Source organism: Mytilus galloprovincialis, chromosome 2, assembly GCF_965363235.1.
Source record: "Mytilus galloprovincialis chromosome 2, xbMytGall1.hap1.1, whole genome shotgun sequence".
NCBI classification, from domain to species: domain Eukaryota; kingdom Metazoa; phylum Mollusca; class Bivalvia; order Mytilida; family Mytilidae; genus Mytilus; species Mytilus galloprovincialis.
The window spans coordinates 38,032,054-38,257,341 of NC_134839.1; the positions used below are offsets into that span (position 1 = coordinate 38,032,054).

The window sequence follows — 225,288 nt, forward strand, 5'->3', positions numbered from 1 at the left end:
TAAGATCACATTGGTACTGTTTTTAATCGATGATCTGAATGTCAATGTGTGTGTGTGTGTACCTTTGTGTCTGATTGTCTATCGTGTATCGTATATTTTTGCATTATTTTGTAGTCTTTATTTCCGTGTTTTAAAAAAAAATCTGATAACTGTTAACACTTCTGTATAGATGAGGCAGATAATTGAACGACCCAGTGATTTCGTATCAAGAGCACAGTGATATCTTAATTTATGGTCGATAATCTCTGGTTTAGTTAATACGTTTGTCCCTAAATTTTCTATAATTTCATTTTAACGTGTCTTTTTTCAATTTTGTTATATTTATTATTTGCGGGTTGTTTGAAAAAATACCTGAACATATAATCTAATTTGAAGGATGCGTTTTATAATTACTTCTTAAATATTTAAAATAATCATACAAGCATAAACATATATATAAGACTTGTTTTACGTTATCTTCCCTTTTCTCTGGTGAATAGTAACTGTTGTTGAATTGGCAACTATTCTAATTTTTATATAATAAATTATTTATTTTCAGAACCAACGATTTTGAAAATCCCTTATCCCTAATGTTCTTTCAAATGACAAGCAAACCTGTTTTAAAAAAGCCGTGCTTTCTACTAATAGTAATTTAATGCACCGTATCATACCATAAATTATTTATTTTTTATAATAACTTGACTTTCATTGTATGGTACACAGCTACTTTTGCATAGGTACTATTTCTGTACCAAAAATCTGTAGTACTGGAAATCTACTTTTAATATTCAGTACTATTTTGTTACTTTAAAATTATTGTAATATTTAGGTACCTGTATTTTACAATACTTAATTTGTACTTTAAATTTAAGTACTACAAATTTTTGGTTACACGGTTACATTTTCAGCATTTTGAAAGTTTGTCTCTTTCAAATCTCTTAAAGTTATGATGTTAAACATGGAATACTGTGATCATTGTTGGTATACTTTTTGTACCAATATTTTAAGTACAAATCAAGTACCTAAATATTACAATAATTTTAAAGTAAAGAAATAGTACTAAATATTAAAAGTAAATTTCCAGTACTACAGATTTTAAGTACAGAAATAGTACCTATGCAAAAGTAGCAGTGTAATACTTTATTATTGTATGGTAATATTTTATTACAACGATTGTAAAGAATTATTAGAGATACAATAGATAAGGAACTAACGTCTGTAGAGTGGTCATTGTGGAGTGTAAAACTAGAGGCCCTAAAGAGCATTTATCCTAATATGACGAATTTAACCAATTCTTTTCATTTGTGTCTATTAATAGAATTATTTGAAAACTATAATGTATTGAGAGGAACTATAAGAATCCAACATGATCAGCAGGAAAAGATCTACAAAGTTAATGATTCAATGTGTAACCTCGTTAGACTCCTTTTTGAAGTTATTACCTTTTATTGACACTTTCTACCATTTGGCGGTTTTTCAAATATATTACAACAATTATGAATAAACAGACACTTAAAAAGTCAAAATTATGAACAAGACAGGATCTACAAATGTGTATAATAACCAAAATGCTCAATCGACTCTTTATTGGAGTTATTGCTCTTTAATAAAGATTTTTTATCAACTTTGAGAGATTTGTCTATTACTTGTATCTTGAAAACTATAAAAGTCAGATAAAAAATTATTATAAAAGACAAGATCTACAAAAACGTCTTATTTTACTAAAATAGTATATTCTTCATATTGGTAATTAGTCTTAGATAACGATCTTCTTTACTCACAAAAAAAAATAAGAAAATAAAGAAATCTTGTAAAAAAAAAAAAGAAATAGATAACAGCAATGTCCCATGATCAACAAAAAAGAGATTTATGTCTTGAATGGTTCTTGTCCACAATGTAAGCGTTCCTATGTTGAAGATACGCATAGACCTGGGTACCCGACACATACCCTTTAGCGCCTCTAGGTTTATACCCCATTACTGTTTGAAATTGCAATCCGATCTTTAAAATCCTTGTCAAAATTATTGCCATAAAATTTAGTTCAGGTTAGTAAAATAAATCTTTTATGACATGATATTTAGAATTGAATTATTTTTATGGAAAGCAGCGCTTTTTGAAAATAAAAAAATGTGTGTTCCGCAATGGGAATTTTCAGAAAAGTTGATTCTAAAAAATATTTATTTATATAACAATATGGGTCGTTCAATTATCTGCCTCATCTATACAGAAGTGTTAACACTTATCAGATTTTTTTTAAAACACGGAAATAAAGAATACAAAATAATGCAAAAATATACGATAAAAGAAAATAGACAATCGGACCCAAAGGTATACACACACACATACATACATACAGATCATCGATTAAAACGGAACTAATGTAATCTGAAAAGGAATAAGTTACGAACTTACAGGGTCTTGTAATTATCTACCTCATCTATACATTTGTATCTACATAGAAGTGTTAACATCTATCAGCAAAAGGTTCAAATGTTGTCAATTAAATTAAAAAAAAAAGACAAGAAAGTACAACGCTGCATATAACCATACTGAAGCAGTGATAATGTCTCAGTTTGATGACAAAAAAAAATTGTTCGAAAAAAAAAGGAAAACGATTCAATCAGTTATAAGGTATTTACTCAAAGTATATTTTCCCCCTCCTGTTTGAAAGTATATGTATCCATGCAAATTTTAAAGAAATGATTTAGTGAAGATGATCTAATGTTCGTTTATCTATTTCTATAGAACTGTCTACGACAGAAAGTCATTCAATCACAGATTACAAAGGAAAACAAGAAAATCTACAGAAAGACTATCATGGTAAGAATAGTTTTTTTTTGTTTGCTGTCTTAAACGTAAATATAATAATTATTCCACTCTCCTTAGCAGTAAATTCAACAGCCGCGCAACCGTATCTTTTACGTCCTTAAGGTATTTCTTTTTACAATTTGTAGACCAGAACCATAGCTCTTGGGTCCTTATAATATTTTTTTGACAGTTTGAGAACCAAAGATCTATGGTCAAAATAATATCATAGAGACCTAAAAGCTATGGTTCCAAAGCAGTAATTTAAATGTTCCATTATTATTATACATATCTTGTGTAACTTTTTCTTTTTTATAAAAGTTTTTCAAGTCTCTATACTTGTTTTTGTTGTAAAGAAGATGGACTGTGTAAAGTTTAGAGCGCAAAAACAGAATGTGTGATCTGTTATGCAAACTTATTTGATTAAAACCTTATAATTTCAGGAATTAATTTCAGAAGACAAAAATTCTTTTACCCATCTTTATTTGTCATGAAAAATGAAAAGCTTGCAAATTGAAAAAAAAATGAATTCGACTTAATTTTAGTTTTGCTCCTCCTATTGCAATTATTCGTCTTTATTAAGCTAGGTCATCCTAAATTAAAGTCCGCGCTGAATTTTTCTTCACTACGGTAAGATATGCTAGATTGCAAACTGTCACATAAACAAATAGTGAATAAGACACTCTAGAAATAATGACTTTTTACGACTAATATATGAGTATATAAACGAATATATCTACTTCCAGACGTTGTTTTATAGCACAAAATACAATTAATACATTTGTCCATGTGAAATACTGGTAAAATATTTTTCTGCTCTTTTGGATTTTGTCTGTGTTTTATATTTGATTTGACTGAATCTGTTGTATACATAATGGGGTTTTATTTATTTGTACGAAGGCGTCATCAATGAGGCTAGCAAAGAGTGATTTTCCATAGTACGAGGTTGATTTGACTCTTGTAACAGCATACTCTATGCGTCTTCTTCTTTTTGATTAAATATTCTAATCATTTAGCCTTCAGCTTCAAGTCAAAAAATAATTTCACTCTATCGAATTGCGGTTTTGAATATCATCTACATTTTTTTGCTATATACCTCTAATCTCAATGAATTGAGGTAACACTGGTAGTCCAAAACGTGCATTAAAAACAGGGCTTCATAATTCAAAGATTAGGTTTTGTGATTTACTATATGCAGACTTATATGGGACCACTTATATTCTGTGTAATGCCTCACCAAAAACGAAATGTGTAAATGAGTGGGTAAAACGTTGTTTATTCTCTTAAAAATAAGGAGAGTTATGACTTTGATAACAAGCTATATACTCGTCATATGTTACTCCCGTTAAACAACATATTTTATTAAAAATAAGGATAATGTTTTATTTTTACATTCCGATAAATTTTGCACAACAAATAAAAAGTGTTAAAGACTATGACCAAAGCAAAGTATTAGTATACTTTACAATATTTTGTGCTTTCAGGTTAGGAAAGTAAGGAATTAAAAAGAAAATTGTGAACGCATTATTATCAGACCTCCCGTTAAGAGCCTTATAAACCTGATTGATGTGATTTGTCTTTGTTGTTACATAATTTATTTTTTGGTATCCAGAGGGACCTTTTAAAGTCTTACATTTCTTGTTAATATGTTTTCCTATCGCGTTAAGCAACATCACTTTACGTGAGGCGATATCAATCGGTAGAAAAACATCACGGAATAAGTTACTGCTCAAATGTGGTTCACCAATATTTTAACATTCAACATTATGGCATTTATTGTAATAACCCGAAATCACTCGAATAGATTTCCATCCAGATCACGACATGCGCGTCAGTGATTGGGTATTCTTGGTTCCGGCGGGAGTTTTCATGAGATTGATTTACATTTAATGACGTAACTTAATGCTACTCCTATCTTGTAAAAATTGGGATAATAATCAAATCAAACCAATATAACAAAGACTTTGGTTTACAGATGTTGGTCTCTCGCGATCAAGATGTTACTAATTACAGTATAAGAAGTTATTGTGATAAAGCAAATTTATCAGAGATAGATGCATACACGCAATACTGTATTTAACCGTACCTCCCGTTTATAATGAGAATACGATGTTTTATTTTTGTCGTTTGAGGATTGTAAAATACATTGAGTGATTTCATACAATTCATTTAGCATAATATTTATAAGATTCATTTTGACTTGATTATTAGAAAATTTCAATATGCGTTTACGGGTTTATGTAGTCAGAATTTACAACTCACTGATTTTGCAGTCCATCTCATTTTAGTATTGAATCGTGCTTTATGTCAATAAAAGTTTAAATACTAAAACAACATTGATTCAACATGGCACTAAAGAAAAATCCCTATTTTATCACTAGAACCGTTCATAATCATTATTGTCAAAATAACCTTTGCAAGGAATAAGAGTCATCTTCCGACCTTACAATATTCACCGTTCTGTAGTCAATACATATTCTTTTTTAAGACAGACAGCTAGATACCATAAACATAGACTTGCTACATGTCCCTTCCCAATTATGTTCTTTCTTTTTTTTCAATTTTGCCCCTTTGATAATTTTATTGCTATAACCAGGAGATTACAATTATACTGATATCTGCAGCCAAGGGCAATCAGTAGGCTGGCACTTATCAGTAAACATATCAATTAGTAAGAGAGAAATAATAGAAAGGGAATTGTAGGAAGTCTACCATAAACATAGTTTGTATACACAGGCCAGAGTCTGAGCTTGATTTGCTATATTATATAAAAACTAAACTGACGAAAAAAGATCATTTATTCAAAATAATAAAATGCAAAAAAAAAAAAAAATTTTGCAAATAAAACATTTGAAATAAAAGTTCATGTTTAATATAAAATGATAATACATAATTGATACGAAATTACATCAACTAATATCATATTAATTGAATAAATGACAAAAAATGGCGATGATGGGGAGAAAAATCTGCCCCATAAATAAACATATATACTTCAAAAGATAACATTAAGGGAGGTATGTGGGTAGGAATTTTTAACAAATCGTTTGATAAGAATCACAAGTTAACACATCAAATGCCGATGATAAAAGGAAGTGACCACAATGCACTTACACGTGAACTCGTTCTGACCCGCAAGATCATTGACCAATGAGAAAGATGAAATTCAATCATGCATTGGTCATAAGTGAAATTTCTCTGCACGTGAAAACATATTATCTAATTTCAAACATTTATTGTTAAATTAAGTAGGACACTTTGGCCCTTTGACCAGACTAGAGACAGCATAAATTTACAGTCTAAATGGCTCACTCTTTAATTAAGTCGGTTAGTAATAACCAATTAAAAAGAATTATCTTCCCTGCTTAAATTATTTTATTCAGCTTAATTTTCAATTAGTAAATAAATTAGTTTTAAGACAGACAGCTAGATACCATAAACATAGACTTGTTACATGTCCCTTCCTTATTATTATTTTTTTTTTCAATTTTGCCCCTTCAATAATTTTATTGCTATAACTTGGAGATTACAATTATACTTTTATTACAATATGTTTATGCTTTTCTCGTTGATAACTTCCCCATTCGTTAATATTTTAAATGCAATTCTTGAATTAACTAGACTTTCTTCTGCTGAATCAACAGATAATACCACAGCGTTTTCAATGGATATATAAAGGAAGACAAACGTCTTTTTGGTCCTTGGCGTTTGTTAGGTTTATTTGTTTAAATGATATTTAATTGTCGATAACATGATATTAATCTTCCTTATTTTTAACATTCTAAATGACCAAACCCGGAGTAAAAAAAAAATGTTATAGATATTAGTTTTCATTAATAATAATCAAAATCAAATGTTTAAGAATATTCTGCATGGTATAGATATTTTGTTTACCAAAATGACTTAAGAAATTATAAGGCAGACTTGTTACTAAGTCCCTCCAAAAACTATTCTTGCCTTTTTTTTTTAATTCTCTTGAATATTATACCTTACTCATTTCTTTCTTTTGTTCCTCTTTTTAGGACTTAATTCAACCTTAACCCCAGCTGAGGATATGAAACGCATGAAAAGTTTTTATGACCGATACCAACCATTATTCGACAGATCGACAACGATGAGAGAAGATACTCTGAATGCTGTTTATTATAATGGCTACAGATACCTGGAGAGAGACCACAAACTTCTTAGATACAACTGTGATTGTTTTGATTGCAAGCCATGGCTGAAACCCTACTTTTCACGGTCTGACGATTTGTTGGATCATCCAAATGTCTCACCATCAAGTACTGGGTCATTCAGCGAAAAGAAGGATCTTGAATTGAATGACAACGGTTCATCTCAAAGGGCGTTCAGATGTAAGGAATGCGGAAAGGGTTTTAAAAGGTCATCGACCTTAAATACACACATGCTGATCCACAGTGACACACGACCATACCCTTGCAATTTTTGTGGGAAAAGGTTTCACCAGAAGTCTGACATGAAGAAGCACACGTACATACACACAGGTCAGTAACACATGTTAACCAATATAACCAAAAGGAGATTTTAGAGAAGGTCACTAAGACAACACACCAAATAGTGAAAATCTTAAAGAACATATTAAGTAGTAAACAACTCATCAAAGATACCAGACTTAATTTTTTTACTCCAAACGCTTGTTTCTTCTTCTTAAGACTACCACAGGCACGCGAACAAAAAAGTGTCTATAATATTTGAAAGCAGCTTCGAAAAGGGTCTAATTTAATGCGACAGTAGTTTACTCTGAGAAGTTCAGGGCTGTGCGACATATTTTCAACGTTTATATGCCCTGAACTTCTCAGAATTTTCTTAACTACACCTACATCTAATGAAAGGTTACCACATATTTCAATGTAAACAATATGCACATGTTTATTTACTGGTAACATTCCCAAGTTATGTCTCTGTGAGACGGAACACAGAGAGCATCACTGGAACCAGTATGTAAACAAAATGAATTTTCTATGAATATTCAAGATCTCCCCAAAAGAGGCGTGTTTTGAGAAACAGCTGTATTTACAAAGTGCAACCTATACAGACATTTATTCAAATAGAAAACTCTCTAAAATCAGTTTTTCTCACATTTAACAGAATTATAGTCTTAAAGAAATCACTGTGTATACTCTACGTTTTTCTTTACTATACATTTTATACCCCCTCCCCTGTTTCAATTTTTTAAAGAATTTGAAAACAAGACTTTGAATATTTTCTGATAAAACATGCCTAGTACCTGTTTAAAACTGTTTTGATAACATATTGAAAGCATATCAGCATACTATAAATATAATGTTTGGCAGTCAATCATTACAACATTCAAGATTATATAAAGTATCCTATCCAGCTTCTGTCTCTAGTCCACATCTTACTGTATGCCTATTTGTCAATTAAAGAGCACATTTTCTGCCTCAAATGGTCAATTTAGAATTCTTGTCACAACAGTATTATCTGTTACCTTATATCTGACACAATTTAGCTAATATATATACAAGAAGTGTTCAAACAAAGCCATATTTGCAATAGTTGTATGTATGCAGATACCAGCCTGAGATATAAATACACTTAAAATGTTGTAGAGATGACTTCAACATCTTATTTTTGCATATCTTCCAAGCATAGATAATGTTTTCTATATCAAGAACTTTAAAATCATAAAATCAGAGCATTTACAAGTTAAATTATTTGTTTTATGGCACAGGGGGTAGGCAATTTTCTATGTTTTTGCCCCTAGGCCTCAAATTTACTAAATCCTTCTGCTGATTCTAGCAATTTGGAATATTTAGTCCATATTCAGGATAGAACTTACTATTGTTACTTTCCTTGAGATATTTTTGTTTTTCTAGCTTGTATTTATTATGCCGTGGTGACAAAAAAGCAGATTTAGGTGTTGCGGCTTACTTTTGGGTTATCGAAAGGACACACATACCCCATAAATAATATTCAGGAAGGATCTATGAGTTTCAATGACTGCGAAGAATAAACATAAGCACTTCTTAACAATTTAACCTACACATATGCAAATATTATGAATTAATTTTGTATCCAGGACTTTAAGTAAACTATGCATACTGTAAACTGTGAATTTATGCTGAGTCATCATATTTAAGGCCCAGGATTCTACCGGTCTTCATTCAATATTTATGAAACTTCATATTTGAGTTAATTTCTTTACAATCGGTGAAATAAAGCAAATTTGGTTAAATTCTGAATGTTCCCCTTTTTCGGCCTATATAGGTTGCATTTCTGTAAATATTGACAATGCAATTTCCCATAGGAACTCCTTTTACGGCTAAAACTGTACCACTTTTACTATGAAGTTTTGAAAAAAATCTTATCCTAGAATTGAAAGTTCATGTGCACCACAATTTTTTTCAAAGGTCAAAATATAGGGCTGTGCGGCATATTTTCAACGTGTATATGCCCTGAACTTCTCAGAGGTTAAACTAACACTAATTTTCTTAACTACCCCTATCTCGAATGAAAGGTTACCACATATTTCAATGTAAACAATATACACATGTTTATCTACTGGTAACATTCCAAAGTTATGTCTCTGTGAGATGGAACACAGAGAGCATCACTGGGAACCAGTATGTGAACAAAATTAATTTTCTATGAATATTCAAGATCTCCCCGAAAGAGGCGTCTTTTGAGAAACAGCTGTATTTACAAAGTGCAACCTAAAGCAACCGGATCCTGTTTTTGTTTTGTTCATTATTTTAAAGTAAAACTTTGTAAAGGATCATACGATTGGACGACAATTTGTTTATCAGGTAGTCGAAAAGAACGCATTTAGACTACCCTCATTTAGTATAGTTTCTCAATGATGTGTGCATTTTGCATCATTGTTATGTAAAGATTTCTATGAACTGTATAAGCTATTTTTGCATTAGTTAACTCGAGATCATTTTGGCCAATGCTCTTATTTTAAGAGTGCACTATATGGATACGTCTTTCCTTGTTCCACACACCGTTTCATTGCAGCTACTTAAGTTAACGTTTTGGTTTGCCTGAAATATAAAATGGCGAGAGTATACTTGTATATATCTCTTGTTTCTAAAATGCAGGTTAATAAAAAAAAAAGTAATTTCTAACATCAGCACTTTTGTTCTTTTCAGGAGAAAAACCACATAAATGTCTAGTTTGCGGTAAAGCCTTCAGTCAGTCATCTAACTTAATCACCCATACCAGGAAACATACAGGATTTAAACCATTTACATGTGATAGATGTGGACGATCATTCCAACGTAAAGTTGACCTGAGACGTCATCATGAAACAACTCATTAAATTAAACAACTCATCTTAATTAAATGTATAGTACGTTATCTAGAGATTTATAACTCTCATTTACTCAGTTGGGTTAATTCTTATGCCTTAATATGAACATCCTGCTCCATCACGCATAATTCTATAGGTTACTATGTACTGAAAAAGTAGGCTTCTTGGAGAATTGTGCACTTATAATGGAGGTGTGTATTATTAAACACTATCCGTTGCTAAAATTACACACTGTCGACGTCAAAATACCTTTTTATTATCACCGATTAAAAGTGCTCTTACATTAGTAACTGCGTAGAAATTTAAGTAACTTATGTATCATACAATTTTAATGTTGAGATATTAAAAGATAACTTATGGAATAACCATTATCATATTATTATGAATTCGTCAGATGTCTTCATGTAAATAGAATTATTTATGGGTACTGATTCGGACGTTTCATTAAAGTGAAGCGAGGTTTATTTATTTCCAGGTAACCTGCATATTAACAATTTTGACGTATTGTTACAGGCTTTGTTTTTTAGTCTTATATAGTTCTATTTATTTATGTAATAAGAGAATGTATGTTGTTGTTACTTTAAGAGGAATAAAAAGATGTTATTGTTTTTCTTTTGTTAAAGTTTATTGTAAAACAGTATTTTGAAAATGAAATGGGAAGTTAAACCGATCTTTATAGCTAGCTCAATCTCCCATTTTTATGACAGTTTCGTTATATTGACATATTGGATGAGAATGTGTACTACGAAAGCAATTCCATTACCAGGAAAATAAATTATCCACAATTTAAGAGGATTATTCATGATAGATATAATTGTATTGAATTTTTAAAAAACTACTACGAAATCTGGCGTAATTAGTTTGAAGTCTGGTATCATTGATGATCATGGGTTTTTAAATGGTCCATGGTTCGACACATGCCAGAGTACATTTGAAAAAATTATACCTAATGAATTTATGCAAAACTTTTTCCTAAAGTGTTTTGATTTTATAGTTAGGTCCATTTGTTCATATAGTTTGATTTATAGTGATACGTCTTAGGTAGTCCGTACTTTTGCCTCTTGGAGCATCAAGTTAATCTTAAATCAACCATTATTTGGACGTTATCCAATATTGTTCCACGAACTATTATTTAGCCAAGCAGTACGGAAAAAAAAGGATTAAAACCATTTTTTAATTGTTGCACCAAATATATACGTTGGTAAAGATCAATAACTTTTGCTTAAAATTTGGTGACCAAATTTAGAAAAATGCCAATTCTTCAGCTACTCTCCCGAGTAAAGATGTAATTTTTATACACGAATATAAATCAGATGTATCAACATATCTAGAAAATACTTTCCCGACAAATGATCTTGCGTTACATAAAAATTAAGTTGTAGTCCTTCACACAAAGTCTTTACATTACATTATCGATACTACAATTTACTTATGTTTTAATTTGTTAGTGGTTTGCATGGGCAGGGCTGGTTTAAATTGTTAGTGGTTTGCATGGGCAGGGCTGGTTTAAATTGTTAGTGGTTTGCATGGGCATGGCTGTGCTAGAATATAGATAAATGAGGTTATGAGTTAACTGTATGGATTTGTTCTAACATTTCTTCAGAACTCTCAGAATAATCTGTCATATATCTGTTTTAAACTAAGGTATGAATATCCTACACTGTTCCAAAAAGCTCATGTCTTAATCTAATATAGGATATAACTGTCAGATTCTGTTCTTATATAGAACTGGACTAAAATGTTCTAGGTTGAAACTTAAAAACTGCTTAGCATAAAACAGCTGCTGTTAGAAACTGATCTACTTTTGAGTGTTTTCGTGTTCCCTGCCCTAAATTATCAGGATAACTCTCTAACAGATCATGACAGCTTTCAGGAAAATCAAACTGTTCTCCACAGTTCAATGATATAGCATTCCAAAGAAAAACTACAAAAACTCCACTGACAAATTAATGATTATTAATTATATCATTACTCAAGGCCACCTGACATATTGAAAAGCCTCATTGATTGACAACTCGAACATCCCCTCGCTTCTCTAGAATTAAGAGGGGAAATTTTTGACTGATATTGCATCTTATTTTGGGGTTAATGATAGGTTCAGATTCAGAGCTTTCAGTATATTTTTCTCTGTACATGTGTAATCTATCAAATAATATGATTGTCAATATACGTGGATTCATTATAAAATGCAAAATAACTAAGCTATCGATATGCAAGGGAATTCAAAACGTAAAGTCCTTACACAAACGGTTAAATCAAAAGCTAAAGCACGTCTAACGAATGGAAGACACCTATCATTTGCCTTATTTGGTACAGTCATTTCCTTATGTACGAATCGTTGGATACCAATTTTTGTGAATTTTGTTGAAAGATGCAATCCATACATTTAAATGTTCAAAGTATGAACTGCATTAGGATTTTTTGTATGAAAATCCATGAAATAAAATTGCCACAAAAAGACGATTTTTGTTCAACCAACGAAAATAAATGAATCCACAGTATTCAATGTTATATTGCTGGACCTGCCAAAAGCCTGCAAAAATACTAACACGTATTTTTTAGCATGTATCACAGCAGGGCTTTTGATTTAAAGAAAATATGCATTCTTTAGTCGCGGTTTAAGTTAGATGTGGACACTAAAACACGTAAGAGACTATTTAAAATGGGAAAATCCGAAAATTTCAGTGATAAAACTCATCAATGATACCATGTTTATAAATTGAAAATAGATATACATAACAAACAAGACAAAAAGACAAACAACAGTCCACAAAACACTACACAATGAATTCATAATTGCGCAACACTATCAAAACACGTGAAAAGGGATGCAAACTTACAGTACATGAGTATGAGTAAGACTGTGTTGAGTAGTTACAATGTTAATCCATTTCATCATGCATTAGAATAAACATGTTTCATCAAATGTATCCTTAAACACAAGTATTTCATTATACAGTGTAATCAAGATAGAAGAACTAGTTAAATAGAGAAAGAAAAGTTATAGCGTATCCATTCATTATACACAATTAGTATATGCACAGAAAAAAAAACACAACACAATTTGCAAAGGAACAGCGCTCAAAGTCTCGCCTCACATCAAGTTTGAGACGACCGGTTTATGCTTTGTTTTTAGAAGATAAAATGACCAAAGTAGATAAAAATATTAGGTATTAACACATTACATCTAAAGAAACCACTATAATTTTAACAAAGTGTCATCAGAAACCATCATCAAAGGTTTAAAGGTTTGATAAGCGTGTCTTTAATTGTAAAGATTTTTGATCAACAGGAAGGAAAGAAAAAAACTATCGATATTCAGAAATATGAAGTCAAAGAATTCTGGGTGGTATTAGGTTTGTTTGTTCTTCATTTTTAGTACAATAATAATGTAAATTAAACAAGAAAATTTAAAGGATTTATTGACGTCACATCATAGTTAATATTTTATAAATTTTGATTCAGACTTTAACAATTACAATGACATACACAGAGCCTCATTATATCATGAAAGTTTCCCTAGTTTTTTATCCCTATTATCAAAAGCCTATTGTTACGTTTGCATACTAGTAATTGTTTTATTCCATGTTTGGCGACAAAGTGGAATTGTAGTTTAGAAACGTATCATCTGTTCAATGTTGCACATTGTTTATTGATACAACTTTATCGTTCACAACTATAAAGATAATATCCATCCGAATGCGCTTCAGATATGTGTTGTGTTTTAATTAGATTAAACACATATGCATATGATGTATCATTTTTACAACACATTTTCGTAATTCTTATTATATAGGTACATAAAACTAGTTGTCTTACAAAGTATTGAAAAAAACCCACAAAATGCATCAACTATAATTTGTACAATTTTGTGAATTGTTTAAAATAGAAATATACATCAACTGAAGAAATGAAAACCATCCATCAAACACTGAATACTTATTTTGAAGAGCTTTTGAGGTCAGTGGCTAAAATTCCGACATTTGATCATTAGCAATGCCAACGAGGGAAATAGTAGAAACAATGTAGTATATTATTCTTTTAAATAATTTATATCGTTAGATATGATTTATTCGGTTACAGATTTTTGACACAGGCGGAAATTAGACGGTCATCCGGGAATCGAATAATTCAAAGTCGACAAAACGTTTAATGCATTATGATGATTACTAACGTGCATTAATGAGACAGAAAATGCACAGCGGAAAATGATGATATATTTTAACTGGATTAATTGTCTGGGTGTCATAGTGGAGTCCTGTTGGGAGATTTGGACAATATCGGAGTTCAGGATAAATTGTCTAACTGATTTTACGTTAATGCCGATTTGAAGCTGCCAGATTTCATTACGTGTATAAAAATTATGATTATTTATTACATTGTCTCACAAGTTTATTTTTTTTATATCTTATCGCCTTGAATTCTAAGAAGATATGGGTCAGTATTTGGCGATATTAGAGTATAGATCCAATAAGTAATAAGTAAAATCACAAAAATACCGAACTCCGAGGAAAATTCAAAACGGAAAGTCCGTAATCAAATGGCAAAATCAAAAGCTCAAACACATTAAACGAATGGATAACAACGTCATTACCCTGACTTGGTACATTCATTTTCATATGTAAAAAAAGTTGGATTAAACTTTGTTTTATTTCTAGCTAAATAGCTCACTTGTATGGAAGTCGCATCAAATTCCATTATATTGACAACGATCTGTGAACAAATAAAACAAGCACAACAGGCTAAAATGTCAAAAATAAGGGTACAGTAGTCAACACGGTGTAAATAATCTATTTCACTATAAAAACAAAATAAAATAAGTTACAAAGAAGAACAGAATGGCATATAGACAAAACACATTGGCAAAAATGAAAGACAAGGTTGCAAACATTCAGTAAATGCAGATTAAAAATTAGATTCATCTTCATTTTAAAACTAATGTCATCAATTTTAGAAATGTTTATCAAACATGACGAGTAACAAGCACAATCGTATTTTATTATTTTACTTTTTAAATCGTAGGAAAAATGCAGATAAAAGTTCGTAGTTATTTCAAGTTAAATTCTAAATGCACAACAACCGTTTTACCTTGTAACTTTACTAATTTACTCAAAATAAAGGGTTTAAGTCTCTTATCAAGTGCAAACTTTTTCTCCGAACATTGTTATAAATTGTAAATGACATTAAATGCGAATTGAATTAACAGTATACACTTTTGAAAACTGTACCACAAATATAATCCTACATGACCACATGCCCTACGATATTTTATTGATAATGTTAAAGTATGAAAATTAAAATAAGTTTAAATCTAAACATCCTAAAAAGAATCATAAAAAATATGAAAATAAATCTTACACAATTTTATCACGAAAGATTAAGATTTGTATCAGAATTACACTATAAAATAAGTCTCACTACCCAACTCCCACCCCTCATTATATGACTTCTGTTAATTTTCATTAGACTTTCTGGTTCAATCTATATTTTATGTTTCTTTTAAACATTTTCACCATATCAGGGTAATTTTCTGAAAATTAAAAGAAAACAGAAGAAATATGTCAATTTCGAATTTTAATAATAGTAATGATAAAATGAGAAAGATGGAACCATATTAAGGTACATAATAACACTCAAAATATCTGAGGAAAAACATGGGTATTGTCTCTGGTTATATCCGACTTGTTCCGATCACGTTTGCATATAACCAGTAGAAACTGGTTACCTTCATTGATGCATCGGCAGATATCAATATATTCTAATTGATCTCTTTTTACGCGATAAATATGTTTAAATTGAAAGAAATCTATTTTAAGGGTAAACAAATAATTAAACCAAAGTTCGGCGTATTTTAAAATAATTGATACTAAAATTTTAATGATTTTAATGAATAAAATAAAAAAATAAAAATTGATAAATTGAGGCAATGAAATGCTTTCAAATTTTAAGGAGGCTCGCGGGTATACAATTTTCAGAAAAAAATTAAACAATTATTTTTGATTACAAATTTTATTTATTACCTTTAGTAGTTGTTACTTTATCATATGGTACAAAAATCTTTCCAAAAAATCAATTCGTGTTGACCCCAAGTGACTTTTAAAATGAAGATTGAAAAAGCTCCAAATTATCTCCCTATGGTGCAAAAATGACATTTTTTGGCATTAAAATTGAAATATTTTTTTAACTCATCGGTGACCTATATTTTTTATTGCAGTTTTCGAATAAGCTGTACATAAATTAAATAATTCTAAAATTTAAGCGATTTCTGTAATTTAGTTCTTTTTTTTAATTCGATATTACCTCTATTGCTCTTATAAGTTCAACAGAAAAAAGGACATTAACAAAAATGTATGCTTCTTTCGATGGCAACAACGTAAATGAACGGTAACCCCATTTTTTTATTTCATTTTTCTATTAAGTATAAAATTAAGTTCATTTATAGAAAAATATAGCAAAATCCTATATTAAACAATAAATAAAATTGCTAAAACTTTTTGGTGCGCCAATAGTTCTAGAGAGTGATTTAGACGCATGCATTTCGTATCCCGCAATTGACAGCATCAAACATGTGTCACCTTTCTCAATTGTATTCTCTCGACGAGGGTCTTATTGGTGGGTTTACAGAGTAGAGAATAATTGACTAAAATTTAAAGATTAGAGAAAAATGAACAAAGACATAAAAAAAATAGAGAATAATGAGTAAAATATATAAAGAATACAGCAAAATAGCCTAAAAAATAAAATAAAGAAATAAAGGACCCCATCCATACCCTAGTTTATGTTATATTGATTGATACCGATAGTTAAATATCCTTATTTCTAGAGTACATGTTTAAACTACTGTGATACAAGTGGAATGATTAGCTAGATATACAACCATTTTTCTTCGGAAAATGCATGTTCCATTTTTCCTCATTCCGTTGGTTAATAACACTTGGATTTGTCAGTTTTTATGGACAACCATTTTTAATTTACCTTGGAGTTGTTTTTTTTTCAGATACTGATTTGTAACTTTTGAGCAATAATAAAGAAATGATTGTTAATGGCATGTGCTATTATCCTTTAATATTGGTAGGCATTATTATAGTAAAAGGAAAACAGAACTGGAGTTCAAGAGTTGTTGCTGTCAATCAGGGATGTGATGTTCTCAAATCAAATGCAGTTTTATTTTCGATGCGTAGCAAGATCAAATTTCATGTAAAGAATACCTACATGACCGATGGTTTGCATGTGAGGAGATGTTAATTTAAGGTTCATATGAGAGCATATAACCAATCTGTTATATTGAGTGCTGCCAATTCCTTGATATTGTTATCAACGTTTTTCCTAGAAGTTACACACGGATGACACAGTGTAACAGAATACTTGTTTCCGGAGTACTTGGCTTCACCCCGGTTTAAGAGGGCTCGTGTTGTTTAGTCTTCATATTTATATGTCTTGTTTTGTAGACTGAGGAATATGACAATTATTGTCCTTTCGTTTGATGTGCTTTATCATTTGATTCTGCCATTGGATTATGGACATTCCGTTTGGAATTTTCCTTGGAGTTCAGTATTTTTGTGATTTTACTTTTTGCTCGTCTAAATTCGTTTTCTTTTTTTTACCATGTCACTGTCATATTGTTTACAAATTATATGTTTGACTATTCTTTGGTTATCTTCTGTCTCACTATGTTCGTAATCAATCACAAACGAAGATGTGATCAATACATAAACATAATACTAACAAAACGAATTTTACTTTGTAAGCGATGGAAAGGAGCGTTAATTGTTATTCTTGGTTTTATATGATTTCTGGGGTGCAAATATCAATAATCAATAGTTTTTTTTCTTTTCATGTGAACAGCGTTATATATTTAATTTTTAAATCATATGCGGAAGCATCATACAAAAAAAATTATATATAAAAAAAAATCGTTTCGCGCAAAGAAAATAAAAATAACCCTTTATGAATTTCATGCTTCAGACGCGGTTTTTTAATTACTTTTATTAAGAACGCAAAAGTCCAATCTATCGGTAAATTTCCAAGACCCCCCCCTCCCCCTTAACTCCATAGATCTGAAATAATTTTAGCTAGTTATATTAAAGGTAGTCTAAAATGCTTAAACATCTTTAAAACTTTTAACGCCTACATTAAAAGACGATTTTTTTTCTTACAGAGAAGGGTTTTAAAACATTACGTAATTCTCATTGGGTTACCAAGAGGGTTTGGATGGGGGGGGGGGGGGGGGGTAAATGATTAAAGAATAATGCCCTTAAAAAATGAAGATTAGAGAATAACGAGCAAATAAAATGAAGATAAGAGAAAAAAGGTGTTAATTTTTTAAAGATTAGAGAAAAAAGGGGTGAAAATTAAATGTTTACAGAATAACAGCCCCCCCCCCCCCCCCCATCCAGACCCTCTACCAAGCGCACAATAAAATAGAATTTGATTACCCTGATCGTTCTACTGTCAAATGAACTGTTCGTTGAACAAGTCATGTCAGTGTAATGAATGAAAATTACATTTCAAACTTGAATGCGACAATAAAAATCATATGTCTGTAATCATAAAATATTCATCAAAATCAATGTTTTTCGTTAAAGTAAAAATCAAAGAGTCACTATATTCACAAAGCGCGAAGATCTCTCACAACAAAAAGTTCGCTTCATGAACATTGCTATGAAAAATTGATGAATCCCATTTGAGGTTACTAACTGTATGCTTTTTGGTAATTGTTCGATTCGGTTGACAGTGATTGAAACCGTATCATTCACATTTGAAATGCATTACACCACGGTATGAGCTATGTCATTAGCATATAAATTATGCATGCTTTATTAACAATTTTGTTGCAGGTTTGCGATAGAAAAACGTTCCGCACAAATAGAGACAAAATAAAATGTAATAATCTTGAATTAAAAGAGCACTTAGAAGTTCTAACTATTTTAAGTATTCACAGTTTGGGAGTTATAATCCCAAACGTTCCATAGCTGTTGAGGAACGTTGCGTGATTTATTTTCTACGAGTTATAAATTTTCATGATAATATCGACAGGATATTTATGTTATATTGCTTTTACATTATAATGATATTAACTAATATTGTAAATATGATATATGATATTTCATAGCGAAACACCAATTAACATTAGGAACAATATAGGATAGAACATAATGTGTTTCGTTTCTTTTTTTATCATTATTTATTCATTAAAAAAGGTGCAAATTAGTAGTACTAATTATGCGTGTCACTTGATAAATAGAACGTGGAGATGACGTCGATTCTGTATAGGGAAGCTTCTGTTGTATTTTTTTTATTTTTAATTTTCATAACATTGTTGTTTGTTCTTTTCTCATTATTTTTTAATTTTCATACCATTGTTCTTTGTTCTTTTTCATTACTTTTAATTTTCATACCCTTGTTCTTTGTTCTTTGTTCTTAATTTTTTATTTTCATACCATTGTTCTTTGTTCTTTATATTTATACAATGGTTCTTTATTTTTTGTTCTTTCTTGCCCATTACTGGCATTAGAAAGTCATCAAAAAGCTATATGTACCTTCATTTTTCTCTTCGGATGAATAATTTAGGTACTTTTCTTTTTGACATTATCCAAAGGTAACTCTTTTTTAACGCCAATTATGGTCGGATTACGTAACAAATTCGAGGACATATATTTTGGAGATAACTGTATTGTATTTTGAGCTACGACGGCATCAATTAGGCAGACACCATTTGATTTTCTGGGGGGGGGGGGGGGGGGGCTATGGTTTTTTTTTCTGGACAAAAAACAAAAAAACAATCTATTTTTTTCGCGACAAGTCGAAAACAATTTTTTTCTTTCAATTTTAGCATTACATATAGTGGCAGCTGAGGGTGAAACAAACAATTTTTTTTTCTCAGAATCAAAAACAAATTATTTTTTTCTCCAAAAACTGGAAACAAACTTTTTTTTCCAAAAAAAAACCATAGCCCCCCCCCCCCCCCCCCCCCCACCCCAGAAAATCAAATGGTTGCTGCCTTAGTGAATTGATAGTCGCAAATTAGGTTTACTGGCGTGTAAACACAGAGACGCCATTTTAATGATTTCAAATGGCACGATTCAACAAGGCAATTATCCGTTTACTGGACCCTTTGATACGTCTGTAATTACTATCAAATTCCTTATTGATGCCCGGTAATCTTTAAATAGTTTTATTATCCCGTAATATTAAAGTGAGAGAGTATAACATTTTATACAATGCAGTTGTACTTTATATCGTCGACTTTTCTTGGTATATTTTGTGGAGAATGACAATGGTTAATCTAGAAAGCACACGAACACAACTGTAGTCCCAAACTCTTAGATATATGTTCGAATCTAGATCTCCCAATTGATACGATATTCCCGTGCTTGCATTTCCTATAATGATTTTCTTGATAGAGGGTTGATGCTCACAAGGAAGCTATTAAACCAAGAGTTCCAAATGGTGAAGTTGAAATCATCCCTTCGTAAATTTTACGGACGCCATCACGATTTGGTTGACCGTTATGTAATAACCGTTTCACAAATGATATCGGATATGTTCCTTACGTCGTAACTACAATCCCCTTCCCTTTCATGAATGTGACCTACCGAATTAGACTATTTACCGGATTTGTTATCACATAAGCAACACGACGGGTGCCACATGTGGAGCAGGATCTGCTTACCTTTCCGGAGCACCTGAGATCACCCCTAGTTTTTTGGTGGGGTTCGTGTTGTTTATTCTTTTGTTTTCTATGTTGTGTCATGTGTGCTGTTGTTTGTTTGTCTTTTTCATTTTTAGTCATGGAGTTGTCAGTTTGTTTTAGATTTATGAGTTTGACTGTCCCTTTGGTATTTTTCGTCCCTCTTTTATGTAGGCCATTTCTGAAACAGTTTTGTCTCGTAGCGCCTATTGTCCCCCTTTTTTCAAATAAGATAAAATTGAGAATGAAAGCTTATTCAAGTGGATTTAATTATTTATTGGACTTAAGATTATTGAGTAATCTTTTAGGGTTATAAATGTACTCAATCTTACAATGCTCTTGACGGAACGGTCAACATACACATGTTAGATTGGTCATACCTCTTTCTATTATAAATCAATTATGATACGACAGTGAAATCGGGTCCCAGTGTCGAGCGTCCAGTACCGCCAATAAAGGAAGGCAACAGTAGTATACCGCTGTTCAAAGCTCATAAATCGATTTAGAGAAAACAAAACCCGATTACAAACTGAAACCGAGGAAAACACATCAACTAGAGGAAATCAACGACACAACATAACACGGAAGTGCAACGAAAAAACAAACGACAATGCAACATACATATAGAAACAAACTATTAGATAACAACTGCAAAACTGCTGACGTGTTACAGAAAAATAAAGGAGATTGAACCTGTTTTTGTGGCTAGCCAAACCTCGCGCATTAAGGCAAGGCTAAGTACACCACTCAAATGACAACATTACATGACGGAAACAGTACATATACATACAAGAACATCCAAGACAGTAAAATACATAAATACATAATATGATAGTACATTTCGATATTTTAACCACAGAATAACAACGAATATTTAAAATTAATTTAGGACAGTACACAAAAGCAGCTTAATAGAATTACGAGCTGTGTGTCGGTCACACGAATGTATCAATGCACAAAAAGTAACGTCACAGGTAAATTTCTGAAAATTGGATATAAATCAAGAGTAGGTTCCTAAATATGTTATTTGATGTATTTTATAACAATTACAAGAATATTAATATAGAATTGTGCTAGTAATTGTGTCGGCCTTTTCTTCCAAATCAAACTGTGTAAAACAAATAACTCCTGTGCACATAGTTGCTTTAAATTAAAATCATACAAATGAACTGGGTGATTAATTATCTTTCCTTTTCCATACGAATAGAAAATAAAAAAATAGAATCACAACAACAAACGATAAGACACAAAATTATATACGATCAGAATTACAAACAAAAACAGGGTGACATTTCACACGACAAACGTCTGCTGTATAATTTCCATGAATTATTTTATATGATAACAGGCAAGGTGTATCTATACGAGAAAACTGAATTTTTGAATGAATGAAACATAAATTCACGATTTATCATTTGTAGCTGTACACATTCAATAAATATCATGTAGTAAATCCAGTGGAATGCAATTGAGATGAATTCAATTGTTTCCTGAGCCAAAATCACCTATAAGTCAAAGATACTGCTATATTTTATTATATCAATGCGGTGTTTGTCTTATATAATAGCGATGTGCTTTTAATATCAAAAATTTATGAATGCGATACTTTTCTTATATAACTGCTATAGTTTTGTAATATAAAATGAATACAATAACACGTCGCAATGCATGTCAAGAAAACCGCAAACGTAATTCATAAACTTAGTTCATGACCGGTTTGATGTTTGAGGATCAATATCACTAAATTTTAGTATCTGTAAAAAAATTAACGCTTACATGAACTTATTATTTCGAAAATGTTACATTATATAGATTAATATATAACAAAAAAAAACACAGAGCATTCTGATTTGTATCACTATACAATGTAATAGTTATTACGACGAGGTTGAATTGACTGTCATTTATTCACCATTTACACTCGGAAAATATATATCTCGATACATTAACCTCACTTTCAGGTAATATATGGTTATTTTCTAAGACAAGTGCTTGTGACCACCCACAAGAACTTACGGTCACTCTGTGTTCAGTACTCTAGTATATTTTTCCATTCTCAATTTTATTCATTTGTCATAGGCCTTGTAAATAAACTTCTTCCTTTTGGCCCGAGAACACAGTTATTTCGTAGTGCATTTCTTTCAAACAATAAATTCAAATTAAAAAAATCGCACATGCTCTATCTCAAAAAGATTTTTACAGTGTAGTGTACTACTGGTGGAACAAATAATATCAAAATTATAGAAACTTCTACTAGATCTTAACTCAAAATACTGAAAATTCTGTGTTAAGGGAGTGTAAAATTCAGTTTGACAGCTTCAGACGTAATAAAATTTGACCTTTTTTGACTGGAGCAAATCACTACTTAACTTAAAGATTCACGTTTTTTGGAGGACTGGAAAGCAGTTATTTATAAGGGGATATTTTAAGGATTTATAGATATAATAAGATGGTGTATGAGTTCGAATGAGATAACTTTCCATCAAAGTAATAATGTGTTTACAGCAAACCATTATAGCTCAAAGTACGGCCTTAAACACGGAGCCTTGGCTCACAGCGAACACCACGCTATATAGAAACAAAACAAAAAAAATACTTGTGTTTACTAAACCATTCCAACAGGAAAACCAACGATCCAATTTGTATAAAAAACAAAAAATTCAAAAAAAAACAGGTCAGATTTTGTCGTATCAATCTGAACGAGGACAGTATGATTCATCTATGGCACAACTTAGTTTCATTGTAACCAAAAAAGAAAGTTTGCCATGCGTGGGTTGGGAGAATATCGGATATATATCATTTCGGTGCGTTCATTATAAAATTTGCTAGATGTTATACATGTGAACAATAATTTTGATACTTAGCCATTTTATTACGACATTGTTTATAAAACCCTTATTTGATTATTTTTGCTTCAAAACACCAATTCAGAAATTTGAAAGATGTTACCAAAACAATTTGAAATTAAGCAATGGTCTTACAACTGCTTATTTACATACAATACTACTGAGAAGTAAAATCACAAAAATAATGAATTCCGAGGAAAATTCAAAACAGAAAGTCCCTAATCAAACGGCAAAATCAAAATTTAATGATAAAACACACCAAACGAAAGGACAACAACTCTCATAATTCTGACTTGGTACTGGTATTTTCAAATTTTTGAAAATGGTGGATTGAACATGGTTTTATAGCGCTTACGTGTATGACAGTCTCATTAAATTCTGTTATATTTACAACGATGCGTGAACAAAACAGACATAATAGGTACTGTGTTCTTCTTATATATGTTATGATGGTATGATACTAAACCCTTAACGGGAGGGATTTTGTCTGATATTCATATGATGAAGACATAATCTTTTCATCAGTGCAATTGAAGTCTGGAGCTGGCATGTCAGTTAACTGCTAGTAGCCTGTTGTTATTTATGTATTTTTGTCATTTTGTTTAGTTTTTTTTTGTTACATCTTTTGACATCAGACTCGGACTTCTCTTGAACTGAATTTTAATGTGCGTACTTTATGCGTTTTCTTTTCTACATTGGCTAGAAGTATTAAGGGGGTTGAGATCTCATAAACATGTTTAACCCCGCCGTTATTTTATGCCTGTCCCAAGTCAGGAGCCTCTGGCCTTTGTTAGTCTTGTATTATTTTTAACTTTAGTTTCTTGTGTATAATTTGGAGATTAGTAGGGCGTTCATTACCACGGAACAAGTATGTATATTTATTTAGGGGCCAACTGAAAGACACCTCCGGGTGCGGGAATTTCTCGCTTCATTTAAGGCCTATTGGTGACCTTCTGCTGTTGTCTGTTATATGGTCGGGTCGTTGTCTCTTTGACACATTCCCCATTTCCATTCTCAATTTTATAATAGGTAAAATTGTCAAAAAAAAAATGTGGGTACAGCAGTCTTATATTAATACTAATAACTACTAATATTGATATAACAAAAACACTGCTATGGTATTCAAAAGTATCGCATTGATATTAAAATTAATAGCATTTGTTTTTTTATGTATATAAGAAAAATACCGCACATCAAATTTTACACGGACATAAACTTTTGCTTTTATCTAACTTCTGAATGCATATTTAGACTCAATTGTTGTTTATATTTGGACAGTAAGTTTTAAAGTTCGTATTTTCTTAATTTTTCGTTGCTGAAAACAACATAATCTTTTCCGCATGGAATGTCTGCATATTTACAATTGATATTAGACAATATCGCTGTGTGATATACGAAACGTTTTTATCGATTCGCTTCTTCCATAGACTGTTTTGACGGGTTTACTTTGGAAAACACTTTAAAATGACTGACACAATAACTAACCATTTCATCTACTCATGAAAACACCAATCTTAGTTGGAATATTTTCATTACAACTTGCTTGAATAAACAGGTAATAAAGTAATTTTTACAAGTGATTGGTTCTAATTATTTCTAAACAATTTAATGGCATTATTCATACATTTGTATTTCATTTTTACTAAAAAAATAAAAATACAATTATAAAATTTTACTTGAATTAGAGCCAATTATAGCAACAAAAAATAATTATTTGCGTAACTTGGACATTTATTCACGTTTAACCAGAACGTGACCTAAGATCAAACGGAATACAAATAAAACAAAAATGATGATGTCAGATTCTTATTGTATTAAATAACAGGTTAATGATAACAAACTGTCAAGGGGGAATTATAATATCGAACCCGAAGGACCCTCGACAAATAGTACAAATCAAAGGCAAGGATAACATCATATTCATATTTTTGTTGAACATTATAGCTAATAATTAACTAACATTCTGTCATGCGTAGACTAGTTCCTTCGGGAATTGGTCAGACAGTTGTATGTTAGCACCGACCAAGATTTTTACAATATATTTGGTATAAACAAAAACAAGAAATTCTTAACCCGTGATTAGAACTTTTCCAGCTGTCTGTGACTAAATAAAGCATTCATAAACATTTACAGAATGAACCCATATCGGAGAACGTTTAATTTCCTGGTATCTTTTTGGTATATTCATATATTTAGAATAGACATGTGCCGAAGAGACAACAACCCGACAAAGAGCAGATAACTCCACATAGCCACATTTATTCAGTCGGCTTTCTTTACTTTATAATTTAAATTTATTGGTTTGTATTTATGTGTGTAATTTCAGTAATATTCTATGATACATAATTATACTAATAAATAAATGTTATTGAAAACTTTAGATAATACTCATTTATAACGCGAGTATGGCAAATCACTCACAAACATCAAAAAGACAAAAAGACTACAATCAATTGTCTAAACTTTTTAAATTATTTATTTTATTTCAGGGTTTCAATTAAAACACAAAAAATCTCCCAACTTGTCACAGAGGCTCCTGATAAATGAAATAAAAACGAAATGTACGTTTTTATAACGCAAAAGGAAAGTTGGTTTTCAGTGCTATTTCAGATCTTTAGTTAACAAACCAACATCTGGCTCACATTTTGCGTTGAAACCTTAACGAAAATATCTTTTTAAATATAAGTTCTCTTTTTTTTCGTATGTCGGTTTTAGCTATTTGCGCAATTGATAAATTTGGCCCGATTCGGGCTATTTCAAAATTTTTTTTTTTATCAATCTTACTAAACAAATCCTTGCTTACCGCATTCAAAACAGCTTACAAGTTTGTTTTTTTATCTTTTTAATTAAATTTGTACAAACAACTATGAAGAACATAAAAAGACAATAATAGTGCATTGACTTGACATATCAACGATATAAGGATAAGGCTTAGAAACGGGGAAATGCGAAGTTCTGCCGAGCTTTTTTCCCGTTTCGGGCCGAATCCTTATATCGTTGATATGTCAAGTCAATGCACTATTATTGTCTTTATACTGCAATCTTAAAAAAAAACATTTTCTATTGTTGTTTAATGTGTTAATGTCATCATTGATTTAAATATTGAGAAACTTCCCCCTTTTATAAAAAGGCCTCATATCATGCAGGCGGAGAAATATACAACACGATGAAATGTACATTTACCTGTTGAAATTCGCAATCGATGGTGAACAAATTTGTTTAAGAATGAACTAAAATATCAACAATAAGCATATTAAATACAATGATTTATAGTATGCAGACCAAACATACTAACAAGTGAAATATGTGGTTTTTTTTGGTTTTTTTTTTTAATAAAAATTGCAAAAGAAATAAGTTTGATCAAGTTTGAGTCGTTGTATACATTGAAAACAAGAACAGGTTGAATAGGTCGTATGAATAAGTAATTATAATCTCGGGCCGGCAATTTTTATTTAAGGTGGTACCTAACACTACAGGGAGATAACTCTGTAAAATCAGCAGAACGTTTTAATGACGTTAAGGCAATATTAAGCTTCTTAAGGTGGTACCCAACACTTTCACTAAAATTAATTTGGCTCGTTTAATTTTCATAAAATTTTGCCAAAGTATTTACTTTGACCCTTTAACAAAAATATTAAAATATAAAAAATTTTGAACCAACCGTTTTGTCAGAAAAATTACACTGGTTATATAGCAGTTTGACAAACACCAATTTTGATCATTGGGAAGCTTAATATTCCCTTTACATTACAACGTAATTAAAACGTTTAGCTGACTTTACAGAGTTATCCCTCTGTAGTGTTAGGTACCACCTTAATGATCAAAATTAGTGTTTGTCAAACTGCTATATAACCAGTGTAATTTTTCTGATTAAACGGTTGGTTCATTTTTTTTAATTTTTTTTTTATATTTTTGTCAAAGGGTCAAAGTAAATACTTTGACAAAATTTTAAGAAAATTAAACGAGCCAAATTAATTTTAGTTCAGGTGTTAGGTACCACCTTAAATATTCATGAGGAAAAGGGATATCAGGTCAGTGACTGTATATGACATAGAAATATACGGTCAACGCAATTTGACTGCTCAAATAGAACGAGTGCAATATAAATGCAGATATTAACATAGACAAAACAACAAATATTTACAATCAATTTTGTCATAACAACATTAGGGTATTGAATATCTTAGTTCCTGAATTTAATATTCTTCTTGTTGTGTACGGTATATGTATTGCAGGACGAGGTACATTTTGGATGATACGATTATACGAACTTACATTGAAAGAATTGAATGGTCAGACTGATTGAAATGTCATTGCAAGTGTTGTTTAATTCTGATCTATGACCATACATTCATTTGTAACTTTCGTTTCGCCGAAGTTTACCGACCAAGGCTGCTGCTGATTAATAATAATGACTGGGAATATATTTAATCTTTTTTTTTTTTTTTCGGGTCAGTTTGACAGCTCATCAGTTTCTTAATTGCAAGATGTTAGACAATCTGAAGTTAACATACGGATCAAAATGCAATATAAAAATAAGAAGATGTGGTTTGATTACAAATTAGACAAGAGAACAAATGACACCGAAATTAACAACTATTGGTCACCGTACGGCCTTCAACAATGAGCTTCAACATAAAAAGTGAAGCAAACGAGAAATCTATTGTCAATGTTTTTACTAAAAGAAATATGACAAAGATAAACCAACGACAATTAACCAATAAATTCTTCCAAATAAAGGTAACCAAGACGTAGGATCATGAGTACTCTTAACTGTACTTACAAAAAATGTATACAGAAATATTTTTTTAGTTATGTTTGAATTTTTCAAAAAAAAAAAAAAAAACACAGTATATTGTACAAATATTGTTAGAACGATTTCTCTCCCTCTCCTCTCAATTTCCAAACTTTCGATAACATAATCGTTGTCTGATTTGTAAATATAAAGATTGGGTCTTTTTCCAGGTTAAGACATTTTGACTGAGTATAGATTTGCGTGGTAGGTAAGGCATGCAGATCGGTAGACTATCGACGTAATTGGTTTCGCTCCTTTTGGAGTGTTGATTCGCCCATTTTTTGTCTGTAACCCTGATTTGTATCTTCTTAATCAACATATGAGCTTGTAACACCAGTCAACTATTGTTTCATTAATTTAACCTATAATTGAAAAAAAACCTAGTTTATCAGAAACATATAGTTTTTAAAACCCCAAACCTGGTACAATTATACTAGTCCAAACCGATGATTTTTTTTTCTTCAAAGCTGAGACTACTATAACACATAGAAGTCTCAGTTCAAAGAAATCGATTAAACTTAAGAGCGGACCACGAAGAGGATTTCAAGGTAGAATTTATGCAAACATAAACAAATTCTAAACACAAATACTAATATTAATACTAATCTTTCAATAATCATAGGCCTCATATCCATCAAGTTAAAGACGATTCAATATGATTATGCAGGAAGAACATGTTAAAGAGATGATAAAAAAGGTAGTAATTTAAAGACTAACATACTCAAAGAGAGACAACTCTAGTGCTACCTCGAAAATATTTTCAATGTTCTTCACTGTTGCTATTGAAGAATAAATCAGCATAGTACGGCAGCTTTGTGAAAAATTGTGCACATCTTGCTATAAGCATGAAATTTGGCATAGACCTTCCTCAACTATTACTCTTTTATTTCAGATAGGGAGGCATTTGAAAAAAATGTCTCACTTCCGGTAAAATTCAAAATGGCGGACATCATACTTAAATCATTCCAGTATCAGAAGCTAGTGCGTGATTAGGTGTTTTTATCATGCTGCTATAATAATATTTGGTACACACCTTTGTTATGTACTACTTTTGGATATATTATATAGATTAGATGTCTTTAAAAACCCTACTTCCGGTAAAATCCAACATGGCGGACATTGTAATAAAATAAGCTTTTTTTAGGGAGTGTGATTGAAATGTGTTTTGACGTATTGCTACTATCATTAAACTGTACAGGAACCTTTCTTTGATGCTTCTTAGTGATACGATGTATTAGACATATGTCTTTAAAACCCTTACTTCCGGTTATATTTAAAATGGCGGACATAAAAATATCATTTTTTTTATTTTGATATACTTTTTTTCAAAATGTGAAGAAATTTTTTTTTTAGTGCTGGTCATTTAACTTTTGAATTTAAGTTATCCTCTAAACCACTTATTCCATTCTATAGTTAATGTTTAAATACAAAGATAACACTTCCGGTAAATAAAACCAATATAGCGTAAATTTCAAAGATGAGTCCTCAGAACATATCTTCAATGTAGAGTTTTTAAATAGATTGATTAAAATAAAATAAAATCACTTAAGTACTAACACATCTTTAAAGTTACTGATTTGTGGTCGCAAATACATGTTTATTCACAATCGGAGAGCTGATTTTCCTCATTTACAAAGACCGTGATATTGTTTCTTATATCAAGAATGAACAAGCTCCTGTTAAGGGTTCCAATGGATCGTATTTTCCCCTTCGTCATTCATAAGCGTCTGGACTAGTAAGCAAAGGAACTAATTCCAAGCGTGTTACTCATCCACACCCCTATGGTATATTGCACGTTTTATATGCTGAAAAAACTAAACCGAGTCGTTCAAATAGTCTCACAAGCGTCTGGACTAGTTAGCATAGGAAAACATTCCAAGCTTGTTACTCATTCACACCCGCTAGGTATATTGCACGTTTTGCATGCAAAATAACACTAGACCGAGTCGTTCAAATAGCAACAATAAGTCTTTCCTCTTCCAAAAACATATTTTCTTGCTTCGCAAACCCCATCTGATAAATTTGTTCAATCTAACTACAAAACCATATGTCGTTTTATCAATGACATTATCAAATCCATATCTGGTGATGTTGGCTGATCAATCATCATTCTAAACCATAAAGTCACATCTTCAAACGCCATCCATGTCAACAACTAAGTTCTCGTTCAAGTAAACGTGCATTGTCACTGATGAGTCTTTTGTAGACGAAACGCGCGTATGGCGTATATATTAAATTTAGTCCTGGTAACTATAATGAGTTTATTTATTGAAAGGTCATGGATATATATATATCTAAATCTTTTCCCACTTCCAAATGCAAGCCAAAGTTCGTCTGCCCTATGTCACGTAAAGAACCAGCAATGACAGCAACATCAGTATCGACTGTTCGAGTCCTGACTCAGTTAAGTCTGTGTATCACTGCATCAGACACATGTATCTTGATTCTAGTATAAGTCTAAGTATGGGGCTAAACTTGAAACACCATCATGTGGTGAATAACACAAAACATCCTGAGCATTTGTTGCTGCAACTACCTTTTCTTCAAAATCTATTGAGCAAGTTCCTGTGAATAAAAACTAAAAAGTGCTTTCTTAATGTCGTCACCTCCTAGAAAACTTTGACAATTTTAAGAAATTGAGGAAGGTCTATGCCAAATTTCATGTTTGTAGCAGGATGTGCACAATTCATCTGAAATATGCTTGTAGCCGCTGGACTAATAGCTTCCTTCTTTTTGTCGTCAGCTACAGCATGGTTGAAATGTATTTGAAATGTATAAACAAAAGCTTGATTGTTATAGTAATCAAAACTGTATTTTGTGAAAATGCACAATTCTTCAATTTGAATATTAACGCAATTTCTGTATTTCCAACAAAGTCTGCATAGATTTGCATCTTAAAGAATAGTAATGTGCGATATAAGCTGTAACAATTAAAACAAAACAGAGTCTGTGTAGATATATACATCCCCAATGAAAATTATTCATTTCCGACGATTTTGTATTGTAATCTGCATTTATAAGATTGTGCTTACCTATAAAAGAATGCGCGCAAATGAAATTAAAAGCTGCGAGCAAACGTATTTATTTTTTGCGGGCAAATGTAATGTACCGAAAGAAATACCCGTGCAGTACTAATGATAAGACTTATGATTAAATACTGATCAAACTAGTTCTACATAAAGTTCCATAGTTTCTAAATAAAGACAACAGTAGTATACCGCTGTTCAAAAGTCATAAATAGATTGAGAGAAAAAAATCCGGGTTACAAACTAAAACTAAGATAAACGCATCAATTATTAGAGTAAAATACGAAACAACAGAAACACTGAAGCGCAAAAAGTACCAAAACGTCAATGCAACACACACAGGAACGAACTATAAGATAACAAATGCCATTTTCCTAAAAACAGGAAAAGAAAAAGAAAAGAAAAGTATAACGGAATATAAATACATCTATTATAAGCATCAACCATTTGTTCAAATGGTCTATACTATGCCATAGCTGACGACCTTGTAAATATTTTGCGATAAAAAAGAAAGAAAGACGTGGTCATTTCCTGTGGATATGAAATGGGGTCATGGACTGCCTGAGGTCAAATCTTTATAAGAGTATATTTAAGGAACGTGTAATCCAACGGTAAACTGTATAAATACTGATATAATTTATAAATTAAAAACCAAAGCACTTAAAACTGGGGGAATAGCATTTCGGTTGTGTCATTCCCTAGCAGATAAAAAAGGTACCGATTTATTGGTGGGAAATACAGACAACAGTAGCTTACCAATGTTCAAATTTGGTCAATCGAAAAGAAGACATATCGAGGACCAAACAAAATAAAAAGACATCGCGTAAACTACAAAGGGAGTATTGTTCGAATAGTCGACCAGATTTTAAGCATATCCTGCTATCCATGCATCTTCCGTCATGTGAATTCACGTAGTCAAAAAATAATAATCAGAAATACGAGACAATTGGTAAAAGTATAAAGAGGGAGACTGTTCTTGCATTTAAAGATCTAAGATTGCAATAACATGTATCTAGTGAGTTTAATCAAAGAATATCGTATCGGTAAATCATTCATTATGGCGACCGTTAAACAAATTTAGTATCAAGTTCAATCTTCTTTCAACATAAAGCTGTTCGCGCAAATTGTGTGTAAGTGTATATCTCTGCTAATAAGGTTCGCATAGTGTAAACGTATCAATTTAGATAGTATAAAAGCGCAGCACGATGGAGTAGAGGGTATGTTACTGCTAAGAAATTGGAAAGTTGAAATCATACTGTTTGTTACAGTTTCTTGTTTGAAGTCGCTCATTTCTGTTAATGTCGATAAACAAAAATATGAAGCACCATTCAAGATCGGTAGTATCCTTGATTTCAAGTTTACTGGGATATATAAGATGAAGCATTCACTGATATGTGGGTTGTTGTGTTACGGTCTATCATCATTTTGTCTCAAATTACATTTTTAAAAGTTTTTTTGTTTTGTTTTGTCTTTAAGTTTTGTATGAACTTTGCATTATATGAATACATTAAGAAATCGTTCAGTAGAGGTACACAATTATTACCCATTGGATTTTTTACTATCGTTGACGACATATCAATCCACAAAACTATAAAAACAAATATGTTGTCGATTAAAAAGATTCTGCATTCAAGATAACAATTTTAGTCTACTGGGCACATGGCATACAAAATGTCATCTGGTTGTTTAAATAAAAAACGTGTCCATAGTCAACTGTCATAGCATTTAAAATATTATTTAACCTTGAAATGTTTACATATACATAATTACATATACTTGAGCAAACGAAATAAAACTGTATACAAAACATGAAGGAGTTGAATTGAACTATGGGATTGGTTTTTAAGCTTAACATATTGTAAGGACATTCGTTGTCTTGTCTTTTAGATTCCCACAGACCTGCTTTAATTTGAATTATTATGTTTATTCATTTCCAACAGGCCGTAATAATAACATCAACGTCATTTATCTACACCTAATGTTTCATTAGTCAATGGGTTTTTTATACATCTTTGGCTTTCAAGTATATGGCTTTGAGCGTTCCTGATGAAGATAATACAGAAAAGTGCTTCAGACGCATGCCATTTTTTCGAGTCAAATTAAGTAAACCTGAATATCTAAACATTTTTATCTCACAATAAAGGTTTAACACATGGAAACAAAGGAAACAATTAAAAGAGTAAAATTGTAAAACAAGAACAGGTGGAATATGAAGTAAGATAACAAATTAAGATTTCAGAATCTCGAGACATTGAACACAATATGACCTACCGTATAAGACTTACTACTAGATTTGTACTAACATGAGCAATATGACGGGTGCCATCTTTTGAGGCACGATCTGTGTGCAGCAAGAGCAACATGATATAGTAAATAAAATAATAAATTGGTCAATAAATATGACAAAGAAAACAAAACGCAACCTTTTTATCACTACGGTTGAAAAAGAGGTTTTTAAATAACACACCCTTTTCTCTTACATTCTATTGATTCCATGCTATTGATTATCAGTTAAATAAATGCATAGACTAGTGTTATGGGTCTCAACCCTTTTTCTGGGGACTATAAGATTGAAGTCACGCTTATATCTATCAATTTTCTTCTACTGCCATTTCCGAAACCACATATAAGGCAGACGACCTAACTGTTCGCCGCTGAAAAGAAAGACCACCACAAGAAAGGTAAACAGTTCCATGCCAAAGCATAACACAGAATAAATTATGTCTTACATTTGCAATTGCCAGGTATAACAAATAGAGGCATACAACACTAGTTAGATCGATATTTTATTTCGCAGTTTTTGAGTGTAACAAGCTTGAAAATTAAAAAAAAATCAAGAATTAATTACTCCATTTTCAAGCAGAAACGTCGTGTTCAATGTTTTATTTTATTCATGTATAGATTACTGATTCCTCTATGTTCACGTAGGACTTTCATGCCAAACGTTTCATTTATTTTTTTATTTTTTTATTATTGATGATTTTATTTTAACGCAGAAACTTCTTGTGCTACGTTTTATTCTATTTATGTATTGATTGTTGATTACTCCATGATGACACAAAAAACGTCACACGTTTATTTATGTATGCAAAAGATCAGATTTACATGTATGTATACAATGTCGAAGAGCGCTTATTCTTGAACACTTGTAATAAAAATCCTTTTTTTGTAGACTTTCCATAACAAATTCATAATTTCTTCTGCAGTCACAGAATGGAATATGTTGGACCAATATATCCGTAGTATAGAGTCAATTTCTTAATTTAAGAATTGCCTACTTGTAAAATTCTCATTTTGACGCAATTAAGATGAGGTGATTTATTCCTTCATAACAGTTTTTCTTTATATGAATATTGTAGTATTCCCAGCTTTTATTTGCTGAAAAAAAAGTAAAACAAGTGAAACTGCGAGCTACTGCTCACTGATGATACCCCCGCCGCAAGTGGATAATAGTAATAGTGTAAAAATATGCAAGTGTTCGGTAAACAGGAAGTTGTCGAGTGATGAATCTGAAAACGCATCACACGGTATAGCTGACTTATATAAATCCTGAAACCAAATTTCAGAAATCCTTGTATTGTAGTTCCTGAGAAAAATGTGACGAAAATTTTCAACTTGGCTATCATGTGTAAAATCAGACAAGTGTTCGGTAAACAGGAAGTTGTCAAGTGATGAATCTGAAAACGCATCACACGGTATGGTTGACATATATAAATGTTGATACCAAATTACAGAAAGGGTGGATGTGTAGTTCCTGAGAAAAATGTGACGAAAGTTTCATGGGACGGACTGACTGACGGACTGACGGACTGATGGACGGACGGACGGACAGACAGAGGTAAAACAGTATACCCCCCCTTTTTTAAAGCGGGGGTATAATTACAAAAATACTGAACTCCGAGGAAAATACAAAAAGGAAAGTCCCTAATCAAATGACAAAATCAAAAGCTCAAACACATCAAACGAATGGATAACAACTGTCCTATGCTTGACTTGGCACAGGTATTTTCTTTAGTAGAAAATAGTGGATTAACATCTCACATTTGTATGACAGATGCATACCATTTCCATTTTTTACTGTAGTTAGCCCAGTAGTCCGCACTTCGGTGTTGACATGAATATCAATTATATGGTAATTTTTTTAAAAACATTTTGTTTACAAAAGTATTATTTTTTTCGAAATACTTCGGATTTCTTATCCTAGACATAGATTACCTTAGCTGTATTTGGCACAATTTTTTTGAATTTTGGACAATCCCCATTGCTCTTCAACTTTGTACTTGTTTGGCTTCATAACTACTTTGATCTGTGCGTCACAATGAGTGTTATGTAGACGAAACGCGCGTCTGGAATATTAAATTATAAGCCTTGTACCTTTGATAACTATTTACAAAATATTTATTCTCACTCTTTGTCGAAAAATGTCATTGGATATACCACTAATTTTGATCATTGAGAAGCTTAATATTTCCTTAACAATAGACTAAGATTTAAAGTTAATTTGATTCGTACAGAGTTATCTACCAGCTTCAATCATTGATCAAATAAAATAACTACAATTCTTATTTAAGTTATAATCACGCCAAAATATGGTAGTTTCAAACAAAATTGTGATCGCTAAATTCTCCAATATAACAACAACATAAGAACAAAAATCAGTTGGAAATGGCTCGATTCATCCAAATGGCAAAAAACACACTAATAACAACCACTCACAGTACCTATTCGATAGTACGCACAGGGAGGAACTGCTAGATAAACGTCAATAAAAGTTTAAAGATAAAAGAGGGGCGAAAGAAACCAGAGAGACATTCAAACTCATAGATTAAAAATACTCTGACAACGCCATGTCTAAAAAAGAAGAAAAACAGACAAACAATAGTACACAAGAAACAACATATTCATTTTTTTTTTTACATAAATAAGGCCGTTAGTTTTCTCGTTTGAATTGTTTTACATTGTCTTATCGGGGCCTTTTATAGCTGACTATGCGGTATGGGCTTTGCTCATTGTTGAAGGTCGTACGGTGACCTATAGTTGTTAATGTCTGTGTCATTTTGGTCTTTTGTGGATAGTTGTCTCATTGGCAATCATACCGCATCTTCTTTTTTATATAGTAAACTAGAGACTAATCAACACGAACCCCACCAAAAAACTGGGGGTGATGTCAGGTATTCCGGAAGGGTAAGCAGGCCCTGCCCCACATGTGACACCCGACGTGTTGCTCATGTTATTACAAACCTGGTAAATAGTCTAATTCGGTAGGTCACATTAATGAAAAGGGAAGGGGATTGTAGTTACGACATAAGGAGCATATCCGATATCATCTGTGAAACGATTATTCCATAACGGTCAACCAACTCGTGAATATCGTATCAATTAGGAGATATATACTCAGTTTGCAGGTGCTGCTGGAATGTTGCTACATAATATATGGTCTCCTACACTGAGGTTGCTCTTTGACAAATTAAACCTGAAAAGTAATCAAATATTCCATGTGGTGGAATTGCAATGACATCACGCAAAGGGAAACAACGTAGATTTTACAAAGGTGTTTTCTGACATTCTTGGAAATTAAATGTAAAATGAAAAACTGTTAGTCCTGTCCTTGATTGCTCATTTGGAAAACATATTGTGTCATTAGTTATAGGAAATGAGATTTAATATTAGTTCATGTGTCAAAATTTATCACTTTTAAATTATTTCTTTCACATGACTTGAATGGCCTTTTGTGACATTCAGTACCTTACAAGTTTGAACATTTGAAGATCTTTATTTGATTAATTTCTATGTAACTGTTGCTGCATGTTAAAATAAAGGGCCATAATTGACAGTTTTGATCATTTTATCTTTTTTATTCATTTCAAACTTTCGAGTTTAAATTAACAAGCACACAAATTTGTATCTCCTGTCCAGTCAAAAATGTCAAAATATTACCTACATCAAATTGCATGCATCAAATTGCATGCATCAAATTGTTTATGTTTCGTCGCGCAAAGTATTGTTTAGCATGATGCAAATATTGTCCGCTATATTTGTTTTCCTTCTCCCTGATCAAAATACTTTTGACATTTGCGAATCAGAATAAATCATAGATCGAAAAGAACATTAGTTACTTCTATATATGTAGTATGTACTAATATAGGAGTCAAAAGATGTGGTATAATTGACAATTGCAATAAGACATCTATCCAGCTGGGTCATAATGACATGAATACAATGCGCTTAAAGTGACCGCACAATACAAGTACAACATGCAACGATAAGCAAAATTCACACTGTTTAGTATGGTATAGATACGACCAAACATAACAAAATCATTGAAAATGTGAAACAATTCAAACCAGTAAAAAAAGCCAGAAATCATGACAAAATAATAACAGAAAAACAAATATTACAGACAGCATGCAATGACCACTGAATAACAGACTCCTGACTAGGGACAAGACCACACAATGCATCAAGTCACACTTTCATGTTTGTAGTATAATTATTGTGAGTGTATTTTAAGAATAGAAATCCCGATCAGGTTAACTACACATAATTTTCTCCAAGGAAATTCTTCTGATTTTAATATGTTGAAAATAAGAATTTCAAAAAGGCAACTATCAGGGAAGCGAGCCCCATAATTTAGATATGACACCTGTACATTATGGTTGAAATGTTTTGAACAAAAATCTTTGACGGACATTTAACGGTTAGAATCCAACATGTCATACAAAAATGTACATGTACTCAGTATGTCACTCATTTGGGTTTTCTTCTTTGCATACATATATATCGTTGAGTGATAAAATATTCCCATACTGTTGCGTTTATAATTTCAAACTGTTTGATATAAGGTAAGGGGCTTTATTTGAAGTTCTGATATGACGTGCTTCTTTCGTTGAGGAAAAACTCATGCTCGAAATCCAATAAAATTTGTTTGTACATGCTTATATTGACCACTGCAGAAAAAAAGAATTTTACAAAATTGGCATGCATTTGATAAATTTCATAACTTAAACGCTTTCAAAATCTTAAATGATGCACATGTGTTTCGATTGGTAACTGACATATTTGACCTAGATACGGCAATGTTCATATTGGCTGTTCAAAACCCCTCCCTCTAAAAAGCACATTGCACGTGCTTGCTTGTTTACAAAAATAAAAGGGAAGTTCATGGAAGAGCCTACACAAACGCGCTACACTTGTACACATTGGACATAGAAATTGCCGTAATTGTCCTAATCAGAATCGAAATGATTGATGCAAGCTATTCTTTATTTAAAGAATAATACGACAAATGTAAATGAACATGTAATTTTATGATTCGATGTAGACTGTTTTTTGTCACAGTTTATGAAATATTTAATCTTATGAACTTTGAAAGTTCTACACTTATAACTTTAGACAATCAATAGTTCTAATGCTTTCTATGTAATATAAGTGACGTCATTTTCGTTTGGTGTACAAACAAAGAAATTACTAAAAATCCTGAAGATTCTGAAACGGCCATTTGTAGCTTGAGAAACAGATTATTCGATTGAATGTTTGACGTCAACTGAAATTCCAGAAACTAATAAGTAATAAACATCTTAAACTTGAAGTTATTTTTATCAGATTTTTGAGTTTGTCTTTAATATATGAAGTTAATGATATTTTAATGTTATAATTTTTTTTATTAACAATTAGCTAAAACAACAAATGTACAATACTCTTCAAACTTTTGAGTCTTTTCCCGGTATGTCACAGTTTGAAGTCGCGAAAATAACATTTTACGTTAGCAACGTCATTACCTCCCCTGTAACTGTATAATATGCCCAGTGTATTAATAATTCAATAATTTGATTTTTTCAGTGTTGATGATTTTGTACATGTATATTGTTAGTTGATTGATTTATGGTGTTGAACATCACATTTATTAGCACTTGGTTATATCAAGGCTGCCAATTTTCAGAAGCCTGAGTACTAAGAGAAGAATAGATACCTTTTAGGCGTGAAATCTTACGATACCAAGATTGGAGTCGACTGATCCTGCAATGAGAAGGTTTTAAACTCAATATTTCAAGCTTCATAATATATTATAAGGTTAAAATATTCAAATTGATTATATATATAATATAAATATCTAAAATATTTAGTAATTTTAAAGATGCAAATCAATCCACACTCGTAAATGCATTTTATATTTAACAAATCATTTTTTCTCCATGAAAAAGTGTAACAAAGCTTTAGGTCTATTTATTAAATATTCAAAATATACCGAAATGTTGAGGTACTGTACTTCAACCTGCTCAAACACTAAAATAGAACCCCCCCCCCCTTTTCCTCTTCTCACCACCATTATGTTTCAAATAACATTTGAAATCATATACAGTACTTTTAAATTAACTTTTTTATTTACTTTGCATATTTTGTGCTAGAATCCTATATATATTAATATACTTGTTTTTCTTATTAATTCAGTATTTACTCATGGCCAAACCTTAAAGGCATACGATACAGTTTTGATCCCGTATTTACAGTTTGATGAAAATTTGCATATAGACTATTTTTTGCCTGATTAAAACAAATATGTAATAAAAAATATATCTTCATGTGCTTTTTGTTTAGTTAAATGAGGTCGAAATTTTGTATATTTGCTCAAAATTCAGATTAATGGCCGTATTTTCCCCTTCGAAAGAAAGCCATAACTTTTTTGTTTTAAAAAATAAACACAAATTATTTTTTGTTAAATAAATTGTAATTTCTGTATTTTATAAGTATCCTAAAAACTTATGCATTTTTTATTCAGAAAAAAACTCATATTTATCAAATGGTCATGAATTGAGAAAAAAAACCGTATTTTTTTGCTGTATATTTATCAACATTAAAAAAATTGCACTATTTACAGTTTTAAAAAAAAATGGTTTACATAATCTCCCTGCAGAATGAAACAAAATGTCGTTTCAAAAAATAGGTGTCCATGCACTCGTTTTCAAATTGAATTAGTTTGAATGATAAAAATTAGTCGAAAAATGCATCTTTTCCCGGTATGTCACAGTTTGAAGTCGCGAAAATAACATTTTACGTTAGCAACGCCATTACCTCCCCTGCAACTGTATAATATGCCCTTAATGATGGGTCCCATTGCATATAACGACACAGAACCCAAATTGCACCTTATTTTTCAGCAATAAAGTCTATGTGGGTATTACCAGCCGAGTAGTCAGCACTTTGGTGTTGACATGAAAAAAAACCAAATAATTGTCAATAGTTAGAACACAAACAATTATACTCTTCATTATGCCGAAAGTCTCTACATTTATCACCCTCTAAAACAAATCAAGATTTTAAAAACTACTTCTATTGTTAACTTTAGAATTGAGAAATAAAAATAACATTAAATATTGCTTGCTTGTGTCTTTCGACATTAATTATCCATATTTAATGAGATGCATAAACAACCTGAATGATCAAATAGATATGATTTCAAGCAGTTTCCTTCTTTTTAATTCTTTAGAAATTTGGCCTGAATTATAATATAAGATTGATTGCATTAAAAAAATCTACTTTAATCATGTTTTAATCGTATCCTGTTTTGGTTTCTTGGTACAACAGTCGTATTGAACACCTATCATTACCTTTGATAAAGAAAATGCAGTAATATAACTTTTATATATCATCTAAAAATAACAGCAAATGCTTCAGTAGTTTGTTACTTACTTACTTACGTAGAAATGATTCGTCCAACAAAAACACTTATATATATCCAAAAAACACTTCCTTATTAAAAGCAATCATGCAGTTTTTCATGTACATACCAAGTCGTTTAATTTCAGATATTATGATGCTGCAATAAGTCGACTTGAAAATAAGGGATCATGGTATTATTAAAAATTTCCTATTTAGTGATACAATGGATATGGGTTATTTCTACAACACAAAGTAAGTAATCCCGATTCTAATTACGTAATAATAACGACAGATTCCTTTGCTGTGTTTTTGTTCATTCGTATGATGTGTTTGAGCTTTCGATTTTGTCATTTGATTAGGAACCTTCCGTTTTGATTTCTCCTCAGAGTTCAGTATTTTTGTGATTTTACTTTTTGCGGCAATGAACACATTAAGGCGTTATACTAAAATCAATAGTTAAGCGGTTAAATCCAAAGCCATAAGATTAATGTTTAACGTGTGTTTAACAGCAAGTTAAACGAAAACCTTTGTAAACAGGTTGCATGGCACAAACTTCGTGGATATAATTTTCAAAGATTCGATACTAGTGAGCTTCAGAAATACATTCATATTATTTCAATCAGCAAACTTATTGTCAAAGGTCCTTGTCTCACTCTCCAGTAAGCATGGTGACTGATGAGTTAGGGTGTCTGTGGTATTTGTTTTTACGGGACTATATATCAACACGTCAATTTACGTACGCTTTAAATTACTGGGTTGTTGGTTTTTTTTTTTAAATTCAGTTCATAGGTTAAATTGTGCAAAATCCTTTGCAAATTTGAAAAATATACTAACCATAAAATATGAATTATAACTTGTTCGATTCATTCGTTTTTAAACAAACTGAATTTGAGATCAAAACTATGAAATTTGTCAGTTACATTAACAAAGATGTAATATCATGCAACTTTGTTAATACAGTTAAGTTGATTATTAATTCTAACGACAAAACAATAAAGCATGAATGTATGATTGGGGATAATTTTACTAGGTATCCCTAATGATAACGATACATAAAGGCAACAGTAGTATACCGCTGTTCAAAACTCGTAAATCTATGGACAAAAAACGAAATCGGGATAACAAACCAAAACTGAGGGAAACGCAGTAAATATAAGAGGAGAACAACGACACAACATTAAAATGTAACACACACAGAAACAGCCTAGGCAGTAGACAAAATCCGATGAGAATAACAAATATAACATCAAAACATTATGGACCGTCCGTGAATGCGACAGAATTGTGAAGTATATCAGGTTTCCACATTATTTCTAAATTTAACAATACCATATGTGGAATATCGTTACAAAGATTTTGATTATGCATTAATCGAAATTAATCCTAAGTCTTGTTAGTACGTTACCCTTTTATGTTCTCCAATATGATGAAATTTTAAATTTTCTAAATGTATGGTATAATGGTTAATAAGATCAAAAGCCTAACTGAAATCTAAAAACACAGTATCAACTATTTCTCCATATAAACGTAATATCAAAATATTTTAACTATTCATCAATTAGTTTAGTCAGCGCTGTTTGACATAAATGACCTCGCTTGAAACCTAACCGAGTTATATGAAACAATGTTTTATAATTAAAGAGTTCATATAACTGTGTACATACATGTGTCTCAAAATGTTCATATATGGTATTTAAAATAGAAATCGGACGATAATTGGAGAAAACCTCTGTTTAATTATGTATACCTATAGCAGTTACTCTTGCATGTTTTAATTTTTGAGGGAAACGATTCAATGTTATACATTTGTTTATCAGGAAAGGTAGTGATGGCGATATTATCTCTGCACTTAGCTTTAAAAATTTGGAACCAATTCCATATAAACCTGCTGATTTATTAAGATGTTGTATTACTCAATTTATTTCAATTGACTTGGCGGAGTTTAACCGGTTCGCCCATAATTAACCAGTCCATCTATAAATCTAGGTGTTTTAGAATAAACTCATCAATGAAATGTCCAGTCATTCTTTTGTAAATTCTTTTGATGACACTGATAGGTGATTAGAAATCAGATATAATTATAACGGCAATCATCCTTATCACAAACATCTTCAAATAGACTGTCCTTATGCAAATTAAAACGTAAGCTCCGCCCGATCAGTTGAAATAACATTGGTAATACTCACCTCTCCAACAGACATGAGGTGTAATTACTAGTAAAGTTTTGCAGCATAGAAAAATTCCATATCTGAAGTATTATTTCCAAAACGTTTTTCAGCTACCGAAGAAAATGAATATTTAATGTATTAACAATATCGGGGGGGGGGGGGGGGGTATAAACAGTTTGATTTTCATACTGCATATGTACACATCTATCACAAGTTGTGGAACTGTTAACAAAGAAAATTAATTTATCCAATTAAAAAAATAAGGAAATAATGATGTGAGCAAAAAATCATCCCTTAATTTTGTCTACCTTAGACCAGTTCAAACCAGCTGTACTAGTGAAGTGTACAAATTTGCAAAAGAATATTATAGTTTTTCTATAGAATCTCTCCCTTTTTTATTTGGATACAATCACCTTTTTTTAAAATTAATATTTTGTGCTAAATTTTGTGATATTCAGAAAAATCCTGTCTGATTCATATAAAAAAAAAATCAAAATGCGAGTTTTAATTATTGCGACGATAACCCAGTTTTCAACACGATCAAAGTCAATTGTTTAGAACCCCATTTTAATACTAATTGACTTGAAACTTTTATTCTGTACTTTTTATTATTAATTATCACATCTGTTCGACAATTTACATCTCTTTTTAACAATTAACAAGGCGTTTACTATAAGTAAAAGTTTGAAATTTACTTCAATGTTCACGATTCATTACTCCATAATTATTCAAATGTACTTTTATGTTTGCAGTGCCGTTAATGATGCTAAAAATGTTTAAATTGACTGAATGGTGGTTATAGAAGTTCGTGACTATTTTTTTTTAAATTGATATATATGATGTTAATTATATCATTTTAATATGATTTTATCGTCGTTACAAATATCAATTACATCAACTACCAAAGTAGCACTGTAGAAAAGGGTGAATTTAACTCATCCAATCATCTTGTGAGATCAATCGCAACCACACGTTGATTATTTTTTATACAATGGGTTCAGAAAGGGTTTAATAGTCATAGAATTAAAGAGACTGGTATATCTAAATCTGAAATATATATATATGATTGATATTATATATTATAAATGTCTATTTTCGCCTTTCATAATTTAAGCTAAAACTAAGAGAAAATAAGGAAATACTATAATGTTTTCTAAATTGTCCTTAATGAGGAATTTTTCGAATTTTCAAAAAAAATAACGTTATAACGGGTGAAAAAAAAAATCATAAAAAATACGTAAAAATTACAACAAAAAAGGGTCACTCAATTCTCTTATTAAAATAGATGTTAAAATTTACCAAAAGGAAATAAATGAGTGCTCATTACACCAGAATAAATTGAAGTATTCTATAAATATACTTATTATTGCAAAGAAACTAACATTTACATTCATAGTAAAAAATAAAAATACAAATGTAAGGTAGAGACAGTAGAGTGGAAACCCTGGAGATTCTAGGTATTAAAAATAATTCGTGTAAAAATAGGTTATACATATCAAAAGTTAAAAGGGTTGTTAGTATTAATAAGATTTAGATTTTTTTTCCAATATTTGGCCTGTGGTGCTTCTAATGCGTTTGTCTACTTTTGGGTGTTGCCAAACTTTTTATAATATATCGAAACAAATCTCCAATATTGTCGAAAATACTTAAAGAACGAATACAATTTTCCCTCTAAATAGTTTCAAAAACTCCCTTACTTGATAGCATGCCCAAGTCGACTGATAGCTTCAAACAGAGATAAACACTGGGATATTGTAAAAATACAAACATACTCTCCTATTAATGAAGGAAAATTGACCTGCACAATAGTTGAGATTTAAAGAGCTGAACTTCCTTTATGTCTTTAAGAAATAAAAGAAAGCCTGATTAAAATCAACATAGAGACATGACCAAATGGTTTTTTTTTTTAATCGAATGTTGTTAATACGTTAGTTCCCTTTAAAATAGTGGCTATTTGAGGATCTTTTTAAAACATATGTTTTTGAAACTCAAAGTTCAATAATTATTATTTTGTTACTATTTCAGGCACTTTAGCTAGATGTGAAACACAAACATGTATGGTTTGTTGTCATACCATAAACTCTGTTAATATAAATGGTACAAACAACGAAATAAACCACAACCACGACTGCATTTGTTGTCCTATATTTTATGAAGTGTCAACCCAAAAGTTAACCAACGAAAGTGACGGATGGAAATATGGATATTTGCAAGATTGCAAAAGTGATGAATGGACATACGGATATTTGCAAGAGTGCGAAAGTCCTAGTAATTACACAGATAGGAACGACATCACATGGATATATGGATATCTAAATGGTTTTAACTACTCGACAAACGAATCCAGTAAACAGATCCTTGACAATTGTTTATTTGAAGATTGTTGGTCTAATCAACTAAATACAAGTGTAGATGCAACAGCTTTTGTTACGACGGATGATGATGATGGTTGGATTTACACGTATTCCAACTTTAGTTCTTATGAATGTCTCAGTCAATGTAACATTAGCCTAAATTGTTCCAAACATAGTTGTGGTTATTGTGTTGGCTGCTGCACGTTGATTCAATGCTGCGAATGTGACAAGGTCGATACCACACCAGAGTCTTCGACCACAATTCTAACAACAGAGCAAAGCATAGCATCAACGTCGTCGTCAATCACAACAGAAAGGTCGACAGTAACTCATTCTGAACCAACATCGACAGAAACTTCTATTCAAACGACACAAACCCCAATTCCAGCTACAAAAACCACAAGTACGATAACACAAACTACAACTGATCAAAGTACAACAGAAACTGCGCCTAAAGAAACAACGACAGTCATTCCCTCAGAACCATCAATTACAGAAACTACAACTGATCAAAGTACATTAGAAACTTCGCCCACAGAAACAACGACAGTAACTCATTCTGTGCCAACATCGACAGAAACCTCAATTCCATCAACGCAAACCACATTGTCAACAACACAAACTACAACTGATCAAAGTACAACAGAAACTTTGCCGACAGAAACAACGACAGTAACTCATTCTGTGCCAACATCGACAGAAACTACAGTTCAAACGACGGAAACCTCAATTCCATCAACTCAAACCACATTGTCAACCACACAAACTACAACTGATCAAAGTACAACAGAAACTTCCCAGATAGAAACAACGACGGTAACTCCATCAGAACCATCAACGACAGAAACATCGGTTGGAACAACAATAACCTCCATTCAAACAACAGAAACCACAATTACAGCAACACAAACTACAACTGATCAAAGTACAACGGAAACTTCGCCAAAGGAAACAACGACGTTTAATACTTCACAGACAACTATGACAGACATAGCATCATCAACAGCAATGGAACCTACAACTTCAACCATGACTACTAAGCCTACTGATCCATCAAATTGTCTACATTTTGCGTGCAGCTGTTGTTGCTGTCCATGTGCTATTGACAATCATACATTTGAAACTGACTATAATAAGGACAAGCCCGAGGGTTACATATACAACCAAGTGTGTTGCAAAAGAACAAAACAAAACGTTACAAATGACGATGGTCATTGGGTATATGGATATACGAACCAAAGCTTATGTCAGATAAATGGGACAATCGATGGCGATCTAGATCTGTTGAAGTATGGTTATATCAGTGCTAATAACTGTTCTTCTTTTTCTTGTATATCATGCTGCAATAATGGTACCAACAGCTATCAGATGAATAGCACATTTGACAGTTCTTGTCACTTTTGCAGTAACGTTTGCAACTGCTGTGGTTATTCAAACAGTACTGATGATAAAATGGTGTCTGTTAACTGGTCACACCGATGCTGTTCATCATGTTGTTTTCATTGTAATGTTGAAAACTCTACAAATATGTCTTCTTCTGACGATGACTGGATATATTCGAACAACAGCGGTCACGAATGTTTCAATCCATGTAATACCACCATACAAAGCAAAGAACACTATTCTCATATCAATTGTTCATGCTGTTTATGGATTTGCTGCTACGAATGTCAAAATGAAACAATCACTACTGATTCACCAACAACTGATCAAACTACTTCACTTCAATCAACGACAGACATCATAACGGAAGCGACTACGGAGACATCAGTCCAAACAACAGAGTCTACGCTATTGTCAACCACCATGAAAACTACACAATCCAGAACAACAGAAACTTCAGTGCAAACGACCGAAACTACCACCGATCAAAGTACAACAGAAACTTCGCCAACAGAAACAACGACAGTAACTCATTATGTGCCAACATCGACAGAAACTACAGTTCAAACGACAGAAACCTCAATTCCATCAACTCAAACCACATTGTCAACCACACAAACTACAACTGATCAAAGTACAACAGAAACTTCGCCCACAGAAACAACGACAATAACTCATTCTGTGCCAACATCGACAGAAACTACAGTTCAAACGACAGAAACCTCAATTCCATCAACTCAAACCACAGTGTCAACCACACAAACTACAACTGATCAAAGTACAACAGAAACTTTGCCGACAGAAACAACGACAGTAACTCATTCTGTGCCCACATCGACAGAAACTACAGTTCTAACGACGGAAACCTCAATTCCATCAACTCAAACCACATTGTCAACCACACAAACTACAACTGATCAAAGTACAACAGAAACTTCACAGATAGAAACAACGACGGTAACTCCCTCAGAACCATCAACGACAGAAACATCGGTTGGAACAACAATAATCTCCATTCAAACAACAGAAACCACAATTACAGCAACACAAACTACAACTGATCAAAGTACAACGGAAACTTCGCCAAAGGAAACAACGACGTTTAATACTTCACAGACAACTATGACAGACATAGCATCATCAACAGCAATGGACACTACAACTTCAACCATGACTACTAAGCCTACTGATCCATCAAATTGTCTACATTTTGCGTGCAGCTGTTGTTGTTGTCCATGTGCTATTGACAATCATACATTTGAAACTGACTATAATAAGGACAAGCCCGAGGGTTACATATACAACCAAGTGTGTTGCAAAAGAACAAAACAAAACGTTACAAATGACGATGGTCATTGGGTATATGGATATACGAACCAAAGCTTATGTCAGATAAATGGGACAATCGATGGCGATCTAGATCTGTGGAAGTATGGTTATATCAGTGCTAATAACTGTTCTTCTTTTTCTTGTATATCATGCTGCAATAATGGTACCAACAGCTATCAGATGAATAGCACATTTGACAGTTCTTGTCACTTTTGCAGTAACGTTTGCAACTGCTGTGGTTATTCAAACAGTACTGATGATAAAATGGTGTCTGTTAACTGGTCACACCGATGCTGTTCATCATGTTGTTTTCATTGTAATGTTGAAAACTCTACAAATATGTCTTCTTCTGACGATGACTGGATATATTCGAACAACAGCGGTCACGAATGTTTCAATCCATGTAATACCACCATACAAAGCAAAGAACATTATTCTCATATCAATTGTTCATGCTGTTTATGGATTTGCTGCTACGAATGTCAAAATGAAACAATCACTACTGATTCACCAACAACTGATCAAACTACTTCACTTCAATCAACGACAGACATCATAACGGAAGCGACTACGGAGACATCAGTCCAAACAACAGAGTCTACGCTATTGTCAACCACCATGAAAACTACACAACCCAGAACAACAGAAACTTCAGTGCAAACGACCGAAACTACCACCGATCAAAGTACAACAGAAACTTCGCCAACAGAAACAACGACAGTAACTCATTATGTGCCAACATCGACAGAAACTACAGTTCAAACGACAGAAACCTCAATTCCATCAACTCAAACCACATTGTCAACCACACAAACTACAACTGATCAAAGTACAACAGAAACTTCGCCCACAGAAACAACGACAATAACTCATTCTGTGCCAACATCGACAGAAACTACAGTTCAAACGACAGAAACCTCAATTCCATCAACTCAAACCACAGTGTCAACCACACAAACTACAACTGATCAAAGTACAACAGAAACTTTGCCGACAGAAACAACGACAGTAACTCATTCTGTGCCAACATCGACAGAAACTACAGTTCTAACGACGGAAACCTCAATTCCATCAACTCAAACCACATTGTCAACCACACAAACTACAACTGATCAAAATACAATAGAAACTTCCCAGATAGAAACAACGACGGTAACTCCCTCAGAACCATCAACGACAGAAACATCGGTTGGAACAACAATAACCTCCATTCAAACAACAGAAACCACAATTACAGCAACACAAACTACAACTGATCAAAGTACAACGGAAACTTCGCCAAAGGAAACAACGACGTTTAATACTTCACAGACAACTATGACAGACATAGCATCATCAACAGCAATGGACACTACAACTTCAACCATGACTACTAAGCCTACTGATCCATCAAATTGTCTACATTTTGCGTGCAGCTGTTGTTGCTGTCCATGTGCTATTGACAATCATACATTTGAAACTGACTATAATAAGGACAAGCCCGAGGGTTACATATACAACCAAGTGTGTTGCAAAAGAACAAAACAAAACGTTACAAATGACGATGGTCATTGGGTATATGGATATACGAACCAAAGCTTATGTCAGATAAATGGGACAATCGATGGCGATCTAGATCTGTTGAAGTATGGTTATATCAGTGCTAAGAACTGTTCTTCTTTTTCTTGTATATCATGCTGCAATAATGGTACCAACAGCTATCAGATGAATAGCACATTTGACAGTTCTTGTCACTTTTGCAGTAACGTTTGCAACTGCTGTGGTTATTCAAACAGTACTGATGATAAAATGGTGTCTGTTAACTGGTCACACCGATGCTGTTCATCATGTTGTTTTCATTGTAATAATGAAAACTCTACAAATATGTCTTCTTCTGACGATGACTGGATATATTCGAACAACAGCGGTCACGAATGTTTCAATCCATGTAATACCACCATACAAAGCAAAGAACACTATTCTCATATCAATTGTTCATGCTGTCTATGGATTTGGTACTACGAATGTCAAAATGAAACAATCACTACTGATTCACCAACAACTGATCAAACTACTTCACTTCAATCAACGACAGACATCATAACGGAAGCGACTACGGAGACATCAGTCCAAACAACAGAGCCTACGCTATTTTCAACCACCATGAAAACTACACAACCCAGAACAACAGAAACTTCAGTTCAAACGACCGAAACTACCACCGATCAAAGTACAACAGAAACTTCGTCAACAGAAACAACGACAGTAACTCATTATGTGCCAACATCGGCAGAAACTACAGTTCAAACGACAGAAACCTCAATTTCATCAACTCAAACCACATTGTCAACCACACAAACTACAACTGATCAAAGTACAACAGAAACTTCGCCCACAGAAACAACGACAATAACTCATTCTGTGCCAACATCGACAGAAACTACAGTTCAAACGACAGAAACCTCAATTCCATCAACTCAAACCACAGTGTCAACCACACAAACTACAACTGATCAAAGTTCAACAGAAACTTTGCCGACAGAAACAACGACAGTAACTCATTCTGTGCCAACATCGACAGAAACTACAGTTCTAACGACGGAAATCTCAATTCCATCAACTCAAACCACATTGTCAACCACACAAACTACAACTGATCAAAATACAACAGAAACTTCACAGATAAAAACAACGACGGTAACTCCCTCAGAACCATCAACGACAGAAACATCGGTTGGAACAACAATAATCTCCATTCAAACAACAGAAACCACAATTACAGCAACACAAACTACAACTGATCAAAGTACAACGGAAACTTCGCCAAAGGAAACAACGACGTTTAATACTTCACAGACAACTATGACAGACATAGCATCATCAACAGCAATGGAACCTACAACTTCAACCATGACTACTAAGCCTACTGATCCATCAAATTGTCTACATTTTGCGTGCAGCTGTTGTTGCTGTCCATGTGCTATTGACAATCATACATTTGAAACTGACTATAATAAGGACAAGCCCGAGGGTTACATATACAACCAAGTGTGTTGCAAAAGAACAAAACAAAACGTTACAAATGACGATGGTCATTGGGTATATGGATATACGAACCAAAGTTTATGTCAGATAAATGGGACAATCGATGGCGATCTAGATCTGTGGAAGTATGGTTATATCAGTGCTAAGAACTGTTCTTCATTTTCTTGTATATCATGTTGCAATAATGGTACCAACAGCTATCAGATGAATAGCACATTTGACAGTTCTTGTCACTTTTGCAGTAACGTTTGCAACTGCTGTGGTTATTCAAACAGTACTGATGATAAAATGGTGTCTGTTAACTGGTCACACAGATGCTGTTCATCATGTTGTTTTCATTGTAATGTTGAAAACTCTACAAATATGTCTTCTTCTGACGATGACTGGATATATTCGAACAACAGCGGTCACGAATGTTTCAATCCATGTAATACGACCATACAAAGCAAAGAACACTATTCTCATATCAATTGTTCATGCTGTTTATGGATTTGCTGCTACGAATGTCAAAATGAAACAATCACTACTGATTCACCAACAACTGATCAAACTACTTCACTTCAATCAACGACAGACATCATAACGGAAGCGACTACGGAGACATCAGTCCAAACAACAGAGTCTACGCTATTGTCAACCACCATGAAGACTACACAACCCAGAACAACAGAAACTTCAGTTCAAACGACCGAAACTACCACCGATCAAAGTACAACAGAAACTTCGCCAACAGAAACAACGACAGTAACTCATTATGTGCCAACATCGACAGAAACTACAGTTCAAACGACAGAAACCTCAATTCCATCAACTCAAACCACATTGTCAACCACACAAACTACAACTGATCAAAGTACAACAGAAACTTCGTCCACAGAAACAACGACAGTAACTCATTCTGTGCCAACATCGACAGAAACTACAGTTCAAACGACAGAAACCTCAATTCCATCAACTCAAACCACAGTGTCAACCACACAAACTACAACTGATCAAAGTACAACAGAAACTTTGCCGACAGAAACAACGACAGTAACTCATTCTGTGCCAACATCGACAGAAACTACAGTTCAAACGACAGAAACCTCAATTCCATCAACTCAAACCACAGTGTCAACCACACAAACTACAACTGATCAAAGTACAACAGAAACTTTGCCGACAGAAACAACGACAGTAACTCATTCTGTGCCAACATCGACAGAAACTACAGTTCTTACGACGGAAACCTCAATTCCATCAACTCAAACCACATTGTCTACCACACAAACTACAACTGATCAAAGTACAACAGAAACTTCCCAGATAGATACAACGACGGTAACTCCCTCAGAACCATCAACGACAGAAACATCGGTTGGATCAACAATAATCTCCTTTCAAACAACAGAAACCACAATTACAGCAACACAAACTACAACTGATCAAAGTACAACGGAAACTTCGCCAAAGGAAACAACGACGTTTGATACTTCACAGACAACTATGACAGACATAGCATCATCAACAGCAATGGACACTACAACTTCAACCATGACTACTAAGCCTACTGATCCATCAAATTGTCTACATTTTGCGTGCAGCTGTTGTTGCTGTCCATGTGCTATTGACAATCATACATTTGAAACTGACTATAATAAGGACAAGCCCGAGGGTTACATATACAACCAAGTGTGTTGCAAAAGAACAAAACAAAACGTTACAAATGACGATGGTGATTGGGTATATGGATATAAAAACCAAAGCTTATGTCAGATAAATGGGACAATCGATGGCGATCTAGATCTGTGGAAGTATGGTTATATCAGTGCTAAGAACTGTTCTTCTTTTTCTTGTATATCATGTTGCAATAATGGTACCAACAGCTATCAGATGAATAGCACATTTGACAGTTCTTGTCACTTTTGCAGTAACGTTTGCAACTGCTGTGGTTATTCAAACAGTACTGATGATAAAATGGTGTCTGTTAACTGGTCACGCCGATGCTGTTCATCATGTTGTTTTCATTGTAATGTTGAAAACTCTACAAATATGTCTTCTACTGACGATGACTGGATATATTCGAACAACAGCGGTCACGAATGTTTCAATCCATGTAATACGACCATACAAAGCAAAGAACACTATTCTCATATCAATTGTTCATGCTGTTTATGGATTTGCTGCTACGAATGTCAAAATGAAACAATCACTACTGATTCACCAACAACTGATCAAACTACTTCACTTCAATCAACGACAGACATCATAACGGAAGCGACTACGGAGACATCAGTCCAAACAACAGAGTCTACGCTATTGTCAACCACCATGAAAACTACACAACCCAGAACAACAGAAACTTCAGTTCAAACGACCGAAACTACCACCGATCAAAGTACAACAGAAACTTCGCCAATAGAAACAACGACAGTAACTCATTATGTGCCAACATCGACAGAAACTACAGTTCAAACGACAGAAACCTCAATTCCATCAACTCAAACCACATTGTCAACTACCCAAACTACAACTGATCAAAGTACAACAGAAACTTCGCCCACAGAAACAACGACAGTAACTCATTCTGTGCCAACATCGACAGAATCTACAGTTCAAACGACAGAAACCTCAATTCCATCAACTCAAACCACATTGTCAACCAACCAAACTACAACTGATCAAAGTACAACAGAAACTTCGCCCACAGAAACAACGAAAGTAACTCATTCTGTGCCAACATCGACAGAAACTCCAGTTCAAACGACAGAAACCTCAATTCCAACAACTCAAACCACATTGTCAACCACACACACTACAACTGATAAAAGTACAACAGAAAATTCGCCCACAGAAACAACGACGTTTAATACTTCACAGACAACTATGACAGACATAGCATCATCAACAGCAATGGAACCTACAACTTCAACCATGACTACTAAGCCTACTGATCCATCAAATTGTCTACATTTTGCGTGCAGCTGTTGTTGCTGTCCATGTGCTATTGACAATCATACATTTGAAACTGACTATAATAAGGACAAGCCCGAGGGTTACATATACAACCAAGTGTGTTGCATAAGAACAAAACAAAACGTTACAAATGACGATGGTCATTGGGTATATGGATATACGAACCAAAGTTTATGTCAGATAAATGGGACAATCGATGGCGATCTAGATCTGTGGAAGTATGGTTATATCAGTGCTAAGAACTGTTCTTCTTTTTCTTGTATATCATGTTGCAATAATGGTACCAACAGCTATCAGATGAATAGCACATTTGACAGTTCTTGTCACTTTTGCAGTAATGTTTGCAACTGCTGTGGTTATTCAAACAGTACTGATGATAAAATGGTGTCTGTTAACTGGTCACACAGATGCTGTTCATCATGTTGTTTTCATTGTAATGTTGAAAACTCTACAAATATGTCTTCTTCTGACGATGACTGGATATATTCGAACAACAGCGGTCACGAATGTTTCAATCCATGTAATACGACCATACAAAGCAACGAACACTATTCTGATATCAATTGTTCATGCTGTTTATGGATTTGCTGCTACGAATGTCAAAATGAAACAATCACTTCTGATTCACCAACAATTGATCAAACTACTTCACTTCAATCAACGACAGACATCATAACGGAAGCGACTACGGAGACATCAGTCCAAACAACAGAGTCTACGCTATTGTCAACCACTATGAAAACTACACAACCCAGAACAACAGAAACTTCAGTTCAAACGAACGAAACTACCACCGATCAACGTTCAACAGAAACTTCGCCAACAGAAACAACGACAGTAGCTTATTATGTGCCAACATCGACAGAAACTACAGTTCAAACGACAGAAACCTCAATTCCATCAACTCAAACCACATTGTCAACCACACAAACTACAACTGATCAAAGTACAACAGAAACTTCGCCCACAGAAACAACGACAGTAACTCATTCTGTGCCAACATCGACAGAAACTACAGTTCAAACGACAGAAACCTCAATTCCATCAACTCAAACCACAGTGTCAACCACACAAACTACAACTGATCAAAGTACAACAGAAACTTTGCCGACAGAAACAACGACAGTAACTCATTCTGTGCCAACATCGACAGAAACTACAGTTCTTACGACGGAAACCTCAATTCCATCAACTCAAACCACATTGTCTACCACACAAACTACAACTGATCAAAGTACAACAGAAACTTCCCAAATAGATACAACGACGGTAACTCCCTCAGAACCATCAACGACAGAAACATCGGTTGGATCAACAATAATCTCCTTTCAAACAACAGAAACCACAATTACAGCAACACAAACTACAACTGATCAAAGTACAACGGAAACTTCGCCAAAGGAAACAACGACGTTTGATACTTCACAGACAACTATGACAGACATAGCATCATCAACAGCAATGGACACTACAACTTCAACCATGACTACTAAGCCTACTGATCCATCAAATTGTCTACATTTTGCGTGCAGCTGTTGTTGCTGTCCATGTGCTATTGACAATCATACATTTGAAACTGACTATAATAAGGACAAGCCCGAGGGTTACATATACAACCAAGTGTGTTGCAAAAGAACAAAACAAAACGTTACAAATGACGATGGTGATTGGGTATATGGATATAAAAACCAAAGCTTATGTCAGATAAATGGGACAATCGATGGCGATCTAGATCTGTGGAAGTATGGTTATATCAGTGCTAAGAACTGTTCTTCTTTTTCTTGTATATCATGTTGCAATAATGGTACCAACAGCTATCAGATGAATAGCACATTTGACAGTTCTTGTCACTTTTGCAGTAACGTTTGCAACTGCTGTGGTTATTCAAACAGTACTGATGATAAAATGGTGTCTGTTAACTGGTCACGCCGATGCTGTTCATCATGTTGTTTTCATTGTAATGTTGAAAACTCTACAAATATGTCTTCTACTGACGATGACTGGATATATTCGAACAACAGCGGTCACGAATGTTTCAATCCATGTAATACGACCATACAAAGCAAAGAACACTATTCTCATATCAATTGTTCATGCTGTTTATGGATTTGCTGCTACGAATGTCAAAATGAAACAATCACTACTGATTCACCAACAACTGATCAAACTACTTCACTTCAATCAACGACAGACATCATAACGGAAGCGACTACGGAGACATCAGTCCAAACAACAGAGTCTACGCTATTGTCAACCACCATGAAAACTACACAACCCAGAACAACAGAAACTTCAGTTCAAACGACCGAAACTACCACCGATCAAAGTACAACAGAAACTTCGCCAATAGAAACAACGACAGTAACTCATTATGTGCCAACATCGACAGAAACTACAGTTCAAACGACAGAAACCTCAATTCCATCAACTCAAACCACATTGTCAACTACCCAAACTACAACTGATCAAAGTACAACAGAAACTTCGCCCACAGAAACAACGACAGTAACTCATTCTGTGCCAACATCGACAGAATCTACAGTTCAAACGACAGAAACCTCAATTCCATCAACTCAAACCACATTGTCAACCAACCAAACTACAACTGATCAAAGTACAACAGAAACTTCGCCCACAGAAACAACGAAAGTAACTCATTCTGTGCCAACATCGACAGAAACTCCAGTTCAAACGACAGAAACCTCAATTCCAACAACTCAAACCACATTGTCAACCACACACACTACAACTGATAAAAGTACAACAGAAAATTCGCCCACAGAAACAACGACAGTTACTCATTCTGAGCCAACATCATCAGAAACTTCCGGTCGAACGACAGAAACTTCAATTCCAGCAACAGACACCACAATTACAACATCACAAACTACAACTGATCGAAGTACAACAGGAACTTTGTCGAAAGAATTTACGACAATAACTCATTCTGAACCAACAACGACAGAAACTTCAGTTCGAACAACAGAAACCTCAATTCCATCAACAGACACCACAACTACAACGTCACAAATTACAACAGAAATTTCGCCGATAGAAACAACGACAAAAACTCATTCAGAACCAACAACGACTGAAACTTCATTTCGAACAACAGAAACCTCAATTCCATCAACAAACACCACAACTACAACGTCACAAAATACAACTGATCAAAGTACAACAGAAATATCACTTAAAGAAACAACTACAATAACTTCTTCAGAAACAACATCGGCAGAAACTACAACTACACCTCCAACAGAGACAGTTGTCATTAGTAAGTTATTTTGTCGATATTTTAAAAAAGTAGAACTTCTTTCAATTGAAACATATCTTGCTTAATATAAGGATAAGGTTGATCGGAACGAGGTACTTATTAGTTGCCATTTTTAAAATTGTAAGTAAGTTAGGATTTGAATAACTCTGTTTTTTCATTATGAAATCTTTGTTATTTTATAATTAGAGTAATAATATTGACATCGATGTAACGATAACTAAAGAATACAATAAATGTACCATTAAGATAAACAAGTTGAAATGATTTTTACAATCAAACTGAACATCGTTTTGGCAATAAGATTTGTTCAATGGCATTTCCTTTGCTGATCTATGGGAAAATCCGAGACATTTACACCATATGCATACATTTGCCCTGTGCCTCCTTTCGTACATTTTCTCAGATTAAAAGATTAAAAGTGTGCCATTATGTTTCCAAAGTATATAATGCCAATATTTGTTTTCAGTCATTATTATAATTGTTTCTATCATTGGATTTACGATGGCGACTGTTTGCATAATTTTCGTGTATTGCTACATCATAAAGAATAGAGCACTTGCTAAGGTGAGTAATGTCAGTCATGTTTTACTGGTACCAGAAATCTAACTGAATTGTAATATACTTCCAGAAAAATTCAATTCCAATAAATCTATCTCATTTTCTAAAACAAATCTAAGATGCATCAGACATTTTTCAATATTTTTACGCGTCTGGCGTAATTATAAAATTTTAATCCTGGTATCTATGATGAGTTTATTTGCAACCACTGGGTCGATGCCGCTGCTGGTGGAGATTTATTTCCCCGAGGGTATCACAAGCCCAGTAGTCAGCACTTCTGTGTTGACTTGAGTTATCATTGATATGTTCATAAATATAAATTAACTGTTAACAAAACTTTGAATTTTTGAAAAACTAAGGCTTTTCTACCTCAGGAATAGATTACCTTAGCTGTATTTGGCAAAACTTTTAGAAATTTTTGGTCCTCAATGCTCTTCAACTTGGCCCTTTAAACATTTTTCGATTCGAGCGTCACTGATGAGTCTTTTTGAGACGAAACGCGCGTCTGGCGTAATTATAAAATTTTATTCCTGGTATCTATGGTGAGTTTATTTGATGAAAAATATGTGTAAGAACATAATATGCAGAAATCTTCTAAGAGAGAAGAGACTGGTGTTTCTTTTTTAAGAGTGAAGTGGTGGTTATTGAAAATTTTCTTTAAACAAGACTAACTAAAACAGAAATTGGCGTCCTCTAGCATTCAGTGAAATTGAGAGAATGCTGGGCCGGCTAATCGAAACGCATGTGAAGAGTCAACACGCACCTAATACTGATTGGTCAATTTGATATCATTAACCAATCATACTGGTGATTTATCTTGACCCTGATCGCTAGATGACCAAGCTGACCGTAACTACCTGTAATAAAAAAACTTATCTGATTCACAGACAACTCAGTGAAAATTTACAGTTTCATATTACTCTTGATATTAAGAAACATTTCCTGACAGTAATATTTTTTATATACCATAAAAGGATTTTTTGTCATCAATAGTTTTAATTTTATTTGTAGGTTGCTCCTGCAGGTCCAATGGCTGCTTTTTAAAACTAACTTTGACGATGCAAAAAAATTCAAACGACATTTTTATTGTCATTTAATTTAAAACACTAATAAAGCGTTGTCTGCATGTAGATATCCTGTGGTATTTTTTAACTGAAATCTTTAAATCAGGTCAATCTTTTCTATTATTCATAGATATGTATTGGTAAAAACTTCATTTTCAAGTTTAAAAAGTAAAATCACAAAAATACTGAACTCCGAGGAAAATTCAATCGGAAAGTCCCTAATCACATGGCAAAATCAAATGACAAAACACATCTAACGAATGGACATATTGGTACAGGCAATTTTAAATGTAATAAATGGTGGATTGAACCTGGTTTTAAAGCGCTAAACCTCTCACTTGTACGACAGTCTCATCAAATTCCGTTATATTTACAACGATGCGTGAACAAAACACATACAGAAATAAATAAAATAGTCAAAATATGGGTACAGCAGTCATCACTGTGTTACAATCTTAAAACAAACAATTTTACAAAAAAACACAAAAGCATCCATCAAATTAAAAAACACATTCATTGCTTCGCGTGTTAACGGATTCCGGTTTCGCCTTTTTTTCCTTATCCATGGTTGCTGGCAGTTGTATTATCACAAATTGCTGAATATCAGTTATGTCCGTTTACATTTTTTATACTTGATTGATGGCTGCTTAACATTGTGCGACATATATAAAATGCATACCTCTGACCATAAAAAAGGGATATACACGTACAACCGAACGGTTAGTACATACAAAACAGAATATGTGACCAACTATGGATTTTATAATTAAGTTTAATCATACTTTTTTAAAAGGCGTTTTAATGACTAGAATATTAAATTTATATAAGTGAATTGTCACTTGTTTTTCCGAACCTTTTATTGTATTGCTGTATGTGGTTATTTAATTATTTTTCTGAATAACATTTTGAATGTAGGACATATATCAAACAAAATAGTTCCTACGCCAGGCTGTAAATAAAGGCAATAGTCGTATACCGCTGTTCGAAAGTCACAAATCGATTGAAAAAACACAAATCCGAGAGTAACACACTCATTGTAACTTTGTCCAAAAGTGAAAGAAAATGGTATTTAATTGATATCAAATGAAAGGCTCTACGTTTTGGGATGACTGTAGAACCCTTGATGGACGTTTCTCACAAATAAAAGTGTTAGTTCCATTTAGTGTGTTTGTGTTCATATCAATATTATCAGCTCCTTCTTGAACAAGATCCGATCGTCGGCAATCAGGGAACGTTCACGCCATCTTGAATTCGCCCGATTTCATGATTATCGACCTTAATAATACACAAAATGTGATGAAAGGGAAGTAATAAAGTTTCGTGATGATAAATCATTCTTGTTGAGTTGATATCTTAAGATATTTTAATATTAACGTACTGAAATTTGTTTCAGCAGTATGTATTATGAAGTATTACATGTTTTAAGCAACTACAGTAATGAGTCTTGACTACTACTACTACGAAGAAACTAAAGAGTGTGTTTGAATTTTTTTGCAATATAAATTACTTCAATTTTAAACAGTCAGAATTTTGATTATTTTTTAAAGATCTGATCTATAGATGAAACTAAGATACAAACATGTTTTAGCTTTCTGAAAAGCTATGGACTGCTTCGCTCTACCCTAATTTAAGGTAATATGTGTGCATGTGGTCGTTAATTAGTTTTGGAAATGTGATATTTTTAGATATTGATTGATAAAAAATTGTTGTTCTTTAAGAGTGTCTGTATATACCCATGCTTTTAAAAAAATTTAATTTCTTGTTGAAAATTTGATCAATTATAAATAGACACGACTTTGGGGATGTTCCTTGATTGTCAGAAGTAATAAACTACAGATAATGCATTTTTGTAAACATTGTATATGAACATTGTTTAGCAAAGCTAATCGTGCAAATTGCAGAGTAACAAAGCAAATAGAAACGTATTAATTACTGACAATTTGATATTGAAGTCATCTGTGAAATGTATGCATAATAAAACGAACATGAATTAATGACAGTTGATCGGAACTGAAATACACATAGTCAGTTTTCCGGCATTGAATGTCTCATCCTGGCCGAGAAAAGTCTGTAATTCTTTATCTCATTTAAGCAAATAGCTGTTGCTGTATCTCAGCCGCATCCAATCAGAATCTATACGTGAAAAGTAATTTATTCAATATGGCGTGTATTTCGATTGTAACTAATAGGCCACAGACCACAATTAAATTCTTTATTAGTTCTTTATAATGTTTTGTTTCATTTTAAAAAATGCACCTAATCTTTTTTTCAAATTTTTTGTGTGTGTAAAGTACAGTTTTAGTCCAAAAATATATCCAACATTCAGAGAGATAAAAAAAAAAGATAAAGTAAAAATACTCTATAATTAAAGGGAACTATAAGCTCCGCACCGTGATGCGAAGCAAATAGATAATTTTGACATATGATAATAGCTAGATATCAACTATATAAAATATTAAAAATATCAACTAAATGTAAACAAACATATTCTTTTTTTTTTATTTTGAAATAAAGGGGTTTGCAAAATTTCCATTATATTATAAAAGTCATTAAAACGACTTTTTAGAAAAATATGGTTATTTGTACTCTGGACCAATATAAATATTTACCCTCAAATTCAAATATTGAGCCCCGGTTTTAACTTGCGGTTAATCTGTCAATCCAAAATATCATAAATAAAATATTTGCTCAATAGATGGGTTTTTCGTATAGGCCGTGGTTTCAGCCCTCGATCATATTATCCATCTACTTTAATTTTGGAGTTGACAAGTAAATATGAAAGAAACTCAATGTTATACATCTATTGAAAAACTCGTCAAAATCAGGTTTTTCACACGAAATCGAACCTTTCCTCAGCCTATTTGATTGTGTGATCAATCCTTCCGTCTGCATTCCGTTTAAAACATATCATTTAAATAGACTTGACTATTTGCTTACTTTTTTTTTACCTTTTAAATCTAAACCACAGACGAAATGTAATACTTAAACACCTAGTAAACCACACTTTGTGGAATATTTCTATATTTGACAATTTTACTTATTGCTACCAATCCTTACCTCGTTAGGTGCTATGAGCGGATGTGATAGCATGTATACAAAGTAGACTGGACAATGGACAAATTGCGGTTGCAATTGTTGTCTATAACCGTTAATCAAAAGTGGAAATCAACATGTAAGCTGATTACAGACGACTTAAAATACAATAACTGATATGATACCATAAAGTTATATAAAGTTATTTGCAATGCAAGGTTAATTGCTGCACCTTTATCTGCATGAGCTTCTTCGTCTGTAAAGGACGATACAAGCAAAATCACAAACAAAGCATAAGGTGCTTTTTTAGAATGACGTCATTCAATTTAGGGGACTGAGGGTTCGATCCCCGATTAGCTCACATTAATTGAAAGATTTGTCTCTGCTCAACAAATTGGCATATTAAGAAGTACGTGCAAGACTGCATGGTCGGTTCGGAGTAAGAATAAACGACCGGGTAGAGCCACATGACTTCATATAGGGACTGTTAACCTTATGAAATAGTACGTTAAAAATTAGGCTAAGTACATAGGTTATAAGTATATTGTTTAAGTACAAACAATGGTTCGTATTTATGTCTTAATCATTCCTGATATGCATGTAATATTTATCATTGGACGTTTGATATCAGTCCACCAGTCGTATCTTTAAAGCACTCAATGAACCTGTAAAATTAGCATTATCATAGGGAAAATCTAGACTTCCTTTCATTTGTATGTATTATATCATCGTTCTGTAAATAAGGATTAGATTCCCTCAAGATATCAATCATGTCAAATCTATTCATCGACAAATCTTTTAAACCTTGTTCATTTCGAGCAGAATTTTAGTATAAACCTTCAGTTAATAGCACCCCTCCCCTACATTTCTCTAGTGGTTAGTGCATAGGACTACTAACACAAAGGTTCCTGGTTCGATTCCCGTTCGGGATGAAAATTTCAGGAACTCAATTTTCGGCTCTCCCTTGACACCATTTGCGAGTATGGTCTTGAGGAAATGATGATAGTCCGTCGGAAGGGGACGATAAATGGCTGACCCGTGTTAAGAGAGAGCCATATCTCTTGCACGTTAAAGACACCCTTGTAGATTTCGAAAAAGAGCAGGCTAATGCCGCTACAAGGCAGCACTCGCACCCCCAAAGTGGAAAGGGATTAATATAAGTTGAAAAACTTGTTTCCCAATCCACTATAAATAAATATGTTTAAACTAACGCACGTTTACCTCCGTAGCATAGGGTATAATGGGAAAGGGGAGGTTAATTTGCACTTTTTATTAATGATGTTGATTGGATACTAGTATATATGCGATATTTGAGGCAAAACATATGCCATATTAAACTGCGGTATACGGGACTTTGAACAATGAATTGAAAGGATTGCACTTTTGGGATATGGGATATTGGTAATACCCCTACCCCACTCAAACCCTAAACGCGACATTGGAACTTTGAAAGAAATTAAAATATTTATTTACCAAAATAACTGACTCGACAGCTGCTTCATTTTTCATATCTTTAACATGTCATGTATATATCAAAAGGTTTTGCATATATTTTTCATAAATCGAAATATATAAGTAAATTTATCCAAGATATAACCTGTAATTGCTTCATTTATTTTTATTTAAATTATTTATTTTTATTATTGCGTTTATGCCATCGTTTAACTGGACATTGACGTTTTTATACACAAAATGCCAACGAGAAACTTTAAGAACATTTATCATTTTTCATTTATATTATAATCCGATAAAAAAAATTACGATAATCAAAAAGATAAGAAAATGCAATTGAATTACGATTACCACCCCGAATTTTTCGCCGGTAATTTTCTAGGCGCTAAGACAATTATAGTGCACCGTTACGATTCTAATATGCAGGTAATGGTATAGAAAAACCTTGCAGCTGAGTAACTTTTGACAACAACATATGAGAAAAATGACTGATTTTTTTTTTACCAATTTCTGCCGTCGCCATATTAGGATTGTCATGATTATAGTACCGATTATCAGGGTCGTGTTCAATATCGTAGCAGCTACATAGCTGCTGTCAATATCGATGTCGAAACTAGGCTACCTACACGTTCAATAGTCACAAATCTACGACGACGTATCCGCTACGATTTTGAACCCAACCCTATTGAACGTGTAGCTATAGACTAGTTATTACATAGATACTGATAGCAGCTACGTAGCCGCTACCGATATTGAAATCAACCCAGTACATGCGCAAATTATTGATTAATAAGTCGGAGTTCTCGCAGTGCTATGCATTTTTAGTTTAGAGTTTTTTTTCAAACTGGAGTTATCGGTCTTTTTCTACTTTCTTTGTTTCCTCTTTTTTAATTTCCTACTTTCTGTTGAATAAAGAAATCACTACTGAAATTTTTTGATTATTTCTAACTTTTATGAATGTTTATGATTTAAAAAAAAAAGATAGCAACTGTATCGGGGTAAATTTGAGCCTATTTAAAAATCCGCTTGAAAACTGATTTGACTTCGTATGAATATTTTTAACAATAATGCAATTTTTAAATATTCTTGCCATTAACGTATTTCATGATGATGTACTACTGTATTGGTAAATCACGTGGCGTTGAATTAATTCATACTGATGAATTTAAAGTTGGATTATATGGAGTATTTATTGGTTTTGGATGAGGTCTATGTTGAAACACTAGGTCTCGTTAAATCTTTGAAAAATAGTGCATAAATAATTGACAAATTACAAGTATATGTCATGTAGATTGTTATAATTTGGATTACACACAAAACCTTATCATGACATGAAAAGTATCCAAGTTTTGGAATTGTAAAATTCTAGATATCACATGCGCATTTCCGAAAGTAACACACCGGAAGTGTAATCTTTACGGTAAAGGTCACTTTGATCTGTTCAGACGAAAACCAATATATACTGGTATCAGATAAATTTTCAAAATTACATTGTATTAAGATTTTAATCAATCAGAATTCAAAGAATATTAATCAATGGAATGATTAGAAATGCAAATAAGTCCACCTAATAAGTAAATATGTATTGTAAAATGTAAATTAACATAACATTTTATGTTTTCATATCAAATTAATTTAATTCAATACGATAGATTAAGCAAAATTACTTAATACTTTGAATTTGATATCAGTACAGATTTGAATTTCGTAAAGAGAAGAGAAAACAAAATAATATAAACTCTAATTCTTGAGATTAATTAAAGATATGTTTATATAATTTGAAGTGAATTTACTTTTAATAAATTAAAGTATTAAATTTGTTTTATTCAGTTCACATTTTAATATAGCGATAAGTAATGCACATTGCACTTTTTAGAAAGTTTCAATTTAAATTGTACATGCATAAAAGTTAATACTATCAACTAACTTTTAAAACTAAGAGAACATGCACCCTTTACCAATTGAAAATGCTGCCTTCTGATGCATTGTCACTTCATTTAAACTATTTGAAAGAGATGTTTACTTTATTTTAAGCATTTATGATCAGCAATATTGATGATGAAACTACTTATGTAGCCTAAAACTCACATTTGATCCTTCTTTCTATTTAAAATAGACGATTTATAAATCTTTGAAAAAAATTACACCTGTGATTGAAAGATAGTTTTCAAAAATGTTTATTAATATAAATTTATCATATTTTATTATTTGCTATGTATCATTCATTCACACAAGAAAATCCTATTACTACATTATTGAACTCGGGTATAATTGAATATCAATTCATATATATTTCATGTAAATTTCTTGTAATCATAAAAATCCCAGGTAATAATTCTACAGGTATTTGAAATTTACATTCATTGATCGAGACGATTTGATCAATGATCGTTAAGTAACGAGGACTCCCGTTTGTCCCGCCTTTTATTAATGCACCATCGAACTTTTTTACTATTTCCGTTAGAATTAAAAAGTTTGAAAATTGAGAGAAAAATTGTACCAATATACTGTAAAGCTTATAAAAGTTTGTGTTAATTGAAAAGTATAATTGTGGTGACAATTAAAAGCAAAAGTAATTGACCTTTTTTTACACGTGTGGATTTTGGTTGTATTTCGTAATCTGTGAAAAAAAGAAGAAAAAAAGGTGCATTTATACAAAAGTTTATTGTGTCTTTCAACTATACTTTCGATAAAAGAAGAAAAAGTAACGATTATTTATACAATTGGATTATTAATAGGATATTACTTTTTTTTTTAAATACACGGAATTACGTATACATATTGGGTAAGTCAAACTTTTATTTTTAATAAGTACCTATTCATTTTCAACTACATGTATTTAGCTCTCCCAGTATATTTAAAGAAATGCGAAGTTACAAATTGAAATTTTTCACTGAATCAAATAACAGTTTACTCCTTGGCTGAAATGTAATGCTTGGAAGACGAATTGATCGGTATTCCTATTTTGCGCTAAAACTGTTTATATAAATATTGATTGGAACTAATAAGCTAATTTTAATGACATGGTTTAATAGCTATGTACTCGATATATATCTTGACAATAGCTTTCTACGTTGTGATGATACTGTCGGTCAATTATCTGATGGTGCGATTATTTTAGTTCTGAAAGTTTAATTGCGGCCTAATTTGAGCTACTTTTGACTGAATTGTTGGAAGATACATTTTTTTTTTATTGTAACCAGACAGTCATTGTGAATCTTAATATTGATTTTCTGAGAGAAAAAGAAATTGAAGGCAAAATAGGAAGCACTTATGCAGTTCCCTCTAACAATAAGTTTCAATTGATCATCGAAACAAAAATCGATATGGTTTTACCAAATAGTTGTTTTGTAGGGGGTTCGTGAGGTAGTGTTAATAAATAATATGTTTCATGATTGCTAGAAAAAGAAATTGTTCATACACTTAAATAATATTTCCTTAAAACATGATACTCTAGTTAAGGTCGTATTCCAGACGTTCTTTGATCTTACTGGTCTACAATTGTACAGGTTGTTCATTTCTATTACAAAAAAATTCAGTACATTACAATTTATGACCTCTGTTTAGTTATCATCATTATATATATCTGATGCATATAACCATTTTTCTTTGGTATTCATTATGCCGAATTTGAATGAAGAAAACCAGTTTTGTAAATTAGCCATCGCGAGAAAACAAACGCATATTATTGGTTCCTTATCAACTAGGTGGGGCTATACATATACTACTCTGAACGTAACTGCGCAGTGTGCAGACATGCATAATACATAAAATCATTGGATTGAATTTTAGACTACGGGTCATTATTATCAAACAGATGCAAATAAGGAACATCGTAGTGTATCCTCAACAGTTTTAGATTAGCCCATACTTGTGTATTGTGCTATTCATACATGTATGAAATTTACAGAATCATCGGTTGTCCCTATATATTAGATTTCGCTTTTAATTAACTAACGTCCTTCTAGTTATTACTCAAGCACATCAACATGCAACAGAGAAACATTGGTTCTTTCCGTATAATTTTTGCAGTACAATAAGGATGGTACTTAACCTCATTATCCAGTTTAAGGCGATTGTCAGAGAGAAAGATATCGTCAGGATTTAATAACACTAACGGCAAACGAATTGTAAATTAACATACAAGTTGTGGTCTTCGTTTAAGCGGTAATTGTATGTCTTACTAGACTCATTCATCTTAAGTCAAAACGATGATCAAGTCCACCCAGAAATAATTGTTGACTATTCATCATCGCTCCTTTTTTCTTATTTATCAAAACTAAAATAAGTAAAGTAAGTAGCATAGTTAACGAAATATCTTTTGTATGTTTAACAAGTAGTTGCCAACAGCCAAATTTTTTATCCTATTTGTTCAACGGTCACAGCATGGGATGGCCATTGTCTGTCTTTTTATTAAATCGTAACTAATGCACTAAATTGGGTACATTCATCAAAAGTGTATCTGAACAACATTTTCAAGAGTTTCATAATCAATGCACGACAAGCTTATATATAAGGTTCTTTTTTTGTAATCCTTAGATGATAAATTATTATACAAAAAAGGATTTTAAAAACATTTGGAACTTCTAATGTTAATGGTGTCACCATAAGACGGGATGAGCCTAATAATTTCTCTCAAAAGATTGTTGTCCAATGTGATCAACCGTATATGATTACTATTTATTTATTTTCTTATTTATCAAAACTACAATAAGTAAAGTTAACGAAATATCTTTTGCATGTTTAACAAGTAGTTGCCAACAGCCAAATTTTCCATCCTATTTATTCAACGAGCCCAGCATTGGATGGCCATTGTCTGTCTTGTAATCAAATCGTAACTAATGCACTAAATTGGGTACATTCATCAAAAGGGTGACTGAACAACATTTTTTCATGATCAATGCACGAAAAGCTTTTATGTAAGGTTCTTTTTTTGTAATCCTTAGATGATAAATTATTATACATAAAAACATTTGGAACTTCTAATGTTAATGGTGTCACCATAAGACGGGACTAGCCTAATATTTTCTCTCAAAAGATTGTTGTCCAATGTGATCAACCGTATATATGATTCTAAAATATACAAAAAGCCATTAAAATGATATCTTATTTGTACGCTGTATGTTCATGACGAATTTAGAAAAATGTCCCTCATAAAACCACGTTATGGTACCTGGGTTGATTTTAAAAATATAAGACGAAATTCAAACATATTATAGATGTATTTAGAATTGCTGACATACGAGTCTTGAGCACATTGGAAATGTCTTAAGTTGATGTATAAGGATACTAGGTATTCCTACGTCATATATAAATTTTGTGCTTGCTGTGTGGTATCAGTGAGACAGCAAAAAAAAAGAACAAACGAAAATAAGAGTTCGTTATATAGTATGCTCGCTGATTATGTCAAGCAGACATTTACTAACTACAACTTCACAACGCAAAACCATGACGTTTACATCATTTTAGTTGTTTTTATCAGTGTTTAAAATCAAAATGAAAATGAAGGGATTTAAATAAAAACAATGCACAGTTAAGAGTAGAAAATAAAATTAAAGGAACAAAAATGTAGTGTTTGTGTTTTACCTGACCATCCCGGTGTATTAGTACATTGAAATCGCCAATTATCAGTTGAGTAATTCGTCTACAGAATTTACTGATTCATCCGCACAATCAGTATATTGTCATACCTTACCTAAAAAAATGTTAGCAACAAAGATGTTTGTTGTTGATCCTGACACCCTTATTTTTTGTCAATTTGAACAATTGATCTTTTGATTATTGATTTTTTGTGGGTTTTGTGAAATTTTTTAATCTCAGATCGCATATATATGAACTTGAACTTGAACATATACACACAAATCAAATATTTAATTTGATTATGTTCTTGGACATATTCAAAAGAAAAAGGAATAGCAATTTAACTAAAAAGTTAATCAATCGAAAGATCTGGCAAATAATTTTTTCCAACTTCTTAACAAAGGCCAATGAACAAATAATTTCCTTTATCTGATAATGAGGCTAAATTTGCACAATACATTTTCAACCACTCTTAACCAGAATGTAGCTATTTTAAGACACCTATATAAAGGAACCAATCGTTCATAGATTTACCATTCCTAGTTAGTCATTCGAAGGTCTTGTTTTGTATGTACCGTATACCGTTTTATTTAACAAATCGATTAATCATAGCCATGCAGCATGTTCATATATGGCACCCATACCATTTACGTACTTAGGCTGAATATTATTGTTTGAATTGACATACGGATATACGATGCACGTATGATCTTGGTCCACATTGCACATCGAAGAATTGTTTGCATTGATATGAGGATATAAAATGCACGTATGAATTTGGGCCACATTGCTTATCGAAGATTTGTTTGCGCACCTTGATTTTAACGTATAATTTACAAAATTCACTATTAATCCAAAAAACAAATTTCAAATTAATGAAGGCATACTAGTAGTTTAAAAACATATAATTTTGACTATTCTTTTTATATTCCCTCATCTTTAACGTCTTTTTTTTAAAACAGAAAGTTATACGTTATGTATTTATGTATTTTTTATTTTTTTATTTTATTTTTTTATTGGGAAGGGGGGGGGGTCATACCTTATTGCTTGGTACATGTAGTTCGCTGATTCTTGGTGGGCTAATTATTAATCGATATCTTGAATGGTCGCTAGAAATTGGTGTTAGCCTGAGTCTGTTGCTTTATTTTATTTTTTTTAAATAGATAGTCAAATATCAATCTAATTAAAAACCGATCTCTCATTGCTCCTGTTTCTGATATGTCGCGTGGGAGATATCAGAAACAGGAGCGATGAGAGATCGGTTTTTAATTAGATTGGCCAAATGTGCGACTAACATAATGTGTGTCGAAAAGCTATCTCAAGCATGTGCTATTGTAGAAATACTAGCATCGGAGTTGATTTAATATAAATGATAGATGGACTTAGTAAAAATAATAGAAATGCGGTGAATGTGTCAATGGTACAATAACCAAATAACCAAAAGACATCAACGTCAAAATACTTTTTAATAATAGCATCAACTTTAAAATATTTACTTCCAATATGTATTCAGGCACATTTTAGTCTTAGATGCATGATTTTTTGTACGTTGTTATTTGCTTTAACTGAGGCTAGCTGTCAGTAACTGCGAGTACTCTCAGATTTGTAATTTGTTGTCTTTATTGTTGTGGGGATGTATAAGTATCTGACATGTCAACTCTGTGTTTTGTTAGATGTATTTCTGCTTTGAATCTATCTGATGAGTTAAGCCCTTTTCATCTGATTTTAAAAGTTGAACTGTTACACCACTGTCCCAGTTTATGATGATGGTTGGTGCCTCCAAACTAGATTAATCCCGCCACATTATATGCGTGTCTGTCCCATTTGAAGTGCCTCTGAATGAGTGGTTGTTTGCTGATGTTTTTCACATTTTTCAGTTCACCGATTATTGTTATGCAAGATTTCCTTTTTTGTGCTGTTATACCACTGTCTCAAGTTAGCGTCATCCTTCTTATTTAACCCCACCACATTCTGTACGTACCTTTTCCAAGTCCGGAGCCGGTTGTCGTTTGTTGCTGTATATCATATATGATTATCTATCATTATTTTGTACATAATTCAGGTTTTGAATTGTTTTACATTTGTCATTTCGGGCCCTTAAATATCTGACTATGTGGTATGGGATTACCTGATTGTTGAAGGCCGTATGGTAAAGTTATTAATTTCATGTCATTTGGTCATATTTTACAATAATCAATCGCATTTAATATAATATTATGATTGAAAGCACTAGACTGATTTAGTAACATAACATATCACCTAATAGAAACATGCACTAGGACCTAGTGTTGTTATATTAAACTTCTTTTGCTGTAGCATGTATGTAATAAAACATAAACGGTACCAATTGTTATACATCAGATGCGCATTTCGGCAGTTGAAGTCTTTGCAAGATGCTGGATGCATGTATATTTAAACATCCAAAATCTTATATAAATGTTAAACAACGCATCAAATCGAAAGCTACGGAAGCGTATTAGGGACATAGAAAAAATAAAAGTAGTAGTGAGCTTTTTTTCCAAAGTCGAAATTTTGACATTTCAAATCTCAAAATTTCGACTTTAACTCGAAATTTTAACTTTTCTTATCTTGACATTTTGACTTTCTAAAATCTTGAAATTTCGACTTTTCAAAGAGTCGAAATTTTGACTTTTTTAGAATTCGAAATTTTGCCTTTATAAAAAGTCGAAATTTCGACTTAAACTCAAAATTTCGACTTTTTTAAAACTGGAAATTTCGGTTTTTTCTAAACTCGAAATTTCGACTTCTTTTTAACTCAAAATTTCGACTTGTTTTAAACTCAAAATTTCGACTTGTTTTAAACTCAAAATTTCGAATTTTCCTAAGTATTTATACGTTTGCGATTACCACATTCACAGTCATTTATATCAGCAAGCGGAGAGCCATATACATCATAAACTTAATAAGCACATTTTAATAAACTAAACAATTTTAAAGAGGTTATTTTAGATAGAAAATCTTGTTCTTGCCGAAGAATAAATAAAATATGTTTCACGTTCAAATACATATTTCAAGTCTGGACTTCAGATATGTGTATCAAGACAACCCCGTTATTCCGATACACCCATGTTACGACATACTTTTATTCAACAGTCTGATATATAAAGACAAGGGTTAATAGTTGTGTCATAAGAATGTCAACTTGTAGAGTTTAATCAATATTCCAAAAAAAAAAGAACCATTTATTCATTTCAAAATTCCAAAACTAGAAAACCGAGCAGCTCATTTGTCGTCCTGAATATGCATGGCATTTTTGGCTACTTGATTTACCATTGTTTAAACAAGGCAAAGTCAGTTACTTGCTATTGGGAAACCAAACAGGCCTTTGAAACTGCGATGCTATATGTTCTCAGATATGAAGATTCTATGACAGTGCCGTGGGAACTAAAACATGGAACAAAACCTATTTCAAAATATAAATTGCCAAAATGTGTTGATGACGCTTTAATAATTTGCGTCCATGGCTACTCCTTCTAAAATTGTAATAACTGTGTTTGAATACTAACATCAAAGTTTTAAAAGAGATCAAAGTCGAAATTTCGATTGTAAAAAAAAATCGAAATTTTGAGTTTAAAAAAAGTCGAAATTTTGAGTTTAAAATAAGTCAAAATTTCGAGTTTTAAAAAAGTCAAAATTTTGAATTTAAAATAAGTCGAAATTTCGAGTTTAAAATAAGTTGAAATTTTGAGTTTTATAAATGTCGAAATTTTGAGTTTAAAAAAGTCGAAATTTCGAGTTTAAGTGAAAATTTCGACTTTTTGTAAGTCGAAATTTCGAGTTTCAAAAAAGTCAATATTTCGACTTTTCAAAAAGTCGAAATTTCACGATTTTTGAAAGTCAAAATTTCAAGTTTATGTCAAAATTTCGGGATTTGAAAAGTCAAAATTTCAAGTTAAAGTCAAAATTTCGAGATTTGAAAAGTCAAAATTTCGACTTTGAAAAAAAAGTTCACTGCCAATTTTATTTTTTCTATGTCCCTAATACGCTTCCGTAGAAAGCACACAATTTACTATCTTATTATCATCTCTACACAACACATTATTTTACAGAAACAATTAACTATATTCCTCCAATATTGTTTCAGACAGTGGTCAAATTAAGGCGCCACTTATCCAACAACCTTTGATACAAACTTTATCACATGTACCCAGTAAAAGCTTTAATTTGTTAACAATCACGAAAATACGTTTAATTATCACAAACATAAATCAATACAAAACGATACGAGATGAATAAAATAATTGTAAATAAATATTAACCGAAAACGGGTGTAATCTGAGGTGAAATTTACAATGTTGTGATTGGTCGCAATGTGCGAGATATAATTTGAACTTTCAGTGAGGGCAAATTGCATATTAAAAAAGTTTTATGGAATATTCTTGAATTTTTTGAAGGGTATTTATTTATTTTTTAAGTAGATGGGAGTTCTGTTGAATTCATTTTCAAGTTCTGCGGTCTTTCATTACCGGTTATAATGAATGTTATTGTTATCGACTTAAGGATGTACTTAGGTGAGGTTAGGTGAAAATTAATAAATTAAGAAGTTAAAATTGATACTATAAGCAGGTAGAGCACTCTTTAAGGATAAAAATAAGTTAAAAATATTGATAGGTCATGGACCTCCTTTTCGAGATATTTGAAATTTAAAATATGGCGGGAAAAGGCTGACTCGGACTTTTACCTTTTATTTGCATTGATATTATTTCGGTCTCAAAACCAAAGAAAGAAAATCAAGAATCTTCTAAAATTTTGGTAAATGACCTTTCATGAGCTAATATATCTTATATGAAAAAATAAATGGGTGTTATGGGGCAAAATATTTTACATTGTATTGTATGGAAAAACACCAAGGAGTTCGAACATTTGACACAAATTCCAAAACCTCACCTAAGTACATCCTTAATTACGATATATGAAATTACACCTACAATGTATGAATAGGTCAGAAGGGACGCCGTGGCTACAAGTGAGTGGTGTCGGCATGACAAATCTTTCCTTTAACAATAATATAGTTGAACAAGCAAAAACACAAAAAAAAATGTTAAACTCGAACCAGGTATAATCCACCGTTTCTACATACGGAAATGCCTAAACCAAATCAGGACTATATGACAGTTGTTTTCCATTGGCTAAATTGTTTGAGCTCTTGATTTTGCCATTTGTTAACGGACTTTCCGATTTGATTTTTTCTTGTGAATAGGTATTTTTGTCAATTTACTTTTTATAGCTAGCTAAACCTCTCACTTGTATGACAGTCGCATAAAATTTCATTATATTGTCAACGATGTGTGGACAAAACAAACAGACATAATAGGTAAAAATGTCCAAAATGTGAATATTCGTAAAATAAATCACGTCCTCGAATCGCGAGCTCATATGCAATACCAAGGTTTTGCAAAGGTCAAAATATAGTGGTGGGTGACAAATTTTCAAAACTGATATGCCCTGAACCTTTAAGAGTTTTAAAATTATAAGTTATGTCTCTATGAGATGAAACATGAAAATCATATCTAGGAATCAGTATAGGTAAACAAAACGAAATATCTATGAATATGTGTGAATTAACAAAGTATACCATATATCATATGTGTGGTTTTTACTTTGAATATAAATGCAGACATACATGTATATGATATATATATATACAAGTATACTACTGAAAATAAGTTTAGTAACACATCTTCTGACTAATAATAAAGTAAAACAAAATTCCGATTTATTTGTTTCAACAGAACATTTGTAGTATATGTCTCCAGTTTCAAGAATGTATTTTCTTAATCTTCAATCATTTTTGTATTTTAATAGTTATATTGTTCACATTTAAGATCTAGCTAACTTTGTGGGAAGGGGTACAAATTGTAAGTTACAATTTAAATAATTGTTAACACAAGGTCACGAAATGGTAAATCTGATGAAATAATTGATTGCATATGAACAGAAACTAGCGTTTCCCTGCCAAGGTTTTGATCATGATTTTCAGTTTTCCTCTCTCATCAATCGTGTACTGAACATCGATCCTATTAACATCTTTTAGAATAGATATGCTGTTAATTTTAGATTATATTGAAATTTTTTTACAAAGATATGAACACCAAAGTTTGACCCATATTTATCTCAGTGTTAGTGCTGCAAAACTTTCTTTCCGTAGTATACATAAAGATTATGCCTTCTTATGTTTTTACAATCGAACAACTGAATGTCAATAGAAAAGAAAAAAAGTTGTATGCTAAAACATTTTTGTTCTTTCTTTTTGACGTTATCGGAAATGAATGACTGTTTCCTCCCATCAAGATGGCAAAACCAGAGATCAGCACCGTCAATAAACATGTATATTCAATTGGATTTCGAACAATAAAAATCCAAGATAAAGTGGACCGCAAAATATGGCTAATGATTGCAGCAAAATAAAAGAAAAATCTTCATAGAAATATGGGGCCTGTTTATCGAAACTATCCTAAGATAGGTCCTAAGAATTTCTTGGGACAGAAGTTAGGATAAAGTTAGGACCGACTTACGACATGTTTCAGCAAGCATATGGAAGCTTTCTTAGGATTATCTTAGCTAGGACGTCCTAACCGATGTCCTAAGTGTTGGCGGAAAAGAAAATAGATAAAAATTAAAGAAATGAAAATATTTTATCAAATTTAACCAATTACTATTATTAAAAAAAGATTAATAATAACAGAGACATATATGTCCTAAGTTGGTCTTAGGACACGTCCTAATCTTAAGAGAGCTTCGATAAACAGGCCCATGGACACTAAGTTGATTCACCATATGTGTAGATTATTTTTTCCAAAGATTTATTTATGACCAAACAACATTGCTTTAGGATATTTTAAATTATTCAGTTTGACTCAGCATGCACGATATCTATAATAGGTTATACTTTACAATCAACATGATCAATTACAACAGAAAGCGACGAAATTTATGTAATTTGTCTCAAAGGCACTTTCATTGTATTATAATAGATACTCGTTTAATCTTTTTTTTTAAAGAAACGTTATTTCTTAATATACAAATTCTGAATAATGACGATACTGTTTCTTTGAATGTAATTTAAGGATAAAACATTTCTAAAGAGGAAGAAAAAAGAAGAACGGTAAATGAATGGTTTATAGGTTTCGTATTGCCTGACTAATTTCTGGTATATAACACTAAATGGAAAAAAAGAAGCATCATTCATGTTTGCATAATTTTTATGATACTTTGCATATGTTCAACAACTGTATTTGTGTTATTGGTCCATGACCGTTAGTTCACAAACTTTCGAAAGATATATTTGTTTAAATGATATATATTTTCTTCAGCTTTCCTTCTCTTTTTTCCTGTTGAAAAAACATATATGATGTGGATATACATTTTCTTCAGCTTTCATTCTCTTTTTTCCTGTTGAAAAAAACATATATGATGTGGCTTTTATGAAAATGCGCACAGGAAACTAGGGTTTACAACGCGTTTAGAAATGGCATTGAAACAATATTATAATCAAAGGACCGTTAAGTTGCATAAGTAAAAAAAAAATATACCGTTATAAATCAAAAGCCTCATTTCATAACATATTGTACACAAATTGTCATGACTTGTGTGCTGATATTCAAAAATGTTAGCTTTCTCTTTTTCAGTCGTAGAAATCATATCAAGAGGCCGATTCATTTTATTTCCGGGTTTATCAAACGCATCAATATCTTATTGATATTTTAATCCATATGAACTTAATAAATCCACCTTATTTCAAGGACATTTTAGTCAATATGCACGTTCTGCTACAGTTACACAGAACTAAATATGTTCTGCATTATCATTAATAATCACGAAACCATGAAATAGGCTTGATGATCTATAATTGTAAAAAATTATCTAATGTCAGTCAATTCCATGGTTGATATGATTGATCGATATTTCCAGCTATAAAAAAAACCACATTTCATACATGAATTAACACAAAACCGTATTAGGTATACTAGTATATAATGTATGCTGAATTAGCATGCCTATGAAGTGTTTCTACACCAAAACGTGTGTAAAAGGTCGGGGAAAACCAAACAGCATTGACGACCACGACTATCAGTGCAACTGTGCTGATAATATACAAAAAAAAATTGAGGATAGTTAAGCGAAATATTTTAGAGTCTCAAAATAAAGCTAGGATCTGATGTTAAAATATGAAATCTTAAATTATTAAAAGGGATATAGAATGATGTGTTCTTCCCCATTTAAATAAAAAGTAACAAACGGAAAACTTTGCTTTTCGGAAAATCCCTAATCCAGTTGTTGGGTATTAATGTAATCTTCTTTTTTTTTAATCTGTATCTCAATCAGACACGTCCGAGTCCTAACAGCTGAACGGACGACTCCGACGTGCTGGATCAGATCCCATCAAGATGTAATGCCGTAAGAAACAAATTATTTCATTGGAATAAATATAACCTATGGGTTGATGCAAGATTTCAACATTACATAAACGAACTTTAATGTAGATATGATATGTGAGCTTTAAAAATAAAGTGCATTTTAAAATTATGATAATGGCCTTACTATCAATAAACATTAATTTAGTTTATGTATAATACACAAATTAATTTACATCAGCAATAACACAGTTTAGGATTTACGCATGGTAAATTTATTTAAATGTACTAAAATTTTGAATAGAATCGAAATATTAACTACCAGTCCTTACACGTTACACTGCTTAACATTTTATTATTATTATTTCCCAATAAAGAAAATGTTCTAGCCGAATAAAACACTTCACTGACGTTGCCTTGAATATACATTTGTGGATAATAAGCTCAAATAAATAGGTCATCTTATTATATTATCATTGGTTAGCCTAAACCAGATTTACTCGGTTAATTTGGCACAACTCTTTGAGAGGAGGGAAAAACAGCAAGTCCATCGTTTTCTCTGTAATGCTGATCCATAAACTGAAATTAATTCAATGGTACACTAACTAGCAAATCATAGAACTTTTAGTTTCTTGTGTAATGGAGTTTAGTATGGCGTTTATTATCACTGAGCTAGTATATATTTGTTTAGGGGCCAGCTGGAGGACGCCTGCGGGTGCAGGAATTTCTCGTTGCATTGAAGACCTGTTGGTTACCTTCTGCTGTTGTCTGCTCTATGGTCGGGTTGTTGTCTCTTTGGCACATTCCCCATTTCCATTCTCAATTTTAAAAAAGAAATAGAATATTCTGGGTTTTTTCTTACTTGGGGTGTTTATTGGTTTTGAGTGTCACTGATCATTATTATGTCTAGACGATTTGACTGAAAAGCCATAAAAAAACATTATGATACAAAAGTTACCAATAGTTATCAAAAGTACCAGGATTATAATTTAGTACGCCAGACGCGCGTTTCGTCTACATAAGACTCATCAGTGACGCTCAAATAGAAATATTGATAAAGCCAAACATGTACAAAGTTGAAGAGCATTGAGGATCCAATATTCCAAAAAGTTGTGCCAAATACGGCTAAGGTAATCTATGCCTGGAATAAGAAAATCCTTAGTTTTTCGAAAAATTCAAAGTTTTGTAAACAGGAAATACACTGTATACCAAGCCGATAAAATTATTTCGCTCTTGTGTAACCTTAGATCTGGTTTTGTTAATGTTGCAGTCTCATTAAATTGTACCTAATATCTCATTTTACTATTAAAAATACTGATTTTACACAAATGTATTATTATAAATATTGAAATGTATTGAGTTGTGACTCACAGATAACCGTTTCTTTGGTAGAATTTCACACAGTTATGTAAACAAATCTTTCCGCAATTATGTCTAGGAACTAATGGAACACGTAATAAAATGTTATATATTCTATTAAAGGTCCATGCATTAAAATTAATACAATTGTACTATAACTAGCAAATTATACAAAGAAGAAATAGAATATTCTTGGGTTTTTTCTAACTTGTGGTGTTTATGGGTTTTGAGTTGCACTGCTCATTATTTTGTCTAGACGATTTGACTGAAAAAAACAAAAAAGAAACATTATGATGCAAATGTATCCAGCTGTATGTTGCTCTGCGACTACATGCACTGCATACGACACAGGAATTCTACTACGCACATTTGTATAATATATAATATTATGGGTATCTTAGGTGCCAATGTGTAAGTAAAAAGTTTCTAAAAGTTAAGAAAAAAACACAGACAAACAGACAAATCTATGCAATAAAAATAATTAAAGTATGAGCAGCACATACCGATTCAAAAAACAAGGTTTACTCAGGTTATCCTGATTTAAAGACATCAGGTTATATATTACCACCATGTCAAATATTTCTTGTATAACAAAACGTCATGCATCGTTGTACCATCTACACAGTAGCTGCTGCTGCGGTTTTTAGACATGATTAAAATGATACGTCAATACTACAAAATTTTAAAGTCAAATGGTTGATTTTTTTACAATAAACTCGTAGTAGTACCGTTTAGTTATTAAATAAAAATTTTTCTAACACTTACACGATTGTATTGCATCGTCATTCGAACAAGCTGTCCGGATATTGTTTAAACCAAAAATACGATAAAAATATTTCGCTCCTGTGTAACCTTGCATCTTGGGTTTTATTATGTGGGTTGCGGTCTCGTTAACTTGCACCCAATATCTCATTTTACTATTAAAGATACTAATTTTAAACAAATGTATTATTATAAAATTGAAATATGTTGAGTTGTGACTTACAGATGAGCGTTTCTTTGGTAGAACTTCCCACAGTTATGTAGGAATTAATGGAACATCTAATAATTGTAATATATTCTATATTACATGTTATGTAGCATAATACATATTTGTACGTATATGAATTAGAATGTTGTAAAATTGAAATTAAAACGTATTTCCATTAACAAATTTATTGACTGAAGGGATATTATCAAATCAATGATCAATAAATTGTATTGCTCTAATAATCAATGAGTGTTACACATCAAAAAGTAGTTAACTTAGCGTTATTTCACATCAGTTCTATTGGAAACAATACAAATGGTGTAACCACAGAAATTGAATTTTCGATAAGGTGTAACAGTGAAATTGACATTTTATAGATTTATTAAAGTTTTTACGTGACTTTTCTGATTAGAAGGAGGTTTGAAATGTATTTTGATACTTTGAAAATCATTGGTTATAATAAACTTCTGAAAGATTAGAATGATCTTTGAGCAATAACGGTTTAGTGTATTTATGCGGGTCACTGGGTACATGTCATAGAATTCGCCAATCTTTTCGTAAACGTGATATACTAACAGGACGTATTCATATTGCATGCACAAACCTTTTTATGATGTGTTTGTATAATTTTTTTTTATTGAAGTCGTTAGTGGGCGCATGAACCAAGCTTGATTTGAACAACCAAAAAAAACGTGATTGATCTGTCCTTATACAACTTGACACAACCAGATAACACTATTGTCCTTTCAAAACGTTTTGAAATAATGTTGGTTTTTTTTTTCAAAATCATTTCCTTATCTCCCTTGTAATTTGATTGTTTTTGAAAACCCTAATTTTTTGGTGGTTTCGAGATCAGATTTCACAGACGAAATTACTTCTTGTATAACATTCATCCTTATCAATTGCGTGGTCTAAGTAGTTACTGTTGTAATCACTAGCTAGTCAACACTGAGTTTGTGAGTTTAAACCCCTCTCTTCCGTGTGCACTCGACTCAATCTTAATCGACTAGGATTGTCAGTTTTCTTACCGAAAGTTTTTCTCCGGGCACTCCTGCTTCGTCCAACAATAAAAATTGGCCGCCACGTAATAGCCCCAAAACGGTGCTTAAAAGTGGCTTTAAAAACACAGAAAAATCAAAATCAAAATCTTTAGCAATTGCTATCTAATCTGATGTACTTTCATTATTTGTATATCTAGTATTGGTACATCAATACGTTATTGAACAGACGTATTCGGCAAAATTCAACTGTTGGATGTTTCTTATCAGCTTTAACAATATTTACTCTAAAAGTATTTCCAACAAAAAAGATATTAAAAATGATAATAGTAGTGTTGGTTTGAGTACCGATCTTATTCGTTATTCTAAAATATTTAGTAAGTTTATTTTTCGGGTTTATGCAAGATGTCTAAATATTTATGGAACAACGATGATGATTATTTAGTCACTGTCTTAGTTTGCTATTTTGAATGAAGAATGATTCCTGTGAACTGCAATGAAACAAAGCCAAGTTTATAGGTTACGCCTTATGCATGTCTCTGCTATACTTGTACCATTTTGTAATATTTAACAGAACTATTACCTTTAATTTACCTTTAAAGCATCGGACACTTTAAATTAAGTTACAAAAATGTTTCTGTCGATCGATAACTAACGACGATTCATTACTCTTTTGATATTCCACAGTAACAACCATAAACACTCATCAAAAGTCTATAAACTAGCCTATAATCCGTATAAGGCTTGTGTTATCTGCTGTGGTATTCAAGCTAAAACGTGTTAAATAGGCACTAAATGGGATCTGTCACAACGATACTAGCTACAATGCGTGTTAATGTTCAGATTACCAGTCATCAACCTCAGTTAATATAAGATCATATCAAAGATTACAGGACACACGTCGTATATCAACTTGAAATGTTATTTAGATTTGATTCACGAAAGCATTTTAGGACAGAATGGTATACAGATTCAAACATTTTTCGCGATGTCAATACCAGAGAAGTGTATTAATTATGCTGTGCTAAGTTTATACTGAGAAAGTTTATCCCTGTCCTAAGTCAGGAATCTGATGTTCAGTAGTTGTCGTTTGTTGATGTGGCTAATATATGTATCTCGTTTTTCGTTTTATATATAGATAGGACCGTCTCTTTTCCCGTTTGAATGGTTATTCATATACATTTGTGGGGCCCTTATAACTTGCTGTTCGATGTGAGCCAAGGCTCCGTGTTGAAGACCGTACTTTGACATATAATGGTTTACTTTTACAAAGTGTGACTTGGATGAAGAGTTGTCTCATTGGCACTCATACCACATCTTCTAGTAACAGGCTCTCAGATATTACCCTACTGAGTGACGTTGCAATAATGCAATACTATTATCTGCAATCGCCTATTGAAATTTAGAATTATATCATAGACCCTTACTGCGGACTATTAACATTAATTTATTTGGTATTTTTAAAGGATGCCTTTAATCCGTCTACCTTAACAATTTATTCACCAATAATAGTTATATTTTATACACCTACTTAGAAAGAAAATCGTAACAGGACATTAAATTTATCATTCAAGAGATCGTTTTTTCATTAATCGAAGTCATTTGCATTTTAGTAACATGCAATTCAATTCTTAAACATTAAAGAACAGGATATCTTTTTTGTACATATTTGTTTAATATATTTTTTATAAAAAAAACAAGTTACTACTATTTTGTATCATATATATGCATATTTTTCGGAATGATGGAAATGCATTTTATCATTCATTTAAAGTTCAGTATTTATTACAGTTCCTATTATATAGGCTGTTATATAATTCATAACGGAAATATTCATTTATGTGGAAATTTAAAGTAGTATTTTTACGACTATTTTATGATAGTTAGACTATTGCAAGTACATGTACCTACCTGAGATGATAAACATTCAGTTATGTGTAGTCATCATTATTTTGTAAATCAACTGGGAACAAAAACCTAGCCAACAGTATTTAGATTCTCGCAATTTCACAGGCAAATGCTAGTCTAACACGAGTCAAGCGTATATTTTATTTTATATGGTCACGCTGGTATTGCGCCATCAGTTCAAAAGCCTGTATAGCTTGCTGTTCGGTGTGAGCCAAGGCTCGGTGTTGAAGACCGTACCTTGACCTATAATGGTTTAAATTTATAAATAATGACTTGGATGGAGCTAGAGTTGTCTCATTGGCACTCATACCACATCTTCCTATATCTATATACAATGAGAATGTTGCTAATTGATTTCATGCATTGTGTCACAGTTAAATAAAAAATCCTCTCTTTCATCATAAATTTTTGTATAAAGCTTCCTGTTAAAGATATAGATATCAAGATCGAGGAAAGGGCAGTGATAATTGTTAGTATTAGCTTTATTCAAAGTCAGTTTTGCAATATGTAAAAGTGTGACTAAAGTATGAATCAGATGTTGTTTCGATGGGTCTTTGCTGATTTTAGTCACATATTGTAACTCGTAACGCTTCAAGACTACAATTAAAAGTTCCCATGCTAGAAAATTTGACAAATATCTAAAACATGATAAGATTGCCCCAAAAGTATGTCATCATATACTACCGTACGAAGTAGTTCCTTGTTCGTAATATCCCAGAACACTAAATTTATTTTATTATTTCCCTTTGATGGGGCATGATTCTACATTTACCTTTGTTTATATTCCATGTTTAGATGGGGACTTTCCCTTGTTACCATCTTTTTCCATTCGCTCGTGTACGTATTTGATTGTAACGAAAGAAATATCTACTGTAAAATTATTACTCCAGGGATTTCGATATCACATTCTAGTAAAAAAAAAACTAAATTTTATCATCGATACAAGGACATTATTCGTAAATATAAAGCAACATACAGACATCTTATATACGTTCTGGTATTTCACATCCAGTCTTTTATTGTAATATTATTTACAAAGCACAAAAATGTCGACATTCACCTCAAAAGCTAATCAAACTTTAAAACAGACTCAGTCAAAATGGATATAGTCACATATACGATACTGTTGTCAGGTCAATAAGGATGGCATATTTTGGTATTAATATTGATTCACTCATAGGGAGTTAGCATAGGAAATAAACGCATTTATTCTAATTCCAGTTGTTGGCATGATACGGGTAATGTCATATTTTATGATGGTATGATACTAAACCCCTAACGAGAGGAACTGTGCTTGATTTTTATATGACATAATATTTCAATCAGTTTAATTGAGGTCTGGAGCTAGCATGTCAGTAATTGCTAGTAGTCCTTTGTTCATTTATGTATCATTGTCATTTTGCTTGGTTTCTTGGGTTGCCTATTCTGACTTCGGACTCGGACTTCTTTTAAACTGAGTTTTACAGTGATTGCTTCTTGTTACATGTGTTTATTTATTCTACATTAACTAGAGGTTTAGGGGAGGATCATCCCTTCGTAAATTTTACGGACGCCATCACGAGTTGGTTGACCGTTATGGAATAACCGTTTCACAAATGATATCGGATATGTTCCTTACGTCGTAACTACAATCCCCTTCCCTTTCATGAATGTGATCCACCGAATTAGACTATTTACCGGATTTGTTATCGCATAAGCAACACGACGGGTGCCACATGTGGAGCAGGATCTGCTTACCCTTCCGGAGCACCTGAGATCACCCCTAGTTTTTTGGTGGGGTTCGTGTTGTTTATTCTTTAGTTTTCTATGTTGTGTCATGTGTGCTGTTGTTTGTCTTTTTCATTTTTAGTCATGGCGTTGTCAGTTTGTTTTAGATTTATGAGTTTGACTGTCCCTTTGGTATCTTTCGTCCCTCTTTTGAGATGTCACAAAACATTACAACGCCGCATGTTTGCACCTGTTCGAAGTCAAAAGCCTCTCTCTCGCCTTTGTTAGTCTTGTGGGTTTTTTTATTTTAGTACATTATTTTTTTTTTTTTTTTGAGTTTAGTATGACGTCCAATTTTCACTGAACCAGTTCACATTTTTATTTTATAAATATAATCTAGAGAAAATCATTTCCCGACAAATTTTCAGTTTGATTATATCTTTAAAACAACGACAAGTTCCGTTATTTATATATACTAGTCAACAAAAGAAACGATACACGACTTTTTTTCAAATTAAAGACGAAGTGTTCCGTTTATAGGACCAATATTGAAGGTAGTAATACTTAATGACCATGGAAATATAAATCCGTTTAAAAAATATTTGTTTTGCTTTCATGACGTCATTTAGCGAAATTTAACTTTTTTGACAAAATTTACATAAAAAGACAATTTTAAAAACAGGTCCAACTAATGATGCCAACCTCTCATTTAAAAGGAAGAAGACGAAGAAAGATTTTTTTGTGCATTTTTTGAGATTTAAAAAAACACTTTTTTTACCAAAAATTAAAAAAAAAAACAATATTTCAACCCATTAGTTTACGTTACAACATGAACATAACTTGATTAGCATATTGGATAACTTTAAACAAACTTTAAAATTCATTTAGTACTTAGACAATTGTGTATGATTTTCTATCCAACTCTCCGCAAAAATAATTTGCACCCTTTGATCGTTTACACAGAATTTAGTTACTTTTCGATAGGTTTGATGTTTGTTTCATATGTGCATACATTGCAAATGAAAGTTTTTAAAATAGTGTTTATCATTTTGTTTTATATTTAATACTTTTTGATAAATTTTATTTCAAAGTCGTGTATCGTTTCTTTTGTTGACTAGTATAATATCAATTTTTACAGTCTTTTGAAAATGCTTGTAATTTGGAGCAGAGGAGCGGACATCCTTAAACGGTATTTCATGTAATAAGGAGGAGGTATACAATATTAGTAAAAAAAATCTGTTCAAATTACGCAATATTCAAACGATTTTTTTGTAGGCATTGAATGTTTAACAAGTCAATTTGTAGAATGTGTTCATATTAAGAAGTTAATTTAAATTCTTACATGCAATAATATTTCAATACACCATTTATCTGCCACGATACTAATGACTTAATGCTTTAGCATGTTGATCGCTCGCTTTAAAACCACAAAATTGCTTTATGAAAGGCTTGATGCTTTTTTTATTAGCTGCATTAAGTAATTTACTTTGCCTGACAGATTATCATTCGCATATCAATAATCCAAGTCTATTGATACTTTCTAATGAAACTTTTGTCAAAACAAGTCATGACAGAGGGTGGTTAACCATGTTTTGAACAATTTAATTAATCTCTAAACAAAACGAAATACGCCAACACCCAAATGTTGTCATGCACATTGCATACCGAAAGATCACCGTGTAAAATTTTGTCATGTATATTATGCATGTGTGGAGTCAAAAAGGTGTACCCTTTATTACGAAGACCAAGAAAATGAACCCACTGTAAAATCGTGGACACAGTTAAAAGTCGTGAACACGGATAAGTAAGTCGTGGGCAGGAATGAGTAACGCATGGCAATGACTTAAGTAATGCGTGGCAATGACTTAGTAATGCGTGGCCTCGGACTATACTTTTTTCTAGAGCATAGAATGTCCCTAATAAGCTTTCATATGTACAACTCTAAACCGGACATTATTTAAAAATCAAATTAAAATTCATATTTTTATAATTTCTTTACTGAAATTATTTTTAATAGTCTTCAATCCCAGAATACGCTATTCAGTGTTGGCTAAAGTTGGTAAAAGTGATTATTATCTATACAAATAAACACAAAATCTGTATTTATAGATAAAGTTTCCTCGTTGTCAAAGAAAGGAATTTCCGGACAACTGTTCAAGTGTTCGATTTTATTAATAATTTATAAATGAACAAATGATATCTTACTATTTCGGTTTCTGAACATTGTCATCTTGATTTCCCATGTAACTGTAATTCGATAGTTAATAACATAAAACATTTAGTAGGTGTTAACGAATTCTGGAGATTACATTCAAGTTATGACAGGACATATGAATAGACCAATATTATATATCAAGAAATACTTAAATCAATATGTGAACATCATAAGAACACAAGAGGAAACTATCATATTGCAAATTATAAGTGTGTGAAGTTGACATGCAATGTAGACGTTATTTTAGGATTAGACCAAAAGTAGCAAAGAAGAATCTCAAAAAAACATGTAAAAGAGGGGTGAAAGATACCAGAGGGATATTCAATCTCATAGATCGAAAATAATTTGATGAGCAATGGCTAAAAAGAGAAACTGAAAAAAAATAGTACACCAGACACAACATAGAAAACTAAAGACTTAGAAACACGAACCCACCAAAAACTAGGGATGATCTCAGGTGCTCCGGAAGAGTTAAAAATATCAACAATCAAAGAAGCAAGTTGAAAGCATATTTTGACCCTATAGCGTTTTTCCAAATATTCCTTATACATTATAAGTTCACGTCCTTGAGTAATTCTTGTCGCGTGAAACGTTTTAAGGTGTAATGTACAACGCCAAAAAATATAATAAGTTAATAATTGCTTTAATGAAAATTGTTTCAATAAACATACAAAAACTTCCAACGAGGAAGTAATTTCTGTTATTGGGCAAAGTAAATATTAAGAAATCACCATACTTGCAATTCATTAACTAATTTCATTTGGCATGTTTTATATTAATAATGGAATTCCTAATTCATATTTTAAAATTGACAATTGGTATTAGTTCAAATAGTGAAGTTATGGCAATCATAACTTATTGTCCTTGTCCCATAACAATGATCTCCGATGACAATACAAGATTTAGACCGAATTATTGACAGACCCATTGTCAAAATATTTTTTGTTCAAATATTTAATGATTTATTTTTATTTTGTTCTTTCGAAATAATTTTATATCAATTATGAAATCAAACACGACTCCGATGATTTTTTTTAAACGTATTCTTCTGATATTTCACTTGGGACAATATTTCAGTTATCAAATGTTTTACATATTTGAGTGAATAATTTTCTATTTACGGACACACAAATTAACGTTGCACTTATCACTAGAAGAGATCGTAGTTAATGTTTATTTTTTATATAACTCGTCGCTGTTTTTTAGCAATTCAGGAAATGTAATGAATATAAGACATAATGCATTGACCATTGTATTTTTCAAGCAAAAACAATACAGATAATTGCACCAAAATTCACAAAATCAAAAATGTACAACATATTTGAAGCATGCATGAACTTTGAGACCGCTATTCTAATTTGTATTCACTAGACAAATCATGTACAGAATGTCGACCAAATAACGGGTCCGGATAATCACATATTTATTTCTTATTAATACTGAACCTTTTAGAATAATTAAGAAAAAAATGCTTGTTAAAAAAATGTAATGCATTGTAAGTTCCTCTATAATACTTCAAATATGTCTACAGTATTAATTTTAATTCTTCATTTTATTCATCTTTTGAGATGATTACATACTGAACACGTTCGTTTCTTTTGTCCAGCATAACGTGAACAATGACCGTTAAACCTACTTGTCTATTGGGGTGTTAAGCGTTTTTAAATTGTATTTATCATACACAAATACATGTTTATCATACACAAATACATGTATCATCTCGATTGATAAGTTCGTCCATTAATTAAACTGTGCACTTCATACAGGAAATTCTTAGGACGAAAGAAAAGACGTTAGCCTTATCCTTAAACTTTACTTTCCGCTATATAAATCATCTCACTAGATAATTCTAAATTTGGTGACTATATTGAACGCATCTATCCCACGTAGAGATAAAAAATACAACAGATACATCTAAGTCTGCCTCATATCTTGACTTATATCTAGAACTTGACAATAAGGGTCGTTTGAAAACAAAACTTTACGACAAAAGAGATGATTTCTGCTTCCCAATTGTGAACTTTCCATTATGTAGCAACATTCCAGCAGCGCCTGCATACGGAGTATATATCTCCCAATTGATACGATATCCCTGGGCTTGTATTTCCTATCATGATTTCCTTGATAGTGGGTTGCTGTTCACAAGGAAGTTATTAAACCAAGAGTTCCAAATGGTGGAGTTGAAATCATCCCTTCGTAAATTTAACGGACGCCATCACGAGTTGGTCGACCGTTATGGAATATCCGTTTCACAAATTATATCTATGTCGTAACAACAATCCCGTTCCCTTTTTACGAATGTGACCTACCGAATTAGACTACTTACGAATAACATGAGCAACATGATGGGTGCATGCGTCCGAAGTGCTTTCCTGGAATTACCTTCAGTCTTTTACTTACTTTGTTATTTTTAAGCAGAGAAGCGAACATTCTTGCGACCATGACTGACTATGTCACATAGACTGAAGAACACATCTTTTCGCAGATAATAAAAAAGAAAGATAAAGTTTGTCTCCATCTGGTATAAAAATTAGTAGAGAAACAGAATCCATACAGAATCTTATGTAATACGATATTTCTCCACTCTCAACAAGCCTAGAAATTTTTAACGTATCAAGTTAACTGTAAGATTAGAGAAATATCGTACCTCGCTTGATGTAGTGGTATGATCTATCTTTTTATTAGTAGAGGTAAAACATGCAATTTCTAAGACAGTCTGAATATGTCTTGACTTCCAACATTTAGTTATATAACTAAAATCTTAGATATGCGATGCAAATATATATCTTACTAGATTGTCTCGTTGCACCTGACGCAGTATCCTAAATCTAGCTTGACCAGTGGAAAATACGAATGATTTTGATTTTAACTTGGAAATGACGTCTTGGATGGGGTTCGAAATAGATATATTACACACAAGATTTATATTGAAACAATTTTGAAGTTACAATGACTCAGGTTTAGGATCTGCTTACCCATCCGGAGCACCTGAGATCACCCCTAGTTTTTGGTGGGGTTCGTGTTGCTTATTCTTTAGTTTTCTATGTTGTGCCATGTGTACTTATGTTTGTCTGTTCGTTTTTTTTTCATTTTAGCCATGGCGTTGTCAGTATATTTTCGATTTACGAGTTTGACTGTCCCTCTGGTATCTTTCGTCCCTCTTCAGACAAAACTGGTTGAATATAGCTTTTAGAGTTTACTATGTGTATCTATGTAAATCGTCACGATAAGGTGTCCAGGGGCGGATGCAGGAATTTTCGAAAGGGGGGGGGGTGCTAACCCAGGGCAAACAGGGCAAAGGGGGGTGCAAAACATATGTCCCGATACAAATGCATTGATCGGCAAAAATAAAGGGGGGTGCGCACCCCCGGAACCCCCCCCCCCCCCTGGATCCGCCACTGGTGTCTGACATAAGGACTGCAAACCAAAAGCGATTCTGGTTTGAATTACCAGTTAATGCGAGAAGATGTGAAGATTATTTTATTTTTAAATGACATTAGCAAATTCCTTTTATACAAAATTAAGGTATTCCCAATGTATATGTTTTCGCATTTTCATATATTTTTTTTTTATGAAAAAAACAAGTAACTGTCAGCGCTTCAAAGGTTATTCATGCTAAGATAACTAACTTTTTTCTGATTTCTAAATGACAAAGAAGTGATGGACAACTGAAGGTCACTGTGCGGTCTTCGACAATAAGCAAAATCCATAACGAATAGAAAGTTATAAAAGCCCCAAAATGACATATTTTTTTAAATATGTTTATCGATATTTTTGAAGTTTACGTTTTTAGTGCAGCAAACAGAAAAGTGTTAATTAAAGGCAAACGTGAGATTATTCAATTAACAAACTTGTTTCTCGTTGAAATTGTTTTACATTTGTCATTTCGGGGCCTTTTAGTCTAGCTGACCTTGCGGTATGGGCTTTGCTCATTGTTGAAAACCGTCCGATGACCTATAATTGTTAGTTTCTGTGTCATTTGGTCCCTTGTGGAGAGTTGTTGCATTGGCAATCATACCACATCTTCTTTTCTTTATTGAATGATGAACACATCTAGGTCGGTATATTCAATCAAAGTACATGACACTTGTTTTCATCTTAATCAAAGTACGTTTTCATCTTAATCAAGGTTTTCTGTATTGCACACTAAGCATGATCTATCTGCTTCTGTATGAATAATTCGTATTATGACTGAAAAATTACATATTATTTGTTTATTAAAAAACACTGCAAGTATCATTTTGATTTTTATTTGTTAGTATTAAATATCTATTTAATCACAATATACGATATATAGCCCAGTTGATCGGGACAGAAACAAAACCTCGCCCACTGATTAATACAGTTAATACAAAAGAATACCCGAGTATTTATTACCCGTTTCTAAATATGTGATTATATCTATACAAAGCATTGTTTATTTAAAGATTGTATTTTGGGTTTTTTTCAAAGGATTAGTGGTATGTACTAAGTGCATTTAACTGTTTTCGATTGTGAACGATTTGATACTTGCAGTAAATTCTTGATGCAATTCTTGTATGTTCCTTTTTATCAGCTTCGTAAGGCTTGGTTTGTTGAAAGTAAATATCTTTTGACGATAACATGATTATTCAAATCTTTTTAAATCTCTGAAACATACACATTTCAAATTCAGGATAAGATTGTTGTAACAGTTTTTTTAAAGGTGTTAATCACTTCCTGTTATTGACTAAGTGCTTTTTCTACCTTTTGAAGTATCAAACAAATGCATAAAAGATTAATAACTGACAATATAGTATATCACGGCCACCCAGTGTCATCATGCCGTCAATGTAACATGTTTGTTAAGAGTGTTCGCTTATCAGGCTTCGAAGCTCTGTAAATTATGCGTTACGTTTTAAATCTGTTAAGGGTTGTACTTCGGTAAGCAAAGAGTAAACCAGTTTTAATTTTACCATTTTAATGGATGTCATACAGACAACAACTTGTGTTAAAATTAGATCCTTCGAAATGCCAGTTGCAGTAAGAATACAAATAAAAGAAACAATCGGACTTTGTTAGTGAAAAGTATCGATTTTATAAGTAGAAAAGATATCGAAAGGTCGTATTTCATCAGAAGTTTTGCATACACATTCTCATCTATATTTATACGACAGACTTGTAACTTTCCAAATTTGCTATTGACATCAAATTGTTATGTTGTGATGTTACACTAAGGGTGAAGATTGGTAACTATTGAAATGTTCAAACCCGCTGCATTTATTTGCACCTATACTAAGTCAGGAATCTGATGTTCAGTAGTTGTCGTTTGTTGGTGTGGTTCTTAAATGTTTCTCGCTTTTTTTTATATATGTAGATTAGACCGTTGGTTTTTCTCGTTTAAATGGTTTTACAATAGTCATTTTGGACCTTTTATAGCTTGCTGTTCGGTGTGAGCCAAAGCTCTGATTGAAGACCGTACTTTGACATATCATGGTTTACTTTTACAAAATGTGACATGGATGGAGAGTTGTCCCATACTACTATTTTTATATCTTTTTACTCGAAAACTACAAAAATATATTGCATAAAGCAATAATTGTTCTTAAACTAATAATGCTCATTAATCATAATGTACTGTAACAGTTAGTATGATAATTGAGTAATACATCAATATGATTGTTATTAGATTAGTTTCCCTCTCTTTCTCTCTCTATATATATAACATATATACATCACTTTCAACACAATCGGTATATACCCAGTGGCGGACCCAGAAGAGGGGGGGGGTGGAACCCCTCTTTTTTTGGACGATTAATGCATTTGAATGGAAACATATAGTTGGACCCCCCTTATATTCTGGGTTGGGACACCCCCCTTTTTTTTAAATGGCTGCATCCGCCCCTGATACCGGTTGTGTTGAAAGTGATGTTTAAGTATAACCATGATGATGTATATCAAAGTTTTTTGATAATGATTCAAACTACTATACTATTTTTCGATTCGAAAATACAGATTCTCTTAATTTAGCAAAGATTATTTCATTTTGCAAAAAAAAAAATTATCATGAGTATTCTTCTGTCAATATAGATTGAGAAATCAGATTACACTAGTTATTTCACAAATTAAAGTGGAACAATACCTCATGTCAAATTTGACCTTTATTACATTCTTAATCTTACTCTTTGTTAAAGAAAAGTAGAATATAGTAGGTTGTTCAATTCTAAAGGGCGGTTACTGCAATGAATAATCTTAATTAATATCTTTAAATTCTAAATCGTATGTTTAAATTTTAAAATCTCCAAATCTAGTGAAAATAAACGTATTTTTCTTAAGCTAGCTTGTAAACTGAAAGTGAATGTACAAAACAGTAAAATTGTAATTTTCTCTAAAGGTAGACTACCTTATAATATTTAGTTTAATTATAAAGATATTGTACTAGAAATTGTTAATGAGTTTACTTATCTAGGTATCTTATTCAGTAGAACAGGAAGTTTTTTAAAGGCTAAAAAAGCACAAGCAAATAAAGCAATGTGTGCTATGTACGACGTTATCAAAAAAGGAAGATTGCACAATCTTTCTATTGAATAAGATTGTTAAACCTATTTTAAGTTATGGGAGTGAAGTCTGGGGTTTTGGTAATAATTCGGTTATAGAAAAGGTTCATATGAAATTCTGTAAACTTTTGCTTAAGGTTAAACATTCTACATCTAATTTCATGATATACGGAGAATTGGGCAGATTATCCTTTGGAAATTGATATAATTAACTACTGGACTAAATTATTGTCTGGAAAACAAGAAAATATTCCTGCAGTGCTATACAAGTACTCATTGTATAAATATAAAAATGATATTACTTGGTTGAAACATGTTAAATCCATTCTTGATGACTCTGGTTTATCATTTATTTGGGATACCCAATATTTTGTAAACGATACATGACTATACACTATTGTTAAACAAAATCTTGTTGATCAATTTAAACAGAAATGGAACACTAACGTGCAAGAATCGCCAAAAGCTATAAACTAGCGTATGTATAAAGAAAACTGTGAATTTGAATATCATTTTAAAAATTTAGATGATAGAAATATTATTACATTATGTACATTGAGAACAGAAAATCATAGATTGTAGATGGCAAGATGTTGCAAGAGAAAATAGAAAATGCTTACTTTGTAATTCTGGCGACATTGGAGATGAATTTCATTATATTTTTATGTGTTCTGTATTCAATGATGATCGTAAACAGTTTTGGAGAAAAAGATAAAAAAAAGATCAACCAAATTCATTGAAATTTAATGAACTGATGAATAGTAAATATCTTTCTGGTCCTAACAATTTGTGCAAATTTATATATTAAAAGACTTGTAAATATTCATTTAGGCTCTCCTGGGTAATTCACGTACTTGATATCATTTAGTTTAATATGTATACCGTAATATATGATATGTACCTCCCTCTTGCTTTCGTATACTTTTTGTATGTCTGTACATATACTACTGTGTGTCTATCTCTATACCATTGTAATTTGGTTTGTTGAGAAATAAAGATATATAAGGTTAAATTCTAAATCGTATGTTTAAATTTAAAAATCTCCAAATCTAGTGAAAATAAACGTATTTTTCTTAAGCTAGCTTGTTTGAAAATCATTTTGTAGTTTTCCCATGCCATGTTAATTTATTATTAAACTTTTATAACTGGCAAATTAAAGTATTTATCCCACCGTTTCTGTAAACTTCACACCCTATATTTTACATTTGTCAAATTTGTAAACCTTAGGGACATACCATGGAGCCACATCTATTAATGAAGGTAATATTGTAGATTTCATCACGCACTCGTTAAATTAAAACGTTGTGACCTTTATACCAACTTGCCTTGGGGTTAAACTACTCGTTTTCACTAAAATTAGAATGGGCGTTAATTGTCGTGCTGTGCGTTGTTTTTTTACAAGTATTAACAACAATACCAAACTCCGAGGTAACATAAAAGGGGAAGTCCAAAAAAACCTGACAATTATCTAACGTTAAACTTCAACAAGTAAGGAAACGAGTGAAAAACAACTGTCATGCTCGTGACATGGTGCAGACATTTTCCTAAGGAAAAAGGAGGCTTAAGCCGTGTTCTATAGCTAGCTAAACCTATTTTCTGTATTTATACTAATGTCTTTGAACGTGTTCTGTCATTGAGGACATTCGTGACTTGGTGCAGTCATTTTCTCAAGAAAAAGGAGGCTTAAACCTTGTTTTATAGCTAACTTAACCTGTATTCTATATATACTCAGTAGTGTATTTGAACCACGTGTTCTGTACATGTCAATGAGAATATACATTTTAAATAATTGACTGATTAATTTACGGTTGTTAACGAATAGATACATTTTTATAGCTGTAAATTGTTATCAAGAAGTCTTTACGTAGTAATACTGAAAAAAGTTGGGGACACAAAGAGAAAGGGTAGATAAATCTTGCTTCCACCAGAAAAAGGTCAGACAATATTTATAACAGATAGCTGCGAGGGTGATAGAGCAGATTATTGCCTCTAGAAAACATTGTCAACCGAGGCGAAGCAAGTCTGCTTGGCATTAGGTCAAGGGATAACCTTAGAACCATTTGAACAGTTTTAAACTAGTTTTATGCCTTTGTCATGTTTGTATACTATCTACAGCCCTTGCCTTTAATACAAAGTCATCATGATACTTATACATTCTACATTCATGACATTACTCAAAGGACGACCTAGAAGCAGGAGTTTTTCTGTCGGATTGATGACTTTCAAGTGGTTATTGTTCTATCCATTAGCTTTTCAAGTATTTGAAAAATGAATAGGTAAATTAATCAATAAGAAAATGACAATCAAACAAACGCATTGTCCCAAAACAAATAGATAGGTTGAAAGAACAGCCGCTTGAAATCCAAGCAAACTTAACACAAAACGTCTGCAAAATAAGTTAATACAGTTAAACCAAAACATCAACAACAAAAAAAAAAAGCAAAAATGACAATAAAACAAGCACACGAGTACACACGTATGAATATCTTCTCAGCAAAAAGAAAATGTGGATGTAGGTATAACAACTGGTATAGAAACTATTTCTATACTGTTAATAATTTTAAAATCTTGTTTTCTTTAAGGAAATATACGTTCATTTCCCCCCGAAGATATGGGGATATGTTTTGCTATAACTGTAAATATATATATATGTTTCAATTAAATTTCCATTAAATCGAATGGTTTTCATGCTCTGTTAAAATGAAATAAAATACAAACTTATCAAAAGGCAAATAGGTTTGTGTTTTCTTATCATTTATTATAATTTCGAACTCGCTAACAAAGATTTTTTTTAAACGATGCTAGGAACAGTTTTGCTCTATGTTATAGTTATCCTTATGACTAAGAGACGAAGAACAACCAGGAAACCGCTGTTTAGTCAGGTGAATGTCGCCATTTTGTGTCATGAATTAATAAATACAACCGCCTATCCAAAATCTCATGTTCGGACTGACGCAAAGAATTGTTGCTTATGTCAATATAATTTTTAGTGAATTAGAATAAGTATGTATTTTTTAATAAAAACTAATAACTGCTCTCTAAGGATCCTTTCTTAAATTTTATGTTATTTGATCCGAATATAAATTTCCGCTTTATAGATCATCTTATTCAACTAATTGAAAGCGTACAATAAAGTTTGATAAGTCAAACGCGTTTGCGATATCTTATTTTAATAATAATAGATTTTTCTTTCTTTATATTGCTTCAAAGCTAGGCGTTACCATAATTTTTCACTTATAATAAAGAAGGCACCATGAACTGGTGATTTTCCGATCATGACGACACATCATTTTGAATTTATTATAAGTTAAAATGTCCTAATACATAGTGAAATATGATTTTTAAACAGTCAAAATCCACAGGATCGGTTCGTTGTGACATATATTTAATTCATTCAGAGGGAATAAAATGTTTAATACAGAATAGGTTTTTTATGTAAATCTGGACAAGGACGCCATGTGCTTAAGAAATCCAGTTCATATTTCATTGACTTTTAAAATGCAGCAATGCAGTCAATCCCATCAAAGAGAATTGTGATAAAACACACAAAGAAAAATTGACAATATAAATTTTATAAAAATGGTAATGTCATTTAAAACTGATGAATATATAAAGTACCATATCATTTCCGGTATATAGATGTGATTTTTTTTCTGAGAAAAGTGCTTGTGACTATCCACCAGAACTTGTGGTGATCCGATGTCCAGTACTTCAGTTCCCTCTATTATTAACCTAGTAATTGATTGTCTTATGTAATATTTGAACGTTTTCTTATCTATAACGATACTTCTTCGTTGCTTAAGTTGTCATTCATGTATCTTTCAACAAGCTATAATCTCTTCTAAATATAAACTAGAATGTATGCTGGATTTGTTTTTTCGAAAATTGTTACAAACAATAAATTGATTCTACATAATTTCTTTTCAAATTATATGGGAATAATTTGCTCATGCGAATGAAAAAACGCAACACAATTATTATCATATTACGTAAATTGGTTTATGCTATTCCGGAAATAATATGGTATTCTTCCAAAACTTTAATCGACCTCCACCAATGAGCAACATCCTAAGGCTTAAAGTATTGTAAAATAAGCTATAAAGGGTACTGGCAAGACTAAAAACAAGAAAACGGTCTGTTGAATTCGGCGGAAGACATTTTCAAGCGCATTGATAGGACATTTCAGCGAAAAAAATCGGACGTTTGAGCGCCAAAGTAAAACACATTTGAGCGCCAGAATTTTAACCCAATTTTAGCGCGGAAAATTAAAATTGTCAAAGCCCATTTTAGCGAAATATTTTTACCCCTTTTTAGTAAATAAATAATATATAATAAATTTAAAAAATGTTTAATAGACTCAAGACAGCACAATATAAAACAATATAAAACATGTCCATTAAAATACAGCACTAATAGACTCAAGACAGCACAACATAAAACAATATAAAACTTTTCAATTAAAATACAGCACTAAAAGTCGTAAAGGTTAAATCAAATGTTAAAAGTCTGTTCTAGCCTGGAATTTATAACCTAGAGAACGTATGTAATGGGCTCTAGATATACCCCCTGTACAATACTGTTCATATATTTGCATTATGAACTGCTATTTCTCTTTCTTGTCTCGATTGTGGTGCATATTCCTCTATTATACTTCGTATCTTTATATATGTTGTTTGATTGTAATTTTATAATAGTATCGAGGAAAACATAAATTGCTAGGTGACAACTATAAAATTGCTCATTATATAATGGGCATGGAACGACTCTCATGCTGGATCATTATTAATTTTGTTCGCTTTGAGTTGCACGAAACTTCTGCCCAAAGCTTAGGTGGGAACCGAACATCTCCATCAACCAGGTAAATTTTCGCTAAAATGGGCTATCGAAAATACAGGTGAGCGGATTAATCCGGCGCTTAAATGGGCTCTAATGTCGGCGCTCAAATGTCCCCTAGTAGTTTTATTTTTTTCGCTCAAATGTCCTGCGCCCGTTGAATTATGCTATAACAATAAACCAAACTCAAATATATATTACAAACAGCAATTAAAGACAACCACTGAATAGTAGGTTTCTGGCTTGGAGGGAATGGCATATGGCGAATTGTAGCGGTATTAAATGTTTGCGAGTGCTTAGAACAGTGTTGTTTCAGAAAAAAAAATTAGAACGAAATGTAAAAGTCGGTTTGAAATCGTACAAGGATTTTACCAACCCGCTATACATTCGTCGTTAGTAAACAATACAATAACACTCAAAAACAATGTTAATTGATTTTTGTATACGGTCGGAACACTTAGAAGGATGTTTTATGTTGCAATAATACTACTGTATTACTAAGATTACTATCTGATATAAACAAGTCAAATGCAAAACAAACAGTTAAATTTGTTTTATTTAAACTGTTGTTTTGCTTTATTTGCTGTTGTAAATGGATATATTAAAAAATACAGTCTGTAAAATAATACATGTATGATAAATATGACATGTAATGCATGCGCAATCCATAAGTGATGTTAAGTGTTTACATCTTGATTAGAACATAAACTTTATTGCGCAATAAAATGACCATTACATTTCTTTAACCGTTATTATCTTATGAAAAGTCTTTCAAACTTTTAAAGAAATTTGGGAAATCCAAGGTATAAAACTATATATATATATGAATATTTACGCATTACTCCTTTTAAAATATCTAATTATATTGTTTACTGTCCATTAAAATGTAAATGACGGTTGTCATTATACTAATTTATGGGCTTTTATAAGCTAGCTTACAGTAATTGCGAGTACATCTAAATCGGTGTTTTGTGTCCACGTGCTTTTGTTATAAAACTTATATCATATTCAACTTTGTGTGGGTCTGATGAATCGAGAGGTCATGCGTTAGATATCTTGCTTAATTCAAAATAATTACCACAATTTTGTTGATGTATGAGACTTGGTGTTGAAAGCTGCTCATTTGATAGTCTTTGTAAAAATTAAAGCATGGCTTGTTGTCCAGACACCTGACTGGTGGTGCAAAAGAGTTTATATATGATTTTTAGATATCGTTCATTGTTGGTTTTTTTTAAGTTAAATTTTTGTCTTATTATATCTTTTATTTTATTTTAGGTACATGTAGCATGTGTTTGAAAAACTTAATAGGGTTTATTGATATATTTGCAATCTTATTTAAAACTTTGAAATAAGGAGATGTAGTGTGGTATAATTACCTATGGAGTTAATTTTTTAACATTTGAGTGTTATTCTTCCAAAAATCTTTAAGAGAAGAAAGATACCAAATTTACAAGTCGAAAGGAATTGACAATGCTATGTCAACAGGAGTAACGTGAAACATCAGGAAATCTACAATTTACTATAATTGTGTCTGTTTGTTTTGTTCACATATCGTTGTCGGTGTGATGGAATTTAATGCGACTGTCACGCAGGTGAGAGGTTTGGCTAGATTTAAGTCCAGGTTTAATGCACCATTTCTACATGGTGAAATGCCTGTACCAAGTCAGGAATATGACATTTGTTGTCCAGTTGTAGTTTGATTGTTTGAGCTTTTGATTTTGCCATTTGATAGGGGACTTTCCGTTTTGAATTTTCCTCGGAGTACAGTATTTTGTCGTTTTACTTTTTACACAAGTGTTTGATCTGATAATGACAACATTTTTGATAACCGATCAGGAAAAATGAAATAAAATCACCCCTGGGTCGATGCCGTTGCTGGTTACGTTATTATTCCTCAAGAGTATCACCAGCCTAGTAGTCAGCACTTCTGTGTTGACATGAATTATGATTGATATGGTCATAATTATAAATTAACTGTTTACAATTTGTATTTATGAAATACTAAGGCTGTTCTACCTCAGGAATAGATAACCGTAGCTGTATTTGGCAAAACTTTTATGAATTTTTGGTCCTCAATGCTCTTCAACATCGTACTTTATTTGGTCTTTTTTACTTTTTTTGATTCGAGCGTCACTGATGAGTCTTTGGTAGAGAAAACGCGCGTCAGGCGCAAAAACAAAATAACAATCCTGGCATCTATGCTGAGTTTATTTCTAATGTGCATTATAACGACTCAAATAATGTAAATATATTTTCCTCGTACAACGTATTTGATTCAATCTGCCAGTTGACAACATTTATATGACTTAAGTTATGCACTAGAATAGTTTCTTTCTTTTGCAAACATGAATGTCTTATTAGAAATGTATAAATGTATATATATTTTTTTTTAATTCTATGTGCATAAGAAATAATCAACAATTGTCAATAAGGTCTTTGTCACCACAGTAAAAAGCCAATTTCAACCAAAACGTGAAACGTCTCAATTATATCAACTAAAGTTAATATTAAATGCATTGTAAACACACCTGGAGAGAGTTTTTTCAAGTTCAGTTAAAGAAAAGACTACACTAGGTACACTGACTCTAATTTTAAAACTTTCAAGTACTTAAAAACTATTGTATCACATTCAAACAATTACTACCCCACAAGTTATATCAATGATATGTTATGCCCGTTATGGTGGTATAATTAACAGGGTACATACAAGTGTATCTCATAAAATATTAGCCTTATCTTTGATCTGAAATCGTGTCATTCTCAAAGTGTTCTTGGTACCTTGGCACCAATGAAATGGTAACCAGGAAGTTTGTGGATCTGCTTTTGATCAATCAATTGTTAAAATTCATTCTTTATTAAGTCTTGTAAATACATTTGATTGAAGCAGATAGCAAATACTTCGGTCGAAATGTAAAACTTCGATAATGTTGACATAAAACATACTTTTCAATCTTTTAAAAAACAATTTGTTCGTATTTTTATTGTTAAAAATAGCGCCCCTTTCTCGCTTGTTTACTCTCGCAGCATGAACAGTCATGTAATTTTCAACAAACGTATAAATTCAAGTTTGATTACTTATACATGTAGTCCATAGTTTTCATATTATTCGGCGGTGCAGAATGAGCGTTACAATATAATGATTTAAGACCTGCTTTGACATTACAGATGACTTGGATTCAAAAACTGGTTATACATGTCACATTTCCATCCAGCAGTTGGACCTATCCTGGGGCTGTCATTTTAGTTTTCAATGATAAATAACAACGCTTCTATTTGCCCTCTGAACGAGGACGTTATATCCGATATCTAGTGTTTTATTAATATAGCTGAGTTTGTACACTAATGAACATTTTCAACCTGATATGAAGCACAAGTTAGGCCCTGTTTAACGCTATTTGTAATTCGAATCATTGGAAGATTTGCTTTCATTTGAACTATGTTTGAGCCTCAGTTCTGTCTCAAAGATTGAAGAGTGTATATAAAACATGAACCAAAGTATTTAGGGAGATAGCTAACTAACCGGCATTTGATTACTGTTTTATCTTAAGAGTTTCCGCACATTTCAACGAGGAACTCGAGTACAATAGTAAACCCTATTTCCAATAACCTTCTTGATACTCAACGAAATTTTAAGGCCCCAACTATAATTGACCCTTCATACTGCAGGTTGTTTCCGTTTTGTAGTTTAGTTTTTCATCATGATTGCATTTAATATTTCGGGAAATATTTTTTTCTGTGTTGACATTCTGAATGAAATATGAAATCGATATCAAATGTGACACTATTTTTCTATAGAAGCTTGGGTGGTGTTCTCGAAGCTATCTTAGGACTAGGTCATGTCCTAAGACCAACTTATGACAAGTCTTTGTCCTAAGTCGTGTTCTCAAAGCTCTCTTAACGTCTTAACGTAAGATATATCGCATTTTTCTTCCTAACTTTAGGACACCTAAGTAGGTGTCTTAGGATCATCCTATCTTCATCCTTACTTTGTGCATGCTTTTTGCTAAAAAAAAATCCGTGACGATGAACATTAAATGAAGGTCATCGATTATTAATTGATATGTAAAGAAATTGTGCATGATTTTAAACTTTGAACTTCGTGTTTCACGATACGATGACAGTTACGATTTTCAAATTCTCATTCCAAAACACATTGTATCCAGTTTAAATTACAAACCTTTTTGATATTATTTTAAAATCGTATTTAAAATGATGCATTTAATTGAATACATGTTATTATAAAATCTCGTAAACAATTTTATTAATTGGTTTCGTCGTTAATAAATGTTTTATCAAAAAGTTACTTCAACTATTTAAAATTTCGTACTTATATGTTTAGGACGTCCTAACATAGGATGCGTCTGAGATAGCTTCGAGACACAACTTAAGAGTGCCCTAGGACGATCGTAAGTCTATCCTAAAATTGGTCTTAGGCATGACTTATGACGAATCTTAGGATACTTTCGAGAACACCACCGGAAAAAAACAGGGGTGGTGTTCTCGAAGCTATCTTAGGATTAGGAAGTGTCCTAAGACCATCTGATGACAAGTCTTTGTCCTTAGTCGTGTTCTCGGAGCTGTCTTAACTTAGGATATATCGCATTTTTCGTCCTAACTTTAGGACACCTAATTAGATGTCTTATGTTCATCCTATGTTCATCATAACTTAATAAAGCTTGAATTTCGCTTTTTGCTAATTATTTTACGTGAAGATGAACATGAAATGAAACGCATCATCGGTTATTAACGCGCATGTAAAGAAATTGTGCATAATTTTAAACTTTGAACTACGTGTTTCACGATACGATGACACTACAAATTTAATACTCATTTCAAAACAAATTGTTTTCCAGTTTGAATGTACAATCCTTTTAAATATAATTTTATAATTACATTTTAAATCATGCATTTAATTCTATACATAGAATTAAAAAAAATTATTAATTGGTTGTTTTTTTTTCATTTATATATATGTTTTATCAAAAAATTACTTAAACGATTTTAAATTTCTCACTTAGGATATGTTTAGGACGTCCTAACATAAGATGTATCTGAGATAGCGTCGAGACACACCTTAACAGTGTCCTAAGTTAATCCTAAGTCCATCCTAAAGTTGGTCTTAGGATGCGACTTAGGACGATTCTTATGATACTTTCGAGAACACCACCCCTGGTTTATAACTTTTTTCCGTAACATTTTTGAAACGGTGTTATTTCATTTTTTATATATAAATAAAGCCGTTAGTTTTCTCGTTTAAATTGTTTTACATTGTCATATCGGGGCCTTCTATAGCTGACTATGCGGTATGGGCTTTGATCATTGTTGAAGGCCGTACGGTGACCTATAGTTGTTAATGTCTGTGTCATTTTGGTCTCTTGTGGACAGTTGCATGTCTCATTGGCAATCATACCACATCTTCTTTTTTATATGTAGTATTACTCTCATCTGTAATTGTACTAGTATAATGCACTTTATGCTTTTTTTGTTTTCCATTGATTGAAGTTAAAAACTGAGTGAGAGGGTGACAGATTGGAAACTAGTTTAAGCTGTCTGCATGTTCCGTCAAAGTTTTATATCCTTATGGTCGCATGGCTCTTCAAGTGTTTCGGTACTTATACATCCTCTGTTTGCTATGAGCGTTCCGTGTGAAAGTTAATCTAGCAAAAGCTGTTCAGACGCATATAATTTGGCTTTTTTTGTCATTAAGATAGGAACCGGGGGCCTGGTTTTCGAAAGTATCTTATGACTAAGACATGTCCTATGATGGTCTTAGGACATGTCATAGTCGCAAGATATGTTTTCGAGAGTGTCCCAAGTTACGATTTGTCATTGATTACTTTTAATGTATAATTTCATGTTTATTGCAAAGAAAATATTTGTTTTGTTTCTCGGTTAGCTAAATAGTAAAGATTTTATTACTACGTGAATTCAAATTTGAATCTCCTGTGACATACAATTTTGAATTCTTTTCTAACTTATGGTTTAGTACAACAGATATACATATTATTTCGTTCCTAGTATATTTAATAGTACTATATTAACATATGTGCACGGGCATTTCGTTAAGCGGGTACCGAATCTAAAAAGTATTCACAGTTAAATAACAATGCATGTATGATAATACACGAAAGCGAAGTTCAAGATTTATCATAAATTTAAACAAATTATCAACTTATATTTCAATTCTTTTTTGTATAAAATTTCATGTTCATTATAATAAAAAAAAAAATATTCGTAAATATTAAGAATGGTAATAATTGATAAGTTCATACTTTTCATTTTCATTTTTATATTTATCACTCTTTAATCATTATTTAAAATAATAGAAAATAATGTTCACTTATGACAATCATAAGAGCATCATAGCTATGACTCTCTTAAGACAGCTTTGATTTAAATCCTATGACATATCATATGATAGTCATAAGATGATCATAAAATATGTCCTAAGATATATCTTATGACATATCTTATGATACGTTCGAAAACCAGGCCCCGGGTCTTCGGTTTCTGATGCATTTTATTTTTTCTTCGATCTCACCCCATATGGAATTTACTGACCCTATATATATCGTATTAGGTCACTAGCACACTATGTACTAGTAACTAATAATGACCATCCTCAATATCTGTCCCACACTGAGATCTAGGAGGACCCAGCATAATGTTAACTTTGAAAAGGTTATTATAGCTAAGACTAATTAGGGACATACAAACTAAGTACAGATAATATTGACTGATCTCTGATAGTCTTTCATATATCAATTCATTGGTTTTCTGGACTTGGCCCATTTAATGATTAACATGTTTCATAATCACCTGTCTATATTTCCCTTCAACTTTATACTTGTTTGGCTTTTTAACAATTTTGATCTGAGCGTCACTGTTGAGTCTTATGTAAACGAAACGCGCGTCTGGAGTTTCAAATTATAAGTCTTGTACTTTTGATATATATAATAATGTTGATATTTTGGAACAGCAAATATAACGGTCGGAATTATACAAAATAACAATTTAGAAATGATAAAAAGTATCTACACATGTTCGGATAATTCCTGATTAGTGATACAGATAAATATAAAATATAATAAATTATGGCAGAATTATAACATAATATAAACAAATCTGCATGTGGTTAGAAAAACCAGAACTCATTTATATTTGATGGGAATTTAGCCGCAAATATTAAAATACTTTTTTTTCTCTTTTGCATGTCAAGACTCTGCTCTATTGCACATCAGTAAGCATGACTATTGATAATGAACCAATGATAACAAGATCATTGCGACTCCACCAAAACTTTACTGTACCGTGAAATTGAAATAAGAGACATTTAATTATTCCAAAAGGTACCGTTGCCTTATTTTCAATGACTTCTTATCACTTAGTTTATTCTTGCAAATTACTTCCTCATTAAGGTTAGATACATAACAGTGTCATAATCAGACCAACTGTGATTTTTCTTACGTCGAAGTTAAATGTTTTTTGTTTTTGTTATTTGGAGAATTTGCAACTGATATTACTGTCTAACATTTCATTAGTAGTTTCTATTTATTTTTTCATTTTTTCATGAATGGACATGATTTATCGTTGCCTCTTACAGCTTACTATACGATACGGTTTTCGTTCATTGCTGAAGTTCGTACGATGATGTAAATAGTCCCATCTTTTCCTTTGGACTGTGGTAAGTTGTCGAAATTGCAATTAAACCACATCTCCTTATTTTAACAATTTTAGATGCCACTAGAATACGAAATTGTGGTAAAAAAATAAAAGTTTTGTTGAAAATTATATCTTCAAAAAAACCTGTTAAGAACTATTTTATGCAGTAAAAACCTAGTTAATGAGTTTTGTAGAACCAAATTTATATTTGATGTCCCGCAACCGACGTGTTGAGGGTGACATAGAAATAACGGGCGTCCGTTTTTATAAAACTAATATTATGTGTTTATATCATCAATGTCTCAGACAATTTCGAAAATCAGTGCCGATCAATTATATTTAAAACAATTATATATACCTTGCAAATGGCAAAATACATTATAAGCACTCTAAGGTGTATAATTTAACCAGATATTTATTAAATATATGTGAACAGTTAATGTAAGCAAGTTCGAAAATCAATACCGATCAAATGATTTTTTAAGGAATTTATGCCCCTTGGAAATATTAATTATGTTGGAAATTGCATTGTATCTGCTCTCCTTGCCTACATTTCTCTAAGATAATTGTATAAAATTAAAGAAAAGCAGATTACTTTTTTTTGGTTATTACCCTTGGATAGATAAAAATTGTGCAACCCGGGGGACATTTGGACACTGTTCTTTTACATTCTTCAATTTAAAAAAAACCAAGCAAACCAAGAACTTATACGTGTCTTTAGAATTCAAGATAATTCACTAAACTTGTATCATGTATATTCTTTTCAAGGTGACTCAATATTAGAAATATTCTGGCATGCAATAACATGAACAATTATTTCATCCATATTATTGGATGAAACCAATTGCTTTGAATTTGTTTATCTTTTTTATTGTGGAAAACGTAAAATGAAACTCTCTTTATAGTGTATATAACTTTCTGGAAAAGGCTTCAGTACTCTTATTCAGGTGATGTTATCATAAAGTTTAAATATCCGACCTGAATTGATTTCGTGAAATGCAATCAATGATTTCGCAGAATACCCTACTGATCAAATACGTCTCTATCTATGCAAAAAAGTTACTTCAAAGTCACGTTTGCAATTACATAATTAGATGTCTCACTTCCTGGTTTCGGTGTGAATAGTGAATTGTTGAAGACATTTTGTTTTGTAAATGTCAGGATTGAATTACAGTTTATCAGGGTACGTTAAAAGCAATCGTTTATAATTCTTCATTTTTTCTCCGTTTTATGTTAGAAACATTACTAAAACTCCGGGTTTTTTTTTCGTTTTTTTTTTTGCTGGGTTTTTGTTTTTAAAAAATATTCTAAAGTGTCTTAGCGTCATCTCTGGTCTTAATGGCTGATGCGGTGCCTACTTAGGGAGCTACCATTTGATTTTTAGGATGGGAGGACTTGCATGAAAATTTTGGGTCCTTTTTATTTTCCACTCTGTTTGATCCTGTCTTCTTTTTTTTTTTTCTTTTCTTTTTTTTAGTTAACCTGACTGTTTTTTACATAAATTGTCATCATGAATTTCTTTTTGCCAAGTTGCTCATCCTGCCTTTTTTTTTTTTTAACCCAAACTCCTGTCCTGCCTTTTTTACAAATTTTATCATAAAAAATCAAATGGTAGCTCCCTTATTCGGAACATTATTGAAACATTGCTTAACAGTACACGCTTCCTTAAATGTTTTGATTTTTTTTTAAATATATAAAAGAATAAATCAAGTTATCCAACTTTCAAATGTCGGTTACTAGTATTCAATTTGTTAAAAATGAATGCTTCGAATCATGATAGAGGATAAAGAAGTCGTAAATGAGAATAATGATGCATTTTAAAAAGTTAAGGAATCAGTAAAGTATTACACTAGATATATGATAATGTCATATCTAGATTTCATTCATGAAGTAAAGTTAACGGTCATGGTACAGAAGTTTGTATTTTAGGTTATTTGTATGAGAATGAACGCATTTGAAAATAGGTACGTACAGCTGTCCTCAATATTTAAAGCTGACAGATATGTTTACAGTCTTACCAGAAACCTATTTAAATATTTACCGACGCAACGTCAGATATTGCTACCATTTAGTGTAACAGAAAAATGACGTTAAGGTGGTATGGGTGTCTTCCTCCATCTTGGATTGTAAAAAACAGAGAACTCAAGGTCCAGATTTTCTATCAAGTTAGCAAAATTTGATGCAGGAATGCAGATATTCAATGTGAATTTTCATTTAAAAGAACCAATTTATAAGAATATAACTTATAAATATTAATATTTTTGCAAGTGTTGATTATTTTTGGTTGTTTAAAAAAAAAATTAAATTGGCATTTTAAGGGGAGGTAACTCTAAAAAAGTGCATTTTCTGAAGGATTCTACATGGAATTTTCCTATTTTGTATTTTAGCCAGAATAAACGTACGGTGACCCTATCTTTTCTTTTGATTTTCTCAAAGCCTTGTCTGAAAGCTATCTTTTCCTTAAGTATATAACAATTCTATCATTTTGTTTAGTTTCTAATCACAAAATGGTGTTTTTTCCTGTATAATCCATACAAAATGTGTCATTTTGTCACGTCCTGTAGCTTGAGAAAATGCGCGGTGACCTATCATTTTTATTATATTTTTCAACATATATCAGTAGATACTACGTTTTGGCAAAGTATGAACAAATTCTATCATTTTTATTTTAGACTCCCATACCACCTTAAATTGAAAGCGCACACTATCTAATTCTTCCTGCTTTCCTTTTTTGGTAAATGCAAAGTATAACACACAAATGTAAATGCCGTGAGAAATTAATCCAATACGATTTTATAATTAACATAGGAAATGCAATTTTACTGCTAGTAATTATGTGTTTTTTGAGGAATATTGCTGCATTATATATTAATCAACCCGAGTATGATCGTGGTCGTCAAAGACTTTTTTTTTATTTTCGTTTATAAAGCTGAAATCGCTTATTTAATTCCATTTTCTCTTCGAAGTATGATTTGCATGCAATAAATTTTTTTCAGGTTACAGAAAAACCCCTTTCAAATAAAAGATTATTATTGTTTCAAATAAGAGAATTTGCTATCGATGATTGTCGCCTGTTTATTTTAATGCATTCATTTTCCATTCAAAGTTCGGATCAGGACATGCTGTGAACATAATTTGTTTACTTTAATTCAATAGTCATGCTGTGCGAAAAGTTTTTAAGAGCAAACTTGAACTTTTTACTCCACTTGATTTGGACATCCTCGTCACATATTAACGTGACCCATTCATTCTACATCAACCAATCAAAATGCAGTACATTCAAACAACTGTACAAAAGATGACAAAACGAGTGTGGTGTATGCAATTATCGATATCTAATTGATTAACCTGGTTAATTCATTGTGCTCTACTGACAAGTCAAGCAGTAAGCCAGTTTGGTAATGTGGTCATATTCTTTGATCTCGGCGATAATGCAAGTTACTATTACCATTAAATGTAGGCTATATATACAGGACAATTTAAAACTGCTACTTAAATCATTGACCTTTTATTTTGGTTGTTCTAGCGGTTTAGGATTTTTGGTTTTATTGCTGTAAATTGTTTTATGTATTTGGCGTCCAAACCATTTATCAATGGGGTATCTCGTGAAGGTCTTTTACAAGGTTGGTCACTCGAAATAGGCGATGTTGTGCTTACATGGTATTGATCAATCTGTTGACCGGGTAACATATTTTGTAGAGTGCAAATTGTATAGAGATAAAACAACCGTCAATCAAATAAGATAATTTTATAAATAAAAAAAAAACATAGTGACAACGTGAATTATCCGAAAGAAAGCATAAGGTACATGTTGAAATCCGTATTAGTTACTTGTTAAGGCATTTTATGTTGTTTTATGAAACGAAAAGGTTAGATAAATTCTGAAATTACTTTTTTCTTGCTGCTTTAAAACAATTGATTAAGTACTAATAGTCTTTCTTTGAACCATTGTAGGCTTGATAACTGCGAATGTCAATTTGAAAGACGTGTATTTCAAAGCTGATATTATAAAAGAAAAATATCCCAAAAAGAAAGTTGGCTGTTCAATTATGTCAAATGTTTGTTCAGTTTAATATCCCTGATGGTTTTGTGTAGTTGACTTCCAAAACATTTGGAACCTGATGAAGTTTATTTGATTAATACTCCTTTTGTGCGTACTGTAATCAGTATTATACGTTCATTGATCTATTACGACCGCTTCTGATGGACCTCCAGTCTCTTTAGCTCAAAGGCAGATCCACAAATCTTAAGAGGGGGTCCCACGCATTGGGGGTTCTGGTCCTATTATCCCCCTAAATCCGCCTCTGAAGATAATTATCCATAAGCCAGTGGTTTGGAAGTGACTAGGTAATAAGGATAGTGTTCATGCACACTTGAAGTATAATATTTCACCTGAAAATATTGATAGAATGCATGAACACTAAGACCTAAAACTAAAACTCGCATTGGAATATTTGAATCACAGGAATGAAACATTTGACCATGTACGTACATTTAACACCTGTTATCGATTGCAGTACATTAGTATATGCAGTAAATCGTATACAGTCTCATTTCACTTATCTGTGTTTGTGTGAATTGTTTGTTTATTGACTTTATTTATATTTTGTATTTCGAATTTAAAAGTAAGAAGATATCATGGAAAGAGGAAGCAGCAACCATATAGAATGAAATTCAAACCAGTGTGGCTGTGGCCATTGATTGACACATTAAATTCATCCATTGACTGGGACAATTTAGGTGAACGTTTGTATGTAACGACCACTGCTCACTATGTACTTTTTGAAGACACTTAAACTATGGGGTCACCAAAGGTTCTCAACACCTTAATAAAGTAATTCGAAAAATTAATCAGAAATAACACGATGTTTTGATTTATATCAATTATATAAATCAAAACATAAAGGTTATTCCTGATTATTTTTTCGAATTATTTTCTAATTAAAGGCGTTAAGAAACTTTTGGTAACCCCACAGTTTAAATGTCTATCGTAGGTACGTCGTGAACAGTGGTCGTTACACACAAACGTTCACGTAAATTGTCCCAGTCAATAGATGAATTTAATGTGTCAATCAATGGCCACAGCCACACTGTTTTGAATTTCATTCTATATAAGACTTTATAAAACGCGACAATTTTAGTTTGTGAATGATCCTATTCTTAGTGGCATTACTATATATTCATAGAATTAATGTGATATGAATACATATCATAGCAAGTACACTGCTCGTGAGCTTCTGGTCAATACAACGATATTTTTTTTAAAACACATTCAACCTCCTTCACAACTGTTTAGACAGGATATCGCCGATATCACCTCTACACAAGTAAACCACTAATCGGTCAATCGAACTATATCAAGTTTACTTGTCACAAATGACCGTTGGTGTACATGTTTGTTCTCTATTTTGAACTACATAACAACTTGATCAGCTGAACGGTGCGTTTTACCAAGGGTTTTTATATTTTTTTCTTACTTATGTTCCATTTTCGACACCATAAATGATTCTTCTTTAGACGTCGATGTGTCACTTGTCGGACCCAATGGCACATGCAACAAATCTGTAAATATATTCTATAATTTAACGATTTTAAATACTTACGGACTATCATAAGTTCTGCGAATCATGATTTCAATTAATTTTATGTTGAGACTCCATAATTCCAAACCTGCTATGATTGCTGTATCATGTTTTTCACTTGAGTGACAGTATCCAACCAACAGTTGTAGCTAACTTGGCTTGTTTCTTGCAGTAGCGAGCACATTTTGATCCTATTTTCAAAATTATGCGCTATTTAATTTCCATATTCTAGTAAGTGGTGATTCTGTGGGTAGCTGCGCTATGCAGGTTTTTGTTATTGTGTTTCCATTTTCAATGTACAATCAAGATAATTAAAAAGTAGGGTTGTGCGCACGTAAAATTGTTTAAAGAATATATCGTCGCTGGGCTTCTAAAATGTTGTAAATTACAAATTTTTCAATAACAAAATATCTCACAAACAGGCTTTGAAAATTTGGCAAAATGCATGCTTCCAAAATTTCGTATGTGAACTTGAACATTTTTGTAAATAGCAGTGAAATAAAAGCTTTGACATTTCTGGATTATCCAAGAACTTAAACTATTTTCAGAGAAAAAAAGAAATGTACAATTATTTTTTTTCCCAAAGCCATTCTAAAAAGATTTTCAAGTTTTCATACAACATTTTGGAAGCAAACTTAACAAACAACTGACATTGGCAATTTTGTAATATGTCTTATTTCACACATTTTGATTGGTCTAACTGTATGCTATTTTGTAATACCAAAGATTTCCTCCCGCCCAGACCATTGGTGTCAAAAGGTATTTTTAGCCAAAAAAGTCATATACGACATTTTAGAAGCCCAGCGACGATATGATCTTAATAGCTGTTTTTGGCATAACCTTTAGGAATATTGGATCTTCAATGCTCTTCAACTTCGCACTTTATTTGGCTTTTAAACTTTTGTAGACTAAACGCGTGTCTAACGTACACAATTTTAAGCTATGTATCTATAATGAGTTCATTTGTGCCTGTACCCTGTCAGGCTTTCTGGATCGAGTGGAGTTTGTTGTTTATGTTTGTTGGTGTCGGTGGTGCATGTGGTCTATTATACAGTCCAGTATTTATGGCAATATTTCTTATCCTTTTTTGTATTATTTATTCAATCATGTAACTAGATATCTATGGTTGCTGCAATGTTGTAAGTGTTTTACAAATTGAAGTAATCTCAATGAATAACTGAATAAAAGATTGATTGATTAATGTCTAATTTGTAATTTAAAATAGTAATTATAATTTCCACCAAAAACCATGTATTTTGATATGAAAGTAGTAAAATTCGGTTTCAAATGTAATTTACAGCGTCAAATGATAGCTTATTGAACGTTGATTCCAAAAATATATGGTTTCTATGAAATATTTTTTATTAATAAGGGAGATCATTTGTTACTTCCGGTTTGAAAAATGTTTCTGTTGGTATTATTTGAAAGTTTACTTGACACTAATTTCAAAAATATCTCGTTTTATATACTTTATATTATACAAAAAATAGCCACTTCTGGTTTACACAAGGCCACTTCCGGTTGGCTTTTCCAAAGTTAAATGGCTTGAAATCTAATGCAAAAAGTCCCATGGCTTTATCATGTATAAATATGAGGTAAAAGCAAAGGTCAAAATCTAGAATGTCAATTTAACCTATGACCTTGAGCTCAATTTCAAGGTCATCAACGAAGGACCTCAAATCAGACTCTAGGTCTTAATTATTTTTGGTTCATGAGTTATATCACCATATGCATATTTTTAAATAAAAGAAGGGAGAAAACTCTAATTTGAAGTAAGCATACCCTTTAAACCAATATGTATGTGTTACGACATTTCGCGACTAACAATTAAGTAAAAATATGTTGTCAATATCTTACATCGTGTTTGAAAAGAGATGAAAATAAGCCAAAATCAAAATTTAGAAATGACCTTGACCTTTGACCTTGACCCTATTTTCCTTTTTTTGGACCAAGGACCTCAAATCAAAAGAACCTAGGTCTCTATCACTTATGGTTTACCAATTACAATTACATTTTACTTATTTTAAATACAGAAGGGGAAATAACTCTCATATGGAGTTTCCGGACCACTTCGGTCAAAATTATTTTTCAGATCCTGAGGAGATAACCAGCATATTGGTGAAATAATTTTGTCCTAATCTTTAACGGTTGCAAAGGAGATTTGTACACAAGAAAAACAGTGTTTGGGGAGATAACTCTTACAATAAAAAGTGTTTTCGACTTAACAGGGTCAGTTTCAAAATCGTAATAACTGTTCGATAGCATACGCAAAAAATCTAAGGGACATCTATCGAAACAAAAAAGCACCGTAAGAAAAAAGTGGCGGAAGAAGAAAAAAATAATAATAATAATTAAAAACCAATTGTTCAGAGAACAATTGAAGGTCTTTCCACCAAAAACAATGTATTTTAATATGAAAGTTGTAAAATTAAGTTTAAAATGTCATTTCTATCGTCAAATGTACGCTTATTGTACGCTGATTCCAAAAATATATGGTTTCTATACAATATTTTTTAAATAAGGGAGATAATTTGTTACTTCTGGTTTGAAAAATGTTACTTTCGATAATATTTGAATATTTGCTTGACACTAATTCCAAAAATATCTGGTTCTATATACTTTTATATTAATAATGTACAAAAAATAGCTACTTCGTGTTTACACAGGGTCACTTCCGGTTGTTTTTTCAAGGTCAAATGGTTTGATACCCTTTGCCAAAAGTCTCATGGCTTTATCATGTATACATATGAGGTAAAAGCAAAGGTCAAAACCTAGAACAGCAAATTAATATATGACCTTGAGATCAATTTCAAGGTCATAAACTAAGAACCTCAAATCAAAAGACCATAGGTCTTAATTATATTTGGCTAATGAGTTATACATTTGTATCACCATATGCGTACCCTTGCGATCAAAATGTATGTGTTACTACATGTCGCAACTAATAATTTAGTACAAATAATTTGTTGTTATCTTATACGTTTTTTGGAAATAAGTGAAAATAAGCCAAATTCAAAAATAAGAATATGACCTTGACCTTTGACCTTGACCTAATTTTCATTTTTTTTGACCAAGGACCTCAAATCAAAAGATCCTAGGTCTCTATCCCTTACGGTTTACAAGATAGAAATGCATATTACTTATATCAAATGCATAAGGGGAAATAGAAAATCTAACTCTCTTATGGAGCGTTCATATTGCTTCGGTCAAAATAGGACAAATCATGCGAAGGATATAACGAGCAATTTTATCAAATAAGTTTGTCGTAATCTTTTACGGTTGCGAAGGAGTAGTGGACACAAGGAAAACAGTGTTTGTGGAGATAACTTCTACAAAGAAAAGTATTCGGTTAAGCAAGGTAAATTTCAAGGCACATAAACTATTTGATATCATATACCAAATATCTAAGCGATATGTTGTGAAACAAATATTTATTGCAAGAACAAAATTAGGCGGAAGAAAAAAAAATAATCAGAAGAAAAACAATAGGTCTTTCCACAGAAAAGTGGAAAGACCTAATGAAAATAATCCGAAGAAAAACAACAGGTCTTTCCACAGAAAAGTGGAAAGACCTAATAATCAGAAGAAAAACAACAGAAAAGTGGAAAGACCTTATAATAATCAGAAGGAAAACAATAGGTCTTTCCACAGAAAAGTGGAAAGACCTAATTATAATGAGATATATTCTTTACATCTAAAATCACATATTTACAGGGTAGTTTGCGTAAACCACGAATTTACCCAGGTGAACAATAAGTATGTGTGTCAGAGTAACACGTGGTGAATGTCATAATCAATTTGTTGATAATCAGCAATGAAATATTTACAGCTTTCCAATTTTGTCAATGATTTTTTGGGGTCCTATATGCACCAAATAATATAATGCATAACCTATATTTTCAGAATCAAGCAAATTTAACACAGACTGAGGACCATATATCTTTCTTGCAAATGTCTTCCTGACAAACTAAACGACGTTCTCATGTATTTCGAAGTAAAAGAAAAGGGACATTGATGGGATATTTCCATTATAAGGTATGCACATAGAAATTATAATCAATTTCTCAGCTATTCAGAAACGCAAATTAACAGACAGAAAAAAAACCCACCTAGAAAATCCACGATTGACTTCAATTACAAGGCTGCAGTAAAATCGTAGACATAACGTGTTAGTGTACCAATATTGCACATATTTTAGTGTATCAATATTGCACCTATTTAAGTATATTATTATTGCACCTATTGACCTGTTTAATCTTCACCTTCGAACATTTTAAGTTTCAAATATGAGCTCAGTTTGTAGATATATCCTGAATTACTCTTCTAATTTCGAATATGCGCTGAATTTTAGAAAAAAAACCGAAGATACCAAAGGGACATTTAAACTCACAAGTCAAAAATAAACTGACAACACCAACGTTTTCGACTTCGTGTTTTTAGCGTTTTCGCCTTCGTGTTTTCCACTTCGCAAGACGCGAAAACGAAAAATAACTCTCATAGCAATTACCTTTCATTATATATCAAAGAAATAAAAAAAATTGCTCTGCAGCAAAAATATATTTGTTAAAAATAATACATTTAAAGCTTACGATGCAAGTCAGAAAATTTGATCGCTACATAAGTTCGTATATGGCGTTGTCAGTTTGTTTTAGATTTATGAGTTTGACTGTCCCTTTGGTATCTTTCGTCCCTCTTTTCGTATATTTAAGGATGCATTCTTCTGACTTTTCAGTCTCGTTCAGTCTTGTTGAAATCTCGTTCTTGAATTATTTCCAAAATATGTGATAGAAGTGGAAAATATCACTGAATTTTAAAAATATTATAAGCAAACATAAATCTGTGAAAAAATTGTGTATTTACAATGAATGGTTTTCGCGTAATCCAGTTTTCAAATTTTACGACCAATCAAGTCAGTATTTTTAGCCAAAATTTTGAGAAAATGGGTGAGGGATACAAAAAATGATTTTACAACAATCATGTACATCCCATATCATTTTGGTCTTTTCAAATTTCTTAGATATGTCTTTTTTCATTCATTTATATAAAAAAAAGTTGAAATAATATGCATTTTGTTCTTAAAACTGAGAAAAATCACAAAAATACAAAATTGACAGCATGGTAAATTTTACACAAAAAAGCGTCAAAATATGATAAAACTTTCTTATAGTAACACCTACCTATAGTTTTTGTAAGTAAAATTTATTCAGATTGGCCCACTTCATCTTTATAGAAAGTATGAGAAAAAGTTTAATTGTGGAACTGTAATTTTTTTCATGATAATAGCCCAAAAATAGGTACAAATCGATGAAAAATGGGAAAATCATCAAAATTGGGCATTTTCAAAGGGCCGTAGCAAAAAAAGAAGTACACCACCATATGATTTTTTCTTCACCAATTAATTTGTTACAGTCTTATAAACCCAAAAATCAGGTTAAGAAAAAAAGTTTAATTCTAGAAATTTTTGGCTCCTCAGAGGTGTACATCCTTAACGTTCAACTAACTTGATTATCATACATACAAAGTAACGGTTACCCGACTGATTTTGTCATTGATGTACAGATTTTTTTATTTATCTTTTTTTTTCAGAATCGGATCCAAGTATGGAGTCTGATGTCTTTATTATTGCTTTCAACAATTTTCGTTTCTGAAGGTAAATATATAACATGAAAGAGAATAATTTATTATTGAGTATTGCAAAGTATTAAATTAACAGTAAATGTTGAATTCAAACGGATACAGATTTTAGGCTTCTTTGTGTTGAAAGTTTTACTATTAGATTCAAATTGGTAATAATATGCATATTTTGTTTCAAAGATCTGTAAATTTAAGAATTGATAGTGTTTTTTAAACATGTGTTAAATTTCCTTTTTTGCAAATTTGTTATAGATATATTTTGAAATTTCCAATTTGCAAAATAGGAAATATAACACATGTCAAGCAAATTTTCTACATAAATTCAAGTGACGAGGTCCTTGCTTTTATTTTCAATGAATTAAAAAGAAAACAGCATTTAATTCTGTAGTCAGATGATATTTTCATTAAACAAGATGTTATACAAAGCCAATAAGAGATCAATAAGACAGATTCGAGATTCAATATTTTATTATAGTCTCACCACAAACAATTAAAATATATTTACACAATAAAATATCCATATAGGTACATAAAACATACATGTAACAACAAACTTTAAATCAACATTGTATGTGCCAATCTTAAAATAATTATGAGACTGTACAGGCATATCAAAAACCAATTCGATATTGTACATAAAAAAAAATTATAAATAATATATATGTGCGTAAGAATATCATTTAAGAATTGAATGCTTCTTTTTGTGACTTCATTGGGGTGTAAAAGCGTTGACCGAAGTACATTTTGTATGAAGCGCGGAAGCACGGTTAACGCTTTTAAAACCATATGAAGTTACAAAAAAAAAGCATTCAATACTTATAATTTCATTTTTTTTTAGCTACGATCATGAAAACACGAATTTTGTCAATTTTCTATTTAATTCACCTGTGCACTTTATTGTAGGAGCTCGTGCTATCACGAATGACAAGTTTTATTGTGTAATGCAATTGCTTAAGGAATAACACGTGATGTGCAGTTAGCCAATCAGAATAACTTATATATATAAACATACATCTAATGTAATTATTAAAGTATAACATAATCAATCAGATAGAAAAAAAACCTTTTTCTACTTAAAATGTTATAGCAGGTTCTGGCGACACTTTCAAATACTCGTCTCGTAGACATATATTAACTCAGTCAAGAAGTTTTAAAATCTATTGAACACTACAGTTCATGTACAAACATTTTTTTGTCAATTTTGTGCGTTATTGTATTATGCATTTGGTTGACTTTTTTTCTTTTTCTCAATTTAAAACTTAACAACAACTATAATGTACTCTCTTTTCTTTTCACAGCACAGGCTACCAATACAACAACAGATCAGACGACTGTAACCACGGCTAGCAACACCAATAACATTACACAAGATGCTACAACCACACCAGAATTAAATACCATTACGGAACCTTCAACTGTAACCGCAGATATGTCGACCATAACAGAGTATCAAACATCAGTGGTAGATATGACAACGGTAAAACAATTCACGACATCTGATGTAAATACTAATACATCAGATACAGCCACAGCAACCACAGAACTAACGACAACAAGGGGAAAAACTACGACGGTACAGGCCAATACTACATCAGAGACAGATAAAACAACAATAGAACAAACAACGTCAACTGAAATCGCTACTACCATTGTAGATCAAACAACAAGTTCTGAAGCTCCAACTACCACTGTAGACCAAACAACAACTTCTGAAATTCTTACTACAACTACAGAACAAACGACAACAGGGGCACAAACTACGACAGAACAGACCACTTCTACTTCGGAGGCAGATAAAACAACGGTTCAACTGACAACGTCGACTGAAGCTCCAACTACCACTGTGGACCAAACAACAGCTTCTGAAATTCTCTCTACAACTGCAGAACAAACGACAACAGGGGCACAAACTACGACAGAACAGACCACTACTTCCTCAGAGGCAGATACAACAACGGTTCAACTGTCAACGTCGACTGAAGCTCCCACTACCACTGTGGACCAAACAACAACTTCTGAAATTCTCACTACTACTGCAGAACAAACGACAACAGGGGAACGAACTACGACAGAACAGACCACTACTCCCACAGAGGCAGATACAACAACGGTTCAACTGTCAACGTCGACTGAAACTCCAACTACCACTGTAGATCAAACAACAACTTCTGAGATTCTCACTACAACTGCAGAACAAACGACAACAGAGGAACAAACTACGACAGAACAGACTACTACTTCCTCAGAGGCAGATACAACAACGGTTCAATTGTCAACGTCGACTGCAGCTCCAACTACCACTGTAGATCAAACAACAACTTCTGAAATTCTTACTACAACTGCAGAACAAACGACAACAGGGGAACAGACTACGACAGAACAGACCACTACTTCCTCAGAGGCAGATACAACAACGGTTCAACTGTCAACGTCGACTGAAGCTCCAACTACCACTGTAGATCAAACAACAAATTCTGAGATTCTCACTACAACTGCAGAACAAACGACAACAGGGGCACAAACTACAACAGAACAGACGACTACACCCACAGAGGCAGATACAACAACGGTTCAACTGTCAACGTCGACTGAAGCTCCAACTACCACTGTAGATCAAACAACAACTTCTGAAATTATCACTACAACTGCAGAACAAACGACAACAGGAGAACAAACTACGACAGAACAAACCACTACTCCCACAGAGGCAGATACAACAACGGTTCAACTGTCAACGTCGACTGAAGCTCCAACTACCACTGTAGATCAAACAACAAGTTCTGAAATTCTCACTACAACTGCAGAACAAACGACAACAGGGGCACAAACTACAAGAGAACAGACCACTACTCCCACAGAGGCAGATACAACAACGGTTCAACTGTCAACGTCGACTGAAGCTCCCACTACCACTGTAGATCAAACAACAACTTCTGAAATTCTCACTACAACTGCAGAACAAACGACAACAGAGGCACAAACTACGACAGAACAGACCACTGCTCCCACAGAGGCAGATACAACAACGGTTCAACTGTCAACGTCGACTGAAGCTCCAACTACCACTGTAGATCAAACAACAACTTTTCAGATTCTCACTACAACTGCAGAACAAATGACAACAGGGGAACAAACTACGACAGAACAGACCACTACTCCCACAGAGGCAGATACAACAACGGTTCAACTGTCAACGTCGACTGAAACTCCAACTACCACTGTAGATCAAACAACAACTTTTGAGATTCTCACTACAACTGCAGAACAAACGACAACAGAGGCACAAACTACGACAACAGAGGCACAAACTACGACAGAACAGACCACTGCTCCCACAGAGGCAGATACAACAACGGTTCAACTGTCAACGTCGACTGAAGCTCCAACTACCACTGTAGATCAAACAACAACTTCTGAAATTCTCACTACAACTGCAGAACAAACGACAACAGGGGAACAAACTACGCCAGAACAGACCACTACTCCAACAGAGGCAGATACAACAACGGTTCAACTGTCAACGTCGACTGAAACTCCAACTACCACTGTAGATCAAACAACAACTTCTGAAATTCTCACTACAACTGCAGAACAAACGACAACAGAGGAACAAACTACGACAGAACAGACCACTACTTCCTCAGAGGCAGATACAACAACGGTTCAACTGTCAACGTCGACTGCAGCTCCAACTACCACTGTAGACCAAACAACAACTTCTGAAATTCTTACTACAACTGCAGAACAAACGACAACATGGGAACAGACTACGACAGAACAGACCACTACTTCCTCAAAGGCAGATACAACAACGGTTCAACTGTCAACGTCGACTGAAGCTCCAACTACCACTGTAGATCAAACAACAACTTCTGAGATTCTCACTACAACTGCAGAACAAACGACAACAGGGGCACAAACTACAACAGAACAGACGACTACTCCCACAGAGGCAGATACAACAACGGTTCAACTGTCAACGTCGACTGAAGCTCCAACTACCACTGTAGATCAAACAACAACTTCTGAGATTCTCACTACAACTGCAGAACAAACGACAACAGGGGCACAAACTACAACAGAACAGACCACTACTCCCACAGAGGCAGATACAACAACGGTTCAACTGTCAACGTCGACTGAAGCTCCCACTACCACTGTAGATCAAACAACAACTTCTGAGATTCTCACTACAACTGCAGAACAAACGACAACAGGGGAACAAACTACGACAGAACAGACCACTACTCCAACAGAGGCAGATACAACAACGGTTCAACTGTCAACGTCGACTGAAGCTCCAACTACCACTGTAGATCAAACAACAACTTCTGAGATTCTCACTACAACTGCAGAACAAACGACAACAGGGGAACAAACTACAACAGAACAGACCACTACTCCCACAGAGGCAGATACAACAACGGTTCAACTGTCAACGTCGACTGAAGCTCCAACTACCACTGTAGATCAAACAACAACTTCTGAGATTCTCACTACAACTGCAGAACAAACGACAACAGGGGCACAAACTACAACAGAACAGACCACTACTCCCACAGAGGCAGATACAACAACGGTTCAACTGTCAACGTCGACTGAAGCTCCAACTACCACTGTAGATCAAACAACAACTTCTGAAATTCTCACTACAACTGCAGAACAAACGACAACAGGGGAACAAACTACGACAGAACAGACCACTACTCCCACAGAGGCAGATACAACAACGGTTCAACTGTCAACGTCGACTGAAGCTCCAACTACCACTGTAGATCAAACAACAACTTCTGAGATTCTCACTACAACTGCAGAACAAACGACAACAGGGGCACAAACTACAACAGAACAGACCACTACTCCCACAGAGGCAGATACAACAACGGTTCAACTGTCAACGTCGACTGAAGCTCCCACTACCACTGTAGATCAAACAACAACTTCTGAGATTCTCACTACAACTGCAGAACAAACGACAACAGGGGAACAAACTACGACAGAACAGACCACTACTCCAACAGAGGCAGATACAACAACGGTTCAACTGTCAACGTCGACTGAAGCTCCAACTACCACTGTAGATCAAACAACAACTTCTGAGATTCTCACTACAACTGCAGAACAAACGACAACAGGGGAACAAACTACAACAGAACAGACCACTACTCCCACAGAGGCAGATACAACAACGGTTCAACTGTCAACGTCGACTGAAGCTCCAACTACCACTGTAGATCAAACAACAACTTCTGAGATTCTCACTACAACTGCAGAACAAACGACAACAGGGGCACAAACTACAACAGAACAGACCACTACTCCCACAGAGGCAGATACAACAACGGTTCAACTGTCAACGTCGACTGAAGCTCCAACTACCACTGTAGATCAAACAACAACTTCTGAAATTCTCACTACAACTGCAGAACAAACGACAACAGGGGAACAAACTACGACAGAACAGACCACTACTCCCACAGAGGCAGATACAACAACGGTTCAACTGTCAACGTCGACTGAAGCTCCAACTACCACTGTAGATCAAACAACAACTTCTGAAATTCTCACTACAACTGCAGAACAAACGACAACAGGGGAACAAACTACGACAGAACAAACCACTACTCCCACAGAGGCAGATACAACAACGGTTCAACTGTCAACGTCGACTGAAGCTCCAACTACCACTGTAGATCAAACAACAACTTCTGAGATTCTCTCTACAACTGTAGAACAAACGACAACAGGAGCACAAACTACAACAGAACAGACCACTACTCCCACAGAGGCAGATACAACAACGATTCAACTGTCAACGTCGACTGAAGCTCCCACTACCACTGTAGATCAAACAACAACTTTTGAAATTCTCACTACAACTGCAGAACAAACGACAACAGGGGAACAAACTACGACAGAACAGACCACTACTCCCACAGAGGCAGATACAACAACGGTTCAACTGTCAACGTCGACTGAAGCTCCAACTACCACTGTAGATCAAACAACAACTTCTGAAATTCTCACTACAACTGCAGAACAAACGACAACAGGGGAACAAACTACGACAGAACAAACCACTACTCCCACAGAGGCAGATACAACAACGGTTCAACTGTCAACGTCGACTGAAGCTCCAACTACCACTGTAGATCAAACAACAACTTCTGAGATTCTCTCTACAACTGCAGAACAAACGACAACAGGAGCACAAACTACAACAGAACAGACCACTACTCCCACAGAGGCAGATACAACAACGGTTCAACTGTCAACGTCGACTGAAGCTCCAACTACCACTGTAGATCAAACAACAACTTCTGAAATTCTCACTACAACTGCAGAACAAACGACAACAGGGGCACAAACTACAACAGAACAGACCACTACTCCCACAGAGGCAGATACAACAACAGTTCAACTGTCAACGTCGACTGAAGCTCCCACTACCACTGTAGATCAAACAACAACTTCTGAAATTCTCACTACAACTGCAGAACAAACGACAACAGGGGAACAAACTACGACAGAACAGACCACTACTCCCACAGAGGCAGATACAACAACGGTTCAACTGTCAACGTCGACTGAAGCTCCAACTACCACTGTAGATCAAACAACAACTTCTGAAATTCTCACTACAACTGCAGAACAAACGACAACAGGGGAACAAACGACAACAGGGGAACAAACTACGACAGAACAAACCACTACTCCCACAGAGGCAGATACAACAACGGTTCAACTGTCAACGTCGACTGCAGCTCCAACTACCACTGTAGATCAAACAACAACTTCTGAAATTCTCACTACAACTGCAGAACAAACGACAACAGGGGAACAAACTACGACAGAACAGACCACTACTCCCACAGAGGCAGATACAACAACGGTTCAACTGTCAACGTCGACTGAAGCTCCAACTACCACTGTAGATCAAACAACAACTTCTGAGATTCTCTCTACAACTGCAGAACAAACGACAACAGGAGCACAAACTACAACAGAACAGACCACTACTCCCACAGAGGCAGATACAACAACGGTTCAACTGTCAACGTCGACTGAAGCTCCAACGACCACTGTACATCAAACAACAACTTCTGAAATTCTCACTACAACTGCAGAACAAACGACAACAGGGGAACAAACTACGACAGAACAGACCACTACTCCCACAGAGGCAGATACAACAACGGTTCAACTGTCAACGTCGACTGAAGCTCAAACTACCACTGTATATCAAACAACAACTTCTGAAATTCTCACTACAACTGCAGAACAAACGACAACAGGGGAACAAACTACGACAGAACAGACCACTACTCCCACAGAGGCAGATACAACAACGGTTCAACTGTCAACGTCGACTGAAGCTCCAACTACCACTGTAGATCAAACAACAACTTCTGAAATTCTCACTACAACTGCAGAACAAACGACAACAGGGGAACAAACTACGACAGAACAGACCACTACTCCCACAGAGGCAGATACAACAACGGTTCAACTGTCAACGTCGACTGAAGCTCCAACTACCACTGTAGATCAAACAACAACTTCTGAAATTCTCACTACAACTGCAGAACAAACGACAACAGGGGAACAAACTACGACAGAACAGACCACTACTCCCACAGAGGCAGATACAACAACGGTTCAACTGTCAACGTCGACTGAAGCTCCAACTACCACTGTAGATCAAACAACAACTTCTGAAATTCTCACTACAACTGCAGAACAAACGACAACAGGGGAACAAACTACGACAGAACAAACCACTACTCCCACAGAGGCAGATACAACAACGGTTCAACTGTCAACGTCGACTGAAGCTCCAACTACCACTGTAGATCAAACAACAACTTCTGAGATTCTCACTACAACTGCAGAACAAACGACAACAGGGGCACAAACTACAACAGAACAGACCACTACTCCCACAGAGGCAGATACAACAACGGTTCAACTGTCAACGTCGACTGAAGCTCCAACTACCACTGTAGATCAAACAACAACTTCTGAAATTCTCACTACAAGTGCAGAACAAACGACAACAGGGGAACAAACTACGACAGAACAGACCACTACTCCCACAGAGGCAGATACAACAACGGTTCAACTGTCAACGTCGACTGAAGCTCCAACTACCACTGTAGATCAAACAACAACTTCTGAAATTCTCACTACAACTGCAGAACAAACGACAACAGGGGAACAATCTACGACAGAACAAACCACTACTCCCACAGAGGCAGATAAAACAACGGTTCAACTGTCAACGTCGACTGAAGCTCCAACTACCACTGTAGATCAAACAACAACTTCTGAGATTCTCTCTACAACTGCAGAACAAACGACAACAGGAGCACAAACTACAACAGAACAGACCACTACTCCCACAGAGGCAGATACAACAACGGTTCAACTGTCAACGTCGACTGAAGCTCCAACTACCACTGTAGATCAAACAACAACTTCTGAAATTCTCACTACAACTGCAGAACAAACGACAACAGGGGAACAAACTACGACAGAACAAACCACTTCTCCCACAGAGGCAGATACAACAACGGTTCAACTGTCAACGTCGACTGAAGCTCCAACTACCACTGTAGATCAAACAACAACTTCTGAGATTCTCACTACAACTGCAGAACAAACGACAACAGGGGCACAAACTACTACAGAACAGACCACTACTCCCACAGAGGCAGATACAACAACGGTTCAACTGTCAACGTCGACTGAAACTCCAACTACCACTGTAGATCAAACAACAACTTCTGAAATTCTCTCTACAACTGCAGAACAAACGACAACAGGAGCACAAACTACAACAGAACAGACCACTACTCCCACAGAGGCAGATACAACAACGGTTCAACTGTCAACGTCGACTGAAGCTCCAACGACCACTGTACATCAAACAACAACTTCTGAAATTCTCACTACAACTGCAGAACAAACGACAACAGGGGAACAAACTACGACAGAACAGACCACTACTCCCACAGAGGCAGATACAACAACGGTTCAACTGTCAACGTCGACTGAAGCTCAAACTACCACTGTATATCAAACAACAACTTCTGAGATTCTCTCTACAACTGCAGAACAAACGACAACAGGAGCACAAACTACAACAGAACAGACCACTACTCCCACAGAGGCAGATACAACAACGGTTCAACTGTCAACGTCGACTGAAGCTCCAACTACCACTGTAGATCAAACAACAACTTCTGAAATTCTCACTACAACTGCAGAACAAACGACAACAGGGGAACAAACTACGACAGAACAAACCACTTCTCCCACAGAGGCAGATACAACAACGGTTCAACTGTCAACGTCGACTGAAGCTCCAACTACCACTGTAGATCAAACAACAACTTCTGAGATTCTCACTACAACTGCAGAACAAACGACAACAGGGGCACAAACTACTACAGAACAGACCACTACTCCCACAGAGGCAGATACAACAACGGTTCAACTGTCAACGTCGACTGAAACTCCAACTACCACTGTAGATCAAACAACAACTTCTGAAATTCTCACTACAACTGCAGAACAAACGACAACAGGGGAACAAACTACGACAGAACAAACCACTACTCCCACAGAGGCAGATACAACAACGGTTCAACTGTCAACGTCGACTGAAGCTCCAACTACCACTGTAGATCAAACAACAACTTCTGAGATTCTCTCTACAACTGCAGAACAAACGACAACAGGAGCACACACTACAACAGAACAGACCACTACTCCCACAGAGGCAGATACAACAACGGTTCAACTGTCAACGTCGACTGAAGCTCCAACGACCACTGTACATCAAACAACAACTTCTGAAATTCTCACTACAACTGCAGAACAAACGACAACAGGGGAACAAACTACGACAGAACAGACCACTACTCCCACAGAGGCAGATACAACAACGGTTCAACTGTCAACGTCGACTGAAGCTCAAACTACCACTGTATATCAAACAACAACTTCTGAAATTCTCACTACAACTGCAGAACAAACGACAACAGGGGAACAAACTACGACAGAACAGAATACTACTCCCACAGAGGCAGATACAACAACGGTTCAACTGTCAACGTCGACTGAAGCTCCAACTACCACTGTAGATCAAACAACAACTTCTGAAATTCTCACTACAACTGCAGAACAAACGACAACAGGGGAACAAACTACGACAGAACAGACCACTACTCCCACAGAGGCAGATACAACAACGGTTCAACTGTCAACGTCGACTGAAGCTCCAACTACCACTGTAGATCAAACAACAACTTCTGAAATTCTCACTACAACTGCAGAACAAACGACAACAGGGGAACAAACTACGACAGAACAGACCACTACTCCCACAGAGGCAGATACAACAACGGTTCAACTGTCAACGTCGACTGAAGCTCCAACTACCACTGTAGATCAAACAACAACTTCTGAAATTCTCACTACAACTGCAGAACAAACGACAACAGGGGAACAAACTACGACAGAACAAACCACTACTCCCACAGAGGCAGATACAACAACGGTTCAACTGTCAACGTCGACTGAAGCTCCAACTACCACTGTAGATCAAACAACAACTTCTGAAATTCTCACTACAAGTGCAGAACAAACGACAACAGGGGAACAAACTACGACAGAACAGACCACTACTCCCACAGAGGCAGATACAACAACGGTTCAACTGTCAACGTCGACTGAAGCTCCAACTACCACTGTAGATCAAACAACAACTTCTGAAATTCTCACTACAACTGCAGAACAAACGACAACAGGGGAACAAACTACGACAGAACAAACCACTACTCCCACAGAGGCAGATACAACAACGGTTCAACTGTCAACGTCGACTGAAGCTCCAACTACCACTGTAGATCAAACAACAACTTCTGAGATTCTCTCTACAACTGCAGAACAAACGACAACAGGAGCACAAACTACAACAGAACAGACCACTACTCCCACAGAGGCAGATACAACAACGGTTCAACTGTCAACGTCGACTGAAGCTCCAACTACCACTGTAGATCAAACAACAACTTCTGAAATTCTCACTACAACTGCAGAACAAACGACAACAGGGGAACAAACTACGACAGAACAAACCACTTCTCCCACAGAGGCAGATACAACAACGGTTCAACTGTCAACGTCGACTGAAGCTCCAACTACCACTGTAGATCAAACAACAACTTCTGAGATTCTCACTACAACTGCAGAACAAACGACAACAGGTGCACAAACTACTACAGAACAGACCACTACTATCACAGAGGCAGATACAACAACGGTTCAACTGTCAACGTCGACTGAAGCTCCAACTACCACTGTAGATCAAACAACAACTTCTGAAATTCTCACTACAACTGCAGAACAAACGACAACAGGGGAACAAACTACGACAGAACAAACCACTACTCCCACAGAGGCAGATACAACAACGGTTCAACTGTCAACGTCGACTGAAGCTCCAACTACCACTGTAGATCAAACAACAACTTCTGAGATTCTCACTACAACTGCAGAACAAACGACAACAGGGGCACAAACTACAACAGAACAGACCACTACTCCCACAGAGGCAGATACAACAACGGTTCAACTGTCAACGTCGACTGAAGCTCCAACTACCACTGTAGATCAAACAACAACTTCTGAAATTCTCACTACAACTGCAGAACAAACGACAACAGGGGAACAAACTACGACAGAACAGACCACTACTCCCACAGAGGCAGATACAACAACGGTTCAACTGTCAACGTCGACTGAAGCTCCAACTACCACTGTAGATCAGACAACAACTTCTGAGATTCTCACTACAACTGCAGAACAAACGACAACAGTGGAACAAACTACGACAGAACAAACCACTACTCCCACAGAGGCAGATACAACAACGGTTCAACTGTCAACGTCGACTGAAGCTCCAACTACCACTGTAGATCAAACAACAACTTCTGAGATTCTCACTACAACTGCAGAACAAACGACAACAGGGGAACAAACTACGACAGAACAGACCACTACTCCAACAGAGGCAGATACAACAACGGTTCAACTGTCAACGTCGACTGAAGCTCAAACTACCACTGTAGATCAAACAACAACTTCTGAGATTCTCACTACAACTGCAGAACAAACGACAACAGGGGCACAAACTACAACAGAACAGACGACTACTCCCACAGAGGCAGATACAACAACGGTTCAACTGTCAACGTCGACTGAAGCTCCAACTACCACTGTAGATCAAACAACAACTTCTGAGATTCTCACTACAACTGCAGAACAAACGACAACAGGGGCACAAACTACAACAGAACAGACCACTACTCCCACAGAGGCAGATACAACAACGGTTCAACTGTCAACGTTGACTGAAGCTCCAACTACCACTGTAGATCAAACAACAACTGCTGAAATTCTCACTACAACTGCAGAACAAACGACAACAGGGGAACAAACTACGACAGAACAGACCACTACTCCCACAGAGGCAGATACAACAACGGTTCAACTGTCAACGTCGACTGAAGCTCCAACTACCACTGTAGATCAAACAACAACTTCTGAAATTCTCACTACAACTGCAGAACAAACGACAACAGGGGAACAAACTACGACAGAACAGACCACTACTCCCACAGAGGCAGATACAACAACGGTTCAACTGTCAACGTCGACTGAAGCTCCAACTACCACTGTAGATCAAACAACAACTTCTGAAATTCTCACTACAACTGCAGAACAAACGACAACAGGGGAACAAACTACGACAGAACAGACCACTACTCCCACAGAGGCAGATACAACAACGGTTCAACTGTCAACGTCGACTGAAGCTCCAACTACCACTGTAGATCAAACAACAACTTCTGAGATTCTCTCTACAACTGCAGAACAAACGACAACAGGAGCACAAACTACAACAGAACAGACCACTACTCCCACAGAGGCAGATACAACAACGGTTCAACTGTCAACGTCGACTGAAGCTCCAACTACCACTGTAGATCAAACAACAACTTCTGAAATTCTCACTACAACTGCAGAACAAACGACAACAGGGGAACAAACTACGACAGAACAAACCACTTCTCCCACAGAGGCAGATACAACAACGGTTCAACTGTCAACGTCGACTGAAGCTCCAACTACCACTGTAGATCAAACAACAACTTCTGAGATTCTCACTACAACTGCAGAACAAACGACAACAGGGGCACAAACTACAACAGAACAGACCACTACTCCCACAGAGGCAGATACAACAACGGTTCAACTGTCAACGTCGACTGAAGCTCCAACGACCACTGTAGATCAAACAACAACTTCTGAAATTCTCACTACAACTGCAGAACAAACGACAACAGGGGAACAAACTACGACAGGACAAACCACTACTCCCACAGAGGCAGATACAACAACGGTTCAACTGTCAACGTCGACTGAAGCTCCAACTACCACTGTAGATCAAACAACAACTTCTGAGATTCTCACTACAACTGCAGAACAAACGACAACAGGGGCACAAACTACAACAGAACAGACTACTACTCCCACAGAGGCAGATACAACAACGGTTCAACTGTCAACTTCGACTGAAACTCCAACTACCACTGTAGATCAAACAACAACTTCTGAAATTCTCACTACAACTGCAGAACAAACGACAACAGGGGAACAAACTACGACAGAACAGACCCCTACTCCTACAGAGGCAGATACAACAACGGTTCAACTGTCAACGTCGACTGAAACTCCAACTACCACTGTAGATCAAACAACAACTTCTGAGATTCTCACTACAACTGCAGAACAAACGACAACAGGGGAACAAACTACGACAGAACAGACCACTACTCCAACAGAGGCAGATACAACAACGGTTCAACTGCCAACGTCGACTGAAGCTCCAACTACCACTGTAGATCAAACAACAACTTCTGAAATTCTCACTACAACTGCCGAACAAACGACAACAGGGGAACAAACTACGACAGAACAAACCACTACTTCCTCAGAGGCAGATACAACAACGGTTCAACTGTCAACGTCGACTGAAGCTCCAACTACCACTGTAGATCAAACAACAACTTCTGAGATTCTCACTACAACTGCAGAACAAACGACAACAGGGGCACAAACTACAACAGAACAGACCACTACTCCCACAGAGGCAGATACAACAACGGTTCAACTGTCAACTTCGACTGAAGCTCCAACTACCACTGTAGATCAAACAACAACTTCTGAAATTCTCACTACAACTGCAGAACAAACGACAACAGGGGAACAAACTACGACAGAACAAACCACTTCTCCCACAGAGGCAGATACAACAACGGTTCAACTGTCAACGTCGACTGAAGCTCCAACTACCACTGTAGATCAAACAACAACTTCTGAGATTCTCACTACAACTGCAGAACAAACGACAACAGGGGCACAAACTACAACAGAACAGACCACTACTCCCACAGAGGCAGATACAACAACGGTTCAACTGTCAACGTCGACTGAAGCTCCAACTACCACTGTAGATCAAACAACAACTTCTGAAATTCTCACTACAACTGCAGAACAAACGACAACAGGGGAACAAACTACGACAGAACAGACCACTACTCCCACAGAGGCAGATACAACAACGGTTCAACTGTCAACGTCGACTGAAGCTCCAACTACCACTGTAGATCAAACAACAACTTCTGAAATTCTCACTACAACTGCAGAACAAAAGACAACAGGAGCACAAACTACAACAGAACAGACCACTACTCCCACAGAGGCAGATACAACAACGGTTCAACTGTCAACGTCGACTGAAGCTCCAACTACCACTGTAGATCAAACAACAACTTCTGAAATTCTCACTACAACTGCAGAACAAACGACAACAGGGGAACAAACTACGACAGAACAAACCACTACTCCCACAGAGGCAGATACAACAACGGTTCAACTGTCAACGTCGACTGAAGCTCCAACTACCACTGTAGATCAAACAACAACTTCTGAGATTCTCACTACAACTGCAGAACAAACGACAACAGGGGCACAAACTACAACAGAACAGACCACTACTCCCACAGAGGCAGATACAACAACGGTTCAACTGTCAACTTCGACTGAAACTCCAACTACCACTGTAGATCAAACAACAACTTCTGAAATTCTCACTTCAACTGCAGAACAAACGACAACAGGGGAACAAACTACGACAGAACAGACCACTACTCCCACAGAGGCAGATACAACAACGGTTCAACTGTCAACGTCGACTGAAACTCCAACTACCACTGTAGATCAAACAACAACTTCTGAGATTCTCACTACAACTGCAGAACAAACGACAACAGGGGAACAAACTACGACAGAACAGACCACTACTCCAACAGAGGCAGATACAACAACGGTTCAACTGCCAACGTCGACTGAAGCTCCAACTACCACTGTAGATCAAACAACAACTTCTGAAATTCTCACTACAACTGAAGAACAAACGACAACAGGGGAACAAACTACGACAGAACAAACCGCTACTTCCTCAGAGGCAGATACAACAACGGTTCAACTGTCAACGTCGACTGAAGCTCCAACTACCACTGTAGATCAAACAACAACTTCTGAGATTCTCACTACAACTGCAGAACAAACGACAACAGGGGCACAAACTACAACAGAACAGACCACTACTCCCACAGAGGCAGATACAACAACGGTTCAACTGTCAACGTCGACTGAAGCTCCAACTACCACTGTAGATCAAACAACAACTTCTGAAATTCTCACAACAACTGCAGAACAAACGACAACAGAGGCACAAACTACGACAGAACAGACCACTGCTCCCACAGAGGCAGATACAACAACGGTTCAACTGTCAACGTCGACTGAAGCTCCAACTACCACTGTAGATCAAACAACAACTTCTGAGATTCTCACTACAACTGCAGAACAAACGACAACAGGGGCACACACTACAACAGAACAGACCACTACTCCCACAGAGGCAGATACAACAACGGTTCAACTGTCAACGTCGACTGAAGCTCCAACTACCACTGTAGATCAAACAACAACTTCTGAAATTCTCACAACAACTGCAGAACAAACGACAACAGAGGCACAAACTACGACAGAACAGACCACTGCTCCCACAGAGGCAGATACAACAACGGTTCAACTGTCAACGTCGACTGAAGCTCCAACTACCACTGTAGATCAAACAACAACTTCTGAAATTCTCACAACAACTGCAGAACAAACGACAACAGAGGCACAAACTACGACAGAACAGACCACTGCTCCCACAGAGGCAGATACAACAACGGTTCAACTGTCAACGTCGACTGAAGCTCCAACTACCACTGTAGATCAAACAACAACTTCTGAAATTCTCACTACAACTGCAGAACAAACGACAACAGGGGAACAAACTACGACAGAACAGACCACTACTCCCACAGAGGCAGATACAACAACGGTTCAACTCTCAACGTCGACTACTGAAGCTCCAACTACAACGGCAGAACAAACGACAACAGGGGAACAAACTATGACAGAACAGACCACTACTCCGACAGAGGCAGATACAACAACGGCTCAACTGTCAACGTCGACTGAAACTCCAACTACCACTGTAGATCAAACAACAACTTCTAAAATTCTCACTACAACTGCAGAACAAACGACAACAGGGGAACAAACTACGACAGAACAGACTACTACTCCCTCAGAGGCAGATACAACAACGGTTCAACTGTCAACGTCGACTGAAGCTCCAACTACCACTGTAGATCAAACAACAACTTCTGAAATTCTCACTACAACTGCAGAACAAACGACAACAGTGGCACAAACTACGACAGAACAGACCACTACTCCCACAGAGGCATATACAACAACGATTCAACTGTCAACGTCGACTGAAGCTCCAACTACCACTGTAGATCAAACAACAACTTCTGAAAGTCTCACTACAACTGCAGAACAAACGACAACAGGGACACAAACTACGACAGAACAGACCACAACTTCATCAGAGGCAGATACAACAACGGTTCAACTGTCAACGTCGACTGGAGCTCCAACTACCACTGTAGATCAAACAACAACTTCTGAAATTCTCACTACAACTGCAGAACAAACGACAACAGGGGAACAAACTACGACAGAACAGACCACTACTCTAATAGAGGCAGATACAACAACGGTTCAACTGTCAACGTCGACTGAAGCTCCAACTACCACTGTAGATGAAACAACGATTCCTGAAATTCTCACTACAACTGCAGAACAAACGACAACAGTGGCACAAACTACGACAGAACAGACCACTACTCCCACAGAGGCATATACAACAACGATTCAACTGTCAACGTCGACTGAAGCTCCAACTACCACTGTAGTTCAAACAACAACTTCTGAAATTCGCACTACAACTGCAGAACAAATGACAACAGGGGCACAAACTACGACAGAACAGACCACTACTTCCTCAGAGGCAGATACAATGGTTCAACTGTTAACGTCGACTGAAGCTCAAACTACCACTGTAGATCAAACAACAACTTCTGAGATTCTCACTACAACTGCAGAACAAACGACAACTGAGATTCTCACTACAACTGCAGAACAAACGACAACAGGGGCACAAACTACAACAGAACAGACCACTACTCCTACAGAGGCAGATACAACAACGTTGCAACTGTCAACGTCGACTGAAGCTCCAACTACCACTGTAGATCAAACAACAACTTCTGAAAGTCTCACCACAACTGCAGAACAAACGACAACAGGGGCACAAACTACGACAGAACAGACCACTACTTCCTCAGAGGCAGATACAACAACGGTTCAACTGTCAACGTCGACTGAAGCTCCCACTACCACTGTAGATCAAACAACAACTTCTGAAATTCTCACTACAACTGCAGAACAAACGACAACAGGGGAACAAACTACGACAGAACAAACCACTACTCCCACAGAGGCAGATACAACAACGGTTCAACTGTCAACGTCGACTGAAACTCCAACTACCACTGTAGATCAAACAACAACTTCTGAAATTCTCACTACAACTGCAGAACAAACGACAACAAGGGAACAGACTACGACAGAACAGACCACTTCTCCCACAGAGGCAGATACAACAACGGTTCAACTGTCAACGTCGACTGAAGCTCCAACTATCACTGTAGATGAAACAACAACTTCTGAAATTCTCACTACAACTGCAGAACAAACGACAACAGGGGCACAAACTACGACAGAACAGACCACTACTCCCACAGAGGCATATACAACAACGGTTCAACTGTCAACGTCGACTGAAGATCCAACTACCACTGTAGATCAAACAACAACTTCTGAAAGTCTCACTACAACTGCAGAACAAACGACAACAGGGGCACAAACTACGACAGAACAGACCACTACTTCCTCAGAGGCAGATACAACAACGGTTCAACTGTCAACGTCGACTGAAGCTCCAACTACCACTGTAAATCAAACAACAGCTTCTGAGATTCTCACTACAACTGCAGAACAAACGACAACAGGGGCACAAACTACAACAGAACAGACCACTACTCCCACAGAGGCAGATACAACAACGGTTCAACTGTCAACGTCGACTGAAACTCCAGCTACCACTGTAGATCAAACAAAAACTTCTGAAGTTCTCTCTACACCTGTAGAACAGACGACAGGGGCACAAACAACCACGAAACAGGCCACTACAACAACTGATGCAGTCACAACAACCGTAGAACAAACCATGTCAACTGAAGCTCCTACTACCACTGCATACCAAACTATCACTTCTGAAGCCCTTTCAACAACAGGTGAACAAACTACGACGGAACATATTCTTACTTCAACAGAAGCTGTTGTAACCACAGTAAAACAAACAACGTCCAATGAAACGCCTACTACCACTTCATACCAAACGACCACTGCTGAAGCCCTGACAACAACCGCAGAACAAACAACAGCAGGTTCGTATATTTTATATTATTCCTTTTTATATTTTGTGATGTTAAAAAAATAGTAAACTGATTACAGAAAATGAATTCCATGTGTGTACAATTAATCAATATCATGTAATGGGTTGTGTTATAGTGATCATCGACTTGTCCGTTTGTCCATACAAATCGCTCTTTGTCCGCTAGTTCTTCTTTACCAATCTTGTCCAGTCTTCTTACAAATACTGCCGTTACACTTCCATTTACAGTAATACTAATGAGTTGTAGCGTCTACTCGCTTTTTGGATCACAAGGTTACATCTGGTTTTCCGGGACTCTGCTGAATAACGAGTAGGGTATTCCGAGAAATATGCGTTTAACGTTTTGTTTATCTAGGTCACACAACTTTGAAAAAAAATATAAAGAAACTTGCGTAATGCGTTGAATGTAGGTTAAGGTTGTAAACGATATCTAAAATTGAACTATTGTCCATCATTAAGTCACTATCGTCAGCATAGATTCTCGCGAAAGAAATTCCAGATTGTTTAGCTACAACAATAGTCCATTTTTCAATTACCGCTTTGATTCTGTTTTTATATTTTTTTAACAAATTACCTTCCTTTGTCAATTGTAGACTGGTTCAATACCGGACAAAATTGGCTTTTGCCAATGCAAAGCACGATCATTTGAAAGTGATGTATCAGCGGTTTAAATAATTTTTCATAAAATTAATTTCTGATGTCAAAACAGCAAAATTATTAAATGATTTGAAAAACTTAAAGGTTTCGCTCATGTAGATTTGCTAGCTCTTCATTGTAAATAAAAATTAATGTCCCACATTAGGAAGACAACTACAAAAGAGATCTCTAAATACAGGGTTAATTACAGGAATTGGTGAATGGACTATTGCGGCATTAAAAGAATCAGATACGGGATAATTAGTTTTCCAGACTACAAGAATAAGTCACATATCGAATTTGTACTAGCTAAACTTGACATTTAAGATTTTGACCATTTATGATTTCATGTTTGTTCATTCTTATTGTGGTGGTAGTTCCCTGCTAGCGCATGCTAATATTATATTTGTTAAAAGATCACTTGTTTTGTTGCATGTACATATATGTATATAAAAATTAGTAATTTCCAGAAAGTCAATAACGAAAGATCGAATTTACTGTGAACGTTATAATATTTTGTTTCTTGAGAAGAAGTACTGATCATAATGGCTCGCTACAATAATGAAACATTTTTTGAAGTAGATAAATTATTCTTTGGTAAATTTCCAGTATTGATTGTTTATTTATTGACTATGTAAGACGTGTTTGCGGCCTACATTCTTCTGGCCGAACTATCTGTTTGTTACGCTACTGAAATTATTTGCATATTGAATAATAAAAAAGTTTAAGATCTACTTCTGGTAACAGGTTTTCTTTGCATAAAACCAGGAAGGACAATAACAAATATCAAATTATAACTTCATATTCAAATTCAAGCTTACGAAAATAAAACTTTGGAAAAGATCATAAAGCTAAAATTCTGCGAAGGTAGTCTATGAATGCTTCAATTGCATGCCTTCACATTTAATATATTTCTGAATGCAAAATATATTTAAATAGTGGGAAATATCCAAACCTACTTATGTTAATGTCTGTGTCATTTTGGTGTTTTGTGGATAGTTGTCTCATTGCCAATCATACCACATCTTCTTTTTTATATTATCATTTTAGAGGGGAAACACTATAGAAGCCTATTAATGATCTATCAAAAAAATAATTGCTTGAGACAGCAAGCTATAAAGGGCTCCTAAAATTACTAGTGTAAAACCTTTCAAACAGGAAAAACAACGGTCTAATTAGTCCAGATAATCATGCCGTCTTCTGAGGGTATTTTTATATTTGGATTTTTTTAGTTCCCTCAGTGACGTCGCAGGAGGGCGTCCAAAAAAAATTATAAAATAGCCGTCCAAGGCGTCATAATTATTTGGACTACGGTCTAATCTAAATAAAAATAAAACGAAAAACACTTGTGAACACTATTATACCACTAAACTTCATGTTCCTGACTAAGGGGAGGTACAAACAAATGCAGCGGAGTTAAATTAAATAAACATGTAGTAATAAATTAAATTTTTATAAAAAAAAAAGATTCTTACTTACAAATATCTTAATTCGTTTGTGATAAAATGATATCAAAATCTGTAATAATATTCTCTACAATTAGTAAACCTGGAGTGCAAATGTCCAAAATGTCCTATCGTTTTACAGGTAAAAAGCGCAAACATCCTGTGTCCATATAGTAACTGACCACAGTATATTACATGGAACTCATATTCAACTTCAATACTTTAAACAATTCGTATAATTAATATGTATTTGTATCAAGTAATCTTATTTGCAAGTAATTTTTCTTATTAAGATGGCTTTTCAATCATAAATCAACATAACACTGCACCTTCATGGAACTATTTAAAGTATTTTATGTTCAGTCGAAACTACATTTAAAAAGTCTTTATACAAAAATAAAAAAGTGTTATGAACTGTGTAGGCATTATTACCGTAGACAGCAATAAAAATAAGGCGAAAGTCATCAAATCGCATGTAAAACAGTATCATTTATTGAAATATGCATATTATCAATTACAACTTTTATTAATTATAGTTTGGAAGAATACAATATGACCCCTATTCCGTCTTTGTCTCATCAATCTACAGTACTTATAACGTCAGACAAATATGTGTCAGTACGAGTCATAATAGAGATTTAAGGAAAGAAAATAAGTTATCGCCTGGTTTTGTTTGAATAATTGTTTTGTGGTAGTATTTCCTCAGCAACATTATGTGAAAATATTTGGACATGGTTGTAGGTTAATTGTGAATCACATAATTCTGTGTCATTCGGCAATCCTCGGTAGAATCCGCTACTCTCCTTCTTGAGGGTACGGAATCGACCGAGTTGAGACGAATGAATTCTGTGTGTATTGAATGAAATAGTAACGGTAAATGGCATAGTTACAGGTGTTTTTTTTTATATGACATAGTTGCATGAATAACATAGTTGCATAGTAGATGTTTTGCTAGATTATTTTTTTATAGATATCCTTCCTTCACGTTAGCATGGTTAGTATCACTAAGCCCTACGACGAGGAGCACCTAATCATTTACATTAGTTATACGTTTTTCATGGTGCAGATTAAACTCTCATTGCTTAGAAAGACTGAATAGCCTAATTACTGATGCATGTTTTACTAACTTTGGCAAGATTGTGTGATCATATTACAGCACGGTGGCCACTGCAAGCCTCCAATTTTGTAGTTTATGTGTGTGGGTGACAACGTATGTTGGTATTGCACGTCATGGGTCAGACGATTTTCTTATCCAATCGGCTTTTTACAAACTCTGTTTAATTGTTTCAATACTTAAAATTGACAAATTATTATATAAATATAAAATTAATTGTAATCCCATTTATTCATTTTACCAAAAAAAGTGAGAGTTAAAATGTTAAATACGGTTAAATAAACAAAATACCGACATGACATTAATAAAGTCAAGACTCGCCGTCTTTTTATTTTTTTTGGATATTGTAAGGTTCCATCTGGAGGTAACGTTATCACATCTGTAAAATGGAATAACACTTCCGTCAACATTATCCGATCACAATTCAGCAAAATTTCGTATGCCGATTGTGAAATTACGACTTGTTCACCAGAAAGGGCATCACAGCTTTTATGTTTTTAGTACACATATAACGATAACCAGCTTTTGCATGATAAATCCATGTTTTTGTGATAAATTCAATTAAAAAAACTTTTCAATATTTTTTTTTGCCTGTTGTGTACAGTCATAACATTTCTAACAATGACCAAACAGATTACTTACAGCTGGGTAAAAAAAAATTCCACACATCTGTATGCCTGTGTATTTTTATAACAATACTCTCCAATACTAAAACAGAATTGTGTATAAATAATCACCAAAAATGATACCACACTTTTATGCTTTATATACACCACTTCTCAAAAACATATTAATACAATGCTAAGACAAAATTCAGAATACAATTAAAAGCAGGATTATCAAAGCGTTATCACATGTTTGTGCATTGATCAATAATATCAAACAAATTAAAATTGAAATTTGCTTTAAAATAACATTTCTGTTTTGCTACTGTGTTAAAACAACATCATGCACTGTCTTATCTCTTATTTTAACACTGAACACTACACACCCTGGTGTCAGTGACTACAGCTTTCAATACACAAAAAAATACGAAATGCAATAAACAGATTAGATTGATATTTACAAACTTGCTTTACCAATTAAGGACTTCAAATTTAAAAGGTCAAACCTAAACAGGATTTTTCAGCCAAAACCCTTACTTTTTTACCCAATTGAAACACTATAAATTCAGAAATTACTGCGTGCATTTATCATTGCGATTTTGTCATATTAGACTAAAATACGATTTTACGTTTTGCGATATCGAGAAACATCTTGTCAATCCATAAATGAAATCCAAAATGCGAGTTTAAATAATTGCGATTATAACCCTGTAGCATTTTTGCGCAATAATACAACCATTGTAATGTAATCACTTTTGAATTAACAGTAGTCTTTAATCTCACTATTTATAAAAATATTTTACTAATAATTTTTTTTTGTTTTATCTTTAACTAAACTATTCTGCTTGCTTTCTAAATTTACAATAGAAGCCACTTCTTCAACGGAAGCTGGAACATCAACCAAATCCCAAACTATCACAATTGAGGCCGCTACGTCAACAGAAGATGTAGCTACGAGTATCAAGGAAACATCTAGTACTGAATCTTCGACTTTTACTTCCGATAAAAGCATAACGTCTGAGCTACCATATACAACGACAGAACGAGGAACGAGTACTTTCATACAGACAACAACAACAGATGAAACTACCAGTGTACAACAAACTTCAACAACTGAAACTCCTACTACAACAGATGAAACTACCAGTGTACAACAAACTTCAACAACTGAAACTCCTACTACAACTGCTGAACACCATTCGACTTCTGAATCGTTCTCTACTACCTCTTCTACAATGGAAGCGGTCACAACCAAATCGGATCAATCAACCTCAATTGAGGCTTCTTCTGTAACTGTAGGACAAACTTCCACTACTGAGAATCTCTCTACAACAGCAGAACTAACAACCACTAAAGACCAAACTTCAACAACGGAAGCCACTACTTCATTAGAAAATGTGACTAAAACTATAGTCATAACTATAACAGCAGGAGAAACAACAAGCTCCAAACAAACTACCACTTCAGGAGCTCTTACAACACCTTCTAGCAAAACAGCAAAGGAAGCTCAAACTTCAACAATAGAGGCCTCTTTAACAACAGAAGCTGTTACTACAAGTGTAGAAGGCACCACTAGTACTGAAGCTTCGACAACAACTTCAGATAAAACCATAACGTCTGGGCCTCCGACTTCAACCGAAGAACAAACTACAACTTCTCGTGACCAAACAACGACAACTGAAGAAACTATCAGTGCACAACACACTAGCACTTCTGAGACTTCTACTTCAACTGTTAAACAATATTCAACTGCTGAATCTTTGTCTACAACTGTTAGTGACACAACAAGTGATATTCAAACAACGACGACAGAAGCTTCTTCTACAATGGAGGCGGTCACAACTACATTTGATCAAACAACCCCGATTGAAGCTACTTCTGTAACTGAAGAACAAACTTTCACTACTGAATCTCTCACTACAAAAGCAGAACTAACAGCAATTGCAACTGAAACAGAAACTTCAACAATGAAGGCTACTTCTTCATCAGAAGGTGTTACTACAAATGTAGTCATAACTACAACAGCACAAGAAACAACAAGTTCCGATCAAAATACAGCGGCGGCTGAAGAAACTACAAGCGCCGAACAAACTACCACTCCAGGAGCTCTTACAACACCATCTAGCAAAACAGCAAAAGTAGCTCCAACTTCAACAATAGATGCCTCTTCAACAACAGAAACTGTTACTTCAAGTGTAAAAGGGACAACTAGTTCTGAAGCTTCGACAACAACTTCAGATGAAACCGTAACGTCTGAGCCTCCGACTTCAACCGAAGAACAAACCACAACATCTCGTGACCAAACAACGACAGCTGAAGAAAGTAGAAGTGCCAAACACACTAGCACTTCAAAGACTCCTACTACAACTGCTCAACAATATTCAATTGCTGAATCTTTGTCTTCAACTGTAAGTGACACAACAAGTGATATTCAAACAACGACGACAGAAGCTTCTTCTACAATGGAGGCGGTCACAACTACATTTGATCAAACAACCCCGATTGAAGCTACTTCTGTAACTGAAGAACAAACTTTCACTACTGAATCTCTCACTACAAAAGCAGACCTAACAGCAACTGAAACCGAAACTTCAACAATGAAGGCTACTACTTCATCAGAAGGTGCTACTACAAATGTAGTCATAACTACAACAGCACAAGAAACAACAAGTTCCGATCAAAATACAGCGGCGGCTGAAGAAACTACAAGCGCCGAACAAACTACCACTTCAGGAGCTCTTACAACACCATCTAGCAAAACAGCAAAAGAAGCTCCAACTTCAACAATAGATACCTATTCAACAACAGAAGCTGTTACTACAAGTGTAAAAGGGACCACTAGTTCTGAAGCGTCGACAACAGCTTCAGATATAACCATAACGTCTGAGCCTACGACTTCAACCAAAGAACAAACTACACCTTCTCGTGACCAAACAACGACAGCTGAAAAAACTATCAGTGCCAAACACACTAGCACTTCAGAGGCTCCTACTACAACTGCTCAACAAAATTCAACTGCTAAATATTTGTCTACAACTGTTAGTGACACAACAAGTGATATTCAAACAACGACGACAGAAGCTTCTTCTACAATGGAGGCGGTCACAACTACATTTGATCAAACAAACCCGATTGAAGCTACTTCTGTAACTGAAGAACAAACTTTCACTACTGAATCTCTCACTACAACAGCAGAACTAACAGCAACTGAAACCGAAACTTCAACAATGAAGGCTACTACTTCATCAGAAGGTGTTACTACAAATGTAGTCATAACTACAACAGCACAAGAAACAACAAGGTCCGATCAAAATACAGCGGCGGCTGAAGAAACTACAAGCGCCGAACAAACTACCACTTCAGGAGCTCTTACAACACCATCTAGCAAAACAGCAAAAGAAGCTCCAACTTCAACAATAGATGCCTATTCAACAACAGAAGCTGTTTCTACAAGTGTAAAAGGGACCACTAGTTCTGAAGCGTCGACAATAGATTCAGATATAACCATAACGTCTGAGCCTCCGACTTCAACCGAAGAACAAACTACACCTTCTCGTGACCAAACAACGACAGCTGAAGAAACTATCAGTGCAAAACACACTAGCACTTCACAGGCTCCTACTACAACTGCTCAACAATATTCAACTGCTAAATATTTGTCTACAACTGGTAGTGATACAACAAGTGATATTCAAACAACGACGACAGAAGCTTCTTCTACAATGGAGGCGGTCACAACTACATTTGATCAAACAACCCCGATTGAAGCTACTTCTGTAACTGAAGAACAAACTTTCACTACTGAATCTCTCACTACAACAGCAGAACTAACAGCAACTGAAACCGAAACTTCAACAATGAAGGCTACTACTTCATCAGAAGGTGTTACTACAAATGTAGTCATAACTACAACAGCACAAGAAACAACAAGTTCCGATCAAAATACAGCGGCGGCTGAAGAAACTACAAGCGCCGAACAAACTACCACTTCAGGAGCTCTTACAACACCATCTAGCAAAACAGCAAAAGAAGCTCCAACTTCAACAATAGATGCCTATTCAACAACAGAAGCTGTTACCACAAGTGTAAAAGGGACCACTAGTTCTGAAGCGTCGACAACAGCTTCAGATATAACCATAACGTCTGAGCCTCCGACTTCAACCGAAGAACGAACTACATCTTCTCGTGACCAAACAACGACAGCTGAAGAAACTATCAGTGCAAAACACACTAGCACTTCACAGGCTCCTACTACAACTGCTCAACAATATTCAACTGCTAAATATTTGTCTACAACTGGTAGTGACACAACAAGTGATATTCAAACAACGACGACAGAAGCTTCTTCTACAATGGAGGCGGTCACAACTACATTTGATCAAACAACCCCGATTGAAGCTACTTCTGTAACTGAAGAACAAACTTTCACTACTGAATCTCTCACTACAACAGCAGAACTAACAGCAACTGAAACCGAAACTTCAACAATGAAGGCTACTACTTCATCAGAAGGTGTTACTACAAATGTAGTCATAACTACAACAGCACAAGAAACAACAAGTTCCGATCAAAATACAGCGGCGGCTGAAGAAACTACAAGCGCCGAACAAACTACCACTTCAGGAGCTCTTACAACACCATCTAGCAAAACAGCAAAAGAAGCTCCAACTTCAACAATAGATGCCTATTCAACAACAGAAGCTGTTACCACAAGTGTAAAAGGGACCACTAGTTCTGAAGCGTCGACAACAGCTTCAGATATAACCATAACGTCTGAGCCTCCGACTTCAACCGAAGAACGAACTACATCTTCTCGTGACCAAACAACGACAGCTGAAGAAACTATCAGTGCAAAACACACTAGCACTTCAGAGTCTCCTACTACAACTGCTCAACAATATTCAACTGCTAAATATTTGTCTACAACTGTTAGTGACACAACAAGTGATATTCAAACAACGACGACAGAAGCTTCTTCTACAATGGAGGCGGTCACAACTACATTTGATCAAACAACCCCGATTGAAGCTACTTCTGTAACTGAAGAACAAACTTTCACTACTGAATCTCTCACTACAACAGCAGAACTAACAGCAACTGAAACCGAAACTTCAACAATGAAGGCTACTACTTCATCAGAAGGTGTTACTACAAATGTAGTCATAACTACAACAGCACAAGAAACAACAAGTTCCGATCAAAATACAGCGGCGGCTGAAGAAACTACAAGCGCCGAACAAACTACCACTTCAGGAGCTCTTACAACACCATCTAGAAAAACAGCAGAAGAAGCTCCAACTTCAACAATAAATGCCTCTTCAACAACAGAAACTGTTACTTCAAGTGTAAAAGGGACCACTAGTTCTGAAGCGTCGACAACAACTTCAGATAAGACCATAACGTCTGAGCCTCCGACTTCAACCGAAGAACAAACTACAACTTCTCGTGACCAAACAACGACAGCTGAAGAAACTATAAGTGCCAAACACACTAGAGTTTCAGAGACTCCTACTACAACTGCTCAACAATATTCAATTGCTGAATCTTTGTCTTCAACTGTAAGTGACACAACAAGAGATATTCAAACAACGACGACAGAAGCTTCTTCTACAATGGAGGCGGTCACAACTACATTTGATCAAACAACCCCGATTGAAGCTACTTCTGTAACTGAAGAACAAACTTTCACTACTGAATCTCTCACTACAAAAGCAGAACTAACAGCAACTGAAACCGAAACTTCAACAATAAAGGCTACTACTTCATCAGAAGGTGTTACTACAAATGTAGTCATAACTACAACAGCACAAGAAACAACAAGTTCCGATCAAAATACAGCGGCGGCTGAAGAAACTACAAGCGCCGAACAGACTACCACTTCAGGAGCTCTTACAACACCATCTAGCAAAACAGCAAAAGAAGCTCCAACTTCAACAATAGATGCCTATTCAACAACAGAAGCTGTTACTACAAGTGTAAAAGGGACCACTAGTTCTGAAGCGTCGACAACAGCTTCAGATATAAACATAACGTCTGAGCCTCCGACTTCAACCGAAGAACAAACTACACCTTCTCGTGACCACACAACGACAGCTGAAGAAACTATCAGTGCAAAACACACTAGCACTTCACAGGCTCCTACTACAACTGCTCAACAATATTCAACTGCTAAATATTTGTCTACAACTGTTAGTGACACAACAAGTGATATTCAAACAACGACGACAGAAGTTTCTTCTACAATGGAGGCGGTCACAACTACATTTGATCAAAGAACCCCGATTGAAGCTACTTCTGTAACTGAAGAACAAACTTTCACTACTGAATCTCTCACTACAACAGCAGAACTAACAGCAACTGAAACCGAAACTTCAACAATGAAGGCTACTACTTCATCAGAAGGTGTTACTACAAATGTAGTCATAACTACAACAACAGAAGAAACAACAAGTTCCGATCAAAATACAGCGGCCGCTGAAGAAACTACAAGCGCCGAACAAACTACCACTTCAGGAGCTCTTACAACACCATCTAGCAAAACAGCAAAAGAAGCTCCAACTTCAACAATAGATGCCTATTCAACAACAGAAGCTGTTACTACAAGTGTAAAAGGGACCACTAGTTCTGAAGCGTCGACAACAGATTCAGATATAACCACAACGTCTGAGCCTCCGACTTCAACCGAAGAACAAACTACAACTTCTCGTGACCAAACAACGACAGCTGAAGAAACTATAAGTGCCAAACACACTAGCGCTTCAGAGACTCCTACTACAACTGATCAACAATATTCAATTGCTGAATCTTTGTCTTCAACTGTAAGTGACACAACAAGTGATATTCAAACAACGACGACAGAAGCTTCTTCTACAATGGAGGCGGTCACAACTACATTTGATCAAACAACCCCGATTGAAGCTACTTCTAAAACTGAAGAACAAACTTTCACTACTGAATCTCTCACTACTAAAGCAGAACTAACAGCAACTGAAACAGAAACTTCAACAATGAAGGCTACTACTTCATCAGAAGGTGTTACTACAAATGTAGTCATAACTACAACAGCACAAGAAACAACAAGGTCCGATCAAAATACAGCGGCGGCTGAAGAAACTACAAGCGCCGAACAAACTACCACTTCAGGAGCTCTTACAACACCATCTAGCAAAACAGCAAAAGAAGCTCCAACTTCAACAATAGATGCCTATTCAACAACAGAAGCTGTTTCTACAAGTGTAAAAGGGACCACTAGTTCTGAAGCGTCGACAACAGATTCAGATATAACCATAACGTCTGAGCCTCCGACTTTAACCGAAGAACAAACTACAACTTCTCGTGACCAAACAACGACAGCTGAAGAAACTATAAGTGCCAAACACACTAGCGCTTCAGAGACTCCTACTACAACTGCTCAACAATATTCAACTGCTAAATATTTGTCTACAACTGTTAGTGACACAACAAGTGATATTCAAACAACGACGACAGAAGCTTCTTCTACAATGGAGGCGGTCACAACTACATTTGATCAAACAACCCCGATTGAAGCTACTTCTGTAACTGAAGAACAAACTTTCACTACTGAATCTCTCACTACAAAAGCAGAACTAACAGCAACTGAAACAGAAACTTCAACAATGAAGGCTACTACTTCATCAGAAGGTGTTACTACAAATGTAGTCATAACTACAACAGCACAAGAAACAACAAGTTCCGATCAAAATACAGCGGCGGCTGAAGATACTACAAGCGCCGAACAAACTACCACTTCAGGAGCTCTTACAACACCATCTAGCAAAACAGCAAAAGAAGCTCCAACTTCAACAATAGATGCCTATTCAACAACAGAAGCTGTTACTACAAGTGTAAAAGGAACCACTAGTTCTGAAGCGTCGACAACAGCTTCAGATATAACCATAACGTCTGAGCCTCCGACTTCAACCGAAGAACAAACTAAACCTTCTCGTGACCAAACAACGACAGCTGAAGAAACTATAAGTGCCAAACACACTAGCACTTCAGAAGCTCCTATTACAACTGCTCAACAATATTCAACTGCTAAATATTTGTCTACAACTGTTAGTGACACAACAAGTGATATTCAAACAACGACGACAGAAGCTTCTTCTACAATGGAGGCGGTCACAACTACATTTGATCAAACAACCCCGATTGAAGCTACTTCTGTAACTGAAGAACAAACTTTCACTACTGAATCTCTCACTACAACAGCAGAACTAACAGCAACTGAAACCGAAACTTCAACAATGAAGGCTACTACTTCATCAGAAGGTGTTACTACAAATGTAGTCATAACTACAACAGCACAAGAAACAACAAGTTCCGATCAAAATACAGCAGCGGCTGAAGAAACTACAAGCGCCGAACAAACTACCACTTCAGGAGCTCTTACAACACCATCTAGCAAAACAGCAAAAGAAGCTCCAACTTCAACAATAGATGCCTCTTCAACAACAGAAACTGTTACTACAAGTGTAAAAGGGACCAATAGTTCTGAAGCGTCGACAACAGATTCAGATATAACCATAACGTCTGAGTCTCCGACTTCAACCGAAGAACAAACTAAACCTTCTCGTGACCAAACAACGACAGCTGAAGAAACTATCAGTGCAAAACACACTAGCACTTCACAGGCTCCTACTACAACTGCTCAACAATATTCAACTGCTAAATATTTGTCTACAACTGTAAGTGACACAACAAGTGATATTCAAACAACGACGACAAAAGCTTCTTCTACAATGGAGGCGGTCACAACTACATTTGATCAAACAACCCCGATTGAAGCTACTTCTGTAACTGAAGAACAAACTTTCACTACTGAATCTCTCGATACAACAGCAGAACTAACAGCAACTGATGCCGAAACTTCAACAATGAAGGATACTACTACATCAGAAGGTGTTACTACAAATGTAGTCATAACTACAACAACAGAAGACACAACAAGTTCCGATCAAACTATAGCGGCCGCTGAAGAAACTACAAGCGCCGAACAAACTACCACTTCAGGAGCTCTTACAACACCATCTAGCAAAACAGCAAAAGAAGCTCCAACTTCAACAATAAATGCCTCTTCAACAACAGAAACTGTTACTTCAAGTGTAAAAGGGACCACTAGTTCTGAAGCGTCGACAACAACTTCAGATAAAACCATAACGTCTGAGCCTCCGACTTCAACCGAAGAACAAACTACAACTTCTCGTGACCAAACAACGACAGCTGAAGAAACTATAAGTGCCAAACACACTAGCACTTCAGAGAAACCTCCTACAACTGCTCAACAATTTTCAATTGCTGAATCTTTGTCTTCAACTGTAAGTGACACAACAAGTGATATTCAAACAACGACGACAGAAGCTTCTCCAACAATGGAGGTGGTTACAACTACATTTGATCAAACAACCCCGATTCAAGCTACTTCTGTAACTGAAGAACAAACTTTCACTACTGAATTTTATACTACAAAAGCAGAACTAACAACAACTGAAGCCAAAACTTCAACAATGAAGGCTACTACTTCATCAGAAGGTGTTACTACAAATGTAGTCATAACTTCAACAGCAGACAAAACAACAAGTTCCGATCAAAATACAGCGGCGGCTGAAGAAACTACAAGCGCTGAACAAACTACCACTTCAGGAGCTCTTACAACACCATCTAGCAAAACAGCAAACGAAGCTCCAACTTCAACAATAGATGTCTTTTCAACAACAGTAGCTGTTACTACAAGTGTAAAAGGGACCACTAGTTCTGGAGCGTCGACAACAGCTTCAGATATAACCATAACGTCTGAGCCTCCGACTTCAACCGAAGAACGAACTACACCTTCTCGTGACCAAACAACGACAGCTGAAGAAACTATCAGTGCAAAACACACTAGCACTTCACAGGCTCCTACTACAACTGCTCAACAATATTCAACTGCTAAATATTTGTCTACAACTGTTAGTGACACAACAAGTGATATTCAAACAACGACGACAGAAGCTTCTTCTACAATGGAGGCGGTCACAACTACATTTGATCAAACAACCCCGATTGAAGCTACTTCTGTAACTGAAGAACAAACTTTCACTACTGAATCTCTCACTACAACAGCAGAACTAACAGCAACTGAAACCGAAACTTCAACAATGAAGGCTACTACTTCATCAGAAGGTGTTACTACAAATGTAGTCATAACTACAACAGCACAAGAAACAACAAGTTCCGATCAAAATACAGCGGCGGCTGAAGAAACTACAAGCGCCGAACAAACTACCACTTCAGGAGCTCTTACAACACCATCTAGCAAAACAGCAAAAGAAGCTCCAACTTCAACAATAGATGCCTATTCAACAACAGAAGCTGTTACCACAAGTGTAAAAGGGACCACTAGTTCTGAAGCGTCGACAACAGCTTCAGATATAACCATAACGTCTGAGCCTCCGACTTCAACCGAAGAACGAACTACATCTTCTCGTGACCAAACAACGACAGCTGAAGAAACTATCAGTGCAAAACACACTAGCACTTCACAGGCTCCTACTACAACTGCTCAACAATATTCAAATGCTAAATATTTGTCTTCAACTGTTAGTGACACAACAAGTGATATTCAAACAACGACGACAGAAGCTTCTTCTACAATGGAGGCGGTCACAACTACATTTGATCAAACAACCCCGATTGAAGCTACTTCTGTAACTGAAGAACAAACTTTCACTACTGAATCTCTCACTACAACAGCAGAACTAACAGCAACTGAAACCGAAACTTCAACAATGAAGGCTACTACTTCATCAGAAGGTGTTACTACAAATGTAGTCATAACTACAACAGCACAAGAAACAACAAGGTCCGATCAAAATACAGCGGCGGCTGAAGAAACTACAAGCGCCGAACAAACTACCACTTCAGGAGCTCTTACAACACCATCTAGCAAAACAGCAAAAGAAGCTCCAACTTCAACAATAAATGCCTCTTCAACAACAGAAACTGTTACTTCAAGTGTAAAAGGGACCACTAGTTCTGAAGCGTCGACAACAACTTCAGATAAAACCATAACGTCTGAGCCTCCGACTTCAACCGAAGAACAAACTACAACTTCTCGTGACCAAACAACGACAGCTGAAGAAACTATAAGTGCCAAACACACTAGCGCTTCAGAGACTCCTACTACAACTGCTCAACAATATTCAATTGCTGAATCTTTGTCTTCAACTGTAAGTGACACAACAAGTGATATTCAAACAACGACGACAGAAGCTTCTTCTACAATGGAGGCGGTCACAACTACATTTGATCAAACAACCCCGATTGAAGCTACTTCTGTAACTGAAGAACAAACTTTCACTACTGAATCTCTCACTACAAAAGCAGAACTAACAGCAACTGAAACCGAAACTTCAACAATGAAGGCTACTACTTCATCAGAAGGTGTTACTACAAATGTAGTCATAACTACAACAGCACAAGAAACAACAAGTTCCGATCAAAATACAGCGGCGGCTGAAGAAACTACAAGCGCCGAACAGACTACCACTTCAGGAGCTCTTACAACACCATCTAGCAAAACAGCAAAAGAAGCTCCAACTTCAACAATAGATGCCTATTCAACAACAGAAGCTGTTACTACAAGTGTAAAAGGGACCACTAGTTCTGAAGCGTCGACAACAGCTTCAGATATAAACATAACGTCTGAGCCTCCGACTTCAACCGAAGAACAAACTACACCTTCTCGTGACCAAACAACGACAGCTGAAGAAACTATCAGTGCAAAACACACTAGCACTTCACAGGCTCCTACTACAACTGCTCAACAATATTCAACTGCTAAATATTTGTCTACAACTGTTAGTGACACAACAAGTGATATTCAAACAACGACGACAGAAGTTTCTTCTACAATGGAGGCGGTCACAACTACATTTGATCAAAGAACCCCGATTGAAGCTACTTCTGTAACTGAAGAACAAACTTTCACTACTGAATCTCTCACTACAACAGCAGAACTAACAGCAACTGAAACCGAAACTTCAACAATGAAGGCTACTACTTCATCAGAAGGTGTTACTACAAATGTAGTCATAACTACAACAACAGAAGAAACAACAAGTTCCGATCAAAATACAGCGGCCGCTGAAGAAACTACAAGCGCCGAACAAACTACCACTTCAGGAGCTCTTACAACACCATCTAGCAAAACAGCAAAAGAAGCTCCAACTTCAACAATAGATGCCTATTCAACAACAGAAGCTGTTTCTACAAGTGTAAAAGGGACCACTAGTTCTGAAGCGTCGACAACAGATTCAGATATAACCATAACGTCTGAGCCTTCGACTTCAACCGAAGAACAAACTACAACTTCTCGTGACCAAACAACGACAGCTGAAGAAACTATAAGTGCCAAACACACTAGCGCTTCAGAGACTCCTACTACAACTGATCAACAATATTCAATTGCTGAATCTTTGTCTTCAACTGTAAGTGACACAACAAGTGATATTCAAACAACGACGACAGAAGCTTCTTCTACAATGGAGGCGGTCACAACTACATTTGATCAAACAACCCCGATTGAAGCTACTTCTGAAACTGAAGAACAAACTTTCACTACTGAATCTCTCACTACTAAAGCAGAACTAACAGCAACTGAAACCGAAACTTCAACAATGAAGGCTACTACTTCATCAGAAGGTGTTACTACAAATGTAGTCATAACTACAACAGCACAAGAAACAACAAGGTCCGATCAAAATACAGCGGCGGCTGAAGAAACTACAAGCGCCGAACAAACTACCACTTCAGGAGCTCTTACAACACCATCTAGCAAAACAGCAAAAGAAGCTCCAACTTCAACAATAGATGCCTATTCAACAACAGAAGCTGTTTCTACAAGTGTAAAAGGGACCACTAGTTCTGAAGCGTCGACAACAGATTCAGATATAACCATAACGTCTGAGCCTCCGACTTCAACCGAAGAACAAACTACAACTTCTCGTGACCAAACAACGACAGCTGAAGAAACTATAAGTGCCAAACACACTAGCGCTTCAGAGACTCCTACTACAACTGCTCAACAATATTCAACTGCTAAATATTTGTCTACAACTGTTAGTGACACAACAAGTGATATTCAAACAACGACGACAGAAGCTTCTTCTACAATGGAGGCGGTCACAACTACATTTGATCAAACAACCCCGATTGAAGCTACTTCTGTAACTGAAGAACAAACTTTCACTACTGAATCTCTCACTACAACAGCAGAACTAACAGCAACTGAAACCGAAACTTCAACAATGAAGGCTACTACTTCATCAGAAGGTGTTACTACAAATGTAGTCATAACTACAACAGCACAAGAAACAACAAGGTCCGATCAAAATACAGCGGCGGCTGAAGAAACTACAAGCGCCGAACAAACTACCACTTCAGGAGCTCTTACAACACCATCTAGCAAAACAGCAAAAGAAGCTCCAACTTCAACAATAAATGCCTCTTCAACAACAGAAACTGTTACTTCAAGTGTAAAAGGGACCACTAGTTCTGAAGCGTCGACAACAACTTCAGATAAAACCATAACGTCTGAGCCTCCGACTTCAACCGAAGAACAAACTACAACTTCTCGTGACCAAACAACGACAGCTGAAGAAACTATAAGTGCCAAACACACTAGCACTTCAGAGAAACCTCCTACAACTGCTCAACAATTTTCAATTGCTGAATCTTTGTCTTCAACTGTAAGTGACACAACAAGTGATATTCAAACAACGACGACAGAAGCTTCTCCAACAATGGAGGTGGTCACAACTACATTTGATCAAACAACCCCGATTCAAGCTACTTCTGTAACTGAAGAACAAACTTTCACTACTGAATTTTATACTACAAAAGCAGAACTAACAACAACTGAAGCCAAAACTTCAACAATGAAGGCTACTACTTCATCAGAAGGTTTTACTACAAATGTAGTCATAACTTCAACAGCAGACAAAACAACAAGTTCCGATCAAAATACAGCGGCGGCTGAAGAAACTACAAGCGATGAACAAACTACCACTTCAGGAGCTCTTACAACACCATCTAGCAAAACAGCAAACGAAGCTCCAACTTCAACAATAGATGTCTTTTCAACAACAGTAACTGTTACTACAAGTGTAAAAGGGACCACTAGTTCTGGAGCGTTGACAACAGATTCAGATAAAACCATAACGTCTGAGCCTCCGACTTCAACCGAAGAACAAACTACAACTTCTCGTGACCAAACAACGACAGCTGAAGAAACTATAAGTGCCAAACACACTAGCACTTCAGAGATTCCTACTACAACTGCTCAACAATATTCATCTGCTGAATCTGTGTCTACAACTGTTGGTGACGCAGCAAGTGATATTCAAATTACTACGACAGAGGCTTCTTCTACAATTGAAGTTCTTACTACTCCAACTACGGAACACATGACAGATACACGAACTACAACCACTTATTTAATTCCTATTTCAACATCTAAACCAATGGCTTTTTCTGAAGGTACATCTACACCTGCTAGAGAGACAATAGCAGATCATCAAACGACGACCCTAGAGAAAACGTCTATAATGGAAGCAGTTACAACAACATTAACTGAATATTCTACTCAAACTGCAAAACAAATTTCAAGCGTTGAAGGACTAACTTCTACAACAGTAGACCACACGACTACAAAAGATTTACAAAGAACAACTTTTGGACAAATTGCAAGCACGGAACTCCAATCTACAACAGCAACTTTGACTCTAGTCACCACTGCATCACAAACTAACGCTTCTGAAACCCTGTCTATAAATTCTGGTAGTTATATATTATTGTATTCAAATAATTTTGTTTTGGGTTAATGTTTAGATTAACTTTGTGTTTTAATACTTATAATGAAAATAATTGTATGTATGTTGGAAAAAAGTTTCCAAATGCCTGGCTAACAAACTATCTAATCTAAACGCAGTACAAAAAATCGACGTGAACATTCATTACGTATTTTATTAGCATAGATTATACATATCTTTTTTTTATTTCTAGCTGCTACTTCCACTTCAGAAGTATTATCCACCACTGTAGCTCCAACTTCGATAGTCGAATCTACTACTTCAGCTCAGGTTACCAGTTCACCTACGGATAAAACGGGTAAATATTGTGATTTTTTTCTATTTATATTTTGTAGAATTTCCCATGTATTTAAAATTATGATTGGAAATCTGTTCTACATCATTTCAAATTTGTATTGTATATTTGGTCACAGAGTAAGTTATAAATGAAGATTTAATCGTCTCAAATTGCTTACATATGTACAATAGAATACTTATAAACCTGCAACAGACAATAGAGACTCACTCGATCTAACAATGAGAACAAATGGCAAAATGTCTCGCGATAAAATAGTATTTGTAAGAAAAAGATGCATTTGTGTTGTTTTTAAAAAGCACTGTGTTATAAGTTATCTCGGTGTAATCAGGGGAGTACATACATTTATGTCGAATATCCATACACCCTGAGGCGCAGCAGAAGCGTGTATTCATTTTCAAAACAATGGTAAAATTCCGTATACCCGTGATTACAAAAAGATTAGGAATACATTTCTTACGAATAATTCCTTTACTTGCTGCGCATTGTTAAATTTGTTTTCCCTGTATTTTGGAAAATTTTGATTTTTTTAGTGTTTTTTCTATAAAGTTTCGGGAATGATTTTTTATGCCCCATTTATGGGCATTATGTTTTCTGGTCTGTGCGTCTGTTCGTCCGTTCGTCCCAGGTTAAAGTTTTTGGTCGAGGTGGTTTTTGATGACGTTTAAGTCCAATCAACTTGAAACTTAGTACACATGTTCCCTATGATATGATCTTTCTAATTTAATGCCAAATTAGAGGTTTCCCCCCATTTTCACGGTCCATTAAACGTAGAAAATGATAGTGCGGATGGGGCATCCGTGTACTGGGGACACATTCTTGTTTATTTTGTTTTTATTAAAAAACATTTTTTACATTTTATGTGTTTTTACTTGCAAACTTTTATTTCTCCCAGGGTGAACAAGGGTGTGGTGTTATATACACCGGGGTACATGTAGTTACCTGATCATATTGCAGAATTTATGCTGCATATGAAATGATATCATTTAACAGGGATATTGCTCAATTTTTTTTCAGTTTAAATTAAGGTTTGATAAGTTTCCAATATTGTATACTATAACTGCTTTATTTAAAACTATACTCAAAAGAGGGACGAAAGATACCAGAGATTTTATATTGAATATAATTGTATGCATCTTGGAAAACGTTTCCAAATTTCTGGCTACACTCTTTTTCTTTTATTAAATTAATTGCATAATATATTTTATCACCAAAAAAGAGTATTTCAGATATCAAATTAAAAATTGATTTTGAACCCCTTCATGTATCTATATGTAACCTTTAAAAAAATATATCAATAAACTGCAAAATATACTAATTTCTTTTTTATAATCTACATTCATAATATTTTCAGTACAAAATTATATATCTGCATCTAAATGTTTTGAATTTTGTCCAACATATTAGCTGTAAGATTAAGGAAATACTGTTAAATTAAAAATAACTAATGTGATCATTTTGAGATCTAAATATAAACGATTATATATGGACTAATAAAAAATATATTTAACTTGCGATCACCTATACAAAATGTAGTTGCGAGTAAGATGTCTTTTTTGTAAGACTTTTAGTATAAGTGTACAATGTGTACTGTACAACAATTATATATGTGTAAAATGACCATTTAAAAGTATATTATGTATCTAAGTGTTATATGTATATGTAAAAGAGGGACGAAAGATACCAGAGGGACAGTCAAACTCGTAAATCGAAAATAAACTGACAACACCTGGCTAAAATGAAAAGACAAACAGACAAACAAAAGAACACATGGCACAACATAGAAAACTAACGAATAAGCAACACGAACCCCACCAAAAACTAGGGGTGATCTCAGGTGCTCCGGAAGGGTAAGCAGATCCTGCTCCACATGTGGCACCAGTAGTGTTGCTTATGCTATAACAAATCCGGTAAATATTCTCATTCAGTAGTTCACATTCATGAAAGGGAAGTAGTTTATATAAAAAAGACTTAAACAAAGAGGTAAAATTTATCACATCTATGACACCACAGTTGACATGTTTGTACGATGATTTCAACATTGTATCATTTTTTTTCTTTTATTGATAAAGTTAACATAATTCTCTGATTGTTCCAATCCACAGTCTTCATCGTACCATGTTCATTGTGTTTCACTACACAAAGTGATTCATCCTTGAAAAAAACCTGACATAACAGATTTAAAGTTCTAGAAACAAGAAAATCTCGTTAATGTGGTACCTAACACTACAGGGAGATAACTCTGTCAAATCAGCTAAATGTTTTAATCACGTTGTAATGTTAAGGAAATATCTCAATGATTAAAATGAGTGTTTGTCAAACTGCTATATATCCAACCATTTTTTTCAAGAAAGTGATTGGTTCAAGTTTTTTTCAAAGGGTCAAAGAGAATATTTTGTCAATATTTTTTTGAAAATTAAAAGAGCCAAATTAATTTTAGTCCAGGTTTTGGGTACAATTTTAAGATAAAGTTAAAAATATCTCAATCATGACTTCAGGAGTAGTATGATATAAATTGGATGTTCTGCAAAATGTAACATAACTGTATTCTTTTTTAGCTACAACTTTGCCGTTGACAGTCACTACATCGCCAGGGACATACACCGAAGGTACAGCCGTCAGTCAGTCTACTGATAATACACTGTCCACCAACGAAGAAACACCTGTCTCAAACACTAAGGCTGCAGTTACTACATCACAAGAGACAAGCACAGAGGGTACCACTGTCTCTCAAACTACTGATACTACGAAGTCTACCACCGAAGTTACCACAATCTTTTCGACTACCGGTACAACAGCTGAGACAACGACTGGCACAGCTGCAGTCACTACATCGCAAGAGACAAGCACTGAGGGTACCACTGTCTCTCAAACTAATGGCACAACAGCAGAGACAACCACTATTACAGCCGCAGCTACGACATCACAAGTGACCGCTACCGAAGGCACAACTGTCTCTCAGTCTACCGATACTACGAAGTCTACCACAGAAGGTACAAAAATCTCTTCGACTACAGGTACAACAGCTGAGACAACGACTGGCACAGCTGAAGTCACTACATCGCAAGCGACAAGCACTGAGGGTACCACTGTCTCTCAAACTACTGGCACGACAGCAGAGACAACCACTATCACAGCCGCAGCTACGACGTCACAAGTGACCGTCACCGAAGGCACAACTGTCTCTCAGACTACTGATACTTTGCTGTCAACCACCGAAGGTACCACAATCTCTTCGACTACGGGTACAACAGCTGAGACAACGACTGGCACAGCTGCAGTCACTTCATCACAGGAGACAAGCACTGAGGGTACCAGTGCCTCTCAAACTACTGGCAGAACAGCAGAGACAACCACTATCACAGCCGCAGCTTCAACATCACAAGTGACCGACACCGAAGGTACAACTGTCTCTCAGACTACTGGTACTTTACTGTCAACCCTCGAAGGTACCACAATCTCTTCGACTACCGGTACAACAGCTGAGACAACGACTGGTACAGCTGCAGTAACTACATCGCAAGAGACAAGCACTGAGGGTACCACTGCCTCTCAAACTACTGGCAGAACAACAGAGACAACCACTATCACAGCCGCAGATACAACATCACAAGTGACTGACACCGAAGGCACAACTGTCTCTCAGACTACTGATACTTTACTGTCAACCACCGAAGGTACCACAATCTCTTCGACTACGGGTACAACAGCTGAGACAACGACTGGCACAGCTGCAGTCACTACATCACAGGAGACAAGCACTGAGGGTACCAGTGCCTCTCAAACTACTGACAGAACATCGGAGACAACCACTATCACAGCCGCAGCTTCAACATCACAAATGACCGACACCGAAGGTACAACTGTCTCTCAGACTACTGATACTTTACTGTCAACCATCGAAGGTACCACAATCTCTTCGACTACCGGTACAACAGCTGAGACAACGACTGGCACAGCTGCAGTAACTACATCGCAAGAGACAAGCACTGAGGGTACCACTGCCTCTCAAACTACTGGCAGAACAACAGAGACAACCACTATCACAGCCGCAGCTACAACATCACAAGTGACTGACACCGAAGGCACAACTGTCTCTCAGACTACTGATACTTTACTGTCAACCACCGAAGGTACCACAATATCGTCGACTACGGGTACAACAGCTGAGAAAACGACTGGCACAACTGCAGTCACTACATCACAGGAGACAAGTACTGAGGGTACCAGTGCCTCTCAAACTACTGACAGAACATTAGAGACAACTACTATCACAGCCGCAGCTTCAACATCACAAGTGACCGACACCGAAGGTACAACTGACTCTCAGACTACTGATACTTTACTGTCAACCACCGAAGGTACCACAATCTCTTCGACTACCGGTACAACAGCTGAGACAACGACTGGTACAGCTGCAGTCACTACACCACAAGAGACAAGCACTGAGGGTACCACTGCCTTTCAAACTACTGGCAGAACAGCAGAGACAACCACTATTACAGCCGCAGCTACGACATCACAAGTGACCGCTACCGAAGGCACAACTGTCTCTCAGTCTACCGATACTACGAAGTCTACCACAGAAGGTACAACAATCTCTTCGACTACAGGTACAACAGCTGAGACAACGACTGGCACAGCTGCAGTCACTACATCGCAAGCGACAAGCACTGAGGGTACCACTGTCTCTCAAACTACTGGCACAACAGCAGAGACAACCACTATCACAGCCGCAGCTACGACGTCACAAGTGACCGTCACCGAAGGCACAACTGTCTCTCAGACTACTGATACTTTGCTGTCAACCACCGAAGGTACCACAATCTCTTCGACTACGGGTACAACAGCTGAGACAACGACTGGCACAGCTGCAGTCACTACATCACAAGAGACAAGTACTGAGGGTACCACTGTCTCTCAAACTACTGGCACAACAGCAGAGACTAGCACTATTACAGCCGCAGCTACGACATCACAAGTGACCGACACAGAAGGCACATCTGTCTCTCAATCTACCGATACTACGAAGTCTACCTCCGAAGGTACCACAATCTCTTCGACTACCGGTACAACAGCTGAAACAACGACTGGCACAGCTGCATTAACTACATCGCAAGAGACAAGCACTGAGGGTACCACTGTCTCTCAAACTACTGACACAACAGCAGAGACAACCACTATTACAGCCGCAGCTACGACATCACAAGTGACCGATACCGAAATCACAACTGTCTCTCAGTCTACCGATACTACGAAGTCTACCAAAGAAGGTACCACAATCTCTTCAACTACCGGTACAACAGCTGAGACAACGACTGGTACAGCCGCAGTCACTACATCGCAAGAGACAAGCACTGAGGGTACCACTGCCTCTCAAACTACTGGCAGAACAACAGAGACAACCACTATCACAGCCGCAGCTACAACATCACAAGTGACTGACACCGAAGGCACAACTGTCTCTCAGACTACTGATACTTTACTGTCAACCACCGAAGGTACCACAATCTCTTCGACTACGGGTACAACAGCTGAGACAACGACTGGCACAGCTGCAGTCACTTCATCACAGGAGACAAGCACTGAGGGTACCAGTGCCTCTCAAACTACTGGCAGAACAGCAGAGACAACCACTATCACAGCCGCAGCTTCAACATCACAAGTGACCGACACCGAAGGTACAACTGTCTCTCAGACTACTGGTACTTTACTGTCAACCATCGAAGGTACCACAATCTCTTCGACTACCGGTACAACAGCTGAGACAACGACTGGTACAGCTGCAGTAACTACATCGCAAGAGACAAGCACTGAGGGTACCACTGCCTCTCAAACTACTGGCAGAACAACAGAGACAACCACTATCACAGCCGCAGCTACAACATCACAAGTGACTGACACCGAAGGCACAACTGTCTCTCAGACTACTGATACTTTACTGTCAACCACCGAAGGTACCACAATCTCTTCGACTACCGGTACAACAGCTGAGACAACGACTGGCACAGCTGCAGTCACTACATCACAGGAGACAAGCACTGAGGGTACCACTGCCTCTCAAACTACTGGCAGAACATCGGAGACAACCACTATCACAGCCGCAGCTTCAACATCACAAATGACCGACACCGAAGGTACAACTGTCTCTCAGACTACTGATACTTTACTGTCAACCATCGAAGGTACCACAATCTCTTCGACTACCGGTACAACAGCTGAGACAACGACTGGCACAGCTGCAGTAACTACATCGCAAGAGACAAGCACTGAGGGTACCACTGCCTCTCAAACTACTGGCAGAACAACAGAGACAACCACTATCACAGCCGCAGCTACAACATCACAAGTGACTGACACCGAAGGCACAACTGTCTCTCAGACTACTGATACTTTACTGTCAACCACCGAAGGTACCACAATATCGTCGACTACGGGTACAACAGCTGAGAAAACGACTGGCACAACTGCAGTCACTACATCACAGGAGACAAGTACTGAGGGTACCAGTGCCTCTCAAACTACTGACAGAACATTAGAGACAACCACTATCACAGCCGCAGCTTCAACATCACAAGTGACCGACACCGAAGGTACAACTGACTCTCAGACTACTGATACTTTACTGTCAACCACCGAAGGTACCACAATCTCTTCGACTACGGGTACAACAGCTGAGACAACGACTGGCACAGCTGCAGTCACTACATCACAGGAGACAAGCACTGAGGGTACCACTGCCTCTCAAACTACTGGCAGAACATCGGAGACAACCACTATCACAGCCGCAGCTTCAACATTACAAATGACCGACACCGAAGGTACAACTGTCTCTCAGACTACTGATACTTTACTGTCAACCATCGAAGGTACCACAATCTCTTCGACTACCGGTACAACAGCTGAGAAAAGAACTGACACAACTGCAGTCACTACATCACAGGAGACAAGTACTGAGGGTACCAGTGCCTCTCAAACTACTGACAGAACAGCAGAGACAACCACTATCACAGCCGCAGCTTCAACATCACAAGTGACCGACACCGAAGGTACAACTGACTCTCAGACTACTGATACTTTACTGTCAACTACCGAAGGTACCACAATCTCTTCGACTACCGGTACAACAGCTGAGACAACGACTGGTACAGCTGCAGTCACTACACCACAAGAGACAAGCACTGAGGGTACCACTGCCTCTCAAACTACTGGCAGAACAACAGAGACAACCACTATCACAGCCGCAGCTACAACATCACAAGTGACTGACACCGAAGGCACAACTGTCTCTCAGACTACTGATACTTTACTGTCAACCACCGAGGGTACCACAATCTCTTCGACTACGGGAACAACAGCTGAGACAACGACTGGCACAACTGCAGTCACTACATCACAGGAGACAAGTACTGAGGGTACCACTGCCTCTCAAACTACTGCCAGAACATTAGAGACAACCACTATCACAGCCGCAGCTACAACATCACAAGTGACTGACACCGAAGGCACAACTGTCTCTCAGACTACTGATACTTTACTGTCAACCACCGAAGGTACCACAATCTCTTCGACTACGGGTACAACAGCTGAGACAACGACTGGCACAGCTGCAGTCACTACATCACAGGAGACAAGCACTGAGGGTACCACTGCCTCTCAAACTACTGGCAGAACATCGGAGACAACCACTATCACAGCCGCAGCTTCAACATCACAAATGACCGACACCGAAGGTACAACTGTCTCTCAGACTACTGATACTTTACTGTCAACCATCGAAGGTACCACAATCTCTTCGACTACCGGTACAACAGCTGAGACAACGACTGGCACAGCTGCAGTAACTACATCGCAAGAGACAAGCACTGAGGGTACCACTGCCTCTCAAACTACTGGCAGAACAACAGAGACAACCACTATCACAGCCGCAGCTACAACATCACAAGTGACTGACACCGAAGGCACAACTGTCTCTCAGACTACTGATACTTTACTGTCAACCACCGAAGGTACCACAATATCGTCGACTACGGGTACAACAGCTGAGAAAACGACTGGCACAACTGCAGTCACTACATCACAGGAGACAAGTACTGAGGGTACCAGTGCCTCTCAAACTACTGACAGAACATTAGAGACAACCACTATCACAGCCGCAGCTTCAACATCACAAGTGACCGACACCGAAGGTACAACTGACTCTCAGACTACTGATACTTTACTGTCAACCACCGAAGGTACCACAATCTCTTCGACTACGGGTACAACAGCTGAGACAACGACTGGCACAGCTGCAGTCACTACATCACAGGAGACAAGCACTGAGGGTACCACTGCCTCTCAAACTACTGGCAGAACATCGGAGACAACCACTATCACAGCCGCAGCTTCAACATTACAAATGACCGACACCGAAGGTACAACTGTCTCTCAGACTACTGATACTTTACTGTCAACCATCGAAGGTACCACAATCTCTTCGACTACCGGTACAACAGCTGAGAAAAGAACTGACACAACTGCAGTCACTACATCACAGGAGACAAGTACTGAGGGTACCAGTGCCTCTCAAACTACTGACAGAACAGCAGAGACAACCACTATCACAGCCGCAGCTTCAACATCACAAGTGACCGACACCGAAGGTACAACTGACTCTCAGACTACTGATACTTTACTGTCAACTACCGAAGGTACCACAATCTCTTCGACTACCGGTACAACAGCTGAGACAACGACTGGTACAGCTGCAGTCACTACACCACAAGAGACAAGCACTGAGGGTACCACTGCCTCTCAAACTACTGGCAGAACAACAGAGACAACCACTATCACAGCCGCAGCTACAACATCACAAGTGACTGACACCGAAGGCACAACTGTCTCTCAGACTACTGATACTTTACTGTCAACCACCGAGGGTACCACAATCTCTTCGACTACGGGAACAACAGCTGAGACAACGACTGGCACAACTGCAGTCACTACATCACAGGAGACAAGTACTGAGGGTACCACTGCCTCTCAAACTACTGCCAGAACATTAGAGACAACCACTATCACAGCCGCAGCTACAACATCACAAGTGACTGACACCGAAGGCACAACTGTCTCTCAGACTACTGATACTTTACTGTCAACCACCGAAGGTACCACAATCTCTTCGCCTACGGGTACAACAGCTGAGAAAACGACTGGCACAGCTGCAGTCACTACATCACAGGAGACAAGCACTGAAGGTACCAGTGCCTCTCAAACTACTGGCAGAACAGCAGAGACAACCACTATCACAGCCGCAGCTTCAACATCACAAGTGACCGACACCGAAGGTACAACTGTCTCTCAGACTACTGGTACTTTACTGTCAACCATCGAAGGTACCACAATCTCTTCGACTACCGGTACAACATTTGAGACAACGACTGGCACAGCTGCAGTCACTACATCGCAAGAGACAAGCACTGACGGTACCACTGCCTTTCAAACTACTGGCAGAACAACAGAGACAACCACTATCACAGCCGCAGCTACAACATCACAAGTGACTGACACCGAAGGCACAACTGTCTCTCAGACTACTGATACTTTACTGTCAACCACCGAAGGTACCACAATCTCTTCGACTACGGGTACAACAGCTGAGACAACGACTGGCACAGATGCAGTCACTTCATCACAGGAGACAAGCACTGAGGGTACCAGTGCCTCTCAAACTACTGGCAGAACAGCAGAGACAACCACTATCACAGCCGCAGCTACAACATCACAAGTGACTGACACCGAAGGCACAACTATCTCTCAGACTACTGATACTTTACTGTCAACCACCGAAGGTACCACAATCTCTTCGACTACGGGTACAACAGCTGAGACAACGACTGGCACAGATGCAGTCACTTCATCACAGGAGACAAGCACTGAGGGTACCAGTGCCTCTCAAACTACTGGCAGAACAGCAGAGACAACCACTATCACAGCCGCAGCTTCAACATCACAAGTGACCGACACCGAAGGTACAACTGTCTCTCAGACTACTGGTACTTTACTGTCAACCATCGAAGGTACCACAATCTCTTCGACTACCGGTACAACATTTGAGACAACGACTGGCACAGCTGCAGTCACTACATCGCAAGAGACAAGCACTGACGGTACCACTGCCTTTCAAACTACTGGCAGAACAACAGAGACAACCACTATCACAGCCGCAGCTACAACATCACAAGTGACTGACACCGAAGGCACAACTGTCTCTCAGACTACTGATACTTTACTGTCAACAACCGAAGGTACCACAATCTCTTCGACTACGGGTACAACAGCTGAGACAACGACTGGCACAGATGCAGTCACTTCATCACAGGAGACAAGCACTGAGGGTACCAGTGCCTCTCAAACTACTGGCAGAACAGCAGAGACAACCACTATCACAGCCGCAGCTACAACATCACAAGTGACTGACACCGAAGGCACAACTATCTCTCAGACTACTGATACTTTACTGTCAACCACCGAAGGTACCACAATCTCTTCGACTACGGGTACAACAGCTGAGACAACGACTGGCACAGATGCAGTCACTTCATCACAGGAGACAAGCACTGAGGGTACCAGTGCCTCTCAAACTACTGGCAGAACAACAGAGACAACCACTATCACAGCCGCAGCTACAACATCACAAGTGACTGACACCGAAGGCACAACTATCTCTCAGACTACTGATACTTTACTGTCAACCACCGAAGGTACCACAATCTCTTCGACTACGGGTACAACAGCTGAGACAACGACTGGCACAGATGCAGTCACTTCATCACAGGAGACAAGCACTGAGGGTACCAGTGCCTCTCAAACTACTGGCAGAACAGCAGAGACAACCACTATCACAGCCGCAGCTTCAACATCACAAGTGACCGACACCGAAGGTACAACTGTCTCTCAGACTACTGATACTTTACTGTCAACCATCGAAGGTACCACAATCTCTTCGACTACCGGTACAACAGCTGAGACAACGACTGGCACAGCTGCAGTCACTACACCGCAAGAGACAAGCACTGAGGGTACCACTGCCTCTCAAACTACTGGCAGAACAACAGAGACAACCACTATCACAGCCGCAGCTACAACATCACAAGTGACTGACACCGAAGGCACAACTGTCTCTCAGACTACTGGTACTTTACTTTCAACCATCGAAGGTACCACAATCTCTTCGACTACCGGTACAACAGCTAAGACAACGACTGGCACAGCTGCAGTCACTACATCACAGGAGACAAGCACTGAGGGTACCACTGCCTCTCAAACTACTGGCAGAACAACAGAGACAACCACTATCACAGCCGCAGCTTCAACATCACAAGTGACCGACACCGAAAGTACAACTGTCTCTCAGACAAGCATAACATCTAAACCGGCTGGAACTACTTTATCAACAGCTGTGCCTACAACAGGACCACCTGCTACAATACCGACTACCGATTCAACAGCTGTTAGAATAGGTATTGTATCTATCAAATTATAAGCTCTATTTTGTTCTTTTATATAAATTGTGCATTTGTAGTAGGGGTTAATTACGCAGCTAATAAATATACTGCAAATACATGTAATACATACAATTTGACATAAAAAAAAATAATAATAGAAAAATAATAATAATATTATAATAATTTGAAATTTCATTCAAAAATAACATAATAATGATGTATCGTTTTAGATCTGTTGAATTTTGGTGCTTCAGCAGACGACACTAAAGGAGATTTAGGTGATGATGTTGAAGTTGCCAGCATTTACAACCCTGTCGGTTTGACATGCAACTGTGATATATATAATCAGATTTATGTGAGTATCTTCTTTTTAAAATAGAGAATAATATATGTGTTAAGTTGAATGATTGTTATCAGCCTAATGTCATCTTACACGGTGATTGCATTGCGTCTCGTGTGATCATGTGATTCCGTTTTTAACCAAGGATAAATGAAAGAATTTGCGTAGTAGGAACAAATTGCAATTTCACTAAAACAAAAACTAACTATTTTCCAATGCTATTATATAACTTATTTGTTTTTAATAAAATTGAGAATGGCAATGGGGAATGTGTCAAAGAGACAACAACCCGACCATAGAACAGACAACAGCAGATGTATTTTTTTCATATCACTGATGATTGTTAACTTAAAAGAATATCCTGTCAGTATATAGCATTTGCATTTATTGAGTTTGATAATACTTTTAGTTTGAGTGACATATATCATGTTATCGTCTCTGTTAACAATGTTAGTCTATATTGGTCGACCTCTGTCAAATGTTAAAGAAATATTTGCCATGATTTTAATACAAAAATATATATATATATATTGATGAGATTATCAGTAATACATTTCACGAAATGTATGGATATTTAATAGTTGGTATAAATTTCCCGTGATTAAAATTTTAGGATGTTTGATACAAAAATGCAATTTATTTGAGAAACTTTTTTGATATATTTTTTTTAGAAAAACACCGAAATTCAGATTTTTTTTTTTTTTTAAGAAGATATAACTTACCATGGACATTTAATTTTCAACATGTGTTATTGTTAATCTCTATTTTGTGATATAGCAAGAGAACAACCGCTGTCTCTGTTCATATTTTTTTCAAGTGTTTAAGAAGTTATAGTGTTGGTTATTTAAAAAATTAAGACTGAGTTGAAATTTATGTCCATAATATTGCTTTTTCGGTTACAATACTTACATAATAAGAGATACATGCACAACTTTTACCATACTATTGGAAAACTTCATTATGACAAAGCACAAAAATATCCTGAGAATTCTTGAAGAAAGAGTTCCTTTTCTGTGACAAGGGAAATCGTAATCCTAGCCCCGATTTGAAAAATAACGTTCTGCCAGATGTTTATATACATATGTAAACACTGTATTTTTCATTGCAGATTTACTCTAATGGGTACATAACGTTAGATTCGCAATATTCTTCAAACATCCCAAGATCATTCCCTTCAAGCTATACCAGTGGAGTCAAGATGGTGGCACCATTTTGGGCTGACGTCATAACAAATGCATATTCAAATGTATGGTACCATTTTTACAACCAGTTTGATGATACGGACACTTCCACAGCGACCTTTCTAAACAACACCAAAAACTTGTTAACAAAGAATTATCCTAACAGTGATGAGGTTTTAAACTTTGAGCCTAACACAGCATTAAAAGTTACTTGGGAAAATGTCTATCCAAATCCAAGTCAAGGAAACACAGAGGTAAGTTGTCACATGTGGAGCAGGATCTGCTTATCCTTCCAGATCAATTAATATCACCCCAAGTTTTTGTGGGGTTCGTGCTACTTGGTCTATGGTGTGTCTTATGTACTGTTATGTATATGTTGTCTTTTTCTTTTTTATCAATGGCGTTGGTCAGTTAATTTTCGATGTATGAGTTTTAATTTCCCTTTTGTATCTTTCGCCTCTCTTTCGATGCATTGGATTACCCAAATTTGTTATAAATAAGGGAGCTACCATTTGATTTTTATGGGGAGGGGGGCCTAGGATGAAAATTTTTGTCCTGCATTTTTTTTTAGCTGCCGTGTAATCTCTGTCCTGCCTTTTTATTTTTCACTTTGTTCGGTCCTGCCTTTTTTTTTTTAGTTCATCCTGACTTTTTTTTTGCAAGTGTCTCATCCTGACTTTTTTTTTACTCAAAACTCCTGTCCTGTCTATTTTTTTTCAAATTTCATCCTAGCCACACCCCCCCCCCCCCTCTTCCCATAAAAATCAAATGGTAGCTCCCTAAATACAAGTGAAAGTCAACTCAATTTCTGGCATTTCTTTCCATATTGACAATCATCAGGAACCCTCAGAACAAAAACAAAATGTTACAGACAAAAAAGTTGGGTCTGTCTTTTTGTGTTACATATAGTGTGTAGATGTAAGACACGTAAGAGGAAAACCTTAATGTCATTATGAACAGAAATTGTAACGCTTTCAGAAAAAGTCGTTACTAAAATAAAAGGTAATCAGGAATTTAAACTGTAAGCCTTCTGTTTGCTTTAACCTTAGATGAGTCTTCACCATGGACACGAAAGTGACAACAGAAATAAAAAGGCTTTTTTCACCAAAGATTAGGCAAGATGGCTTACTCAAGTGATGACATAATTGAAATGCGTAATTTCAGTCAGACTGTCTTTAAAAAGATATTTTTTAGAAACGTAATCTTGCAAGGTCCTCATGACTATCAGACAGTTTTCACTTGACCTCGACCTCATTTTTATGGATCAATGAACAAGGTTAAGTTTGGGGGGTCAAGTCCATATCTCAGATAGTTTAAGCAATAGGTCTAGTATATTCGGTATGTAAATGGACTGTGAGATGTACATGTCCAACTGTCAGGTGTCATCTGTCCTTGGCCTCATTTTCATGGTTCAGTGGTCAAAGTTTATTTTTGAGTTTTGGTGTTTTTTTATAATACTTTATATTTAGCAATAGGTCGACTATTATTGGTGTGTAACTGAAGAGCATGTTTCTACTCTACAAATTTATATCGAACCCCGGTCGCCTACGTGACAATCAGTGTGTTAACCCACTGAGCCAAAGAACCGATTCCCTTGCTCAGTTGAATAAGACTAGCTTTATATGTTCTACCTGTACTAAGGAGGGGAAGCAAGCCCGCTACACTATTCGCCAACCACAAGAGTCATCATATCTTTATGTATGACTCTAAACAACACAAACCCTAGCTATACTCCAGATAACCATCGTGGATTTTTAGTCGGGCACCAAATGTAACCGGAGAGCATGTTTCTACTCTACAAATTTATATCGTCACCACCGGGTGACCGTGTCGAACCCCGGTCGCCTGCGTGACAGTCAGTGCGTTAACCCACTAAGCCAAAGAATCGATACCCTAGCTCAGTTGATTAAGACAGGCTTTATATGTTCTACCTGTACTAAGGAGGGGAAGCAACCCCGCTACAGGTGTTTGGAAATATTTTATGATCTATATGTCAGTCACTCAGTTGTTATTTGACCTTGACCTCATTTTCACAGTTCATTGCTCAGTGTTAAGTTTTGTGTTTTGGTCTGTTTTTCTTAAACTATCAGCCATGTAAGCAATATGTCAACTATGTTAATTTGTTGTATAGAGAAATGTTAGCTTAATATGTCTGTCCGTCTGCCGCATGATTCATCTGACCTTGAACTTCGATATTTTTTTGGAAGGGGTGTGCCATTTTTGCCTCAAAAAACGTACCCATTTTAATATAACATTCACTGAAATTCAGTACCTATCGTTATATAAATATTAAGAAAGAATGACCTATACTTATATACAATATTTAAAATATGACCCATGCTCATCATCACTCATAATTCATAAATATACCAGCTACCCTTAAGTTTTTATATATGAATTGACATCGTTTGGTGCACATATATTTTATATGATATGTTGATCATAGCCCAAATCAATATACAGTTATCAAACGTAAATTCATTTTAATATAGGATGTCATTAAAATTGTGACCCACATTTTTGGCACATCCCCGTATACCCAATAATAGGAAGTCACCCCCACCCCGTGGCTCGCCCTACCCAAGGACGTATAACTAACATATATACGTAATATACGTCCTTGCCCTACCTAAAAAAGTTTGAAATTATTTCCGGATGTTGATACATATCCGAAATCAAATGTGACTTTCTTTTTATAATATTGAATTAAAACACTTTGATGACATAAATCGAAGCTTTTCGTCAACACAGAATATTTGGCGGGAACGTTTGTTTAAATTTTTGATAAAATTTATCAAGATTAAAATCAGGTATGATGAATCTACAAATGTACCTATTTCCACTTGTCCCGGACAATCGGACAAACGGTAATGTCGAGCCCTGCTCGCCCCACTGGCCAATCGGCCCAACCTATATCGCCACTTTATGAAAAAAATTGCCCTACTCTTGCATATATGTCTAGAAATGTATACTCTTGTTTATTAACTCGCCCCACTTTTGAAAAGTGTAATATCAAACTGAACAATCACTGACAACTCAATTATTAACGAAAAGGGTTTAAACCCCACTGAATAAAGGTCTGCCAACTCGCCCCACTTATAAAAATATCTTGCTTCCTTTAAGTAGGTTAAATTACTAACAGTACGTATCCAGTCATCATGGTGTAGTGGTTGTGTCGTGGCTTGATATATATGCTATTAAAGGTCTTGAGTTCGAATCCCAGCATACATGTATACACTGGATTTTTTCTACGTGAATTTTAATAGAAATGATAGATAGTCTTTTCAGGTGTTCAGATCATTGCACACATGTTGCAGATAGGTATACAATAGATTGCAAGTTTTGTCACTTTAGCAGAAAACTGGTCATCCCACTTTTTAGTAAAGTGCATATATGTTGATGCATATAATACTAGAGATTATAGCAAATATAACTAGAAAATGCCATTCTTCCCTAATTTGCTTTAAATCCAGTGTAAACAACTGATAATAAGAATCTCAATAAGTCAGCTAACTTCATTTTCAACAAACTGATAATTAATCAAACACTCATGGAGACTGATTAACAGCTATAAACTAGCTACAATGTATATGTTTGATGATAATATTTCTACCCATGATTCCATAGTTTTAAAACAAGATTTGGGAGGACCACATATGATGCTTTCCACCATTTCTACTGATTATGGGGGCAACCTAATTGCCTTACTACATGTAAATACATGTTGCACAGCTTGCACACTTTGTCTAGTAATGAACTTCTGATACTTGATATCAAAAGGTTTAGTTGTACCTTTTTCACGTTCGATCTTTTATATCTAGGCGTTATGTATTCAGGTTTAGTTTTCTGTAATTAGTTAATACTTTAGTTTCTTTGTGTATATCTCTTTCATATTCATTTGATAAAATTTACTGTTTGCAATAGCATGAATTGTTCTATATAATAAGAATGTTCTTATCCCGGGCATAAAAACAATGCCGTATTTTGCGAAACCTTTTCAACTTTTGATCTTCAGTGCTGTACAACTTTGTACTTTTTTCACTTTCGATCTTTTATATCTGGGCGTCACTGGTGAGTCTTGTGTGGGCAAGGCGCGTTTTTGGCGTATTGAATTTTAAACCTGATGCTTTTTGTTATCTATTAATCATGTTTTTCTGTGTCTAATATGTTCTCCTATTTATTTGTATTGTAGTCCTGTAATATTATGTTGTCATTTCAATGTTATATTTAACTTTGCCATTAAAGTGCGAGGTTTGGCATGCCTTAAAACCAGGTTCAACCCACCACTTTTATTCCCCTTTAAAAGTGTCCTGTACCAAGTCAGGAAGATGGTCATTGTTATATATTGTTCGTTTCTCTTTGTGTTGCATTTTAACGTTGAGTCGTTTGTGTTTTCTCTTATTTTTGAGATATTGAGATAGGACGTGGCACGGTACTTGTCTATCCCAAATTCATGTATTTGGTTTTCATGTTACATTTGTTATTCTCGTGGTGTTTTGTCTGATGATTGGTCTGTTTCTGTGTGTGTTGCGTTTCGATGTTGTGTCGTTGTTCTCCTCTTATATTTAATGCGTTTCGCTCGGTTTTGGTTTGTTACCCCGATTTTGTTTTTTGTCCATGGATTTATGAGTTTTGAACAGCGGTATACTACTGTTGCCTTTATTTATTGCAAACCTTGTCATGCTTGTTCATACATTAATCAAACTATTGCACATGGCATAGTAAATAGACTGATGTGGCATTAAATACAAAAAAGTTATCTTTGTTTTGGACTCTGCTGGAAAGTTGTCTCATTGGCGATCATACCACATCTTCTTATTTTATAATCTATTATATTATTTTTATGCCCCACCTACGATAGTAGAGGGGCATTATGTTTTCTGGTCTGTGCCTCTGTTTGTCCGTCCATCCGTCTGTGCCTCCGTTCGTCCATATGCTTCAGGTTAAAGTTTTTGGTCAAGGTAGTTTTTGAAGAAGTTGAAGTCCAATCAACTTGAAACTTAGTACACTTGTTCCCCATGATATGATCTTTCTAATTTTAATACCAAATTATAGTTTTGACCTCAATTTCATGGTCCACTGAACATAGAAAATGATAGTGCGAAGTTCAGGTTAAAGTTTTTGGTCAAGGTAGTTTTTGATAAAGTTAAAGTTACATCAACTTGAAACTTATTACACATGTTCCCTATGATATGATCTTTCTAATTTTAATTCCAAATTAAAGTTTTGACCCCAATTTCACGGTCCACTGAACGTAGAAAATGATAGTGCGAGTGGGGCATTCGTGTACTATGGAGAGAAGGAAGAATGAGTCTAATACTGTCTATAACAATTTAAATTTTTTATTCACAGAATGCAACAGTACAGTTATTGGTGGTATCAGATGGAATCAGTACTTACACTGCTTTCATTTATGGAAATATCTATTGGACCACCAATACAGCCAGGTCCATTTCTGCTTCCTGGCAGTGCAGTGAAAATGATGGCTATTACAATCATCCTGCATCATTTGATTTAAATTTCCCAACTGAAATTCTGAGCTCCAGTAACAGCAGTAAGTAAAAGGGTACAATGTACAAATACAAACATAAAACAAAATAACAACAAACAAATATTTTACAAATACATGTATACATTTAGGAAAAGGTAAAACAAAGTACTCATTGAAGATTTTATAAAATTATACTGAGAGTACAGATATTTGTATAATAACAGATCCACTTTAAATTAGAAAGCCAAAATAATGAATTGAATCAGGTTGTTTTATTTTTCGTTTTGAGCCAAAAGAGAGTGAAAAATATGTGATGGGTTCTTTTTGTACAGAGTGTCTGATCATGCTGATGGTTTAAAAAATAAGCCAAATAATATACAAAATGTTGTTGTATGTGACATTGCCAAATTGAAAATGGGAAATAATGCCAAATAGAAATTAGTGTGAAGTATAATTGATATTAAAACAATTAACAGCTGGTGAAATATGGTCGATACATCTGAGCTGAGGTCAAAATGGTCAAGAAGGAAAAATACCAACCAAACCACATATAAATTATCTCAAGGTGGACGCTAAATTTGCAATCTGTACATTGTATATTTATTATGAGGATTTATCTGAAACTTGGATACATAGTTAGTATTTTTTTCTTCCTTTAGAGACATCAATAAATGGCCTATGGATGTATCGGGTAGACACGTGTACTGATACAAGTGTAAACTATGACAAGTTATGTTACGAATGGTTATCAACTGTAGCTCCAACTTATGAAAGTACACTGAATGTGTATGATGAAGTATTGGTAGAATGCCCATGTAACCTGCCACAGGCTGAAAACGATCCACAATACTACCAGGAAACTGGAACATATTGTTTTTATACTCAGTATGCTCCATTTATTGCTGCTGGTGCAAGGGTAAGTAAAATATACTCTAGCAAAAACAAAGTAATTCTATTAAAAAGTCATCTTGGTGGTAAGTTTTCACAGTAAATGTTATGAATTGTTTGTGATTCACTCTGAGAAATCTCTTTCAATAGGTCAACAAGGTCATAAATAGAGTGTCTTACATACATTTTTTTTACACCATAAAAAAAACCCCACTATTTCACATTGGTTCACTCCACACCAACTAGAGTGATTCTTTTAACTGTCACCTTGCTGTTCTACATGACAGTGTTGTAGAAATTCTGCACATATAAGGTTAATGGGTTAATCATGGTTTATTAATTTATCATATAAAAAGTTTCAATTTTATTTAGAAGATGTGGTATAATTGCCAATAAGAAAACTCTGCACCAGTGACCAAATGACATACAAATGTAGACAGGTTACCAAGGACAGGTTAACAACAAAAGGTCACCATACAGCCGTCAGCAATAAGCAAAACCCATTCCACATAGTCAGCTATAAAACGCCCGTTAATGTGAAATGTAAAACAACTCAAACAAAAAACTGATGGCATGATTAATGTAAAAAAAAAACCAACATAACCAATGAACAAAATACAAATATGATATACAGCATCAAACAACAACTACTGAGATACAGGTTCCTTGACTTGAGACAAGTTTGTACATTTTTATATCCTTTTCATATTAAACTTTCCATTGAATTCAAAAATGTGCAGTGCCAGATCAGTTATCAGAATTAGAAAAAAAAAAAAGGATAAAAATATTATGTAATTTTGCACTACAGCATTTGTAACATGATTACAACAAATTTGAACCACATTGATAAAAGTTTTGTAATCATGATGCATGAAGTTGCTTGTGGTCTCATTAATTTGATATTGTTCCAAAGTGAAATTTAAAGCAGATTTTGTACTGAAAGTGTGAAGGGGCATCTTCCTCTGTCTGCACATCATGCACATATTCTTGTTAAAGTCAAATGAAACCTCAAATTAAAAAAAAATCATGCATATGTTTTTTATAACTAAATGGATAGTTTTTGTTGCAGAAAGCTCGACATACGGATAGTGATCCGGCGGCGGCGTTAGCTAACTTCTTAAAAGGTTTAAATTTTAGAAGGTGAAAGACCTGGATGCTTCATACTTTGTATATAGATGCCTCATGTTACGAAGTTTCCGTCAGTCACATGTCCAATGTCCTTGAGCTCATTTTCATGGTTCAGTGACCACTTGAAAAAAAAGTTCAAAATTTTTGTAATGTTGAATTCTTTCTTATTATAAGTAATAGGAAGAAGTTTACTTATTTTTAATTGCTTGCTTCTAGGAAGCAATATACCGACATATTTTCCGTATGCATAGTGAACTGAGCGTGACCCTCCTCGTAAAAATCCAGTGATCGCAATACGCATGGATCTGTCATTGAAATAAACAATTATCTGACTGTACATCAGGGGTTTCACTTCCTTTTGTTTGAAGGGGCCAATTAGAGATTTAAGCAGGCTCTTACCTGAAAGGGGGGTTTCGGGGGGCTTGCCCCTCCCCCCCCTTGATTTTTTTTAAATTAGATGCAAAATCCTGCATTCTGTCGCATTCTGGGCATTAAATTATTGTTCTGAAAATGTCACTTTTAGGCAGCAACCATTTGATTTTCTGGGAGGGGCTATGGATTTTTTTTCGCAACAAGTCGAAAACAATTTTTTTTTTTCAATTTTAGCATTACATATAGTGGCAGCTGAGGGGGAAACAAACTATTTTTTTTTCTCAGAATCAAAAACATTATTTTTTTCTCCAAAAACTGGAAACAAACTTTTTTTTCCAAAAAAATCCATAGCCCCCCCCCCCCCCCCCCCCCAGAAAATCAAATGGTTGCTGCCTTACCACTCGCCTTCCAAGATTTAAACAAAAAAGGCTTAAAAACCTGAATTTTGAATAATAAAAAAAATACATTGAACATCATAATTTATTTCTGGTTATACATTGTTGATAAAACGTTACATGAAGTAGCAAAAACTCTGAACCTAACAAGAGGTTAATTTTATTTAGATAGGGACTTGGACAATATTAAAGAACATTATGGTGCTATTTACATTTAAAACCAGATTCTTGTCCTACATGTACCTTTGGGACCCCTAAAAAATTTGGACAACACTTCCCATGCACACAGCAGTTTTAAATATCCCCCTTCCCATTATCCAGGTGGTATGAAAAGATATGTAAAGAAAGAAAAAGAAGAAGTGCTGGCCAGGCTCATTTATAAGAAAACATGAGCTTCCACTTCTTCTAAATTTCATTTGATAGCTTTTAAAAGGGTAACATACCTCACAACTGAAAGTATCACCAGAAATATATCTATGATTTGGAACGGACCAGAAGTTCTATAAATGCAACTTTTTTCATTGATGTACCCTGCCCCCTTTTCGGATCATCTTTAGTTGCAGGCAGATCGACGGGGCCCGTTGTAGATCAATTAAACAGAAAAACTATAACGTCATTCAATCTGTTCCAAAACCTGTCAAAATACATAGTAATCCAACCCTTTTCAACTCTTTGACGTAGTAGTTGTTGAAGTGAAAAAATCATGTAGTGTTCTCTTCATTACTATTCATTCAATCATAACAACGATAAACATGTGTGTCAAACAGGAAGTTTGAAATAACAGCCAATGAAAATCGTCGTTCAAACTGCATGTCGGTTTAAAATATAAACACAAATCTTCGAACTCCGTTGTCATGATTTTACATAGAAATATCTCATAAGAAAAAAAAATTAGGACTTTTTTTTTTAAGGACAACTGAACCGGCCGGAAATTGTATTGAACAGGTCAAAATGGCCGGCGGCCGGTTCTTAATGAAAACACTGGTACATGGTAAACATGTGCTCAAGACCCATGCTTTTTGTTATTTGTTTACTATAAGGTGACAATCGGTAAACTTCGGCTTCAAAACACGGCATTTAATGAGCAGCCATACTTGTTAAATCATAACAGACAGACAGAAAAAAAATTGATGATTATACGATATATTTGCATAAAACATGATAAAATCGTGCACAGAGGACTAAGTTTATGATATATACATGCGTTGGTTCAAGAATTGGATAAACATTATTTTTCACCACTCGCTCGTTTCATATGACTTTAATATTCTAAATTTGGAAAAATAAATATTTGTTGAATAAAATAAGAATTTAAGTGTTGGATTGAATTCTTCATCCCTTAACTTTTTTAAGGCCTTATTTGGTTGGATTTTTTTTTTAATTACAGAAATGCTGCTACTCTCAAGAAACTTTATCTCTGATGTCTAACACAGCTGACAGCGGCTACTTGATGTTGTATCATCCACGGAATAATACATTTAATAATCAGGAATATGATATTGATCCTTTCGACAATTGCTGTGTTTTTGGAAGTCTATGTGAAAAGTTTTTCGAAAAGAGAGTTTCAAGCAGTTGTTTAGGTTACTCAGCTCCAGATCTTGGTAAGAGATTAAAATGTTAATGCTGTTTGCTTTGAAGCATGGTGACTGAAAAACTAACCCAGAAATGAATCCTTGTTAGAAAACCAGTTTGTGTAAAAATTAAAGTTACAATACACCATTAGATTTTATGGGCACAGCCATTTTATGAGCATAACATGGTATTCAGAATTAAGAGTATGGCTAATCCTGATTGGTCGATATATGTGCGCCCGTTATTTTTTATTATTAGAGACTTCGTGCACTCTGCTTTATACAAAAGGCAAAATAAAAATCATTCTGTAGCCCTAAAGGTACTGAGATGACTTTTCAACGCTAGGACAAGACACAATATTTTTAAGGGCAAAATTGATAGGCATGGGAGATAGGACAAGACACAATATTTTTAAGGGCAAAATTGATAGGCATGGGAGATAAGTACAAAATACGCTAAGAAAGCAACGCGAACCTATAATTTTTGGACCAAAAAATACTGTCCTTATAACTTTTCTTTGATTCTATCAAGGTTTCGTTAAAAAAATCAACTTTCTAAAGTCTGTATCTCGAAAAAGGCTACCATTGTCGCCTATGGGGAAATTAATTGTTTATTTAAATCTTAAGGGCATGGGGATGAACCATAAACCATTCATGATCAAAGTCAAGTAAAAAAAAATCATATTAAAAAAAAAAGAGTTTAAGACTGCAAATACTCTTTCATACATTTAACTATAATTAATAATATGAATTCTTTAACAGGGGTAAAAATAAGTTGTTGTGTCAAAGGAGCAGGTCCGGTAAGGACCGATTTTGGCCTCAAATATCAGGTTCATCTGACGAAAGATTTTTACCACTTTTTAAACACTTAAGTGTCTATTTTATTTGATTCAATTAGTTTATGTGAAAGATTTTAACTGATTAAGTCATTAAAAACGACCCGATTCAATCTCAAATATGAAAAATCTACCAAATATGCCGAAAAATGTAATTTTTCAGATGGTTTTTGTCAAAAATGAAAGTGGCCGCATCCGTGTTCATCCTCAACCTTTATATATGTAATGTATTATCATCAAATACAACTTACATTTCAATATTAAGGATGGACACGAATGCGGCCACTTTCGTTTTACACGACAACTGTCTTAAATTTAACAAAAATGCTAGAATTGTGAAGATTTCAGTAATTTAGCATGACTTAATGTTGCTAGAACCCGATATATGTGCATTGTATTGTCAAAAAACAGCCCATATTTATGTAGCAGAAACATTCTACTGTCCAATGAATAACTTATAGTTTAAATTTTAACAATTTTGTAAAACTGCTATATTTTGAGGCCAAAAAGGGGTCTTACTGAACCTACTCATTTGCCAAGCAAGGAATCTCTGTATTACATTTGTAAATATGCAATAAGATTGTTGAAAGTCATAAAAGTGTGAGTTCTAACTAATGCTATGCTCATCACTTCCTCAGTTTGAATTAATGAAAACATCAAAAATATACTTGAATGATTAATTGATTTGTTTCATGTGTTTTGTTTTAACTTTTGGCTTTTTCATGGAGGCCAGCTTTTATTGACGGAGGAAGCAGTAAAACCAGCTATCCTTGTAAATAAATATATATGTACTTGACTTAACCATGTTAACGGAAAAAAATATAATGAAAATGTTTTATAGGTCTAATGGCTGGTGATCCACATTTCAAAACTCTGGATGGATTAGATTACACTTACAATGGAATTGGAGAATACATGTTATTGAATGTCCACAGTAGTACTGCAACAGAGATATTCAAACTTCAAACCAGGACTATACAAGCTAAGGATAAGAACAACAACCCTATATCAGCTACAATTTTTGGTGGTTTCGCTGCATTGGATGTCAAAAGCAATGGGAAATTTCAAGTAGAAATGGATTCTTCTCGTGATGGTAAAGTCTGACATTTATAAAGTTTTTTTGTTGACTTTTATATTTAAGAACATGATGAAGAGTAATATTTATTTTACAAGCCGATGTTTTAATTAAAACATCGATCATGTTGACCTTTACTTTTCAAAAAGAAATCAGAATAAAAAAAAAAAAATGTCTTCAGATGTGTTTCATTCATCCATGAAGGTAGTTATGGGGGTACTTTTATGATGAATAACAGTAAAATTCTTGCCAAATGATGTAAATGGTAATTTTTGGTGCATGACGATAAAATGTACTGGTTCTTTTAGACGATTAAAAAAATGATTGATTTTGACGCATCAGGTTAATTTTTTTCCAAAAATTACCGTAGCTGAAAATGACGCTCGACTCCTGACAGTAAAGGGCATTATTACCCTCATATAACTATCCTCATCCATTGTTCAAGAACCATTAAAATTCATACCATTTAATTGAGTACAAACATATTATTGCTAGTTCTGTGGCCATGACATGTTTCAAAATAATTCAAACAAAATACAGTTACAAAAAAAAAATATGAAGAACTTCATCGATTGTTTAGGGGCATCATCAGAATGGGGCTGAACTGAACAATGTCAACTTCCTTAGTTAGATCAAAACTGATGTTCAATACATTAATTGATATTGCATATATTTTAGGACTTATTATTAGAATAAATGACAGAGATTTTACTCTGGCTTTCTACAATGCTACAAGTTTCCTAGAAAGACAAGACAACATAGTTGTGGAAAGACTGGGCAGTAATTCATTAAAAGCAGTGTTTACATATTCAGGTATGTATTTAGCATAAACATGATAAAACTGATACAGGAGGGTTTCATCAAGGTTAGTTTTTTGCTTTATCATACAAATTGATGAACCTAACCTCTTCACATATATATATATATAGTAATTTACATGAACTGTTTTCTGGAGTATTTTTTTTTTATAATATAACCCACTTTACTTTGTCTTCTCAAAATGCGTTTGTTCTTAATTGTTGTAAATTAATATTTTGTTAAAGTTTTTCCTGGTATACATTATTTGTATTTATAGAATGCATTTTAGTCTTTACTCTTACATAACATACATTTTAACAGGAATTGCGCTTGAAGTTTCATTAGCAGTAAAAATGTTAGACAACAAAATACTCCTACCAGAGAAATTGAAAGGAAGTTCTGGATTCAGTGGTCTTCTAGGAAATGTGAATGGAAATAAAGAGGATGACTTTGAACTTCCAGATGGTACAACCATTCCATCTAACTCAACTGAATCTGACATTTATTACAAATTTGGAGAGTTTTGTAAGTCTGATGATTTTTAAAATAACAAGAGAATTACTTCTTACAGCTTAAGGATCAGCCACTGTTTTAATTTCATAGGGCTGTTAAAGCATTGACTGTGCACACATTTTTAGAATGAAGCGCCTCCACGCTGCATACTAAATGTACTTCAGTCAATGCTTTTACACATCAATGAATTTACAAAAAAGAAGCATTCAATTCTTAAATAAAGCAGTGCTTACAAGAGACAATGATTGGATAGAAGAATTGTGTATGAAAGTCTGATAGATAATTTGCATTAAATACTAGGAAAAATTCATACATCAAAGAAATTGTACTTTTATTACTGTTCTTCATCTAAGTGGTTGCTAAAGTCCTTACTCGTTGTAAACTAGTATCCAAAAGACATCTATTTTAACTTGTGTGAGAATATAATGAAATGAGTTGAAGATTGTGTAAATTTCATGTTATCCTGGAAAATAGCCATTTGAGGATCAAAATATAACAAAAAATTATTCAAGTCTGTTTTGCTTCTTTGTTTTATTCAGGGAGAACAAACGAAAGCACAACTATATTCCAGTATACCCCAGGATTTTCATCTGATTTCTACCAGAATACAAGTTTTGTTCCAGTCTTCACTGATTCATTCAGTACTTCTGATGTAGCTGATGCTGAGGCACTGTGTGGCACAAATCGTGGCTGTGCATATGATTACCTGGCATTAGATAAAGATGAACAAGTGGCAAATAATACAAGGAAAATTGAGGTTGCTACTGATGCAGAAATAAAAATTGCAGGTAAGGAATAGATAGAAAGAACTAATTTATTGTTTTTTTTTGTTTATTGTAAAGACATCTGTCTGTAACTGTTGACCTTAACATGTTTTTAGATTTCAATTTTTTGTTGTAACAAAATTTGAAAATTTCACTATTTGGAGAGGGAAAGTATTCACATTCTTTGCAGTGGTACAATTTAATTATAGTTGATTGTACAAATTAAATGTATCTGATTTCATGCTGCTGTAAGACTACAAGGTTTCCTTTAAACTGTGCATCAGTATTGGAATGTTACACTTAGTTATAGTCAGGTATACAATTAAGACTGCAGGGTGGTCACTAAGACCAGTCCATGAGTCCTGGTCTCGTGAAAATCTGTCTTGACTCGCCATTTTCATAACTGGTGAGTCCAAAGATACATCAGTATTGAAATATTTTGTATAAACTGACCACATATATCATCATTTTATAGCAAAGTTTAAAAGAAAACTGAATTTAATGTCATTTTATTGCTCTTTTAGGTCATGGAGACTTAAATATTAAATTATATTGCAATAAAATGTCGTCTTCTTACTGTTGGGCTCAACATGGCCAAAAATGATGAGTCCCTATGCTCGCCTTCTAAAATCCTTAGTGAGAGCCCTGAGACTCATTTGATCCACCTGGTATAGACTGCTATATTAGTTTGGTAAACAATGTTTATTCTTGTCACTTTTGCAGCCAATAAGATACCAATAGTAACTGGTACAAAGAGAGTAAATGCCACGGTGAATGAAACAGTGAATTTGTCTGCTGTGGCAAGAGATGCAGATAATGATGCTGTTACAGTTTTCTTCAGTGGTACAATTACTGGCAAACTGACACAACAGGGAAATGCATCATTATCAAAAACTTGGATCCCTAACCAGTATGAGGAGAACTATAATATAAGGTTTGATGCTTTATTTACATCTATCACTCGGGCAAAAATAATCATGTATATAATGCCTGCCCATGTCATGCATGTTAAAACTACAGTAAAGTATACTTGCATCAATTATTTCTTAATTATGGAAATGGACTTTAATTTTCTCTCTGTATGTAAGATTTTTAATATTGACCGTCATTATATATAGATACATAGCAACCATATACATAAAAGAAAAATTACATGGTTTCATGTACATGGAATACCCTTTGAAACATGTGATCCTTATAACCAATGAAAAAAGAAGAATACTACATTATATGATGGTTAATTTGTCCCCAATTGCCATCAGAAGATTTGTTGCCATCCTTTATGACCTTTATGACCTTTCATAACCTTTTTATTTGACCTCAAAGTCAAATAAAAAAAAATTGTAAGTTATGTTGTCTGGCACAAGTACTTTCGATATTTGGCACTTTAATGAAATACTGCACAATTTTTCACTATTTTAGTTGGTTAAAGAGCTCATTAGAACTCCTGTTTTCTTTGTTATTGTATACTTATATGCTGACTTTAAATATTTACTTACCTACCATTTAAGTGAGAGAAAAAAAAATTATGTTCCTCATTAAGCCTTATCTGCCAAAATAAGTTAGGAATGAGAGACAAATGTATTATTACTGTAAAGTAAGAAATTATTGCTTGCATTTATTATTGCGATTTTGTCATTTTAGACTAAAATTCCATTCTTATTTTTGTGATATTGTGAAAAATCCTGTTTAATTCATATTAAAAATTTCAAAGTGGGAGTTTGAATTATTGTAATTATAACCCTGTCACATTTTTCGCAATAATAAAAACAAAACAATAATTTCTGAATTTACAGTAAACTAAAACAATTTCATTATTTTTCTTTTTTTCTTTAGTTATTATGCAACTGATACCAACAGTGGTATATCCTCAACAGAAACAGTAGCCATTTATTTATGTCCAGGATGTAGCAATAATGGTATATGTGACTATGATAATGCCATTACTGGTACTTCATCACTGTTGTACTATACTGTTCAATGTAAATGTGATGTTGGCTGGGAAGGTAAGAAACGGTATATGATAATTTACTGTGGATTTATTTATTTTCGTGGATTGAAGAAAACTGCATTTTCGTTGGTTATGAATTACATGATTTGAGCAAAGTCTGAAAACATTCCTTGTAATTGTAATTCGTTGAACATTTAAATTCATGGTTTCCCCTGTTCCCACGAAATCCACAATAAATTGGTTTCCAACGAATATAAATGAATCCACAGTAGTAGAACAGTATTAAAATGACCTCATACATAAGTAACAGAGATCACACTTGAGTAGGTTATTGCATTCCTGATTTTTTTATTGCTGTGAAATCAAATAATTACAGACAAAAAAAACCGAAACCTGGCCACCATAATCATATACAAAAAAAAGATTAAAAATTAGAATTTTTGAAGTAAAAAAGTTTCATATTTTTATAGCTTTTTTATTTAGCCTGCAACAAAAGTAGGCGTGACACTGGGTTCTGTGGAACCATTACAATTTTTTAAAATCTTTAACAATTTCTGTGTTTGCAGTTTCATACAGCAGTGTACTTTATATACCGGTAATAACTACTGTATATTCAGAAATTATTCTGATGTTTTTATTATTGCGAAAAATGTGACAGAGTTATAATCGCAATAATTTAAACTTGAATTTTGAATTTTTAAACAGGATTTTTCTCAATATTACCAAAATTAAAATTTGCATTTTAGTTTAAAATGACAAAATCGCAATAATAAATGCATGCAATAATTTCTGAATTTAACTGTTACAGTAATTAATTTCAATTTTACAGGACAAAAGTGTGAAAAAGACACAGATGGGTGTGCCAACAATCCTTGTCCATCACTTACAACATGTCTAGACAAGTCCCCTGCAGATCAAGACATTAGTAAAGTATTGTACAGCTGCAGTAACTGTGCGGCAGGCTTTGAACTGATCAATGGAAAATGTACTGGTGAGTGTTGTGCTAAAATAATGAAGGTCGAGGTCAGTTCCGGTGCACAATTTATGTTCGGGAAAAATTCAGTGCAAAATAAAAAAAATCAAATTAGTGGTAGGAAATACTTAAAAGTTCAAGAAAAAGATCAATGCACCATAAACACTAAGAATATAAGTTAGTTTAAAATAACTGTTCAGTTTAACAGTCATTAAAGAGTACAGGATAAAATTCAGAATTAACAGTTGGGTGCATGAGTCTATATAGCATTAAGGGTCAACGAATATGTCATAACAAAATAAAGTTTGAGATAAAGGTCAGTCCAACATGAAGTTCAGAATTAAGCTTTTGTAAGTATACAGAATTGAAATCCTGTTAAGAATCATTTGAAAATGTATGTCATTGCTTTAATTATACCATGAATATTATCTCCCCTGAAATTGTATTGAAATCCCTTAAAAACACGGTAAAGTTAGTACAGTGACAGTATGATTTGCCTAAATTTAGTTAATTGTTTGATAGATTGCAGATTATTCATTCTTAGTGGCAAATATTATAACTATTTTTAGAAAATGATTTAGAATTTAAATTTGTTTTAGATGTTAATGAATGCTTAAACGACACAAATCGTGTTTGTGAACAGATTTGTACCAACAATATTGGTGGTTATACCTGTTCTTGTAATGCAGGATATAGATATATTGCTGATCAATGTGTAGGTTAGTACTGTATAGCAGTTATAATATATGATATTTGACATCACCACCTTGATCTATATAGTTTGTTTTTCAAAATGATATTGTGAATGATTTGCTTTCAATGTTTTCTTTATACAAAAGTCTTGGTCTAAGTAATTAAAATATGGCGGAGGGAAGGCTTGATATGAAAGTCAACCAAAATCATATTGTACATGTTGTATGTGATATCTTTATTAACATGATTTAAGCTACAATTAGTCTACAAATGAGATACATGCATGTTTTTAACAATTACATCTAAGGAACTTATAATAAATATTTTATTATCATATACAGATTACAAGTTGTTAAGGGTACAATGTATTGGTAAGTGCTGAATCCGCTAAGAAGAAGAAAAAATTGTATACTAGTATTTTTTGCATGTTTTAGGCTGTATATGATTTAATGCATGATGATGTCATTTCATAATATCCCTTTGAAATTTTGTAGTTGATGTTGATTTAAGCTTTATAATAATTAGTAATTTATTGTAAGCTTTAGGCCCAGATTAAAAGATATGACAAGGTTTTAACTACTGACTGTGAACAACTTTGTCAGTTTTAAGTAGTGGATAGTTTTTTTTGTTTTTTTTTAATATATATATATATATTTGAAAATTGTCAGCTAACTGTAGAAAATCCAAGCTAGTCACCCTCATACATTTTATAGAAAAAATGTCTGTAGTTATAGAATATATTTCTAAATGGATCTGGTGTAGATCAGCTTTTCAAAAGTTGCAGTTAATCAAGTCGGACAAATATAACAGGACAACTGGCAGAACACAGTTACCAATGGTGTAGTTCACATTAAATTATAAAAGTATATAAGGATTGTAGACTTTTTATTTCTGAGTTTTCTGCACCAAAAAATGGATTATGTGAGTTATGCAATCTACAATTGGACTAAGCATTGTGACCATAGATTTTAACTCTATAAAATATATGTCCAATCAAATTTGTTGTTTTATACAAGTTTCATTCAGTATTTATAGTATTAACACAATTACCAAGTTCTTAGATATCTTAAGTAAATTCAAAAGATCGATGCTTTAGGCTTATATAAGAAGGAATCAAATTTAGTTTTGTAATATGTTTTTATATTAAAACATCCGGGTGCAGTATTTTCTCCCTGCATTGAAGACCTGTTGATGGCCTTAAGCTGTAATCTGCTCTTTGATTGGGTTGTTATCTCTTTGACATATTCCTCATTTACACTCTCAATTTTATTTATAAACCATTTCATAAATGATATATTGATTATTATCTTTATCAGATGTGAACGAATGTATAGAATCTACCTCCAACTGTCAACAAGTATGTAACAACACGTTAGGATCATATAAATGTGCATGTCGTGATGGCTATCTCCTCAGCACTGATAACGCCACATGTAGAGCTGGTATGTAAAAAAAATAGTTAACAGTAAATTTAAAGGAAATTAGAATTCATGGCATCGGAATTTCTAAAAGATTACTGAATTGAAATGCCTGTAAAGTTCAAGTAAAAATATAAATTGTAATTTTGAGAAATAATAATTGAAATCATATGTTTTGGAAATTCATCTACTGTGGATTAATTATTTTTTGTTGGAAACCAATTATTTTTTATTTCTAGGAACAGGTGAACCACGAAATTAAATGTTAAATGAATAACAGATTTTTGATAGGATTGTATGCAGATTTCTGCAAATGAACGAAATTAAAGATCCACAAAATATGTAAGACTTCTATAATCCACGAAAAATTGGTACCCAAGTAAATAAATGAATCCATAGTATATACAGGTCAATATGGTTTATTTTGGTATCCTCGCTTTATACTTGTCTTGATTGTGTAAAGTTTTCAAAGAATTTCTATTTTATAGACATATTTTTCAGATCCAAATTATAATACTACACTATGTAATGCAAAGAATTGTCAGTCTGGATGCACTATAGAGAGTAATGAAGCTGTGTGTTTTTGTGAGACAGGATACCAGCTCAATAACGACAACAAAACTTGTAGGGGTAGGTGTATGAACATAAATATGCGATGTAATGTGATACTAGCATGCATATGATTGCCAATGGGATGACTATTCACCAGAGACTCAAACCAAAGTATGAGGATTTTAACAACCACATGGCAAACTCCATCAAAAAGAATTTAATTTAGATACTCATGATACTTAACAGAGTCAACAGAATATTGGAGAAGATAAACATATGTGTAAATTTTTTACATTATGTTCAACAAAATAAATAACTTTATGAAAGATAGCAATTAATAAAGGTGTGGTCACATTAACTTAAAAGTTAGCCCACACCTGTTATTGTGAGATGGAGTTTTAAAATTGTATGTCAATTATAATTTTGACCATAATTGCAGTCAATATCGACATGGATAGTATGAGCTGAGCATGGATGTTCCATGGACATGTATTCTTCTTTATGATGTACTTGTCAAGCATATATTTTGTTTAATTACAATCATCATTTGAATTTGGGTAGCTGTAAAAAGCCATGGCATAACAAATTGAAAAAACTTTTCAAAAGAGAAAACTAAGGGACAAATTTACTCGTATGATTTGAATATAGAATTTTATTTTATTTGACAGATATAAATGAATGCAGTAATAGTGTGGCTATGTGTCCACATGTGTGTACCAATAATGCTGGCAGTTACACATGCAGTTGTCATAATGGATTTAAATTACAGGGCGACAAAACAACATGTTTAGGTATGGAAAGCTTTTAGCACAGTTCCGATGTTCTTATTTTTATTAATATTGTTGTTTTTTTTAAAAAGAGACTTGGATGTGACTGCCATACAAGTGGAAGGTTTAGCTAGCTATAAAACCAGGTTTAATCCACCATTTTCTACATAAGAAAATGCATGTACCAAGTCAGGAATATGATGGTTGTTATCCATTCGTTTGATGTGTTTGAGCTTTTGATATTGCCATTTGATTAGAGGCTTTCCTTTTTAGCTCACCTGGCCCGAAGGGCCAAGTGAGCTTTTCTCACCACTTGGCGTCCGTCGTACGTCGTCGTCGTCCGGCGACGTCCGGCGTCGTCGTCGTCGTTAACAATTTACATTTTGAACTTCTTCTAGAGAACCACTGAATGGAATGGAACCAAACATGGCATGAATGTTCCTTATGAGGTGCTGACCAAGTGTTGTTACTTTGTAGCCGATCCATCATCCAAGATGGCCGCCAGCGGGGGACTTAGTTTAACAGGACCCTATGGGAAATGCATACAAATGACTTCTTTTAGAGAACCATTGAATGGAATGAAACCAAACATGGCATGAATGTTCCTTATGAGGTGCTGACCAAGTGTTGTTACTTTGTTGCCGATCCATCATCCAAGATGGCCGCCAGCGGGGGACTTAGTTTAACATAGGACCCTATGGGAAATGCATACAAATGACTTCTTTTAGAGAACCACTGAATGGAATAAAACCAAACATAGCATGAATTATCCTTATGGGGTGCTGACCAAGTGTTCTTACTTTGTAGCCGATCCATCATCCAAGATGGCCGCCAGCGGGGGACTTAGTTTAACATAGGACCCTATTGGAAATGCATACAAATGACTTCTTCTAGAGAACTAATTAATGGAATGAAACCAAACATTGCATGAATGTTCCTTATGGAGTGCTGACCAATTGTTGTTACTTTGTAGCCGATCCATTATCCAAGATGGCCGCCAGCGGGGACTTAGTTTAACATAGGACCCTATTGGAAATGCATACAAATGACTTCTTCTAGTGAACCACTGAATGGAATGAAACCAAACATGGCATGAATGTTCCTAATGTGGTGCTGACCAAGTGTTGTTACTTTGTAGCCGATCCATCATCAAAGATGGCCCCCAGCAGGAGACTTAGTTTAACATAGGACCCTATGGGAAATGCATACAAATGACTTCTTTTAGAGAACCACTGAATGGAATAAAACCAAACATAGCATGAATGTTCCTTATGGGGTGCTGACCAAGTGTTGTTACTTTGTAGCCGATCCATCATCCATGATGGCCGTCAGCGGGGGACTTAGTTTAACATAGGACCCTATGGGAAATGCATACAAATGACTTCTTTTAGAGAACCACTGAATGGAATGAAACCAAACATGGCATGAATGTTCCTTATGAGGTGCTGACCAAGTGTTGTTACTTTGTTGCTGATCCATCATCCAAGATGGCCGCCAGCCGGGGACTTAGTTTAACATAGGACCCTATGGGAAATGCATACAAATGACTTCTTTTAGAGAACCACTGAATGGAATAAAACCAAACATAGCATGAATGTTCCTTATGGGGTGCTGACCAAGTGTTGTTACTTTGTAGCCGATCCATCATCCAAGATGGCCGCCAGCGGGGGACTTAGTTTAACATAGGACCCTATGGGAAATGCATACAAATGACTTCTTTTAGAGAACCACTAAATGGAATTAAACCAAACATAGCATGAATGTTCCTTATGGAGTGCTGACCAAGTGTTGTTACTTTGTAGCCGATCCATTATCCAAGATTGCTGCCAGCGGGGGACTTAGTTTAACATAGGACCCTATGGGAAATGCATACAAATCACTTCTTCTAGTGAACAACTGAATGGAATGAAACCAAACATGGCATGAATGTTCCTTATGTGGTGCTGACCAAGTGTTGTTACTTTGTAGCTGATCCATCATCCAAGATGGCCGCCAGCGTGGGACTTAGTTTAACATAGGACCCTATGGGAAATGCATACAAATGACTTCTTTTAGAGAACCACTGAATGGAATGAAATCAAACATGGCATGAATGTTCCTAATGTGGTGCTGACCAAGTGTTGTTACTTTGTAGCCGATCCATTATCCAAGATTGCCGCCAGCGGGGGACTTAGTTTAACATAGGACCCTATTGGAAATGCATACAAATGACGTTTTTAGAGAACCACTGAATGGAATAAAACCAAACATTGCATGAATGTTCCTTATGAGGTGCTGACCAAGTGTTGTTACTTTGAAGCCGATCCATCATCCAAGATGGCCGCCAGCAGGGGACTTAGTTTAACATAGGACCCTATGGGAAATGCATACAAATAACTTCTTTTAGAGAACCACTGAATGGAATAAAACCAAACATGGCATGAATGTTCCTTATGAGGTGCTGACCAAGTGTTGTTACTTTGTAGCCGATCCGTCATCCAAGATGGCCGCCAGTGGGGGACTTTTGAATGAAATTAAACATGTTCCTTTCCTTATAAATGAGGTTGTGTTGTCACTTTTAGCCAAATTTTATATTTTTTTATATGATTTCAAAAACCCAAGTAGAATCAGGTGAGCGATACAGGCTCTTGAGAGCCTCTAGTTGAATTTTCCTGCGATCTCAATATTTTGTTATTTTACTTTATGTTTCCTCTTTTCGGTGTCAGAGGATTTTGTCATTAGATAATGAAGATAAATCTATTATTTATATGACTGCTTTTACATCAGTCAAGTGTAGAGATCTAATAAAACTCATGATTATCATTCATATGATTATTTGTATAATCTATATTTTTCAGAGTGCAGTGGTATGAATTGGGGACCAAATTGTGGCAGAAAATGTAGTGAATGTTCTGCAAATACCAAGACATGTGACAGAGTAAAAGGTTGTTTTTGTGCCACTGGGTGGACTGGTGCCTCTTGTTCTCAGGATATTAATGAATGTGATCAAACTAGTATCTGTGGAGACTTAGAAGACTGTAAAAACTCTTTTGGATCATATGAATGCGTCTGTAAAACAGGATATAAGAAAGGATCTGATGGAACATGTCAAGGTAATGTATTCTCAATAATTTACTATTGCCTGCCCCATTTTCGCTGTTTTATTTTTTCCTAACTACTGTGTAACATCCTTAACAGAATATTCATGCAAACTCTTTGATTTCTTTCAGAAAATATGCTGATTATTGGTCTTAAAAAACTTAATTGATGAATTTATTTCCAAGACGGTATGTCATGTATGCACAATGATGCATCTAGCATGAATCATTAAACATATGATTTTTTTTTGTGTCAGACTTTGATCTATATTGGGAGTAACAACAAACATTCCTATTTAACAAATCCAATAGAGCTGGTATAAAAAAAAATATAACCTGTACAATAATGTGTGTGTATGTCTTTGTTTTTCCCAGATATAAACGAATGTGTAACAGGATTAAACAATTGTGATAGAAATGCTGAATGTGTCAATACTGTAGGCAGTCATTTGTGTAGTTGTAAATTGGGTTATAGTGGAGATGGTCTGACATGCTCAGGTAAAATGTAGCAAGATTATGTACTGGTACTTAACTTTTAAGCAATTTTACAGTTTGTTTTAATAATTACAGTTGATATTTCCACCAAGGACAAGTAGATTCACATTTGGTCACTCCAAGGAATGGAAAATCATTGAAATTTTGACAAACAAAAAATCCTGAGAAAAAAAAATAAAACAGTTTTCACTGTAACTATAACTAGTTCTGATTGACTCAAAATCTGAATGTTTTCCAAAAGGAATTCTAAAGATCTAAAATTTCCCAGATGGAATATTTTAATATTTAAGGATTAATCACAATATATGGTGATGGCATCAGATTTCTAATATTACTATGTTATTAGTTTTAATGTCATTGGAAAACAAAATAGAATCAAAAACAGATTTTTATGCCCCACCTACGATAGTAGAAAGGCATTATGTTTTCTCGTCCGTCCGTTCGTCCGTCTGTTCGTCCGTCCGTCTGTCCTGCTTCAGGTTAAAGTTTTTGGTCAAGGTAGTTTTTGATGAAGTTAAAGTCCAATCAACTTGAAACTTGGTACACATGTTCCTTATGATATGATCTTTCTAATTTTCAAACCAAATTAAACTTTTGATCCCAATTTCACGGTCTACTGAACATAGAAAATGAAAGTGCGAGTTTCAGGTTAAAGTTTTTGGTCAAGGTAGTTTTTGATGAAGTTGAAGTCCAATCAACTTGAAACTTAGAACACATGTTCCCTATGATATTATCTTTATAATTCTAATGCCTAATTATATTTTTTTACCAATTTCACGGTCCATTGAACATGGAAATGATAGTGCGAGTGGGGCATCCGCGTACTTTGGACACATTCTTGTTCAACATTAAATTGATGATATACAAATGACACCTTTTCAACAAATTGTCTCACTTTCCATTGCAGATGTCGATGAGTGTGCTTTGGGAACAGCCGACTGTACACAAGAATGTATTGATGTTATTGGTAGTTTTAACTGTGACTGTCGTATTGGATTTACATTGAATAGTGACAGGAAAACCTGTTCAAAGATTGTGCTGCCAGAGGGTAAACAATCATAGTAGCCTTGTTAAGACATCAATTGTAAAGTTAATGATGTGAAAAGTTTAAACTGGTATTATAAGCTGAATCAAGTAATTATTTTGTACACAGATATAAGAAGATGTGGTATGAGTGCCAATGAGACAATTCTACATCCAAGTCACAATAAATTAAAGAAAAACCATTATATGTCAAAGTACAGTCTTCAACATGTAGCCTTGGCTTACACCGAACAGCAAGCTATAAAGGGCCCCAAATATGACTAGTGTATAACCATTCAAACAGAAAAAAACAACCGTCTAATCAATAAAAAAACCCCTGAGAAACACTAATGAACCACATCAACAAACGACAACTACTGAACATCAGGTTGCTGACTTAGGACAGGTGCAAACAGATGCAGCGTATCTTTATCTTGTTGTCAACCAAATTTTATCTGAAAGAAAACGTGTTGAATAATCATTAAACTTTTTTCAATTCTTTTAGTTGAAAATAAGTGTAACAGTACCAGTCTTGTATGTGATGTATCAAATGGAGGATGCAGTATCAACAGCACAGGAGATGCCTTCTGTTTCTGTAACTCAGGCTATGAGTTGTCTAGTTCTGGTGTTGTTTATACCTGTACAGGTGGGTAATTTGTTTATATTATAAGTAAGATAGATATATAATATAAGGACAGCTGTCACCCAAAAAGATATTCATACAGCTTTTTAGCTCACCTGGCCCGAAGGGCCAAGTGTGCTTTTCTCACCACTTGTCGTCCGGCGTTGTCCGGCGTCGTCGTCGTTAACAATTTACATTTTGAACTTATTCTAGAGAACCACTGAATGGAATGGAACCAAACATGGCATGAATGTTCCTTATGAGGTGCTGACCAAGTGTTGTTACTTTGTAGCCGATCCATCGTCCAAGATGGCCGCCAGCGGGGGACTTAGTTTAACATAGGACGCTATGGGAAATGCATACAAATGACTTCTTTTAGAGAACCATTGAATGGAATGAAACCAAACATGGCATGAATGTTCCTTATGAGGTGCTGACCAAGTGTTGTTACTTTGTTGCCGATCCATCATGCAAGATGGCCGCCAGCCGGGGACTTAGTTTAACATAGGACCCTATGGGAAATACATACAAATGACTTCTTTTAGAGAACCACTGAATGGAATAAAACCAAACATAGCATGAATTATCCTTATGGGGTGCTGACCAAATGTTGTTACTTTGTAGCTGATCCATCATCCAAGATGGCCGCCAGCGGGGGACTTAGTTTAACATAGGACCCTATGGGAAATGCATACAAATGACTTCTTCAAGAGAACCACTAAATGGAATGAAACCAAACATAGCATGAATGTTCCTTATGGAGTGCTGACCAAGTGTTGTTACTTTGTAGCCGATCCATTATCCAAGATGGCCACCAGAGGGGACTTAGTTTAACATAGGACTCTATTGGAAATGCATACAAATGACTTCTTCTAGTGAACCACTGAATGGAATGAAACCAAACATGGCATGAATGTTCCTTATGTGGTGCTGACCAAGTGTTGTTACTTTGTAGCCGATCCATCATCAAAGATGGCCGCCAGCGGGGGACTAAGTTTAACATAGGACCCTATGGGAAATGCATACAAATGACTTCTTCTAGAGAACCACTAAATGGAATGAAACCAAACATAGCATGAATGTTCCTTATGGAGTGCTGACCAAGTGTTGTTACTTTGTAACTGATCCATTATCCAAGAAGGCTGCCAGCGGGGGACTTAGTTTAACATAGGACCCTATTGGAAATGCATACAAATCACTTCTTCTAGTGAACCACTAAATGGAATGAAACCAAACATGGCATGAATGTTCTTATGTGGTGCTGACCAAGTGTTGTTACTTTGTAGCTGATCCATCATCCAAGATGGCTGCCAGCGTGGGACTTAGTTTAACATAGGACCCTATGGGAAATGCATACAAATGACTTCTTTTAGAGAACCACTGAATGGAATGAAATCAAACATGGCATGAATGTTCCTAATGTGGTGCTGACCAAGTGTTGTTACTTTGTAGCCGATCCATTATCCAAGATTGCTGCCAGCGGGGGACTTAGTTTAACATAGGACCCTATGGGAAATGTATACAAATGACTTCTTTTAGAGAACCACTGAATGGAATAAAACCAAACATAGCATGAATGTTCTTTATGGGGTGCTGACCAAGTGTTGTTACTTTGTAGCCGATCCATCATCCAAGATGGCCGCCAGCAGGGGACTTACTTTAACATAGGACCCTATGGGAAATGCATACAAATGACTTCTTTTAGAGAACCACTGAATGGAATAAAACCAAACATGGCATGAATGTTCCTTATGGGATGCTGACCAAGTGTTGTTACTTTGTTGCTGATCCATCATCCAAGATGGCCGCCAGCGGGGGACTAAGTTTAACATAGGACCCTATGGGAAATGCATACAAATGACTTCTTCTAGAGAACCACTAAATGGAATGAAACCAAACATAGCATGAATGTTCCTTATGGAGTGCTGACCAAGTGTTGTTACTTTGTAGCTGATCCATTATCCAAGAAGGCTGCCAGTGGGGGACTTAGTTTAACATAGGACCCTATTGGAAATGCATACAAATCACTTCTTCTAGTGAACCACTGAATGGAATGAAACCAAACATGGCATGAATGTTCCTTATGTGGTGCTGACCAAGTGTTGTTACTTTGTAGCTGATCCATCATCCAAGATGGCCGCCAGCGTGGGACTTAGTTTAACATAGGACCCTATGGGAAATGCATACAAATGACTTCTTTTAGAGAACCACTGAATGGAATGAAATCAAACATGGCATGAATGTTCCTAATGTGGTGCTGACCAAGTGTTGTTACTTTGTAGCCGATCCATTATCCAAGATGGCCGCCAGCAGGGGACTTAGTTTAACATAGGACCCTATGGGAAATGCATACAAATGACTTCTTTTAGAGAACCACTGAATGGAATAAAACCAAACATGGCATGAATGTTCCTTATGAGGTGCTGACCAAGTGTTGTTACTTTGTAGCCGATCCATCATCCAAGATGGCCGCCAGCAGGGGACTTAGTTTAACATAGGACCCTATTGGAAATGCATACAAATCACTTCTTCTAGTGAACCACTGAATGGAATGAAACCAAACATGGCATGAATGTTCCTTATGTGGTGCTGACCAAGTGTTGTTACTTTGTAGCTGATCCATCATCCAAGATGGCCGCCAGCGTGGGACTTAGTTTAACATAGGACCCTATGGGAAATGCATACAAATGACTTCTTTTAGAGAACCACTGAATGGAATGAAATCAAACATGGCATGAATGTTCCTAATGTGGTGCTGACCAAGTGTTGTTACTTTGTAGCCGATCCATTATCCAAGATGGCCGCCAGCAGGGGACTTAGTTTAACATAGGACCCTATGGGAAATGCATACAAATGACTTCTTTTAGAGAACCACTGAATGGAATAAAACCAAACATGGCATGAATGTTCCTTATGAGGTGCTGACCAAGTGTTGTTACTTTGTAGCCGATCCGTCATCCAAGATGGCCGCCAGTGGGGGACTTTTGAATGAAATTAAACATGTTCCTTTCCTTATAAATGAGGTTGTGTTGTCACTTTTAGCCAAATTTTATATTTTTTTATATGATTTCAAAAACCCAAGTAGAATCAGGTGAGCGATACAGGCTCTTGAGAGCCTCTAGTTTATACATGTATATAAAAATTTAGCAAATTTTGTTTATTTTTGCTCAAAACTTTCACTTAAAAAATAACTTTGTGTTGTATTAACTAATAGTAAAATTGTGTCCTTAAGGTAATGACAATCAGAGAAAAACTGTTTTCAGAACTTTGCATAAAATTTTCTAATTCTACACCAAGACTCATTATTTTTGTGTATTTTCTAAAAAAATAAAAAAGAAACACATCCTTTTCAGACCAAAACAAGAATGTGTCCCCAGTACACAGATGCCCCACTTGCATTATCATTTTCTATGTTCAGTGGACCGTGAACTTTCGGTAAAAACTCTATTTGGGCATTAAAATTAGAAAGATCATATCATAGGGAACATGTGTACTACGTTTCAAGTTGATTAGACTACAACTTCATAAAAAATTACTTTGACCAAAAACTTTAACCTGAAGGGGGACAGACGAAGGAATAAATGCACAGACCAGAAAACATAATGCCAATCTACTATTGTAGGTGGGCATAAAAACAATTTATACATGCATATATATGAAAGATCTATGATTTCATAGAACTCTTTATGATTCCAATTAAAAAGGAAAAGAGCATTATAGGTTTTCCAACTGAAGGTTTGTATTTTCTAAAATTTTGAAATATTTCATTTTGAATTTTGCAGTAAAATCTCATAATTTTATTTTAGATATTAATGAATGTCAGAACAATAATGGTGAATGTGAACAGAACTGTACAGATAATACTGGTGGATACAGTTGTACATGCCGGACAGGATATAAACTATCATCTGATTCTATATCATGTGACTGTAAGTATATCACATGATCCATTTAACTGATTCATGATGACATGTGATTCTTGATCATGTGACTAAGTAGATCACATGATAAATCTATAGGATACATACTAACATTTGATTTTAAATCATATCACAAAGAATATCATATGATCCATCAAACAGGATATATGCTGTCATAGGATTATGAATTGTGTTAGTCTTGGGATTGATCCCTTAGTGGGTAAAACCAAAGATTTTATAATTTGTATTCACCACTTCTTTTAGAAGCAGCATAAAAGAGTAAGCAAAGACTAAATGGCTCAGAGACAGGGTACACATTGTCATGTGATTCTGTATGATATATCTTGAATCTTAAGTTACAAATGGCATGATGTCATTTGATTCCATTTCATGTGACTTAAAATTGAGAATATGGACGGTTCTCTGATTCACTCTGCTTTGACATAAGTGTATCATGTGATCTATTGCATGCTTTCATCTGATAATGTATCTGTCATATGAATAATAAGAGATTTTAACCAGCCACTTGGATGACACATTTAGACATCTTTAATGCAACATATAGTCTTTGAAAATAGACAGTAGTGTTTACAATATGTCAGCTATAAATTGCCTGAATTAAAAAAAAAGATGGGAATAAATAAGATAAAAATTATCAGCCTCCAATCACATAAACTTTTATGTTGTGGCAAAAGTTATCCAATCCTTCTGTATGGGCTGACACAAAAATATTTTACTTATTTACTGCATTTTGTTTCTGTTGCAATAAACAATGTAAATTATTAAACAACTTGAATGTTTTAAAATCTGTTTGCATCGTAAATAAGTTATTTACATTTTTGTAAATTTGATTTTTTATTTGCAGCATGTAATGAAACCAATACATGGGGACAGGACTGTGCCAATGTTTGTAACTGTGGAATAGGAGCAGAATTCTGTGACAGACTGTCTGGCTGTGTGTGTAAGACAGGGTACAATGGTACCTACTGCGAACAGAATATAAATGAATGTCAGTTATCAACGTCACCGTGTCCTAACAATCAGACCTGTGTAGATACTGTTGGATCATATAAATGTACATGTCCCACTGGTTATTACATACAGAATGATGTCTGTGTGGGTGAGTAATCATCTGGCTGTTTTTAATACTGTGGATTCATGGGTAAAAATTTTCATGGATTAAGGAAACTTACATTTTCATGGATATTTAATCTCGTGGTTTTACCTAAATCTGCATTCAAGCCTATAGAAAAATTTAGTTTTTGTTGAACATTTAATTTCGTGGCTCACCTGTTCCGACAAAATCCACAAATTATCGGTATCCAACGAATTATTATGTATCTACAGTAGTTCAAGAGTATACTGCATTTGGATTAATACTAAATGTCAACAAACAAAAAAACATCGTGTAGAATTCTTGGATCAATAGAAAAATTAAATGTATAACTGGTCTTATATTCATATATGTCATTTAGAAGTGTAAAGAAGCAGTTACAATTTAAAAATGAGCTATTGTTATTTTTTTATTTTTTTTATCTTTTTGCATTGTTTTAGCTTGATATAAGTTCTCTATTTGAATAAAAAACATTCCAACAATTGTTTGCATGATGAACATAAAAAAACTGTTCATATAGCTCATTTCCTAATGTCCTCTTAGTCTTTTTAGAAGTTTACATATAATCTATTATCAACTCCATGTCCCTGTTTTCAATTTCTAAAGCTATTAAAAGGATTTAAATTTAGTTTAAAGGAAATTCTAAGATTGAAAAATTTTACAAATATAAGATACAGCCGAATGCAATACATCATGTCACTTATAGTAAAACTGAATGGCTGTTCTTATAAATATTTTCAGATGAAGACGAGTGTGTCTTACAAACAGATTCTTGTAATCAGAGGTGTATCGACAAAGCAGGAGGTTATCTGTGTTCTTGTGAGGATGGTTTTGTGTTAACAGACAACACAACATGTCAAAGTAAGAGTTATTTAATGTTGATTCAAATACTTTGTTCTGGACCAGTTAACATTTAGGAATCTTTATCCACCGTTATAGGAGTCAAAACAGATATCCTGACATATACAATAAAAAATTAAATTTCAATCAAGTTAGCAAAATTGATGCAGAAATACAGATAACTTATGTGAATTTTCATTTAAAAGAACAAATTTTATAAGATTTTAACTTACAAATAATAAGAATTTTTCAAGTGTAGCTTTTTACTTGATTTTTTAATGTTTTTAAATTAGAATTTTAAGGGGAGGTAACTCTGAAATAGTGCATTTTTTGAAGAAATTGACATGGAACTTTGCTATTTGGTATATTAGCGGGGGAAAAGGCTAGTGACCCTATGTTTTCTTCTGATATTCTCAAAGCATTTTCAAATAGCTACATGTATCTACTTGTTTTTTTTTTATTTTACAATTCTATCATTTAGTTTTATTAGCCTCTAATCACATAATGATGTTTGTTTTCTGTATAATCTATACAAAATGTGTCATTTTGTCACAACCTTTATCTTAAGAAAATGCTTGATGACCTATCATTTTTATTATGTTTTAAAAACATATATAATTGAAATCTACATTTTGGCATAGTACAAACTAATTCTATCATTTCTAATTTATCCTCCCATACCACCTTGAGATATCTTTTAGTCTCAGTCTTCCACATTAATGTCTCTAATTTTCAATTTCCATTTTGAAACCTTGATAAACAATTTACATTTATTTTATTTCAGACATTGATGAGTGTACATTGTTGAACAATAATTGTGAACAGATATGTGTCGATACAATAGGGAGTTTCTATTGTTCATGTAGAGATGGTTTTGTATTGAGCCCTGATCAAAGTAGCTGTGTTAAAGGTACATAATGTATTCAATTCCTGGACTTTGTTTTTCTTTCAATGAATATCAACTTTCACAAACTGTCCATGCGCCTGTCCCAAGTCAGGAACCTCTGGCCTTTGTAAGTCTTGTATGATTTTAATTTTAGTTTCTTATGTATATTTTGGAGTTCATTATGATGTCCAGTACCTCTGAACTAATATAGATTTTTGTTTAGGGGCCAGCTAAAACACACCTCCGGCTGCAGAAGTTTCTCACTGCATTGAAGACGAACTGATGGTCTTCTGCTGTTGTCTGCTATTTGGTCGGGGTTATTGTCACATCCCCATTTTCATTCTCAATTTTATAGTAATTTTTAATGTGTTAAAATGACATCAGTTAATATAGAAATAAGATTGATTGATTGATTGATTGATTGATTGTTGGTTGCTTTACGCCGCATTAGCACAAAAAGGCTATGTCGCGGCCAGTATAGAAATATAAAGATTTGGTATAAATGTCAATGAGACAACTATCCACCAGAGATTAAATGGCATAGAAGTTACCAACTATAGGTCAGAGTACAGCCTTCAACACTGAGCAAAATCAAAACACTATAGTAAGCTGTTAAAGGCGAGGCAAAATGTTAAATAATTCAAGAAGGACTAACAACATGATTTGATATGTACAAAATAATAAATAAAACAAGAATGTGTCCTTAGTACACAGATGCCCCACTCACACTATCATTTTCTATGTTCAGTGGAACGTGAAAATAGGGTCAGAACTCATTAAAATTAGAAAGATCATATCACAAGGAAAATATATACTGAGTTTCAGGTTGATTGGACTTCAACTTCATCAAAAAATACCTTGACCAAAAACTTTAACCTGAAACTGGACAGACGTACGAACAAATGAACAGACGAACAGACACACAGACCAGAAAACATAATGCCCCTCTTCTATCGTAGGTGGGACATAAAAACAATATGATAGACAGCCACCAATGACAACCAATACTATATTTACTTTGATATATTTCTGATAACCTTTGACATGTAAACTCACAACACACAGTTCATTTTATATGCTTTCAAATAATCAATAACACAGTACACAGTCACATGTGTATTTACTTTTTATTCTCGACATGAATATTTCATTTTGATATATTTTGCTGTTGCATTGACAAATAAAATTTCAATGAAATTGCAACTGCAGTCATAAATTTTTTAATAAACTCATCATAGATACCAGGATTACAATTTTATATTTATGCCAGATGCACGTTTCGTCTACAAAAGACTTATCAGTGACGCTCAAATCAAAATATGTTTAAAAGACCAAATAGAGTACATTTTGTACTAAGTTGAAGAGCATTTGGGACCAAAAATTCCTTAATGTTTTGCCAAATACAGCTAAGGTAATTTATTCCAGAGGTAGAAAAGCCTAAAGTTTCAAAAATTCAAAATTTTGTTAACAGTACTCTTATAATTGTCTTTACTTTTTCAGAGTATGACCAATGTGGAAATAACAATATCAACTGTAGCTATGGATGTGATCTAGAGAACAATGTACCTGTCTGCTTTTGTCCACTAGATTCTGAACTCAATACAGATGGTCAGACATGCTCAGGTAAATTGTTTTATTCAATTGTAAATGGGACTCACAGCATATCAATATCTGAAGAAAACTACTAGCATGGTACCTGCCATAGCTAGTATAACTTATATCATTTTTAGATTGTACAGGTGTCTTCTATCAAGATGCATATATGGAGCCCAACATTTTTTTCAAATATTTAAAATCTCGAATAATTGGTATATTGACAGAGAAGTAGAATCTTCTGATGTTTTCAAAACTTATAAAATCAGTGCCCTTCAATTGATTTTAAAAGAGTTATGCGACTTAGAAGTAGTAGATTATATGAAAAATTGTATTGTTAGCACTCTCATGTGTACAATTCCTGCTAGATTATTTATTAAAAAACGTATAGCAAAGGTTTATATCAGCAGTAGTCTCGGACAAACGGGTATTTCACTTGCAAATATTAATTCTATGGAAACTATTGAAAGTTTAAAGATTGAAAAATTCTTCTTTAGTTATTGTCCTTCGATGGATAAAATATGTACAACATGGGGGACATTGGAACTCTGTTCTTTTATTTCAGTTGTGTATAGATCAGTACAGTTCACCATGACAACAGATTATCCATACTCAAGTAATTTATCAGATCCCTCCACAGATGAATTCAAACATGCAAGAGTTGATATTGCAGCAGGTGTAAGTCAAATATTGAAGATTTAGTCTCCGTTCATTTTCCTAACATTTCTGGAATAGACTGTAGTATACTGATCCTAAATGACCTGAGGGTGTGTTAGGTTATTTCTGAAATAGACTGTATACTGGTCCTAAATGACCTGAGGGTGTGTTAGGTTATTTCTGAAATAGACTGTATACTGGTCCTAAATGGCCTGAGGGTGTGTTAGGTTATTTCTGAAATAGACTGTATACTGGTCCTAAATGACCTGAGAGTGTGTTAGGTTATTCAGGTGAAAGTTTGGATTGAATCAAGTAATGGGTAAACTCGGTAAATAAAAAGCTGAACCAATATTTTTGTTCCCCGTGCAACCCATAGTGGGGGACATGGAAATACTTGGGGTCTGTCCCTCCATCCTTATAGTCTTGTAAGTGTGTACAGTTTTTTCCAGAATTTTATGGAACTTATATCAAAGGTTTATATTAGAAATGTCTTTTAGACAAGTTCAAAATTCTGTATGATATGATCTTTCTAATTGTATAGCATAATTAGGCTTTTTACCTAATTTCATGGTCCATTGAACATGGAAAATAATAATGGGAATGGGGCATCCATGTGCTTTGGACACATTCTTGTTTTTACAATAGTTATACCCTTTTAATAGAAACTTTAATTATAAGGAAAATTGCATGGTTTATTAGCGCTCAAGTGTGTACAATACTTGTCAGATAAAGATGAAACTTATATCATACGTATTATCAATGTCTTTGACCAGTTGTAAAACAGTGAAGATCAATTACTTTTAGTTCTGACTGTTATATTTTCTGACATCCCCCAAGTGAGACAAGCAAAAAATCTGTTAAGGACCCTTTTACTGCTTTGCATATATCAAAACTGCACATGTCCCACCATAAACCGTAACTTTGCAAAAATCAACTGTACTGAAATAATCTGTACTTTATTTTTCTATTTTCAGTTGGTTGACAGCTACAGCAATATTCCTGGATTTATATCATTAACTGTTGTTAGTTTCGGGTTAGTAGTTTACTATAGAATATGGCTGGGATTCTCATTGTATTATAGCTTTTTTGTGATGACACAATGTTAATCAATTACATTTTTTTAGTAATTTGTTTTACCTAGTAGTTTGAAATGCTGGAGCACTTAAAATTTCATACTTTTATTTATGTCATGTATATTTAATATATGTTCAAAGCTTTTTCCAAAATGAATATCAATATTAAAGATACTTTTTTATCATGATAACAATCTAATTGAACAAGTTCTCTGCTTTTGCTCCTCATTGTTTTTATGTTCTGTGTGTTTTAATTAGATTGTCATGATAAATTTAGCTAGTGGATTTACCTGATTAATTTCTATAATACTTGACATAATAAAATTGAAAATGGACGTCACACTATACTCCAAAACATATAAATGAACTAATATTTATAAAAACATACATGACTAATAAAGTCCAGAGGCTCCTGACTTGGGACAGGTGCAAAAATGTGGCGGGGTTAAATCTGTTTTGTGAGATTTCAACCCTCCCCCTATACCTCTAACCAATGAATAATAAAAAAAAACATAGCAATAAGCACAGCAAAACTACGTTTAAAAGAAGTCTGAGTCTGATGTCAGAATAGGCAACAAAGAAACTAAACAAAATGACAATGATATATAAATTAACAAAGGACTACCAGCAGTTACTGACATGCCATCTCCAGACCTCAGTTAAACTGATTAGAAGATGTCTTTATGTATTAATGCATGTATTAAAATCATTTGATACAGTTTTTAATTTTGATTATAAAATCAACAAATTGGTAATCAATATACCTGACTCAAAATGTTTTTTTTTAACTTACAGATCTGGTAGTACAGTTGTTCAATATACAGTTGTATTTAACCAGAGTTTGAATGCCAGTTCATTATTTGAGTTAGCCATCTCAACTTATAATATAACACAGATAACTGTGTTAGAGAAGCGATACAATGTAACTGGAGAAACTTACATCGACTACATAACAACTATTCATGGTGAGTAGCTTACTGGTACAAACACTTTAAAGAAACTTATCACCTAGGCCTCTTCTTTGCATGCACAAAACTTATTTATTGACCAAAAAGAATAAGTTGCTTTGGTATCAAAACTGTGAAATTGATTGAAAAAAACTATACATTGACATTTTTTTACACCACTGAAAATGCATTCAGTAAATAATATTCTAATTGTGATGTCTAAACCGCAAAAATCTAAACAAACAAAAGCATGAAATACAGTATGCCTTAAGTATTTAAGACTTGTTTCTTAATAAATTTGTTGCCTATAAGTATAGAAGTTTTAAGGGCATATGATACAGTTACAGGGGAGGTAATGACATTGCTAACATAAATTATTATTTTCGCGACGTCAAACTATGACTTTTCGGGAAAAGATTCAGTTTTCAACTGATATTTATCCGTCAAACTTATTTAACTTGAAACCCAGTTCATGGACCCCTCTTTTTTAAAATGCCATATGGTTTGATTACATAAAAAGAATATGTGTGCCATTTTTCATGAAATCATCAATAGTGCATTTTTTTTAATTTGATAAATATACAGCAAAAAGGATGTTTTTTTATCTACATTCCTGAACATTTGATAAATATGAGTTATTTGAACAATCAAATTGCGCAAGTTTAAAGTCAATTATATCAAACAGAATTTACAAAAAATTTAACAAAAAACAGCTTGTGTTTGTTATGTATTTCTGTTTAAAGGAAAAATAAGTTCACAAATCTGAATTTTGAGCAAATATACAAAATTTCGACCTCATTTTACTCAAAAATTAGTGCGAAGGTATATTTATAATTACATATTTTATTAAATCAGGCAAAAAAAGCCTACTGTGGATTCATTAATATTCGTTGGATACCAATTTTCGTGAATTTCGTGGGTACAGAAAAACCACGAATTCAAATGTTCAACGAATTACAAATTATCTAAAGGAATTAATGTAGACTTTGCCAAAACCACGAAATTAAATATCCACGAATATGTAAGTTTTCCTCAAACCACGAAAATTGGTACCAACAAAAATAAATAAATCCATAGTATATTGAAATTTTCAGCAAAATTTCAATATTGAATTATCTACTACAAACTGTATTGTATGCCCTTAAGGTTGTAAACCATGTCAAACTATGTATACATATGTATTCTTATAGAAGTTTTTAAAAATGCAAAGTAAGGTTTTTAATTTAAATTTCACTGTTTACTGGTGATAGAAATATTTTATGTGATGGTTTTAACAGTTTTATTCTTATTATTTTAATTTTAACCTAAAGTTTATTCTGACCAGTTAAATAAGACCTTTATCAAAAATTTCAGAAGTTTATTATTCTTAGGTATTGTTCAAATGTAGTCATCTCTGCAACAATGTGTGCATGTATGTCCATAAAGAGGTGAATATAAACATACTGTAATTTTTTTCCATTAATCTTCATTTTCATGTGGAAGTATTACAATTACGTGTATGTTGTTTCTGTATTTTTCAGAGCCATTAACATGTACATTGTGTGGAGCAAATACTACGTGTGTTATACTAACTGAAGGTAGTTATGAATGCAGACAACCATTGTGTAAGTAATATTTTTATAAATAAGAAATTTATATTTTTTTTATTTATATGATTTTGATAAATTAATAATCCAACAGTAGACTTAACATTAAATTAATAAAAAAGTAGTGTCGCTTTCATTTCAATTGTAGAAATTTCTTATGGTAATGTTTAAAGATGTTTAATCATGTTAATTGATTGATTGGTAACAGATAAATGACAAGTATGTAATATTTCATGCATTATCAGAATATATTATTAACCCTTTGCAATCAGTGTTAAAGTATATGGAAATTCACTTGAAAATCTGTCTGTTAATAAACTTTTCAGAACAGATTCTCCTTCAAAAATTTCTAAACAGCTTCAGATATATTATAGCATGCTCAATTTGCATTTTCAAGTTTGATAATTATTTGAGTTTGCTCCTGCTTTATACATGTTTTTTGAAATTTAGGGCAAAAAGGTTTCTGCTTAGTGTTCAAATAATATCAGGGATGGGTGACATGAATTACCTTATGAGCTAGTACATGTTTAATCTAACTCAGAATGTTGGTTTTGTATAAACAAGTTATTTTCCTGATAATGCATGAAATATTACATACTTGTCATTTATCTGTTACCAATCAATCAATTAACATGATTAAACATCTTTAAACATTACCATAAGAAATTTCTACAATTGAAATGAAAGCGACACTACTTTTTTTTCATTTATTGTTAAGTCTACTGTTGGATAATTAATTTATCAAAATCATTCCCAAATTCTAAGAATATATTGAACTGTTTTATCTTGAATATTTAAAAATAACAGGGGTATCATTTGATATTGAAGGACTAATAACTTTCAGTACATTTTGTTAAAGCTTTCATGCCTACCAACACTTTAAAGTAAACAAAATACTATAAAATCTATATAAAGAAAAAAGACAGCTTAATATGTTTAGCTTAAAGATCTTTGAAGAATGAATTGAATGCCCAAATCGCATAAGGAGGAACTTGTATCTGGCTAAGATGTGCCATTGTTCATAGAAAGGTAGTTATAAATAAATGTTATCTTTCTTATTTCATTTATTTATTCTGTAAAAATATGTTTTTGTTATAAAAAAAACCAGTTTATTTATGTACAAACACTGAATTTAATTCAATTCATAATATGAAATATGTTTTGTACTACTTTTTCAGCTGAAATTGAGAGTAGGTCATTATTCATGGAGGTCACACTACAGAAAACTTATAACAAAAATTATGGAAATAAACTGCATTTAGATTATGCTGCATTTGAAAAAGATATAGAACAAGCAGTAAGTTGTTTTACAGTATTGTAACCAATAATAGATAAATTTAAAGGGTCTATATCCCACCTTCAAAATGAAAGAGAGAAAAAAATGGAAATTTAATTTATGGCCTTCCCACCTTGAGACTACCACACAAGTTCAAATTTTTAGTGCCATCACTTTCACTGTTATTCAGTTTCCTCATTACATTTTATTAGACAATAAGACAACTCAAACACCAGAACAATCTCTAATAACAATGTACAAAGTACAGAAAACAAATGTCATTTATAATCAAAGAAATCAAAACGGCAGACAGGTTCTTCTTTTATATTTTTATCACTTGTAAGAGAACATGACTTTCAAAATTTTGTAAAAAAATCTAATGTTTTACCACACGTACCCAACCTTAATGTCTTACAGTCAAAAGTAACACATATAAAAAAGAAGATGTGGTATGATTGCCAATGAGACAACTATCCACAAAAGACCAAAATGACACAGACATTAACAACTATAGGTCACTGTATGGCCTTTAACAATGAGCAAAGCCCATACCACATAGTCAGCTATTAAAAGGCCCAGATAAGACAATGTAAAGCAATTCAAACGAGAAAACATGTTCTTCTTCTATGTCTTCTGAAACCATCCTGTTTTAGTGCAAACTCTTTGATTGGTAATTTGAAGCATGTTAATTATATTTATTTGTAAGGAAAAGTTTATATTTTCCCAATAATTTTTAAATTACCGTAATGGTATTTTTTAATTTGATTTTCTGTATCATTTCAGCTTGCAGCAGTGATGACTGGTGTAGAAGATATTCGGTACTTAAATGTAACAGATTTTAGGTAATAGACATGCACAAAATATTAAATGTGATTTTGTTATTTTATGGCAATGATCTAAGAATCTATTGAAAACACTATAGGATCCTAAGTGAAAAGTAGGATTTTTATAATGAAAATTGGTGACTTATTTTTGTTTGGTTGTATTTCAATAAGCTGTTGCATGGGTACCTAGTTGCTAGCAGATAGCTTAAGTCATAGAATTATGTCATTTTTCTTTTACAACTTAGTGTCTTAAAACTAGCATCTTTTGCCAAATAAAGTTGCTTTTTTGCTAGGCTGGCAATAATGTCAATCAAATTGCGATTAGAAACACATTGTAGTCATTGTAAATGTATTAGTAAAACCATGTACATCATTTAAGAGTTTGAAAAAGTATTTATGCCCCATTTATGGGCATTATGTTTTCCAGTCTGTTTGTTTGTCTAATTGTTCATTCATCCGTTCGTTAGTCTGTTTGTCCGTCTGTCCCGCTTGAGGTTAAAGTTTTTGGTCAAGGTAGTTTTTTTATGTTCAATCAACTTGAAACTTAGTACACATTTTCTCCATGTTATGATCTTTCTAATTTTAATGATAGTTTTGTCCCCAACTTCACAGTCCTGAACATAGTAAATGATAGTGCACATGGGGCATCTGTGTACTATGGACACATTATTGTTTGATAATTGTGATATCTTCCTTAGCCTAATATTATAATAGAGTAAAAAATATTTCAAATCTTAGTTATTAAAAGTTGAATGCAATTCAATATAAAGTTTAAACTAATATGAAATAATTGAAACAATTTATAATGTTTCTTTCTTTCATTTCCATAGCAACCACCCAGAGGGAGTGAACACTAGCCTTGTTTTGATATTCAACACTGTTGCTAATAAGACCTTACAGTATGATAAAGTGCTGAACATCCTGCTAGAAATAGAAACCAAGGATAGATGTGTAGACATTAAGGATACTTGCATTGCTTTATATGGAAGTATCTCATTAGGCAACACAACTACAGCATTAGGTAAGGTTATATAGAAAAGTTGGTCAGCTCTTGACCCACCACCAGTGATCACCAGGCATTATCAATTCTGGATGCCAACTGAAATGCCTTATATCAGATTGCAACCTTAAAATTAAGTTTATAGTTTCTCAATAAAAGACTAAAATTTGTATAGAAAAGTTATGTTACCATAGCTATGTCTAAGGTTAAAGTTCAAGTAACTAAAAACAGATTAGTGTTGAAAAGTGCTTATATGGTGTATTGGATAAGATTGCAACTTTACTTGGATAAATAAACACATACAATAAAGTAATATAACAACAACAAAAAACAGAACTCAGAGGAAAATTCAAAACAGAACAACTGTATTCAAATGTCAAAATCAAAAGCTCAAACACATCAAACAAACAATTGAATTTTAATGTGTGTATTGTTATACGTTTACTTTTCTGCATTGGCTAGAGGTATAGGGGGAGGGTTGAGATCTCAAACATGTTTAACCCCGCCGCATTTTTGCACCTGTCCAAAGTCAGGAGCCTCTGTCCTTTGTTAGTCTTGTATTATTTTAACTTTTAGTTTCTTGTGCACAATTTGGAGTTTAGTATGGCGTTCATTATCACTGAACTAGTATATATTTGTTTAGGGGCCAGCTGAAGGACGCCTCCGGGTGCGGGAATTTCTCGTTGCATTGAAGACCTGTTGGTGACCTTCTGCTGTTGTCTGCTCTATGGTCGGGTTGTTGTCTCTTTGGCACATTCCCCATTTCCATTCTCAATTTTAATCGAACTATCTTGTCATAAAATACTTACAAATACTTAAGCACATTGAGTATATATTGACATCATGACTGAAAACTTTCTATAGGGATGAATTGAAATAGAAAAACTAAAATAATATTGAAACAGGCATTTGTGACATAAGCAAGTTTATCAAGCTTGCTTAGAATACAAGGGAAGAGGGGGGGGGGCTGTTTCATTTGGTTAGCTTTGCTTGTTTGAATAATACACATGCTATATACCAGAGAAAGTCAGCAGATAGTGTTTCAACAACAAAAAATTAAAATGATATATTATTATGACTTGTATATTTTGTAGATCCTGTGATATGTAGTACCTGTACATTGACACAGGATTGTATACAAGATAATCAAACTTCTAGATATCAGTGTGTGTAAGTATTTATAATTATAGCCAAATGGTGGTATATTCAGATTTATACATATAACATTGAAATTAATAGTTAAGTATATTGATATTCAACTTTTGTTGAAAAAATATGTGGCTCCAAGTTTGATAAAGGACCATGTCATTTTTCCCCATTTTAATTTCACATTTTAATTTTATTATCCAAATTGCATACAGGCTAGACATGCCTCTGTGTCAACATTTTTTGTTGTTGAAATTTAGATAATTGAGTCTAGTATTGTAAGTCCAGAATACATTAATACATATAAAGGTGAACAAGAATTGCAACAATTTACAATAAAACAGACCACTAGAACCACTGACATCTGAAATCTCAAGTTTAACTATAAGTTGTCAAGGACATATGTGGATGTAAGATATTTTTTTATTCATTTTATAACATTTTTTTAAACATTTTGTTACATGACTACAGTGGGTATCATTAAAAGTAAGATTTTCTTTAACTCTATAGACCAACAACTCAATAATGTTTGTACAATATAACTTTCATGTATTCAGTAATGAACCAATAACAGACCAAACTGCAATCTCAACAGAAGAACAAACAACAAGGTCAACAGAAGAACAAACTTCAAGGTCAACTACAGAAGGAACTACAACCACTGTACAAAGTATGTATTCTCATCATTGCCTATGGTGATGTACATCTAATAGCTAATATGGAGGGCATTTAGAGTAAAAAAAAGTGTTTTCTGTAGAATAAAAGATTGATTCAAAGACAAATTCAGGATGTATGAAACACTACATTTATATGCCATATCACAAATGTTTACGACTTTGTATGGTTTCAGAGGAGTTATGGCTCAATGAAATCGGTTTCTTCCTTAAGTAGTATGTGATTTTGTCAGGAAATTCAAATTATTTTAGAAAAGAAAATAAGGCAATTGAATTTTAAAAGAGCAGTTATTTTAACTTTCATTGTAAAAAAAGAAATCAATCTGCACATTTGAACACAAAATTACCTTCAGATGAAAAATAAAAATGCCTCAATTGACAATTTACACAAATTATTAAATCACTTTCTAAAATATAATCTTCATTTAAAAAAAGTTGTTTATTTGAACCACCACAATTTTAAGACATCTAAAACATCCTTAATGTAATGGAGATTTTTTTGTGATGCATAAACTATTGTTTCTCTATTATAGGTAAAAGTTCATCAGATTTGATATTGGGTCTAGGTATAGGATTACCTCTAGCCATTTCAGCATTAATAGTTTCAACGATCATGATATGCATGTGTTGTAGACGTTGTAGACGTAATTATAGATCAGACACTGATTCAACAATGCCAGGACAATCAGAAGATGAGTAAGTATTATTTGAAAGCTGCTGCTTTGGAATAAAATTGAGAATGGAAATGGGGAATATGTCAAAGAAACAACAACCCGACCATAGAGCAGACAACAGCCGAAGGCCACCAATGGGTCTTCAATACAGCAAGAAAATCCCACACCTGGAGGTGATCCTCAGCAGGCCCCTTAAAAAAATTGTGTTCTGGTTCAGTAAAAATTGATGTCACACTTAACGCTAAACATATAAATGAACTTAAGTTTTAATAAAAACATACAAGACTTAACAAAGCCTAGAGGCTCATGACTTGGGCAGGTGCAACAATGTGGCAGGGTTAAACATGTTTTGTGATTTATCTGATTTTTCATGCCTTTATAAAGAAAAATGTTTAAATCAACTTTAGAAGAGAGAATTGATAATATTATTCAGATTGTAGCTGCAGGATTATCACCTGTTTGATTGGTATACCAATCATTTTTTATAAACATTTCAAGCATAATTTGTTCTTTATGAGATCAACTAAAGGTTTTTTCCAACATGATACTGTGGATTCATTATTATTCTTTGGATACCAATTTGTTTGGGTACCAGTGAACCACAAATTCAAATGTTCAACAAATCACATAATTTCAAATTTTCCATAGACTTTGTATACAGAGATTGGCAAAACCACTAAAATCAAATATCCACAAAAATGCAAGTTTTCATCAATACACAAAATTGATACCCACGAAAATAAATGAATCCATAGTAATGCATATATGTTATTTTATTTGTTCAAGTAAAAATACAACCAGGTAGAACAATACATACACATACATTCCTGCTCGATATGAGCCAATGCTATGTTTTGAAGACCATACTGTACCAAGTCAAGAATATGACATTTGTTATCCATTGGTTTGATGTTTTTGAGCTTTTGATTTTGCCATTTGATTAGGGACTCACTTTTGTGATTTTACTTTTGACCTATAATGGTTTACTTTTATAAATTGCGACTTGAAGGGAGTTGTCTCATTGGCACTCATACCCAATCTTCTTATATCTGTCAATTCATGTAAAGAAATTAAAATTTATGAGCTGACTAACTTTTTCTTGATTGAGAATTCCTTTTATTAATATAGCTGGAATATAAGACAAGCCTTTGGTAAAAATGAACCAAGTTTAAGAGGCGCAGGAGGTGCTTTTGGTACAGACCTAATGAGACAATGGAGTAGAACCTCTGGCGACAAATACCATCGGGGCCAGCCTGAAGAACTGGTTCATCCCTATTTTGGCCCTGGTGGTTTAGATGATTTTACAACAGGAGCGGGTTCAAGTGAAAGGCTTGATTTTGCACCAGGTAAGAGTTCTATATTTTATCTTTTTTTTTTATACATTCTGAAAAATTGTATTGAATTAAAACAACGTAAATTATTGTAATAGTTTATTTTGATTATAGTTTCACAGCAAATAAGATATTTTAAAATATAAATGCATATGTCACAATCAACTATTTTTAATATTTTCAACAGTATTCCTTAAAACTGACATTTTATTTTTTAACTATTTTTTCATTATTTTGCAGATACAACAGTAGGAGAAGAAGATTTGGATGTTCCACCAAGGAGATCTAATTTCTCCTGGGATTTTATGTTTGATATGTTGAATCCCAAAGAAGAGGTAACTTTTTTTAAGTCACCATGATCAAATAATAATAAACACTTATTGGGGCTATTATCTTCAAATGATGAGTTTTTATTTATTTTATACTTTTGTTAGTAGGCTTCATTAGGTTTTGATATATTTCCTGAAGTCATTTCAAAGATTGAGAAGTATCTCTAAGCAGTATGGATATTAAACAAACATTACTTACCATTCATTAGGCTGCAGTAGTTATGCATAAAGTATGATGGATTTTGTTTAAACTAAAAAGATCTTCACTTTTATTGATAAATTCTATTAAATAGAATTTGCAATATGGAACTTACAAATTGGACATGGGATTGTTCAATCTTTTAAAGTAGTCTACAGATTCTTTAGAGGAGAACTTATAATATTTTGTCAGAAAATGCTATTCCAATATAGATTAATTCTTGAGTGTGCTTATACATCTTTTAATTCTATTTTTATATGGAATTTCTTCCAAGTAAGCCTTTTTTTGTACCACCTTGGTCTTTCCTAAAATTGTCACTTGCTTACAAACTATTCATTTTGCCTATCAATATTATTTAAAGAAACTTGTAATCAGCATTGCTTATGATTTTAGGTTAGGATACCAAGACCTCTTGTGGAAGTAGAGAAGGCAGACTTATTCTTAGACAAGAAGGTAAATATGTCATCTATATTAAACATTTCCATCTGTGCATGCCATACTGTTCAGTGCCTGATCCAGAAATTGTCTTAAAAGGGGGGGGGACACTAACTGCCATTAGAGTGGCCCAGTTACAGTGCTTCCCTGATTAATCAACCAATTTTTTTCCTTTAAAAGACCCAGAACCCTCCTCTAAATCTGCCTCAGCTGTTAAAGTAACAGAACACTTTTTTTATAAGATTGATTCATTTTTCATATTTTTCCTCAACATTTTGTAGGTATTTAAAAAAAAAAAAAAGGTCAACTACATATTGTGTATGAAAGATTGTAAAGTATACATGTCTGTCTTGCTTGGTTTATCTTACCTTGACCTTATTTTCACAGATCATTGATAATTCTAAGTTTATGTGATACTTATAGTAAAACTTTATCTTTAGACTTTAGGAATATCAGCATAGAATTAATCACAGTTTGTAAAACTGAGCGAGACATTTTAGCTATGCTCTTTTGTTACATGTAATCTACTTTGACAGAAAGAATCTTTTATAAGTTATAATATTTAAAAAAATTTACTTCAATAAAATGGACACAGAAAAAAAAAGAAGAAAAACATGAACAAATGACAAAATGAGCCTACATTGGTGTTGCTCTGGAAAACAACTATTATTTAGGTGCAGGTTAGCTATGCAAATCTTATATGGACTTCAAATATTTTTTTCCAGTGTTGATTGCAATTCATTAGAAGATTCTTTACATTCTATTTAACCAATGAGAAAAGAGAAAATGAATAGTCACATGTTACTGTAAATTCAGAAATTATTGCATACATTTATTAATGCGATTTTGTCATTTCAAGATAAAATGGGATATTGAGATAAATCCTTTATAATTCATACAAAAAATTCCACAAAATGCAATTTTAAATTATTGCGATTATAAACCTGTTGCATTTTCGCAATAATTTCTGAATTTACAGTAATTTAATATATTGAATAGAGATGTTAACTTTTTTGTGATATTTCAGGAGAAATACAAGAGGGATTCTAATGTATAGCAACAGTTCCTAACAAGATGTCTTCCAAATAGTGTTCACTAATTAGAACAGAATGGATTGTAAAAAAGTGAAATTAAAATTTGATGAAGAATCTTTTTCGATGGATTATTAATTTGGTGCTTGTTTTTAATGAATAATATATCTTTTCCCAGAGATTACACAAGTGTTCATAAATTGTTACTATGGTTACTGGATATAGTGCAGAAGTTTAAAGAATGGTTAAATATTGGAATTATTTCATATTCTTAAATTTAGAAAAAAAGTGGAATTGCTATTTCAGATTCTTCTACAGTTGAATATTTTTGAATGTTTGGGAAGTACATATTATTGCTATTTGATAACTATGATTAATGTACATAACATGATCTATATGTTACATGTATACTAAAATCAATTTTCATACTACTTTTATCAAAACCAAAGCCATAAAATTGGTACTTATTGCCAGTCATGGAGGAGTGAAAATAAAAACTTCATGAATTCTTCTTTTACCACAACTAAAGCCATAAAGTTGGAACTTATTACCAGTCATGAAGAAGTGGAAATTAAAACTTCATGAAAAGAAGAGGTTTATATACAGTCACTGATGTAAACTGTGATGAAATTCTTATCTGTTACATTATAAAAGCATTGCGATAGACAAATTAGGATTATATCAACATTAACAAATTGGTGATTGGCTTTAAAATCAGTTAGTTGTATTTTATTGATATCAGATTTTTGTGACATCTGACAATGAATACAGAATTAGTAGCCAAAATAATGTTAAAATATGAAGTTTTCTGTATGTAGTTGTACTGATTAAAAATCAAGAGTAGTTATTTTAGATTTTTTAGGAATAGTTTGTAATACATGAAATTCATTGAATCTATTTTTAATTATTAAGATTGACAGTAATTCAGATGGAATATATTTATGTATATCTTTAATTTATCAATAGTTGAATATTGATTTTCAAAAGCATCAACAAAATGTATTTGCAAATAAAAAAGTGGATTTATTGTTTGACATTTAATGGGATTAGTATTTTTTGGGGGGATATTGTTCCTTTCTTTCAAGTATATAGGAAATTAATAATAAAAATTATATTTATAAACATATATTAAATATATTTCAATATAAACATTCATGACCAGGGGCAGTATATATATACAGCATATATTAAATATATTTCAATATAAGCATTCATGATGAGGGGGAGTCTTGATATTTATACAGCATATATTAAATATATTTCAATATAAGCATTCATGATGAAGGGCAGTCTATATACAGCATATATTAAATATATTTCAATATAAGCATTCATGATGAGGGGGAGTCTTTATATACCGCATATATTAAATATATTTCAATGTAAACATTCATGATGAAGGGCAGTCTATATATACAGCATATATCAAATATATTTCAATATAAGCATTCATGATGAGGGGCAGTCTATATATATAAATACATATCTGTGATACTTTTTAGTTACATATCATTTATATAACACTGCTGTGTATGCTAGGCATCTATTTGATAATTGTACATGTATATAACCCCGCTGATCAAGAGTATGCTTTGCAATTGTTTGAAACTTGTACATGTATGGCCATATAGAGAATTTGTTAAAAGCCATATAGGGAATTTGTGAGAATGAAATATAAGATGAATGTTAATTGCAGCTCCACAACGCCTTCAAAAAGCAAAATTCTATTTATTAAATGTAGTACATCATTAGAACAATTTATGAGGAACACAAAATATTATGTATAGTATAACTACTTCTGCATTTATTTTTTGTGAAGTTTCTGACTATGTACATGTAATTATCCATCATAAATCATTGGAGAAATTTCTGCAATGATGAGCTTTTTTCTATTTGATTTTCTAAATGACTTCAAATTCCCAAAAAATTGTAGTTTTTCATATTAAGCCAAAAAAAAAAAATTCTCCCAACAAAAATATATTGAAGTTTTGAAACATTTGTCATGATGGAATTCATAAAGATATCTAAATTGAATTATTTTACATAACCATGTTAATGTGTACTGTTGATCCATTTATTTTCTTGGTATCTATTTTCATGGATGTTGGATATTTGATTTAGTGTTTTTGACCAAATTTGAATATCTTGTACTTTGATGAAAAATTAAATTTGTAGTTCTCATTTACATGCAAAATCATTAAAAATTGGTATCAATAATAAAAATGAAGCCACCATATGACAACAATGGCAAGCAAAGGTGTTCTATAATCTTTTTTTTCAAATGATTGGCAGTAAATGTACTGTTTTTGCAATTTTCGATTTAGTTACAATTCTATGTTTAAAATTCTGTCCAGGAAAATAAAATGCATTCAAACTATATTATCAAAGTTTTTGGTAGGATTTTGCAAGGAAGTTGAATATGTATAGGTCTTTAAAGAGACTGAAAGTTGTTAAATGTGTAAACATATTGAATGAATGACACTTTGAAATGTAAGTTTAAAACTGTATCGTCATTTGGTGTGATTATGTTTATTTTCCTTGTTTTTTATGTGTACTTGTGTGTATGTATATGTACAATATAGCTTATATTTAGTGTCATTAACGAGGGTTTATAGATTTTTTAGCAAACTTATATAATTTATGTGTTCTTATATTTATGCTGATGTTAAATTATCAAATAGAATATTCATTTATGCTTTAGCATTGTTAAGCAACTCATTTGGCAATTGTTTATATCATGTATATATAGTGATTTTAATCACAATGACCAGTCTGACATGTATGATAATTCAGTGAATTCTCTATTATTATTTTTTTTTTTTAAATGACAGTAAATTAGTACCTAGATATTTTCCACATCACATCAACATGTTGATTTTTCAAATACGTAAAAGTTTAGGAGTATGTTTTTGTGAATAGTTACACACAAAAATATATGTACAGAAACACAATTGTCTCAAATGATGCTCAATTAATTGTAATTATCCATTGATCATATTTGCATTTATTGTGTTCCTAGTTTTGCTTAAATCACAACTCATTTTGTATTTTCATGGAGGTACCTAGAATTACAGTTCATCTTCAGTTTAAAACTGAAGTTATAGTGTTTTTGACAGGTGTTTGTACATCATTATTTAGAGCTCAAAGCATGTCTCGGTGGATATGAAATGTACATAATATATATTTTGTAAATAAAATTGATTTAATTGAACATGGTGAAAAGAAATCCCTGTGTTAGCATGGTTAGTGATTAAGAAAGTAAAAGTAGTTAAAAGTATGGCTAATTTTCAATTTACTAGGTTTTGATGAATCCCACATTTTATCATGTTGGCTAGCCAAGGGTAACGATCCAGTCCCCTCCTCTCGATACCTTGGCTAACGAAGATGACATTTTATGTGAACACAGTGAAAACATTTCTTTTTTAATCTTTATGATGATGTATTATCTTTTATTTTTTATCAGTCAGGGGTGCTACTTAAACAAGTGATTTCATTATCACCTATTTCAGTGATTTTTTATATTCAGTTATCACCTATTTAAGTGATTTTGGTGTTTTCTTTGATCTTCAAATGCTCATTTCATTGATTATCCATATTTTCACAAACTTTTCTATAATTTTCCTACATAAATCAATTATCCCTTTATCTTTGGATATCAATTTCACCAGTGCGCTTGGGCAGTAAGTTAGTGCGCTAAAGCTTTTAAAAGTACCCTTGGGAATTGTTCTGTAATCAAATATTCATTAACTACTCTTACTATCAGACAAAGGTCAACAATATTAGGTGACCTGGTTGGTTTTCTTTAGAATTAGAATGATTTATTTTAAGGTTATGTCCTGATCTACAAATTATTCCAGTTTTTGCATATTCAAATATACTGTAAAAACTGGCAGGCTTATCAAGCAAATGACAATTTCTGTATGTACACAGTTCTTTTTTCAATGGAATTTTGGTCTTTTGACTAATAAAAAAATCAAGCTTGTGGGAAAAATATCTAAAAAATGATATAAACACTTAATGAAGTGATTAAATTTTAACTTCTCAAATTACTTGTTTCAGTGATTCTGAAAAGTCTGTGCAAAAATTTTAAATATTTCACAAGCAAAATCACTTAAAGAAGTGATTTTGAAATCACTTGTTTAGGTATCACCCCTGACTGTTTATTATTTATAACTGGACTAACATTTTTCAATACTTCATTTTAATTTAGGTTTTAATTTGGTGCCAAACTATTTGTCAATCTTGTGAATAATAGTTATTTATTATAACAATTTAACTAGTAGAAATTATTTGTACTAAAGCTAACCTTTCATAGAATTATGTTTGCTGATTATTTTGATCATCTTTTCCACTTTTAAATATATATTTTTTAATGTTTTTAAAGATAAATATGAGAAAAAATTGTTTTTGGTTTTTTTATTAGATAATTTGTTTGGTAAAGACATGTTTAAGGTGATACCTAACACTACAGGGAGATAACTCTGTAAAATCAGCTAAATGTTTTGATTATGTGGTGTTGTTAAGGGAATATTAAGCTTCTCAATGATCAAAATAAGTGTTCGTCAAACTGCTATATAACCAGTGTATTTTTTCTGATAAAACGGTTGGTTAAAATTTTTTGAAATTTTTATATTTTTGTAACAGGGTCATGGTAAATACTTTGTCCAAATTTTAAGAAAATTAAACGAGCCAAATGAATTTTAGTTAGTGTTGGGTACCACCTTAATACGATTTATTAGAAAACACTCAGACACAAATAAACGTGTAACATAGGTCAAATATATAATACAATAAATGAAAATAACATGACAGAATAACGACTACACATATTTAAATCAATACTTATTTCATTGTTTAATGAAATAAATATTTACAATTTTCAGGAAAGATTTAAAATGGGACAAATGCTTCAAAACAGTTAAACAAATGAGAAATAGTAGGGAAACTTTGTTATTTGTCTTTCTGATCAGTGATTTCTAATACTGTTAAATATTACTATATAAAGACAACAAACACCCATCAATTACCACATGGTAAGAGTTAATTCTGGTCTACATCAAGCGTGGCGTCTTCATGACAATTTTACATATAAAATCAAACAGTTAAGTACAAATTTGGCTGTTCATGCGGTTAGCTGGAAGTAATGTTACAATAATGGTTGTTATGACAACGTTATAGATTTAAATAGAAAGTGAAATAAGAATATAGTTAAGATAAAAGTGAAAGTTAGTCAATAAAGTTATTAACACGCGTCTGTGAAGTTCTTCTCATGGAATAGAATGTTAAATATTGTAAGAAGACAATCCTACCTCTGGTGAATATTTGTAATGCTTCGCTGAGCTTGTACATGTAGATTGTTGTTATATTTCTAATCCACATTCCAACATGTGTTATAATCTATTAATAAATCAAAACATTTTAGGGTGAATACAGTCAGGTGATTGTCTAAATTTAGAATTTTGCCAAATTTTTATAGATGGTAAATGCATTTCTCATGCTTAGTAATGTAGTGCCAACACATTTAAAAAATATTCATTGCTAGATTTGTGCAATAAAATCAGATATTTTTATGTTTGAGTCCTTGACAAATCCTTTTTTACCAAAGAAGAAAGCATTTTACAAGTTTTTCTAGACATGCAGGAGGAAAATTTTATTTTTATTTCTTTAGAAAATACCAGTGTTTAACTAAAAATAGATTTGATTAGCAATGATTAGAATTATGATTTATATTACATTTATTTTAATGATATATATGAACATCATGTCAATGTATGTATAATTTCTCAATTATAAATTTAAAAGTTTACTTTCTGTTATCTGGTTATTATATACCAATTACAAGATTGTGTAAGGTTGTTTGTTTTGTTTAAAGAAATTATTATTTGATTATCTATGCACATTATAGAAATACGTTTGGAAATTGAACTGATATATGATTGTTTAAATGTAAAATGTTAAATATAAATTATACTACTGTTTATATTTATAATAAATCTTATTTTTACTACATTGTTATGCTTTTATTAACATGTATGTTATTATATTGTTGAATTGAGTACCTTCCTTATTTCTGGTGCCATACCAATAGGCAACAACTATTAGTGGAGTTTTTTTTAAACATTAAAAATTTAGAATGCACCTTTAAGTCCCCGTCCAAGCATTTGGGAGGAACATACACATTCTTTTCATCTTTTCTTCTGTTCTTCCATTCTTCCATACTACTTGTCTTATTAACACCCATTTAAGACCTTTAGCTGTAATCTGCTCTTTGGTCTGGTTATTGTCTCTTGGACATACTTCCCATTTCCATTCTCGATTTTACTCCCACTTGTATAACTCTTGCCAGATTATCCAATTTTATCGCTTTGGTATTCTATTTTCTATGGAAAATTGCAATGTAAGGGCACGCATGTGTAAACTTCTAACTGGATATTTATGAATATATGAAGGGTTTAAATCAATGTCTTGGAATTGTTTTTATATCTATGGTGTTCAACTATTGGAAATGTTGCATTGCAAGCTGTCTCAAGCCTATATTTCTGGTCTCATCTGCAAGGAAAATGACAGTATTCCAGATTTGGGGATTATTAACTGGCAGTGTAATTATTTGTTTTAAGTTTTAAACAGAAGGTAGAAGATACTTCATTACTGGTATGTTGAAATGTTATGTTAGCAAATTTCTGTCTGTCATATGCCCACTATTCTTGACCTCATTTTCATGGTTCAGTGACTTGGAAAACAATTATGTTTTTTGTCATATGAATTTTCTCATTCATTATGGTTATGAGGATTACTGTATTTGGTATATGGGTTTTTTGCAAAGTCGACATGTCTGTGAGACAGGGTTCATCTATGCTCTTCCTCATTTCATGGATTAGTGATCTAGGTTAAAGTAACTTGATTTGTTCCGTTTCTCAAATACCATAAGCAGTAAGTCAACTGTTTATGGTGTATGGAATGACTAATGTAAGTCTGTCAGGTTTCAACTGACCTTAAACGAAATTTCATAGTTCATTGGTCAATGATAATTTTGTGTTTTGGTTTGTTTTTCAAGTACTATATGCGTTAGGTCAACTATATTTGGTGTATGGAATGATTGTAAAGTGTACATGTAAGTCTGGCAGGTTTCATCTGACCTTCACCTCATTTTCATGGTTCATTGGTCCATGTTTAAGTTTTTTGGGTTTTGGTCTGTTATTCAAATTATTATGTTATAGGTCAGCTATATTTGGTGTAATAATTGCAAGATATACATGTCTGTTTGGCAGGTATTAACTGACCTTGACCTCATTTTCATGGTTAATTGGTCAATGATACAATGATACAATTTCATAATGTTATCAGTCTATCAGATACTATAAACAACAGGTCAACTTTATTTTGTATATTAAATGATTGTGAGGTGTACATGTTATAATTGCAGGTTTCATCTGAACTTGACCTTATTTTCATGGTTCCTTGATCAATGTCAGGTTTGAGTCTGTCTTGCCTGGTTCATCTGACTATGACCTCATAGAACATTGAATATTTTAAGTTTATGTGACACTTGTGGTATAACCTTTCTGTTACAGACTTTCAAGATAAATTCAATGAAAAGTAAATAAAGGTAACAGTAGTATACTGCTGTTCGAAATTTATAAATCGATTGAGAAAAAAAAAAATCGGGTTACAAACTAAAACTGAGGGAAACACATCAAATATAAGAGGAGAACCACGAATCAACAGAAACACAACATTAAAATGTAACACACACAGAAATCTTTCATAATATAAAATGGACATTTTCCTGACTTGGAACAGCACATTTTAAGAAAAAAATGGGTTGAACCTGGTTTTGTGGCATGTCAAACCTCCCGCTTTAGTCGCCATGTTAAAAAAACATTAAAATGACAACAGTAAATTTTATAAAATGATTATATAATAGATATATTGTTTCATATTCTGACATCGGACTCGGACTTCTCTTAAACTGAGTTTTACTGTGCGTGTTGTTGTGTGTTTGTTTTTTCTACATTGGCTAGAGGAAAAGGGGAGGGTTGAGATCTCAAAAAACATGTTTGACCCCGCCGCAATTTTGCGTCTGTCCCAAGTCAGGAGCCTGTGGCCTTTGTTAGTCTTGTATGATTTTCAATTTTAGTTTCTTGTGTATAATTCGGAGTTTAGTTTGACGTCCATTAGCAAAGCTCTGATTCCTTTCAAGGATTTGGCTATACTTTTTGGACCTTTTGGGTTATAGCTCTTCATCTTTTATATAAGATTTGGATTTCAAATATTTGGCCACGAGCATCACTGAAGAGACATGTATTGTCGAAATGCGCATCTGGTGAAAGAAAATTGGTACCGTTGATTTTATCACTGAACTAGTATACATATTTGTTAAGGGGCCAGCTGAAGGACGCCTCCGGGTGCGGGAGTTTATCGTTACATTGAAGACCCATTGGTGGCCTTCGGCTGTTGTCCGCTCTATGGTCGGGTTGTCGCCTTGACACATTCCCCATTTCCATTCTCAATTTTATACATGATAAAACCGAAGTGGTGACTAACTACAGAAAAATAAACGGATACATTAAATAAAACAACTTAAACCAGTTCATCAGCCGAGTTAGCCAAAGTCATCAACGCACTTGATGTCGTCAAATGATTTTCTAAAATGATTTCCCCAAAATAAGAAAGAATTAGGATAGAATTCAAGATTGGATTTGTAAGACTGATAAAACAATTTTTTAAAACACATTAAAACAGGGGAAACATCTCAACGTGTGCATTCTTGTTACAACTTTTTTCCTTTTAATTTAGAAAATAATAATAGATAACAAAAACTATCAACAGGACAAGACCAGATCTTCAAAATGATCAGCAAAACAATATCTACAAATATTTCAACAAACATAAACAAATGAAAAAAGAAAGCTATCAACTGGCTCGACCCTTGTACGAATCAAACTTTACACAAGAGAAATACATGAAAAAGGAGCGTATGAAATTAACAAAAAATTATTCGATCTTTCATTTGTGCGATGTGCACAGGTAAATTGCAGGTGAATTGTATTTTCTATTTATCATTATCAACCTCTTCTGTTAGACAGTTGTCCATATTTTATCAATTGTCAATTACAGCATGTGTATAACTGTCCCCTTAAATAGACTGTTGTCGTTTTCATCTGACGCAGAACTGCACCGTTGAAAATCTTAAGAGAACGAATAACAGTCCAGAATCGTTTCATTCCAGCGTTTTGCATTGGTGCCGATCTGCATTTCATCTGTGCTGATATTTTGTTTCATTTGAGGCGATTGTGTACAGGTAGACATCAGATAAATGTTATTACTTATTTATCATTTTATTCCTCTTCCGTTAGTCAGTTATAAACATGTTGTGAATTATATTTTAGGGTAACGGTTTATTTTAATGCGAATAAAACGATTATTGACTGTTATTCATCCTCTAACAGTTTTCGATTGGCGCAGCTGCCAAGATATATATAAGCATACATAAGTACTTATTACTTAGTCTAAGCATGCATGAAAAATTAAGCTTCAGACATAATGTCATTCAAATGTGAAGTAGTACTCGATTTCATCTGGGGGAAGGAATGGTAGCCCTCAAATTTGCACTGACCATTTACCAGTGTCACTTGATTTGTTTTTATACTATGTCCTTAGCCCACCAGGCTAGATTGTCCTTTAATGGTTTTGAGCAAGATGAAAACGGCAACAATCTATTTGCAGGGCAAAACAGTTACATACATAATTGACAATTCATAACATATGTACAACTGACCAATTGCAGAGGTTTACATTGGTAAAAAAAAAATAACACTCACCTGTAATTAACCTCTGCCCAATCGGCGCAAATGAAAGATCGTTCGGTAACTTTTTTAAATTGGCGCAATTGGTAAACGCCAGTTTTATTCGCATCACAATAAACAGTTTTATTCGTACCCCTAACATATAATTTCATTGGTGTCATCAAGAAAATCCAGGCTTTTACTTATGTCAAAATGAGAACTCTTGAAATGCCCTAGAAGTAATGAATTTACAAGGAAGGAATCCATCAGATGTGTAGTGTATAAATACTCAAGAACAGATTTATGCATTTTATTTCATAGACTTTTTAAGTTGTACTTTTAAATGCTGTAAATATACTATTACTCCGAGATTTGAGAGAATGTAAACAGCGTGCTCTTATCTTTGAAATTGTTAATAATTTGTAACATTTTTTTTTAAAGATATTCAACTGTTTACAATCTTTATTTCATTTGGTAAACTTTTCCATAATTGAGAACCAGAAT

At 34.3% G+C, this 225,288-nt stretch overlaps 3 protein-coding genes and 1 long non-coding RNA gene across 4 annotated transcripts; all 4 read left to right on the forward strand.

The window, feature by feature from the left end:
- Window positions 1-56,308: 56,308 nt before the first annotated feature.
- LOC143063549 (uncharacterized) lies at window positions 56,309-59,272 on the forward strand. The gene is made up of 3 exons (XM_076235755.1): window positions 56,309-57,582; window positions 58,049-58,146; window positions 59,152-59,272. Exons 1-3 carry the CDS (start codon window positions 56,565-56,567, stop codon window positions 59,182-59,184), a joined length of 1,149 nt encoding a protein of 382 aa, XP_076091870.1. The 5' UTR covers window positions 56,309-56,564; the 3' UTR covers window positions 59,185-59,272.
- Window positions 59,273-66,201: 6,929 nt separating this feature from the next.
- On the forward strand, window positions 66,202-117,044 carry LOC143063554 (uncharacterized). Its single transcript, XR_012975038.1, has 3 exons — window positions 66,202-66,474; window positions 115,297-115,428; window positions 116,980-117,044. It is a non-coding gene; the product is annotated as an uncharacterized LOC143063554 (long non-coding RNA).
- A 1,412-nt stretch (window positions 117,045-118,456) lies between these two features.
- LOC143062027 (uncharacterized) lies at window positions 118,457-204,520 on the forward strand. The gene is made up of 36 exons (XM_076233879.1): window positions 118,457-118,678; window positions 118,817-119,137; window positions 133,796-134,119; window positions 134,255-134,590; window positions 134,690-136,079; window positions 154,951-155,055; window positions 157,611-166,556; window positions 166,772-166,896; window positions 167,990-168,316; window positions 173,415-173,616; window positions 174,213-174,469; window positions 177,724-177,937; window positions 179,585-179,836; window positions 180,497-180,631; window positions 180,938-181,141; window positions 181,669-181,917; window positions 182,617-182,827; window positions 183,730-183,899; window positions 184,674-184,835; window positions 185,417-185,536; window positions 185,852-185,881; window positions 186,827-186,952; window positions 187,430-187,558; window positions 188,149-188,271; window positions 191,085-191,339; window positions 191,700-191,822; window positions 192,727-192,867; window positions 193,348-193,488; window positions 197,271-197,393; window positions 198,250-198,504; window positions 199,240-199,359; window positions 200,123-200,248; window positions 201,725-201,847; window positions 202,383-202,495; window positions 203,449-203,507; window positions 204,343-204,520. The coding sequence occupies exons 1-36, from the start codon at window positions 118,457-118,459 to the stop codon at window positions 204,518-204,520; spliced, it is 16,437 nt and encodes a 5,478-aa protein (XP_076089994.1).
- Window positions 204,521-207,264: 2,744 nt separating this feature from the next.
- Window positions 207,265-218,455, forward strand: LOC143063550 (uncharacterized). Its single transcript, XM_076235756.1, has 10 exons — window positions 207,265-207,377; window positions 208,140-208,198; window positions 209,011-209,201; window positions 210,275-210,350; window positions 210,884-210,996; window positions 211,534-211,696; window positions 212,803-213,020; window positions 213,246-213,340; window positions 213,927-213,986; window positions 214,996-218,455. Exons 1-10 carry the CDS (start codon window positions 207,285-207,287, stop codon window positions 215,023-215,025), a joined length of 1,098 nt encoding a protein of 365 aa, XP_076091871.1. The 5' UTR covers window positions 207,265-207,284; the 3' UTR covers window positions 215,026-218,455.
- The last annotated feature ends 6,833 nt before the right edge of the window (window positions 218,456-225,288 follow it).

Coding starts and splice junctions, on each gene's coding strand:
- LOC143062027 (XM_076233879.1), top strand. CDS start 118,457: ATGTCGACCATAACAGAGTATCAAACATCAGTGGTAGATATGACAACG. Junction 166,897..167,989: donor ATATATATAATCAGATTTAT/GTGAGTATCTTC, acceptor TTTTCATTGCAG/ATTTACTCTAATGGGTACAT. Junction 185,882..186,826: donor GTTAAGGGTACAATGTATTG/GTAAGTGCTGAA, acceptor TATCTTTATCAG/ATGTGAACGAATGTATAGAA.
- LOC143063549 (XM_076235755.1), top strand. CDS start 56,565: ATGAAAACTACACAACCCAGAACAACAGAAACTTCAGTTCAAACGACC. Junction 57,583..58,048: donor AACAGAGACAGTTGTCATTA/GTAAGTTATTTT, acceptor ATTTGTTTTCAG/TCATTATTATAATTGTTTCT. Junction 58,147..59,151: donor AGAATAGAGCACTTGCTAAG/GTGAGTAATGTC, acceptor TTTTATTTGTAG/GTTGCTCCTGCAGGTCCAAT.
- LOC143063550 (XM_076235756.1), top strand. CDS start 207,285: ATGGAGGTCACACTACAGAAAACTTATAACAAAAATTATGGAAATAAA. Junction 208,199..209,010: donor TTAAATGTAACAGATTTTAG/GTAATAGACATG, acceptor TCATTTCCATAG/CAACCACCCAGAGGGAGTGA. Junction 213,341..213,926: donor TGTTGAATCCCAAAGAAGAG/GTAACTTTTTTT, acceptor TTATGATTTTAG/GTTAGGATACCAAGACCTCT.